Source organism: Phycodurus eques, chromosome 17 (assembly GCF_024500275.1).
Source record: "Phycodurus eques isolate BA_2022a chromosome 17, UOR_Pequ_1.1, whole genome shotgun sequence".
Lineage (NCBI taxonomy): Eukaryota > Metazoa > Chordata > Actinopteri > Syngnathiformes > Syngnathidae > Phycodurus > Phycodurus eques.
Genome location: NC_084541.1, coordinates 20811386 through 21062402, shown reverse-complemented (window position 1 = coordinate 21062402; position 251017 = coordinate 20811386). Strand labels below are relative to the sequence as shown.

Here is a 251017-nt window from a genome sequence, read left to right as displayed (position 1 = left end):
TTATGATTGCCCTTTTGTGTACGTCTGCACGCAAGCGGCCCCGAAACAAATCCGCTGGGTGGAATGACGTCATGCACGGCCATCATTTTCCAATTTGCTTTTTTTCCCCCTTGAATTCCTGGCCACGTATTAAAAAACATAAACAGCTCGACCGAAATGACACAGGAAATGAGGGGGGGGGGAGGTGCCGCGATGCAGTCACCGTTTCCATGGCGACCACAGCAAAAACATGATTTATTTTTTTTTTTTTCTTTTTTGGAAACATGATGGCGGCTTGCGCTTCGCCAGATGACAAAGGAGTCGCGCGTGCCAATATTTGACAACATCGAAAAGTCATACAACATAATTACGGCACAGAAACACATGTTCAGATCATAAAATAATGATAACAACAACAACAAAAAAACCCAAATCCCGATTCAGGCCAATGATTGATTTATGATCACGTGAACGATGCAGCAGCCGGACACACTCGTATTTGCTATTTAATGATTTGCATGATTTGAAAACCAAACAAAGAGTTTAGTGTTTCCATGTTAAATGCCTAAAATGCCGTTTTGGCCTGCCAGGCTTGAAACAAAACCCCATCCCAGGCTTGATACCCTCATTTGAAACCTTAAGCTTTATTTGTAACCCCAACCTTGGTTTGGAGCCCTAACTTGAAACCCAATCCTTTGTTTGAAACGCAAACTCAGACTTAAAATCCAAATTGCAAACCGTAACTCTTGAGTTTATGCGCGTGCATCGCAAATGATTGACACCTCGGTCACACCTTCTGTCGCTGATAGGTTGTTCTTCCTCCGCCTTCTTTTTTGTACACTTAACAAGACAAAAGATAATGACGTTCCAAAAAACAACAATGGCAAATCTTCGGTAAGTTTCAGCGTTTATGTTTTCTAAACGAATTGGCCGATTGATCGGTTATCTGAATTATATTGTGCCAAATATTGGAATCCATTAAAAAAAAAAAAAAAGTTAAAATGATTTAAAAAATATTTATATCTAGATTGCAGATGTACGAATGTACAAATTCCCCACGCTAAATGTGAGCATTTATTATTCATAATGATCTTTGAAAAAGGCATACATTTAGTGTACCTGATTAATTAATGAACCCATTAATTTGTCTACCTAATGAAGCGGCCGGTTAGAGGAGAGTACACTGTAAAAATGGCCGCCGTCAGCCGCTATTAGATTGTAGTCCTAAATGACACCGACACAAACGGCGAAGACTTCCGACACTTCGAACGCTTTGGACGTCGCTTCCACGCGCCTCTTCTCCCGAATATCGAAGCAACATTGTCGCCGTCAACGACGGGCCCACTTTTCACTTCATTTCCTAATCTTCCTCCCTGTGGCACCTTTTTTTTCCTGGCACGATGAACGCGTTTGCTTCGATGTGAAAGTGGAACAATTCAAGCCACTCGCGGCGGTGGACACGTTTACGTGGAACTGTTTGTGTACCCGCGTACGCGCTGAATGCCCCCTGAGGCTTCCCGGGCGGCATTCGGGTTCTGAGTCACAGTTAGGCTCTCAAATGAGGGTTTTGAGACATGGTTAAGGTTTCAAATGAGGCGTTCAACCTAAAGATGATTTCCATTTCGGGTTCGGCTTTCAAATTACCATTGAAGATGGGCTCGTTTCAAACAAAGGTAAAGGCTTACAATAAAAGAAATGTTGATGAAAAAGTCACCAATATTTTGATTATGTTTAAACGTCTTCGGTTTCCTCATGGCGGCACGGTGGACGACTGCTTAGCACGTACATCTGCCTCACAGTTCTGAGGACCCGGGTTCAAATCCGTGTGGCGTTTGCCTGTCCTCCCCGCGCCCGCGCGGTTTTTCTCCGGGCACTCCGGTTTCCTCCCGCATCCCCAAAACACGCACGTGAGTTAATCGAGGACTCTGAATTGTCCGTAGGTGTGTTTGTTTGTTTCTATGTGCCCCGCGATTGGCCGGCGAGCAGTTCAGGGCGTACCCCGCCTCTCGCCCGAAGATGGCCGGGATGGGCTGCGGCACGCCCGCGACGAGCGTGAGGAGAAGCGCTATGGAAAATGAATGAATGAATGAAGGAATACGTACTCATATCGACATCAGATGGATGCATGAAATAGAACAGTTCTTTTTTACATGTAACATTTTCGACTATAATCTGATAATTGTGTGACATTTTATCAAACAAAAACTACATTTTGTTCCTCTGTGTGGCCCTAATACTTCGTACAACTGTCATGCGTTTATGTCCCTTCCAGGACCTTTCACGCAACTTGGCGTCAATCGGCTGCGCTGAGATCGTCTCGTCGGGTCCGACGTCCAACTCGTCTTCGATCGCCGCTGATTCATTTGTTTTGGTTTCTGGGATGTCAGAAGCGGTTCAGTCCTCCTGGGAGTTGAGCTGCTGAAATCGACACGGAAGAAGACGGATGCTAGCGCTCCTTTGAAGCCGCTAGCCCCCCCCCCCCCCCCCCCGCTCCCTGAAAAAAGTCCCCCTCCCTAAAACCCGCCGTCACCCGAGGAAGAAAAACTAATCCTTTCTCCTCCTGCTCAGTTCAGACCGTTGACAGATTTGATTGTTTTTAAAAAATGGATGAAGTGACTTTGATTTGATCTAATTTGAACAATGCTAACAGCTAGCGTGCTAACAACCCACGTGGACTTGCCGTCGTTTGAATCAGAATCAGAATCCGCTTTATTGCCAAGTATGTCCAAAACACACAAGGACAATGTCTCCCGTCGTTGCAGCCGCTCTCGTATGACAAGAGGCACAATCATTTTGAGATCTAAAAACACACTACGGAGAGTCACAATTTAAAGGCCAGAGGGAAGAAGCTGTTGGAATGTCTGCTGGTTTTAGTTCGCATTGTTCGATAGCGCCTACCTGAGGGGAAGAGCTGGAAGAGGTGGTGACCAGGATGCGGAGGCTCCGAGAGGATTTTGCATGCTCTTGTCTTAGTCCTGGCAGCGTGCAAGTCCTCGAGGGCGGGCAGGGGGGGTACCAACAATTTTTCCGGCAGTCCCGTTTGTCCTTTTTTGAGGCAGCGCCAAACCAGACTGATGGAAGAACACAGGACCGACTCGATGACTGCTGCGTCGAGGCGCCTCTACAGCTCCTGTGGAAGGCTGGGATTCCTCAGAAGCCGCAGGAAGTACATCCTCTGCTGGGCCTTTTTGAGGACGGAGTTGATGGCGACTGTAATTCCCAGGAACTTGAAGGTCTCGACGGTTGACACGGGGCACTTGGACAGCCTGAGGGGCGGCTGTGGCGAAGGATGCCTCCTGAAGTCCACGATCATCAGCTCCAGGTTGCGTCGGCCACACCGCAGCTCCGGCCGCTTCCGCCGCTCCGCTTCCTGTCGATACGCAGACTCGTCACCGTCTTCGATGAGCCCGATGACTGTGGTGTGTTGAGGTCCACCCCGGCGCTGGCGGTGCGTGTAGATGAGGTGGCGTCCCTCAGCCTCACCTGCTGTGTCCTGCCTGTCAGGAAGCTGTACATCCACTGGCAGATGGCAGGCGAGACGCTCAGCTGGAGAAGCTTGGAGGACGAGAGTTCTAGGATGACGACGTTGAACGCAGACCTGAAGTCCAAGAACAGGATCCTCGCGGTGTTCTAGGACGAAGCGCAGTCCCATGTTGACTGGGTCAAACACAGACCTGTTTGCTCGGTAGGCAAACTGCAGGGGGTCCAGCAGGGGTCCTATATAAGACATTTGTGTATTATTATTCATTCAAAGACTTAAGACTTTATTCAGGAAGAGGATAGAAAAAGTAATTTGAAAAGCAAATTTGTTGGCATGTCCCAGTGGAGCGGAGACGAAGAGAAGGTGGGAGGAAAAGCAAAGGCAACCTGGCAGCGGGTTCCAGGAAGCCAGCGTGAAACCAAGTCATCCCGTTGGTGTTAATAAATCACATCTGAGTGTTTCCCGGAGGGAGTGAGTCAGGAATGCTAGCGGCCTGGGGAAGAACCCTCGTGGCGTTGATTAGGACGCGTGTCTCCCAAAAAAAAAAAAAAAAAATGTTACAAGCTGCTTTGGCGATTGTGAGGAATGAAGAAATCGTTGAAGAGAGTGACGAAGATGAATGGATGTCCGTGGTGCTCGTGCCACTTTCAGGCAGCCCGAACCCTAAACCCTCACAAATCTAATTGCAGCCTAACCCCAAATCCTAAACCCCCTGTAACGATCCCAACTCTTAACCCTAACCCTTCACCCAATTCTCACACTAACCCCGATTGCTTACACTAACCCTTAACCCGAACGTTAATGTATCACGTTATTAACGTATCACTTTTACAGTAAACTTCAACTTGAAGTGACAAACAGCCCGAAACTATAAACAAATGTTTTTATACGGTCTGTCGATATCACTCATTTCCGCGTGCGTGGGTCCGGAACATACTGCATGCGCCACGGTAAACGGGTTCACTGTAACGCTAACCTCTGGCCTGCACATAAGTGGAGCTACAGGACTACTGGAACACATTAGAGGTCTTCCTGTCTTTTAGAAGGTGGACCCCAATCTGCCTGAATGGGCCCCCTGGTAAAGTATACGGGTCGTGGTCCTGCATAGCTCGGATAACCCGAATTCCTGGCAGCGCGGGAGCAAGACGGATGAGGACAGCGTTTAATACCCTGGGACAAAAGTGAAATGTTAAGTTTCGTTTTCTACTTGCTGACACATACACAAAAGAAATCATGGTATCGGCCAGAAAATTCTATTCCGGCTTCCAGGACCTGGAAATCCACTGAGTGGATGTTCTGGACTAGGAATGGGTGGATTGGATACAAAGAATGTTGTCAATACAGGCCTCGAACCCTAACCTATGCATTTCAAACCAAAGTACAGTAAATGGCAGACCTGTGCAAAGTACAGCCCTAACCCTTAGCCCTAAATATAACCCAAAAACCCTTAGCCTAAACCTAACAATGTCCCCCAACTTGTAAACCCCTAACGTCAATCTAACCATTAATCATACGTTAAACACCAACTCGATGACGAAACTTTCAACCCTAAACCCCCAACTGTAAAACCCAACCCTCATCCAAACTGAAAACCAAACCGAACCTTACACTTATCCCATAACTTTACACGACTTGTCATTTTACGGAATCCATACACTAACTCACTTGATAACAGCGTAGCAGAAAAAAGCTATGTGAAGTTAACAGTTTAATAAGTTAGATGTATGTGCTGCCTTTCAGTACATTTACACACGAGACAGTTACTGGTCGCCTCACCGTGTCTTTCGTCACGTCGCTTCGGCTAATCTCCCTTCCAGGCGGAATTTCTCCGCCAAAAGCCGCAAGAACAACAAACCCAGCTCGCGACAATCCAATGGAGGATTTAGCAGCTGCAGATGAGAAACCCGATACTTCCCTTGGGAGGCTTAGTGGACAGGAGTGGAGCAAATATTAAATTCTCGCCGCTGAAGCGGTCGGTGACGCGACTCCGAATGGGTGCCGGTGTCGCCCGCTAGCGTGCTGAACGTTCACAATTCTACCTGTCAAGTTATGTATTGACTATGCACTGTTTGTTTAAAAAAAATCTAAATAAAAAAAGACATCAGTAGCTGCTGGTTTGCGTTTGCCAAATTAGCATAATGCTTTGGCGGGGTACAAAAACAACTTAATGGCGATGACTCAAACGTATTTGTAGTGCCGTTGATTTGTTTGTGCGTCACAAGATAGCTAACGAAGCTACAATTGTTCTTTTTGAGGGTTTGGATGAGACCCAAGGAACATTCTGTGGTCAGGTGTTGTGTGTTTTTGATTGTTCCGGAAAGTATCCGAATGCCTTAAATTGTCCACGGTCAGACTCAAAACCGAAACTCTAACCCCTAAAGCTAACTTAAACCTAATCATAAACCATGACCCTGATCCATAACAGATGCATTCCACCTTGCTAGCCAAATGCTGAATGCTAAAGCTTTTGTCTGCGGAGGTGCTCCGGTGCAGACCTGCGCTTGCAGGTTGCCGCGCAAGCTGGACGCGGTCCAGAAAAACAGCAAGTCAAAGACTTAAAGTGGAAACTATTTCAGACGGAAGAGCCATCTGCTTTCACTTGAGAGGCTGAGCCCCAAACTAAATAAAGAGCCCTCCCTGAACCGTTTTATTGTCGCTTTCTTTCTATCCATTCTTCTTCGCTCTTGACCCGCTCTTTTAGCCGTGTCGCCGCACTAGCGGCGCTCGGCTTCTTTTTATTGTCTCTCGCCACGCACTTGGGGGAGTTGACTCAAATGCACGAACTCCCCTCCAGAACAACTACAGGGGCATAAAGCTGTCCTGTACGATGAGTTGCGAAAATGATGCTACTGATGACCTGCTTCCACTAAGATCTCTTGGCTTCAGTGTCTACTGTCAAAAGGTTGTTTGGGGTACTCAAAGAACTGATCTGGGGTACTGAACTGATTTGGGGTACTCAAAGAACTGTATATGTACAGTGCCCCCGATACCTTGTTTGCACCACCGCTATATGGAAGACTTGTCATTATTTCAACCGTTTTTGGGGGGCAGTTTTACAGTATACGGTCAAGTCCTAATTTCGAGACGCGTTTTCAATGTAATGCTACGCAACATGCTGGGCAGACTGAGCTCAAGAGAAATAAGCAGAGGCATAGAATCTCTCCAAACGTAAAGTCCTTTTCACACTGCACTTTGTTTTTGTGGTGTTCATTGCGCGCCGGGACGACAGCGGCCCGGCGTGAGCCTCCCCATATTTGGCTCTGGTTGCTAAGCTACCGAACAGGTAGTAGCCCAGTCTTAACCCTAAAACCTATCTTTAAACCTAAAACCTGACCTCAAAATTTAACCCCAAGCCTAAAGCATAACATTCGTAGTCAAAGAAATCCTAACCCCATCTCTCAACCCCTCTTCCTAAAACCTAAACCCATGAATGGTAACCCCTAACACTAATCTCAACCCTTAACTCTAATTGCTACTGCTATACCCAAACCGGTAACTTTAAACCTTTAACTGAGCCGAATAAAGCCACCCCCCCCCCCCCCCCCCCCATCTACCACGACCCCAACAAATTTGCAGAACGTCGAAACGACCGGTACCAAATCCCCCAACCACACACGTCAACAGCAAAGAAAACCCGAGCTCCCATAAATGTCAAGGTTGCACTCAAACCCTGGCCACATGGCAAAGAAGACGTCCTCCATTGTCGTGCTTGGTGATGATTTCTCCCGTGTTCTCCCAGCAGCTACTAAACTAATATCCTTGAAGACAAATAACTTGTGTGTGTGCCCCCCCCCCCCCCGGCCAGATTCGTCCCTTTGTTTGGGATTGACAAGAACTGGATTGCTGCTTGTCCATTGTGAAACTCAATAAGTGATGATGCCAAAGGCACCGCTGACTTCGTGTTCTTTATTTTTTTTTCCGTCTGACTCACAAACATTCCTGTGAGGACAAACCCATCCCATTTTCTTACGGATGTCGCTGCCCGCCTGATTGATGGCATTTCGCGATTATCGTCGAGCGCTGCGGCGAAGGCGACGACGTTCAAAGTCGTCTTTATGTCCTCGCAGTTGAGCAATCCCGTTACTGCAGGCCCAACAATAACCGACGCTTACCACACAGAAACCGGGAGAGTCGACACCGCAATCCCCAGGTCCCATTAAATGCTCAGGCTCTGGAGTCCACCCAGGAGCCGCGCTGAATCCATGCGTCAGCGCATCGGCCGAAGGGAATTACATCCATCTGGTAATGTTGTTCCCGCATCTACCCGGTCACGGTACGCTCGCGATAGGAGCTCAAAAGTCACTGGGCTCAGTCTGTTTCTTGTCTGTTAAACATAACAGACGAGACACATTTTGCGAGTTAGCCAACGACTTCGCCACCACTTTACATGGGCCACGGCACCGAAGCAACAGCATAAAAGGAGGCAGTGTAATAGGACATAGCAGAGGCTAAGTACCAGTAACCGAACAAAAACCGACTTAAATACTCACCAAAGCCATGATTATTTTGTAGTCAGCTGTCACAGCACTTCTTGTTCTTACACCATGAAGGCAAATTCTAATTAAAAGAGACTTCAACTAGATGAAACTAACAAAAAAGATACTAAATTCCTGTGTTTCGCTTGTACTGCTAGTGGACAAAAGCAGTTTGCTGCCAACGACGGCTCAAAGGTCTGATTGGATATAAACCACGTATGTAGTAATATTACACAGAAATATCATTATGTTTTTTAACAACTGAGCAACGCTATTAAAGGATGCACCATTCGAAACAGACCATCATTTGATAAACTGTCGCCGCCATGTTTTAGTGTGCGCAAAGCATTCTGGGAAGGATGACATAGAATGGCTGGTGTAAAATTGTTACGTCGCTGCTCTCTGCGGAGCGGAGCGAAGCTAAGCTAAGCTAAGCTAAGCTAAGCTTTCATCGTCAGCGAAAAGGTCAGAAGAGTTGAGCTGCCGAAAGATCCGCGGCTGTGTTCTCCTAGCTGCAGGCCAGATTCTTTTTTGTTTTTAATTTATTCTTTCCTCGCAATGAGCCTAAACGGCCGCGTGTGACGAGCGAAAGCCGAGCGAAAAGACGCGAAAGACAGGAGGCGCTAGCACGCGTACCTTGATCGGCCCACTTGAGTACACCACTGAAGATGACCAACTGGAGTTTCTTCACGCCCGTCATCTTCATCCTCATTTCCCTGATCGCACTCTGGCTGAACAGCGTCCATCGCTGCCAGGGGCCGCTACCGCGGCTACTGCTAAAGACTCCGGGCGTCGGGCACGTCCGCGTTTGACGTCACTACCCAGAATGCGCTGCGATCAAAAAACAACGGCGGCCTATGTTGAAATTACGTTTCGTAAAAATATATTCATCTGGAAATGATTCTCGAAAGTTGTATCTTTCTCTATGTTACTCAAGTCGAAAGAGATCATATATACCAAACGTCAGTGCAATCGGAGTTCACTTTAATAATAAACAAAAATGGCTACTAAATTGCTGATTTTGCTAATCCACAGACTATCCAATCAAAGGAGAGGAAAGGGGCAGATTTTTCTTTTTACTCAGCAACAACGGGGCTGAAATCTGATTGGTTAAATGCAAACTGTGGCCCTCGTCCTTGTATACGTCCAACATATTTGAGCTCTAACAATAAAATACTATCCTATCCTCAAAGTGTATTAAAAGTAGCACAAATAACCACGTTGATCAGCGTTGAGTTCGCCAGTGGGGGGAGTCCTCCTGACTCATTTGTCTTGGAGCTCATCAACTGTTTTCTGATGTGATATCGGTGCTTTAATTCCACCTCGTGACCCCACTCTGACTTGTAGTGTACGTGTATGGTCAAGGCATTCATTCAGTCAAAGGTGGTGGTTTAGCATCTAGCGAGGTCACGCGATGTCCCGTGGGACCCTCAGTCGCCACCGAGGGGCCGTGAATAAGTCATGAGGTGCTGAGGTGACAGGTCTTATTGTTGCGCTAGTTTCTCCTCTCCAGCTCATCTTAATGGCGAACCTTCTCCAGTGTCTCAAAGCGACCTGCGCTACTTTTCCCCCCACCACTGTGAGGACAATGTGTGCCTCCTTTGATTTACTTGTTTGTTGGAGGAGGATGTGGAAGATCTCTAATTAGATTCTGATTAGGGTTTCAAGTTGGGTTTTAAAGACATTGGTCATTTACAGCAATAAAAATAGCTCATATTTTTTTCAGCGTGCGTTCAATCAAGGAAAACCGGGTCGAAGGTGGGAATCTTCCATCCATCCGGGTCGGGTCGTGTGGTCAGCATCTTAAGCAGGGAAGCCCAGACGTCACTGTCCCCACCCACTTCAACCAGCTCATCCGGGGGGATTCTGAGGTGTTCCCAGGCTAGCCAGGAGATGTAGTCTCTCCAGCGTGTCCTGGGTCGTCCCCGGGGTCTCCTCCCGGTGGGATGTGCCCGGAACAACTCACCAGGGAGGTGTCCAGGAGGCATCCTAACCAGATACCCGAGCCACCTCACCTGGCTCCTCTCGATGCGGAGGAGCAGCGGCTTGACTCGGAGCGCCTCCCAGAGGACGGCGTTTCACACCCGATCTCTAAGAGAGCCCGGACACCCTGCGGAGGAAACTCATTTCGGCCGCTTGGATCCGTGATCTTGTTCTTTCGTTCACGACCGACAGCTCTTGACCATAGGCGAGGGGAGGAACGTAGATCGACAGCTAAATGGCGAATCCGTCTTCACCGCGACGGACCGATAGAGTCTTCGTCGCTGCGGCGATCCGCCTTTCAATCTCCTGCTCCATTCTTCCCTCACTCGTGAACAAGTCTCCAAGATACTTGTACTCCTCCACTTAGGGGTAGGCTCTCGTTCCAGGCCAATCCACCCTTTTTTGACTGAGGACCACGGACTCCGATTTGGAGGTGCTGATGTTCATCTTAGCCGCTTCAAATTTGGCTGTGAACCACTCCAGTGAGAGTTAAAGATTGACAGAACCACATCATCTGCAAAAAGCAGAGATGCACCACTAAGGCCACCAAACCGGACCCCGGCTACTTGAACTGACATTTAAATGACGGCGGTTATGGCAGAAAGACCGTCGATAGTAGATGGTTTATCTAAAAACCAGTGGTGTTTATCCGTCCATCCATTTTCTGAGCCGCTTCTCCTCACAAGGGTCGCGGGAGCGCTGGACGGTGCCTATCCCGGCTATCTTCGGGCAGGAGGCGGGGTACGCCCTGAACTGGTTGCCAGCCAATTGCGTGGCACCCATAAACAAACAACCATTCACACTCATGGGCAATTTAGAGTCTTCAACGAACCTACCCCGCATGTCTTTGGGATGTGGGAGGAAAGCGGAGCGCCCGGAGAAAAGCCACGCAGGCACGGGGAGAACATGCAAACTCCACACAGGCGGGGCCGGGGATCGAACCCCGGTCCTCAGAACTGTGAGGCAGACGCTCTAACCGGTCGTCCGCCGTGCCGCCAGTGGTGTTTAAAAAAAAATACAAATAAATAAATAAATATATAATATATATATATATATATATAATTCTTTGAAGCATCCATATATTAATGTAAATGAATGGAATGAATATATTAATTAAAGTCCATAAATATATTTTGAAAAGATCTGTAGTTCATCATTTCATACAGACAATCTTATGAGGATATTCTTGGTCTGGGTCAAATTGACCCAGGACACACGATTTACAGTTTGTGCGCATGGAAAATCAACGGGAATGAAGAGGACAGAGAGAGTTAAAAGAGACCAAAATGGTTTACCAACGCCAGATCAGCGATGTGGAAAAGCGCTGACTCGGTGAGCTCCAAGGAACGTTCTGTTTTGTTCCAAGCGACAAACCTCACACACTTCGACGTTCTCTCAAAAACCCAAAGGGGGGAAATATTTATTGCGCGCTCCTAAGCGAAAACAGAGGCTAACGGTTAAGATCGGGAGGTCCTCGTCGATGGCTATCGGCTCCCAACGGAACTGCGAGGAGCATCAGCGCGTTTTTTGCCAAAACGTGAAGCAAATGCACGGTCGCGTGAGGCCGACCAGCTAGCGACCCAGGAAACGTAATAGGACAACAAATACTTTCGGCTGTTATTTTGGTCATTTTCAGCTGTCCTGTGTCCAAAAGATGGCTTCCTTATAGAGATTTTGTCCGATTTCGACCGAGTTCCGACAACAAATACGAGACCGCTTGTTGGCGTTCAATTGCAAAACATGTTTTCGTTTGTGCTGCAAAGTAGATGATTTGCCATAAAACAAACAGCTGAGAGGGCCTGTCAATTTCTGCTTGCAACGGTTCTTGTGCCCGAGAGGGAAAGAAACGAGAAGTGGTTCGCTTCAGCCATCTCATAGCTGGCCGCAGCCACGGTGTCAATGAAAAGTAAGCACTGTTGTCTTTGTAGCGCTTCAATTTTGGCTATCGCTCGAGTATTGGATGTCAAGTTGCCTCGCAGGTGTCCCGAATGTTGTGTGGAACAGAGTCTCCATTCTTGCCTCTCTGGCGAGTGTGACTTATTGATGACCTTCTGCCAGTTTCGTTGGCCGCCAAAAAATACAAATAAAAAATTGCGTGCTGTAAATCTCGTCTTCCTGTGATGACCCAACCGCCCCCACAGAGATCTCCGGCGGCGGGAACGCAGATCCAAACGAAACGAGAGACGACATCACGGCCGAAAGAGCAAAACATTCATCCTCTTAATTTGTCAGCTGTTTTTTTGACGGTCGTCAATCCTGACAAGCGTTAGAGGTTTTCCAAACTGTCGATCACACACAGTAAATCAGCTTCCCGCCACCTGATCCTTTTCCCCCGAAGACGACGAACACGCTCGCTGACTGGAGGTTCACCGAGAGGGCCTCAAGGCTCATAGCGACTTTGCACACCCTGGGATGAAGAAAGCGACTTTGCTCGCTAAGCTTACTCGGAAAGGGTCAGCAAGTGACAAAAGAACGGAGAGGTCGAAGATGAGCAGCTTTGGCTTTGCGTCGTCGTCGCTTTTAAGCTGCGCTCGCTCACATCGACGTTGAGGACGCTGCCTTCCGTAGCGGGGTGAGGATTTGCCAGAGTGCGCGGTGGATAACGCTGGATTTAAGGCGTATTATCTCCAAAAGGGGAACGCGAAAAACATCTGAGGTCTTTAGAGAAGTTCTCTGATCGTCAACGAAAATCACGGCAACTTTCGCCGAAGATCGTCATAACGTCAAGAAATGTTGTTCATCCTCTGCTATTGTGTTTAAATGGAAAACCTACGTTGAACAAGAAGAAGAAGAAGAAGAATGCACGTGAAATTTGTTCTCTGCATTTTACCCATCACAGTGTTGTTAGTGGAACACGCCGGTGTCTTGCTCAAGGACACCGCAGCCGTGAGTCTGGGAGATGTTGGCGGATGGTCCGGTCGGGGTCTTGGACCTAGGTCCCCCACGGTGGCAGGCGATGATCTTAACCACGGGTTAAGATCATCGCCTGCCTGAGTGTCTATCAATCACAGCAGTCGTTTTAGAGCCCGCAGCGTCCCTAAGGAAACATCTGCTCCTTCGACAAGAGCGCCCAACTTATGGATGCCAATCGTCATGAATAAACGTGTGGCAAAGTTCATAGCCTAGTTTCATGTTGAAGGAAGTTCTCTGCAGGGTGCACGCACTGGAAGTCATTCAGAAAAAGGTTTTGAGAATTCAGCCCCCGAAGCCAGTGTCACTTAGCAACATGAAAGTTATCATGAGCGGACCACAGACAAAGTCTCAAGAAAACACATCTGAAAAGAAACGGGAAGTCCACCATTTTGGCTTGGCGACACCGTTTTAGGCTTCTCTTTTAGCCATTTCTACAAGAAGCTATTTTACGTAGCAACTTGAAATTTGGTCTCAAAACCCAATGCTCGAAAAAGACACGGTTAGGTTACACATTTTAGGTTTATCTTGACCATTTTCACCTTGAAAATTCAGCCCCCAAAACCGTTTACACTTAGCAGCTCGAACCTTTGTCGGCATGTTAATCGGGACTAGGCCGTGAAAAAAGTCGCCGCGTCTGAAAAGAAACAGGAAGTTTGCGATGTTGGTTTGAAGACACTTTTTTAAGATAATCTTTTAGCCAGTTGGATGTTTTGAAAATTCCGCCCACAAAACCGTTTACCCTTAGCAGCCCGAAATTCGGCAGACATGTCTATCACCAGTAGAGCCACAAAAATGCCAGAAGAGACACGGGTCGTCTTGCCAGTTTGGTTTGAAACTACCATTTTAGGTTTATTTTGGGCCATTTCAACTTGGTAGGCATGTCTATCTATCATCAGTTGACCCCTAAAAAAAAAGTCTCGAAAGTAAATGCCCGAAAAGACATAAAGTCTCCCGTTTTGCTTTGAAGTGGTCAGAGCTTCCCCATTCACTCCAGTTGCTCAAGTGGACTCCTGAAGTCTTGGCAATGTTTTCGTCCTTAAAAATGTAACTCGCATTCCAAAAAAACCCCCCAAAAAACTCAACTCTTTTTTCGGTGTAATAAGATAAAATAAGATAACATTTCACTGTTGCGTGAACGGAATACTTGCGCTGTGATCCAAGTCGTAAAAAAGAAAAGACTCCGACTCCTGCACTTTCTCCGGGTTCGGGCTGACAGAAGAAGGCCGCCTAATAAATTTCCATGTCGGGAAGAGAGAGAGAGAGAGAGAGAGAGAGATTGAAGCATTTTATAAATGTCAGACTGTAAATCACGTTGCTGGAAAACAAAGAGAAAACATCAGAGAAAATGTTCTCGTCAAGGGAAACTCATTAGTCACCAAAAGTGCCTTTGCGAGGCTAATAACGTTCACTTTTAATTGGCAGGGACATTCACCACCCCCCCGTCGGAGATAATGGAAATATTATGTTCCCGGGTCAAATGGTGCCCCTCATAAATCCTTCATTAACTGTACCATGGAAGTTTCAATGTATAGAAATAAGTGAACCATTACATCATGTGGTGAAGTCAGCACTGAAGGTTTTGTGCAAGATTTGCTCGCGAGGCTAACATTAGCGCTAGTGCTAACGCAACACGAGCTGCCACGAAGATGAGAGAGGGCGAAAAGGAGCTTTCCGAGGGTTGCCATGGCAACTGTCGACGAGAGCGGTTTACTTTTGTGTTGTGATTACGTTGACCGAAGAAATTCAGAGACGAAGAAACGATATTTATTTGGATTGTTTCTGTGGGAGTTTGACGACGTCAATGCCGGGAAAAGAAAAGTTTCAAAATATGTTTGGTGTGATAGCGGAGCAGAACGTGAAAGAATCCTTCCAGTGGTGATACAAGCTTGACATTTGCTGCATGTACTCTTCAAATGTATCGTTGCATTTTATGCACCGTCAATTTGGAATGATGTCCAGTTTTTGTTAATAAAGGGGCGTAAATTAAAAATCAGATTCATCGATGAATTAAAACCTGCGTGACTCAATCATTAAAATAATTGTTAGTTGCAGCCCTACTTGCTATATTTGCTCTAGCCTGCTTTTTCGTCGTCTTCCTGCATGTGCGCCCAATTCCCGTTAGCTCAGTATCCCAGTTTACTCATCCGCATGCTGCAAGCGCAAGCGCGCACACTTGCGAAGCCCAGCCGATTAAAGCCAAAAACGAGAAGCACCTGGATCGGTCCAACGGGAACGTTCCCAGGCTGAGCGCGCAGCGACAGAAAGAAAAACAAAAAAACACACCCAACGAATCCTCCCGGCTCTGATTTTTCCGTACTTATTAAAGCGGATTCATGCGTTTAGTCATAAGCATCCCTCCGTTCCAGCGCGTGTCACTCACGCTGATCCGCCCTGAAGTTTGCTTCTTTTCCGTGTTCCTGCACTTAAAGGCTTGGAGCGTGCAGACAGACAAATGGATGCTGAGCTTGTCCTGACAATTTAGTCGGATTTGCTACAAAAGAAATATGATGTGCTGTTACAAATAGAAGGCTGACATATTTTTGAGGCGACTTGGAAAAGCTTAGAAAGTTTATATGGCTGAACCCTAACCTCCTCCTTGAGTGCTTTTATGGGTGGAAGAACGAATACTTGTGCTAAAGCTGCTCATCTAATGTATAGTAGACTAAATGGAACCGGTCTGCGCTACAAAATACAAACAAAATGTGTTTGGTGCGACCAACCCTTAACATTAGTGCTAATGATGTTGAGCACTAACGCAACATGAGAGACTATCCCTTCATTTGTATTTATTTGTTTAAAACCTGTCACAGAAATGCTAGATAGGCTAACATAATGGTTGGACAAAACTTGTTTATTTGATTTGATTTTTTGGAATAATCCGATTTTAACAGGCATGGCGTCATCGATACGCTTGCAATCCGGTGGTCTGTTTTGGTGTTTTGGTAAAACGACACATCTCCTGTGAAGCGCTTTCATAAAAGACCCTTTTAGTGTCCTGTTAAAAGACGAGTGGTGGTCCGGACCTCCCTCAAGGCTTTGCGACTCTTGTTTTTGTTTGTTTTCGAAGAGGTAATGAAAATGTTTTTCTATGCTTCCTGGATACACCTACACTGTCTGATATGTGTTAATTACCGTCACGTGTGTAGCATTTTAAGAGGCGCACATACACTCCCAATGAGCTCGCCCCCAAAACTCTCCGAAATCCCGGACCGGAGCTCGGCTCTCCATCGTTCCGAGAACACGCGATCACTGTTCGACTCTTCAAAGAGAGAAAAAAAAACAGACTCCAGTTTGTGTCAAAAGGGATCAGTGGGGGATTTATTTTGCTTTAAATACGAGTCCAGTACAGCTCTTTGTTTTTCGAGGCTTTAGAAAACACAATCGTATGTAAATGAGATGGATGCGGAGAAAAACTACTGCACTGGATGATGTTTGTGTACGTTTCGACTCAACCCCTAACCGTAATCCGTGTCCTAGCCCCAAACCCTACATCTAATTTGTAACGCTATCCCTTAAACCCTAACCCAACCCGAAGCCGCAAACGTTTTGGGTCGCGTTGGCTGATGTGCGGTGACGTTTGCATATTTCCCTTTGTGCTGAGATGAATGCCGTCGTCATCGACGCAGGAAGCACTTTCATTGTAAAGACACAAGAGGTGACCCCCTCGAGAACTGCTTTGATCGTAAAGTCCCCTCCTCCTTTGTTCGTATAAATAACGCTACCAAACGTGCATATCGGTGCCGACTAGAGGCGCTAACCGGCTAACAATCACAGAGGCACATAGCCTAGTTTTCATACATCCTAATATACATAATGCACAAACACAATCTCAAATCAATATTGGATGTAAAAAATATATAAAAATCAAAGAAACAGGCAACCATCTCCATGTCTGTCCCACATTGGCACGTCAAAACATTCCGTTGGGGTTCCTTTTTTCCAATGACGAACACTGTAACGCAAAACCACATGAGGTGCTCTCTGGCCAGCCAGCGAGGGAACGTGAAAACCAACCGCAACGCCGCAAGTCACTGACGAAACCACAGTGAGTTGTCCTGTAGACCAGTGATTCCCAAACTGGGGTCCGGGGACAATAAATTAGTGTGTCCTATAATTTAAAAAAGTGTAGACCTACAGTATGGGGGGCACTCCAGTAAAACAAACATAATAAACCGTTTACTCCTTTTGACCTTAGCTTTGGGCCAATTAAATGTTCTGATAAGACTGTGATGTATCATCACATAAATGTGACATTGGCAAAATATATTTAGGGTTGTCCTTGGAAATCTTTCTCCCCTGTAAGTGGTCCCTGGACCTAAAAGGTTTGAGAACCCCTGCTGTAGACACCACAAAGGGTGGTCCAGTCACCACGCTCAGTGCCAGTCCATGGAATTTCGTGTCAAGAACGCAGAAGTATGCGAAATGGTCCTCTTTCGAAGCCCTCATATTCTCATCTCATGATCCGGACTCCGGTCCAGCGAGGGCTCCCGGGTGCTAATCATGGACGCGGAGGGCCCCTGGTTGACACCGAACGGGGAGACGGCAGGTGAGCGCGCCGCCAACGGGGAAAGCGAGGGCGAAAAGCTGGGCGACATGGCCGCTGAGCAAATGGAACCCTCATGACTGATGGGGGACCGTCGGAGCGACGCCAGGTGAGGGAACGTCCGTCCGATCACAGGGACCTTGGGTGGCACCGACATGGCCCCAGGGTGGGCGACAGATGTGATGAGTGGCGGTGGGTCGATTCTGGGTTTGGGGTCCGTTTTAGGCTTGGGTTGGAAAGGCTGGCGCAGGTTGGGGTTCTGCTGGGCTGTCTCGTCTTTCAGTCTGGCAATTTCTGTGAAGACATTGGCCAGGGGTTGGAACTGGGGACACCAGTTGAGCAGGTAGTCCCAGTTGTAGCTGCCGCGGAGCTCTTCGTCACTGGCCACTATAGCTGTGAGAGAACCGCCCACGGATGGTTTACCATCCTCAGGGAAGGCGTAATCCTTAGGAAGGGAAATATTGAGGCCCCGGCCAACTCCAAGGAACCCCGCTCCCTCGTCCCTGAAGACCGGGAGCTGCCCAGAGAGCAAAGTCCCGCTAAGACTGCCGCCCAGTTTTTTGCCTTTGAACCAAGTGCTCCCTTCCAAAGCCGCTGGTTCACAGGAGACGTCGGAGAGCTGGTCGGCGTCCTGCTGAATCCCAGAGTCTGGCCCTCTGGCGGAGATGTGTTCCTGCATGGACGAGGTGATGGAGGCCACGCGAGGGTACTCGTTTATCATCCTGATTTCGTCATCCTCCGCTGCCTCAGCAGATCCTCTTCCACTAGAGTGAGACGGATCCAGAGACCCACCTCTTGCGTACGGACCCCCACCTCCACCCGTCTGGTCTCCAACATAGCCTGGCAAGGCCTGGTGGTAGATTATTTCCCCTCCTTGTCCCGAACTGCAGTTGTCCAGATTCTTCAGAGCGGTTCCTGAGGCCACGTTTCTGTTTGTAGCATTCTGGGCTTTCTTCCTCCTGCGCGACTTCACCAGAAACACCACCACCGCCGTGACAACGAGCAGAACGATCACCCCAAGCGACACGGCGATAATGATAATCAGCAGGATGTTAACGTCGGGGGACAGGCCAAAACCTGTGTTGGTTACGTCAATGGAGATGTGCGCCGTGGCATGGCGAGATGCATCTAGAGGACTGTGAGCGCTCACGTCCAGAGTAATCAGCCTGGTTTCCCTTTTGGCTCGACCCGATCCGCTGTTGCTGCTGTGACCGCTGTCCAGCTTGAGGAAAACCACACCGGTGGTTTTGTTGACCTCAAAGTACGGCGAGCTCGTGGGGAAGGAGTAGAGGACGATCCCGTCTACGCCCCCGTCCTCGTCATGGGCCTGGACTTGGCCGATGCTCTGGCCTTTCCTGGCGTCCTCTGGGACCTCAAAGGAGAACTCTGAGGATGTGAAAAGCGGATCGTACTCATCCTCGCCTGCGACAAAGACCTGCACCGTCACTGTGGCAGAGTGGTTTCCTGCATCAACCGCCAGTGCGACAAAGTTAAATGAATTGATCTTCTCAAAGTCAAAGGGGTTCCTGCTCCTGATCTCTCCAGTGGAAGAATCCACGAAGAAGTCCTTTCCCGCGGGCGACCGCTCTAACATGAAGTACCTTAGCTGGCCGAAGACTCCTGTGTCGTGGTCTATAGCGTGGAGAACGGTCACGGCGGAATTCGCTGGTTGATTCTCTCTGATGCTTACAGTCAGGACTTCCACAGGGAAGAAAGGATGATTGTCGTTCATGTCTTTTACCTCGACAAACACGGGAACCAAGGCGAAATGTCCTTGACCGTCTGTGGCCTGGACGACGACTGTGTGAGTAGACCGGTGCTCGCGGTCCAATGCCTGCTGAAGCCGCAAGGCTCCGGTCCACTGGTCCACGGTGAATAGGTTAACCTCATCCCCGGAGCTGATTGCATACTGGACCTCCGCGTTGGCCGTTGAGTCTGGATCTGGGGAAAACAGGAAACAATAGATTTCGATTAACTCAGAATATGTGAGATCAAGAGGTCCAACCAGGACGACTTTTAGATACCTGTTGCAGTTAATCGTATGATCTCGGTCCCGACAGCAGCACCCTCGCTCAATGCCACCGCATATTCCGCCCTACCGAAAGCCGGCGGGTTGTCATTTACGTCGCCGATCATAATCACGGCCGCCACGCTGGAGCTCCTCTGGGGGATGCCACGGTCCGACACCACCACGGTGAGGTTATACAGCGGCTTGGCTTCGAAATCAAGACCCTCGGCCAAGAGAAGCGTCCCCACGGTTTGGAAGCCCCGGTCCTCCAGGAAGCGCACGCTGCTTTCGATCTGGAAGGCATTGCCCTCGTTGCCATTGGCGATAGCAAAGTCGAAGCCGCAGTTTTCCCGGGAGAGGTCGCTGTCAAAGGCCTCGAATGTCAAGACTGTCACCCCTGGGATGGTGTCCTCTGAAACCGTCGCCCTTGAAGACCGAAAAGGGAACATATTATGGAAAAGTCACTTTTTAATTGCTTGGATACAAATGGTGTCTATGGGGGGCCTTCTCCACCCAGCAGGTGTGAAAGTAAAACAACCGAGTGAATCTTTAGTTATCTGTCAATTTCTGAAAATGTGTTTGTGAGCAAGCTGTTCTCGATTTTGCCGACCCACACACCAAGTTGCTCCACCCATGGGTTGACAGCTAGACTCTCCCAAGATCCAGAACCACCTTCAAGCAACTTAGCTCTCTGAAACAGTACCATGTCAAAAAAGAGCTCCATTCATTACGTTCACTCACTTTTTGGAACACCCTCTGCACTCCGCTTCTGTAAGTAAGTAGAAGTCTCGTGCCCAGTCACAACATCCTAGTTCCGGCCCTGGTTTCCAACGTAACGAAATCTGTGTATTCCACATATGAAGTGCTGCCTCCAACAGTGAAAATTCGTTTTTGCTGGATGCTTGCCTAGTTGCAACGTCCTATCTCCACCCCCTGGCCGTCATTGTAACAAAAGCCTGATTTGCCATTGGCCCAGAAGTGTATGGGGTGGGGATAAGAGCCATTCACTTGCATGAGACAGGAACGGGCCCTCTGTAATTTCAGCGAGGGTCAAAACAAAGGCTGGAATTCTTGAATCTTGTGGTCAGTCCACAAAACCATGTCACAGATTTATTATTAATACGCCTGGGATCAGTTTTAAATTGTGGGAAAAAATGCATACAATGTCTCCTTGAAATATTTGCAAAACAGATCAAGAATCTCTTTGACACAAACTGACCTGTATTCTGACTGGTGGAACACGGGCACATTATCGTTGACGTCGGTGATTTGAACCTGGACGGTGGCGAGAGCAGAATGCGGTGGCGAACCTCCATCGCGAGCTTCAATGACCACATTGACGGAAGGCCGTTCGGGGTCAAACTCCGCTCGGTGGCTGATGAACAAAGTTCCTGGAAGCCCATAAACAGGGTCAGAGAATCAGAGTCTGATGTTTTTACTTTCCAACAGTAGGAACTGCTTGTCTACCGTTGTTGGGATCAATGTAGAAGCCCTCCTGAGTGGACGACATCACACTGTAGGTGATCCTTCCGTTCTCTCCAGAGTCTCTGTCGGTTGCTGTTATCGTGACGACCACACTCCCAGCTGGCGTGTGCTCGGGTAGGGTCACCTGGGGAAGTGGGGGGGGGTAATATCAATAACAGCCGCTAAAGTATAATGGTACCTTGACTTGATTTCCCCCACTCCACAAGTTGTGGTAGATTCTTTATGTGAATCTTCTCACTTTGTATTTGTTTTTGACTGTTTGTCTCAGTCAATTGACATCTGAAAGTGCATTAGTGATTGTAGTTTTCCTTGCACACGTGCAAGAGCAACACACTACCTTATTTGGTCATCCTACCTGATAGAGGTCCTGGGTGAAGGCCGGTACATTGTCATTGACGTCCTCTACCAGGATGGTGATGTTGGCCTCGGTGCGGTGCTGGCTGTCGGTGGCTCTGACGGTCACCGTGTACCACGTCTTCTCCTCAAAATCCAGCGGGGCGGTGAGGGAAACGCCTCCGGTGTAGCGGTGGATCCCAAACTTGCCCACGGCGCTCGGGTCCAGGCGCAAGGTGTAGGCGAGGGCGGGACCGGAGTCTACGTCGTTGCCTGTCACCAGGGTGATCTCTGTGCCGATTAATGTGTCTAATGGGCACAAAGCCATGTCAGTTGCTTTCAATCTTGCACATACAGAACACCGTACGGTGGCACCTTGGTTTTGGGTTTTAACTTGTGCCATCCCATTTAAAAAAATTAAATAGAAAATGGTGTCACTTCAAAATGGTGGCGCATTAAGTCAAATTTTGGCTTGCAACACAAAGCAAAACATCTACCAATCGACAGCTTGTAACTAAAACAAAAACCTGCAAGTCAAGGTACCACAGTATATATGGTATAGTATTTCTGATAAGTACTCTCTGAGATGCGGATTTCTTGTGGCAAGGGTATAGTAGGACTGTTGTCATTCTGGTCCACGATGATTACGGTCAGAGTCGCTGAACCTGCTAGTCTTGGACTTCCCCTATCAGTTGCTGTGATTACCAGCCTGGAAAAAAATGATACATCGTATCCTACTGTGTTTAAATACCATCGTGTTATCTTTTTGCGCTTACTTGGTCTGGGTAAAGATCTCGCGGTCCATGATAGCCGTCGTGGTGATGCTTCCCGTCATCGGATCAATCTTGAACAAGCCGCTCATACCCGACGACTGAATGGAGTAGGTCACCTGACCATTCTGGCCCTGGTCCACGTCCTGGGCCACAACCTGGGCACATTTATGCTATGGTTAAAAACGCCAGAAGACCCCGGGACGGGCAGTTGCGTTGAGTGCTACCTGTATGATCGGTGTTTCATATCCCCGTGCCTCCTTCATGTACACCACATAGTTTTGTAGCTGGAAGCGAGGCAGGTTGTCGTTGACGTCCTGCAGCATCAAGTTGATACTGGTGAAGGAGGTCGAGGACACCGTCTCAGCCTTGACCACCAGACGCAACCTGGGTGTGTCCTCAAAGTCCAGACCCTTGGAGCTCTGCACCCAGATTTCACCTAGAGAACCCGTGGATGAATTAACATTTACTGGAAATTCATCTCCTCTCCCTCCTGTTTCCCTCCCACCCCCGAACTCCTGCCTCTCCCATTAAATTTGGAGATTGTGTGGAAACACACAATCTCAATCTCCTCACTTTGTTTTACTTGAACAAAACAAAACATCTGATTGTTTTTTTACTTTCTGTCTCAAAATGTATATGTTCTTAAAGATTTGACATTAAGATTGACTTTTTTCTTAAACATATTTTTTCATCTGACTTGAAAAAAAAATCAAGTCATTTGTTTTTTAACTTGTTTCCTCAATGTTTTTCTCCCAAAATGACTTTTTTTTTCTCCGTAAAAATGGGTGTCTTTATAGTTTTTTTCTTCTCAAAAAATGTTAATTCTCAAACATATCTTGACTTTTATTCTGGAAATAAATCTGACTTGTCAAAAAAGCTTTTGACTTCCTTGAAATCTTGGGGGGACGAAAGTAAATATATATTTGTTGAAAAGTAAGGCAAAACATACAATTCAGACTTTTTTCCTTGCAAAACACACGAGAGTGAAATGACTGTCTTGAGACTGTGAAATTGGGCGGCTGTGTCTCACTCAGTAGGTAGAGCGGGTCGTCCAGTGACCCAAGGGTCATTGGTTTGAATCACGGCCACGACTGTCCGCATGTCGAAGTGTCCTTGGGCAAGACACTGAACCCTAATTTGCTCCCAGTGGGCCTGGCAGCGCCTTGCGTGGCAGCAGTCACCCATTGGCGTATGACTGTGTGTGAGAGTGGGTGAATGTGAGGCTTTGCAAAGCGTTTTGGGCACTGGGATGGTATAGATAAAGCGCTATATAAGTGCAGTCCATTTACCATTGTCTTATTACTGGGGGGGGGGGGGGAAATACATTTTCTCAAAATGAAGATTTTGAAACATCTTTCAACAAACAAGATCTGATTTTTGAAAAAATAAAAATGAGCAATATGTCTTGTGATTGATGGGGTTCACCTGTGGACGAGCTGATCCTGAAGGCCTGCTGTCTGTTCCCACTGAAGATGCTGTAGCTGATCCCCTTGCGGTTTCCATCTGGAAACTGGGCCTGAGCCTGGGCCACAGCTGTGCCTAATTTCAAGAAATCCGAATTACAGAGGATTCCATGACAATAAATAAGATTATCATCCTTGTACTATGTCGGACCTTTAGCCGCGTTCTCCTGTATGCTGACGTCTCTGGCGTTCCTGGGGAATCGAATGCCATGGTACTCCACCTCCTTCACGTAGATCACCACCACCCCCTGTGCTGACTGGGCCGGGGTGCCCTGGTCCATGGCCTCCACGATGAGGGTCCTCTGGGCCTGGGACATGGTGTCCATAGGCTCCGTAGCCTGGATCTGCCCAGTCAGAGAGTTGATGCTGAAGCCCTTCACCGGGGCGGCAAAGCGATAAAACACAGAGCCGTTAGCCCCAAAGTCCTTGTCCTCTGCCTTCATGGTGGCCAGAACCCGTTGGGACCTCCTGCTGGACACCTCGATGACCAACGGGTCCTGGACAAAGACGGGCGTGTTGTCGTTGACATCCGTGATGGTGATGGTCACCTGGAAGAGAAGATTCCCATTGAAACATTATTTAATCCAGATGCAATGTATAATGGACAAATCTTGACCTGAGGGGCTATTTTCCTGAAAACCTCACTTCACCTGCGCGGAGGAGTTCCTGGGCGACGCCGGGGAAAGGTCTGCGGCAAACACCTGGAAGCTGTACGACGCTTGCTTTTCGCGGTCCAGAGGTGCCGACGTGGTGATGCGGCCAGTTTGCTCGTCCACCGCGAACGCTCCGTGAGCCTCGTGGCTGAGGAAGTACACGACTTTCCCGTTTACGTCATCGTCTGCATCTGTTGCTGACACCTGCAAACACATTGACGGCATCAAATTAAATACAAATGAAATTAAAATGACTGCCTGTGAGATGTCTTTTCTCAAAATTAAGTTCAAGATTTTTTTGTGAAATAAGTCAGATTCTTTTTCCCGACAAAAAAAAATTGAGAAACTATCAGAATCTTCGAGAAGACACTTATTTTTTTTTTCCAAGAAAAAGGTTTCTGCAGGAAAGAAAAGCCAAAATTCTACATTATTATTATTATTATTATTTAGACATTTTAGGAAAGTCACTTTTTAAATTTTTTTTTTTTTTTTTGAGAAACACGTGAGGAAAACGCATATCTTAGATTTTTTTTTTTTAGACAAAAAGGCCCGTTTGTTTTTGTAAAATTGGACATTTGAAGTTTTTTTTTTTTTAATTTGAATTTTTTTTTTTAACCGCCCAAAACATATTCAAAGCAAAGGTACGATGAGGACCAGGGCCAAGAACATAATGACTGTCTACCATCAGGACTTGTGATCCCTCAGCGGCATCCTCCGAGGCATCTGCATTGTAGCTGCTCCTGCCAAAAACGGGATTGTTGTCGTTGACGTCCAGCACTCGGATCTTCACCGTGACCACGGTGCTGAGAGCCGGGCCGCCTCTGTCCGTGGCCGTCACCTCCAGGGCGTACTCGGCTTTGGTCTCCCTGTCCAGGCCCCGTTGGGTGGACAAGGCTCCCGTGCTGGCGTCGAGGCGGAAATCCCCGTCCGGGTCTCCGGCTAGAGGGAGCGGTTGGAGGGGGAAGAAAAAAAAAAAAGGCAACATCCATTTGGAGCCAGAGAGGCAAAGTACTATTTTTAAAGTTAGACATCAAGAGCCAGACTTGTGTCAAACCCCTAGATCTGTTTTTATATGCAGACAGACCACGCCAAAAGCAAGAAACAAGTGTGTAGTGCCAGCAAACTAATGAAATAGTTGGCGAGAAGGACTGTCGAAATGTCTCTCACCGGTAATCCTGTACTCCAGCTCCCCGCCGCCACCAGAGTCCGGGTCCGTGGCCTTGAGGAAACACAGCTCCACGGGGGCATGGTTCTCGGGCACCTCCAGTCCGTACCACGGCTGGGCGAAGACCGGAGCGTTGTCGTTCACGTCCTCAACCTCCACCCGCACTGTCGCCTTGGCGAAGTTGGGGGGCAGACCTCTGTCCCGGGCGTACACTGGAGGGTGTGCGGGGGAGAGAGTTAATCGGGGGCGAGCTGGAATGATGCAAAACTGTCTTTGATCTTTACTGCTTCAACGATTAAAGACCCGTTGTGGTCTTTGATATTCACGACAACACGTACGTAAGAGTAATAGTCAGTAAAGAATAGATTGTCTCTGATGTTGATCAAAACACGTACATTAAATCCTTGAAAAATATCAGGAGACTGTAAATGGCCTTTGAAATTATATTAGTTAATCATATTTCCTTGATGTTTAAAAAAAAACGGTGTGGTACTTATACGCTATACCCGTCAGCCATAACCCTTTTTGCTCAGCTATTTGTTCTCATGTGTACGTTTTTGATTGCTTGATCGATGATTGATGATGCTGACCGAAGTCGTCACAAAACAAAAAGATCAATCACTCAAAACTCACCATGGTCTTAGATATTTACAAAAACATATATCAGGTTCGACGAAGACTCTAAATGGTCTTTGATGTGTACGAAATCATGTACGTTAGGCAAAGTACTCTAAACTGTCTTTGTGGGTTATGAAAACGTACTTTAAATCCTTGAAAAATAAATGGTCTCTGATGTGCTTGAAAACAATATGCTCGCCGAAGACTTGTCTAAATTAGATGTTTTTGTTGTTCACGATGATGCAAACGTTGCAGTCATTGAAGGCTAGATTTTTCTCGTTTACGAAAACACATACATCCAGTATGTTAGCCATTGAAAACTCCCAATGGTCATTGATGTTTACGAAAACATCAGGTTTTACTAAGACTCAAAAGTGATGATTATGAAAACGGATGCAAGAGTCATTGAACAATTTGCATTTGCCGTTTATAAAAACATGATTTTAATGTTTGCAAGAGTGTACTGTTAGGCTCGCGGAAGACGGAATCGTCTTTGATGTTTTTGGAAACTCGCCGGGTTCATCGTAGACTTGAAATTGTCGTGAAACCACATGTGGTTTGTTGAAGACTCCAGATTGTCTTTTATATTCATGAAAACACGGGTTTGTCAGATTGAAAATTGTCTTGGTGAAAACGTGGTTTTGATCTTTACAAAAACTCTTAGGTTCACTGAAGACTGGAAATCGTCTTTGATGTTTAAAACAGGTACGTCAGTAACTGAGACTACATTTTCATTGATATGTTCCAAAGGTTGTTCACTGCTTTTGATAGTCTTGAAAACACCAGGTTCAGGTTCGCTGAAGATTTCATATTGCCTTTGCGGTTTTCGAACACACGTTTCAGAATCAGTACCGGTGAGAATGTAGTGATCCCGAAGCTCCTTGTCCAGCTCTTTGGTTGTAGTGATGACGCCGGTTGATGGGTTGATGACAAACCCTTCCTCCGTCACCCCCCCGAACGTCACGTGCCCATTGGACCCTGCGTACAAACACGTGAAGGAACAACCATCCAACTACCCGCAGCGTCGCGTCCCAAGAACCAAACCTTGATCTCTATCGGTGGCCACCACTGTAAGCACTGTGGTGCCAGGCCCCTGGTTCTCCAGAACCTGGCTCTCAAACTCGGCCTTCTGGAACACCGGAACCTCATCGTTGATGTCCATCACCTGCACGCGGAGAAACTGGGAGGTGGAGAGCGAAGGCGTACCCCCATCCTCCGCCACCACCGTCAAGTTGAAGACCTCCTGCTCCTCTCGGTCCAGAGCTTTCAGGATGGTCAGAGAGCCTGCCACGGGACTTGGAAAATTATTTGTCGTCCTTCAGATTTCGATTGTGCAGATTAACTCATTCACTGTCGGGTGTTTTCAAAGCAGAATTTCCCACATTGCCAGCCGTTTCAAAGAATTTTGACTGATCTTTCGAGACCCACCGACTAGTGTGTTCTGTGACAATCCAAGCATCACACTGACCAAAAGAGAGAGTGAGATTCTCTTCTTTCACCAGTTAAAAAAAGTGAATTTCGGTCTTTCCATTCTTTTGGAATCAGCAGAAGAACATGGGTTGGTTTTACAACTTCATAACTGGCAAGAGGAATGATCGCATACATTTTGATTTCACCTGCCTATGTCTGTGTGTGGACTTTTGTTTTATTTTTGATTTTTTTTAAACTGAATTATTTTTGTAGCCATTGTGTTGATTTCTATTGTGCATGGTTACCGTTATGAGTAACTGGAGTACATCTTTACTTTACTTATCTACTGTTAAAGCTTAATACCGTATGAGAAAACAAACCGCAGGCTAATACAACTCGCACCCAGAAGACTGTTGGTCCATCTGGAAGTTCCATCAAGTGACTGCCTAACCTCAACCTCACACACCTCCAAGGTGAAATATTACTCCTAGAAAAATCGTCTAGTGCAGAGTGTCCTGCGCCGTGGAACACCGTGTTCAGCTGGTGGGCTTCTCCTGAACCCCCACTTGGTGGAAGCAGGTCTGCTTACCGCTGTTTGGGTTCAGACTGAAGTGACCAGCACTGTTTCCCGTCTGGATTCTGTACGACACTAGGCCATTTTCCCCTTCGTCCTCATCCTGAGCCATCACATACAAAATCACAAAGCTGTCCGGGAATAAAGCGAAAACCCAGTTAAATTCCAGGAACATTTTCAAGATTAGACACACAAGCTAACATACCCGACGGGCTGATCCTCCATCACGCTGACGGCCGCCGGCGAGTTGAAGACCGGTGCGTTGTCGTTTTGGTCGGTGACAAACAGTTGCACTGTGATCGAACCCCAGCGCCTCTGCAAGGGGTCCAGCGCTTGGTCGGTGGCCCGGACCACCAGGTGAAGAGACGGAGTGGTTTCGCGGTCCAACGTCTCCCCCAGGGTGAGGACACCACTGACTGGGTCCAATATAAGGAGGTCAGCCTGGTCCGGCCAGTGGTACCCCATGGAGTAGCGCAGCTCGCTGTTGGGACCGCTGCCGTCCTGTGCATAGACACAGCTGTTCACTTACATCCACTGAAAAATGCTCCAATGACTTTTGTGGATTAATTTTAGTTGTTGTGTTTATTTCTATTGTCCAAGGTGGAGGTTACCGTGAGTAACTGTCTGTTCAAAATGCCCTCGTGTGAGTGTAACGGGCCACCCCTCAGCTTGAACCCATGCGTTGGGGAGGTGAGCTGCGCTAATGTACTGGCGCAGAGCGCTAGCTGACAGCCATTACATGAGCACGTTAAAATGACTTTAGAAGAAGAATCTTTGTTGTGGTACCTTGTCCACAGCCTGAACGGTGTAAATGGAGGCTCCCGGTTGGAGGTTCTCAGGGACGACGATGGTCACGGGATCTTCTGTGAACTGTGGGGAATGGTCATTGCTGTCCTGCACCTGGATGCTCAGTTTTACGAGGTGGCTGCTAGGAAAGGCCCGGAAGAAGTCGGACACCTCCACGTGCAGCGTGTACTCTGAACCCTTCTCGTAGTCCAGCTCCTGCAGCAGGTACACGTCGCCCTTCAAGCGGTCCACCATGAAGGTCCCGTCTCTGTCCGTCCCGCCCACCACCAGGTACGTGACCTGGCCTTCCGGGCTGGCAGCTTCTGGCTGGTGTACTGAGCCCACCACGGAACCTGGAAGAGCTCCTTCTACAACGTTCAGCGTCATAGACAGCACGTTGGGCTTCGGGGACGACTTGGCGGAGCTCAGAACCTGCAGACCAGGAGAGGGAAAAGCTGGGTCAATGTTTCTCACGCAAGACCTGCCCACTCCAATCACTTGATTTGATTTGATTTGATTATGGAGGTAAAGAGTCTGCATCTGGTCCATTACTAAGTCTTGAGGGATTCTGAAGGCAATACAGCTAGAAGAAATCAAGCCAGAACCTCCCTAGAAGCAACCTTGAGCTAAAGTCTGTCTCTTTATGTAATGAAGATAATTACAGCCCCCTGCATGAAGACGTTGCGTGCAATTCCTTCACTAAATTAATTCCTGCTTGATTACATTAAAACATGTAAAACAATGAAAGTGGTTGCTTTATTTCAAGTGACTGTTATCACGAATGACTTGTCAGAGGAGAGATCACATATGAAGTGTGGCCAAGCATGACTGTGTTTTTACTCGACGCAATATTTCTAGTTGGATTCATTTCGATTGTGTAAGGTGGTTATGGCACCTTCCACTCGCTGCTATTGTACGCAGCTGGCTCTCGTCACGTCATCTGGGAGCGTTTGATTCCGAGGTGACCGTTTCCCCTGTCTAATCTCGGCGTGGTGAGGAGAAATCTAAGACGAGGCCCGCCACCCCCTCCTCAGATTAGCAACCTTTTCCTTTCTGAACTCACTAAAAGCTTTTCGCCATCCCCTAAAATACCAGTGCTGATCTGCAGGGATTGGCCCGAGTTCATGACAACAAGTCGATGTTCTGGTTACTCCACTAACCTTTAGGTCAGGAAGCACTCAAACAGATTGCAGGGATTCTTTTGTTTGCATAGGCATAGGACCCCGGTCTCATATTCACCCAATTTTCTTGACAGGCCGCACTGAGGAAATAACTATAAAAAGACTGTGGCGTGACACTTTTTTCCCCTTCTTTTTAGCTCCAGACACCAATTCTGGATATGCTGAGGGGGTGCGATTACTTGTATCCGCAGCTGGCAGGCAGAGCTGAGGCTCGGCGTTCCGTGGTCGGCAGCGGTCACGGTCAAGGCGTACTCTGCACGTTCTGCCCGCCTCAGCGGGGCGGCGGTTCGGAGCTCCCCGGTGGCGGCATTCAGGGAGAAGCGCTCCACTCTGGAGCCTTTGGAGGAAATCATAGTATGAGACAAGAAGTCATAAGTATGTCTCAAGTTCCAAGTGACTCAGGCAACGATCAAGCAAGTCAACTCAATAGTACTTGGGTTCAGCAAGTCACTAGTCAAGTCATACAATCTTGCTCAGTCACAACATTGACCACTTTGTACTCACTATCTATACTTGTGTTAGGGAGATGTACATTCGCAATGATAGTTTTTTAATAATAGCAAACTGTATTGTCTATTACTTTGTTTTCTCAATGAAACACTTAACCGGCAGAAACCAGCTATAAGTGAGCTAAAATAGTTGTAGCTAATAATAATCTTTGTACATTGTAGGGCATGTTGCTATTTTCTTTTTCTAACACAGAATCTTTGAATCAAAATGTCATAATCTATGTATCTCCTGTCATGTTTACTCGCTTCACAAGGTGGCCGCTGCACTTAGCACTGGTGAGTTGCCAGGTTTGCGCACACTACACAAAAAATAACGTCTTTCAGAAACAAACGGCACACTGTCTTGTAAAGGATTTTAAATGTAAACAGGCAAGACTTCAAGTGGTGTAGCTTAAGTCTGAGTCATTTCACAATTCAGTTTTAGCCAAGTTCCAAGTCCTAAAATCGGTGACTCAAGTTCCCCACCTCTGCAATAAATGTAGGCTGGAATCTGAAATGTTTCTGTACAGTAAATCTTGCCTGCTAAAGAGTAGTAGATGGTGCTGTTTTCACCCTCATCCGGGTCCTTGGCTGACACCGTACCTAGGACAGTACCAGACGGAAGCCCCTCATCCACCTACGACGGGCAAACATTATTAAACATTTGCGTTGTACTTCTTCAAGGAATCAGATTGAACATCTCCTCACTGATTTAGGACAATTGTAACCTGAAAGATCAGTTCTCGGTTGGGTCGGGCATGGCTGAAACTGGGAGCGTGGTCGTTTTCGTCCAGCACGCTGACGTGAGCGGTCCCGGTGGCGGTTCGGGGAGGCGTGCCACTGTCTTGCACCACCACCACCAACTGGAAGCTAGACTGCTGCTCCCTGTCCAGTGGCTGCCGAGTGCTGATTTCCCCTTGAAGGGAAGAATGAAAAACAAAAACAAAACAGATGAGTAACTAACAACGGCAAGACAAACCGCTTTGGTCTCCATCTTCACCTGTCTGCGCGTTAATCTGAAAGTGTCTATCAGCGTGCAGCAGCCTGTAGGTAAGTCGTGCATTCAGTCCTGCATCTCGGTCCATCGCCGATACCCTACCAAAGCCCGTCCCCGCCAGCAGGTTCTCCCGCACTGCCAGGAACACCCTGTCCTGGGTGAGCTTGGGGGAGTTGTCGTTTTCGTCCGTCACTGTTACCCTGACGGTGGCGCTGCCAGTCCTTCCTGTCCCGCTTTGGCCCGAGGTGGCCACAACGGTCAGCAGGTACATGTCCTTGACTTCCCGGTCCAGAGAACTTCGCACAAACAGCCAACCACTATCAGGCATGATGCCAAAGCCAGCTGCATCCCCGTCAGGCCGGAGCCGGTACGAAATGTCGGGAGATGAGGAGGCGCTTCCGCCGTTCCCAGAGGTGTCTTTGTTAAGAGCTCGAACCTGGAGGAAGCGTGTGTTGAGAGGCACATTCTCTCGAAGCTCCACGCGGTATGTCAGAGTGTCAAAGTGGGGGCCCTGAGCGTCCTGCACCTGTATGTGAACCACCAGGGTGAAGGTGGAGCTCAGCTGAGGTGCTCCGCCATCTTTGGCCACCACCTGAAGGTCATAGCGGGGGATGGTCTCATAGGACAGACCGCCTATCAGACGCATCTCCCCGCTGCCTCGATCCACGCCGAACGTCCTCTGGCCGCCGCTGCCCGCAACTCCGGCTGACACCAAGTCGAAGCTCAGCTGACCGTTATGACCAGAGTCCTTGTCTGATGCCTGAATGTGGTAGATGATCGTTCCCATCTTGGTGACCTCGGGCAGGAGCAGGGACTCAGATGAAGAGGGCAGGAAGGCGGGTGCGTTGTCGTTGATGTCCGAGACTGATATGCGCACACGACTGGTCCCAAAAGCGGGAGGGGAGCCGAAGCGTGCCTGGATCTCCAGGTCCAGTCTTGGGAAGGTTTCATGGTCCAGGGGAAGGGCGGTGCGGATGGTTCCGGTTGCACTGTCCACAGTGAAATAACCATCGGGATCTCCGGAAGAGATGGAGTAGAAGATGTCTTTGGAAAGAGCTGAACCAAAGACATAGTGGACATTAAAAAATGTATGTCTGAAAACCTAACTTAATGAGATACCATTCCCTGACCAGTCTTAGTCGCAGCGCGGACCACGCCCACCGCCGTGCCCCGGAGAACGTCCTCGGACACGGTGAAGAAGTACTGCGGCTGCTCGAACACAGGCGACGATATGGAACGCCCCCACCACGCTCACGTTCACCCTAGCGTCCACCGGGGCAGTCAGGCCACCGCCGTCCTCGGCCGATATCACCATGGAGATGATCGAGTTGGCTTTGCCGTGGAGCGAGCGCGAAAGGGATATCACACCTAAGGGGCCCAGAAAGGAGGATGTTTGAGAAATCATACCATGGAAAGTTTTCAATTTAGAATATTTTCAAAACTCCACAGCTTGAATTCCTATGGAAATTTACAAGAAATGTTCCACCCCTTTGCAAATCTAATTTTCAGACGAATTAAGTGAAATTGGGTGGTTGGGAATCACTGCATTATGGTAAAGTCTGACTTGTGCTTCTACCACTGGATTTCTCCAACCTACCTAAATTTGGGTCTCGGTTACCCCACCCATGCAACAGGTGCCGGAGCGAACTGGTTCACCATGCAAATTTCGGCACCTAACTGTTTGGCTTATGAACGTACCTGTATCTTTGTTGAGGGTGAAGAAGGCAGAACTTCCCCCAGGTGTCGCTCGGTACGTCACCCGGCCGTTCTGCCCGGCGTCCGGATCGCGGGCCGTCACCCTGACGACAGAGGTTCCGGGGGCACTGTGGGCACTCAGGCTGACCGTGTAGAGAACCGGGTAAAAGGCGGGCCTGTTGTCGTTGACGTCGGCCACCGACACTCTCACCCGGGCCGCCGAGCTCAGGCCACCCTTAGAGGGTAAAAGCGACAGTGGTTTTCAGATGAGCCGGCGGAATTGATATGGAAAACCTTATCTCACTGCAGGGAGGATTAACATCCTCTTTTTCATGGCCACAGACAGCAATCAACGTGTTTCCTCTTCGCTTCATAGTTGCAAATCAGAGGGAAAGACAAATGCCAGACTGTCTGACCCACACCGAAATGCTGTTCCTTACCCCGTCAGTCGCGGTGATCGTCAGCTCGAACGCGTCCAGCCCTTCGTCGCGGTCCACGACCGCGCCGGTGCACAGCTGCCCGCTCTCCCCGTCGACGACGAAGTAAGCGGCCGCCGCACCGCCAGAGGGAGCCAGCGCGTACGACACGCCGCCGAAGGAACCGCGGTCGCCGTCCGTGGCGGACACCTGAGCCAAAAGGAGAAAGCGACGCCAAGTGAGACCGGGAATAAAATTAAAAAAAAAAGCTTATCGTGAATGGCACACAATGCAAAACGGCATAGACGGGCTAACAAATAGCATCAATAGTTGCGCTGTTATAGCATAGCCCTTTAAGCGACAGATATTTGAACGCAAACGATGCTTCACCACATGTAGACAGACAGTGTAACAATATTGAATATCTAATTCATTGAATTGATTATATGGCCCATACATTCCATTGCAGGCACGTGATCGAATGTGCTGTGGACTTATTTGACTTTTTGTATTATTTCTAGTCTTTCCATCAATTTGTGTTATGCTATGGGGCGAGAAGACTGATCACAATAGTTAATAAAACATACATCACGCTCTCATGTACTCTTGACATTTTGGTTATTATTTCTTGTCATTCTGTTGATTCCTATTGTGCAAAGTGGTGGTAAGGAGGAGCGACTGCAATAGTTAAAAGACAAAAAAAAAAGACAAAAAAAAAAAAAGACAAAACTTTTTGTGGACTTTGTAGATCATTCCAAGTCGTTCTGTTGATTTCTATTGTGCAAAGTGGCGGTTATCACGATTGCAAAAGTTCTGAGATGCGTAAGGTACTTTGTGCTTGCATGTGCATGCACAGTGTTTTGGGGACTTTAAAAAAAAAAAAAAAAAATTATTTACTTGGCATCTTATTTTTCGTCATTCTGGTGATTCCTATTGTGGGAGATGGCTGTTATGAATAACTGGCGAGAGGAGCGGTTGCAATAGTTAGTAAGTATTGGCGTAGCGATTCAATCTTAATATCGATGTATCCATTTTTTAGTCCTACATCCAACTGGATCGATGCCTTCCAGACGAAAATATATAAATTTAAAACATTTTAAAAAATAATCAATTGATGATGTTGATACTAGGAAATAACTTTATATGGATGTGTGTGTCTTTAGCACTTTTAATGATCAATATGTTAAGCATTACATTAAGTCTGTGACGTCTCAAGGGATCATGGGAGTATTACACTATTTTTTTTTTCTGACGCTATTGAGTGGGCCGGTCTGAGTAGCAAACCACATCTCCCAGGATCCCCTGCGCAGTACCTGCGTCATGCGCATGCGCAGTGCAGGAAAGCAGCACAAGTCGAGGGCAAAAAAACCCCAAAAAACCGCGAACGTCCCGCGAAGCTTAAATCAGAAGAATCAATAAAACGATCGAGGAGGAAACATGACACGCAAGCAAACAACTTTTGCTGACCGCTGTCGTCTCCAAGTAATATGAGAACTGGAAATCACCGGGAACGAGGCAAATATCAATTCGTGAGACATTTCGAGCACTTTCCCCACCCATGAGAGCTAAAAGGTTGGTGAACACGAAGCGCTAACACCACAGCTAGTTAGCCGTACTGTTTGTTACAAGCTACTCACTCCTGCACACATCGAGACAGCAAGTGAGTGAGTAGTAATAAACACCATTAGTACATTTGAGCATGACGTACTTTGTGATCAATTACAGTAAGTGGGGTTATTCTTAACATTTGCATTGTTTCTGTGGTGAAAAACGTCAGAGGTAGCAGGTAAACCTAGTGTTAATCCAACCTGAAGAGAGGTTAGTTGCACTGTATTCAAATAAAGTGTGAATGCATTGCCATTAATGTATCCATAATAAATTTTACGTGATACCTTTTTATTAGGAAGTTTCACCTGCCCAGTCCAGTATCCAGGTATTTATATCGCATGATATGACATATCGATGTCAAGCCACCGAATCGTATCGTATCGTTCAAGATGAACCAATATTGTTGAATTGAATTGGCAACCTCCAATCGTGATGCAAACCGAATCATCGTTAAAACAAATTGTTAGTAATTTAGTAAGACGCGTACATCATGCAGGAGTGTACGGTGGGCTTTTTAGACTTTGTAGATTGTTTCTAGTTGTTCTGTTGATTTCTATTGTGCGAGGTGGTGGTTGTCATTAATAATTGTTAAGAGGAGAGATCGCAAAAGTTATGACACGTACATTACTTTGCGCTTACATGTGCCTGAGTGTTTTTTTTTTTTTTTTTTTTTTACTTTGGAGATAATTTTTAGCTGTTCTGGTCATAGCTATCGTACAAGGCAACGTTTATCATGAAGAATGGATGAGACGGGCGATAGCAATAGTTATAACTAGACGCGTTCAAGAATGTCAAGTGGATTTATTTTACTTTACGGATTACCTCTAGTCATTCTGTTGATTTCAATTGTGAGAGGTGGCTGTTATCATAAATAACTGACGAGAGCAGCAATGGCAGTACGCTACTTTGCGCTTTCATGCGTCTGAATATAGCGCAGACTTTTTTTTAACTTTGTGAATTATTTCTAGTCTTTCTGTTGATTTCTGTTGTGCAAGGTGGCGGGTTTCCCAGCATCCCCTAAAATGAGTCAGGAGCATATGAAGCTAATCGAAAGGATCTCTATGAGCCATATGTCATTTCTGTCCCAAAATGGTCACGATGGCCTCGCAGGATGTTTGCAGTGTGGTCCTGACAGTCCAACGGGTCTTTGCAGCTGCACGCTGACTTTAAGACGACTTTTTCGGCGGAAAAAATGGTCGACGTGAAGCGTGTCGACAAAACAGCTGCGTGCCACGTGAAGGCGCTAACATAAATTTAGCCGACATGCTCGAGGTTTAACCTTTTAAGTAAGCAGAGATTTATTTGCGCGCCACATTTTATGTTCACAAAATGCTCAACGCAATAAATACAAGACAAACACAACAACAGGTGGAATGTGAACGATAACAATAATAATAGTAGAAGGAACAGTAGTAGTGTATTGCACTCTCATTTGCCCAGCTTCCCATGGGCTTTTTGGATTTTGTAGGTATTTTGAGTGATTGTGTTTTTTTTTTTTGCTATTGGGCAAGGTGGAGGTGGTTATGAATACAAAGAGGAGGGATTGCATTAATTAGGACGTGACCAATTGTGCCTTGGACTTTTTTTGACTTTGAGGATTGTTTCTGTTATGCAAGTTGCCGGTTATCACAAATAATTTGAGGAGGAGTAATCACATTCATTTTGACACGTGAAACTGCACGACTAAGTGTGCCTTGACTTTTTTTCATTTTATTTTTTTTACTTTGTGGATTATTTCTAGTTGTTTATTTCTATTGTGCAAGGAGGCCGGTCGGTATATATATAACTGGTGAGAGGAGGAATTGCATTAGTCATGACACGTACATTGCGGAAGGTGAAAGTGACGGCTGTCATAAATAACTAGAGAACTGAATTCATTAACTATCACACATTACCGAACTTGCTGTAGACACATTTGATTTTGTGGATTTTTTTCTGGTTATTCTGTTGATTTCTTTTGTGAAAGATGGCGGTTATCATGAAGAACTTGAGCGAGCGCAGTCATTTTGAAATGTACACGTGTGATCTATCTTTTATTATTTCAAATCGTGCTGCGCGTGACAATGAGTTTTGACTTTGTGGATTACTTCAAGTTGTTTTGTTCATTTGTGTTGGCCGCAGTTATCACAAATAACCAAAGGAACAAACATGAATTATGACACATGTGACCAAGCTTCCTGTGGACTATTTGTTTGACTCTGTGGATTATCTCTAGTTCTTGTGTTTACTTTGTGCAGGATGGCGGCTATCATGAATAACTGGCATGACATCACGACACATACATTGTGTGTGCTTGCATGTCATGTTGGTTTTTGACTTTGAGGAAAAGTTTGAGTTGTTTCCTTTTTTTCCCGTTTCTATTCTGTAAGGTATCGGTTAACATGGATCACCAGAGTAGAAAACACACTGACTATTATGTGCACCATTTACGGAGTATTTTGTTTTGACTCTGCGGATTATTTCGAGTGGTCCTGTTCATTGCTAGTGTGCAATTTGGCCAGTGTATGTCAAACCTAAAAAGACAGACACCTGGACTAGTGAGGATTGACTGCAAAAACATCGTTCTGCTGTTTTGACTGCTTTTTTTTTCCTTCTTCCTCTCGACACATTCCTCACATTCAGCCCTCCCAAGCCTCCTAATCAATTTGTTCCTCCGGCGCTGACGAGTTGAGCACAATTAAGATCTACAGAGCGAGGCGAGGGGATTTCGTGGGGGGGGTGTTTTATTTTGACAATGAGACAAAAGGCAGGGCCGATGATAACATGAGACCTTGGGAGTGAAGCCCCCCCTCGCCTCCTCCCTCTTATTTTTCCTCCGGAGCATCTCCCCTCGCCGCTCCTTTCATCACCCTATTACAGCCGCGACTTTCATGTGGCGTTCACAGCTGGAAATTATTATTGGAATTTCGAGAGGGATGAGAGGTTAAATGGGTTGAGGGAAATGGGACGCAGCAAAGAGATTTACTTCTATATTTGGGGAAAGAAAAACAGTGTGCTCGCGTCGCTGATGAACATAATGAGGGAAAAGAGGAACGACGAGAACAAGACTTTCGCCACGCTCCAAATTTGCCAAAACGTATGAACTAATGTCAAACTGTGGCCACCCTAAAACCTTTCGTAATTGTCCAGTCGAAACTAGCAACATCCTTAACTCATTGACTGCCAGCTGTTTTCAAAGCAGAGTTCCCCAGGTTGCCAGCCGTATCAGAGCATTTCGACTGATGTTTCAAGAGCCACGGAAGGCAGTGTTCTGGGACAATATACCCATCAAAAGAAAAGAATAGACTCTCTTCTTTCACCAGGAAATTTTTGTTTTCTGTTTCCAGTCGTTGGTAATCAGCAGTAGAACTTCTCAAAAAACAGCGGTTTCTGACCCAAAAGCGGAGAGAACAAGCTAGCATTACTAGGTCAAGCATGTTCATGCTAGTGACCAATTATGCGTTAGTTTGCACACTACACGCTTTAACATATACTCAGTTAAAATTATGATTCATTTTCAAATTCAGCCAATAAGCCAATAAGGCCTAAATTGCCCACTTTGAACCAACATGGCTTTATGAGCCTTTTTTGTGCGTCCACTTGTGATAGACATGTCTACCAACTTTGAATTTAGTTTTTTTTAATTCAGTTTGGCACAACGCAGCCAATCGGGCCTAAAATGTCCGCTTCAAACCAAAATGTCAAACTTCTTGTGTCTTTTTGGACATGGCACTTTGAGACTTTTTTATTTGTCTACTCGTGATAGACGCGTCTACCAAATTTCATGTTGCTACGTGAAACTAGCTTCAGGGCACAAATTTGTGTTTAAAATTTAGTTGGAGGTAACTGAGCCAATCGGACCTAAAATGTTCGCTCCGAACCAAAATGGCAGACTCCCTGCACCCTAAATAGGCTTAGGGTGACTTCCTGCACCCTAAACAAGAACAATGCAAGTCGCTACTATCTGGAACATCTGTCCGGTGGCTTATAGCTATGGAAGCGTGCCTATTGTTTGTCTGAATGCGATCAGGCAACACTCGGGCAGGAGAAGGAAAGCCACAGAAAACGGGGTCACGGGCCGAGAGGAAGGAGCACAATAAGCGATGACATCACCGCCGCCGACTCTGCAGCACGATAAGCCGCCGCCTCCGATCCTATCGGTCGGTCAAAAGAGCTCCTCCTCCACATGCGAGCGTGGGTTTGAACCCTCATAGAAGTGGATGCTGCGGGCCGTGACGGACAGCTGGTCTTGAATATTTATAACTGCTCATTTAAACCCCGTCTGGTGCCAGAAAAAGATCAACACATACGCGTGTGTTTGATTGAGAGGAGCGAAGACTTTAACCTCGCTAACCGCAAAGAGGAATTTTTAATGAAGCGCTCTGGGTGTCGGTTATCAGAGAGGAAGAGGTGGAGGGAGGAAAATGGACAATGTCTTCACAGTTGCGGCTGCAAAATGTGTGCTAAGTATGTACAGACAAAAGTCTTGGGTCAAAGTCAGCCACTAAATTGTGTTTTGAGCCATTAGGTCATCATGAGAACTATAGACTTGAAAAAGTCTGGGTTAAATCTTTACACTGATTTTTCAGCGAAACACACATTTTTCCTGTATTACTTAATCATAGTGGCGGCACGACTGGTTAGCGCATCTGCCTCGCAGTTCTGAGGACCGGGGTTCAAATCCCGGCCCCGCCTGTCTGGAGTTTGCATGTTCTCCCCGTGCCTGCGTGGCTTTTCTCCGGGCACTCCGGTTTCCTCCCACATCCCAAAAGCATGCGTGGTAGGTTGATTGAAGACACTAAGTTGCCCGTAGGTGTGAATGTGAGTGCCGAACGGTTGTTTGTTTCTATGTGCCCTGTGATTGGCTGGCGACCAGTTCAGGGTGTACCCCGCCTCTCGCCCGAGGATAGCTGGGTTAGGCGCCAGCACACCCCTGACCCGTGTGACCATAAGCACTACAGAAAATGGATGGTTGGATCATCAAAGTCGAATATTTTGTCAAGCTATCTAGTGATCTTGAAAGCCCTTGTCGACGCCTTTAATTTGAGATATGACTCCATGTCGTTTGCGTCAAAGTGATTTTTGTTGTTATGACTAGTGAACTTTGACCTCAGGCGACCACCTCAGGACAAGAGCCAATCACCATAAAAAATAAAAACAGTCAAGCGGTTCCATACCTACTACCTGTCCACCAAGTTCAGATAAAAATTATGGAGAAATGATGCATTTTATTGTTTGACTCAGTTGACCTTGCTTTGACCTTAAAACTTCAAATTGTGAAAAATGGTGACCCCAACCAACTTACAAATGGCGACTATCAAGCTTTTTAGTGCTCATTTGTGAGCATTGGAGAGGGAAAAGCAAGTGTTGACGAGCATATCGTGCCTTCTTTTGCACTTTGGCAGCAGAATCAACAATTCATCTTTTCCGTCACGTTTTGTCTTCCTGTAGGCGTACAAATACTTTTGTCCAAATCACGTCTTCCATCCTGGATGCAGAATGCGTATAGTGTATATTCAGTTTTAGCATTGTGGCATCTTATCCAATAAAAACACGGCCAGGAAGCGGTGGCGAAAGCAAAGAATCTTTTTTTTTTTCTTCTTCCTATTCCTCTCCCCGACTTGAATGCCACAGGATTTTATTCCCTGGCGTATTGGAGCGTCAGCCACCCGTTTAAGGTCGGAATTGTAAAGGGTTAGCTAAATTGCCCGTAGGCATGACTGTGAGTGCGAATGGTTGTTTGTTTCTATGTGCCCTGCGATGGGCTGGCAACCAGTTGAGGGTGTGCCCCGCCTCCTGCCCGATGACAGCTGGGATGGGCTCCAGCGCTCCCGCGACCCTCGTGAGGAGAAGCGGCTCAGAAAAAGGATGGATGCATGGGATTTGGCTACATTTAAGATAGGTAACATCTTGCGTTCTAAGCTGTGGCTTCTTACTCTTTTTCGTAACAACTTCACGTGGAGATTATTTGTTTTAGTTTGTGCTAAAGAAGTAAGCATCCTTTTTAAGCCTTAGTTAAAAGTCAAAACTTTGGGAGTGGGAGTTTAGCCCTAAAAAGCTCTCGAGCGAGCATCGTGTGTTGGAATCGTAGCTTCATGTTCTTTCTCATCGCAATTTTTCTGAATGTTGTTTCTGACTACGGCAAAGCGTGTCACTTCACACACAAAAAAAGTATTACTTATAAGCAGCTTCGCTGCAATAAGCTATCTAGGATCCAATTCTTTTGTTACAACTTATTTTACTTTGAATTGTTTAATTTGGCTGGTGCCATAGCTCTTGCTTAAGAAGTTAGCATCGTTTTCATCCTTGCGATGAAAAGAAAACACGATATAAAAACGTGTTTTATTTAGAACTTTTTAAAGACGTTAGATGGCTGCGGTTTGCACAACATCAAAGCGGCTGGGTTGCGTTTGGCTCTTGTGGCTTCACATTTAGATTTTTCTTAAGTGAAAGGAAAAAATATACACTTTCCCCTCTGAGAACAAGCGACCTCAAACAAAAACACGGATGAAAACCGGTCGCCGTTGCTCGCGTCTTACATCACTGCCGCTGCGGTTCGCGTGCATTACGAGACGGTTTCAGTCAAAAAGGAAAAAGGACACAACTTGACTCAAACTAGACCACAAAGTATATAAATTCAATCTCATTGGACATGAAACTGGACTCTATAATCTTCCAGTGGAGCTCGTCTTATTTTTCCATATAAACATTTATATTTGTGTAAAGCGATATGTAGGTCATGTGTGAGGTTCGCTAACATAATAACACACAAGTTTATTTTATATAAAGAAGTGAGGTCAGCATTTTGGACCAAGTACACCACGATGTGTTTTTTTAGCGATGAGCATTTACATGAGCGCTATCGTACGTGGAAAAATACGTTTTTTTTTTTATGTACGCAGCGTCATAGTTCGAGGGATTGAAACGCAACATGAGTACAAAATGTGTGTCTTGGTCACAGAGGAGTGTGCTATTGCTTTTGTCAGTCTAAATATATTTGGAAATATCTAACTTTCTTCAAGAAAGTCACAGGTGAAAACATCAGGTCGTGTCAGAAAAACGTCCTATCGCACTTTATAGCAGCGCTATATAAAAAGAAGCTTAAACAGGCTGTATGCAGAGCTACAATCTTCGTTCTATTTAGGTTTGACGGAATTGCGTGTTTTAAATGTAAATCGTATGTGTTTTTAATTCAGTGATTCTTTGAGGTACCACAAGAGAGAGCCCATGTGCCACACTTTGAGAATCATTGTTCTCGAAAGTACATTTTTAACACAATTAGCTAATGAGCGGCTCTGTAATCACGATAGGTCCATTGAGGACTGTGTGTGTTTTTGTGCGACACATTTAGTACTGTTGGCTAATCAATAGAATTCCTTAGCTTGTTGGCGCTAGCCTCACACAAACACCACAATTCATCCAACAGGCCCCTCATTCAATTTTCTCTGCCTTTTCTTTTGGGCTAACTAGCGTGCGACGAACGGCCGGCCGCTTCTCCGCTGACCCGCGTTTGACTTACGGGCTGCAGGGTCAGGCCCGGGTCAGCGGTGGGGTCAAAGGGGCGCCATATAATCCAGTTAGGCTACTCGCCTGCTAACCGTGCGATCAACTTGAGCTCTTTTGTAAGCACCAGGGAGCAAATTACAGTAGCTGGCGTGTCAGCATCGCGTGGTGTACAAACGCAGTTCGAGGAACTAAGAATACAGAGAACTCAAATGTATTTAAACTTGGGTTGCAAATGCTGCTTTAGCGCACCCAAAAGCGTCTTCAATCCGGGAAAGAAAGACAATCCGACGAGGATTAATTTAACGCGGAATCGTCTCCACGTTGGCAGACGGAAGCTTCCGGAGAAAACTAATGAGACTCTAATTATAATCAATTATAATCTGCCATCTTTTTACAGGCCAGTCGTTTCCTTATCGCTTGTGCAGACAACGGGCACAACTGAGAGGAGAAGGTGCTCTGTGGAGGAAGTACCCATTGAACAGATGACCTCCTGCACGTTCTTCTAAGAGCCTGACCGATATACGATTTTTAGGCCCGATGCCGATAATTGTTTGTTCCTTTTTGTTTTGTTTTTTTTACACAAAAAGTTATTGGATAAACTACCAATAAGTAAAAATAGAAAACAAAAAGAAAAATGAAAAAAATGTAAATTGGAAAAAAAATCCACGCATACGTGAATCTGCAGGTGCCGAACCGTGAGTATGCGGACGTCCGCTGTATACTGCACTAATAGTAGTCGTTCTTTGCACAGGAGAAAAGATGCCTGTGAGCATTGTTATATTATCTGTCTACATGGGTTGCTCCACTGTTTGTGTTCAAACATAACACTGTGACACCGATGGTATGCGTTAGCCTGTCTTATTATTTGTTAGCATCAAGCTAACGGATCCTATGTGGTTTGTTTTGTTGTCGTTTGTTGTTTTGTGTACGTCACTCTTTGTTTTATGTTTAGTTTTTGACCGAGTAGACTTCAACTCGGAGTAGCAATGAAAAGCTTAAGACACTTTTTGGGAATAATTATTTACCATTTTACCTGCCAAACTTGTACCGGTTGTCAAGTGAGTCGAGTTCACTGCCACCATACAAACAAAAATCGGCTGAACGACGGCTCGCTTCTCGAAAAGTACAGATACCTGAAAAATCAGTCACAAAGTATTTGTATTTTGTTACTTCCCACCACTGCAGTTTTCCGAAGGTTTAAGGACCAAAAGCGGAGGTTGCCAGGTTCAGACTGGACTCGGCGGTGGGATTAGAGGTGGGGGGAGTCACGGGTCCGAGCGGACCTCCGGCGTCGTTTGGCGCCGACTCGGTTCGCACACAGCGGCCGACGAGACGTGGTTGAGGTCGCCCGTATCACATGTTGGGGGAGGCGGGTGGGGAACTCGGAGGTCGGGCAAGGCGGGTCAGAGCAAAGCTGCCTGGGAGTCGGAACGAAGATTATGAGCCTGATCAAAGCTGCCTTTGAGTGCACCGAGGTTGACGGAGCAGCATGAAGATTTGGCCGTGCCCAAAGTATTTGAAAGTCCCCGTAATTATAACTTGTAAATTTGACGCACCACAGAGAAGATTGTTGGGCCTTTCTATACCTCAACAACGCGGTGCTCTTGCCAATTTACTTTCAGTGCCTTCCTTTTGCCCTGTTTTCACTTTATGTCTGAAGCTTGCTCATAACTCAAATTTTGGCTCGTAAGTTTCTAGCGTGTGTGCGTGCGCGTGTGCGAGTAAAACGACAGCAGCGGCGGTTTGGACAGGTGTCCGTAAACACGTCAAGCGCACGGCTCTCCGAAGGCCTCGCCAAAACACGCCGTCCACAGAGCGCGCATTGCCGCCCGCCGCGCACCCACAATGGCCGCCTTGTGCCGCTCAACTTTTGGGGTATTTTCCCTTTGAACCCGCGTTCTTTTTATAGCTCCTTTTGACAGCCCTCATTTCCTCCTGCGGACGATTTCGCTGCGTTCAATCCTGTCGTGTCACATGGGGCCGCTTTGTTGGCGTGTTTTCCACCTCCTTTCTTGTCTCATTTTGGTTTTGGTGGTGGTGTGGGATTGAGAATGGGCTTCTTCCACTGTGCCTTCATGCTCATAAAAAAACAAAAAAACAAAGCAAAAGATTTGAGATTTATTTTCTGTCCTGCCACAAAAATTTCGGCAACCTCACTTTTGTTGTCGTGTTGGTAAATGCTAACAAAGTGTCAAACAGGAGCAAACGCAGCTGGTTTAGCCCTCCTGTTTTCCGGCCTGAAATCGGCTATCGGCCTCACACCGTAATTGCTTCGAGGCGAGAATTTTCCCAGCCTCGCAAGCTCAACTCCATCATTGACTGTTTGCTGGACTTCCAGTCTGACGGCTATGACATTGTGCTGTCAGACGTTATTAGAAGCCAAGACGGGAAGCGGCGGCCTAGCGTAGGAAGCCGTCAGCCCCGCCGCTATTGTGAAGACGGAGAAAGCGGACATTCTGCCGGAGACGATACACGGCGAGGGGAAGTGGCTGTCTGAGGCCCCAATCACGGCGGAAAGTCAAAACAAACAGTCTGAGCGCAGATAAAGAAGCTGCTGGCGTTAGCGACACATTTCCAGCCGCTTTCCGTAACAAGCTAACGCCAGCTTGTGTTTCACACGCTACGCACGCCGATTTTCATAGGCTCATAAACAAGACGGACTATGAAGTCAACACCGCCGAGTCGAATTCCATCACCGCATAAATCGGGAGCTCGTCTATTTCGGCACGGAGGATCGGTCCCGTTTGAAAAAGGGTCTTGACCAGACGTGACCAGATGTTCCCTCGTATCCCGTCAAAGAGACGCCTGCGAGTCGGCAACCTGTTGCAACGGCCCTGCTAACTTTCTCCTTTTATTTGTAATTTTCCACCCTTTTTATTTTTTATTTTTAAATAGTATTCGGGCGGCACGGTGGCCGACTGGTTAGAGCGTCAGCCTCACAGTTCTGAGGACCCGGGTACAATCCCCGGCCCCGACTGTGTGGAGTTTGCGTGTTCTCCCCGTGCCTGCGTGGGTTTTCTCCGGGCATTCCGGTTTCCTCCCACATCCCAAAAACATGCATAAATTGGAGACTCTAAATTGCCCGTATGTGTGACTGTGAGTGCGAATGGTTGTTTGTTTGTATGTGCCCTGCGATTGGCTGGCAACCAGTTCAGGGTGTACCCCGCCTCCTGCCCGATGACAGCTGGCATAGGCTCCAGCACGCCTGCGACCCTAGTGAGGAGAAGCGGCTCAGAAAATGGATGGATGGATAGTATTCGGCGTGCTAAACCATTTTGCACCCTTTCCAGTGTTTTAGCTGTGACATTTCTTGGCGGAGAATATCGGTACTAGTTGTTGTTGCATCGCCTGTGAATCGAAAGTCTGTTCGCGACAGTGCTGTTAACGTTCTCCTTTATTTATGCTTTCCAGCCCTTTATTCTTTTTACATGGTGCTAAACAGTTTTCACTATTTCAGCATTTTTGCCATGATAGTTTTTTTCACGGAGAATATCAGCACTATTGGACTCGCTGTTAGTTTATGCAAAGAGCTTCACGCCAACATGGACCTGAGCGGAATCCCCTCGGCGAGGAATTGCTTTTGGAGAAGATTTGCAGAAAGACGAGCTAAAATCGAGTTCACTCAAGTCAGGAGATTTGAACCGATCCTTCTGTTTGTATGTTACTCGCAAAGTCAACTCACTCGTCGATCTTGGTCTTCGCTGTCACGGACGAACAACTTCACGCAACATGTAGACCGCGCTGAAGACCGCACCGTGTTGCCGTGTGACAGCGCACATGTCCCGCCTTTGCTGGGTTCTGTGTGAGGCAAAAAACCTCCCGGGTCTTCCGGTGTGGCAATTTTGCAGGCCGTGTATGTGAAATCGCACAATGCCGCACTTCCTGTCCGTTACGTGCAGAAATGAGCCAGACCGTTTGCGCCTCTCTGTAATCCTTGGCCCCGCCCTCCTAATAAAGAAGCGTCCGGCCGCTCCCCGAACTCGGCACGACTAAACGCGTACGCCAGATGGAGATTTTCTCTGTCACGCTCTTTAGGTCAGCGCCGATTATTCGCTGCTGCCCGCTTCCTCTTGCGCCCGCCAACAGTAACACATGGCCTAATACGCCGCGCATTGATTACGCTGTGTTTAGCGGTTAGTTTCATTTGAAGTTGCCACGGAGACCGAGGGTGCACCTGCTGCGTGATCAGACTTGATGGGATTACTCGTCTTTAAACCAATCTGTGGCAATAACTTCTTATTTTATGTTAATGACGCTAAATGACTCTTTGACCTGTGAACCAGACCGCTCTGATGAGAGCGAGGCAGCGGCGTCACAAATAAGGAATAACCGCGCAGCCATCGAGTGGTTGCCATTATATCGTGGGGGAAACAAACATACATTCACATCCACTACAAAGGTACTAAGACACTGTTCTTAAGTACTGTACATGTACACGTGTCGTAAAAGAATCTGGTAAAAGTAAAAGTGCTCATTCAACTCCTGTACTCAAATAAAAGTAAAACAAATGCAGACTCTTGAAGCCTCCGAGAAGGAGTAGACTCTCCTCTTTCACGAGAAAAAATAAGTTTGTTTCTAGCTTTTTCCATTCTTGAGCAATTAGCAATATAGAACATGGCCTAACTTCTGGGGGGGGAAAAAAAACACATTTCTGGCTAAAAAAAACGGTAAAAAACTAGATTTTTGTGGGGCGAAAAAAAACATGTCGAGCATACTTTGTACGTGCTCCGAGCTCCAGATGAAGATTAGCAGTTCGCCATTCACTCCATGAACTTCTTTTCTCACCGTCACGACACATTCCGCTACCTACTGCGACACATACTCTGTTTCTACCGTAGATACATGTGCTCTGCTGGAGTGACAGCTGCCTAAACTTGCCCGCCTTCCAACGTGACGCCGTTTCTCTCCCTCACCTTCGACGGGACGAGCTGAGATTTGGTGTCCTCATCTTTCTCTTCTCCACAAAAGTGGTGGTGATCTCAAATGGAAAGCGATGCAACACTGCCATCTACAGGGATCTGTTCATCATTACAGTGGTTTACGAAACAGAAGTTCACAGACGAGCTGGGCGAGATCGTCTTCCACGCCTCCCCGTTGAAAATGTGCAAAAATGTTCTTAAATGAGGTCGAGGATGGGGAATATTTTGTTCTCTGGTTCACATTCCTCTGCAGATGTGTGTGTGTGTGTGTGTGTATATATATATATATATATATATATATATATATATATATATATATATATATATATATATATATATATATATATATATATATAAAGTAACAAGCCTCTTTAGACAAAGGAGTAGAAACTACATGTATCTGTTTTGCACACGCACACACACACCAGCTGCTATATCAAGAGCTGAAAGTGGGGGGGGGGGGTGTTAGGCACGAGTCACTTTCCACCCCCACTTAAACCTCCTTGGAAAATGTTCACACACACAAAGAATGAGGTAAAAGTCGGCGCAATCTTTTGTGTGTCAGAGCGTAAAAAGGTGGATGGATGGGCGACCGAGCGTCCCCCTCCCCCACGTCATCTGCGAACAATCACTGGTGGCGTGTGTGTGTGTGTGTGTGCGTGCGTGCGTGCGTGCGCGCGCGCGTGCGTGTCCTGTTCAAGCAGTGTTTAATTGGATAATTTAGGAAACAAGGCTCCATTTAAAGCCGCCGCCGTCATGCAGACAGAGTAGCAACAACTGTTAACATTTAAATCATTTAATGTTTTATAAAACAAATACATGATATGATAAATAAAAATGAAATATCATGCAATTACGGTGAATTAGTGAACCAAAATGTTGCTCAGGCGCGTGGAGACCACCACGTTCCGGATGCTGTTGTTCCATTCCAGTCCTGTAGGAGGCAGTAATTGGAAGAAGGCTCAAGTCTGCTCGCTTCCAAGTCAAATCAATTTAAATGTTGTTGTTTAGATTTTGTCATCTTCAATCAAGTAAAAGTAATAAAATAAGTGTTCACATAACATCTTTTAAATAAAGTCAAAAAATGTATATATGTGTGGCAAAGTATTAATGTTAGAGTGAACATTTCCAGTTATTTTAGCAGAAAATATCTTGCGTTGTCACAAATGACGGACGATGAATTTTGACGACAGTCTTGCGAATGTTTGTTTTGTTGCCCCCACCCTTTTTTTTTTAATTTTTATTTTTTAATTATATTATATAAACGACACTAATTGACCTTTTTAAGACTCGTACTCGGCAGTGAAAACACGGGTGTCGTGTTGCACAAAACCGGAAAAGAGTCAACCGTGTTTTCCGCAGCGGCTTTGACGTCACGGCACGTTAGCGGTCAGTTGGGTCTGCAGGTTGGAGAATGGAAAAAAACAGCAATCGAATGCAAAGCGCTTACAATGTGGCCTGCGACTCAAGCACCGCTAGTTCGATTCCCCCCCCACCCAAAACACTCCCACTGCTCCAATATGTTGCGCTGTCCATCCCAAAATACACATGGGGCCAATCCCCCCCCGAGGAACCTCCCACCCTTTCTTCCCTCCCTGTGGTCCTCTGAGACCTGTTGCCATGGTTACGGCTGAACGATGACTCCGACCTATTGAAAGACATTATGCCCCAACACGCGCACACATGCACGCGCGCACACACACACTCACGTGATGACATCATCGTGACAAATGTTCGAACCCCCTGCACACGCACGCACACGAGTGGGAGTGCGAGGTGGTGATGAAGTGTCCCCGCCCCTCCTCGCCCTTCTTCTCTCATCTGTCATCACCATGGCGACCGGCATCCCTTCGCGTTGCATTCGCTGACGCGTCGCTTTGTTTCTTGAGGGAATCGTAATTGAGAAAATTCGAGTGTGCGCTCGTGTGAGACGCCGTCAATAATTCACACTGACGCATTTTTCCTGGATAACGTTTTCAACAATTGTTACTGAAACATTACAAGCTATGAGCAGGGTTAAGGTTTCAAATAAAGCTTCATGTTTGAAATTAGGCTTCAAAGTAGGGTTTCAAACAAGGGTTAGGGCTCCAAAAGATGACTTCAAGCATGTCTGCGAAAGCCAGACTGTTCCTGAATGCATCACGTTACATTCGAGGAGTGTTTGCACACGAGAGGAACAAATGACCTAGAAAACTTTTCATATCTTTTTTCCCGCCCATTTCCACTTGTGCGCCGCGCTACCGATGCCATCAGGCTGCAGTCAACGACATCGGCGCGTGTGTAGTACAAATGATGTCTTACGTATATCACAAGTGCAGTTTTTTCTTTTTCTTTTTTGCTCCTTTGTCACAAAATTGCGGCTGACGACTCACCAGTGAGTCACAAAAATGACCGAAAGCACAATCGAAATCATCTCGTCACCGGAAATTATCCGCACAGTCAAAAAAGAAGTCAGACGATTGTTGTCGACCTCGTCCTTGAAATGCAACTTTTCCCCATTGCTATCCTTTTCCTCCCTAAAAATAACTTTCATCCTTGAAAAAGAATTTGACCGTTTTCCCTTGCAAGATTTTATTTTACACCCCCAAATAAAACTACTTTTCTATTTCTTAAACTTTGACTTTTTTCTTGAAAATATGACCTATGCTTGAAGAAAAGATTACCTTTTTTTCTTGGCAAACTTATATTTCCTTGAAAAAGGAAAATATAAGGGACAAAAATATAAGGGACATTTCCCTTTTGTAAGATTCCATTTTTTTTGTCCTGGAAAAATGTGACTTTTCTAGGAAAAACTAATATTTTATACTTGGAATATATAACATTCCTTTAAAAAAAAAAAAAATATTGAAAAATGTGACTTTTTCTCCCAAAACTGACCTTTTACCTTAAGATGCTGACTTTTTTCTTGACAAATATGCATTTTATTCCTCAGATGTTTTTTTTTTTTTTCCATTTGATCCTTTCATTTTAATGTGCAGCTCTTGAAACCTCCATAAAATCTATATTATTTTAAAAAAAAATGTTCTTAATAGCAAATATTTATAATATAAAAAAATACTAGACACACAGCCACAATAATAAATCTTGTTAAATGAATAGCTTTCGTCTTCCAGTGTCAACGTGATCATTATCTTTATTTGCGTTGGCTCTCACTGGAAGTTGTACCTAATGAGGTGTCCTGTACGTTTTCTCCTTTTGAAAATGGAGGTCATCTAGAATCCTCCCGTTCTGAATCTTTCAGAGTTTGGCCTTGATTTGGCTGGCGTCGCTGTAACTTTACGAGCCGAGTGGAGGTGAGCGAGCGAGAGTCCCTCGAAGTTTTCACACACAAAAAGAGTACTTTTCAAGTGGCTGCCATATTTGTGATCTCACATTCGGGACACTTTTTGTGTGCTTTGGCACCGTGGACGGGACAATAAACCCGCACGCCGTATTAGGGCGGCGGGAAGGAAGTGGTCACGTGACTCAATGGGCCAATCGTTTGGGCCCTCGCTGACCACCGCCACGCAAATAAACACGTACCCACATACACACAGCGCATGTATAGAAATGGATATACGTGTTCGCATGCATGTGTGCGCAACAATAAAGATGATTATTCTTAAAAAAAAAAAAAAAAAAGATTCTTCTTCTGTGTATCGATGGGATTGACCGAATCTAATAAATACCGCATATAAAGAGACAGCAGAAGAAAATAGTCTGAAACATGCAAGGATAAAGTCACGTTTTGTTTCTGCAATTAAATAAATAAATATAAATACTACAAAATAAAAAAAAGTCAGGACTTCGTGAGGGGGGCGGGAGAGTATTGTTTTCTTTTTTCTTTTTTTTTTTCAAAGAAACAAAATTATAATCATATTTGTCTTTGAAAAAGGTTGGCATTCATTATATGAGAAGAAAAGTCATCACATCTTTTCTAGGAAATGTTTTTAGAAAATGAATTCAACTAAGAAAAAAAGAATTGTCTTCATTGAAAGAAAAAGGTCTGAATTTGAAAAACGAATTTTTCAAATCTTACCAAAAAAGTCATCAGAATCTTACAAGAAAGAAAAAAAGTAAAAAATATCAATATATTTTTTCCAAGAGAAATTTAGGATTATATCATCTTTGTCTTGTATTGTTTTGAACTAAAATGAATGTGAAATATAAATATGTAAATATTTTCCTGTCAAAAGGGACAAAAGAACTGTATCGGATTACCTCAGCTCCTTTTCATTCAAATTGAGTGTTTTCATGTAGACATGTCTGCTTTTTTTTCTTGCATCGTCATGAAATCAAATTTAGTCTAAAAAAAAAAAAAGTGTTGTCTGTTAGTTATTCATAGTCCAGCCAGACAGATTTTAATTAGGAGAGCTTTAAAGTTGTCAGCAGCTGTAAAGTGAAATCCAATCTGGCATCCGAGTGCAGCTGTTGCGTCCTTCGCCTCCCAGCAGGCCACACTTCATTTGTGGAGGAACATGGCGGGGGAGTGGGACAAGTTGGGGGGTATTTAAAAAAAATAAATAAATAAATAAATAAATACAATTTCCATGAAAATGGTCACATGTTCTTCTAAGAATTTTATGAGGGAGTCAAATTGTCTTCGGTTTTTTTCCCCACACCTGTGTTCCTCTTACAAAAGTAGACACCCGCTCGCCCTGTCGCTACGGCCATGGTTGTCATGGTAACAAACACCATACCCGCCATTGGCTCAGCCGCCGGGTGAATGATCAGCCCCCTCCAAACAGGCTGATTGCAGCAAGACAAGAAAAAAGGTGGAAATGTGCTGTACTTCTCCATTCTTTAATTATTTTTGTCAGAAGCACATCACATGTTTGCTATCAACACACCTGGCAACTATCTTAAATTGGGAACAAAAAATGAAAGGAAAAAGTCATAGTTCTTTAGGAATATAATTTTTCAAGGAAGAAAAGGCCTAAACTTAAAGAGAAAAGGAAGCGATCATTTTATTCAAGAAAAAAATCCCAAAAACCGAAAAAAGTCAAACTAACAAGAAAAAGTCACATTTTTGGAGGCAAAAAGTTGCAATCTCCTACGGGAACTCTTTTAAATTGTGAAGATAATCAATAATAATCAAAGAACGAATTCCTTGAGAAAGTGGGAAGAAAAAGTTATTTTCCAAGAAACAAAACTTAATCAAAATGTCATGCCAAGAAAATATAATTTTGCAATTTTTTTAAGGAAAAGTTTTAATTCTTACGAGAACATGTTGGATGTTATTGATGAAAAACCCCCCAAAAAAGCATTTTCAAGACAATTTGTGTATTTTATAAGGGGGCAAATAAATCTTACTCTTTTGTGTATTTTGGTGGAAGCACGTCACAAATCTCTTCCAGCTGCCAACCACGCTGACACATGACACACGCATGTGCGTGCGTGTGCGCGTGCGTCAATTTTGCAAGCAGTCCCGCCGCCGCCGACGGCCGTGTAATCGGCGGCGTCTGGGCCCGGTCGCGTTCGGAGGCTCAGGAAGCAACAGCTGCGCGTGAATTCTTAAGCACGTGACGCAAGATCGGCTTTCACTGTTCTGTCGCTGTTAGCGTTAGCATTAGCTTCACTCATGGATTTTGTTGTTTTTCTTATTGTTGTTTATTGAGGCGTGCGAAGGGAGCGTCCCCATGACTCGCGCCTCTTATCGGCAGAACGCAAGACACCACGTGGCACTTTTTCTTTCTTTCTTTCGGGCTTCTGCTTTTTATTTCTGACACATCATCCTTTTTTTTGTTTGTCCTGACTTATTGTCCTCCCGTGTCACGGGCCGCCCGTCGCTGAGGTTTTCCTACGTTTCAGCTTCTCCGCTTTGTTTTTGTGCAGCTCTCTGGAAGGTGTTCTTCCCTCTGATGACAGACATTTAAGTTGAAGAAAACATAAACAAAGACGATACATACAGAGTATTAAGGTGTTTTGTTTTTTAAAAGAAAAATGTTAGAATCTTAGAATGCAAATGTTTCAAGAAAACATATTTTTAAGCAAAGAGTCAAACTGTAAGAAAAAAAACTAAAAAAGTAGTAGTTTTCAACAAAAATGTTGGTATTTAATTCTAATCTGAAAACATTTTGGGAGAGAAAAAGCAAGTTTTCAAATTACATTATTATTTTCTGCGTCAGATTTTTCAGAAGAAAATTGTTATTTATTTGGGATCATGCTTTTTAAAAAATGCAAATTTTATTTTAAAAAAAACGTCTGTTTGAGGGGAAACAAAAGTCAATCTCTCAACAGTCACTTTGGGGGTGGAATTTATTTTTTTAAAGGCAGACATTTTTTAAAAGCTCAGATTTATGAGGTTTATTTTCAGGATAAAGGTGGTAATCTTATGAGAAAAATTGCTTTTTTCAATAAGTCAAATTTGTTTTAAGAGGGAAATTCCAAATCTCACAATAAAATTTCCTTTTTTTCTAGGAAGACAAAGTCTTAGTTTTCAAGAAGAAATGTATTTGTTTTTTTTAACTGTTGTATTATTTCAAACAAAATGCAAAATTTTTTGTTTAGAAAAAAGCAGATTTTTTTTTCAAGAAAATTCACGCAAAAAAGTATACATATTTTTTTTTTTTTTTTAAAGTCAGATCTGTTGTATACCTGGCAAAGTTTTTTTTTTTTTTTTTTTTTCTGAATCTTGAAATGTTTTTCGAGGAAAAAAGTCTCAAAGAAAATCTTTTTTTCCCAAGGGAAATTCTCCTAAAAACGTCAGTTTTAACCCTTGTGAGATTTCAACATTTTTCTCAATAAGGCTTTTTGGGGTATTTTATACATTGTATAGTAACACTCGCTAATCGTTTTTTTTTTTTTACACATAGTAAACCTAGATAGTTCCTTTTAAAATTTCCACTAAAACTCCCCTTGTAGCGATTAGGGCGTCGGCAACGAGTGAACGATTGGGAACGCGGTTCACTCGTTGCCGACTCCCTGTAGCACGAGCGATCCCTTTTTGAAATACACGATGGGATACGAACGGCTGGATTTGCCCGAATCCCCGCTAAGTCTGAGCCGCGCTGCGGGCGGCAGACGCTCGGCTACGACTCGCACGGACACAGCTAACGGCGTTACTGCACACGCGACCTTATGAATGTGCTATTCCGACCTGGGGAAGAAAAAAAAAAGCTCTTCGAGCATGAAAATTGCTCCTTCATTCCCCATTCTCATGACCTCTAACCTTCTCAGGATATCACCCCAGATCAGATGCTGGCACACAATTATCAGCACACGCACACACACACACGTCCTGCCTGGGAACCACTTGAAGGAAGCAGAGGCGGAAGAAGAAAAGCCAAGAAAGAAAGGAAGGCCTTTCTTTATGGCCGTTATGTCCACGGTGCAAACACTGCAACACTTGTCAAAGTCTTTAAAGCTAAGAAGGCTCTTTTTACACACGATCTTAATGTGTGTGTGTGTGTGTGGAACAGGGGTGTCAAAGTCAAGAAAAAAGACAATTTTATTTGTATTTAAAAAGTTCTGATTTCACTGGGATGCTGCAACCGGAATCAAAGGTCCTACTTGGTCGGCGCTACAAACAATCCACAAATCCAAGACTTGAATCATCCAGAACGATCTTTCTACCAATCCGAACTACCGAACGAGCACTTCCCTTTTCAACTGGCCCAAAAATCACCAAATGCCGCATGACTGACTAAATCTTAAGGGACCTTCGGAACATCGTACATCCAAAAGGATTGGAACCGAATCTATGTAACCGGAACTAGGAACGCCAGAACCAGGAGCTTTGTATGTGTGGATTCAAGAGACCCAGATAGTGGAAGTCCTACCTGGAGGAAGCAGGTCCCGGCGGGGCTATTCTCCTCGATGGTGGCGTTGTAGAAGCTTCTGGAGAAGACGGGCACGTTGTCGTTGGCATCCTCCAGCACCACATCCACCCGAGCCGTGGACGACAGTGGCGGCCGCCCGCCGTCCGTCGCCACCACGGTCACGCTGGGCGAAGGCTCCGACTCGAAATCCAGGGCGGCGGCCGTGGTGACGATCCCCGTCACCGGGTCTACGGAGAACCAGTCCGAGTGGGAGTTCTCGCCCTTCAAGAGACTGTAGTGGATTTCCCCGTTGGGACCCTGGTCCTTGTCCCGGGCGGTGACTTGAAGAACAAAAGATCCTGGGTAGACCACTTCAGGGATGGTCTGTCTGTAGGCCCGCTGGTCAAACAGAGGCGGGTTGTCGTTCACGTCTGTCACCCGGATGGTGAAAGAAGACTCCGCCCTGAGGGGGGGCGTACCTGAGTCGGTGGCCATCACCCGGAGGTCGTAAGAGTCGCGCTCCTCTCGGTCCAGAACCTGGTCCACGTAGATCAGGTAGATGATGCTGTCCTTGGTGGTCAGCGCAAACTTTCCGTCGCCACCTTCCAGCGACACGTTGACGTTGGCGTACTCGCCGTAGTCCGGGTCGGTGACGGAGATGCGGGCCACGTACTGGCCCGGCTGGGCGCCCTCAGAGATCCTAGGGGAGCCGTCCTCGCTCAGGAAGATGATTGTCATGGTGGGCTGGTTGTCGTTGTAGTCACGCACGTGAATGGTCACAAAAGCGTTGGTCACCTGGGAAAGGAAGATCAATAACATTTGTCAGCATATGTTCAAGGTCTGCCTTACAGTCCAGCGTTGCGGGTTCAATTCTGGACCGTCGAGCAGTCCGTTGTTTGTCTATAGGTGGCTTGCGCTTAACATGGCGACCGGTCCGTAGACCGTAACCTTCGTTTTACCTCCGGATGGCTTGCGTTGTCCCTGGCCTGGACCACCAGCTCGTGCACTCTCTTGAGCTCGTAGTCCAGCGGTCTGTTCAACGTGATCACTCCAGACTTGAGGTCCATGACGAAGTAGCGCTCGGGGTCGCTTTGCCGTCGGTTGATTTCATAGAGGACCAGGCCGTTGTCACCCTCGTCCTGGTCTGTGGCGAAGACCTGCAAAAATACTCTTGTGTAAATTACCGAACCCCACACCTGATGAAAACCCCTGAGCCAGTGGTGACTTGACTCGAGTTTCAATTTCAGGACTAGGGACCCAAGTCAACTGACCTGTAGGATGCTGCTTCCTTGAGGGAGGCTCTCTGAAATGATGGCGTGGTATCGGCTCTGGTTGAAAACCGGCGCGTGGTCGTTGACGTCGGTCACGCCCACCTCCAGAGTCATGGAGCCCACCCTCCTGGGCGAGCCCCCGTCAAAGGCCTCCAAGACCAGGGTGTAACTCGAGCGTTTCTCCCGGTCCAGGAGTCCGTTGACGACCAGGTCCAGATACAGCGCCTTATTGGCCGCCCTCTTGGTCTCCAGACGGAACACCTGGCCCACGTTCCCCTCCCGGATGGCGTACCCTTGAGTGGTGAACTGGTCCTTGTCGGCATCGCTGGCCGGATCCAAGGAAAACCGGGTCCCTGCTGCCGTGTGCTCGGGGATCCTGAGAAGCGCTTTGCTTTTGGGGAACTCGGGTGCGTGGTCGTTGATGTCATTGACGGTGACGGCCACCTGGATGGTGATGCCCGTCATGGTGACGGCGATGAAGCTGTAGTGATCCCTGCGCTCGCGGTCCAGGCGGCGCGCCGTGGTGATGATCCCGGTGGTCTCGTCGATGTTTAGGTCTCCTCCGACGCCCGTGCCCTCGTGGTCCGAGATGAAGTAGAGGCTGGCGGACTCGCCGGGCGGCAACCCGGCGCCGATGTCGCCGACGATGGTGCCCGCCGGCTGCTCCTCGTCCAGCTGCAGCTCCAGTGCCCCGAGGACGGCGGCGGGGGGACGAAGCAGGACCAGGACCACGGGCAAGTAGGTGAGCGGTCGCCAAAGAAGAGAGCAGAAAGACGGGCCGCCGGGCCGCCGTCGCAGCCCCTCGCTTCTCAGAGACATGGCTCAGCTACACCTGGACACACAAAGACGAGTAAAAATGGTCCAAACCAATTTACGGGAGGTATTTAACACATTAATAAGCGAGTGTCCAGTCCAGTGTTTGTCCGAAGATGCCCTGTGATTGGCTGGAAGGCAGTCCATTCTGTCCACAGACGGACACTTCGAAACTTTGGCCACGGTGGTGCAGGAAGTACCCAAAACTGGACCAAATCTCAAATTAATTTCACTCTGTAGGATGTTGAAATTTCTGTTGGTGCTTTGAGGGATTTTTTGGCTGAACGATGTTTTTGTTTTGTAAAGCTCGGCGTCGGCATAATAAGCCATGACTTCACCCTACGCCTTTTCGATTGGCTCCATCCTTTGTTGGTTCTTTTATTATTTTATTCTGTCACTTACTGAAAGCTAATCGAAGAAACCAAACCAACTGACTGGCGAGCAGTCCAGTGTTGGTCTATCAGTGCCCCGCGATTGGCTGGCGAAACTCAAACTGGACTCGACTCGACAGAGCGTGGAACTGAAACACGGAATCAGAACTGTAACATTTAACCGATTGACGGAGTCGGAACATTTGCCCTCTGATCAAAGCGGTACGGCGGCGCCGATGGTCCGGAAGGATCCAGAACGGAGACGGCGGAGCGCGCGTAGCCGCCCGTCCTCACGCTACAGCGCTACATAAATAGAAAGTCTCCACGGACACGTCGTAATGCTACACGCCGTCACGGGTCGGCGCCGATCTGCGTGAAATCCTTCCAATGGAAACGTCCCGCCGTGACGGGAAGCGAGCGAGCGAGCGAGCGAGCCCGGCGGCTGACCGAGCGGCGCTCGTCTGGACCGCGGCTCCTGTGGCGCGGATAACAATTGGACGGCGAACGCCAGGAATGTCCTGCACATCTGCCGCGCAGCCAGCCCGGGCTAACGGGCTAACGGCTAGGTGTGCTGCTAGCATCCTGATTTTAAAAAAATCAATAAATAAATAATAATAATAATAATAATTTTTTTAAAAATCCATCCGCCTTGTGGTTAGAAATGCAACTTTAGAAAGACAATTCGATGTTGCTCGGGTGTTTTGAGCTTTTGTTTGCTTCCGTAAAAGAAGCAATCGCAGTACCTGCAATCAGGATTGATGTAACAAAACTACTTTGGCAAAAAACAAAACTGCATGAACGGGACAATCATTCTATTGTTGCTTTTTATTTCACATGCTCCTCGAAATATATTGTGAACAAATATTTCATATGCAATCAATCCCTTGGCCACCGCTGGACTTCGCTCCGACCGTGACCACGTGCGGCAGTTTTACAAGCCCCCGGGGAGGCTCCATTAATAACCCGTCTATGGCTCCCCCGAGAACGGGGGGCGCGCTGTTCCCCCCGTTACGCTCGCTGACCTCCACATCTGGAGGGACGCTAGTGCGCTTTTTGTTTTAGACTGGAAAATGGGGGTGAGGGGGGAGCAGATGGAAGGCGTTAAGACGTCGTGACTGGAGCGAGCCAGCCAGGATGCGTCGGACGGGACGTCCGCCACGTCTTCCTCCGTTCCTGCAGCTTAATGTCGGAAAAGCGGCGAGAGCGACGCGCTGTCTGTGTGCTGGTGAAGGTCGCGCTAACGGTCGAATCTTTCGAGTCTTCACGTTTGTCAGTGACCTCGTCGCTTCCGAGGAATCGCACGCGCCCTCTGGTGGCAACGCAAAGTCCACTGCAAAAGCTGGCGGAGCGTTGTGCAATAACGATTGGGATAAATGTGGGCGGTGAGCACGTTTGTCCAGAAGAAGGACGCATAATAAACGTGTACGACCCGGGCCTGAACTCTCCAAGTACCTTCTTGTTACTGTTTGCGGACACAATGCTGAGAAGCGGCCTCGCGTTTCCATCACTCGTTTGGCTCGGCCGCTTCTGCGCAATCCGTGCGGACGGAGGGATGGAGGACGGAGAGAAGCCCGTTCGGATTTGGAAGCGTGCTCGCAGAGAAGCTTCTCCCGTCGCCCGGAACGTAAACAGACCGGCGACGTAGAGGAAAACAATCACGGGGCGGCCGATCCGGAGACGGCGCGGCGGCGGTCGCGTGGGGCCCGACCCGGTCGCGCAAAGACCATGTCATCGCGCGCGCACGCACGCACGCTACCTTTACTCTCTACCACACCTTTTACTTATTATAATAAAAAAAAGCAATGAAGCAGTTGACGCGTACTAGTTAAAGGAGTTGAAGAAAAAGTCCTGAGTTAAAACGTACAAACTATGAAAACATGGAGGGTAGTTGAAGAGGACCAAATAAAGGAGCCAAAAAGTAGCACGTGAGTTTGGAAGTACTAGTTATGGCCATTATGACAAGGTCAAACTCCGCATTTCTTACTTGTACACGTTAACACACGAGAACGACGCGGACCCCATCAATGGAAAAGGTCCCCGAAATGCAGTGAGATCTCATTGGCCGACCTGTGAACCCGCAAGGTCGCACGCACGCATCCACACCAGCGGTGGGTGTGTTTGTGTGCGCAATGCATTCAAAATCAATCGGATTCTTGCCCCGGCCTAGCACAGTACGCACTCAAAGAGTGAAAATGAAGACGACCGCGCCCTCCTACCTCCTCGTTTTGGGTGTCTCTCAAAATCGATGGGATTCACGTCGGCATCGTTGAGCTTCTGCCTGTTAAGACGCGGGGAAATACACAAACGCTCGATCCGTACGGCCGGTCCGGCGCGTCGGGCATCGAGGGGGGCGGGCGGGCGGGCGGGCGCATGAAAAACGCATGAGCAGACACTCGAGCTGCCGCCGGGCGGCCAGCCGACAGGTTTGCTTCTTGTTACCGAGCTACAGCAACTGCTTCTTCGGGATGGTTTACAATTCTTACACCATTTGGGGAAAGTATCGTTTTACATAGCTTTTATATTTTGTCATTTTTTCAATAGTTCTAAGAAATATATATTTTCAGTACTTTTTAAAAGAAGATTCCTTACATTTTGGTCTTTTTTTTTGTCCTTTTCTTTGTTCCTCTTTTTTCTGGGATTCTCAATACAAAATATGTACCAATATGTTTACAAAACTGTTTCATTTAAATAAAAAAAAGAAAATCATGGGCTATTTGTTTTATTTAAAATATTTTTTTTTCACTGTCTGATTTTAAAAAATAAAACAAAATCATGGCAATATGTTTATAACACAAATAAAATTCCACGTTTAAAAAAACAAAATCCTTTTTTTTTTTTTATATATGACAAAAAGTATTATCAAACAAAATTATAACAACTTCCCTAAAAATAGATTTTGCTATTTTCTTCGCAGTGTCAAATAAATCAATCATGAAAAAAAAAAAAAGCTTTCATAGAAATGCAATGTATCCGTGTTGTGTAGCGTTGCCATTTTAGGCAAATCTAATCATTTGTATTTTTTAATGAATATCCTTGCAGCCAAAATGGAAAATGATATTGACGCTTTTCTCCAAGATAGTTTGACGACAATCTGACAAAGGAGACCCCGTACGGTCCGTTGGCGACCATGGCGACGAGCGCCCGCTGCCGTGGCAACGGCGCATCCGGAGGGGGTGCCGCCAACGAAAGGCGCCGCCGAGGGGAATTCTGATCGACGCGGAGCTGCTCGTGTTCGTCGATAGCTCGGCCGCTTCTCGCCGTCGAGCACGCGGACGCATCAAATGCGCAAGTGTGCGCCATTGTTTACACGGACGGACGGCGCGCGCGCGCGCGCTTGTGCGCTGAGTCACTTTTCCGACGTTTGTCCCTCTTCGACTTCCCAGGCCCAAGAAACAAAATCCAGGAAAAAACAAAAAGCAGGACAAAATGCGTGCGACTCGGTAACAATGCGAGTGTCAAATACGATGACGAGTGTTCTCGGTGACGGACTTCAAAACTTGGGCGCGACCCGTTTGGACATTGGAGACCGAGGCGAATTCCGATATTTGGCGGAGAAACATTACAATAAGCGATTCATTAAAACAATATATAACGGATACGATAACTATATGCTTCCAACGATAAAGATATGAATTACAGGCAGAACATCTGACCGCTTTAACTCTTACATTTAACTTAAAACAGAACAAAACCAGTTTTTGGGGGGAGTTTGTTTGAATGTCATTATCCTTGTTTTATGTTGTAATGTGTTTGTGTTAAAAAACAAATATGCCAAGTCACCACTTTTTGCCCTCAGCTGCATGCAGAAACAAACTAAATTAAACCCATCCAGCCATAAATAAAAGCAAAAGAGGTCTGATGTCTTCAGCCTGACACACACACACACACACACACACGAGCGCAACCTGCCCAGTGTTGACTTTGTTGATAAGCTCCACACAAACACTTGACCGTCGTCTGGCTTGGTCTCTTTAAATCAATCGCGGACATTATTAAACGGCGCCGATGTTGTGAATGAGCTTGTTGAGCGCTAAGTGGTGCCGGACAAATAAATGATAGGACAAAGCTTTGGCTGCACACCTCAACAGTGCGTGGAAACGTGCGCACGTTATAAGTGAGCTTCGGAAGCGCCGACGCTCGAGCGACGCTAATGAAGCGTCCGCGATGCCCCGGCCGGTGGGCGAGGAGAGCCACGCTCGCCGTTAATGAATGCAACGGTCGAGCGCAGGGGCTGCTGTAGGTCACAGCTCGCGGCCTGACACTCGCACGCAACGGACCGATCAGATTCCAGCTCCTGATGCCGCTCACTAGGCCACGCCCCAAATGTCACTGAGGTGCCCGTGCACTTGCCACTTCCTGTATGTGTCCCAATACTTTTGTCCATCCAGGCGTGGTTCAGATATGATTTTTTTTTTCGTCCCCCACTTCCTGTAGGGTTCTTCATACTTTTGTCCAAATACGTTTTTCTCTACTTTTTCTACTTCCTGTAGGTGTCCCGAAACATTTGTCCGTCGCGTCGTCATCTCAATACTTCTGGCCATGATGATCTCTTTCTGTGTCCCAATACTTTTGTCCTTGTAAAGCACTTCTCTTGCTCGGTTAGGCTGCAGTGAAGAAATAAATGTGCTGGAGGAATCGACGAAGGTCCAATATTAACCGCAGATATTGATCGATTCATTTATTTATCGGAGGTTTGGAGCTTTTCCGGGAAAAGCCGAGGGCGCCACAACGGAACATTTCACGCTAGCAGAAACAAAAATCCCAAATCCAAAATCATGTCAGCTCGCTGGAGCGTCGCACATTTGCGTTCATTTGGCGCATTGACGATTGGCACACGAAAGCTGTGCATCGTGCCAAACAAAAAGCACGTGTGAACGTGCGCGTGCATGCATTGTGTGCGTGTGGGAGGAGCCGACACTTACATTCATTGGAGGAACGTGCACGCGCTGGGTCTCCCCGATATGAAGCTGATTACTATGCAAAAAACGACTCGCACGATCCACAGAGGGAAAAAAATAGGCCAATTCCATAAGATTCGCCACTGCTTGCGCGCGCGTGTCCGCGTTTGCTTCTTTTTGGGTCAAATCCTGTGTGCTTTTCTTTCTTTCTTTTTTTTTTTTCAAAAAAAATCTGTCTTCTTGCTGCTCCAGCATCCACACAGAAGCCGATTGAGGCTCGCCACCGACTGACGGGCTGGCTGAGCCCACTCCAGCAGCAGCAGCAGCAGCAGCAGCAGCAGGTCCACGCCCACACCCCTCCCCCTCCCCCTCCTCAATTGTGCACGTGGGTAGCCGCCACAAAGTGGGGGAGGGAGGAAGGAAGGCTGGAGGGACTTTGGTGCCCCCCGTGGAAGTAAACGTGCGAGAGACAAAAGATCCTCCTCAGTAACTATTTTGTTTTATTGTAATTTTGTTCTAATTTATTCACAATACTTTTTGCCCTTTTTTTTTCTACTGTTACTATATTTTTCATCTGTTTTTGTATTTTTTCCTCATACTTTTGCATTTCTCATCTAATATTTATGTATTTCTAAATCTATTCTTTTATAGTAATAATTCCCAGTGATTTAAACATTTTATCGAGCATTCTTTTTCTTTTTTATCAAATTTATTTTGATGTAATATTTTTTTATTTGAATTTGATATTTTTCACCTTTTATGATGTATGATTCCTAATAGTTTTAGAATGTTCTTCTAGTCTGTTAATTTTTGTATTTATTATCAAGTATTTCCGTTTCTTTCCAAATATTTGTGATTTTCTTTTTTTTTTTTTTTTTCATACTTGGGTTTTTATCAAATTGTATATTTTTCCTCTAATATTTTTTTAGTTTTTTCTGTATACGTTTTTGTAATCGAATATTTTAGTTGTTTATAATGTAGTAGTTTTAATTTTTTTTTAAGAATTGAGTTTTTACATCCAGCACTATTCATTGATTCATTCGTCTTCCGTCGCGCTTCTCCTCGCTCGGGCGTTCCGGCGCATATGAAAAAAACCCCAACCATGCGCAGTTATTTTTTCTTCACAGAAACGGACGGCGGGACGTTTGAAATCCGGAAGAATTTGGGGACCTTCTCATTGGAGCGAGTTTGAGGACTCTCCACGTGGAATTTGGCAGTCACGTCGATCACGAGTAGACCCACCAAAGAGTCTCGAGAAGCCATTCCCGAAAATGTTCAAAGGATGTCCGCCGTTTTGGTTTGAAGCAACCGTTAGTTATAGGCAGTTTTTTCCCCCATTGGCCCTTCAAAACGTCGTACTGATTTTGTCCTACTGCCCCGAACTTTAAACCTTCGACTCGACACGCGGGTGACGTGAAATCGCAAAGCATTCGTTTTTTTCGTCATTGGGTTTGGGGAGCGCACGTCTGCGAAGTTCGATGACTCGCCATAAAACACAAACTTTAATGAGTCAAATCTGCGAGGAGACTTCCCTTCGCGTTCTTTAACGATACTTCGTTGGCTTTCCCGCGGGACTCCGCACACAGCAGACGGGAACGCGCCGCCGCACTTTTTGCTGAGTGCGAGCGTTGCACACAGCTGCAGCAGCTGGAAATGACACAAATGTGTTGCGTGGTGCACAGTGGCAGGAGAAAAGAAGAAGCTCTGGATAGTAAATGCTTCCCGTTTTCCACATTCAAGCTCGGGAAGAACACCAACTCCATTTCATGAGGTTCGCCCGCCATTTTTTAGCAGACGCTCGTCCCTCGCCGTATCGCCGCAGGTGGGTAGAGTAGCCCGATATTGTACGCAAGAAGGAGAACTGTTACTTTAGAACAATATGACTCAAGTCAAAGCAAAAAGTAGTCATCCCAAAATTCACTTGAGTAGGAAGGTACTCAATGAAAAAACTACTCAAGTAAAGAGTAACTTGTGAGTAACTTCAGATGATTATTATTATTATATATATATATATTTTTTTTTAAATCCGAGCATGAACATCAAATCAAATAATAATTAAAAAATAATATATGGGAGTCGACACACGTCTGCCACCGTTTCAATTTTAAAGTTGCATTTTTAAAGTCAACATTGCATTGGGCCCTACAGAAACATGATTTGCTTTATTCACTGAAATGACTTCATGAAGAAGCTGTTTGCTTAACAGACGTCACGGTTGTGTGCGCGGCACCTTGCGATAGGGCTCATTTTTGCCGTATCACTGCCGAAACAACAACAGAAACATCCGCAACGTTTTCTCAAGTTAGAAATGGGCTGAAATGGTTTGGACAGTCACAATTTAAGAGCTGCGTGACAAAGTAAACACACTCGCGCGGCTGTTTTTTGTTTTGTTTTGTTTTTTTGTCTCCCCCCCAAAAATGACTTATCTTGATTGGCTCGCAAAGGCAACGTGTGCGGTCATGTGACTGCCTTGTGTCGTCTGATTGGCGCAACGGGCACCCGATGCGGAAGTCGAAGATGGAGTCTAAAAATAGACGCGCACGCGCAGGAATGGATAAATAAAAGTAGCCAACGGGATGTCGATCATTGTAGCGGAGTAAAAGTAGCGATCCTTCTTCCCAAAAGTAAAAAGTATGGTGCATTTCAAGTACTCTGACAAGTACAGTTAGTGGAAAATGTTACTTGAGTAAACGTAACGGAGTAAACGTAGCGCGTTACTACCCACCTCTGCGTATCGCGGTTCACCGAATCGCAGACTTTTCAGTCGTACCCATCGAATTTGATATTGGTGATTTTTCGCTACATCGTGGGCTTTTGCGCGGATCATTTTTCCACGTGGACTGTTACTGCAGACCCGTGTAGCAATAAGCGCAAGTCTCGAGGAAAAGCTGTGAAAACGACGGACGTCCAAAGTTTGGGATCATAACGCTCATGGAGGAGATAAAGTAAAACGTGTTTACTACAAAGCAGAACTGGACGTGTATGGTAAAGGAAACATGATTGGCTAATTGAATATAGCTTACCAGCACTAGTTCGAACCAACTGTAGTCCCTCTCCACAGGTAGGTAGGTAGTCAAGGACAGACACAGCCGCCGGAGCACTTTCGATTGCTTTTTTGAACAAACGGTAACAGAAGAAACACGGAACGAGCGCATTCATACGCTAGCCGCACGGCCGCAACTGACAGCCAGGCGCCCGAGACGCAGACTGGCTAACAGTTAGCCAGTTAACAGTCACCCGCCAACCTGAGCCAACAACAACAACCAAGTCCGCCGTCTCATCGGGTGACTCCCGAGTCACTCACCAGGCCAGGCCCCGCCTTTTACAGCCACCTGCATTAAAAGTCACAGATACTACAGTGTAGAACATGAGGCTGGGGACCCCAAGTGGACCGACAAGATATCCTTGCTACAAGACAGATTTTCATCTATCGCGGCATGCTCTGGAATTTAACCCGCGTCCTAAATGAGGGACTGCTGTACAACCAACCACAGGAACGGTCGGAAAGGACTTCGTGTCAACCCAGACGAGTCCAGTGACAAATAGTTGAGCGGGCGTGCTGTTGACTTCAAAGTCCCGACATAAAGCGGTGGGCTTCAAAGTCCAAATACGGAGTCGTTAATGTCAAAAGTCCAGATAAGAGCTTTTGAAGATTGGGAAGGGATTTTGGGGCCACTTCAGCTAATGTTCTGTCAGTAGCAGGACAGGGAAACTTGTTGTCGTAAGAGGATTCCGGAGAGAACGACAAGGCTCTCCGCTCCGTTTGGATGGGTTGCTGCGGCGTGTGTGTTAAGGTAGCGGTTGTTCGGAGGGTTTAGATGACCACAACAGCTACGCTCATTTCCGTTAGCCCGTCAATAGCGTTTCACATTTTAGGTCGTCACGAAGCCAGCAGACGTAGCAAGCACGCGTTGCTTCTCGTTTCGAGAAGCGATGTTACGCTACTGCGTAACAGTAAAGCGACCGTCTGTGGAATACTTTCCAAAGTACATTTTAATAAGCCTCGGTGTGATTTCATGAGTTCAAATGCGTTAAACCGAGTTTTCAAATGGTTTTCTACACGGTCACTTTCCGTTTTCCACATTCGAGTTGAGAATAACACACGAGGTGCACCCACAATTTCTCAGCGCCGCTACGAGAATGGACGATAAACAAGTCAGTCAACAAATAAATCTTCCCCCCGTGCAGTGCGTGTCCTTGGAGTGTGCGCGCGCGCATATGCGTCGCATGTGTTTTGTGCGCACACTTGCCACGGCCTCGCAATTATCATACACGACGCTAAGCAGCAACAGATGGCGAAGGCCTCACACGTTTGTCGGCGGCGGCGGCGGGTCCCCCACGATGACACCGTCAAATATGCACCATCATAAAAAAATATAAATAAATAAATAAATAATGGCGACGCACACACACATACACGCGCGCCGACGTATCGTCTCCGGGGGTGCGCGGCCCTTTGGCGTCCCAGTCGATTCCCGGATACGTCTTTTCCCGACTGCGACTCCGTCCGTCAGAGGAAAACTGATTAGAGCAGGAATTTGCGGGCTGTGAAAGAGGGGCCGGCAGTTGGAATCTGTGTGAAGTTTCTTGGATGCGTCCTTGATTATCTGGTCACACGCACGACGCTGACTGCTGCATTTCTTCGAGACCGACAGACCGTAAGAAAAGAGGCACCCGAGAACGCGCCAGTCGGGGGAATCGAACCTTCCTAAGAAATAAGGACGGAAGGCGTAAACGGAGGCAGGATGTCGAGTCAAGCTCTGACCTTGAGGAGCGCGAAGAGTTTTTTGTTTTATGGCTGCCATGCTGAAATCGTTTTCAATTTGCTGTTGCACATCTGTCTACCATGCAAGGTCAGATTTGGTAGCATCCACAGAATGTGGGAGGAGCTTTGACACCTGGAGATGACCCTAAATGGTTGCTTCAAACCAAGATGATGGAACTTGTGTGGGTCTTCTCTTGATAGACCTGGCTACCAAATGTCATGTCGCTCTTTTCGAAATACGTGGAAAATGAGTTCAAAATATTCGATTCAAACCAAAATGGCAGACGTCCTGTGCGTTTTTGCAGATTTCTTTGGGTGGGTTTCGTCGTGATAGATACGCGCACCGATTTTCACGTTCTTAAGCGGAACTGCATTTTCCGAAAATGTTTTGAAGGACCCCTGGAAAAGGAGCCTCGAGTATTCGTTTGAACCCAAAATGGCTGACTTCCTCTGCCTCCCTGAGACTGTTTGGCGCGCCTACTTATGGGCGTGCGTTCCAAATTTCAAGTCGCTAAGTCAAACTGGCTTTGGGGATCGTTAACAGGCAGCCAATCTGTTAGCCGGTCCGCTTCATACAAACCAGAGTTAGCGACGACTCCCTTTTTTTAGGCCTCGTTGACGATGCCGTCGGGGTCGGAATGTCCCAACTTGCTCCGTACGGAGCAAGACGTGAGAACGCTACTCCGCTCCGCTTCTTGTCCACGACTGGGACTTCTCAAGTGGGCCTCTTCCTCTTCGCGGTTTTTCTCGCCTTCGCATTTCTGCCCACAAGCGGGAATTCTGCCAGTTCAAAGTTGCCTTGGAGCAGCCTTCAGTTACGACCTCCGGCCTGTTCGTCCGGTTGTCGGGCTCCGTGATTCCGCTACCAAGTCAACTAGGTGCGAGTTTCCCGTTTTAGCCGTCCTGCTCCCTGCGAGTCGTGGCCAAAGACGACGATGAAGTTTGCACATTCCCGACCCGCTTTCGGTGGATCACCGAGTCTCGCGTCACTTTGGCCGATCTTTAAAGCCTGACTCTGGCGACTGTGAAGCGTGAAGTTGAGCCTGCACCCTGGCCCCCAGTTGATCTACACTTGATGATGAAAGTCCTTTCCGACTTTTCTGCTGTTTCGCACTCGTTGGCGCTCAGGTCACACTCGCCCTGCGTCCAAAAGCAAACCCCGCACCGCTTCCTCCTCCTGGCCGTGTGCGGCGCGCAGATGACCTTTCCTGTCCTCCTGTGCGGCAGGACAGGAAAGGATGGTCGCACGGTCAAAGCTTCCTTTCCCAGGGAGTAAAGAGCAATATCGCGTGCGCCGGTTGTCTTGACGTGACCCGCCATCCGCTGACAACCGCACGCAGGTGCTGGCAATCTGCAATCCTCAAAGAGCCATTTGGACTGACAAAAAAAAAAAAACACACAAGGAGCCACAAAAAGCTTGTATAATAAACTATAGTGTTGCATTTATGAACTCAATGAACGACTACGGAGAGAACACGACATTTTATTTCTGCAACCAAAACATTTTGAACTCTGACACTTCGAGGAAGCTTACTTTCAAATCCAATCGTCAAAGCGTTCATGAAAGTCGCGTCACGCTTTCAACTATCCACCTGCAGCGAAGCAAACGTGAATCACGTAACACACGTGGAGCGTGCAGTCAGCTGTCAACTTCCATTAGAAAGGACCTTTTCATTTATACACACATATTTGCAAAACGAGAGCCGATTAAAATATCGATTTTGCCTGGTTAACGGGATTTGTCGGAGACAATACTATTTTCACACACGATTTGAAGCCGTCATCTGCGCGGCGTGAGCGCTTTGCGTCGAATGTTGTCCACGTCGCGCGTGGCATTCAGCGTTTTCTGCAGAAACGTCATTTCTTGCACGTATCCATAGTTTGCCTGCCGGGCGTCGAATACCTCGGGAAATCTTGGCGCAAGCTGTCGCCCGTCGGCGCATATTTTGAGTGACAGAAAACAAATACAAATAAATCATGATCATGATCATCAATCATGCGACATGATCTTCAAATTTGGAATTCCGTTTGAAAGTCCAAAGAACACGTTGACACAAAATACCGACTCTTTCTTTTCCCGAGCCGCAGCAGAAGGTTGAAAGTTGCAGACCCTGGTCTACAGGCACGCTCGCTTCTGGCAGCCTTTCATGACGAGTCTTTGGAAATCGGAACTTTGATTTTGTCCAACTTTAGGTGCGTGCGCCGTTGAGTCGCAAAGTGTGCACTTCTGCAAATGTCGCTTAAAAAAAGACGGAAAGAAGGGCGGGAGGAGCGAGGGAGCGCAGAAGATGAAGGAAGACTTTGGGTTGCGGCGGCGGCGGCCGTGGTAAAAAGTCAGACTTCGCCGGGGCGCTGGGCAGCGTTGCGCTTCCCGTGGGCGGTTTCCTGCAGACTGGCGGCACTTTTCGTGCTGCGGTGCATCGCGGGACGGCGCGCGGGCTTTGTGGAAAGTACGCGGGAGCAGGAAAACGCCGTATCGTCGCTCTCGATTTCCTCCTTTATCTTCGGTGACGTCGTCTCCTAAAGCCGATTTCGCCCGAGCTGTTTGAGCCGCGCGTCAAAACTCACCCGGTACGCAGCCATGCCTAGAAAAATCTAAACAAAGCCCGTTTAGAAAGGGATCATTTTTAAAACGCACGCCAAAAACCCATTTTAGCATATAAAAGCCGACCACACCGGACAATAGCAAGCCTCGCGACATTATGAAGTGTCCAGCGAGGCTCCTGTAAGAAAACAGGAAGACGTAAAGATTGTCCGTCCGAGCAGGAGGCAGAGGAATTCTTCTGACCGGCTTCCGGGTCAAAAATCCATTCGGGCCGGTCACGTAAACGCCGGAAAGATCATCGCCGCGCTTCCTTCGGCATCCGTCTTGTCGTCAGGTGTTTTGGGCCTGAAGGGTGAAGGGTCAGCGCAGGAGCGCTCTCCAGGATACGCGCCTTTGTTGGCAAAATCATGAGAACTTTTGGAATCCTACATAACTGACGCTTGAAGGGAGCCAGTACACACGCACACGCACACTAGCGGATGAACCACCAGCGATGCCGGTAACGCGTTACCGTTTTGTGACATAAATGTGCTCCAGTGATGTCATAAGAAAACCAACTCGTCGAGTAGTCAGATTACAGTTACGTTGATTTATCTGCCGATAGTTACTTTTTTTGTTCACGAGAACCAGAGTTTAATATGCTTTTGAATAATAATATGCTATTTATGCTCAGGCGACGGATATTTCTCATTGCCAAACACGCGGCAAGTCAATAAGCAAGACGCTCGATTCAGTCACGGCGGAGAAAGTACTGCTGAAAGTAACTCAAAAGTTACTTTTCTCCAACTTTGTTACTTTTGAAATCAAGTCATCAGTGCAGTAAGTTACTTTTAAGCTTAAGTCATCAGTAAAGTAACCAAGTTACTTTTTCAAGGTAACTGCGGCGGCAACTGAACGACTCGACTATAAAGTAAAGGAAGTCGAGTCGGAGTCGATTAATCGACGATGTCGTGGATATTTGGACGTGGATCGGTTTCACGTTCAAGACATATTTCCATATTTCGACAGATAAAAACCAGTGATTCGAATCGGGTTCAAACGGTGACGAGAGCGAGTCGGAGCAAACAGGAAGCGGGCCCAGCGGAGAACTTCCTGTATAGGCCCATCCGACGGCCATCTTGCGCGCTCTCTGCCACGGGAGCTTCCTCGCTACGTGTGTGTGTGTGTGTGTGTGTGTGTGTGTGTGTGTCCACCCTCCCACCTGCTTCCTGCCCCGCAGCAAGGCATCGTGGGAAACTGGCACCTCACTTCACGTCTGTGCATTTAGAAGCCAGATGTGACTTTGTGACATTAATGAGACGCACGCACGCACACACGCTCGCACGTTGCTGCCAGTCCACATTTAGAATCAATGACAGATTAATGACGCGCCTGTGTGTGTGTGTGTGTAAAAGCCTGTTACTTTACTTATATCGTGCCTAAATGACATCCAAACGCAGTACCCTGGACACACATACACAGTGTAGACGCACACACAGATGTGTCACATTTGCACACACTTGTACACGCAAGCACACACTCAGTAACTCACACACACACGCACACACTCGCAAGCACAGGCACAAACTCACACTCTCATAAAGATACACAAACGCACTTACACGGCCACACACGCGCACACGTACGTGCACACACACGGATGTGGGTGTCATGTTTTTTTCAACTTCCCGCTTCTTGGTTTGGAACGTTTTTCAACTTGGCGTTTCTCGGTTTCGACTTCCCGGATCAGATGTTTTACGCCGTTTACGTGCGTGTGTGTCGCGCACGTCACGGGCCTTCGGAGGCGAGGCCGAGTACAGGCCGAGGTCGGGAGCGAGATAAGCGGTCGGTCGGGTTGAACGTAGCAGCTGCTTCCTGTTTAGCGTGTCGCTCGAGCGTTCTCGCCTCAAAGATAGTTTTGTGCCGTGGACCGGAAAACGTGTTTATTGCGGGCTGGACGGCAAAATGCGCGACGCGGACATTTGAGTTTTGATCGCTGCCTCGTCCGTCTTTGCAAATCGATACAAATTTTCCGTCGACATCCGACGTGACAGTTACGTAGTGACAAGAGTAACCGAATGAGCTTCTTTAGTTTGTGAGGAATGCCCGTTCATTGTTTGCGGTCACGGCGTGCGACTTTGAAGAACGTCTTGAGTGACCCTAAATCACATCAAGGGATCCCTGATTGGAGTGAAAACAATTTTCTTCTCCAGCTGCTCAACGGAGCGCCGAGCGGTCCTCGTTAACGGCGTTAACGGCGTCCGCCGCCGCGGCCCAGGCAGAAGCTGCGGAACGTTTGAATCGCCGCCGGACGGATCGGGCGGGATTGTCCGCTTTTGTTTTTCTTGGAGGAGAATTCTGAAGACAACCACACGCGAACCGAAGCCCTCCGCATTCTCTCGTTAAATCGGATCACAAAAATGTTTTCAGAGGTTTTGCCTGCATGCGTATGGCTTGTCAAGTGCAAACCGGAACAACAGGTGGCGCTGTAACCCCCAACTGCTGTTAGCCGATCGGAAGCCCGAAGGCCGTTATACCTTTATTGAACTCCAGTCCTGTAGGGGTCGCTAACGTGTATAAGAACGTGAGATAAGAGTCTGATTATCTTTCCTTCTTTCCAATACGCATTTTATAGTTAATACAGCACTAAATGTCTGTTAAAAATTTTTAAAAAATTGCGAAATTTGGAGCAGTTTATCGCTGTAGTTGAACTGTGGTCTTGCAGGGGGCGCTAATGTGCATAACAAAGTGGTTCTGAACTGAGAGAATGACATTTTATATCTAATACAGAGCAAAAAAAAAAAAGAAAACAACCTTGGATAAGCCGAGGAAAATGGTTGTAGTTGAACTCCAGTTCTCTAGGGGGCAGTAATGTGCATTATAACTTGGTTCTCAATTGAGTGAGGATTTTATTTTATTTTTTTTAATATATAAGAAGAATTGGCCACTTTTATCCAGATCCGCACCAAAGTTTTACGGTTTCTTTGCTGTCCATTGCCACACAAGTCCGCTAAGTTTCTGGTTTTAAAAAAAAAAAAAAAAAGAAAAGTTCCCCCCCCACGTAATCCTGCGGCTAACTCACTTGCTGATGAGGATTTACTAACTGCAATCATAACAGTCTTTCCAATGTCTAGTTTATATTTAATACTGAGCATTGTTTCATTATTTTATTTGACATCTATTAAATATCCATCCGGCTACCTTCGGGCAGGAGGCGGGGTGCACCCTGAACCGGTCGCCAGCCCATCGCAGGGCACAGAGAAACAAACAAGCGTTCGCACTCACATTCGCACCCAATTTAGAGTCTTCAATCACCCGAGCACGCATGTTTTGCGGATGCGGGAGGAAAGCGGAGTGCCCGAGAAATGCCACGCTGGCACGGGGAGAACGTGCAAACTCCACACGGGCGGGGCCGGGGATTGAACCCCGCTCCTCAGAACTGCGAGGCAGACGCTCTAACCTGTCGATCACCGTGCCGTCTCCTATTAAATACGCTAAATGAACATTTTAGTTGTACTTTGCAGTTGTTGAACTCCAAGGCCCGTAAGTGGCGATAGTGTACTTTTTAAGGTAGTTCTCGACTTTTTTGTTTTTTTGTTTTTTTTTCTAAATCCTGCCAAATAACGACCGAACAAGCTAATTGGGATCATAAAATAAAATGCTTGAATAGTAAAACCAAACAAAAAAAAAAAAAAATGCTGCTTCACGTGTTCGAGCGTGACTTTGCCTGGCAGAGGTCACGAACTCTGGAGTACGGCGACGAGAGCCACGACCCGCGCGTGCCCCCCGAGCACGTGATGGCGAGCACGCGCGGCCTAGTAAACATGGAAATGACGTTCGGTCTGCGATAAGACGCGCCGGAGCCGCCAGGTATTTCTCAGCTTCGGATCTTTTGATGCACATCCCATAATAACATGTGGACAATGTGAATAGGTGGGGTGGATCTTTTCCCTCATTTTGCCGCATACGTTGCTGCTGGTTTGGAATTAGTTTCAAGACAGGATTTGGGTTTCAACCAAACGTTGGGGTTTTCAAATTGGGGTATCAAGCCTGGGGTGGGTTTCCAAACAAAGGTTGGGATTTCAAAATTGGGTTTCGGGGTAGGTTTTGGATTTCAAAGCAGGGTTAGGCTTTCCAATGATGGTTTGAAGTCTGGTTTACGTTTGAAAATAGGGTTTCAGTTAGGTTTAGGGTTTCAAGCCTGGGTTAGGGTTTTAAACCTAGGTTAAAATTTTAAATTGGGGTTTGAAAACAGGGTTCCGCTTTCAAATCATGGCTCGGATAATGGCTTCAAACAAGGGTTTGGGTTTCAAGCCTGGGTTCCAAACAAAGATTACGGTTTGAAATTCTGATCGTTTGTTTTCAAACCAGGGTTTCAAAGAAGGCTCAGACTTTCAAATAAAGGTTTCGAGCCTGGGTTAGGGTTTCAAATCCGTCGCTCTCGCGTTCCCCGTTCAAAGTAATTGACGATGACATCGATATTATCCGCAATGAAATCTACTCGGCGCATGAATAATATTCATTTGTGCGCCGTTTCTCTCGTGCGCGTCTCCGTTTGAACTCTGAACCCCACCCTGCGTTTGTGTCATATTTCTTCAATGACGCTTCAGTGGGCCACAAGGCGCCGCGTGAACATTTTCCCTCCGTCAAGTGTGCAAACGTCCACGACTGAGATTGGAAGCGGACGTGCGCGCGGGCGCCACTTGTTAGCTGAGCGGCCAGGAAGCGGCCAACGCCGCTTTCCTCCGCACATTCCGCGCTGCAGGTGTGCTGCTTTTTTTCCAAAGTTACGAACGGTCATCTGGACGTGCCCCGGTGTGGACTGGCGACCGGTCCGGTATTTGTCAAGGACTGAAGGCGTTTCATTGTCGCAGCGACACGATTACGCGCAAATTTCAGGTCCCGATAATTTGAAGGGATAAATCCATTTTTCCATACCGCTTCTCCTCACGCGGGTCGTGGGTGTGCGGGCGTCTATCCCAGCTATCGGTTCCCCGCGAATCACGATGGTGCCTTGAGATAGGAGTTTAACTTTGTTCCCCGCCCACGCTCGTAACTCAAAACGACTTCCCCGCTAAAACCGACGGAAATGCGACCAATCCCTTCCGAAAAGTGTTTGTAATGTGTTACTTCACAAGAAAACAGGCAGTCTATAATATCGTCCTCGTATCGGAACATACGGTAACGACATCACGATTGTTCACTGCGATCGTGCAATTCCTTCTGTTGTGCGCCCGTTGGCCACCCGGGGGCATTCTAACATTATAGTATCGACATGGCGACATTCACAGCTTCTCAGTATGGCACAGTAATTAATATTTGTCATTCTTTGCAGAGGATAAAGAAAATAGGCCTGTGTGTGTTGCTGCACCGTTTGGGTTCAAATATCTGTCGCTTAAACACCAACACGTAGATGCTATTTGTTAGCCTGTCTATGGCATTTTGCTCTCTGTTTTTTTTAGCCTTAAGATCAGCGGCAAAGATGTTTATTTGTTTGAAAAATAGATACTTATTTGGATTCACTTACATTTATTGTGTTGTCTGTGTGAAAATGTTTATCTCCCAATAGAATAAATAAATGTTTTTTGGGCGTGTTGTAATGATGTCACTCTTGTCATGTGTTTTATCTCGCTGACATGAAATGAAAGGCGAGAACAAATTGAAAGAACGCGCCGACGTTCCCTGGCGCACGATTGTTTTTGTTTGTTCCAAATGTTGACGCGCGATTGTGAGCTCATACGTGACGTCTGCGTAGCGTCGCTCTCATCGCGGAGAAACAATCACAGCTGCGCCGGCGTCTGCTTTCAGTCACGTTTTTACATTTTTTTCTTTTTGTTTGTTTTTTTACTAGGGAGCCTATCATATCAGAGGTGGCACAAGTACTTCCACACTTCAGTAGAAGTACAGACGCTTGTGGGGGGGGAAGACTCGAAAAAGTAAAGACTGAAATGTAAGGAAAAAAAGTAACAGAAAGTAAAAGAAAAGACATTTTAAGAAACGGCAAATGCTTGTGATGGTACTCGCTAGCTACTAACGGCTGCGTTACTTCTTAACCAGGGCCCGACCGAGTTAATTAGCCAATGTGAGTTAGCCCTTTCCAAATAGGATTTTTGCCTTCAGTGGGATTTTTATAGGCCCATAGTGGACCTCAATAGTACACAAAGCACACATTCCTGAAAACTGTACCCAAGTAGAGTCATCATAGATTTGTACTGCTTCACTTTCCAACACTGACCCTAATTGGGGGAACAAATCCTCACCACAAGTAGTATATTTGTCACATCCAGGTTTGAGCATTGTTTTTATGATTGAGGTGTTCCAGCAGAAGGTTTGTGCGTGCGCGTGTTGGAGCTGAACTCCAGGAAACATCCCGGCACCGGGACGACTTTTCCAGTTGCCTGGAAGTCGGCGGTGCCAAAGGAACTGGGCTTGTGCTATTCCATCTGGACGAGTCCGCGGACTCTTTGCAAACACGCTCGACGTGCACACAAGCCAAGAGTAAAACCCAAGTCTGACTCCGGGTCTGCGGCACAGATGGACTCGCTTCCTTCTCCTGGTTTCTCGACTTGGATTTTGTCAGGTTCAGATGTGGCTCCTAACTTGGTTCTTTTTGTTTCAGACTTGGTTTTTTGTCTTGGGTCTTAACTGGTTCTTGACAGTTTTCTGGGGCCGGTTCTCGTTCGGCTCTCGACTGCTTTTGGCTGATTCTCGATCGGTACTCGGCTGGGTCTCGTCTCGACTTGCTTCTTATTGTTCTTCACAAATGTTTCTCGAAGTCTTTATTTTCTCTCAGCGCGGTTCTTTTTTAAAAATATGTATACGTATCGTATAATAAAACGGCAAAATAAAGGCATTATTTTTACTAGCTTCTCGTCGTTTACTATCAGCTTTCCCCTCCCCCCCCCCCTCTTCCTTTTTTTTCTTCTTCTTTTGTCATTACGACAGCCGCCTTCTCCGTCTGCCGTTTTATGAACACGCACGCAAGTTTTTCAAGTCACCGGCAGGCAGCGGTTTTCTGCAGTGGAAAGCGTCTGCAGAAATGATCCCAATGCACCAATGACGTTCTTCTGTGAGGGGAGACATTGCATTGGGCAAGCACCCCACTTGGCGGCGTGCCGTCCCACTTAGTCTCACAAACGCACAGGCGGCGTATGAGAATAACTTTGGGCGGTGAGCCACATGCTGCTTCACCAAGTCTAAAGGCGAATGGCTTGGCGGCGACACTTCCTCCTTTCCCGAGTTGAAAGTTTGTGTTTTAAAAAAATAATTTGTGTCTCAAGGGAGGTACGCAAATTTGGGAATTGTAGAATTTCAAATGAGCGAGATTCCACAAGAAGAGGGTGTTCAAGTGAGGGTTCGGGTTTCCAAGTGGAGATTGTTGCCAGAATCGGGGCCTCGAAAGAAGCTGAGGCTTGCAAATGAGGATTCCAGCAGCAGCTGCAAGTGAACCCTTTTAGAGGACTAAAAGCTGTCGATGGTTCGTTTCATTTGCTTTGAAAGATTTCGCCAAGTGAAACCGCTGAGATCGTCCGACTGTTTGGAGCCCCTATCGTCGAACCTGCTTTTGTGCGTTTGTCCTCCGTCCTGATTGGAACGCTCTTGGAAAAGAGATGTTTCATATCAGTGGGGTTTTCCTGGATGAGTAAAGGTGAAATACAAAATAGATACAATCGAAATTCCAAGCCAGGATTAGGGATTCAAGTTCGAATTTGAAATGCGCTTGATTTCATTGTGGTTTGCAATGACGGTTACAATGTCTTGGCTGAGGTTTTGGACTTTGGGGACTCCAATGGCGTCCATTTTGATGCAGAGATTTTGAAGCGTTGACACTTTTGCATGACTGTCGTGTACTCCTGTGTCGACTCGAGAGAGCCCTCTAGTGGTGGCTTGGACAGGAAGACGACACACTTGATTTGTTTTTAAAAACAATTGTCAAACACACAACACACTGCACCGAACCTGACACATTATTCTTGTGACATACAATTACATTTTCATAGAAAATTATTTGTGTTTGTCAAGTCTCTCTAGTTTCCCTGAGGGAGCAAACTGCGGAGCATTTATTGCCTTTCACGTAGCGCGCCAAATGCTAATGCTACGCGATTACGGCGTTCCAATGTCAGAAGAGCCGGAGGACGACAACCCGCTTGACCTTTTTGTAAAACGGGCATCGGTGAGGTACTTCGGAAGAAGCGCAAGTGACAATTCCAGACGGGAAGTTCAAAGAAACGACAAAGAGCAGATTTGTTGGTTTGTTGGTTTTTTCAGCTTAGCAGCGGGTGGCGGTCCTCGGGCGCATCCTTGTCCGCTTGAGGACGCTCCTCCGACTCAGTCGTCCGCCGCCGCCTCGTCCTCGGCGGCCACCTCGGCTCCCATCGCGCACACCACGCTGGGGAGGCCAAACGTTTTCAGGATGAAGTCGCGTTTTCCGACCGGACGAATACATTGCGACACGCGCTGGGAACACAAAGTGTGCGCGTCCCAGTATTTGTGTCCATGAGTCCTGGGGTAGGGTTTCAAGTGAGGCTTTTGAGCTTTCAAGTTTGGATGAGGTTTCAAATGAGAGTTTCAATTTAGGCTGGAAAAGCGCAGGCGAGCGTTTCAAGTCTGGGTTTGGCTTTCAAATGAGAATTTCAAGTTGACGATAGGCTTGTGCTCCGAACTGACGGTTTCCAGCCTTAGGCTTTGAAATCAGGGGTTGGAGTCAGAGTTTTGGTTTCAAAGTTAGAGGTTCAAGTCTGGGGTAGGATTTTAAATGACGGTTTCAAGCAAGTCTGGTTTAGGGTGCAATCCTTGCGTTTTTGTCATAAATGATCCAGACGTCATGAAAACACACAAGTATGCATGACTTCGCTCAAGTCGTAGCCATACTACTACTCCAGTACAACTTGAGCGCTCCTCCTGTGTGCGCTCGGCGCAACAAAGCACACAGGAGGAGCGCACACTTTGCGCGTTTACAAGGAAGGCCGAGTGCAGCTACGAAAGTGCACATTTCCACAAAACATTTGCTCGCTCAGCATTTATTACGTAAGCAGTCATGTGGCAAGTCCACCTGCGAATTCTTCCGCAAACCCCTTTCAAGCTGCCTTTTCCTCATGTCGCCGTTCTGCGCGGAAGGTACCGCTGGAAAACGGTCGCTTCGATCCTGTCGCGCCGGCGGAGACCGCGGCGAATTTTGCTCGCGCTCTCACCGGGACGACGACGTCCGGGAGACGTCACCGTGACAACACGGCGACCGCTGCGCTCGGACGTCGCTCGTATAGGCCTACGTATTTACCGCCTATGTGTAAAACTGTAAAACACTTACCCCAGAAGCGCGGTCGGTATCACGCAAAGTCCGGCGGCGAGCAGGAAGACAAAAGCGGGGTACCGGGCCACCGTGGCGGCGTACACGGTATTGAAGACGGCCGCCGACACGTTGGCCGTCAGGACCTCCGCGAAGGAGAGCAAGGCGAACAACGCACCTGGCGAGAAAGAGGAAAAGCTCTTTAAGGTTTCAAGGTGACCGAGCGGCGGCGCCTCAACAAAAACTCACCCTGCTCGGACTTGCGGATGATTTTTGACATCATGGATCGCAGCACCGAGAAGGGCATGACGGACAGGAACATGGGAACCCGCGCTACGAGCACAGCAAAAACACAAGACGGCGTTACCGATCGTTCCTCCGGTGACACCTCGCTCGGTGACCTGCGTGCACTCACGGCCAACAACGAGGCGCTCTAAAGCGGCCACGCCAGCGCAATATCCGAAGCGAAGAGGAATTTTCGGGGTGTGGGTATACAGTAGCTAGCTAGCTAGCGAGCTAACCGCACGTCAAAATTGCGGCGGAAAAAAGCCGATGCGAACGAAGGCGCTCAAGTTCTCGGGGGAGGGGAGCGGGCGTGCGTCACGACGTGCCGTTTTCGACACGCCCAGAAATTCAAGAAAACTCAAAATGGTGAGAAACATCTGAATGCTCGATCTCCACTATTGAGTACTGCGTAGTTCTCAGTCGTTGCACGGGTTTCCGGCATTTATCTTGAAACATCTATCATGCGTTTAGAAACCAATCTCTGAATTCCCTTTCTAAGGAAATTAGAGTCTGAAAGGGAGGTACGAACGGCACCGCTAATGCGGAATCCTGACAAGGCAAAATGAGAGGCAACGGGAAGAACAGCTCTTTTCCGCTTGTGGAAACGTTTTGAAATGCCACAAACAAAAATGATCCCTGTGTATGATCTCCCTTTCTGCAATTTTGGAGCTTCTGAACGATCTCAGGTTTGACTTGGGGCCAGTCACAAGAAGGAGTCATGCCAAAAACTCTGCAGAGTCATCAATGAAGCTCACATGTTTTTGGCATGTGGGAGGAAGCCGAAGGATGCGCTAATATCTCACCTAGAAATATCAGCAAAGTGGTTTTGGAAAAGGCCACCACAGTCATGCCCACGGCCAAAGACAAGATGCCCATCAGCACCACAAGTAGCCGCGGGGCGCCGCAGTACGTGAAGGCGGCCACGCCGGCGAAGCTGAACAGGAAGACGGTGGCGGACAGTGCCGTGCCGTAGCCGATGAGAATCTCGGTCCAGCACAGCGGCTCGTTGAGCTCGTAGAGCACCAACAAGGAGAAGCCGCCCATGTGGGCGAAGGAGAAGCTGGCGAAGACGAAGATCAGCAGGACCAGCAGCCTTCGCCGCTTGGGGCCGACGCCGGCGAACATCCGGTAGATGGCGGAGAACATCTGCCGCACGGCAGACCGCCCGTCCGGGTCGGCGGCGCCGGCGTCCCGCGGCGTCACCGTCTCCTCCAGGATGAAGACGGCGTAGAGCAGGACCAGGACCTGGCACGCGGCCGAGGTCAGGAAGGGCCCGTCGAAGCCGGCCGCCCTCACGAAGTAGCCCGTGGATAGCGAGGCCGCGCCCGACAGCAGCCCGATCATCATGTCCAGCGCGGCGATGCGCAGCGTCATCCGCCGGCCGCCGCTTAGGTCGGCCACATACGCGAAGCAGCCGCCCAGGAAGGTGCCCAGGCCCCCGAAGAGCGCGGACAGGAGCGTGGCGCCGACGAGCAGGTAGACGTTCAGATTCAAGTAGGAGACCGCCAGCAGGGACAGCGTGTACAGCAGCGTGCCCGCAAGCGGCAGGACGATGGCCACCTTGCGCCCCGCGCGGTCGCTGTACGCCACCAGCAGGAGGGTGACGAGCAAGGAGGGCACGGCCGAAAGGACCTGAGAGTACAGCGAGAACAGGGACGCCCGCTCCTGCACCTCCTGGAGACGAAAGACCACACCGGAACGTCAAACAGACGGCAACTCGTGGCATTTGGCGCGTGCGCCACGTCACGTCAATTTGTCGTCGTGTTATTTAAGACTAGTTTGCTAGCTAATACTACACCGCGTCCCGAATTACTGTGCAAATGATCTACTTCTCTGATTTTCCTCAATAGTCGACGCAACTTATTCCAAAAAGATCACAGTGGTGGCGTCCAGTTGACACACGGGCCAACTCCGCAGATGGGACGAAGCTTGCCAGGCGTGCGCTTTTCTGTTGTTGCCTCAAACATCTGCTGGGCTACGTTTTGTTTGGCCTGTTATACATTTTGTAGCTTGTCGTGTCAATCTTTTGAAGTTTTGTGCTACCGTCAGATTCTGATGTATACTAATTACACTTTGACTTCCAAGTTGACGCTCTTCCTCTGTGTGTCAGTAAATATAAACAAAGCAGAAGTCACAACTAGCATAGTGGAAATAAACTTCTGCCCACCTGACGCAGCGACTAACTTTAGCGTTGTGGCGCACGCCTACAAAAACAGCAATTCAAGTGTATTTTGTCAAACGAACTCCTTTCTATTTATATATATATATTTATATAGTGGAGTCACTGCAAAATGTGCAGCATCAACAGCAAACACAAAAGATAAGAGGTTGACTTATAGCAATTTTTTGAACCGCTCAATCGACGGGCGTGATCAATTTAGGCCCTTTTACTCAGTTCAACTTAAGATATCGAGCAATCGAGCCGACACGGAATGGTTTTTACGTTTTTTCCAGACACAGGATACAATACTCACGCATCCTCTTTAACAAACTTAAATACTCGATGAAATACAGCGTGTAATACTTGAAAATTCAGTTTCGAGACACTTGTCGCTGATGTAGCAATAAAGTGGTGCCTTGAGATGTGACTCGTAAATCGTCTTTCCCCACTGAAATGAATGGAATTTGTCATGAATCTGCCGCGCCCCCACCCAAAAAAAAATCATAATTTCACGCAAGAATGCGTAATATGCATTTATTAAGCATAACCAATGTTACTGCAACTTACTGAGGACTGGCCATTTTCATGCATATCTGTATTATTCTGCCCTCTGGTGGCCGAGGCGCACACAACAAAAGGAGCAGCATAATGTCCATTGAATTGAAGAAAACAAATTGTTTCATTTAATGACAGCATTGCTGTGTGTTGTAGCGAGCGCGGTGAGGGAACGAATTCAAGTCGGCTCTGACGGCGCCACTGAGGTTTTATGCGCGAGCGGAGCACTTTGCACGCATGCGCTTTGTGCGGCTTATCCGACGGACTGGCCTGGAAGTAGGTGTGGTTGCGGCCGTCGCCGGCGCACGTGGACGTGTTGTCGGAGACCGGGTAGGTGCTATTGGTCAGCTGCTGCCACAGCCGCCGGTAGACGTACTGCAGCACCAGCGGGTACGTGAGGTACGCGGAGAAGGCGTACAGCGCCACCACGGGCTCCACCAGGTAAAGACCCTTCATCCTGCAGTAGTCCTACAAATAAAAATCATCATCATCATAATCATAGGATATGCATACAGTAAAGGCGAAGCAAAAACCGGCGACCGCATTCTCTTGAACTGGTGGTCAATTGTTGTCTGGCGATTTTTGCACAGGACGTTTCTAACATTATAGGATCTCTGACAGACAGAGAAAAACACCATTTTTAGCAAGCACGTTGGTATTTTTTTTTGTATTGTGACTGTTCAAAACGACTTAGGCAATGATGCAGTTAGGCAAACAAAAAATATTCATCAAAACAATTTGCGTTGGTTTCATTTTACTCCCTGCTGAGATTTGCTTTATTTCTCCTGATACCAAACATCCTTCCCCTCCAGAATTAATATGCATCAACCTACACAGAAATAGATTTCGTTTTTGTTTTTTTCCCCCTCTATGGATAATGTTAGAAGAATACGTGCTTCCTCTTGGAAAAGAATGTACCTTTTGTCAAATCGTATGCATATGTGATGACTTTGTTGAACATTGAAAACCAATTAACCAATTAGAAGATTATGGCAAATTTATTGCAATAGAGATGCTAAAACGTTTTACAGGTGAAACCAATTGACGTCGGAAAAATATTTTCGGTTTGCAACTAAAAATGAGCACCATATATTTGGCAATGTTCAGCACCACCTTGCACTGGGCTCTTCTTTCTTGGTTGTTAAAATGATTCTGTTAAAGTTGTTTGATTCTGGAGTATCGGTGCTTTAACATCAGAGTACTGCTAACGTTAATGACCACCCTTGTAATGACTACGCAATGTGTCCAGTGCTTGCAATTTGAATATTGACTATTCATTTACCAGTGAGCGTCGGTTCCACCAAGTCAGAAGCCGTGAAAACGTCTATGACGTTGTTAGGAAGGGGTTAACCCTAACCCTGGACACAGAAGACTGCTTGCATCAGCAAAGAGGTCCACGTCCCTCTCCAGACACACACAATTTAAAAAAAACACACACAATTTAAAAAAAAAAAAAAAACAAGAGACATTTTGCGCACTGCAAAGAAGAATCGCTTCTTACCCTTTTAACCAGTAGCGATGATCATCTTTTCGCTCTGACACGGCCAGCATAAGAAACCGGTCGTGTCTCTTATCGTTGTCAAAGGCGTCCGTGTTGTGAAACAGACAAGCGCCGCCCTCCTCCAAATCCGATTGGACGAGCTGCCTCATAAAATCCGCTGCCATTGGCGACTGTAGTCAATTATAAAAGAACGACTCGGACGACAAAACTTTCTTTTCTCGTTCCCGAGTTTATGATATTAAAATATGCATCAATGTGCCATGATTTAAGATATATCGATATATACGTTACATATGTGAGAGCGCGTATCAGATTTTCGAGCTGTGTTGTTAAACCAGCCAAATCCGATTGGACAGCCTGTTCCCATTGGCTAGTGACTGCTGTCGTTTGTAAAACAAGTTGGACGAGGACATTTTTTACAATCCCGTGTTTATTGTATTTAAAATAATCGTATATTTACTATGTATCAAGTTATATTGATATATTCGTTAACATTTGAGAGCGTGTCTCACATGTGTCGAGTTGTATTGTGAAATAAGCTAATTCCCGCCCAACTCCAAATGTGATTGGACGGGCTGCCTCCAAAGGTCCTCTGCCATTGGCTAAAGTAGACTGTCAATTACAAAAACGAGTTGGACGAGTACATTTTTACATTCCCGTGTATATTATTTTAGAATGTGCCTAGATTTGATGTATATTGCGCTGTATTGATATAAGAGCTACATATTGGAGTGCTTTTATTACAGTTGTTGCGTTTAGCGTAGCCTCTGTCACGCTCGGAGTTAGCGTCGCCTCGCGTTGGAATGTACCATTGTGCCAACGCAGCGGGAAGGATTTTGTGTTGTGACAGCGGCGTCGCAACCCGGTGGTGAGATTCGGTAAGGCCAACAAGAAGAAAATCCTCCTTCCGCTTTACCTGTTGTGGGGAATTTTTACATCGACACTAATGGAACTGACGCCGGTGGGACTACCTTAGGCGTTTACCCCCCCCCCCCCCCCCCACCCCCCCTAATGTCCACTACGCGACCAGACAGATTGTGTGTTTAGGTAATGCCGGATTGACGCAGCCATATACAATACCGCGTAAAGCTAGCGAATCAGTGATTAGGGCTAGCGAGCTAAAGCTAAGGCGGCTAAGATGATTCGCGATTCCGTCGGTTTAAAAATATGATATGCATATTTTTTTTACAAAACAAATAAAAAACATAATAAATAAACGGACTCAACGCGTTAGCGTTAGCCCTGCGTGTGTGGTCATTTATTTGTGTTTTAAATAAAAGTCGTGACTGTCCGTTTCAGCCCACCGGCCTCTTGTGTCCCCCAATGGCTTTCAATTTGTACACAGCCACGATTCACAATGTAACATAGCCCTTAAATGTGATTTACTGTCATATTTGACCGATTTAATACCTGTACTTCCTGTATATTGACATACAAGGCGACGGGTGTGCCGAATTGTGATTTCGAAATCATCCTCTATACGCAGTGAGCATATCACTCGGATGCTAGAACTGTAGCCTTAATGACAGCATGGTGCGCTAGTGGTCAACACGTCTGCCTCACAGTTTTGAGGTTCGAATCTTGGCCACGGCGTTTGCATGTTCTCTGGGTGCACCCACATTCCAAAAACAGGCATATCAGCTTCTTTGTAGACTCGAGTTTGTCCATTGGTGTGAAAGGATGTTTGTTTGTATGTGTTTTCCGATTGGCTGGCAACTAGCCCATGGTGTAGCTCGCCCTTCGTTATAGAAAATGGAGGAAGGCCATCGCCCAGATTCCAACCTGAGCCTCAGGACTGTGAGGCAGATTTGGTGCCCGCAGTATTATTTTGCTGTACAGTGTACCCCCGTATATTCTCCTATCTGTAGATTTTTGGGGGAACCTCTGCGCCGTTATTTGCTGAAAAACTCACCTATTCGCTCGTTTTGTGCCCAGGCCAATGGTGGCCTTATGGCGCTGAAGCAAATTGAGGTACTTCATTTAGACAAAAGTAGTCCTTTGCTGTCATCTGGTGGCATCCACACTACAGTATAAACTAGTACTGAAAAGGTAAAGTGCGCTGTGTCTGCTGCTTACACAACAGCACGTCATCTATTCCAATGTAAGCATCGTTACTGACGCCCACGTTATTCAGTGGGCCAGGCCCTGCCTTTTAAAGCACACAATAAAAGTCGCAGATACTACAGTGAGGATGGCGAGCCCGAGTGGACAAAAATAATGCTTGCAGCTTACAGGTGTATTTTGTTTTGCTATATTTGGTCACTCTATTTTTACTGTACAATGTTTGAATTTTTGTATATATCATTGTGAGTTTTGTCTTTTTTTTTTCAGTCCCAGTTGTAGGTCATTGCATCGGACATCAACAATGGCCTTCAGCAAAGGTTATCGCATCTACCACAAGCTGGACCCGCCTCCCTACAGCGTCATCGTGGAGACGCGCGCCAGGGAAGAGTGCCTCATGTTTGAGTCCGGGGCCGTTGCTGTCCTCTGTAAGGAATCCCTCTTATATTCACGTCGCCATTTTAGCGCACCACTCGTCTCACGTTTTGCTTCTCTTCGTCTTTAGCCGCGGCCGAGAAAGAAGCCATTAAAAACACATATTCCAAGATCGTGGATGCCTACGGGATCTTGGGCGTCCTCCGCCTTAACCTGGGTGAGCTACACTCACAAGATGGTGTCACTTGAACACATGGGCAGTGGTACTTTGACTTATGAGTGCTTCAACTTATGAGTTTTTCCAGTTACGAGCTGTGGCTTGGTTGATTCATTGAGTTATTTATTTATTTTTTTAAATTAGATTTTCCCTGCCTCCTTTCCTTCTTTTTCATTTCTTTTTCATAAACGCATAGCAAAAAAATAATAATTGGGGAACAGATTAATGGCATTTGAATTAATTTCAATGGGGGAAATTGATTTGACATTCGAGCTTGGTCCAAGATCGAATTAAGGACCGTAAGTTAAGGTTACCACAGTTGATAGGGTTGGGCACTGCTTTTATTGATTAATTCAAGATAATTTGTCAGGACAATTTGTTGGAACATATCCCCTTACTTTATTTCTATTTTTATTGATACAAGTTAATGCTGGGGCGGGGGGGTTCAAAGCTTCCTTGGTATAAAGAGAAATAAATAAATCCCTTCTAACTTGTTTTGAACAATTTCCGAGTCATTTTCTTTTTCTAAAAGAACGGGAAAAAGACGGAACTTTTGTTTTTAGGCAGGGCTGTCAAACAATTTTTTGGCGCAGGCCATGTAGTTGCGGTTCCCCTCAGAGGGCTGTTATGACTGTGAAACCATACAAATGTTTAATCGCATCATCATATTACAGATGTACAAGATAATGAATCGCGCAGTTCTCCAAATAAGAGGCGAGTCGTGCTTGCTTCAAGCTGTTTGTCAGTCCGAGTTGAAGTTTACTGTACAACTCACACATAAAACAAAATATAATTAAATTAAATCGCATTTATTTAAACATCAAAATGGTCAACCAAACTATTTATTGTTTCACCAAATTCTGCTAGCTTCATGCTAACATATAATACGAAACACCATAGACTGGTTAACGCAAATTAGGATAGATTTTACGGTAATTCTAAACCTTCAAACTACTACTACTGTAACACAAACGAAGCAGCAAGTCGTACGAACAAAGTATATATTCTCCTTGCGGGAACGATGAACCCTGATATCCGGGGGTTTGGTGTATCAAGAGGCACCGAGGTCCGAAGAACCTTCCAAAATCTTCCCCCTCTTTCCGTACGGCAGGCGACTCGATGCTCCACAGCCTGGTGGTGGTGACGGGCTGCAGCTCGGTGGGCAAGGTGCAGGAGTCGGAGGTCTTCCGGGTGACGCAGACGGACTTCGTGTCGCTGAAGAACGACCCCGGCGACGAGGAGCGCATCGCCGAGGTGCGCAAGGTGCTCAATTCGGGGCACTTCTACTTTGCCTGGTCCGCCACGGGCGTCAGCATGGACCTGAGCCTCAACGCTCGGCGCCGCATCCTGGAGGACACCACGGACAACCGCTTCTTCTGGTAAGAGCTCCAACAGTCCACCCTTGAGCAAGTCCAGACGCCGATAATAGACACGCCCTCCCGCCTTCTAATGAATTCATTCATGTCACGCCCAGTTGAAGTTTACTGTCAAACTAAACTTTTGTGGTGACTCCTCCCCTCACTTCAACATAGTTCATCGGCTTCTATTAGACAGACCAAAGCACTGTCTGATAGAAAAGTAGTCCTTTGACGCCATCTGTGGCATCTATAGGCAGTTGGAAACTAACCCACAGATTTTGGCTACTTGCGGCAGTGTTCGGTCCCCCTATCCTACCGTGTGAAGTTGCTTCAGATTTTTGGTCTCGCTCCAGAATACGTGCCTCACCCCTGTTCCCCTACTAGGAACCAGTCCCTGCACCTGCACCTGAAGCACTACGGCGTCAACTGCGACGACTGGCTGCTGAGGCTGATGTGCGGCGGCGTGGAGATCCGCACCATCTACGCCGGGCACAAGCAGGCCAAGGCGTGCGTGTTCTCGCGCCTCAGCTCGGAGCGGGCCGGCACGCGCTTCAACGTGCGCGGCACCAACGACGACGGCCAGGTGGCCAACTTTGTGGAGACCGAGCAGGTGGGCGGCAAAACCGGACGACGCTGGATTATTTGCAGGAGTCGTGTGGATTTCCATCGTGCAAAGTGGTAGTTTTTGTTTCGTGGATTCTTTCTAGTCATTTATTTCAACTTTTCAATCACGAATAGCTGGCGAGGGGAGCGATCACTTGGGAATACTCTCCAGAGCAGTTTGATGCAGTTGTCTCATCAGCTCGTGTGGATGCTCTTTCGTGTCCTGCCGAGCTTCCGTCAGTCTGCACACATGCTCTAAGTAAATAGTTTGTTTGCACGCTGGTTATCTATTCACTCTTCCGCAGCGAGGCTTGCTTTCTGTTTGATGTAAACGTACGGAACATCTGGCTTCATGTTGAGCCTTTCCTATTTGATTGTTGATTGTGTGGCAAATAGTCTCACTGTGGATCAATGGTGAGAAGTAACAAAAGTACAAATTCTTTGTTCATTACAGTACTTCAATTTTGTCCACGTATCTGTACTAAACAACTTTTGATTCCAACATTTGTAAACTTATATCTGCACTTTGTACTCGTGACTTACTTTTTGTTGTCTTTTTTTAATGTTTCATTTCACTGTGTCCTTGCGCGGAACAGGCCATCTTCCTGGATGAGAGCGCGTCCTCGTTCATCCAGATCCGTGGCTCCATCCCGCTGTTTTGGGAGCAGCCGGGGATCCAAGTAAGGCAAACGCAAATCCACTCGTACACACAATCGGCCGGGGCGTTCTAAACGGCTGAGCACGCGAAAGCATGTGAATGATACCCACGCCGGTCTGAGCTACGCAAACGTCCATTTCACTTTGGCGCGTCGGGAGCGTCGCGTTTGACGCGGCGACGGCAGCCGAGCGTCGCCGGCCGTTTAACACATGTCCGTGTCCGTACTGTGTTCAGAAAAAGACCCTCAAGGGGGTTTTGTTGCACCTGAACGACAATCGGCAAGCCGATCGACGCCATGACAACCCTCACTTGGTATAAGGCTCTTTTTTTGTTTGTTTGTTTGTTTTGTTTGTTCTGCTATTGTTGGTTTTGGGCTCGCTCTTTTAGGGGAATCTGTGCAGTGTCAATCCAATACAGTAGAGTGCAGCGGTACCTGTGCCAGTGCCTCAAAATGTCAGCTTGGAGTGAGCTTCAGATATGCTGCAGCTCGAGGTAAGTTGGGGAAAATCGAGCAATTAAGGCACTGTAATGCTTTCGAGTGTGGGAAAGGAGAAGACAGCCGCCGATGCACTTTCAACAGTTTATTGAAAGGGACGAACAGTCAAACACTGAGAAATACAAAATGATGACACTCTCAAGGAGCTGCTGTAGGCCGCAACTGGTGTCCAGACACTCAGACGCAGACCAACCCGATGCCAGTTCCTGACGTCATTCACGCGGCCACGCCTCTTAAAGTACGACAGTACATTCCACCAAATTGGGGCTATTGGCCTCCCCAGGAAATAAAATGTAACTCCAAATTAACTTAAATATCAAAGTGTCCTACACATTGATTTGTTTAGCATATTGAAGAAGTATAATTTAAAAGATTAATTTAAACTACCTTGAGTGCTGGGAAAAAAAACATTTGTCCTGTCCCGGCTTCCTCGAATTAGACTTCACTATGAGATATAATAATTTAAATCCTTTAGAAAGGCTGTTGTTTTTTCACATATTTGTCCCAACTGTATTTTAAAGTTTGTCTTTAAAGAAAAAAGAGAACAAAAAATGTAATTCACATGTTGGTTGTGTCTCTGGGTTTTCACTCAGTCTTGTTCCTGCTAACACATTACCCTCTCTGAAAAATTAGAAATTTGTTTGGCTCACTGTAATGTGCTTATTGTCAACATGGTATTAGTAGAAATGCCATGTGCTCAAATGAGGAGTTTAAATACAAAAACATAATTGTTCCAATACAAATTTGGAGTAGTTCAATACGTGAATGATCAGATTTAAGATGCAAATTGAAGTTCATTTTGAGAGTTACAGCAAGCAAATAGCACAATTACACTTTATAAAGCCAGTTTATTTTTTTACATCCTCTAATGTTGTCATACTAGACTGCTATTTTTCGCTAAACTGTCATTGGCCACAGTTTCTTTTACCATGGATTGGAGAAAATGCGTGTTTTTTTAATTGTATTTTCTTTCAATCAGCTTTGACCTAAGATGTTTTTGGCTGTTAATTTGACATTGCACAGTTGGTGTTTTTCCAGGGGGGCCTCAATATTGGTAGATGCAGCAGTCGCTAAAGGGCCTTTCTCTGCTTTCCTCAGCTCCCCGACATCTTTGGTCAGGTGAGAGCCTGGTCTGAAAACATCCCCCTCACCCCCCACCTCAAAGCGCTTCTCCTCATTTGTTAGTCTGCAGCTGGCCACATGCTGCTAACTCAAGAGCGAAACACAGGGGCGGAGAACCGGGGCTTGTTTTCAGACGCTTTTAGAGTTTTGTTAGTGCTTCCTTCTTCTGAGGTTCTGCGCCACCTGTTCCCTCCACCAATGTCTGCTCTCTGGTCTGGTAGTTAAGGAAGTTATGAGACTAAAAATTGACCAGCTGTCAAGTTGAACAATCATTCACTGAGAGCCTCTTCTCTTTTTAAAATGTCTTTTATCAGTTTTTCAATTAAAATCATCAAGATTCCACTGTTAGTATTGGCCTATCCTGTTTTTTTGTTTAGTTTTTTCCTCCCAAAACAAATCTGCGCATTGGTCAACTGAGACAACTTGACTGCTTTTCCAAAATGGAATAAACGTGTCACTGGAGTAGCACTGCAGGTGGAGGAAACGAGAGCGGCACAGGGATTAGGGTGTAAGTCAGCCATGCCTCTCGGATGGCGGGAAGTTATTAAATATGCATCGCTCCAAGCGACACCGACAGGAAGCAGTGACAAAACGAAGCGTGCTGCACCTCACAATGCAAGCAATTAGAAACTCAGTAGTGCTTGGAGAGCAACTTTAGGAAGAGAAGGAAGAAAGGAATGCTTGCCATGATGACAAGCAGAAACCTGCTAAATTCCTGTGCTTCCAGGTGGGGCTGGGGTCACTTGTGCGCGCCTGACTTCTGTGCTCCAGATGAGGGTTTGCAATGAGTCACCGAACACCAGGAAGTGTAGGAAATGCATTCAATGACCCGAAAAGTATGTTCCAGGCTTATTCCAAAATGGAATGAATTCATTCATTCATTCTGTGGATTTTGAAAGCTCCATCAAAAAATGCTCTTTAAATGGCTGGCAAAATGGAGAACTCTGCTTTGAAAATAACTGGCAGTGAAGGAATTAAGATTAGTGCAAAAAACTTCACGGTCTGTTCATGGATCTTGAAATTAGCTTTTCCAAATTGAAGACCTTCATTGACCTTGGAAATGCTCCTTAGGTCTGTGGTTCCAAGGTCTTAAATGTTGCATTGTCATCGAACTGGCAGAAAAATTTACTGAACTGAACATGAAATAAAAGGAAAAAAATAATTTTAAAAAATAACTAAGTACAGTGGAACCTCAATAGAACAAACTAATGGGGAAGGGGGTCGTCCGATAAAGCCGATTGTCCTTTACATCGAAGCACTTTTTTTTTTTTTTTGGGAGACCATATACACCCATATTACTGTACAGTACAAAATTATTGTTTTGTTGTAGTTGTTTTTTGTTGTTGGCTAAAACACCCAGTACAGTACAAAAGTTATTGTAAATATTTAAAAAAGCTTGAAATTTTTTGAAAGTGTCACATTTTACACAAACTTGTCACGCCAATGTGCTTGGTCATGGTGTCATTGTTGACGTGCAGTACTCATCCCAGGCGAGTCGCTGTCATGAGCCGCGAGGAATTAGTGCGCTTTTTAGTTCCAAATCCATTGCTGAAGGCGAAGGGCTTGACAAAAAAAATGCTCCTGTACCAAAAATAGCTTGTTCCAGACTCCAAAGACTCCATCGTCACATGGCCGCCACATCAATGCCCCGCATTCAACATGGCCGCCACGCAGGCACGGGAGGCACGTCTTTTGGAATTGGATCTAGTCATATTGTATATCTGGACCCGGAAATACATCGGTCCCGTGTTCTTCCTGCGTTGCGCCACAGCTCCAGTGGCCAATTCTGGAACTAACAGGCTTTGTCAACGGCATTTTAAGTGACAAATGGAAACAAATTTGGACACATTTTTCAGTCCCGATGGTCCGTTTTGTCCGATAGCCGTTATAGTGGGATCCATTTTATCAAGGTTCCACTGTATTAACCTTTTTTTTTTTTTTTTTTTTTTTTTATAAACTTGTGAGAATGACTGGCTCATTTGTCCATTTTAAAATTTTTGTGCCACCCCTAGCCTATAGTATATAAACGTATGGGCCAAAATCAATCCTTGACCTGTACCTGCTCTGCAACCAATGATTTGTCATTTTTGTGTAGTCCTGATACCGCTCCCCACCCCCCAAAATAAAAACAATCAACAAACATCTTTGGTGGAAGTGATGAAAGTGGAAGTACTGTAGATGACGCTTAGTTGTGTGCCCCTATGCCCGTGTGTCCTACGCCCTTTGCCACTTTCAAGTTCTTTGTGCAAACGCTGATCTTTGTTCGCAGATTTTTTTTGCCCACCCGCAACATGTGTTTATGCGTCTCTTTCTGTGTGTGCCCCGCAGGTCGGCTCTCACCGCGTCAAACTCTCACGAGGATTTGAAGCCAACGCACCGGCCTTTGAAAGGTACTTCCAAGTATACTCGATTTATTGTCACCGTCAGGAAGGACACGAGAGAGCTGCTAGATGAGCTGCCAGAGTTAGTGGCCTAAAAGTCATCATCATTGGCCTTGGCCTCTCACAGACGAACAGTTCATCAAAATGTTGTCATATCTCTGTTGAGTGCTGGCGAACATTTTGTGTGTAGGTGCGCAGTCACTCGCTTCTTAGATGGCCGTCCTTATCTCTGTGCCACACCTTGCGCACGTCCAACCTTATCATCTTTTCTGGCTGCTGTATCAGTGTCAGGCTGGTGACCACATTGCAGGACAACTACGACTAATCACACACGCCTTGTAGTCCTGGATTAAACCCCAAACTAAAACTTACAAAAACAAACTAACAAACAGATACCATTGCTGACAAAGCAGAAGCAGAAGATAATGACAAAGGAAACGCCAGGAATCCTACTTTGACGTTAGCGCCTAAAACTACAGTATTTTATTCATCCCTGAAGGACAGTTCTGTTTCACAGCCTTTGTGGGAAACTGAAATAGAAATACAAACTGACAACCGTAACTTCAGAAAGATTATTTAAAAAAAAAAAAAAAAAAGATAATAACCATAATATGATCGGACCCTCCGTCGCACCTCCACAGCCGCCGGGGAGATGGCAAAGGGAAGTTTGCAAAATGAGCCTAAAACGACCGCTTCTAACCACAATGACTGACTTCCTTCCTTATGTCGCTAAGTCAAACAGGCTTTGTGGGCTGAATTTTCGAAGATTTTAAGTAATCAGATTTCGCTGCCATGCTCCACCAACAAGCAATGATGAAAACAGAAATATTTGACAATTTAGCATCATCCATCTGTCTAGACGTTCAAATCTGGCGGCAATCGCCCACGATCTCTAGGAAAAGTCGGTTTTTGAAGGACCCCAAGAAATGACTGAGCCTAAAATGGCTGACTTACTTATTTTGTAGGTCAAGTCATGATAGACATGACTACCTAACTTGTTGCTAAGGGAAACTGGCTTTTTTTTTTCGAAGGGTTAGTTTGGTTATGTTTTTTCAGACACTTCACCGCCTTGAAGAGGTTGTATGGCAAGCAGGTGATTATCAATCTGCTTGGCAGTAAGGAAGGAGAACACATGCTCAGCAAAGCCTTTCAGGTGAGAACCAAAAAAAGCCAAAAATGTATTCTCAAGGGTTTTTAAATGTTTTATTTATTTATTTATTTTTTCGAGTTTGTAGCATCTAGAACTAGTGGTACGCAGGCTCCCTCTAGTGGTATGAAAAGAATCGCTGACTTAATTGTTTAAACTGTGCGTAATGTTGCAGTGGGTTCAAACTTTTTGTCATCCAGTACTATGCATTTTTAAGTTTTATTAAACGTTATGGTCATTATGGTACTTGCATAGTGATGTTTTTTTAGGCGGTACTTTGTGTAAAAGCCCTTGAGATTTACTGCACTAGAAAGCATATTTGGAGTGCGTCCGTTGATGTATTTTCTTTTGTTTCCAGAGTCACTTGAAGGCGTCGGAGCACGGAGCATCCGTCAAGATGGTCAACTTTGACTACCACCAGAACGTTCGCGGCGGCAAGGCGGACAAGCTGCACAGCGTGCTCAAGCCGCAGCTCGGCAAGTTCGTGGAAGAGTGCGGCTTCTTCTACTACTCGGAAGAGATGGGCATCACCAGGTGACGCAGACATTGTACATAGACAATGATGCCTGTCGATACGATACGACCCGACTTGCGGATTTTTGGGGATACGAGCCGTCGTTCATGTGATTTTTATTTTTTATTTTTGTATGTTTGAAAACATTTAGATACAAGTGCTAGACAGTGGAAGTGACCTCAACTCAACCCACTTGCAATATTACTGCAGTTTACTGAGGTGCTTACAATAGTTGTGAAAGTCTTCTTCGTGTCTTCATGACTGTGTTATACTGCCAAGTCGCACACACCAGAAGGCGTCACAATGAATTTATCATGATGCACAAAGTATTTAATTCTTTACATTTTTAAACACATTACCCCTCTAAAAAATGTTGAGTTTTTTTGTGGAGGCTGGAAGTGATTAAGGGCATTTCTATTTATTTCAGTGGGGGAAAATGATTTGAGATGTGTGTTTTGAGTTGCGAGTGTGGTCACGGAATGAATCAATCGTGTCATCAAGGCACTACTGTAGTATGTTTTCGGGAAAATGGGGAACAAGACTTGCTTAATAACCCAAGTAAGGGTTTGACGAAACTTGCTTGACCGGCTTGATTTTTGCCACAGTAACTTGGGCCTTGCTTGAAACTTGAAGATTAAGATTTACTTCAAACTTGTGACTTACTCCCACCTCTGGCATGTGCACGTGTGTGTGTGTGTGTTTTTATATGGTGTCTTTTTGAAATCCATCCTTAAAACATATTTGTCTTTTTTAGGAGCCAGGGTGGCACCATCAGGACAAACTGCCTGGACTGTTTAGACAGAACCAACAGCGTCCAAGCCTTCTTTGCCCTAGAGGTACTGTAGTGGTGTCCCAAAAACCTTTTTTTTCAACTGTGACGTTATGCATTTTATCCCCACAATTTATGAGGTCCCAGGTGTCTTCATGGAAGACACCTGGGACCTCTCTGACCTTCCTCTGTCAATATAAACAATTGTATTTTCCCACATGGAGGCAGCTCTTCATCAGCAATCCACCGAATTGCACTTTGTCATGTCCGTGCATGTGGCACATGAAATAACGCTAACTCTGCAGATGTGTTTACCTTTTGGCTTTAACTTTACAGTGCTTCTGTGTGCCACCGCTTGATGGATCTTCACCCAGCCTAGCTTCCAAGTCATGGGCCAAGATACTCTATATGAGACAGTGTTTTGTAAATTATCCCCACTGTTTCATCTCGATGAGTGGAAATTCCAAACGCCTCGCTCACAGACATTTTTTCAGACATAGACAACTGACAACCCATTGACTTAGTTGTTTAATTTCACACTTTGAGTGTGACCCAACTATTTGTATATAAGATGTTAAAAAGTCACATTTTCATGGTATTTCTCCTTTGAAATAATGTCTTCACCACCTCTCTCAGATGCTGGCCAAGCAGCTTGAGGAAATGGGCCTGACGGAGAAGCCTCAGCTGGTTGCCCGCTTCCAGGAGGTCTTCAGGACCATGTGGTCCGCCAACGGCGACTCGATCAGCAAGATCTACGCGGGCACCGGCGCCCTGGACGGCAAGGCTAAGGTGGTGCACCCACATTCCGCTTCTACGCGCACGCCGCTAGGCAGATGCCTTGCAAGAGCGCCGCCATGCTGTGCTGTGTGTTGTATACATTACTGTGTGGTCTCGTAACTCGCGCGTGTGTGTGTGTGTGTGTGTTATCTCTTTCTGCCGCCCTCCGGAATGCTCTGCATGTGCGGTAAGTTCCCGTTTGAGCTTCCCCATCCTTTTTCCGAATCCCTGGTTTCAGTTTTCCTGGCGGGGTGGGATGAACAGCTTTTCTTCTTGTGTGGTTTCTATTTGATTTGAGGAATCCTTTTTTTTTTTCTCATGATGAGGTTTTGTCGGAGTGGCTCTTTTATCACAGTGATTCCCAACCACTGTTAAATTAGCCAATGTCACTTCATCTCACTCAATCACTCGCTGATAATTATTTAATTTTTATAAATGTATCTTTGTTTAAATATTTATGCCAGTGATTTATATTGTCAGGCAGAACAATTAAATGCACTTCCACTCAGGTGGCACAAGGTACAATTCATCTGTGTATCCGCCTATTACCATTCATACAACACAATTATAGCCAAGTGTTTATTCAACTCAACAGGCCCAGATTTCAAATTAAGTCAATTTGTGAGTGAATTTAGATGAGATCATCATTCTATCAGTATACAGTCAACCCCCACCTACTCACGGGTCATCATTTGTAAATTTGCGTATTTGTTGAATTATTTTTTGTGGGGGGGAATCTTTTTCTTTTGTATTTTACTGAGAAACTCATCAATTGCTGTCAGGACCAAGTTGCTTGGCACCATCTTGTGGCATGTTGGTGCTAAGGAACTAAGTTGACGTGAGTTGAGCGCTTCAACCCATGTTTGACACATTTGATGGTATTAAAACTCAAATGTTTTGGCAACTCATGTCGACAGATAATATAACAATACTCACAGCCATATATTCTTTATCCACTGTGAAGAATGACTCCTATTACTGTGGCTTGTTGAGGAGTGACTTGTCTCTATTTATATCTGTGTATCCAGAAGGAGCAGCACAGTATTCATTGAAGCACACAATGTGGCAAAAACAGTTTCTTTTACATTCTATTCAATGATGTCATTACTGTATGTTTTTACCAAGTACATTTTTATTGAGTGCTATTTTTCTTGGGAAACATCAATATTGGGAGGGTGGAACAGATCAATGCCATTTCCTTTCATTTCAAGCGTTTTGACTCACCAGCGTCGTCACAGAACGAACTGAACTCTTATCTCAAGTAACCACTGCAAGATATTTGAGATCTTTTTGTTTGGTCTTGTGCTGTGAGGATTTATAGTATGTGTGTTCTTTAGTTGGGAACCACGGTTGTATTTGATGAACAAAGTGGAATCTAAACCAAAAAAGTGTCACTTCTTTACGAATGAAAGCAAATCAACAACATGAGCGCATCCTGATCTCTGCGGTGGCTGACGTGGGAAGCCCCGTCCGTTTACCCCCCCCGCCATATAACGAGCCGTGTCTTTGTCCCCGTCCAGGCGGGAAAGCTGAAAGACGGCGCTCGCTCGGTGACCAGGACCATCCAGAACAACTTCTTCGACAGCTCCAAGCAGGAGGCCATCGACATCCTCCGGCTGGGCTCCACGCTCAACAGCGACCTGGCGGACAAAGCGCGGGCCTTGCTCACCACGTCCAGCCTCTACGGTAAATGAACGTCTCATTTTCCAAATCTGTGATGAGCTCGCCTGTCCCGCCTGGCGTGCTGGCGCGATACGTGATCTAACGTGACTTTTTCTTGCTTCTCTTCACGCCGCGCTCTGTTAGTCACTGAGCCCGTCCTGCAGTCAGGTACAGTAACTGAGCAACCCTTAAGTGGACCATGTCACCTCATGTGTGCTGGATGTTTAAGGGAAACATATCATCAGCGCTCAGAGTGTCGGGAAATAAAACCTTTACATAATGTCCTCTTTAATGTCACTTACTATTTTTCTTACAAGCCCGTTTGTGTTAATATCATTGTTTTGTGTTTTTAAGTGGATGCATTCCCATCAGTTGTGTGTTTTCATGTGGTTTTCTTCAGTTGTATGTATTCATTTATACAATTGAAGATGCAATCCAAGAACCGTTTCACAAATATCGGTTTCCACGCGCTCCATCCCCCGACCGTCTTTTCCGCAGCCTCCCCCAGGGTGCTGCTGGGCATGTGTCAGAACCACCGCAGGTACACGCGGCCCAAGCAGATCCGGGTGTGCGTGGGCACGTGGAACGTCAACGGCGGCAAGCAGTTCCGCAGCATCGCCTTCCGCAACCAGACGCTCAACGACTGGCTGCTGGACGCCCCCAAGATCGCCGGCCACCCCGAGTTCCAAGGTGCGTTGACGAATCGCTAGTCACTATATCGCGATTTGTATTTCTTGGACTCTAAACTGTAGTTGACTAAAAAGTCTACCAAAAATCCTTTATAGTGATTAGGGAGCAGGGAATGGGTCAACTTTGCTGGGTTCGGAATCATTCACTCGTTCCCTACTCCCGAATTGTTGTATAGAGATTTTCTGATATCAGTTAAATGAAAAATAGTTTTGAAACACGACTCGGGGCCCTGTTAAGGCACATGGATGTACTTTATCTGACTGACAGTATTTTCTGTGCATTTTATGCTTGCTTCTTTTTTTTCAAATACATTTACACTGTATTTGAAGTGTTTTTTTTAATACATTTAAATGTCTTTAAAGGGTGTGGGAGGTGTAAACGATTAGATTTGTTGTTGTATATAATCTTTCCGTATGGCAGACTTTCACCTACTGCACGTGGGTCTGGATTGTATATCCTGCGATAATTGATCTTATTGAGATTATATATCTCCTCTTTCCAGACAGCAAGGCCAACCCTGTTGATATCTTTGCCATCGGCTTCGAGGAAATGGTTGAGCTGAACGCCGGAAACATCGTCAGCGCCAGGTATGTGCAGGCTGTAACATGTACATAGACGTGGCCAAATGTATTGAGACACCTTTTCATATACAGTGGACCCCCGCATATTTGCTGGAAAAACAAAATCAATTAAAAAAAAATATATATATCTATGCTGTCAAGTATGCGCCGATTTTTGCTGTTGGGCCCGGTCCCTAGCCCCCATGAATAGCGGCAGTCCACTGTACAATTAATTCATCAGGATGACCTCGTTAGTCATCCTGGCAAGACATTTTGAACCTGTTGGATGCTTCCAACTTGGTGAAACAGTTTGGGGAGCTTCCTTTTCCTTTTCAATTTAACAATATGCTACTCCAAATGAAACTTGGAGCACCACCAAATTTTGATTAAAAAATGGGGAAAATTCATTCAGTCTGTCTTTAAAGGCTGCTACATCAAATGGAGTTACTGTAGTTACTCGTTGTGTAGAGGCCATATGATTTCCACACACACAAAACACGTAATCTGGTTCTTTATACAGGACAAATTTAGTAACTAATCTACCAAACGCATAAGCAATAGATGAGGTATTATTACAAATGACAGTGTAGATAATAAGAAACAGTGCTGATAAAGTCAACACATTCGACGAGGAGAAGAAAGACATTTTGTGTCTGAGAAGGAATTATTATTATAATTTTTTTTAAACCGCATGCCTATGGATGAGCTGGCCTATTTGTTTATTTATCCTCACAAACTGACATGAACTTCCTCCACATGCGCGCACAGGCGCGCACACACACACATACTCCCTCCCTCCGACACCGTATACCTGTAGAAAGTCTTCCAGTGAGAGTGGAAGCTGTTAAACCTGCAAAGTAAGGAACAACACTACATTTTCTTCACTGTGTCCCAACACTTTGCCGCATTTGGATGCGGCGTAATGCGCTTGAGGTTTTACTCTCTTGTGTGTCACTGATGTCCCGGCAGCACCACCAACCAGAAGCTGTGGGCCGCCGAGCTGCAGAAGAACATCTCGCGGGACCACAAGTACGTTTTGCTGGCGTCGGAGCAGCTGGTGGGCGTGTGCTTGTTCGTCTTCATCCGCCCGCAGCACGCGCCCTTCATCAGGTACGCCTTTGAAACCGAGATCAGGCATCTGTCTATGATTAATTTTTTCCATTTTCAGTTGGCAATGGAAAAACACAAAAGTGACCTTGTCATTCAACAAGCGTTTATTAATGCTCCGTTAGCTTCTTAGCCGCCGACGCCACAATCAATCTGGATTACGACCATTGCCCCAAGTCCGCTAGTCAGAATCGGAATCATTTTTATTTCGCCAAGTATGTCAAAAACACACAAGGAATTTGTCTCCGGTAGTTGGAGCCGCCCTAGTACGACAACAGACACTCAATTGACAGAGAACACTTTTGAAACATAAAGACATTGAGAAAAACAGTCACTGAGCTATAAAAGGTTGCCAGTAATCTGGTAATGGCGGTACAATTTTTATTTTATTTTTTTGACAATTGTGCGAAAAGATGCAGAGTCCTCTAGCAATGAGAGCAGTTTGAATCACTAATAGAGCAATAGTCCGGTGCAATGACCATTGTGCAAAAGGCGCCGAGACTTCAAGAAATTTATGCAGTTTAAAGTGACTAGTAGTGCGATAGTCTGGGACAATGTCGATTGTGCAAATGGTACAGATGCTACTCAGGCACATGAGTGGCCGGTATTGGTCAACAACAGATATGCGCCGGTGCTGGTGGTGCGTTTAGATGAGGTGGCGTCCCCTAGCCTCACCTGCTGTGTCCTGCCCGTCAGGAAGCTGTAAATCCACTGGCAGGCGAGACAATGAGCTGGAGAAGCTTGGAGGAGAGGAGTTCGGGGATGATGGTGTTGAATGCCACATGTGGAGTACCGTGTGGACATGAAGGAATTTTGGATTAAAAATGGAAAGAACGAATGACACAGATTGACAGTCAGCAGCTTCAGCCCATTTTGAGTTGTTGTCATTTTCTCGTCATGCAGGGACGTGGCGGTGGACACGGTGAAAACGGGCATGGGCGGCGCCACGGGCAACAAAGGGGGCGTGGCCATCCGCCTGCTCTTCCACACCACCAGCATCTGCTTCGTGTGCTCGCACTTTGCGGCGGGACAGTCGCAGGTGAAGGAGAGGAACGACGACTACAACGAGATCACACGCAAACTCAGCTTCCCCATGGTAAGAACAACACACAAAAACATGTTTAACAAGGTCTCATGTGCATGGAAAACACGTAAGATTGTTCATATTCATAAATACAGTGTAGTGGGTGACAAACTGTCGGTCGGTCGAATATTATTATTTTTTAAATTATTTTTTATATTATTTTCTTTGTTTCATGAGCCAAAATTTGAGTTGCTCCTTTTAATGGAATTTATATTCATTTCAATGGGGAGAATTGATTTGATATAAGCTAGTTAGTTCATTGGTTGGTCACCAGCACAGTGACACCCTTATTCAGGTGAGCACTCCATTGTCATTTCTCAGTGAGAGCGGCTAGGAAAGTGTTTCTTGAGCTCTGTCTTGGATTCACGCCAATTCATCTCTGAGGTCTCTGGACTTCGGACCAGACTTTGGTGGGTTCAACCGGTTTTGTGTGATCCCAAGTGTTAGGAATTCCAAACGAGGCCCGGAGGTTTCCCAGCCGGCCTTGCAAGCAAAAAGTCCTTGATGGAATTCCTTCTTCCCGGTTCTTTTAATGTTTGGTGGTGATCTTCTTTCCAAATAAGAATCCTGATACACTAAAGTTGTCTTCTGAGTATTTAATGCAACAAAATCAAGTATCCAGATTTACAAAGCTTGGTCGAACGCGGTGAACTCTCTTCCTTCTCGCGTGGGATCCGTTCCTTCAGTGGCTCCTTATCAAACCAGTTCTCGCCTGCTCTCAGCCTGAATGTTATCAGTATGTCTGTGGCGCGCGCGTGCGTGCGTGCGTGCGTGTGCGTGTGTATTCATAACATAGTGTGGTCGGATTTAACAAACAAAAGCTAGTGTGTGTATCCTAGTGTCCTGTAAGCAGCAGCATAGAAATATATGCAACACAACTGTTTCGCTTCCCTCAGAGATAGGTTAGATGTAAATCATCTTCGTTACAGGTTACTCCTTCCTACTTTCGGACGAGGAACAGCTGGTGTGAGTGGCGTAAACCATCCTGCTGGCACTTCGTTGTCTTTAAGAGGGGATGATTCTCAGTTTTGTATGAATTGTAGCTGTTGGAATGCTTTGTTTTTTCGGCACAACCATATTACATAGCTGGCTCCGAGTGCTGTTTTCAAGGCAGGTGTCCATGATGTTACGCCTTGTTCCACTTGGCATTCCAAGAGCAGCAATGCATTTGGATATTGATGCGTTGTAGATGTTGCTGCTTCCAATTTCAACTGGGAAATAGTGGGTGTTCCATCCTCTAGTCGCACATTCAGCTGCAAGATCCTGGTCCCTACATTTCTTTCTGGCATGGCCGTTTGACAGGCTTTCCTCCATTAGAACTGTTTTGGTCTTAGATGATAGATGATAATATCAGGACACTTTGCTGTCTCTATAATCCTGGGAGGCAGGAACTATTTTGAGTTGAGGAGCTTCATGCAATTCCCATGTGGTGTTGTGATGTTTCATCTTCTTCCCGTGTCTTCTCTTCCAGGGTCGCCTGCTCTACTCTCACGACTATGTTTTCTGGTGCGGCGACTTCAACTACCGCATCAGCCTGCCCAACGAGGAGGTGAAGGAGCTGATCAGGCAGCAGAACTGGGACACGCTGACCGCCGGTGACCAGCTCTTTGACCAAAAGAACGCCGGAATGGTACGGAGTTGTCAAAGGTTTTCCCCAAATTTACGAGATATTTGACATTGACCTCATCCCTCCACATTTGTTGACCGACTCAAACCATTCCAACTTCGTCTCACAATCTTCATTTCAACTGTTAATTAATTCCACAGCCTTCACAAGGAATTCATGCAAAAGTTGCTTTCTCGAGTTTTTTGTTGTTGTTAATGTTTGACAGTCAGCACTCAGGAAAAAGGCCTCCTTCTCCTTCAGGTGTTCCGGGGATTCATCGAGGGCAAGCTGGACTTTGCGCCCACGTACAAGTACGACCTTTTCTCCGAGGACTACGACACAAGCGAGAAGTGCCGCACGCCTGCCTGGACCGATCGCATCCTCTGGAAGCGCAGGAAGTGGAACTTTGACAAAACAGGTGCCCCACAAACATCTAGCTCTCCATCCAGCCAATAAAATAGAATCACGAAGTGAATTTTTCGAGTAATTTTACAAAAATAAAGTTGAAAGTTTTAATTTTATAGTTAGATTATAAGAGCTTTTATTCTTACAAGTACAAAAAATAAATGTTTAGTTTTCAACAATACCATCATGTTACTAGAAAAAAAATTGTCATTTTACAGTACAGGTATGTGTTATTGCTTTTTGTCATTGAAAGCATTTTTGAAAGATTTCTAATTTATTTTTGTCTTTCAACTATACTCGTACTGTCACAAAAATTATAATCATACAAGAAAAAAACATTCTGGTACAATGAGAAAAATAAAATTGTAATTTTACAAGCATTAAGTAGTTGTTTTTTTTTATTACTTTGGTTTACTATGTACTATGACTTAATTCGTGTAAAATTAGATTCTTTATTCCTCACGATGTTTGGTCCTGTAAATGTTTGATTTATTTTATTCTTTTACGTAATAACAATAGTAATATATACTGGTAAATTCCAAAAGAAATGTAATTGTATTAAAAAATATATATTCCCATGCTTTATTACTTAACTGTTTTTGTTAACGCAGTTTTCTTGTACTTTCACTTTGTGATCGCATAATGACATTTTTATATTTAAAAAATTATTTGTTCTTGTAGATTATGACCTAATTTTATTATTTTACTTCATAATAGTAGTAATATATATACTTGTACATTGCAAAACCTAACATCGTATTTGTATGAAGGTAGTTAAATTAGGTTTTTTTTAAATTCCCTTGACTTTATTACATAATTCTTGCAAATGTACAAATATTTTTTTTAACTTGTACTTTGGCTTTATTCATGTGTAATGACATTTTTACATTATGACATTTGTTCTTGTAAGTTTGGACTTCCAAATTAAAATATATATACATATATATTTTTTCTTGCAATATGAGACAACTGTACAACTCTCTTGTAATTTGTTGCGACTATTAACATGGTTTTAACATTGTAACTTTTTGTGTTTAGCTGAGGAGATGAACGTGGTCGGCGCGGCGTCGACGTCAGCCGAGAACGAGGACGACCCGGAATACCCGTGGAGCCCCGGGACCCTCAAGTACTACGGCAGGGCCGAGCTTAAGACCTCAGACCACAGGTGGGTGCAATCCAATCAGTCACCCAGGATTTGGCGCATGCGTGCATCTTCACACCAAAAACAAGAAAATGAATTGTCGCCATAGTGTGATATGTGGGGGACTGCTATGATTAGTTGAATTTGCCTCAATTGTTGCAATCGGAATCATTGGAGGCACTGACCCAATACACACATTCTGCCCTTAAAAAGCTAATCTTGCTGATTTGGGACATTAGGGGTGCTAATGTGACAATACGTTTGTAGGCCGGTGGTGGCCGTGATGGACGTGGACATCCTGGAGGTGGACCCGGAGGCCCGGCATCAGGTCTACAAGGACGTCATCGCCCTGCAGGGACCGCCGGACGGCACGGTCCTGGTGTCCTTGTGCTCCTCCGGACCGGACGACTACTTTGACGACGCGCTCATCGACGAGCTGCTGGACAAGTTCGCCAACTTCGGCGAGGTCATCCTCATCAGGTGAGCCTGATGTCGCCAGAGTTGATAGAAAAACATTGGTAATTAAATGCATTTTTTAAAAAAAAAAAAATATTAAATGAATTATTTTCATTAAAAAATGAGTGATTTTAAAATGTACTTCTTATGTAGTTGTTCATATGGATACCTGTAATAAAATTATATTACAGTGGTGCCTTGCGATACGAGTGATCAGAGCAATTCTTCAGGCTGTTTATTAGCACTACAATTTGAAGTTTACTGTCAAACTAAAGATAAAACAAAGACAATTTGATGTGTATTTAAAACAACTAAACAACTGTGCCTATGCGAGCTTAATGCTAACACACAGTGCAAAACGTCATAGACGGGCTAACGAATAGCATCAGTGTTGCGATGCTATAACCTTCCAAACGGTGAAGGAACACATACAGACAGACAATATAACAATACACACGGTCATATATAATTTACCCTCTGTGAAAAACGGGTAATGTTACTGTGGCTTACCGAGGAGTTGTGACCATCTCCATGTATATCTCTACGTCTGTATTATATTGCCCCAGATTGTCAAGAAAGAGCAGCACAATGTCTGTTGAATTGAAGAAAAAAAAGGGTCCAAAACTTATTTTTTATTTCATTTTTTCTTTATTGTATGTTTTTTATAAATTACTACAGTAGTACAGTATTATGAAGCACTGTTTTTCAAAACAGTTTGAAAAACATTTTTGGGGGCGGCTGGAATGGATTAGTGGCATTTGGATTCATTTCAATGGGGAAAGATGATTTGAGATACAAGTGTTTTGATTTAAGAAAGAACCTCCTATCTCAAGGCACCGCTGTACATGCTGAAAATTCTATAGAAACAATGTAGCTTTATTTCAGTGCTATTCTCATTTCAAACATGATTATGACGTCGAGAACGGTGTAATTCGTAAGAATTACACTTAATTCAAGAAGATTTCTTTCATTTTGATGTTTTTAAGTGATTCAATCATTTTTATTGGGCTTTATTTAACTCAAAAAACCCTGCCTGTCCACATAACCTCAAGGTCAGTTACATGGGTTTGACACATTCTTCTTTCTTTTTTTCAGATTTGTTGAGGAGAAGATGTGGGTGACTTTCCTGGAGGGTTACTCTGCTATGGCCGCTTTGTCTCTCAGTGCGTCCACTGTAAGTCACTTATTGATAATAATTACTCCATATTTGCTATCTGGCATTGTTGGGTCACTTTGTAAACCGTTTTTCTTTCTTTTAATAAAAACCCTATAACTGTGGTATGGAAAAGTCATGCAGTTACATTGTTACTAGCTTAGGTAGACATAGCCATACTGCAAGAAAAAAGTAGGAAATGTGTTTGAGTAGATGTAGACACATACAATTAAATGATATCGTTATTCAGTATTACTTATATGACATACTTTCAAATCCAAATATTTGAAAAAATACCATTTGTACGCTAGTTCATGTTATGTAACAGGACAGAAATGTACAGTTCTTGAAAAGTGCTTTCCATTGACAAAGATTTACAAGCCAAATCTATGCATTTTTCCTATTCAATCCTAATAATACACATTTCTAATAATAGTCGTAATATAGTAATGTTAAAACCAAAGTATCATAGTATTTAGTGTTTTTAATTATTATTATTTTTTAAGATCAAGGTTCAAAATATGCTTTGAAAACGACAGACAGTTCCACGAATAAGAGCTACCGGTACTCGTGTGTGTGTGTTGTTGTGTTTAAGACAAAGTTCAAAATAACAAAAGAGAAAGAAAGGATGATTATGAAGCATTGCAGGGGGAGGGGTCCAATCCAAATGACATGAATTTATTCCTAATATTTCTCTGATACAATGAAAATACAAACAAGGAAGAAAAAAACGTTTTTAATCCAGTCATATTTTTGTTTAATTGTATTTTTTTTCTACCATGGTCAAAAATGCCCAAATAGCAATTATGGAGTGTAATGGAAACTACATGGCAGTTTGAAGGACTTTAATACAATTCAAAGCTTTCATCTCCTTGCAGGTTCTGGGCAAGGTGATGGACATCCGCCTGAAGAGTCCTGGCTGGATCAAGAGCCTGGAGGAGGAGATGAGCGTAGAGCGCATCTGCGGGAGCATCCCCGCCTCAGCCAGCTCCACCCTGCTGGCCGAGGACGCCGACATGGGTGACGACGACGACTACGACATGGAGGGGGACGTGGACGAAGAGGTGGAGGCCGTCCTTCCCCAGCACCTGCAGACTTCCTTGGGCTCCGGAACCGGATCCTCCCCGCTGCCCTCGCCACGGGGCAGCCCCTCCGCTTCCCCCACCCACGGGGAGGCGGCGCCACCCAGCAGGCCCGGACGTGGCGCTCAACCGGCTAGACCGTCGCAAGGTAGCTACAGTATGTGTTATACACAGTGACTCGACGTGCAGACTGGCTAACTTATAGCAAAATACACTCTCATTTGCTGACGCACACGTCACTCACCAGGCCAGGCCCCGTCTTTTAAAGTCACTCACACTCAGTCACAGATACTGCAGTGTAGAATATGAGGGTGGCAACCCCAAGTGGACAAAAAAAAAAACTGCACCTCACATGCATATTTTGTATTGGTATGGTTGTTTCATAATCCAAAATATTTTTGCTCCAATTACTTGATTAATAGATGGTAGCTGGTAACTGGTAGAATAATAGCTGAAGAGGTGAAGGTGCTTGCTTCAAGCTGTTTATCACTTCCAGTTAAAGTTTACTGTAAAAATGACACACAAAAGAGGATTAAACATTACCTAAACACCAAAATGTTCAACCAAGCCATATCATTTCGTCTCATGAAAGTCCGCTAGTTTAATGCTAACATATGATGCAAAAAAAACTGAAATTAGCATCGATGTCATGGTAATTCTAAGCCTTCAAACAACTGCTACTTTTTGTTCACAAACAGCACAGCAGCGCATAGAAAGAGGGATTTTATGCTTGCATTTTTTGTGTTCAAATACTTTTACGAATTTTTAAGAGAAAGTGTGTTTTATTAACTTTAAATTTGTTTAAAGCGGCTAGAAGGGAGTGGTAAAATGGCATCTTTTCACCTGTTACGGGTGGTTTGTGACCCTGTGATGAACGAGCGTTCACTTTATTTGGCTTGAAATAGGACAACATTTTTCCTGGTTTTCCCCAGGCCCTCCTGTAGACTTCCAGCCCGGCGCACCGACATCCCAAAGCCTGGAGCCCAAGCGCGCGCCGCCTCCTCGGCCCAACGCGCCCCCGGCAAAACCCGCGCCGCCGCAGCGCCCGCCGCCGCCCTCAGGTAGTGTACTACCGCGAAGCTAGTCCAGCTAATATAAAGCAGAGAGGCGCTAACGGCTCTTTAACGACTTTTATTCTGCTGTTTGACCTCGCTCCCCTGGTGAAGGAGGTCTGAGCCCCCTTCCTGTTCGAAGGGACTGTGGAGGTAACACGTCTGCTGCACCCCGTGTGCTTTACAACCTGCATTCCAGGACATGTAGAGAGAATTTTAGACAGTGGACTCTTAAGTTGAAGTTTGTAGTGCTTTCCCCATACGCAGCCCCCAGGTGGCAGTCACGTGCACACTAGCTGCTCCATTCCAACCGCTCCCGTCGGCTCACATTCAGGCTTAGCGCTTCGAGCGGTTCAAGTGTCTTATTGCGTGACAATTGTGTATTTTGGTTTGCGTTGTGCTGCAAAGGACCAAAAAGTCCGGCTCTTCCTCGGCCCGCCGTCGCCGCAGGTGAGTGCCGTAAAGCTCTCAATTCGGGTCCGAGAACCGTAGTAAAATAATTTGCGATCAATTATCATTTGAACATGCCTGCATAATAAACCAGCATCCCTGCATGAAGGTATTTTTTTCTTTTAGAACACAGGTGTCAAACTGGTGGCCCGGGGGCCAGATCCGGCCCGCCACGTCATTTTATGTGGCCCGCGAGAGTCTGCATCGACATTGTTTCTTGCTAAAATTCCAAATTGTCTCCACTTTTAAAAATATTGAGATATTGCAAGCATTTTTTATCAACCCCACTTTTAAAATACAACTTCATACTGTAGTTGAACTGTTTTTACTGGCTTTTGATTTTAAAAGTAATTATCCATTAATTTGTGTATATGTAATAATATGAGGCAATCATACATTCATATGGGTTTGCAGCCATAACGGCCCCTCCGAGTGGACGCATAACTGCGATGTGGCCCGTGACAAAAATGAGTTTGACACCCCTGTTTTAGAACATATTACACATAAAGTATATTGCTAAAACTACTGCTTTTTGTGAGACAAAAAGGCATATTTGAGAATATAGTCCTGTTTTTTTTTTAATTGTCTTTTTAATAAATGAAGAATAAAAAGTTTTCAATTCACTTCAGTAAAATGACATTTTCTCTCCTTAAACATTGACTTTAAAACAGCCTCTATAAATACCCACACCCTCCTGTATTGTCACCCATTTCCTATCTTGGTGGCCATCCTCTTCTTCCTTGACATTTTTGTGCTTCAATAAAAAGTAATATAGTATACATGTGTTGTATTTGGAGCCTTAAATCCCATTACAGGCTCGCAGTTTTACTTAATTGCTCTGCGTGTGGCGAAGCGATGCTGACTAGCTTTTTTTTTTTTTTTTTGCAATGGTCCATTTCAGTCACTTTTGGCTGTCACTCGGTGTGCAGCGGGTCTTTTTTTTCTAAAGATTATTTGTTATCGTGACTGACTTTTCTCAAAAATAGGCTGCCTTTTAATTCCTATGGCATTCACAAATACCCATTTACAACACAAAATAGAATACTATTTTGTGTTTTGTTTTAGATCCAAACTTGATTTGACAGCTTCCTACTTTTTCCATTCACTCGACATTTATTGACTTTGCTCTGACCCATTTCAGGTCGAGGCCAGGTAGCCGCAGGTCCTCCTGGACCGGGAGGTGCTTCGAGGCCGGTAGGTTTCCGGCTCAACTCCTCACAAAAATCACACTGATGATGATGATGATGATGATGATCATGATACTGGTGATATTGGTCATACTGACGATAATGGTGATACTGGTCATTTTAAAATTGTATTGAAGCTTTATTTAGCCAGGTAAGGCAATTGAGAACAGATTTTCATTTGCAATGTAGACCTGGTTGTAAGGATGATACTAGTGTTAATGCTATAATGACGTTGTCATATTGGTGATACTGATAATAACACTCATGATATAAATGATAATGATACTGATGAATGTGGCGAAAGCAATTGATGATTATGCAATGAGGAGGGCGATCCTGGTCATGACGATGATACTGAAAACAATGATTGTACTGGTTTGTACTTGATCGATACTTTGATGCAGGCCGTGATGGTGATATGGCACATAGTGATGAAACACGATAATTGTGACAATGGTGTAACTGATGGTAATGGTGACGCTGATGATACTGGTGAAACGTTTGATGTTGGTGACACTGGTTTTATTAATGATACTGGTGATATTGTTCATAAATCTGATACTGATGATGATAATAGCGATACCGACAGTAAAGACAATACTAGTGCTGTTGACACAATTTTGGATCGTGATTATACCAATGATAATCAGGATACTGGTCATAATGATGGTAATGCCGAGCCTGATGATACCGCGCAAAATGAGGATATTGGTCGCACTAATGATTCCGGTGAAACTGATGATATTGGTGATAATGATAACACTGGTCATCATATGATAATCAGGATACGAGTCATATTGTTGGTTAATGGTGATAGTGATGATATGTTCAAAATGACGACACTGGTCATAAGGATGATATTAGTGCTAATGACATTGGTCATACTGATGATAATGGTGATCATTATGATGCAGGCCATAAAGGTCATACTTTATGATAAATGTGATACTGATGATACTGGTGATTTGGCTTACTCGTCATCATGATGGTAATGCCACGACTGATTGTACTGTTCATAATGATGATATTGATCATAAGGATGATACTGGTGATGAAAATGATAACGGTGATAATGCCGATACTGGTGATATTGGTCATACCGATGCCACTGTTGCTAATGATGATACTGATGATGCCGTGTTTGTGGTTTGCTCTAGAATCCCCCCCCCCGAGCCGGCGTGATCAGCGTGCCTCCGCAGTCTCGTCCCTCTCCTCCGTCCCACCCCGGCGCTCCCCGGGCCATCCCTGACGTGCACCCCGGGGCCCCTCGACCCATCGCCGACACCCACCCCGGGGCCCCTCGACCCGGATCCGGCGTCCCGGCCAAACCATCTGATCTTCCTCTAGGTGAGGACGCGTGTTTATTAGCATATCAATATATTGAGGTGAAACTGACTTCTGTGGTGCCGCCCTCATTCAGGGCCCGCACCATCAGGAGCCGCCCCTACGGCTCCCCCTGTTGTGAGGCCGTCGGTACCGGCGCCCATACAATCCCAGCCCGCCGCTCCAGTCCAGTCCCAACTGCCTCCCCCGTTGCAGCCCACGCCCGCCGCCCCTCCCGCACAAACTCTGGCCTCCCCGAAGCCGCCGCCCCGTTCCCGCTCCCATCACGCTCTCCCGCCAGAGGCCGGCAAGGCTGCTTCGGCCCCGCAGGTTGGTGCCCGTGCCGTTTTTATTTCCTTCTTCCTCCGGCTTTGACAAAATGGAGCTTCTCTCTTCCCTCATTTCTCACAAGCTTAATGTCTTCTTCTCGCTTTCCGTTTGTCCTTTCTCTCACAAGCCGGAGAAGCCGTCGGGGTGACAGGTACTTCATGTCCTTCCTCCGTAGCGCAACTACCCACCTCAAAACACCCCCCTTTTTTGTTGCCATGTCCTCCTTACTTTCCTTTCTGCCACCCAGGGACAGAAATGTGGTTTCATATGTGCTCGAATCATCATTTTGTATGATTTCATTCATTTTGTGGTGGTGTTCCATGTGCTTCTGGCTTGAGGGCACCCCGTAGCGAGTAGCAGTCTTTAAAGTCCAGCTCCCGCCAGGCAGTACCGGTCATTTCAGGCTGTACCTCCTTTTTTGGCCACCCTTACTGAGCACAATGTGTCTTTTACAATGCGGTTTTCACCAGGTGTTTCCATTTGTCCCCCCTTTTTGGACACTCTTACCAAGCGCCACGGGCAGGTCTGCAAAATGGCACACAGTAAAGTCCAGTAGTACCAACAGTTTTCATTTTTTTAACCATCTTTTTGGGCACCTTTACGATGCGCAGTGGGTTTTTAAAGTCCGGTTTCCACGAGACAGCACTATGCCGTTTAGTTTGTACCCCCTCTTTGGTCACCCTTACCAAGCGCAGTGGCCAGGTACCTAAGATGGCGCACAGTGCTGATGGCCAGGAGCCAAAATGGTCTCCATTGTTCTTATTTTTGTGGCCTTGCTCTTGCTGACGCACCCTCCCAAAGTGTAGAACTGGACTGGACCATTCTGATGGAAACGTGGTCCCAGAAAGGGAGGGGCATAGATGGTAGTAATCAAGTATTGAGATGGTGATTGATGTTCTCTTTGTGTGTCAGACAAACGGACTGAACGGCGTCCAGTGGAAGCCCGACCCCTTGGACGCCTTTGACTTCCTGTCCTCGTCATCGTCCTCCCGACAGAGCACCCAATCACTGACCCGGGGCAGCTTCCTGAGGACCCCGCCCTCCATCCCCTCCGCCGCCTCGTCATCCTCGTCCTTACTGGCCACCGCCCTTCTTCCTCCCCCGCCGCCGGTCATGCCCCGCAGTCGCTCACAAGAGACCCTGCGCGCCTCCCCCAACCCCTTCGCCGCCGAGACGCCGCCCGCCCGTCCCAGCAGCACCAACCCGTTTACCGGCTGCCCAGAATGGGCGCCGCTCGTCCCCACCGGTGCCGCCGTCCCCGCTCCGCAGAACATCTGTCGGAGCGCGTCCCTGTTCGCACCGGCGTCATCCCTTCCGCCTGTCCTGCCGCCCCGTCGCCAGCCCCCCAAATGGGTCACCTTCAACAACGACTTCCCACTCCCGGCTAAAACCGCCACGCTGCCCCCCTGCTCAACCGCCCCCACCAAACCGCACTGGTTGACTAATGCAAAATTTCCGACACCCCCTGCCCCCGGGTCCTCCCCGCTCCTCGAGCCAGACTGGTTAACCCCTACCCCGGCATTCCCCACGCACCCGGCTAAAACGTTGCCCCCCAATACCACCCTGTTCCCAGAACCGGACTGGTTGGCCGCCACCCCGGCATTAACGGCCCTCCCCCCTCCTCCTCCTCTCCCTTCGCAGACCGCCGCCACTATCTCAAAACTCCCCGATGGATCTGGAGGGAGCTGCTTCTTCTACCCCAGAGAGCCAACTAAACAGTGATCTAGACATGTATAGCTCTATGATAGACGTATATATGTATACAGTATATATGCGTGTTTGTGTGAGAGTATTTAAGACAGATTCCACGTCAAGAGCCGGAACATGTGTGCAAGTACTCCCTCGATTAAAAAAAAAAACATATATATATATATATACATATATACATATATATATATATATATATATATATATATATATATATATATATATATATATATATATATATAAAATGATCTGTGGGCGCAGCTATAGATATCAGATCTATATCTATAATATAGGCGCCTGTGCAATATCAACATTGCTTTCTGCACTTCCCACAACATTTTTATTGAAAAATCTCAAAAATGTCCCAAAACGTTTATACAGTGGTGCCTTGAGATACAGTTGAAATTGGCATTAACGATACGGTAATTCTAAACATTTGAACAACTGCTACTTTAATACATGGAGCAGCAACGCATACAAACGGAGTATACAACAATACTTAAACGTTCTCTGCTGCTTCTTCTTATTCTTGATTACACGCATGTCTTGGAGTAGAGCTCAGTGCTGCCTGGCATGTTGTGGCACAACTTGGTACTACACGGAAGGTTGCACAGCTTCACTCACTCGAAATTCGGGCAGACCCGCACATATTTTGCGGTTTGGCACCCACGGAATCACCTGTTTGAAGATTTTTCTTCTCCCTCCTCAGGGAGAAAGCTCCTTCCCAGTTTATTCAAGAATTTCTTGGGTAAAAAATTAATAATTCAATGCAATTATAATGGCCCTCAATTATTTGCGGCTATTCGCGGTCAGGCTCGGTCCCTATTCCCATGAATAGCGAGGGTCCACTGTATACGGGAAAACAGGTAAAAAAATTAAATAAAATATCATAAAAATCAGCGATATAGGAGAGGTCCACTGTATTTTTAATTAAGCTGTGGACGCAGTTCTACGTCTCCCATATCCATGAGCGCCTGTGCAATATCAACCTAGGGTCAGGGGTCACGCTGCGCTCGCTTTGCTCATGAATGTACGCTGTGTCGCAATGAGTCCCGCCAATGTTGCTGTGTACATATACATAGTTGATTATGTAGAAACCTTATTTATGCGTGCATTTGTATATGTGCGTGTGTTTGCGCAATGATACTTATATGCACTGAGGTTGCACATCCGACACACATTCCGGATTTCTTTGTTCACACTCCCCAGCCACCCCGTCAAAAGCAACAACTAGGTAGGTGGGTGTGTGTGTGTGTTAATGATGATGTAGTGATCGTGGGACGTGACAAGCGCCGCACAAAAAGGGCACATTCTTCATTTTGGTCTTAAAAATCCAGCCGACATTTGAATACGTAGTGAAAACTGCAGCGTGATGTGCAAGTTGTGTTCAGGGTGCTTCTTTTTTTTTTTTTTTTTTGCGTCCGTGGCAATTCAGTGTTGTGCGAGTATTTGGACCCGCAAACAGGAACTGACTTTTCCTACCCTTCTCATTCACTTTCAGGCCTCAGTTAGAAATCATGTGGCTGGTTCGGTTCACTGCAAATATGACCAATATTTAGTTCAAAGATGAATGAATTAAATTGTTGTTTACTTCCAAATCTCCATTCACTGCTCTCAAAGGCATCAATTGTGTGAAGTAGATAAATACATATAAATATATCCTATATCCACAAGCCAGCAGCTTTTTCTTTGTCGCATTTGAGATTTTCCAGGCCACAAAGTGGCTCACTTTGTGAGGTCCGTGTGGCCCTCCTCTTTAATTAATGGCCGTAATCTGTCATAACAATCCGTATATATTTATCCGTAGTAAATGAGTCTGTGCCAGTAAACAATCTGTATATGTATTAGAGAGGAAAAAAAGCAACGTGGCGATTCATGTTTGTCTGTGAATATTCCATATTAAACGTGCACAATCGATTGCAAATTTATGTATAAAGGCAGTTTATGTTGTATGTATGCAAAAAAATAAAAATGGAACCGGATGGTGGTGTGTTTTCCATGTAGCGTCAAGTTAATCTGCAGTTCTTCCTTTGGCCTTTGGATGGCAGTAGTGCTGCTTCCCCCATCTTGATGACGATGAAGAAGAATCGGGCCAACGCGAGTTGCTAAGTCACCAGACGTAAACAAATGTGAACGTGTGGCTTTTCGGTCGTCCTTTGCACCGCAACAGGTAAGTGCTAGCTACTAAATTACCAAAATGTGCCACTCAAGACGATCTTAAAGCTGTTCTGATGCCGAAAGGAAGTTGGTAAAAACGTTGGATGTTACTTAATCATTATTTCTTCCATTATTTTTCTTCTCTCGCAGTCAAGTAAATATACAGCAAATGAACTTTTGATCATCATCCTGAATTTTTTTTCTAATCCTTTTTATTGTATCTGTTACAGCTCCGGTGTATGTTATTGTTATGATGATTGCGTAAATGTTCGAGCCTTTAGCTTTAGCCTTTAGCTCATTCTCGAATCTTCCTCGACGGCAATTGCCATGGTTAGGTTGTGTTGTCCCCTGACCCACTCTCACACACACATCGTGGTCGTGTGTCCGACGTTGTTTCTCTCCTTTTCCTTTTTCTTGAAGGAAGGACAGGCTTGATTTGGAAATGGTTATTCTGCACGTCAAGCGGGGGGATGAGAGCCACTTCCTGTTCAGCACCGGCGTGCACGAGCCCGTCGACGTGCTCGTGCGCGACATTACGAACATTTACAACGGCAGGCTGAAAGTCGACCGAATGTGTGCAGGTAAGACTTTTTTTGTTTTTGTTTTTAATTTTTTTTTTTTACCGGATTAATGAATCTAAAACCAGTGTATTACAATTTTGAAAATTCATTGGGTAGCCATATTATCTTATAAGGGAAATATTATGGACTTTTTGTTTGTATACAAAAGCGAATGTAGTGGTAACCCACTCATCAAGTGTGGGGGAAAAAAAAAAAAAATCGATGTTTTTTTTTTTTAATGTATTTTACAATATCTAACAATGTAAATGTTGTACACTATTGAAAACATACATATTGTTAAAAATGCAGCAAGTGTACTCCATTAAAAAAGAGATACTTTTGTTATAAATAAAACCTCTATGTTTACTATTGTTGTAATCCATGCTCACATAATGAAGTTTGAATGTTAGCACTGTGCTTAAATGTACAAAAAAAAATAACTACTTAAAACAATTTCAATAAACACTAGTAAAACAAGTTTTTTTTTTTGTTTGGTCTCTCCAGATTAAAATGTGGCTTCTCTTAAAATTTTTTAAAATAAAATAATAATAATCTTATTTTGTGATCTGTCTAGAGATGGCCGAGCTGGCCGAGCACGGCGTCACGCTGCCACCCAACATGCAAGGGCTGACGGATGAGCAGCTGGTGGACCTGAAGCTGAAGGACGAGTGGGAGGACAAGTGCGTGCCCAGCGGGGGCGCCGTCTTTAAGAAGGACGACGTGGGCCGGCGCAACGGACACGGTGGGGAGAAAGACGTCTTTGAGCTTTCAAAATCAATGGCCTGAACCAGTTCGTATCAAAAGTACCCCTCAAAATTAGCTATCTGGCTTTAAAATTAAACCTCAGATTTGTTTCCCCAAAAGTCATTATAATACATTTTTTTTGTCTTGTGTTGTCCGTGTGTTTGACCAAACCGGCAGCAAAACTTCGCCTTACGAAAGTCCATCCATCCGTTCTCTTCACCGTTTCTTCTCACACGGGTCGCGGGCGCGCTGGCGCATATCCCAGCTATCTTTGGGCGAGTAGGCGGGGTACACCCTGAACTGGTTGCCAGCCAATCGCAGGGCACATACAAACAAACAACCATTCACGCTCACAGTCACACCTACGGGCAATTTAGAGTCTCCAATTAATTAATGCATTTAATTCGTCTGGGAAATGAATAGTTTTGGCTCCATTGTATGAATGATGTATGTTGTCACATTTTCTTTGTCAGCTCCTAATGAGAAAATGAAAGCCGTGCTGCTTAAAACGGTGGACGAGGCAAAGGCCCTCATCTCCAAAGTGAGTCGGCACGTGAATTCTAACTGGATTTTAGCAGTAATCCACAACGTCAGCCCTTTGTTTCCCCTTTGAAGAAACAAGCGGAAGCCAACGTGTGCGTAACCATGGCGATGGTGAGAGAGGCCCTGGCCCAGCTGCGGGGGGCCGTCATGATCGTGTACCCCATGGGGCTGCCTCCTCACGACCCCATCCGCATGGAGTTGGAAGACCGCGAGGATCTGTCGGGGACGCAGGTGAGCCCAGCAGGGCTGTTAAATATTTTTAGACTCGATTATTCCACCGATTATGCCATCGATTAATCGGACAAACATTTATTTAGCATTATTAAATGAGAAAATGTGCACGGGAGGTGCATGTATTATTGTTGTCCACCTGGGGTCGCCATCCTCACGCTCCACACTGTAATATCTGTGACTTTGAGTGTGTGTGTGGCTTTAAAAGGCGGGGCTTGTCCTGGTGGGCGTCAGCAAATGAGAGTGTAGCGTTGACTGACGTGAGCTCGCGTTAGCGGCTGATCACTGCGGAGCTTCTATATTTTTCTGGTAATCGAATGCTTCGAGTGACTCGATAATTTTTTTCAGCTCCGAAATTATGAACCAGTAAAAGAAACAACAAACCAACGACTCCTTCTTACCTCATCTTTGGGCTAATTAAAAGCTCGGATACGATTGTGCCGTAGATCATTCAAATCTAACATCCTAAATGAATAACTTCCGTTTTTTTATAAAGAAAATAAAACATGTCTCGTCCACACCAGAAAGTTTTGTTGAGCAGCAAAAAGTTTTTCATGAGCATGAAAAACTTTTTGCTCATGTGTAAGTTTCCCGGCGTCCTCGTAAAATGTTCTTGTGCACACGAGGAACGTTTTGCTGATCACGAGAAATGTGCTTTATTTTAGGCGTCGCTGCTGGTGCTGGAGGAGTCCGAGTGCCAGCTGTGGTGGGCGGCCAAGGAGTTGCAGAAGGGCAAGAAGCTGCAGGACTATATCGGCAAGAACGACAAAACCAAGCTGATGGTCAAGATCCAGAAGGTGAGACCACACGGAGCCACTCGCATGTCACAGCTTTTTTTTTTTTGCACTTTGTGTTGCAAAGTGAAAGAAAAAAATTCAGCAATTCAGGTACTGTGATGCCCGCGCACGTGGGCACGGAGAGCCACAGTCGCCAACTTTATCAGTTTTTCAGTTGTTTATTCAACGGACCAGCGAACTCGAACTACTGATGTCACTCATTAGGCCTCACCCCTTAACAACACGGGGTTGTACTACAGTCTGTAAAGTAATAACACTATAAAATCAGTTTTTATTGATTTACATTCTCTTTTCTACAATTTTTATTGTTATTCAATATGTAGCAAAATCAAATAAATGTATTAATCTCTTACGTCAAGGTCCAACTGTATAATGTCATATAATTGCCGTTTATGAGCTTGGGCAAGGTTTGACGGTCCACAGAGCGCCATTGTAAGTCCACTGACAATTGAAATTAAAAGCGATAGTAGACCGTCTTTTAGTTGTGTACACACAACGCTGACATTGTCGCCGTTGTGTCGAGAGCTAAGAAAATAAATACCCATCAGACCCATCAGTAGGTGAGCAACGGCTCATTTGAGACCCCCAAAGTTTCAACAGGACTCTGATAAGAGGGCCGTCGTCGTTGATACTGTGGCTATTTTGAGTCGGACATTTTGTGACAATGTGGTGCTGTTGCCCCGCAGAAAGGGCAGGGGGCGCCGGCGAGGGAGCCTCTGGTCACCAATGAGCAGCACAAGCAGATGATGATGCATTACTACAGGAGGCAGGAGGAGCTCAAGGTGAGCCAAAATCCTCACAAAAGTCCATCAAGGTGACACTTTTGAATGCAGTGCAGTGCTGCCAAGTGACCATGACAATTTTCTCTCAAATGTATAACTTTTTCCGAAAAAGAAGAATCTTTTTTTCATTTTCACAAAGAGATGATCGTCTCGTTTCTTGACAAGTGTGCGAGAACAGGCGCAAAGGAAAACTTTCAAAAGTGTGTTTTAAAACGTATTTTCCCGAACCAACTTTTTCTAGTATCGCGGATGGAACGTTGTCTCTATGGTGCCTCAGCATACACATGAAATATGAATTCAAACGGTCCACGCATTCCTGAGCTCTAGACGTTTTTCTGCCGAGAGGCTTGAAATCGGCTCGTTGGAATTGGTAGAAAGTCGCTTTCTGGGGGTCCAAATCGCCAAAATACGGGAGCTTTAAAGTTTTTAAAACATGAGAGGAGTAAAGGCTTCTTTATACTCTCCCGCAGAGGCGAGCGCGCTGATGTGTGTGTGTGTGTGTATATATATATTAGTATAAAGAGGCCTTTTTAAAAAAAATATATAAAATTCAACATTTTATATCGCTGATTTTCAGCTATTCATTTATCACACTGAATACTTTTCAGACCCACCGCGATAAATGGGTTGACTGTTGTATTTTATTACTCATAAATGCATTGTACACAAACAAACCATTTTCTCTTAAATGTACAACCTTTCCTAGAAATGGGAGTTTTCGTTTCATCTCCGCAAAGTGATGTGATACGATCACCCCCCAGTGCGAGAACAAGAGCTGAGGAATACTTTAAAAAGTGGCATCTAACAAGTTTCAATGTTTATTTAGAAGGAAAAACACCCGACAAACATTGACGCACTGTACTTTTGTCCAAATGATTTTCCAGAAATTAGATGAGGCCGACGACGACAGCTACATGGACTCGGAATGGTCGGACCGGCAGGCCCTCAAAAGACAATTTCAAGGCCTGAGCAACATTAAATGGGGGCCCAGGTAACGGTTTTGACTTCCTCCGACAGGGTTGCCGTTTCCTCGCTTTCTTCCCTGACGCCTTCCTGCCAACCAACAACTGAACGCCATTCGCCCACACACCCGATGATGTCACACTTTGATCCCATTAAATAAACGGCTTGAAGGTCGTTCAAGTGTGGACCTTCATCCCGTGTTTATGTTGTTACACCTTTCCTTTCTTTGTCCCGCCGCAGGAAGAACGTTTTGGAAAAACCGAAGGCCGTCGCTTTTGTGAGATCGCTTTGCGAAAGTTTTTTTTTTTTTGCAGGTGTAAATAGAGTGGTATCTTGACTTCAGGGGTGCAACGATAATTGACAATCGATAATAATTTTGACATGACGATTAATCATTTAGAGACCTTGTTTAACTTAAACACCAACGGTGGAGCAACACATTGACTATCATAATACTTAAAGGCATATATTCTTTAGCCTCTGCAAAAATATGTATATTATCACATCTTACTAAATCCCTAAAAAAATCCTTTTTTTTTTTTCCTTTTAGTTTGTTGTTTTTTTTGGTGGTTTATCGCCACTTAAGAATGTTTTTTTCCTTCACTGCAGTTCGAATGGGTGTGAATTATCCACTGATTTTCACTGTCCACGCGGTGCCTATCCTGTTCTCATTTTGCCCCGTCCAATAAACGGCCAGCGGGGCTCTGCTTTCCCACGTGCCGGAGCGTCCTGGATTCTAGTCACACTTTTGCAGCTTGAGACAACAGTTCAAGCTTAATCTTCAGCAGGCAATACATGTCGGTAAGTAGAAAAAGCGCTGAAATAACAAAACGCGTAGGATTCTTTGCTCTCGAGCAAGATGGTCAGCGTGGATACTTTTTGTGACATTTTCCCGATGAGAGCCTTGGCTCAAAGTTTGGAAACGTAAGCTCAGGATCTTTCCCAAGCAACACTGCCGAGAGTTTTGTTCCCCCCCCGAGTCAGTATTCAACCTTCTATCATTCTGGTGAAAATATGTTCCCAAATGTTCTCTTAAAACAAGACATTGTTGACAATGAATGAATGTGTACAATTTGTCATCGACTCAAATTTTGAGGCCTTGGCGGAGGTCTGCGCTCTTCCGAGTGACGTGTAACAAAAGACAAAACGCTCGTTCCGTTTGAAGTTTATTTGTAAAATATCCTTTCGGTGTCAGAGTTCACTTGAAGTCCACGTGCGTCTCCAGCCGGGAGTCGAGCGCCGCCTAGAGAGACGAGAAAAGATTCAAGGACGGAAGCTTTTTCATTTGCACTCGAGCAACTCGTCGACTTGCCAGCTCTCTTTTGGCCTCTTCGATTTTGACTCGAGCCAGAGACGGACTCTGTGGTGGCGGGAAACATTTCACGTTCAACAAAACAAAGGCGTGGTCCATTCAAACCTTTCCACTGGTGCGTAACCCACCGCGCTGAGGTCCAGGAAAGGCTCCAGTTTCTTCTTCAGCGGAACCGTTTCTGTCTTCAGTGCGTTCACTTCCTGTTCGGAGGAACAAAACGGGAAGTTCGAGGTCTGCAGAATTTGATTTTGTAGCCTGAGCTCACCTCCGAGAGTCGGACCAAAGCTTGATGGCTGAGCGGCTCCTTCATGTTCCTGGAAGCCAGCTGCGCCTGAGCCGACGACACAAAAACGAACGGCGTCGTCGCACAAGTCGTTTGTAACGATCGCAATTCGGAAAACATAACGCGCTTGCTCAAAGTTTCCGTTTTTTTCCCACGCTTGTGTAAATGGTCAGTCGTCCGGGTTGTCACGGTAACTTGCTTTCTCCTTTCAAACCATCCCCGCCCAAAACAAAATTTAAAAGAAAGATTCTTTACAGATAACTACAATAATAATGTTTTGTTGTTATTAAAATGTGTGTAGCCGCCCATCTTTGATAAATTAACATTTTCAATATTCAACATCATAAAACGAGCTGTCGTCTTTTACGCCGGTTTCTCATGTTGAGTCGCACGGCAAAAATATCGACTGCTTTTAAAGCACAGGCCGCGTTTGGATTGCGTACCTCTTGGCCCTCCCGTCTGGTGCGGATCTCTTTCGCCTTGGCCTCGAGGAAGTCCATGTTGAGCATGCGCTCCTCCACTTTGGCGCTCTCCGCCGCTTGAGCCTGACGCGTTTTGCTCACGTCCCTGCCGGGGACCCAAGCACAGGTTGCCCGCTTTTTCGGGAGGCCAAAACCATTTCGGAGCAATCAAAAGTCAGGTTCTCTCGAAAAGAGCTTGGGGGGGGGGGAGCCCAGTTTTTCAAGAACAGTCTTTTTTTTTTTTTTATATATTTCAAAAAAATGTGTACTCTTACAAGAAAGTCGTTTAGAATTTTTAGATAAATTGGCATATTTTCAAGAAAGTCATATTTCTCCAGGAAAAAAATGGTCATCTTCAAGATGTAATTACAAACTTTCAGAAATTGTGCTGAAGTCATACATTTGAGGGGGGGGAAAAAAGAAATTCTCTCTTTTAAAGAGAGAATTCTTTTTGGGGAGTAAAAATGTGTGGTTTGCAGAGAAAAGATTGGAGTCAAATAAAATCACATTTTTAAAGAAAAAGACATTTTCAAGGAGACAAGGTTTAATCTTACTAGAACAAAGTCATAGATGTTTGAGAATAAAGTTGTTTACGGGAAAAAAATCTGAGAAGTTGTCATCTTACAGTAACCGCATATTCGAAATTTTTCTTCTAGAATACAATTTTAAGAAGTTTAAAAAGGGAAATTTTCTTTTTGAGGGGGGAAAAAAAACAAGTCGTATTTCCAGAATAAACTGCATGCTCTGTATGAAGAAAAGTACGGTCATGCTCAAAAGTGTCGGAACCTCAGGGCTGCCAATGTTTTCAGCCATGACGGTCTAAATTTTCCTGAGCGTCTGACATGAAATCAGACCAAACGCTTCCTGTTTTAGGTCAATTAGGATGACCAAAATTATTAGAAGAATAAGAGAATGATGTTTCGGTACAAATATACATATAATAGAAAACGCAGTCATGGCTAAAAATATTGGCAACCCACAGTTGCATTCATGTGTATTTTCCAAAGGGGAAGAAAAAAAAAGTCTTCAAGAAAGTCATTTATTTCTAGGGCGGAAAAATAGTCAGTTAATTTAGAGATAGATTGAAGAAAATAGGTTGTAATCTTACAAGAATAAATGTTCCTTATTTTGAAAGGTGTATATTTTCATGAAAAGATCACAGTTAACATAATTATATGTTTGCAGGGAAAAAAAACATTTAGGGACTAGAGCAGGAATCTTGCGAGACCAAAGTCATTTTTTGGAGAAAAAGTTGTATATTACGGAGGAGAGAGAGAGAGAGAGAAAAAAAAAAAAAAAAAGAGTCTTGTTTTCGATTACTAAAGTCGTTATTTTCAAGTGAAACGGTCGTAATCTTATGAGGGAAACGTATCATATTTTCTCAGGGGGAAAAAAAGACGCGCGTTTGCGAATATCGAGTGTGCGTACGCTTGCAGTTGTCCTCCGAGCGCCATCGTGTCGCTCAGCTTCTTCCCGAGGACCAGCAGCCCCCGGTCCAGCTTCCTCTCGGACTTCTCCGCCTCCAGGAGCTCGTCGGTCAGACGGTTCAGCGCCGGCATCAAACTGCGAAACGCGGCCTGCGGCGTTACTCGGCGGCGGCGCTTTCTGGCATGAGCGATATGTGCGGCCCCGCGTACCTGTAGAGCGACGTGTCTCTGGTGGCCAGAACCGCGGCGATGTCCACCAGCGAGGCCAAGTAGTCCGCGCAGGACTCGGACAGGCTGGCGTAGGACACGCCCAAACTTTGGACCAGAACATCGTGGAGGTGAGCGCCTGCGGGACCACAATGAACATGGCCGCCGTCAAATTTCAGACCGCGAGTGGGAGCCACGTGCTTAATATTTGACAAGATATATATTCGTCCAATCCAAACCGAACGTGGCGTTTGCCTCACCGTCAGCCCGGTACTCGGCCGCTTTGTGTTTGCGGTCTTGGGCGAGCAGGTCGGCGCGGCGGCAGCTCGCCTCGGCGGAACGGGCGAGCTGCTCCAAAATGTTCACCGTCCGCGCGTTCATCTCGAACGGAGGAACCTCCTCGTCGCCGAACGCCGCCGCCAGCCAGCGGTTCACCTGGACCGAGTCGCAGCATGAGCACAGCAACAAAGGCAAGCAGACGCGACTCGTTACCTTTTGGATCTTTTCACACATGGCCGAGGGATGAGAATTTGTTGACGACGCGCGGTCGAGTCAACGGCGACGTCTGCTTGCCATCTTCGCGCTGCGGACGTTGCCCGAAGCACTTCCGGATTGTTTTCCCCAACTTTCCGGGTTATTGCCCAATCGCAAGAAAGGATCCGTGTACTTCCGCCTTTTTCCTCTCGCGTAAATGTTAGATTCAAATTAGTTAGTTCAAAGCTTACGTCGATCCTGAATGAATACATACATAAATAATAACAATAATAATGACTTTAAATTCTGTTTTTCGCGTCACGTTACCGAAACACAAAGAATAATCACCCAAAATATGAACAACTTGTGGAAATCAGCTCCCCAGAAAATATGTCATTGAAAAATCAAACGAATGCGTAATGTTCCGTGGACGATATTGCATGCCTGTTTGAAAGAAGGGACGTTTAAGGGGTGTAAGTATTAAGTATCATGGGTGTTGTCTTTTCGGGTTATACCCAATTATTTATTGATACAAAACTAATGCTGTCCTTAAATTGTGATCAATAGCTTATACGTACACACTAATATTCTTTGTCGAGAAATAATCATTTAAAACGAAGAAATAAACCTTGGTTTCCGTCAGCACATCTGCGGGTTCAAATCCCTGCGATTGGCTGGCGACCGGTTCAGGGTGTATCCCGCCCCTCGCCCGGAGTCAGCGGGGCTTAGGCCCCGGCACGCCCGCGACCCGCGCGAGGAGAAGCGCTACGGAAAATGGACGGATGTGTGTTTTCCACCGCGAACGAAGATGAATCGCTCTTGCTAAAACGACGTGGCGTAATCGGCTCTCCTCCAGAAGAAATCGCGAGAAAAATGTCGTTGCGAGGTGGAACGACATTGTTGCGTAAAACGGTTTTAGAATGATTACATTTGAAGATGTAACGGACAGCCGGTCGTTTGGCGCTCGCAATAAAACGAGCAGGAACGCGCAGGGTGGTGAAGCATCTCGCTTCCTTCTCTCGCCAATTTCCGTCCTGGCGCCGCGAAGATTCAAAAACAAAATGGCGACGGGCGGCAAGTGTCCAACGCACAGCGTGCAAAGTGTCAACAGGACGTTCGAAACGTACAAAGCGGACTCGTCCGTCGTCGAGGAGAGGCTGTTGCAACTCAAGGTGGACGACGACGTCGACGGCCCGATGGTGTTCACTTGCGGAAAGTGCAAGTTGCCCGTCGGGGATTCGTTGTCGTGGGACGGCAGCGAAGACGCCCAAAATCAAATTCAGCTCAAGCGTAAGTTGTTTTTCATTCCAAGTGCACAAGCTAGCTTGGGGGAAACAAAAACGAGGCGACCCGTTTGGTGCGTTCGCGCTCCAATTTCCTTCGACGTCGCCTCCACAAACTTTGGATGCGGTGGCAAAGATGGCCGCCACGCTCATCGAGTGCGATCCCAATGTCGGGACATTGGGATTATTTGGGGAACCGCTTCAAGGATGCTTTGAGGCTTGTGCACAAGTTTCAATGTGTGACGTGTCGGTCGAAAGCGAGATGTTACGTGACCTAAATCGAACGCAACGCCGGCCGTCATCTCCATTTCAACAGGTACGTTGATTCGAGCGGACCTTTCCGTTGCTCGGATTAATGGCGCAGACGCCCGAATGGACGACAGCGCTTCGGAGCTGACGTTAGCTAGCCGGCTGGCGACGAGCGGTGCGCTGAGGCGACGTCTGACGTGTTTGTTTTGGTCTTCAGGGGTCTCGGACAACGTGCTGATGGCGAAGGACGCTCGTCTGCACGAAGCCTGCAAAGGTTCTCTGTGGTAAGAAACTTCCCACATGGCGTTCCTTGACATTGGTCGGTCGCACGTTTCAGTCATTTTGGGTGTTTTCGCGCAGCGCATAGTAGAGCTTTGCAGGTCTGCCTCACATTCCAAACAAACGGTAGTGGACTTCGATGCAGGAATAACGTCGGCACCTTTTGATGTGCCTGCCAATTTGCATGGGTAAATAGTTTTTGGAGATGTCTTCGGGCCTGGACTCTCATCAAATGTGTGATTTCTTTTGAAAAGATAGGACGTTAAGCGCTTTTGTTGGTGTTCACCGTGCCGCCATGTCAACGCCGTTCGTTCAAAAATAAAAAGCTTTTGAGAACTTTTGGAAGTTGATCGGATCAAACGTCGAGGAGGAGTTCGTTCAAACACGACCTCGATAAAAGACGGAAAATGAGGCAAAATTTGAAGGTCACTCATGAAATTCCAACTTCTTGTTTCGGGTATGCCCCACGATTCTTTTTGTACGGCTCGATCTGGAATCTTTCCATCGCTTTTTCGCCAGTCTGATCGTGGATTTGGTGTGTGGCGGATGCCGCTCGGTCCTCGGGATGATCTACAAGTCCACGCCCAAGAACTTGGACCACAAGAGATACAAGTTCTGCTTCGACGTGGCCCACATCGACAGGTAGCCTTCAAATTTTGCATTCAGGATTCCGAGAATTGTTTGGGGGGGGGGTTATTGTACGACAAGGCACATTTAGATTCTGTTGTGTGCGGTGATCGACTGCTTTTTTTTTTTCCTTTACTGTTTATTTTAGTACAAATTTTTTAGGTCATCACCAGAGTTGCACGTTGAAGAAAGAAATGTAGAGTCAGTAGGATGACGGATCAAATGTGTTTTCATTGACTTTGAGAAAGCGCTTGCATTTTGAAAGAGAGGCTTGAAATTGCAGCAACTGACGGAGAAAATATAACAAATATAACAATCCATGAACAGAAAAATGAAATAAGAAAATGTATATATATATTTTTTTTAAATGTCCACATTAAATCACTTAGTGAGCAGAATAATGGCAATAAATCTATACACAAAAAATAAACTGGACAACTCATAAGGGCAGCCTGAGTTGAGTAAAAAAAAAAAATAATCAAAAAATGTTTTGCTTTTATGTCCACAATAATTATCAGCCTCACTGAGAAGAAAATGTAATTGTAATAATAAACAGTGCAAAAAAAGTGTTCATTTCACAAAATAAATCAATGAAAAGAAAAGCCACAATTGCATCCTGAGTGAGCGGAAAATCTAAGTACAATAACGAATAAATATCTGCAACATATAGCACCCTGACAGAAATATAATAATAATTACAAATATCCCTTTTAAAGAAATCCACAACAAATAGAACCCTGACAGAGATGAAAATGGAACTCAAATAATGTAATAGTCATAAAAGCCTTTATTTCGCTTCCTCCACCCAGCAGAAATGTTTGTTTATTGTGTAACCACATTTTGAATAGTCACGTAATAATAATAAATACAACGTGCATGTGTTAAGGTTGTCTCACATTTACGAACTAAAACATGTTTGAGATGTGCACAACATCCTTGACATAATTGATTGAAAGTGGATGTTTTGGATTGGATTGAGTTTTCACTTTTGCAGTTACGTGCTGGGCTCGGCGAGCACGACGTTGTCCGCGGAGGCCGGCGAGGAGCGGCCGGTGACTCTGGAGTACCGAGGCCAAGTCGAGCGCCAGCTCGCTGAGGTAACGAAACAAACCTCATCAATGACATCACCGCGCGGCAGCTCATCTCGGCAAACGTTTGTTTCTTCGTTTAACCTCAAAATAAAAATAGCTTTTAAGAAATGGGGAAAAAAATAGATATGTATAACAATTTTTCCGTCAATTCTTGGAATTAGTTTTTTAAAATGATGTTTAGGAAGAGGAGGGCGTTTACCTTCCTGCTTAATGGCCTTTGTTTGGTGGAGGGAAACGGTTCTCAAATGGGCCTGTAGGAGGCGCTGTGGTCGAGCCTTCTTCCTCAAGCGGGGACAAAAAACTGAGAGCGTGTGCAGGAATCTTTGTTACAGGAGAAAAACATGTCGTCGTCGTCGTCGTTGTTGTACATGTGCTCAGCTGGCCGGAAATGTTGCGCAAGAAGAAAAGCGTCGACAGGAAATCAATTCGGATTGATTTTGATGAGGGGCTGTACCTAATCAAGTGGCCAGTCAATTTCCATCGTCCATTTGTGTGGACGCAACAACGTGAAGGCCAAGTGTGAAGATTGTTTACTGTCGACACGTGGGCTTACTCAAGGACGTGTGAGTGAAGATTGGAGTTGGCATGGCGCCACTTTACCTTGCGGCAATGAAGGGGCATAGCCCACATTGTCCAGGCTGGCAAATATGCAGTTTGCTTGCTGTTGACGCACAAAGCTTTTAGTTAACGGTACCGCGTTACCTGGTGTCAACAAAGGGACTTAGGCCATATTGCCCAATTTAGCAAATATGTAAAGTTTGCCTACTGTTGACACATGAGTTAAATTGGTGAGGAATGACCAAAGCTTTTAGTTGACATGACATGCAACAAATGTTCATGTGAAACATTGGTTACCGCAGCATACGTTTTTTTTTTTGGGGTCCCAGCAGAGCTTTTCGGCAGACATTTTGTGTGGCGCTATTTTTGAATTCCAGTTAAACAATATTTTAATGAATACCATGTTAGCGCTTTACCATGTGTCAACTAAGGGGCTTGTCAAGTTTGTTTGGTACTAAGACTTTGCATGTAAATTCTCTCGAAAGCCCTTCTGCCTTGCTTGCCAGGTGCTGCTGTTTTGCTTAGCATCAATGTTCAAATGGGGCTATATTTTCTGTAAACATTTTAAATCAAATTCTGACTTGATTTGAGGTGCGAGGGTCGGCCTCGCCCTTTTCTTTCCGGGAGGTCCGTTCCCAACTACTGTTCATTGAATTGGTTGTGTTGCGCGTTTAGCTAACATGTATTTTTCCTGGTGTGTGTTGAGCCGATGTAACGCGCCCGACAAGCTCGCACGTGCGATCTCGATATCCGTCCCGGCCGTCGGACTTGCAGACTTTTGTTTGGCTTTCACCCTAAAATAAACATTTTAATAGTAAAGGCCAATAACCGCAAACATTTATTGGAAATAAACAAAATGTAAAAAAAAAAAAAAAAAGGGGGGGGGGAAATAAAATAATGTACAGTGGAACCTCGATGGAACGGACTAATGGGGGCGGGGTTCATCCGATAAAGCCGATTGTCCATTTAATTGAAGCACTATGCACCCATATTACTGTACAGTACAAAATTGTTCTTTTGTATTTTTTGTGTGGCTTAAAAAGCCCAGTACAGTACAGAGTTATTGTAAATAAATATAAAAAAGGTTTAAAATATTTGACAGTTTCCCCTTTTATCCAAACTTACCACGCCGGTGTGCTTGGTCATGGTGACATTGTTGACGTGCAGTTCTCATCGTTGGCGAGTCGCTTTTCTGAACCTCGAGGAATTGGTGTGCTTCCTAGTTCCAAATCTGTTGTCAAAGGTGAACGGCTTTGACAAAAAAAAATTACTGTACCAAAAATAGCATGTTCTAGACTACAAAGACTTTTATGTTTTGTACACTTCAGAGCCATGCCGCTCTCTCTCGTTATACACAAAAGACGATAGATAAAACCATCGTCATCGCGTGGCCGCCGCGTCAATGCCCCGCATTCATCATGGTCGCCACGTAGGCATGGGTTGGCACAACCTTTGGAATTAGATCTAGTCATATTTTATATCTGTGACCCGGAAGGAAATGCGTCAGTCCCATTCTCTGCCTGCGTTACGCCAGTAAACAACAGTGGGCAATTTTGGAACTAACAGACTTGGAAACTCATTTTGGACACATTGTTCAGTCCCGACGGTCCATTTTGTCCGATATCGGTTGTATCGGGGTCCGTTATAACGAGGTAAAACTGTAAAACAAAGCGAAAGTTTCATTGAAAAATGAATATAATAAAAGGATGACAATGTCACAAAGTGAATATTGTTTGTCCCCCATTCTCTGCGCCTCCTCCCCTGTTTTCCAAATGATCTTCCTGCGGCTCCTTTGACTTGGCCCCGCCCCCAGATGAAGCTGCTGCTGGTGTCGATGGCGCGACATGTGGAGGAGCTGGAGAGCGCCGTTCGGGACAAGGCCTGACCGCGTCAGACAAAAGGCTCGCTCGCTCGCGCCTCCTCCTCCTCGAGGCGAAATTGGCGCCGTCGGCAGTTCGGGCATCGATCGGGACGCCTTTCGTCGTCGTCGTCGTCCTCCTCCGCCGTGCTTGTTTGTGCTCATGCTGTTCGTTGTTCAGTTGTGTTCGCAGTTAAGCAAATAAAATGTTTTCCACATCAGCGCTCCCCAACCTTCACCATTTGGACAGATTGGCGCACTTTGAAACAAATGAATGAAAGAAAGAATTCAAAATCCAAATCAGCGTCACGCTAAATGTTGTTGTGGTCTTTTGAGGCGGAAGCTTGGGCTCCATCGTCAAAACATTTTGGCGGCTTGGTTCCTTCTCTCGCGAGCCCGTCTTCCCAAGATTCGGTGGGTTTGGCGGCCGAACCCCAAGTCGGACTCCGCAGATTGGTCCTCTGCTTCTTGCAAGTTGTGGCCTCTTCTGTTTCCAAGCTTTCCAAACATGAGTTTTTGTGTTGGGATGTGAAAGTGCAAGTTGTGTGTACAACGCGCGCTAAGACTCGTCACTTGAAGTCATGCGAGAGCCTGGTGAGGTGCTGCTGTTTTGGTTAGCAACAACGGTCACATGTGCTCAGCTTTTGTTGTTGCGTCAGTTAAGCAAATGTTGTCGAGTGTTTTCAGTGATCCGGATAATCTGCGAGGGTTTTCTTCTTATCCGGTCGGAGCATCCACAGGCGGGCGGATTGACTTTTGCCTTTCGGTCGACGATGCGGCGCCTCGGCGTGCTCGCGGTTGACGCGCGGGCTGACCTGCAATGTGCCTAGCAACACTTCCTGGCGAGGCGTCCTCCCGTCGACCCTCCCCCGACCATCATCATTCATCATCCGCCGCGTCCAACCAGCACGCCGTATCCTTGGAGCGGTCGCCACGGCAACAGGCACCACGTGCTACATCGGCTCCCTGTTGCGGGAGGGGCTCGCGGCTAATCTGTGCGCGCGCCCGTGTGGTGTTTTTCTCCCGACTAACCACACCCTCCCTCCCAGGCCGCAAACAACAAAACACGCCGCAACGTTTTTGTGCTTGAGCATCTCGTGTTGTTTGCAGACGGATGTGCGCACACGCGGCTGACACGCGGCGTGGGGCCCGATTCAATCTATTAAAACACTAATGCAGCCCGTGTGTCAAATGGTCAGACGCCAGTTGTGCCTTTGAAGTGCATTTATGTTCCTGAAAGATTGTAAATATGTTTTGACTATATATGAGGTGACCCAAATGATGTAAACATATCTGAGGTGACCCTAAACATATAGGGTGGCCCTTAATGCGTTTTTCTATGTGAGCTAACCCTAACGATGCGATGTGATCCTAAACGTGTGACTATATATGCGGTTACTATACTACAGTATATGAGAGGTGACCCTAAAGACGTACTTTACTTGGCCCATGTGAGGTGAGCAACATATTTTCGGATACCGCGTGTTCGACGTCCCACGTGTGTGCGCGTATGGTGTGTTGTGTGTGTGAGGCTTTGCACACGTTGCACAGCTTGCCGCCTTTATTGCACCACTTGTCGTGTGGCCCAATCAGCTCGGCCATAAGGCAAGCACCCGCCCCCCCCCACCCCCCCACCCAATTGAATTATGCAAAGGCTTCGCCCCCCCCCCTCTCTCCCCCACCTCCCTTCCACCTATGAGGGAGCCATGTTGCCATGGAGGCAATGAAGCTTCCATCGGCCAATCACGTCGTCAGCCGCCTGCCGTCGCCGACCAATGTCGGCTCGAGCTGTCGCCACAGACACCGGCGCCTGATTGGCTCACAGCACCTATTTGATGACATTTTCAGGTTTTTTTGTTTTGTTTTTTTTTATGACAAGAGAAAGTGGGGAAAAAAACCATCACGGAATTCCACCTGTTTGGGATGTTGTAAAATAAAAATGTTTTTACTACATTAATAACTCAAAATGGATGTGTAAGACACTTGTAGTAGCACGTGGAGCCTTTTAATCGAGTCAACCATTGTTCAGCGTCTCTAAAATAGTAGCAAAGAGAGAGAGAAAAAAAACAGCCACACCCGAAACTAAAAATCGTAATAATAATAATACATACGCTGGTTGATACGCATAATTTTCAGGAAGCAATGAGGTGGGGGGAAAAACTACTGAAATTGTTACCCCAAAAAAAATCATTTAATGTAATGATAAGAACAGATGATTGAATAAAAACTAATACATTGGTTTATACAGATGCTTTTCATGAATAAAGGCTGTGTAACTAAAACAAATAAAATAAAAAAAAAAGGCAATGTCATGTATTTTATTCATTGAAAACAAATGTAATACTGTCAGTGCATATACAGACAATGGCGCATTCCTGTTCTCTACGACTTTGAGTGTCTTCAATGAAGCTAACGTGTGTTTATAATCAAGTCCGATAGCTGACAATAAATGCAGAGAAGTTCATCAAATGAGAAAATGATCATCAATATTGTAATCAGTCATGTTAGCAAAGACACAGCTTATTCTCATCTTTTTGTTTTGAAGAAGAAAGTGTTCATTCCCTGATAAACAAGTCTGCACTAATCGAATCGAATCGAATCGAATGTGTGCGTGCGTGACGTACAACACGCGCACGTGTTCATTGTAAATGACGTCAAATCGTCTCCGGCAAACATCTGCTTGTTTCGCCAAACAAACACACATTCATGTCGTCGTGCAAATGCGTGTGTGGTTATTGTCCTACCCCAGAGCAAAAACATTTGATTTTGAAGGACATTACAGCGAGTTTAACGTTTTAATATTAGTATTAGTGCGATTACAAGTTATGTCAAAAGTCACAATTTTCTATTCATCTTGACCAGGAATTATTGTTTTATAAGAGCAAGAACCCTTTTGATTTTCAATTAGTTATTATTTATTGTTATTGTGATGAACAGTTACACGTTTCAAGTCACATCTCAAAGGGTGATTAGAAATATTGTTGTTATCAGCGCAAGAACACGATTGATTTTGAAGGATACTGATCCACGATTTTGCATTTTGTTCAAGTTTAAAGTTCAAATTTGACTTCCTGTCAAGTCACGTCTCAAAAAGTTGCCATTTTCTTCTTTACCGAGGAATATCGTTCCTATCGGAGCAAGCGCACGATTGATTTTGACGGGCTGTGGCTTTTGAACTCGGCACATAAACAAAAGGATCTGGAACCAGACGCGTTTTTTTTGTTTTTGTTGTTTAAATCCACTTACGACCACGCCGACCGTGTCATCCTCGGCATGTGTTGACTGTCGGTCGGGTGCCCCCCGCCCGCCCTTTGTACCCCCGTTTGTCTGGTTAGGCCAGTGTTGAGCCAAAGAGGTTTAAGTGGAGCCACAGCTGAGTGGATTAAGGTCTACAGTTTGTGTTCAGGATGGGGCGGGCTCCTAAAATGCGTAAAACCCTCTGAAGGGTCTTTCAGCTGTTGTAAGGGTCCGTCGTTTTGTTTCGCAGCCGCAGGTGTCCCGTGGGAAACGGAGGCGCTACATTTAGATTTAGCCTTGAGCGCAGAACTCCTTTGGTAACTTCAGATTCAACTATTTGCCCTTCCATTTTTAGATGCGATCTAAGAAAGAGGGAAATTTCTAGCCGACTTCAGCCCGCAATTCGGTGTCGGTACCTTTCACACAATCAACAAACATTGACGGCAGGGCGAAAGGGGGCTCATTTAATTCCCCCGTTTTTCCCCAAAACATCTTAAGTTTAAATCAGGTGAAGAACCAAATTTGGTAACTTGAATAGAAGCTCAAAATGCCTTAGTGGGTCCTTTCACACAGATCTAAGGTATAACACTAGCCAACGTTTATTCACCCTTTGTCATTCATGCAGAACCCAACTAAAAACCGCTCCAACCTCCAAATCCAGGAAATCGCATGGTTGACTTCAACTCACCCCTCTGTGTCAGTATACCTTTCACACAGAACAGCAACCACAGCTGGCGTTGCCAGCCGGCGTGAAAGGGGCTAAAACAATTCACCTTATTTCGCTTTTCAAAGATTGCTTTGAAAGACCAATTCCCCCCCCCCCCCCCCCCAAAAAAAATTAGCTGTCTTCATTTATATCAGAATAATCTTTATTTGCCATGTATTAAGGTAGAACACCCCCCCCCCCCCCAAAAAAAATTGTTACCTCTTAGGTCGCACACAGATTGTTAGGGTTGGTGAGTTTTGTCTCTGACCATGTTATAGAAGGGCTCCCACAGGGTTCAATTTTAGGACCACTTCACTTTCTTTTTTGAAAGCATTTGACTCAATTTACAAAAAAATGGGGGTATTTTGTCTGTGGGAAATTCAAAGGTGGCCTTAAACCCACAATTCCGTGCCAGTATCGCTACACCTTTCACACACACACAGAACAACAAAATGAAAGACAAAGTGTTTAACTTGAATATAAATATTTTAAATAACTTTACACAGCATAGAAATCTCTCAACAAACCAACAAAAGCATTCATCGTTACAAAACCTTACAAAAGTCTTCCCCCGAGTCAGCATCAATCTCTGCATTGACACAATTGAAAAAAATAAGAAAGGTACAAAGACTGCTAACAGTGACAACATTGCATGCAACTTTTCCTTAGATTGGTTACCATTGCGAAGCCCCGTGCGGCTGAAGAAGCCAAAAACGAAAAATTCACAAATGGCTTCAAGAAGTTATTTACATTATTATTTTTTTTTCCCATCTTGGCAAAAACTCGTTATTAGTCATTGCAGTAAACATTTAAGACTATTGCACAAACTACAGCTTTAAGACAAACACGAGTGGTTTGTTTGTGTTTTTTTTTTGTTTTTTTTTTTAGAAACGTCAACTTTCAAAATAAGGCTCATTAGAATTTCTTTTGTTGTTTTTCTCACACAAAAACAGGCAAGACATGCGCAATGTCTGCAGGTATGATTTTTTTTTCTATTTGTACACACGCCAACAGCATTTTAGCTTGCTAAAAGCTTTGTTCGGAAATGCCACAAGCAAACCTAATTTTTGGTTTCAAATGTTATTTTCAATGGATTCCAGTATTAAGGCCCGAGCATCTGGCACCTCCTGGAAAGTATTTATAAAAAAAAAAAAAAAAAAAATTAAATTAAAAAAAAATAAAAGAAAAGAAAAGAAAAATCAGCACCCCGACGGCAGTTTGACGGGAAATCGGGTGGACGTGTTTATCACACTCGGACGCACGATTAAAAGTCTCAAGAACCAGTACCCCAAATGGAACAGGAAGTCGGCCATTTGGGGTGAACTCCTACTCGGGAATTCACCCAAATGAGTCCCCATTGGAACACTAATTGAAGTTAAACTTGCGACTTTATTCATGCTTCCGACTGGCTACGAATGCTCTTAAAGTTGCTTTGGAATATACTGAACTGTTTCTAACCCAGAGTGGAAAATAACGGACATAAGAGCTGGTATAAAAAGCCAGGACGGAAACTAGCGCCGTCGCCATAAAAACAAACAACACTTGGCACCTACGTAGTCGGTATTGAACAAAAAACTGAGGTAAGCGGCGTTAAACATTGCGGTTACGCTACACCATTTTGGCTTTCCTTTGAATAGCGCAGCGAGAGCTCGCTCGGAATTCCGAGCCGGAGGTCCGGCGAAGACGTCTCAGAAAACACGTAGCGAACACAAAGTGTAGTCGGGACGGGGGAAGAGGCGGGTCCTTTAGCTGGTGCGAATCAGTCGGCGGCTCAGTTAGCGACCACGTCGTTAGAACCGCAAAATTCCGTGTATAATACAGCGCGCGTGTTGACGCGGTGTCCTCAAAGCACAGTGATTCCCAACCACATTCGTCCGAAAACGTTGCCATTTGTTTTTGGAGATCCATCTATGCAATCGATGTAAAGTGACAGAGAAGAACAAGTACAGCGAAGTTCACCGCTCGCGGTACGGCGCATCGCAGAATTGGAAGCGTGACGGGTTTTGCCAGTTTACAGGCAAGTCTGAATTTGGAGTTGCACGACCTCAGTGTAATCGGAAAGAAGCTCTTCTACTCACTTCAGCATAGTTCCTTGGCACTAAGATGCCACAAGAAGGTAGCAAAGCATTTTTGATGTATTTATTTTCTTAAATCACTTTGGCCTGAGCACAGAAACAGCGAATTGTTTTTGGGTTTTTGGGCAAAGAACGCCAAACTGAAAAAATGGGGCACTTTTTATTTGGTGGTGTGCCGGGTGATTTTTTGGAATATAAAATCTGCGCCTTGGCGCAATGTAGGTTGGGAAACACGGATCCAGGACTGATTGCTCGGGGATCCAAATGTCGCTTTCAGATCCATTTTCAAGTGGGACAGTTCACAGTTTTCTGGTTTTCGGGCAGCGGTCTTGTCCGGGCCCCTCAGCAGAGGGTCTTGAGCGCCCCCGACGCGCACAGCAGAGTCTGCATGGGGTAGGGCGGCGGGGACACCACTTCCTCCACCACCTGCTCGGGCCGGAAGCTGAAGGGCTGCAGCTGGACCTTCTTCTTGAGCGCCAGGCCGACGCCCACGCAGGGGAACTTGGCGCGCTGCGTGGGGCTGTCGGAGTCGCTGCCGCTACCGCCGAGATTGGACGGCGGGCTGAAGGCGGACGCCGGGTTTAGCGGGCTGAAGGCCGACTTGGGCGGGCTGAAGCCCGAGCCGCCCGGCGGGCTCCCCGCCGCGCTGGGCGGGCTGCCGCCGGCGTCGGAGGAGAAGCCGCCGCCCCAGTCGGCGGAGACGCTCTTCTTGGGCTGCGGGTGGACGATGAGCACGGGCGGACTGGGGACGGTGGCCTTCTTCAGGTAGGACGAGTCAGGCTGGAAGGCGGAGACGTGGCGGGGCGGCGACAGCGTCCCGTTGGTCAGCTTGTACCAGGGCGAGGCGGGCGTGTCGTCCAGCCGCTCGGCCTTGGAGAGCGAGCCGAACGAGTGCATGCCGATGGGCGAGGGCGCGGGCGGGGCGGGCACGCCGTGCTCGGGGCTGCCGCTGTTGTTGACGGGCGGCATGGTGGCCAGCCGGCGGCGCTGTTGAGGCGTGTGGGACGAGAAGAGAGGCTGGATCTCCAGGTACTCCATGGACGACGATGCCACCGTGCCCGGGGGCGCCAGCGGGGAGTTACGATGGCCACCAGTCAGAGCACGTAGCAGACCTACGGGACAGGACGACGCAAGCGACTGTTAGCTGTTAGCATACCCCAACGCGCGCGGTACGCGGATGTCCGCTCTCGTCTTTTTAGATGAAAGCGAAGACTTTTCGAAGGGTGAAATCTTTGAATTTCCGAGGGGGACGGGAACCCATCAACTCGGACAAATCATTTTGATCAAAGTCAAGACTTTGCTTTTTTTTTTTTTTACGGGCCTCAAAAGTACCGTGATATATGTAGATCATATTTGGTTTCCTTCTCAGCAACTCTTAAGCTTGTAAGGAGCGGACATCCACGTGTTTGAATAGACGACGACAACGAGTGGCTTCTACTTGAGCCTCTGAGGGATTACACACGAGTCGTGTCGTCCGAGACGCTTCCTCTCAGGCGGGCGGACGGAAACAACGGACGGACAAGTAACGAGAACATGCGTGCTGGCTCAACCTACCCTGCGCGGACAAAGGCGACACGCGGATATGAGGCGCAAACAAAGACGGCGAGCAGAGACGGCGAGGCGGCCGTGAGGACGCTCACCGGTGCGGTGCTTCTTGTCCTTGCTGGGCCCTTTGCTCACGGCCAAGTAGACGGGCGTCTGCTTGGGCGGGATGGTCAGCTTGTCCACGTGCTTGCGCCACTGCGTCTGGAAGTACTCGTTCTTGGGCTTGTCGCCCTTCTTCTTCTCCTGGAACTGCAGCTCCTGAGGAACGCATTTGAAGGTCACTCAAATTCGAGAGCCTCTCGTTAAAGTCAACGAAGGACAGTTTGGGGATTAAATGAAAGGTTTTTGATGATCACTTTGGTCAGAGTTCAGTTTTTAACATCTGCTATCAAAGGCCACTTTCATGAAATTCAAGACTTTAATGTCAAATGGAAGACCACTACGACCAACTAATTCTATCAAATTTAAGACCGTTTTGGGACTCTTTCCTCAAATGTAAGACTTTTTACTGGCACGTTGATCAAATCTACAACTGAAATTGAAGACTCTTTAACAACGGATTCTCTCCAATTGAAGAGCCTTTTTAAGGCAAATATTTGAAATGTAAGATTTGAAGACAAATGGCAGAATCTTCAAATGGACTCCCAAGTTCGTGTTCCAGTTAAGAGGTGACGAAATGTCAGAGTTTTCCATCAGAATCCCAATGGTTTCATTCCAGTTCCTGGTAAGAGAAGGTACGTACCCTGTACTCTTTGGACAGCCTCTTCATTTTCTTGTTGAGCAGGAAGTAGACGGCCAGCGTGTGGCAGGCGCGGTTGGTGAGGACGGCGCTGAGGACCTCGCTGTGCTTGTAGGCCATCTTCTCCGTCATGTGCAGCAGGACCGTGTGGTCGATCTCCTCGATGTGGATCCTTCAGCGAGCGAGGGTTTAGAAAGGAGACGCTAACAGACGGAGGCGGGAGGCGCGGGGGGCGTGTACCTGTTGAGGTAGGGCGCCCCCGTGTTCCTGTTGGCCAGCTGCAGCCACGAGTCGGCCATCACCTGGTGGATGTTGGGCCGCTTGTTGGGGTCGGGCTCCAGGAGCTTCTTCAGCAGGCAGACGGCGGCTGAAACCCGAAAAAGAACAAAGATGACGCGCCGTACGATCGATCGAACGACGGCAAACCGAAGACGACCTCGGATCCGATCGATTGAAGACTCTTTAACGAGTACTTCAATCAGATTTAAGTTGGTCAAATTTGAGACCTTTTCAAGGCCGGCCGGTCTCATCGGATCCCTTGTTCTACAACATCGTTCATCGCGTGTGGCCTTGTAAAAATCTTTCAACGTGCGTGCGAGGAAGAAGGTCCGAAGGATAACTGAGGAAAATTGAAGAGGAGCCGTCGAAAAGCTGGATTGGAAAATGTTCTCGGTGCCAAGCGTCCGCGTTACGCAAGACGGCCCCGAGTCGTCGGCGTTTACGAACGGACGCTTACGTAAGCGGGTTAAGCCCGCCCTTGCATCGAGGTGACGCCGCGCTTACGAATTAAAGACACGATAGGCTCGGATAAGAATATGAATAATCCTCAGAGGCCGCGCGCGCGCACGGCGGCCATGTTGCGTCACGCTGAGGTACGACCCGCGCGAAGCGTTTCGTCAGCGTCGACGACTTCCTGCCGTTCATTTTGCTCTTCGGGGCCGTTCGTCCGAATTACAGCCACAAAAAACGTCATCAAATTGATGACAATTTTGATCAAATTGAAAAATCTGAAGACCACTTGCATTGAATTTAAGACTTTTAAAGACCGCTTCTTTCAAATGGAAGAAGACTTTTTAAGACCCTTTTCATCAAATTGAAGAATTTAAGACTTTTTGACACCAGTTGCTTTGAATTTAGGACTTTGAAGTGACTTCCATCAAGATTATTCGTATTTTATTTTATTTTTTTTACGGCTACTTCAGTCGCATTTAAGACCTGTCGTTGTCTACGCGTGAACATTATGAGCGGGTGACGTGGCCTCCATAAAAAGACAGCAAAAGTCGATTTGCCTTGAAAGTACGGCGACGCTACCTGTGGACAGCGAGGGCGGCAGCGGGTTCATCTCCTTGTCCACCATCTTCTGGTGCAGCGCCCGCAGGCTGAAGGGCTCCACGGTGAAGGGCAGCGTGCCCGTCAGCATGGCGTACATGTTGACGCCGCTGCGAGACACGCACATGTCACACGCCTCCTGAATTCTCACGCCGCGGCGACGCTTTACACTCGCAAGTCAAATTGAATTCATTCCAGAGTGATTTTTAATTCCCTTCCCCCAAAAAACGGAATTTCTTCTTTTTTAGGACTTGGTCTCATTTTCATTGGGGTTTTGGATTCTGGATGGAAATTCCCGTGAGATTTTAGCTCCCAATTTTGAGCGGATGGACTCCAATCCATTAAGAAGACTCAGAAGTCAAACGGAATCGGTTTCGGGAGGCTCGTCCGGCTTCCGTTCGTTCCAATTTTGCAGCACGTTTATCTATTATTACAGGAAATATCCTTCATTTGTTGCGCGTTTTCTTTCCGTTAAAAGTCCCACCTCCAAATTGTTTGACAGGTGAACTGTTGGAGTCCAAGGTTGAACTTCAAACAATTTGGAATTGGACCAGAATTTGGGCGGACTTTGCTTCTACAAAAATCACGAGTAAGAAGCATTTTAATGCCATTCGCACGAGTGCAGGAGAATTGTTCCAACTTTGATTTGTTCCAATTTCAAATCTATTTTGGCCAATAGCAAATATCCATTATTCCATTCCGTTTCTTGTTTTCATTGGTTCTCGATTGCGGTTTGGATTTTGGATGGAAAATCCCATCCCAGCGGTTTAATCCCTGAGCTTGTACCATTTGTAATTCGCTTGGAGAAAATCTCACACAAAGGTCCAGACTTTGTCGCGTACCCCTCCGAAGTCAAACTGACTCTGTTCCGTTTGTCATTTTCAAAGTTGTTCCGGATTCTTGTTTGAATCTTGGATGGAAATTTCCTTGACATTTTACCTCCGATTCAGAGTCGTTTTAACTGCGAAACCCGCAAAATGGATTTTCCGCGTACGCGTGGGAATTCGACCGACAATCTCGTCTCGCGTGGCTTGCGAGCCCTTCGGCAGCCGAACCGTTCAAGTTCCCGAATGCGAGCCGAGTTGGATAGAGAAGTCTACGGAGAACTCACATGGACCAGACGTCCACTTTGGGTCCGTACTTCTTCCTGGAGAGCAGTTCCGGGGCGGCGTAGGCCGGACTCCCGCACTGGGTGCTGAAGGGGTCCGAGTAGCCCAGGATGCCGGCGCAGTTGCTCAGGCCGAAATCTGCATTGGGGCAGGGTGTTATTTCTGGGGTTGTCGTCATACTTTGGAGAAAAAGGGATTTTCTTTTTACCGATGAGCTTGATGTTGTCTTGCTCGTCCAACAGAAGGTTTTCGATCTTGAGGTCTCTGCGGCAGAGAGAGAGAAAAGACGCCTTTCGCATCAAATAACGCGCAAAACATCATCCCTCGCCGTGCTGGAGCAGGAGAGGCGGGCGCCGCCCCACACAAACGCCCTCCCGTTACGGGCCGCGCCCGCCGATCTTCGATCACCGAGAAGATGAAATCACGTGGACTAAAGTTTCAGGACGCGCGTGGCCACCAATCAAGGGTGAGGCTCCCAAACTCAGAGTTTGGGTTCTGGACAAGGTCAGGCTTTCAAATGACAATTTCAAACAGGCTTAGGCTTTCAAATTGATTGATTGATTGATTGATTGATTGATCATTTGAATTGGTTGCTGCACAGTTTTTTTCAATTCAAACAATTCAACACAATACAATATAAGGGTTAAATTACGGCTTCATGTCAAGGTTTCAAGTTGGAGTCTCAACTCCTTGGTTTGGGTTTCAAGACAGGGTTAAGCTTTCCAGTTGGCGTTTTAAGCAAGGGTCAGGTTTTGAATGAGGGTTTCAGGCCAGGGCGAGTTGGGGTTTTGAGTTTCGAAACATGGAGACACTTTCAAGTTTGGACTTCAGCGCTGTGATCATTATCACAACAATAATAATCCCGAGCGGCGCGGCGGGCGTACCTGTGCACGACGCCGGCCCTGTGCAGGTGCTCGACGGCGAGCACCAACTGGCGGATGAACTTCTGCGTCTGGCGCTCGTCTAGCCGCTTCCTGTCGTAGATGCGGTTCATGAGGTTTCCGCCCGGGCACAGCTCCATCACCAGGTAGTAGCTGTTCTCCGTCTCCAAGATGTCCAGCAGCTGCGTGATGTTGGGGTGGCGGATCATCTGCTGGATGTGGCCCTCGCGACGCAGGTTCTTGGTCACGTACGAGTCCTTCTTGGCCTTGCGCTTGTCGATCACCTTCACCGCCACCTGCCGGAGGCGCCCACGCGTTAGTTGCCGCCCGATAGCGCCAAGCCCCGTTCGCGCGGGACGCGTGCGCTATTACTTGCCGTCGAGAGGGCGACCGTCGGGTCGGGCCCCGCGGGCCCCGCCTTTTAAAGATGTGCACGCTCAAAATCACAGATACTACAGTAGAGGACATGAGGATAGCGCCCACAACTGGACAACAATAAGACCTGCACCTCGGGTGCAAATTGTTGTTTAATAATGAAAAATCAATGTTTATATGATTACTTACAGAAACTTAATTGATAGGATATTCAGTAGAATAATCGATTCTAAAAATATGCAATAGCAGAACATGATTTCAAATCGACAGAGCAGAAATGCAGACACACAAAGTGATTACCATTCAGTTTCTGCCAAAAACGTTCATCGTTGTTTTCCAGTCAAAGCGATTCCAAGGATTTGCAAAAGAGTTGATTCAGTCGGCCAATAACGGATTCATTTTTGCAGCTCGAAAAGTATCACATGGTTCAAAAATTCAATCGTGTAGCGAACCATGGGTGGAATTTTTTTTTTTTTTAATAATATTAATAATCGAAATACCAAATGAATCTCAACTTTGGTGTAAGGTCGGAGACCTCGTGAGCATTTTTCAGTCGTGCATTTGTGGAAATATGGAATGCCCAGATGCATCCTGGGAGACGCGGCGTGGGTAACAGGTGACATAGCGACATGACGCCACACCCGGCTAGCAGCTGCCGCCAGCGCGGGGTTCGCAAAGCGAGCCGTCGAGGAGGCCAAATGGCCCGAGAGACATTTTCCTGAATTTGGTTTGCAGCTGGCACCCAAGGGAACGGGGGGCCGCTCGGGGAGGGGTTCGCCCCACAAATCAAATTCCCGTCCTTTGCCGTCCGGAACGTCCTCGATGACGTCGCCGCTCGCCGCCCGGGTCCTCATTACATTCCGCCGGCCGACCGATGGCAAATCATCTCAAGGAGACGGCGGCGTACGAATCGGGCGAACGGTCGTCCCGTCCTTCGGGTCGGCCGTCTGCCATTCGTCCTTTGGGCGCACGCTCACCTCCGAATTGCTTTTAGGAGCACGCGCTGCAACTTTTGTGACTTTGTGGATTATTTCTACTCGTCGTGTTGATTTCTATTGTGCGAGGTAGCCAGAGGAGATATCACATTAAAACCATGATAAGTCAATTTTCTAAGCATGTAGTGGACTTTTTTTTTTTTTTTTTTTTTTTTTACTTTATGGATTATTATTATTATTATTATCATAAAAACTTGATTTCAATATCATGAATAACCGGGTTTATTTCTAATGTGCGAGGTGCCGTTTATGACTATTCATAATGCATCGAGTTAAATTAATAGCATAAAAAAAAAAAAAAAAAAAAAAGAGCGCGAAATGCTCATTGTTATGACAGAGTGCGGCGGGGGTTCCCCAGCCGGGGGATTTCGGGGGTGGGGGTTCAGTTGTTTACCAGGCTCCCCTCAGACAGAAAAAGGGGGGAGGGGCACGACATGGTGGGAAAGTGGGTTACGGTACAAACGTCCAAAACATGTGACCCCACCTCGCCTCACTTTCACACACACACACACACACACACACACACAGAGACAGACTGTGTGAAATGGGCACTTTCCAGGGATGCTTCCAGCGTGCATAAACCCTTTGCCCCCTCCCCCCTCCCCCCTCCCCGGCTGTGTGGCGGCGCGATTGCTTCGGTTTGCATCATCTCGGACAAAGGGCGCAGGAAGCTCGACGGGGAGGCCGACGACGTTCGCGAAAGATGCACGTGGAAAAATGGGACGAGATTCTCAGAATATTGCCGGCTTTTGGTCACAAAATAGGACTTTCGTTTTGTAGTGTTACTAATTCTTTTGTGAATTTTATTCTTGCAATGTTACATTTGATCTCATAAAACAACTTTAATACGTAAATCTATGTTACTACCTTTTTGTTAAAAATTACGACCATCTTGAAAAAAAAAATGCAATTTCTACTCAGGCTTTTTTTCTCCCAAAATATTACTTTCAATTTCATTATATTATGGCTTTTATCTGGAATAAAATGTCTTTATTTCCATAATATTGCCACTTTTTTTTGTGATAAAATATGACCATTGCATAGTATTCCAACGTTTTCTCAAAAAAATAAATACATTTTAAGATAGAAAAAAGATTTAAATTACATTTATCTTGAAAAACAAAATTCTCAACATTCCAAATTTTTTCTCAAAAAATATGACTTCAAAATATTGTCTTTTTTCTAGAAAAAAATAGGAATATTCTCATAATATTGCCAGTGTTGCAAAATCTGACTAATTATGACTTTTTTAATGAAAAATACAATTTTTATTTTGACAAATGTCATTTTATCAAATATAATATTTTATGTTTGGAATATATTTTATATAAAAAAAACAAATCCTTAAATCAAATTTTTGTCAAAACATGACCTTTTTATCTTCTAGAATTGTTGTTTAAGAGGAAAAAAATACAAATTTATTCTTGTAATATTAAAAAAAAAGAAATTCAGCAAAAAAAAAATTATCTTCGAGACAAGGGCAACTCATGGTGTGGCCACTGGCAGAAGTCATGTCTCCGCACATCTGACTTAGACAAAAGACAACTCATGGAGTAGCCTTCAACAGTTGTATCTCCACAAAGACAACTCATAGAGTGGCCTTCAGCAAAGCCATGTTTCTATATGGCCGAGACAAAGGCAACTCACGGTGTGGCCTTCTGCAGAGTCACGTCTCCGCACGGTCGAGACAAAGAAAACTCACAGGGTGGCCTTCAGCAGAATCCCGATGAGGTCCATGAATCACGCGCACGGGCGTCGACGCGCACGCAAGCGTCGGCGGCGCTCCCCGATTGGCCACTCGCGTCGCCCCGCCCTCCAAGGCGGCGGCGCCGGTGAGCTCACCGCGCGCACACAAAGGAGCGAGAGAGGAAATGTCGTGAAAACAACAAAGGTCAGCTGCGTGCGTGAGGTCACCAGCGAGGACGACAGACAAAAGAGCCAAGTGACTTCCCCCACGCGGGATCGTGAAACGCCGCCGAAGGACAAAATGTCACCTTTGGATTGTTTGGGAACAGAATGCAGTCTGCTCGTCATAACAGCTGTTGTGGCAAACATTAGTTGCACGAAATGAGAGCAATCACAACACTTGCATCAAAATGTGTGTGTCGAGATTCCCCACCCACCAAAAAATAAAATAAAAAAAGCGTAATAGTACAATGTCATTTACCAGGTTTAAGCGAGTAAAAAAAGTTATGCGAATAGTTGTTTGTCAAGGATACATAAAACTATGTAATTTTACAAAAAAAATAAAAGGATACTTTTTAGATATATTTTATATGCATACATGTAATAGATTAGTCAGTTTATTTTCCCTTTAACTTTACCTAGTCATTTTTTTCCCAAACAAGTCTTATTTTTCAAGAAAAAAAAGTTGCTTTTCAGTATTAAGAGATGAAAGTTATTTTTAAGAAAAAAAACGATAAAATGTGATTTTTTTCAAGAACTTTCTTTTAATCTGACCTCAAAGTATTTTGGGGAAAAATTAAGTGCGATATAGCTAAAGTCGCATGTTTGAATACAAAAAGTTGGATTTTTGCGAAACAGGTGTCAATGCAGTGCGGCTGCTGGCTTGCCTTACCTTCTCCCCGGTGAGGGCGTGCAGCCCCTCCCTGACTTTGGCGAAGGATCCCTCGCCCAGCTTCCTCCCGATCAGGTAGTTGCCGACCCGCTTGGTGTGGTAGAACTTCTTGAGGAGGTCTGCGGCCGGGCTGCCGCACAGCGTGGCCGCCGCCGGCCCCGGGGCGCCCTCGTCGGCCTCGCCCTCCGGCAACGGCTCGCACTCGGCCACCGGCATGACTGTTGTCCGCTCCTCCACCGTCTTCCTGGGCTCGTAGTCCGGGAATTAGACTTGTCCCCAATGCGCCCGAGTGCCGTCTAATTACAAGTGAATGCCACCTGTTCCATCCAAAGGCATTCCTACGAGCACCTTACGACACCCGCACAGTAACAAACGTGTCGAGGTAAAAGCGCCAGGGAAATATTGGGAGCTAAAAAAAAAAGTGAATTGAACAATGTCGTCTTTGTTTTGGGAGCGTTTCGCTCGCGCTCGCGTTCGTGTTTGTCAGTTTGAAGAACAAGTGACTTTCCCGGTTCGAGAGGGGCAAGGAGGGGGCGGTCAACAACTTGCCCGGCCAATCAGGGCCCGTGGAGGCGGGTGTTGATGTGCCTAGCCAATCATCCTTGACGTGGGCGGGGCTTGTGGAGAAAAGCCAGGAAGAAAAACACACGCCCAAAAAACCAAACAAACAAACAAAAACGAACAAAGAACACGCTCGAAGATCAATATGTTGCATGCTGGTATGTGGTAAGAAAGAAATGTACAGTAGTCTAATTATGCAACAGTAACGTTTTTGATTTAGTCGTGTTTTCTTGGGGATACGTAGCTTACCACCACCAGGTGTGACTGTGGAGTCGGCGAATCGTGCGCAATTCGAAAGCGTCTTTGAGCGTCAAGAAGTGTAAAACATTCGAACATTTTTCTTTCATATTAAAGGGGAGAATAAAGACTTTAAAAAAAAAAAAGCAATCAAGTTGTATAGTTTTCATCAATTAGTCAGTTAATATATTTGTATTATATAAATGATGTTTTATTATTATTTTTATATTTATTATTTTATGTATTAATATATTATAATAAGGCTTTTTGTTACAATGCCTTATTTTTTCCAACAAAACGTTAAAATTATTTTTGGGGGAGGGAAAAAAAAAAGATTTTATGTAAATGTCTTTTTAAAGAGAACAAAATAATACTAGGAGAATAAAGTAAGATTTTTTTTGAAGCAAAATGGCATAAAGTGGTAATATTTCCAGATAAGTCACATTTTGTCAGGACGTTTTCTTTTAATCTAACCACGATAAATAATCTTTTTTTTACCTGTATAAAACGTCCTTTTTTAAAGAAGGTTGTATTGTTTGGAGGGGAAAAGTCATTACAAGATGCAATTCCTATTTTTATTATTTCAAAAATATAAGTATTCCACATTGTATTACCGCATTAAATATTGAATGTACAGAGTCTACGTTTGTCGGTGAAATAAACATTTACCAACCACACAGCATGTAAATTAATCTGCGCTAACTGCTTTTACAGTGAAATAGTCAAAATTCATATTTTGCATTGTTACTCGTCATTGGTTAGTCGAACTTAACATATGGGATGACAACAGTACAAAACATAATTCTTATGCATTTAATAACTTGCATGGATTTCTCGAAGGAATTGGGACCTGGACATGACTCACACATTCTCGTCATTGTTACACTTCGGAGGTTGAAAGAAAAACAAAACACGTCCGAGCCAAAAGGACGACTCCACTGCCATCTGTTGACCGTGTGGTGCACTGCAACTAGACTGACTGCCTCAATACAAAGTTGTTCGTTTTTTTAAAATAATAATAAACCCTAAAAACATCCCCAAAATAAACGACAACAACAACAAATGGCATCCAAAAAATTGTAATACATTTATTGAAGAAAAAACGTAACCAGACAAGAATAGTCTTTTTTTCCTGGATTTTTTTTTTTCATAGGGTAACATTTTTAAAATCAGTCACAATTTGTTTTTCTCCCCTTGGAAAAATCAATAGTAATATAATTATGAGTGTAAAGATGTATTTTTTTGACAAAAAAGTTGCAATACTACGAGATTGTAGCATTTTATAAATCTGAGTGCTGAAATTTTAGTAATCCAGAAAAGTGGTATGTGAGAATAAAACGTTAGATTTTTTTTTTTTTTTAAATGAGGATTGTCTCATTTTTCTACATAAAATTATATTTCACATTTTTTAGGAAACATTGTAAATTTAAATTTGAGATGTTAATTCATATCACCAGAATAAAGTAGCGATAGCTTGAGAATAAAGTTGTTTTATTAAAAGCGTTTAAAAAAAAATGTTTGAGGGGAAAAAAAGTACAAATAGGAAATCACTGTGACGTAGTCTTATTTTGGGGAAGAAACGCTGAGCCCAATCGGCCAACGGGTAGAACAGCCGCCTCCAAACAAAGTTTTTGCTATTTGGCTACCTTGCCGCCAAGTAACAAGAGTACTCTCATTTCATTGTTAGTTGCTTAATAAACATGCAAGGTGGTTGCTATGCTTGTTAAATTTATATCACGGGATACAAAAAAAATCATTCATCAAAACAAGATACATGAAAACAGTAGTGCTCTTTAATCAGAAAACCATGATGCTGCATCTACATTTCACAATGTGGTAACTATATACAGATTTAATATATACAAAACATAACCCCTGAAACGAACGCTCGGGCCAAGAAGTGCTTTACAGTTACAAAATAAATTAAACTGAACATATTCGATCTCCCCACCATAATGAACCAAAGTTAACAAAATGTGTGTTAATGTTTAATGTAGTCATTCAGGCTCTTATAACAAAACAACAACAAAAAATGCTCTGGATTGGCATGTAAAAATGATAAGCATCATGTAAAACAATTTACAGTATTCATGTATTGCACACTAACGTAGGCAATTCCAAGAGGAGAAGTTCCGCGTAAAGTCATATCAACATACAGGTGCATCTCAATGAATTAGAATATGCGAGAAAAGCCGCTCATCTCACGAGCTTCATTAAAACGAGTCATTCTGTAGATTAGACGAGCGGCAGCAAACAACTCACGTCGCAGTTTGGCAGAAGTCAACGATTCTTCGAAGAGGCTTCAAGCCGTTTATTGGCGCTCCCTGTTGACGTTTACTAAAGCATAAAACGGATTTAAACGCTGTGCATTTAAAACAACCACACAGCTTTGCCTTCCGCTAGCTTAATGCCACTACAAAATCGGACACGGCATCGACCTGTCGCTGCATTCTAAACTTTTAAGCAACGGACGTTTCAAAAAAACGGTGGCGCCACAAATGCAGACAGATATAATCAATTCTCACAGGCATACATTCTGTATCCTCTGTGAAAAATGACTACAAAACGTGCGGCGTACTGAGGAGCCGTGACATCTCCATGTCTGTCTTATACTGCCCCCAGGTGGCCGAGGCGCACACACCAGAAGGAGCAGTACAGTGTCCGTTGTTTTGAAGCAAAAATGCTTTCATTCTTTTCATTTGATTGAATTACGTCTGTATGTTTTTATAAAGTTCAATACTATAGAGTGCTATTTGATCATTAAAAACATTTCCAAAATGTTTCTTGCTTTTTTTTTTGTAGGGAAGGCTGGGAGGGCCTACTGGTATTTCCCTTCCTTTCAATGGAGAGAGAGAGAAAATTTGAGACGCACACATTTTGCGTTACAAGCGTAGTCACGCAACACATTCAGCATTGTGATTGATTGAGATGGACTCACCCGCACAGGAAATCCGTGGCGCTATAGAAGAAAAAGTTCCAGTTCTCGGAGCGCCTCGTTCTCCATGGCTCGCTGAGCCTCCGTCGTCTCAGACGTCGACAGAAACTCGTCCAGGAAGTTTTCCATTTGCGGCTGCGCGGCGGGGGTCCCGTCTCGTCGGCCGGCGAGCACGTCGAGGAAGCCCGAGCTGTCGGGCGAGGGGAGCGGCGGGTCGGACGGCAAGAGGCTGTCGCAGGTGGAGGATGAGGTGACGCTGACGGGCGAGACGGGCGCCGCGCCGGCCAACAGCTGGTTGAGCTTGGCCAGCTTCTTCTTCTTGGCCTTCAGCTTCTTCAGCAGCTTGCGGCGCAGCGCCTCCGTGGCGCTCGGGACGGCCGGCGGCGGGGCCCACGACCCCGCAGACTCTGCACAGATATCACCGCCGCGACTGCACTTGGGAGGCGGCGGCGGCGGAATTTGGACGGCGGCACCGAATGCGCCGAACCTCTCGGCGGACTTCAACGGGAGGCCGTCGTCCGTGCGCAGCAGCTGAGGTTTGAGGAAAAGCGGCGCGGGGACCGGCCGGCCTCCTGGCGGGAACGGCCGTGGAATGACTCGGGAGGGGTTTAAATTGATTGACGGGCGCAGGGGGCGGCTCGGTGCTGGTTGGCCTTTGACTGACAGGAAGCTGGCTGAGCATGTAGGACCAGCGGGACTTCTGGTCCAAAGGCGGCGGCCCGGCGGAGGACATGGGCAACGCCGTCTGGACACTTGGAGGCGGCGGATGAAAATCTTGAGCGTTTGCGCGGCCATCTTGAGTGTCCAATTCCTGCGGCGGCGCCGCTTTCGTCCCGGCCGTCTTTCTAGCTGATCGTCGTCTGACTGCGGAGATCCTTTTGCTTCTCTTCGGCGCTTGTTCCGAAGCGGGTTCAAAATCGGGATCTTTGTCGGCGTTGTCGACATCGGACTCGGCAGAGCCCGACGGCGCCTCGTCGGGGTCATCGGGGGTCAGGGAGGAGCTATCGGGCGCGGGAACGCAGTCCAGAAGCGCCTCGTGATCCGTCGGGGCGTCAGCTTGGACCTGTAATGGAAAATTTTATTTTGGAACGTCTCCCGGTTGCGTTCAATGGCCTTCAGTAGGGAATCATAACACTCTGCTTCAATAGATAGTTTGGTCAGGATGTGCTCAGACTAAAGAAATAAAAGTATGACTTGGGCGCCATCTGGTGGAATATTAGGGTGGTTCTCATTGTTGGGTTTAATTCATTGGTGATGTTGGAAGTACATTTTTGCTTCTCTCGCAATGCAGTTACTAATAGTCGCTGTAGTCTACTTTGCCAAAATTATTGCATATAGCGGTCTAAAGGTGAGTTTATTGACATTGTTTATGTAAAGTGAAGGTGATTTGTTTGTGTTGAAGAACAGAACTAACAAATTCAGTCATTTATGTAATGTGGGTCTGCGATGCTTTGTTGCATTTCTTCGTCGGTTGTTTGAGACCAGAGTAAATCAAATCTATCCAAACAGAAACCCAGTCTCTGTTTAAGTGCTTTGCTGCTATCTTGCGGCACCCAGCGGCAATTACAAACCCACTTGCACGGTGCCTATCTGTACCAATCATGCTGCCCAGTCACAGTATTGAGTGCCTGACCTCTTCGCAAAGATAAACGGCGTAAGCTACTCTGTCGCCAAAGACTTGTCAGGTATTTTCTATATCAGAACGAGAATTTTATTCCACAACATACCTCCATCAAGGTGAGCGTGATGATGTCGTCGTGGGACAGCCCATGGAAGGTGTCCAGTAGCGTGGTGGAGCCAACGGACACGTCCCCACGAGCGTCCGCAGTCGTGGCGTTCTCCTCTTCGTCGAGAGCGAGGAAGAGCGACGACTCTTCCGAAGCCTCGTCGCTCAGGTGCCGGTCCGAGGCTACGCGACGGGAGGACTGTGAATCCGGTCGCGTGCTAGACGGGGAACACGCTCCAGAGCCGGGAGAATCCTCTTCCGCTTCCCAGAAGAGGAGGTGCATTTCAGGAGAGGGAACGGCCAGCGTGGGGTGGAGCGCGCTCTCGGGGTGCTTCAAGTCGTCAAATTCCAGCCAGGAGCCTGAACCGCAAAAAGGAGGGATAATAGGAGAGAACATGCTCAAATGGGAGCCAGAAAGAAAGGCAAAGGAGAAAGCTAAAAAGAATCATCAATCAATCAAATGGTGCACTTACCATCGGGCGTGCGCGTCCACGCCACGAAGTGTTTGGCGCGCCGGTCGTATTGGACGAGCGCCGTGACCGTGTGTCTGCGGCCCGCCCAGGTGAAGCCCAGCGCCTCGACGTCGCCGTGCGGGAGACCCTCCACGAAGTGCAACGCCAACACCGGAGGCACCCTGGGACACCACGACGGCCGCACGGGTCAACGAACCGCGTGAAAGGACCCCCCCCCCCCCATTTGATGTGAATCCTAACCTCTCCAGTGTCATCCTCCTGTGCTGGTGCTGGGCGCCGCACGCGTTGCATAGCGCCAAGTGGGTGGCGCGCATTGGGTGCCAGTCAGGCAGCACGTTGGTGAAGGTGGGAAGCGTTTTGGTGACCCTGAAACAATTAAAACTGCTGTTAAACATTTAGGATATTCGGGCAAAGCAATATAGTCTTAAAACTACATCTTTGAAATGATTTTTTCCTTTAACTTATTGAATAAGAAAATGACATGGAATACATTACTCAAAAAAGTTTTGCTTTTGTTTTTTTCCTCCTTCTGGCATTTTCTGTATTTGTCTTGATGACAAATAAACATTGAAACGTATTTTCCCCAGTAGCAACTTTTGCTACTTTCACACAACTAAATTAAAAATTATCATAATTAAAGTGGTACTTTGACTTCTTAATTTATTTCCTCCAATGACCTGACTCATAAACCGTATTTCAAGTCGCGGCACGATGAAACAGTGGTTAGCAAATCTGCCTCAGTTATGAGGACCGGGGTTCAATCCCCGGCCCCGCCTGTGTGGCGTTTGGGTGCTCCGGTTTTCCTCCCACATCCCAAAAACATGCGTGGTCGGTTGATTGGAGACTAAATTGACCGTAGGTGTGAATGTTTGTTTGTTTCTATGTGCCCTGCGATGGGCTAGCAACCAGTGCAGCGTATACCCCGCCTCCCGCCCGAAGCTAGTTGGGATGGGCTCCAGCACGGCAGCGACCCGCGTGAGGAGAAGCTGAACGGAAGACGAATGAAGTCGCTAGAGGTCAGAAAAGTAGCTACATAAGGCGACCAAATCGCTAAGTTAACAACACTGATTGTGCTTGCAGCCATGTTGTTAGTCTAAGTAGTGCAGATCACCATGGAGCTGCTGGATGAAATCAATTCCTCTTAGGAAGCGTAGTGACCTTTCTCCGGCGACCTTCTCGCACTTGGAGCACTTAAACTCCCAGCGGAAGGTGGTCCGGAAGAGCGGCTCCGCCCACGAGTCGGCCGCCAGCAGGAGCGGCATGGCGAACACCGGACTCTCCTTTTGACCTGCGTGGGACGAAGAAGCGGTGAGAACACTCAGGAGGACGGAAACGACACGATCAGCTTCTGTGCGAGTTGCGGCTTCAAAAACAATAAAACAAAAAACAAACAAACTGAAGACTAATGATTACCCACCTTACTTGGACAGCTAACGCGACCTGGCTTTCGACACACAACTACCCGACTTAGGAGGCCTGACTACCAGATTTAAGGCACATAAATTTAGACACCCGAGTACATGGTGTCAAACTGGTGGCACAGGGGCCGGATCCGGCCCGCCACATCATTTTATGTGGCCCGCGAGAGCAATCATGTGCATTGACTTTGTGTTTCTTGCTAAAAGACCAAAATTGAAAATTCTTGACTTAGAAAAATACTGAGATATTGTAAGCATTTTTTGTTAACAAATCCCCTTTTAAAACAACTTGAATAAGTGTAGTTGAACCATTAATGGCTTCAGATTTCAAAACTAGTTATCCATCAATTTGTGTGCGTGTAATATGAGGCGATCATACATTCATATGGGTTCACAGCCATAACGACCCTCCAAGCTACGACGTGGCCCACGACAAAAATGAGCTTGACACCCCTGCCCTACGATCTGACTTCGACACGTTTGTAATAAACAGCGAAGATGATAAGATGCCGCCCGAGTTGATCACTTCCACTCCCCCCATTGTCGAGTTAAGGCAAAGTCCGAGCGGACTCTTCAAAAGGGGCCGCCGCTCACCAAGTTTGCAGCGCAGCCGCGGCTGAAGCAGCTCAAAGACGGCCGCCCTCAGCTCCTGCAGGCGCTCGTCGGCCTCCCGCGGAGCCCTCGCGTCGCCACCTGTGCGCGCAGATCATCAGAGCAGACCACGTTGAGGGTAAAAGTCAAATACCGCAGTCGCTTGTCTTAACTAGTTTAATTCTCAAATTACTCATAAATCATACCAATTTTCACTTTTGGAATTAATTGAAATTCCATGAATCCGTTCCAAAAACGTTGGCTCGCGAAAGATCAAGCGATGACTCGTGACAGGAAAACCTCTTAAGATACCGCTGTAAGATGAGCTGACACTCACCGCTTCCCGCTCGGAGGGCGTCACGGGCGCCATCGTAGCCGCTCAGCAGGCGCCAGACGGCGGCACGCCGAGGCTCGTGCTGGGGTTTGTGTTTCCTCAAGCTCCCGCAGTTGACCAGAAGCACCAGCAGGACGTCCAACCAGCACAGGTTGTGAGCATTCTTCCAGAAGAGCTGCGCTGGTGCACTGACGCCGGGCTTTACTGGCGCGTCGACAAAGTCGGAATCTTCAACGGGTTCGGCGATGAGCTCCTCGGGAGCCGTGACAGGATCGGCGACGGTTTTGTCAGGAGCGGCGACGGGAGTGTTGATGGGTTCGCTTGGAGCGGCGATGGGTTCCTGAGGAGCAGTGACAGGACCGACGACTGTTTCATTGGGAGCATCGACGGGTTTCTCGGGAGCGTCGACGGGTTCTTCAGATTCACCGGGTCGATAGGGACCGCTGACAAGTTCATCAGGAGCACTTCCGAGTTGGTCGGAATAGCCAATGTCTTCATCTATCTGAGGTGCAACAGAAAACGATGGACAGCGTGTAGGTCCAGTACAAGTTGCCGACTGATTGGAAACACCATCCTGGGGTGGACAAGACTTCCCATTGGATTGTTGGACACGAGTTATTGTGGCGTCGTAATGGCCGTTGAGATCGCCACTTCCTGCATCCGCATGGAGTTGGTCAGAGCGCAAACGCTTGACTTTGATTGGCTCGTAGTCATCTTCGTCCGGCTGCTGCAAAGTCTTTCTCTTCCTGCCGCCAGCCGCCGTCTCCGCAGGGACCAAACTGGCCAAAACATCCTCCAGGGGGCGACTGACCAGAGGGAAGAGGCACTGTTGATGACGGTTGGTGGGGGGGGGGGAATACAGTTAGCACGGGATTAGCATGTAGCATTGAAAATGCTGCCAAAACAGTGGTGTTAAAATGGCTGGGTGCTTGGGCCAATTAAATTTTAAGGCCACTGAATAAAAAAAATCCAATTTCCAATTTTAATTATTATTTTTTTTTTTAAATTCAACATCCCCTGAAGAAAAATCAAATGACAAAGAAAGTATTCAAGAGTGTGTTTGTTTCCCCCCCCCTCTTTACATCATATCCTACTTCTTTGTCCAATGCAAACTATTCAAATCCCATCTGTACCCCATTTCCTCTGGTGTCCCCAAGGGATCCATCTTTGGCACCCTCCTCTACATGACCTACATTCTGCCTCTTGGCAATATCTCCTGAAAATTCAATTTACACTTTCATTGCTATGCGGATGACACTCAGCTCTACCTTGCCACCAAACCCAGCACAACTCCTCCAACTTCCTCCCTTAGGCCTGGTGCACACATCAGGATTTTGCAAATCTTTCTTTTCAATCTGCTACAGATCCCACACATAAAGATTGAACAATTTGGGTTGTATTGTGTGTGGTGTGCTCCGAGTACCTTCAGTACCTTAACAAGGTCCGCGAGCTGGGAAAACCCCCGCTAAGATGGGCAGTGTGAAAGGAGCTAGTAATCCCTCTTGTGAGGTGTGTGGTCTTTATTTTTACTAACGAAGTGTGCAATGACGGGAGGCCGACCTGAGGCTCGGTGCACAGCGTGATGGATTCATGCAGGTTGAGGCGGTACAAGCGCAGGGACGAGCTCAGACCTTTGGACGCACACCATGGACAGCAGTCGAGAGACGCTGCCCTCTCTTGGACCTTGGAACAGGGGATTTAAGGATTTTTTGACATTTAAAATGGTAATTCAGGACTTTGTTGAGTAAAATCCTTCAATTAAAGGATTTTAACACCAGTTTTATCAAAAAATAAAATGTCTCATTCGTTAAACATGACCATCAAGCGTGCGATCATCACAAGATTTGAAGAAAATGTGATATTTTGGACACTATTGGCTGGCAATGTGTCATTTGTAAGACAACCTTTAAACTGCAGATTCAAGGATTAGTGTCATTTTTTTAAGCATCATTTAGGCTCTTTTTGGGAAATTCTTGAATAAAACAAGGCAAATTATATAGGCAAATTTGATACACAAGGTAACTCCATGTATTTTACAATTAAAAGCATTTAAAAACAAAGAGCAGATGAGATTTAAAAACAAAGTATAGAAAAGACAGTTTACTAAAATTACTAAAACTGCGGGAAAAAAAGGGAAAATGCTCTAAAATGCTCAATCGTACACATAAAAATAAAGACTAGTTTAATAATAAAGTCAATCTTAAGCGAACATAGCTTTATTTTATGAATTAACTCTCTTAATTTCTCTTTAAAAAAGGTTTGTAAATTTTTAGAGGGCGAAAAAAAGTCTTTCAGAATAAGTTATTTTTAAATAAAAAAATGAAACGTTGCAGCTTTCTGGGGAGGATGTCTTATTTTTTGGGAGAGAAATTTTGAAATAATAAAAAAAAAAAAAGTTAAAATTTCCCCGGCAGAAATTTCCCCGTTTATTTTCTTAGAAAACATAAGCTAATAATGTAACTTGAATTCCAAATCTCCTACATACGATTTATCTCCCAAATAAAGTATTCCCTTACTTAATTTTTTTTAAATGATACATTTTGTCAAAAAAAAAAAAAAAAACTATCATTAATTTGGCTCAACGCAGTATGGCAACAAAAAAATTTATAAACCTTGCCTTCTTATTCAAACCAACCCAAATTGAAGCAAGCAAACCTTTCGCCTTTTACCAAAGATTTCCATTGTGTCTTTTGAAATAATTTGAAGTGGCACTGTGTGTCACAGCGGTGTTCCAACCAAATTCAGCTTTGCGCAGGTGACAAAAGAGTTGAGAGGAGCGCGACCAACGGCTCACACTGACTTTTCCCAAATACCCCACCAGTGGGGAGGCCTGAGCCCCCGAACTGGCATCTTCACCAGGCATCGCTACTGCGCCGCTCCTCCTGACGTCCGCCGCCGCCTGCTGCCATCCCAGCAATATCACCATGACAACCTGGCTCGCCTCCAAGGTAGCTAAAAAAAATAGGGGGGGGGGGGGGGGATGATGACACACACACACACATATCCACCACATGAAGAATATACCACTCACAAAAATAGTTCGGGATGAAGGGCTTTCGGGTGACATTTGGCACAGAAAGGCATAGAGTTGGACCTCCTTGGAAATATTCATGGATCAACACCAATTGTGAAAGATGAACGAGTTCATGCAATTACTGACAAATATGGAATTATAATATGAAAATCGCAGCAATTTGGACAGAGGTTCGCCTCACAAAAACAATGTTATTTTTTGACTTATTGTGCATTTACTGTGGACATAAAAAGGAATTGACGTTTTATCCCTTTCGTGACATTAAAAAAGATTAGATTGATATTAACTCTGCGACCTAACGACATTAGCTTTAGCATTGGCTTTTCTTCACAGCTAACATAAGGCAAGTCTCACCACGACGTCTTCAAAGGACAAAAAACGTGTACGGAAACAAAACTCACTTGTTAGTCGATGATACGAACAAAAGTTTCACTGTACTAATTTTGTCAAAGAATAAAACGAAGGCGGTATGCTGCACCTGCCGGTTGCCATGCTAGCATGCTACCATCCTAGCACACACGCGGGAGTTCAGACGAACGACTTCAAAAAATACGTACCGTTTTCACACTTGAATTAAAAGTGGCTACATCCATCCCAAAAATAACAATAATACCAATAACCCGACACGTGAAAGAGCGCCGGTGTCAGCATTTGGGAGCGTGTCTGTCGTGTTGAAAACGTTGTAATTCCTTCTGCGTGTGTAACACCATTTGTCTCCCCACCCGCCCCCCGGCAATAAGCAACAATGGTTCCGAATAGAATTTTGATTTTTTTTTTTTTTATAAAAAAATAGCTGCCTTTTCTAAAGCATTGGGGTTGCACCAAAATATTTTTAAAATGTGAATTGATTTCAATACATTGACCAATCCATTGATTTATATGGAATTCCAGTGAAAAATTGTGTGTAATATTTAGGAGTAACAAATCATTATAAAACCAGAGGGAATTTTGTTTTACAGTATAACCTTCATCAAAAAAAAAAGTAAATCTATACTCAACTCCTGCTTATTTTTGGATCTATTTCGAGCACCAAGATTGAAGCGCTTTCTCAATTTACATATCCAGTTTTGTCTTTCTCCATTCCTGATCATTTAATTAAACCCATTAAAGAATGTTATGTTTCTTTTGAAAAAATAACGTCATTATCTGAGAAACCGGGATGTCATCAAATCTTTTTGAAGAAGGCGATTGAAATGTTTTCATTTGCATGAATCAGTGCCCAAGAAGTAGTTCTCAGTTTGAAAAAGGTTGACGACCCCCAGATAAGAGCCTGACTGGCTTTGGTTGAGCGAGCCAACATGGGACATCTTCACACCTTGGTTGAAATTCTAACCTGAAGCTGCTCATTTGAATGCCCTCTTGTGACCCTCCACTCAAGGAGGAGCCAATATGTCCAATTGTCTCTGAAAGCCTCTCCTGCAATTTCTGACACCCAAAAAGACCACGAGAATAGGTCAACCCCCCAAAAAACAAAACAAGAAAAAGCACTTTTCATCATGTTCTTGTAGAAAGCACAACAAAAACACGATTAAACCCATATAAATGTCTGCCACGTTTCAATAATATGACTATTATTAATCATATTCATTCACTGACATTGATGGGGATCAATATGCTTTTAGGTCTCGACACAATGCCATTTATTGAAAGATGTTGAAATACATCAAAAGACACTACCAGAACAATACGATCAGCTCCCACTGCAGGGAATGCGAAATAAAGTGGGAAAAAAACAAAACAAATATTGTGACATGAACAAACTGGATGATTAATCAAATAAATAAATAAATAAAAAAGACAGACAACCTGTTGTTTTGCGCAGAATTGAAATGCTGAATGAACCCTGCTGTGATACACTCACCAGTCACAACATCAGGTACACCCGCACAATCTCATACAAAAATTGTATCCGCATATCTGCCACTGCAATTTTTCAACTGATGGAGAACTGCACTTCCTCTTCCTGAGAACAGTTTGATTAGCATATTGAAAATAGGAGAAAGTGCTCTCGGTACGATGCAGCTTCGCACGACACTTATGTAAACTACAACAATCCCCAAAACTAAAATAGTTCCACCCTCACCAAACCAAATCAAACTGAACTGATCGGTGACACAAATCGAAACGTCAGGGGCCGAGAAAGCGTTCATAGAAATACAAAGCAAAAAAAAAAAAAAAAAGAGTACAAACATTGACGCTGCTTGCAAGAATGTTCACATTTGAATGTATGAGCACAACAGAATGTATAACTCGTTACATGAGCGCGCAGCAGTCCGAATGCCCCAAATCTAAGAAATCCCATTTAATTGGAGGAAGGTGCTCACTGACACGTGGGACAAACGGTTCACCATTGAAAATGTAAAACCACAACAGACGACGATGATGATGATAAGTTTGTAAGTGGCAAATAGCAGCTGACATGCAGTCACCTCGGCACGCGTTGCGCGGCTCAGCTGTTGAAGATCCTCCACGTGCGCTCACAGTCGCACTTGGACATCTTCGTGCCGAAGGACCTTGTAGGTGAGCCAGTAGAGGACGTTGAACACGAGGAACGTCATCGGGAACACAGCGCGAGAGACGGTGTCGATCTTCTTGGCTCGGTCCACGAAGCGGCGCCTGGCGTCGTAGTAGACCGAGCCGGCAGGCGAGTCGGCAAACGCCGGCGTCGCGTCCATTTCTGCGGCGCCGGCGAGTCCCGCGCGCAAGACTAAACCCCGGCGCGCCAGCTCCTCCTCCTGAAACACACAGCGCGCCGGCACCGTCAGCCGCCTCGAGTCGCCGTTTGAAAGCGAAGCGGGCGGCGACACGTGCGCAGGCGCGGGCGCAGGCGCAGGCGCCGCTGCCCGGCGCTCCCGTGAGCCGCCTCGCCGGCTGACGCGTCGCCTTTCGTCTCGCCCTCGCCGCTCGCCTGCTCGCGCCGCACAAAGACACGGAGAGTGAGAGCGGCACGTCCAGGTCACGGGGTCGTACGACGGTCGAGGACCACGCGCTTGGTGAATTGTCATATAAACTGCGCCTGCGCCTGCGCCATACGGCCCGTGGGCCAAAATCCGACCTACGGGACACATTTAAAAGTAAGAATAAAAACACAAGACATCGCGGTGGAGGGGACTAAGGCTCATTTTGAGAATGATGCTCATGCAGAAAATGGAATGGTAATAATTCCTCGGTCTTCATAAATTCATTTCATTCTAAAGTGCACGACTATATTTTTCCAATTACAAATACCCGTGACTTAAAAAAAGTTTTGTGCCTTAAAATACAATCACTGCGATCCGTTATTATGCACACATGATGACAAATTTTCTCAAGCTAGCTAAGATTTGTATTTTTATTTTTTGAAGTCATGAAATCTAAAGATTTTCCTTATGTACTCGTTTTGTTTTGCGTGAAAACAAAAAAGGAAAATGCATTGTTATCACTTATTGTATTAAGCATGCAATGATTTTAGCGGTCCGGCCCCTTTGACATCAAACGTGGCCCCTGAACTACGAGTTGGACACCCGTGGTCTAAAGCACTTTTTGTTTCCTCTTCGGAGTCAAAGTGGGCGAGGAAAAATATATGTAGAATAAAATAATATTATTGCAGCCGAGAGGGGAAAGGGCTTCAATTATTTGCGGGTCGGCGCGCAGCTCGGGCCAAGGCGGGCAGAGGGGAGAGGGCATCGCGGGTGACGGCTGCCCGAGCGGCTCGCACTCACGCTCCGTTGGCGCGCTCGCTCTCGGAGCCTCTTCCTCAGTCGGAAGAACTCCTTGTGCTGCCGGGAAACAAAATTCACCGCCGCGTACTCCAAGAGTGCGGCAAACACAAAAAGAAGACACACCGCCATCCAGATGTCGATGGCTTTCACGTAGGACACCTGCAAAATGGAAAACAACAACAACAACAACAACACCTCCAATGCGTGACTCCTTCCCGCCAATCAGAGAAGACAAGGAATAATGCATCCATGACGATGAAATGGAAAGAGGTGGAACAACAGTATTATATGGGTAAAAAACATCTTACCCGAATAGCCAACATATATATTGATTTGCAAAAGTAAACAAAACTCAAGAATTTGCATGGAATGGACTGGCCCAATCACGGCGAATTTAATTTGCATTTTTGAAACAAACAGATGAATCGAAAACAGCTTTTTGCTTCTTCTCATCTACGGTCACGTTTTTAACTCGTTCGCTGCCATCGACGGCGGTGGAGTTCAAATATTCACGTCAACATGGACGACCGAAAGTTACATTGAAGAGAATTAACAACATTCGTTTTAGAATTTTTCACTTGCCGAGCAGGATGTTCGCATTCATCAAGTTTGATCCCTTGGTGAAATGTTCCGTAAAAGCATTCATGCTAGGCGGGGCGCCGATTGCAATCCTCCCGGTCCATGTGTTTTTTGACATCACGTCATTTTACATCTGTATTCATAACACACGGCCATAAGTTGTTGTGTTGTTATTGATGAAGTATTTGACACGAACTCGATTCAATTGTTTCCAATGAATTCTAACTGCCCTTTCCTTAACCCTGAGTTTGAAGTAAATCGTTAGCGTTGCGAGACCTTGTGGGATCCGGGAGCTTAAGCGCAACTCAACCGTCCGCTGATCCCTCGCGGGCATTTCAATCAGGGAGGAGCTTTCCTAAGTAAACACGCGTGTTCCATCGTCTAGCCCACGGTGGGCAAACTACGGCCCGCGGGCCACGTCCGGCCCATTGATCGTTTCAATCCGGCCCGCCAAAGATCGGTACAGAATCGGCCGAATCATATCGAAATCATGACTGCATTCATTTGACCTTGTCCTGTAATGCCGAGCGCTGCCGCCCGGTTGTCCTGTAATGCCCCGTGGTTCCACCAGGTACGTTGATACATTGACTTGACTTTGGCTGTTGTGTTTTTACTCTGCGACTGCTCTGAACCATTCTTCAACCACGAGCGGGGCAAAGAAAAGAAAAGTCGACAGTGAGTGCCGAGTGTTTAATATAGAATGGACTACTAAATACTTTCCCAATGAAGTACGGTCAAAGGCTGTATGCCTGATTTGTTAAGAAACCAGTGCGGTTTTAGAGAAATATAACATCAGCTGTCACCTTTCTACCAAGCGTGCTGATTATGCTAACAGCCAATCAACGCAGGAAGTGATGGATGACTACGGCTCAGCGGTTAAAATCAAGCTTGCGGGCTCAGCAAAACACTTTTATCTGACAAACTCCCATCCAAGATTCAGTCACACAAGACCCTGAAACAGCACCACGGGAGCTGCAGATGGAACTGATAGATCTCCAATGTGATACCGTCTTAAAAGAGAAGTTCAACTCTCAAACTGGATGAGTTTTACGGCTTCATTAAGCGCAGACAAATTCCCCAAAATCCGGAAGATGGCACAGAGGATGCTGGTGGTGTTTGGCTCTACGTGTGTGTGTGTGTGTGTGTGTGTGAGCAGACTTTTAGTGTGATGAACACCAACAAAACATCCTACGGATCCCAGTGGAGAATTGCCACAACACAACTAACACCGGACTTTGATGCACTGGCAAAAAAAAAAAAAAAAGGTGATCAACAAAACAACACTGTTCCCATTCAAAGCAAATCTAAGTGTGAACACTACAATGGCTTTTTTTGATGTGTAAGAATCTGGTCCTCGCTTGGGCCGCCTGTCAAATTTGAAAAGTCAATATGGCCCCCGAGCCCAAAGGTTTGCCCACCCCCGGTCTAGCCCAAGGAAACCGCTGTGTATTGCGCGCTTTATAGCGACACACCTCTTAAATCCAAAGAGGCCATGTGACACTCAACCTCGTGGCTGGAGAAAAAGCAGCCACGAGGTTGATTTGCTACAGCGCCTTGAATTCAGCATTCACCCACCTTTTTTTATTTATAAATACCAATGTTTGAATCTGAATTGTATTTGCTAGAGAACTAGATATGAAATATCAATCGAAAACGGTCCCGTGCATGTGTACGTGCGCAGCCAAGCGTCCGACCTTGGGCAGGGATGCCCTGGAGCCGGAGCTCTGCGTGGTCATGGTGAGCACGGTGGTGATGCCCAGGCCCACCCTGGCCGGGGCCGCGTCCATGTTGATCCAGAAGGACACCCAGGACAGGATGACCGTCAGCAGGCTGGGGATGTACATCTGAATCAGGTAGTAGCCCATCTGGCGCTCCAGGTGGAATTTGACCTCAATGCAGGTGAATTTACCTGATCACAGGAGGAGAGACAGGTCCAAAGTAGCAGGCTCATTAGAAGGAGATTGACGGAGGCCCCGGAGGATGCGGGACAGAGGTCGTCCCGCGCGTCCTTCACCTGTGTTGTAATGCTTGGTGCAATAGCCGAGGCCTTGCTCCTCTTTCAGCACAAACTGAGGGAGCACCAGGTCGTCGGCCACCTGCACGGCGCCCACGTCCAGCCATTCGAAGATGAGGTCGTTCATGGTGTAGCCGACTACGAGAGCGAGAGAGAGAGAGAGAGAGAGCGAGAGAGTGGGGGGGGGGGGACGACAACGCAACAACGCTGTCAAGAAAACTCACAACTCACAGCTCTCCAGCTGCATGATGCACGTCTGGCTGTCCATGGGGAAGTTCTTGAGATCCATGGGGCACGAGAGGGTTAACGTCAGCCTGGGGGACATCCAAGATGGCACACTGCATTTCAATCACCTCCCTTTTTTTTTTTGAGGGGCTCTCAATCATGAGAGCGGGGCCACTGGCCCATGATGCCGTGTTTTGTCTTTTAGGAGAGAAGAGTCATTCGATGGCAAAATTAACGTGCCCCGATTCAACTGAAACTGCCGAGTGGGCCTCAATGGCATCAATGGCTAATTTTGCGTTGGCCGGCGGGCCGGTTATGATTGCGTCTTATTACAGTAACCGCCTGAGTGAGTGCCGGAAGTCCAAAAATAGTTGGAATGCTCGATGTTGATCCACATTGCCGGACATTGAAAACTTGTAGTTTTTAAAAAATCCCAATCAGAATCCTCTTTATTTGGATGTTCGCCAAGTGTACTTTTGCAGTATGTCGCCCATGTGGTGAGAGCCCAACGACGACACCATCTTGCTGCCATATCATAAATGTTAACAGTTAAGCGTAATCGAGGCTTCGTGTTCCCTAGCATCTCCTTCGACTGTATTTGCCGCCGATTACGCCCCACTGCTTTGGTGTCACTTTAGCGGCTTGAATTGATTTGGCATGCAGTTCTTGCTCAGCACGAACACGTTGAGAGTGTTCGCCGGACACCCATTTCAACTGCGCTGAACTCAAGCGAGAGAAATACGCAGCAGGATATCACAACCGGCACGGACATGGATTCATACGTACATATTCTTGAGAAATGTGATCGAATAAATTGTCATGCAAGCTTCGAAAAAAATAAAAATGACAGCTCATCGTCGTGTGCGTCACCTGATGCTGTAGAGGACATTTCCGTTCTGGAATATTCGGAGCAGCGTGTTGTCAGTGGTGACGTCGTGGAAGTTCGCTCCCTTTTCATTGGCGAAGAACAAGTCGGGCTTCCAAATGGAGTCCAGCATGGACGGGTCCAGGTCCAGCGAGTCGTCCGGGTACTCTTTGTAAGCCAGTCGAGGGTCGTTCCACTGCTGCCGCAGAAAGACGTTCATGTCGGTAGTCCTGCAATCACGAGCGTTACTCGCACCGATGACCATTTGAACGCGCTTGAAGACTTTCTGAAGACGGCCGCAATTATTATTGCATTACCGTGTTGAGATTCTTCACGCGTCGTATTCACTCCGAGCTAATGCCAAGGTACCGGATTAAAACGACCGTCGCGTGACAAACGCGAGCGCATTTCCCCAGCAAGCCCCGCTGTTAGAAATCCGAGCAAAAAGCTCACACATCTGCGAGGCTTCTCACCGCGTGTGACGACTCCCAACAGGCCGGACCGCCGCTGACTGCATAAGCAGTTGTCATTTCGAGACAACGAGTCAATCCGACGGCTAAGTACAAAATGGAAAAGGCTGCAAAAATACTGACCGACACCTACGGGCTCGTCATCTAACACGACGGCAAAGACCACTTTCAATTACGACAATCAATATTTCACGAGGCCCCCTTTTAAGGATTTTAGAAAATACATGAGTCTCACCACCTCTAAATGTGAATAGATAAAAGCCCTCAGAAAGTGTTCAGACCTCATAAATAAATCTTTTTGGGAGGCCTTTTAAATGTTGATGAGGAAATCCCGTTTGACATTTTTGCAATCGATAGCGTTGGCAGTCAAAGAATATTCGTGAATGAATGAATGAACGTTAAGTAGGTCGGCTCCACGGCAAAAATCCTGCCGTCACTATTCGACATGAGGATATAGATCTTCAGTTGAAATGGACATTATTTTTCGTACTATTTTATTAGTGCTGGATTAGCGTAAAACATAAAAAAAAAAATAACACAGTGAATTGAATTCTTTATTTCAAATGAGAAAATGTAAAAAAAAAGTAACAACAAAACAAAGATTTGAACAACGTATTATGTCGTTTCATTCATCTTCCGTTCCGCTTCTCCTCACGCGGGTCGCGGGCGCGCCGGAGCCCATCCCGGCAATCTTCGGGCCAGAGGCCGAGTACACCCTGAACTGGTCGCCAGCCAATCGCAGGGCATTATGTAGTTTATATTTCTAAATATAATTTTGGGGGGGAAATTGGAATGAACTATTCAGGTTCTTTTTTTAATCGCTTAATGGGAACAGTAAAATCCAGCAAACCTTGGTTATACGTGTTGGATAAGGACAGAGTTCTGAGGCAAATAGCAAAAATCGCAATGTAACGCTTTCTATTCTACTGTAATTGCCGACAGATGCCACAAGATGGAAGCAAAGGAGTAGTTTTGCCTAAATAAAGCTCCTCAACTCACTTCAACAGAAATCCACGGCTCCGCTGCGCGATCAGATGGCACCGAAGCAATACAATTAGCATTGACAATTAGACAACGCAAGTCCAAAACAGCAATTAGGTGAGTTTGGAAGGAAACAAGAGAAGATTGGTTGCCACAAAAACGGGCAAATTTGTAAATGCATGTGTTGGAAAGTAAAAACGCTGGTCAAAATAACGCAGGGCAGTTACACGCCACTGCAAACTACAGCGACAAGAAACATTTGGCAAAATGAACCCTGCCATATAGTTTCAACAAAACGGAGCATTTTTGCATGAAATGTTGACGTCGCTGGTGTTCTTATAACGCTTGGCAGGACGACGAGGAAAACTCACCATGGTGGTTTCGGTGATGGAGCCGAAGCTGTTGATGAAGATGTTGCAGGTGACGTTCACCGGAGGTCCTAGCAGTTACACAACTTGCAGGTCGCACAGGTCGCCTTCACTCTAGAATACAGTGGACCCCCGCACAGTCGCGCTTCGGCACCCGCGGATTCGCCGACTCGTGGATTTCGTGTCCCATTAATAAATGTTGTTTTCAAAAACACGTTTCCCCCAAAAATGTCTTCTCCAATGTTTACATTTTTTGTTTGTTTGTTATTTTTATTTTGGGGGACGACGACAACCCCAAAACGCTTCGTGGTGGTTTACCTACGTTTGGTTACAGAATTTTTGGGGGTTAAAAAAACAAAAAAAAATCAATCCAATTAAAAGGGTGTCAATTAACGGCGGATTTTCGCTATTCGCAGTCCAGCCCGGTCCCCAAGCCCGCCAACAGCGGGGGGGGGCACTGTATCCAGCAATGGAAATAAACACATCCGTCCAGGATTACCTGCACAACAATAGGACGCCGTCGTCATTTCGAGTACACGCCACTTGCGTCGTGCACACGTTGACCACTAAACATGAAATACTGAAACGTATTGAATATTTCCCTGGAGGCAATCATTTATTGATTCTACTTGAGTTACATGAGCGTATTTATAGATAATCAGATGGGATTTTCCCAGCATGCACTGTCGACGGAGTGGAGAGAGAGGTATCAAATATGATATGAAATATATATGAAATTCAAGCCCGGAGACTTGTGGGGCGTAAAGTATGTCAGAGAGAATCCTCTGGCTTCATTTGGAACTCGAGATCAGGATTGGACTTAAATGGGCCTTGTGGGCGAGCAACACGGGCGGGCACTGCTCCACATTTCAAACGGAGAGGAAGTGGAACAATATCCCAACCCGAGGCTGCGGGTCAACGGGAAACGCAGACAAAAAACACACACACACACACACACACACGAGGCTCGCGAGGGTGCGCGCCAAGCGTTTCTGCCGTCTGTTCGGGATTTGTGCCACCTCCACGCCCACATTGTCGGGCAAATTGAGCGGCAGAGCGGCCTCACCTTTGAAGTTGGGTCGGATGCGAGCGTCGTAGCCGGATGTGCGACCCATCAGCTTGTCCAGGAAGTCAGACGGCGAGGGCGGTCTGGACGCGCCGCCGGGTAACTTCACCTCCTTGCACAGCGCCCACCTGCCGCCCGGCCGGGCAACCGCAGCGTCAACTCACAATACACAACGGAGGGCCAACTTCCTTGCAGAAAACTTTTTTTTTTTTTTTGCGAGCACATATTTCATCACAATCATCCTATCCAAGTAAACTATTCGACAATTCGGGGGCGATTCTAGAATGTGCCGCCAAGCCAAATCGCACGTTTAAGAAAGAGAAGCGCAAGACTTTTGGGGGAACTGTTTTGTATTTGTTAAGCCACAGCAAAAGAGGACTATGGAGTGGAATCATAAACGGAAACCGAGTCCCAAATATGGATTTGAAATCATATGTCAACTCGTCTCCTTTGTTGCCGCTTCCGGTGTCAGCAGGCCATCGAGTAGAATTTGTGTGCAACGCGAGCCCACGTGGACACGTGACACAACAACCGGTGTCAGCGGAATGCAAATCCTGACCCGCGATGAAAGGCGGCAAAACATGACGACTGCGAAGGATAGTCGCTTGTTGGCATTGAGTGGATGAGGTTAGGCAAGTGCCACGTGTCCTGCTGGGGTTAAAGGTTAAGGGTTGAAACAGCAGATGACCGGAAGGCAGCGTATTGCTCTGCTCGGGGATTGGGTGGCGCGAACCATTTTTCAGCCAACAGGGGGATGGTTTAGTGTTGTTGTTGAAATGTTACGTTACAGTAAAGTTTTGCCTCTTTTCGAGGTTGTTTAAAGAAGTGACAAAGCTTTTTTTTTTTTTTTGGGGGGGGTAATCACTCAAACTTCAGCAACCCCCCAAAATGAGCAGGAAACAACTCCAATCCACATTTACATTCAAATGGATTTTGAATATGTATATTTTGACCAATTTATGCTCCAGTCTACAATACTTCACAACTTCAACAAGACACGAGATAAGTGTGAGCTAAAATGGCCTTCGTATCTCGACCTGGATAAGATTTCAGATTGTTACAAGGAACAACAACAGTTCACAGCATACTTGTTGACTTCCTCTTTGTTAGTCACACTGTGCCTGGACGAACTCTTGACTCATCTCAGGAACACGGCCTCGTTTGAATCTGCTTTCATCAAATTGGAACCGTCCTCGCCACCGCGATCATTTCTGTACATTCTTTGCGTCAGGATGATTGCAGAGGTTTTCCGTCAATACGCTTACTTTTAGATGTCAAGGGAAAAGTGTTACAGTACCTGCCTTGCAGAAAAAACACACAAGGAGCCCACAGCAAACACAAAGCGTGCACTTGCATCCTGGAAAGACAAACTCAAGTGAAAAGAGAAAAATGCAGATGCTGCCAACTTGTTGTCGGGCTGCCGTCTGAATCGGCGGCGGCGGCGGCGGCTCCTCCTCTTCTTCCTCCTCCTCCTCCTCGCCTCAGCAGGTGCAAAGCACTCGACGCCGCTGATGCTGAATAATTCACAATCTGCGTTTGTGCCAACGACTTCAAGCTTGAGCTCTTTTTTTACGGCCATATGCATACTCAAGGAACGACCGCGAGAATATTTCAAGACGCAGTAACCATTTCGTCGGAGAACATTAGCCACATTAGCAATTTCGAATCAGGTCCATTCATGACCAAAATGCTAAATAACTGAACAAATGGAACCCATTTCGGCACAGACCTTCCATGGAGTGTGCATCCACGCTTAAAAAGATTCAGCTGGACCTTTTTGTCATGTTTTGGGAGCACGTTTGCCACGTCATCCGAGATTACATTTAAAGCGATTTGAATGCGTCTCCGCGATGCTCCCTGCACATTTCACATTTCCATCGGTATCGGTGGACATCAGCGCCTTCCATCGCAAGCAGAGATGTCCCGTGTTTCCGGCCTACTGGGAGCATCTTCCGATGAGCGGAATAATAACAATAATTTAAAAAATAAATAAATAAACGCGGACACTCGTGTCCATCGCTCCATTCGGCGACTCATCCGCTTGATCGTGTAAAATGAATAAGAAACGAAGAGACGGCCCGTTATTGCTGCACGTCTGCCTCACTTGGCTCCGGAGCCTTCGGTGTCAAATAGAATAAGAAATGCGGCTGACGCGTAAACAGCCATGTTTGACTAATAACGGGAAACCCAAAGGAGAAGAAGAGGGAGAAAATAAAACGTTTCCGCTTGCTCGAGCATTTTAACGTCCAGACAACAGAAGTAGGCCAAGCTTTGGTCTTCTCTGGCAGCGCGGAGAATCACATGATTCTTAATTCAACAACATGCGGACTGAATCGAAGTTTGTGAAGCGGCACGAGAGCCGGCTGGCTGCCCACATCCACGTTTGCGCCATCTTGAACTTGAGCGCACTCAAGAAAACAAGAATAAGGGGAAACAGTAGCTCCCAATTTAAAAATAGATTTTATTTCAGCCTTTCTCCCAATGAGCTGCCGTGACGGCTCTTAGACTGTTCCCGGAATTTGGAGACACAAACGTTTGACCCGGGCTGGGCGGGAATCGGAATTTTGGTCAATCGATGGCAATTTCAACTCAAGTAGGAAAATAATTCAGTGAAATCATACGATCTACACAAATCTTGATCGGATATTGTAAAGCAGGAAGTCCTCAAAAATCCTAATCCTCGTGGATGTTAAAGAGCTTGGCGACTTCATTCAGGTCTGCATGTTCCTCGCCATCTTTGATGATCTACAGATGATAAAAGATGTAAAATTCCCTGATCTTGAAATGACTTTTTTTGGGTATTGAATAAAATCGTTCACCTTTCTTGCGATGGGCATTCGGTTGAAAACATTCCACAGGATGATGCCCACCACCACTTTGTCTCGCAGGTAGAAGATGACGCCTTTGCCGTAGTCGTCTTCGCGCGCCACGGCGGGCGCGGGCGCGGAGGGGGCCGCGGCGCTCGACGCCACGTCCTCGGTTTCGCTCTCCGAGCGGATGCCGGTTCCTGCGGCGCAGTTCCACAACACACACACACCGAAGCTGATCATTTGGTCCCATCTTCAGCAATATCGCCTAAAGTGAGCGTCTTAAAAGAACACACAGAAAAAGTTGGCACGTCTGCGCGCGAGCGTCTGGGCGCGAGCCGTGGCCGGCAGCAGCAGCTCCCGCGTGAGTGCGCTCGCTGTGTTTGTGTCTTACTGTTCTCTTGCTACTCAATAAGCGGCTGAAAAGTGCATCGGCGCTTGTGGCGTTATATTACACTTAGCGTAGCGTGAAACAATCGCTGGAAAAAAACCACAACAAAAAAACTAATCTGTGACGTAACAGGGACGCCAACAATGAGACGCAAACTAGCGGACACGCAATTCGATATTTGGTGAGTGCTCGTACCAGACTTCTCAGTGACGGCTTTTGGGGTGTCCTTGGCGGTGGCTTTGGCGAAGACCCCCACAGTGGGCAAACCGCTGTCCACAATCCCGATGGCCTCGTAACCAACGTCGGGACCGAGGTCGCTCCTGTTGCACAAAATTGCACAGATGAGGTGCATTCAAAAAGTCGCTTCAAAACTCTTTTAGAGACTCGAGCGTACGTTGTCAGAAGGCCAATTCCGACCGAATTTCGATATTGAAAAGGATTTTGATTTGAGACACTGAATTTAAGGTTTGCGTTTGCTCTAAGCTATAATCATCAAAATTCTAAAAATACATACAATCATGAAATATTAATCGCTGTGTGCAGTGAATTTTTAAAATGTTCCCTCGTCGTCTGCTGGACAGGAATCCAACACTCATTTTGACAAGATTACGGTGCGAGTCGTTTCTTTATTTCATTTAAGACCAACTTGTACGCTGCCAAAGCGCCCGTCGTACCAACCGGGACTAAACCAGAGGCAATTTCGTCAAATAGCGTGGGACCACCGCGAACTGCAGCGGAACCTCTCCAATCCAATTCCCGTTAAGCGTGCGATCCAAATTTCCTAACCTGCAGCTACACTTGCAACAAACCTTCACATCGGAATCGCTGCGAGTTGGAACGCAACGTGAGACCGACACCGGAAGTGAGGTAAAGCGAGCACATTCAATACGAATTGCGTTTGCTTCAACAGCTTACAGAGGTGAGCTTATTTTTACACTTGTATAACATTTAAGAATGTTAAAATGATTCAACAGAGGCTTTACAATTGTGACAGTTTGAAAGCAGAAACAATTGACTGACTTGATTCCATTCCATGTTGCAAATTGTTTCCAAATCTGGAGCGGATGGCCTTTGAGCTAACGCTGACTTGAGCCATTTCGAAAATGTTCTGCTTGTTCCGATCTATTATCATCTATGATTATTATCGATTATTTGAGGCGCTCACACGCACCAGAACATAGACTGATGCCAGTAAGGTTTGTCGGCTCCCGTCATGTTCTCCCCCGCCAGTCGGCCGCTGACGACGGCGTGGTCGTGGTGCTCCGCTCGTCGGCGGCCCAGCCTGATGTCGTAGAAACACGCGGCGTCTCCCGCCTGAAGCACGACAGCACGGGTGAGACTGCGAAACCGCTTTTGTAAAAAAATACAGAGCGCCGCATGTCCTTTCCTCTGTGTGCCGTGACTTGAGCTCATCTCAAGAGGGCGCTGCTGTCACAGACAACATCTCCACATTCAACTCTCCACACTCACGGCAAATCCTTCTTAAGCTTAATTATCGGACAGTCATTTCTAATGCAATATATCCTTTTTGTTGACTTACCATATGAAAGACTCATTTTGAATTTTCCTCTTAAAAAAACAAAAACCAAAAAGAAAAAGCCCTGACATCTGTCACTTGTCTATAATTATTTACGAGTAGTTTATTATTAACCCACCACCCAAATGTTGGAGCGAGCTTGCAGCTCCGCATTGACTCGATAGCCGCCAAAGTCCGAGTCCACCTCCAGACCCGCCGACTTGGCGAGGTCCACGTTCGGCTCCAGGCCGACAGCCGCGACGATGTGATCCGTTTTTACCTACGACGTGAGTCACAAATTCCATTTAAAAAAAGCTCTTCCTTTTATTTTCCGCATTGCACTGGACTTACCAATCGGCCGTCCTTTAGTTTGATCTCCAATTGATCATCTTTGCAGGTGACAGATTTGACCAAAGCTTCCGAGAGGACTTTTACACCCTCTAGGAAATCAGATCGACAACGTTATCTAAAAGGGGGGGGGAAACAAATGTTCGACTACGATTAGCTTTAGAAGAGCTACGGGACAAAAGCGAGGCAAACCCGTTTTGACTTTTTCCGTCGTCCAGTTGCTGAGATACTCGGGCAGAACTTTGCCCATGTTGCCCTTCTCGGGGAACATCTGGATCACCTCCAGACCGGAATCGTGAGCTGAAATGGGACAAGTTGTGGAAAGTCGACCCCCGAAAGCAAATGCAAGTCACGAGCTGCGTCAAGCGCATCTTCGTCTTACATCGCCGGCCGAGGGCGCAGGCCAGCTCGCTGCCCAAGAAGCCGCCTCCGACGACGGTGATGGACTTCATGTTTCTGGAGACTTTATCTAAGGATCTGAAGTCCTCAATCTGCAGTGGGTCAAATGCAGAACATTGCCTGCCTCTCAAATGATTGACATTTTTTTGCGGAATTGCAAAATACAAGACGAGCACAATTGCCGTCGAAATCTCCTACAGCGATTGACAAAGGCCCGGGTGAAGGTAGCGCCCCCTGGCGACTAAACACTGACCTTCCGGAACAAAGTGGTCCTGTTCTTCACCTCCTCGCCCGCTCGGTCTAGGACTTGCAAATTTCTCGGAACGCCGCCTAAAGATAACTTGAAATGAGCTTTGACGCAGGGCCGACGCTCGCTCGGAGGACGCAAGTACGCCGATGTGACGCACCTGTGGCAATCAAGCACTTGTCATAGGAAATCTCTGTGTCGTCGTCTAGTTTCACTTTATTTCCTCTCACATCCATGTGGACAACCTGAAATGAAACATTTGCTTTTCTGGAACGTCAAAAACCACACCAGAATTGACATCAACTCAAGTCGGTTACCAACTAGTGAAAAATCCGGCCGTACAGAGATATTTTTCAAATCGACATTTCTTCCCACTCTGGTCAAAAATTCAAATGCCGAAAAATGCACATTTGCACGCCAACGCAACATGCGGCGCCACAACCGCTAAGCGTAACAGCATTGTGGCAATTCGGGGGGGGTGGGGGGATATCAGAAAAGGAACAATAATAGTGAAGTGAATGGAGGAAGAGAGACTCAAACTAAGTGGACCTACCCTTGGACATCACTTGAATATAGAGTTAACAAAAATGTAAGCAATAATCACTTCATGTATTCATGTATGCATGTGGCAGCGCCAACATGCACGCAAAAACAATTCTCTTCATACAAACACAGACCCAAGTCTGACTTCAATGGCATTTTGCGTCGGCATCCAACACAATTGATTTCTTCTTTTTGTATTGAACATACAGTAGTTGTTAATGAAATGACTTTCAAGCAAATCAAAAACAAAACGCAATCACCAACCAACCTTTTTGCTCGTGAGAACGGCCACGCCTCCATTTTCCGCATCGCTCAGTTCTTCTGGACTAATGTAGAACGACGGTGGCTGGAAGTAAATACTGCAGGATTTTCAAAAAAAGCATACTTGATGTCATTGTTTCATTTCCAGCATTGTTGTGTGACGTGTGAGTCGATGACAAAATGCGGTCTGCTCTGATTGGGTTAGAATTTGACAACTCGCGACGTGCCTTCGTTCTTTCCCGTTCCACTGCTTGAAACGCAGCGTCTCCGTCACAGCGGGGTCGTCGGAGAACCACAGCTCTTTGGACAGAGGCGGTCTCATGTACGGGAGGTCCGGCTCGTCCGTCACGATCAAGACCTGCTCGTAGAGGTCACGGGTCGGGGTCACGGATAAAGTGCACCGAGCTGCTTCGGAGCAGAAGGCAAACTCACGCGGGCGCCGGGGTCTCTGGCTCGAATAGAGCGGGCAGCGGCGAAGGAGGCGGTCCCTCCGCCAATGAGGAGGTAGGGGGCGTGCCACGGGAGTGTGAGCGAGGGCTGCGCAGAGTCCTGTCTTGCGGCTAGCACCACACACGCGCACACACAGAGGGAGAGACCGTCAGTGCACAACGTTTGATGAGCCGTACCGCTAAACCTCGTTATTCCCAAACAGTTGTGCGAAAAGTAATGCGAGAAAAACAGAGAAATGAACATTATCCAAAAGCCTCTGGGTTTCTGCCCGCTTTCCGGTTCCACACGTCGCCGGAATCAAGTCTGAGCGCACTCCGCCGCAATGTCAGCCTGCGCGGAACCGCAGCGACACAAGCAGTTCCGACCCGATCAAGCGTCACGGAGGCGGCGGTTCTGCTAGCATAGCAGCGATGTTCGTTTTTATGAGCTCGTGACTGAGCTTACGGGTATTTCTGTCTCGCTCAACAGTCAACTACGTTGTTGGCACGCGCTCATTGATGGCATCAAAGGGAAAGCAAGCGAACCCCAAAATGTCCCCTTCCGTCGCCATCCCATTTTTCTACCGTTTTATGGGTCAAAAATAAAAAAGGCAGCTCCCACAAGCAAGTACACAAACGCAGATGTGATTTTTCAAATGTATTTTTTAGAATAAATACTTTGTGCATTTGAGTAAACAGCAACTGACACGTACAAAAAAAATGCTTTGACATCTTGGTTTTAGTTCCCCTTTAAAGGGACAGTTGTTTACTGGCCACAACCGACGCGTGCGTTCGTGTGGATGTGTTACCATCGGTGTATTACGAGCTCTGCTAATAATCTGACACATTCTCGTAAGCGAAGAATTTTTGATCTATTTATACATCAGAGTGGTGACCCAGTCGTGGAGCGCCATGACAGTCTGTCATCTTCAAACTGAAGTTGCCAGCTTTGTCTTTGTACGAGGAATTAAACACTGCCTAAATTAGCCTCGAGCTAACATTTTCCATTCGGTTTTGTTCAACAGTGTTGTTTTTTCGACGTGCGACGGCTACCGTTGTCGCAATGTGTTTGAACAACTGTGGGTCTAGAGTGCGCGATTTGTTTGGATGCAATACACAATTTCAACGCGACATGGGAGTAATTCCTACACAGTGTCCCAGTAAAGAGCCTTTCTTTACGTCTTACCCTCCTCAACTTGCGGCTCGGCAGGCGCTTCTTCCGCCGCTCCTCCGAACACAGGCCCGTCTGCTGTTGGGGCGATCCGCGGCACGAGCTTAGACTTAAAACTTGAGATGATTATTTCACGGGAAAGACGTCGAAGGCTCATGCATTTGTTCACCTAGGTAACGTGGATGCAGAGCACGCATCATCCAGTGAGTCATAGCTGGATGTTGCCCACTTCAACTAAACTTACTTCCTACATGGAACAACAGCACATTGTCACAGATGCAAGGTTTTGTTTTAAGTGCTCCTTTTGAATCCAAATGCAGCGGTACTAGCTCACTTGGAAGTCCAACTTCCAGCTATGCCCAAAGACAATATGTTGTTCTACACTGGAAACAATCAAGTACATAAAAGTGTGAAAGTACGACACATTGGGGGAAGAGTCGCATTTGCTATCGCGACGCCACAACCACACGGAGCCAGTCATCAACATGGCTCGCGTGTGTCAAGGTGCAAAGACAGCGACTGGCGCTGTGATAGGTTAAATTAACATACTAACCACATGTGCACTTAAAATGGGAAATCAGTGTAAGGGGAGGGATAAAAGCAAGCAATAAATACATCATGCAATAGGATGAGTACTGCACGCAGTCCATAAAGCATTGGGAGGGCTCATGGAGGGGGTGTGTCATGTGGGTCAAGTCAAAGGAAGGCGGGTCCCAATCACTTCAACAGAACCGGCTTGCGTGGCGCATTACGAAGCGTCCAATACGACAACGGAGACCCCGGACTGTTGAGCAGCTGAAGCTGCACGTCGAGCGAGAATGGGAAAGAATTCCACCTCCGAAGCTTCACCAATTAGCGTCCTCAGTTCCCAAACGGAAAAGGTCATCGATGCAACACAGCGGTAAACATGAGCCCGTGCCAGCTTTTTCGGAACGTGTTGCAGGCATCAAATTCTAAGTTAGTGATGATTTGCTAAAAACAATCAAGTTTAACAGGTTGAACATTAAATGTGTATTCAATGGAATATAGGTTGAACATGATTTGCAATTATTTGTCTTTACCACAACGTCCCAACTTCATTGGAATTGGGGTTGTATATACTGCGTTTGCATGGCTTGTCGGCGGCCTCCAAGCTGGCTGGCTGGCTGGCTGGCTCCGAACCGGGAAATGATTTGCCACATCGCCCTCCTCAAAACGGGCCCGAGCACGGCACAATTCTGGCTCCGAAACGCTGAGGAATTTCTCCCCAAATAAATCGCAGCCATTTATTCCTCCACTCGTCTTGAGTTTGGCAGGCGATGCAATTGTTTGCACGTGACGCAGCTGCGCTGTCACTCAGCCGGTTTTCCTGAGATGAGTGGGCGTGTACCAAGTCACCAACCACGAGGTGGGCAGGTGCTCGAATAAGTCGTCCCTTTTGACATCACAAATCTGATGCGGTCGCTTTGCAAGCCTTATGCCGTTTATTGCCTTTTGACCCCGGAGAGATGTCAAACTTTAACAGGTCACAGACTAATTTTGACTTATGTTATGCAGAAAACAGCTGGGGGAAAAAAAGCATTTTGGTGGAAGTGGACCAGACCAATTGGTGCTAAGTGCTATTTAATATCATTTTGTTTGAATGCCGAATTTATGGACTGACTTGATAAACTGCTTTACCCAACTTGACCAGTTGGTGTCACATGAGGGAAATAACAAGTTTATGACGTCATGCAAAATCAACTCATAACCATTCCTGACATGAATTTGAAATGAATCCCAACTTTTAGACATTCAGCAAATGAAATTCAGCAAATGACCTCGTGGAGGTTGAGTTGTCTCACTCGGGGCCGCCGACTCAGCGTCCGGCGCCGGACCGCTCGGCTCTCGCGACGGAGGTTTGACTTGAGCTTCCGCCTCGGCAACAGCTGAGCGACAAACAAGTGTGATGGACTTTGCGAGTCAATATCAACAACTTTGCCGTCCGTGATCTGCACACGCACCGCCCGGCCGCCACATTAAGCGTCTCGAGTAGTTGATGTTTACGGAGAAAATAATGCTCACTTTGGTGAGGTGTTCGTCTTACTTTGGTTTGTTTTTTCCTGTACAGTATGTTTGACTCATGTTACGAATTGATGGAACGAAAATCTTCGACAGCCCTCATGGTGCAGCACATTGCAAACAACATCTACACGAATACATTCACTTTTAATGTGTTCCTCAAAACCGAGCAACGTCAGCAAAGGCGGAATATTTGACATAGCTCTCGTACTGGGTAGCATCATATTGTGTCTGCGGGGGGGCAAAACGTTGTGGCTGACTGGTGATTATCGGTTAGAAACTGTGGCAATGTGTAAAATCATTTGCTTCCATGAAGAAATTTGAAACAATGTATGCGTTTCGGGGAAATACGGTGAGCGCTTCTGAGGTTTCGGGTTCAAATTGGAGCTGGCAATGTGTGGCGTTTCCAGGCTGCCTCCCGCATTCCCAAAACACGCATAGAAATTGTGCGATGGTGTGAATGGGACCGGTGCGGGGCATCGCCCGCCTCTCGCCCGAAGTTAGCTGGGATATGCGCCCGCCTCCACCACCCGAACGAGGATGAGGGCAAGCGGATGGATGCTATGCATTTCAATACACTTTCAACAGAGGAAACTGATACCAGCACTGCCGATTGAAATCTTAATATGAAAAATCCCAAAGTCAGAAACTTCTCTTTACGTGAAGCAAATTGCAGCAAATCTAGATTCAATTTGATCAATACGAAGCATCTTTTATTCGACTTATCGCTCACCTTGTGTCGCAACGGCCTCTGTGGCTACAAAAACAGACGGTATAAATCCTTGATCAGTCACAAACCAACAAATGTGCGTTGCAACAAAGCAACGCACATTTCAGGAGAAACCAATCGTTCTGACCAGGAGCTTCTGTGCGGATGCTCGTCGTTGCTTCTTTGGCGCGGCGATGCGGTCGAGATGAAATTTCTGCAATTCGTTCCTGATATCTTCGCTGGTCTCCTTTAAGAGTTCTGTATGCCTGGAAAACAACAATTTGTTGATTTATTTAGTGCTCAGGCACTGACTGTCAAGGACTACAGTCTGAACCTTAAACTAACGCCACACGCATGCAGTGGACACAAAACGTCTACACACACCTGTTCAAATGTCAGGTTTTTGTGATACAGGAAGTTCTCAAGAAATTGGAATATGGTAGAAAATTCCATTTATTTAAGTACTCATAAATGACATGCATTCATTGAGCACTTGGGTGAATACCTGCCTAATTTCTACATTAAAAACCATTTTCTTTGTTTCTTGATTGTTTGTTACGTAATATTGTAGTTTCTAAAGATGGCAAATTTGGGGTTTAACATTTGCTGTATGCAATGATAATCAAAATTATACATGTGAAATATCTTACACTGTGTCGTACATCTCTAAATACGTTTCACTTTTTGAATTGGAATACCTAACCAAATGAAGCTTTTGATACTATTCTAATTTATTGAGATTTCCCTGTATACAAAAAAAAAAAAAAAAAAAAAAAGAGGTTATAGGTCAAATTAATGATGGCTAAAGATGTTTTTTTGTAACTATGGCATAACCTGGCATTTGAACAGGGGTGTGTAAACTTTTTCTGTCCACTGTACGGATGAGCTCACTCACATATATTGCTCCCCCAAGGCAGGTTCCGCCAACCAGAAGGACATAGAAGTGGTTTTGCCCGCCGCCGCCGCCCGCAGGCCCCGTCGCCACGTGAGCCGCGGGTACGTGTGCGGGCGTTCTGCCATTGTTCAAACCTGAAAACAATTGTTGATCCGTTCTCACAAAATCTATCGAGACATTGTTAACCCCGACGTATTTGGAGACTTGTGTATTTGTGCTTCGACTCAAGACACCCTTCTGTAGACTAAAGGATTAAATTATACAGTGTTAAAAGTTTAAAAATGCATCTATCCATCCCTTTTCTGAACCGCTTATCCTCACTTTAAAAGTAATTGATGAGATGATGTGATTGATGAAATATTATGTGACTACATCACACCGTGCAGTTTGCCGTTTATGTATAACCCCAATTCCAATGAAGTTGTGACGTTGTGTTAAACAAATAAAAACAGAATAGAACGATTTGCAAATCATGTTCAACCTATATTTCATTGAATACACTACAAAGACAAGGTATTTAAGGTTCAAATTGATAAAACTTTATTGTTTTTAGAAGATAAGTGCGAAAGTTGAGGACTGCTCATCAAACGCCTGTTTGGAACATCCCACAGGTGAGCAGGCTCATTGGTAACAGGCGGGTGCCGTGATTGGCTCGAAAAGGAGCTTCCCTGAATTGACAAGCAAAGATGGGGCGACGTTCGCCTCTTTGTGAACAAGTGCGTGAGAAAATAGTCCAACAGTTTAACGACAATGTTCCTCAACGTACAATTGCAAGGAATTGAGGGATTTCATCATCTACGGTCCATAATATCATCAAAAGGTTCAGAGAATCTGGAGAAATCACTGCATGTATGCGGCGAGGCACAAAACCAACATTGAATGCCCGTGACCTTCGATCCCTCAGGCGGCACTGCGTCAAAAACTGACATCAATGTGGAAAGGATATCACCACATGGGGTCAGGATCACTTCCGAAAACCAATGTCAGTCAATACAGTTCGGCGCTACATCCGGAAGTGCAACTTGAAACTCTACTATGCAAAGCAGAAGCCATTTATCAACAACACTCAGAAACGCCGCCGGCTTCTCTGGGCCCGAGCTCATCGAAGATGGACCGATGCAAAGTGGAAAAGTGTTCTGTGGTCCGACGAGTCCACATTTCAAATTGTTTTGGGAAATTCTAGACCTCGTGTTCTCCGGGCCAAAGAGGAAAAGAACCATCCGGACTGTTATGGACGCAAAGTTCAAAAGCCTGCATCTGGGACGGTATGGGGCTGTGTTAGTGCCAAAGGCATGGGTAACTTACACGTCTGTGACGGCACCATTAATGCTGAAAGGTACATACAGGTTTTGAAAAAAACATATGCTGCCATCCAAGCAACGTCTTTTTCATGGACGCCCCTGCTTATTTCAGCAAGACCATGCCAAACCACATTCTGCACGTGTTGCAACAGCGTGGCTTCGACGTAAAAGAGTGCGGGTACTAGACTGGCCCGCCTGCAGTCCAGACCGGTCTCCCATTGAAAATGTGTGGCGCATTATGAAGCGTAAAATACCACAACGGAGACCCCGGACTGTTGAGCAGCTGAAGCGGCACATCGAGCAAGAATGGGAAAGAATTCCACCAACAAAGCTTCAACAATTGGTGTCCTCAGTTCCCAAACGTTTCTTGAATGTTGTTAAAAGAAAAGATGATGTAACACAGCGGCAAACATGAGCCTGTCCCAGCTTTTTTGGAACGTGTTGCAGCCATCAAATTCTCAGTTAATGATTATTTGCTAAAAACAACCAAGTTGATCAGTTTGAACATTAAATATCTTGTCTTTGTCGTGTATTCAATGAAATATAGGTTGAACATGATTTGCAAATGATTCTATTCTGTTTTTATTTATGTTTAACACAACGTCCCAATGTCATTGGAATTGGGGTTGTATTTGCTTTTATTTTTCCTTTGTTTGAATGTGTTGTCTGCTGCCAGGTCGGCGATGCAAATGAATCGTTTCTCAATTGCCGTACCTGGATAGACAATAAAGTCAATCAATAAATATGCTCATAAGACTTGTTCTATAAACTCAGTGGTTATGAAGGCGTATTTCAGGTAAGCTGTTAAATTAACCCTTAGAAAATGACGACTACTCAAGGAAAAAAAAAAAAACATTGTGTATCGTGGTTTATTGAAACAAAATCGTGCACGCAAATTCAGGAAAACTACTGGATTAAGTATGAAAGATATCCAGCGTTTCTGCACGGCACAGGTAGAGGCGGACGTGCCACCAGGCAAACACAAGCAATTGCCTGCGGCCCAGAGATTCGACTGGAAGAAATTATTGGCACACATCAAAATGCTTAAGCTATCACAATTGCTTCGAGTGATCCCCCATCCTTCTCATGCAAAGGACTATTCCCTTTTCTTATTACACATGTACAGACTTGATTCGGGAGGAGGCCAGCAAAACAAACTTGTTGGCACCTTGTGAGGAATAGGAAAGCCGCGTTATCCCAGCGGGGTGAAAAAGAGGAGAAGGCGAGAGAAAAACTGTTTTTTTTTTTCCTCAATCAAAACGTCCAAAGGTTTCAAGCTCTTTCACGGTGACACTAAATGACAGAGTCGACAACAGCGAGAGCCAGATGCTCTTTGCGGTTGCAGTAGCGCTGCTGTCGGTGCCAGCCAAGCATGATGAAGTGGAGGGACACTTTTCATCACAAAGATGTGACAGTTGAAGTGCTCAAAATGGTAAACCGTCTTAAATATGTCGAGTCATGTTCGGATCAATTCCAATAACAGGCTCAATGACTGGGTTTGCTTGGGCATCACAATGACAAAATATGCCCGGGACACACCAACTCTATGGCGACAGGGGCAGCGTTGCATAAAAGGTGCCCATGTGATGAGGCAGAAAACTTGCACGTCTCAATTTATGACACATTCCCTAATTCAGCGAAATTTTAGAAACGGCTCTCAATACGATAAGTCTGCACCAATGCACACCACAACCATTCAACATGATCCTACTGTTACGTTGGAGTATTCAACCCTCTGCTACAGTTGGCCCCACGTTAGCCCAAAACAAATGTTATGACATTTTCAGCCAGGCATAACGCAGGGCAGAAACTAGGAAATTGTCATTAACTTCAGGCAATATCATCGGTCGCGTGTTATTGGCTCTTTAAAATTGAAGGTCACACTTCGACCGAAAAGTCGCCACTTAAATTGATTTCCCGCAAATAAAACTCGTAATATACAGAACAATAATTACGCACATAAGAAAAAGGCAGCAAGCTGTTGTGTGAAGTTGTCGCATACCTGTACGTCTGACATTTTGCCGGCACAAGGTTGCCGAGGCTCCGGCAAAGGGAGCAAGCGTTCTCCACACGCTTCGACATTTGAGCATGATTGTGGCGACTCCGCTCGTCTCAATTCCACTCGACTCGCCGAGCTGCTGAAGCTAATCCCAAGCAAGGCCGGAGACAGGTCATGAGGTCATACGTTCCGAGGGATCATGGGTAATGGCAAAGAGCTTCTACATTCGAGAGGGACACTATGGACAAAACTGACGAGACTAAAGATGGCACCCTAGCTCGCTAGTTCGGAAATGCCCTGGCACTCTCATTTATTCACCTCTTTATTGCTTACTAAGGAAAATACAACAGTCAATACATGCGAAGATAATGTCAGTTTAACGCTAGGTGACCTTTGAGTCACATAAATGAAATTGTTTTCTTCTTCTTCGAGGATCTTTGGCTTACGTCATTAATATTCACAAGCGCTTTGATTGGTCAAAAGCAGACCAACATTCCCTCGGAACCAATGAAGGAGTAGTTCCCGTATTGAGCGCAGCTTTGTAGACTAGAACGGCAACGGCTCGGCTAAGCGACGTGCCTGCGTGGCGGCCATGTTGGCATGAGCAACGTTCCCATCAAAGGCAATGCATGGAAGTCTTAAGCTGTTCATTGCTCAACCACTTTTTATGAGGTTTACTTTTTTGTCAACAGAACATATTAACAAAAGCCCCTAAAATATGTTTTACTTGTGGTAGGTCATTCCCAGTTCCCTTGTGATTATACAAGCATTATGCCGGTGTAGGTTTCCTTGCCGCCGACACACGTGAAATGCGCTGACGACTTTGCCCCTACTAGCTTAGCAAGTAAGCACGCACCTCAAAAGGGGCGTGTCCTTTCAAAACACGTCACGGCAGCCATATTTGAGCGGTACAAGTCTGCGGTGGTAGTGTGGTAGTTTACTCACTGGGCTATTCTAGTGGTTGAAATATAAAAACTATGAGATGATGGTGGAGGGCTGAATTTTGTTACAATAAGCATATCAGATCAGCGAACAAACAGACCTAACCCTAAAAAAAAATACACATTAAAATATTTGCATACTAGCACTATAATTCATAATATACAGATACTGATTCTCATATGAACTCAACATTACTCAGTCATTTGAAGTGATTTTCTTATACTTTAGAAAGAGATGTTATAGTTTTTGGCGTACCACTTAAGAGCCCCCAGAGGCACTAATATAGTGACTGAATGGGCCCTCACGCAAACAGACAACATATGAAGGTTACAGATACTTGTGAATTTACATTCGAAAAGCTTTTTTTTTTTTTTTTTTGCCCATTTCTTGAACTTGGTGGAGTCCTATCATATAATTTACTTTTCTTTAACCAACATTAGTTGAGCTTTGAAAAGAGCCATTTTATGTCATACTTGCACAAAGAGAGTATTCTGAAATGTTATGCATAAGAAACACTAAACAATGCATTCAAGATGAAGTCTTTTGACAGCAAGATACAGAGTTTGTCTCTGATTAGTACAACTTGACCTTCATCCCTGCTCGAGAGTCATCGTTTTTTTCGGTTTTTACTTGAAAAGCTTCATCCCTTCTCGGCAACATAAACAGACGATATTCTCGCTCCCCTTCTCTGTGTCAGTGTAATCAATTTCTTGACTTCCTCCTTTTAGAGTGGCTGGGCTGAATACCAGAACACAGGATATGCTTTACACTGCTCTCAGTTTCACAGCAGCAGCGGCGGCGGCGGCGAGGGGACGACACGCTCTGCAGTCAAGATGAGTGCTGGGGATGTGGTCTGCACTGGCTGGCTCATTAAATCGCCACCGGAGAAGAAACTCAAGAGATTTGTGAGTAGAAGCACTTGTCTCGTACCACTGCAGCAGCCTGACAGTAGAAATGCCAGCCAGGGCTATTGAGTCTTGTGCTACACTGTTTGTGTGTGTGTATTAATAAGGATTCGAAACATATCCATGTAGTCGTTTGCTAAGCATAGCTGCCATTCAGCCTCCTTTCTATTGGTTTCCTCATTCTGACCATATGCACTTATGACGGGAGCAATAAATCACAAATCATGGAAAACGACTCGGGCAACAAACAAAACCGAAAACAGCACATCGCCTTGATCGGCGTGGCGTTGTTGGGGTCATGTGATGCGGGGCTGAGCCACTCACCGCATGTTTTTGCTGCAAGGATCGCGTGCATTGTGACACATGGGAAGTCACGTCAGCCTGGCCAGACATCAGTCATGGGCAGCAAGCAGAAATAGTCGCGCTTTATGGTGGCCTGCTTGCACTTCCTCTGTGAGGAGGAGGACGAGGAGGACGAGGAGGAGGAGGGAAAGTCGTCAAAACAAGTGAGGCTGGAAGTCTGTGTTAGTGGAAGGCGAGAAAAAGAAACTTATTGAAGGACACCGGCGCCGTTCAGCTGGTGCCAGATCAGAGATGCCGCCCATGTTGATGAGTGCTGCGTGACTTTATTATTCAAATACTCTCACCGGTATGAAAATATCTGTTATCTTGCAGGTCACACTTACGGCGGCGGCCCGTTCACTTTCTGTACAGTCGTCAATGGACCGTACTAAATTAATGAAAAGGTACGATGAAACGATCGAACAGAATAACCAAACAATTATTGTTTTGTTTTTTGAAATGGTTTCTCAATGGTTTGATCTGTTTTTCGAATGACATGGTGCGCCGGCCGTACATGCACGCCATGGGCGATTCCTGCCCCCTGACATAAAGGCTTCCCAAAGTCTTGTTGTGTTTTTATGGCCTTTGGGTGCAAAAATGGAAGTTAACCTTCCTTCACATCACCTCTAAGCCACTTCCTGTAATCATCATGGATTAGGCCTCATTTGGTTTGAACGTAGATTGTCCTGCACTTGGACGGCGGATTGTTTGTGACTGACCATCGGCGACAACCAGAAACACAGCCGTCATTTTTTTTGTAGGGATCGTAAAGTGGAATATTTGTGTTTGTTGGTCGATCTGTTGGTTAATAGGCCACTTCCCGCTTGATGGAGGAGCACGAACACATGGGGCCCATTGGTGCCATTAAGATTCTGGATTCTGTCTTCTACTGATACTACAGTGACGTAAAATGATGAAGATCGGTGTATGTATCTGAACTGTTATCCAGATCCTGACCAAGCAGCAATGGGTTGTTCTCTGGCCTATGCTCCACCTTCCGAAAATGTTGAGTGGAAATTGCTTTTTGGTGTGTGTGTCTAATTGTTTTGTCAAAATGGCTGCTGTGAAAAAGGTCACGAAAACAACCAAGCCAGCGGTGGTCCGAGCACAACCTTCGCCTTCTTTAAATTCCTTCATCAGATGAATTTGAATTCAACCCAATCTGAACTTTTAGTCTGCTCTTCCGTACAGCACCATTTAAAGGGTCTCCTGCAGATTCGTTTTTTCATAATCCTTCAGGACATTACAGTACACTGATAGAAATGTTAGCTTGCTTCTTCGAAGGCTGCCACACAGATAACGGGAACATCTGCTTTGATAAGTATTCGCATTTCCGACAGCTCAAATGATCACATATACAGTATTGTTATTGGTTTCCCATGAATTGGGCGGTGCTGGCAGTCATTGTGGTTTGCCTCACCACTTCCTGCTACGAACTGACGTGCAGGAGCAGATAATAATAAAAAAAGAACAAATAAACCGATGAAAATGAAGCCACAAAACCAAGTGTGAAAACACTTCATGCATTCAATGCAGTCAGTGTTCATGTTCCTGTAAAGTGGAACTGCACCATTTACAAAAATTGAAGGAGTGACTCCGAAATGCAGCAAGAGTGCAGAAGTCACAATTCTAATTCTGATAGAAATGTGTTAAAACTCTTCAGTATTGTTTTCCAATCAGAAAGCAGTCATCGGCTCGATGTAAGTGCCGCTTTCTTTTGTTACGGTGAACATTTTCTGCTAAATACAGTGAACTTCCTCTTTGCGGGGAATTTCAGCAAACGGTTCCCCTTAGTGACCGTATGAAAAGCAAATTGAATTGGAAGTTGCAGAGTAAGCTGTGATCCAGTTCGCATGACCGGTCAGGACTAAAAAAGCGCTGACGGGGTTGCATTACCGGAGTCTTAAAATTGTATTTGACAAACAGGCCGAAGGACCAATCGACCCTCTCTCCTGCAGGCATGGAGAAAACGTTGGTTTGTCCTGCGACGGGGTCGCATGAGCGGTAACCCCGACGTGCTGGAGTACTACCAAAGTAAGAGTTCCAAAAAGCCCATCCGCACCATCGACCTGAAAGAGTGCGAAGTGGAAATGCCGAACGGGCAGCCGGGGATCAAGCGCGAGTTCCAAGAGAAGCATCTCTTTGTGGTGAAGACCTCGGCTCGTATGTTCTACCTGGTGGCCAAGACTGAAGAGGAGATGAACAGCTGGATCAGCAGCATCAGCCGCATATGCCAGTTTGGCAACAAGGAGGAAGCAGGTAAAGTACATTTGCCACGCAAAAGCATTCTTTCCATTCTCAGATGTTGGTCAACCTCGGAGGAAGACGACCACAGGGCAGCGTGACGATGGAGTGACGAGCGTGGAATTATTATTGCGCAACCTGTTTTGTGTAAAAAAAAAAAAAAAAAAAAAAGTCACCAAACAGTTTACCTCCACTGAACTGTAATAATAGTAAATAATCACACGGCCATGAGTTTGGAGGCGTGGACTACAGCGACTCAGACTAATTGAAACAAAATCATGAAATAAACCTCGTGTCGGGGCGGTTTTTCTGATATGGGCGATATGGGCGACATTCCTTCTCCGAGATGGTGGCTTCCACACGAGGCGGCGGAGCCCAATCCTCGCGCTCCCAGCCAGTGCCAAGTACTTGTTGGATAGCTGTCAAGGCCCTCGACGCCGCGCCCGCACGAGGTTGTAGAGAGTTCTGGGTGCCCGGAAGACAAGATCTCGGTGCGGATGGACATCGCACGGTCGTTGGAGTGGCGACGGTCGAGGCGGCCATTTTTGATGAGAGAGAAACGTTGCACTCGGTCAAAGGCGATTTCCATCGATGCTGACATTGGTCCTTGATGAGGTTTGTCCAGGTTGTGGCGCTTGAGGACTTTGGTTTTGTATTCCAGAATTGTAGATGGCGGCGGCTATCCTCCGGAGGTCATCGACGCTTCGACAAAACGTAGCTTAGGAGCTGTGACGACGGAGGTTTTAGATTCTGTGTGGAAGCCAGCAAGGTTACAAAGCTCCCCATCCACGGTATCGCCTGTATATAATATTTATCTTTTTTCCAATGCACTTGATGTTTACGAATTCGGACATGGACCGCCGTGTTGTTGTTGTTGTTCCTAGCGTTACACCATTTTGCCTTTTGGTGTCACTCACTACAAATTCCGAAACAACATATTCTTAGTGCCACTTGTCTTTTGTCAACAGGGAGTTCGGAAGAAGGCTTTCCTCACACTCCGACAGCACTTCGGCCGCCAAGCGACAGCTCGGGCCGAGTGTCTCCGTCGAGTCGACGTCCTGCAGATTATCTTGTCCTTTCACAGTGCGGGACAGGGAGCGGAAGCACTTGTAGGCACGTAAAAGCCCTTTCCCAAAATAACCCCCCAAAAAAGAAAACATTTTCCTTGTCCCTGATTTTGCCTTCCTCGTATCTGCAGACATAGCAGCTTTTCCAACTCAGAGACGTCGTTGGAGCATAAGTCAACAGAAGATGTTTTCAAGGACATTGTGCCCTCGCCTCCCTGCGGCGCTTCCTCATCGTTTCACTGCATTTCTCAGTTTGGCCTCAGTCCCAAACCCGGGAGGCTGGCCAACCCTCCTCTCAGCGCTCCGTGCGCAGCCCTCGCGCCACCTTCCTCTTCATCGCCACTCCGTCTTTGCGCCGTGAGTGTCTTCCAGTTCGACCAGCCGTACCCCCGCGCGTCGTTCGAGGCCGCCAATGACAGGCGAACGCCTCCTCCGCTGCCGCCGAAGCCTAACCGTCTGTCCGACGAAGGCGTTCGCAGGCCGAGGGCCATGAGCGCGAGGCATTTCCCGAAACACGTTGCGCTGCTTTCCCGGAGGACTTCTTTGTCAAGCCTGGACCACTTTACGATCGGTACGCTTTGAGAGGAAAATCTAATTGATATTTGTATACCGGGGCAACGCACAAACTGAGGTGGATTTGTATTCAGCAATGTTGTTTTTTTTAGGAAATGCTGACAGCAGATCAACAGGCAACAGAAGGCAGACTCTTAATTTGGTAAGACAATCAGGCCACGGGCGGCACAAGCTCAGTTTGCAGGCCGCCGAACGAGCCACCGACCCCGCAAATTTCACGGCTGTGCCGCATCAGCGTCTCTTCAGAATTTCAATCACAGCACTGGCAGCCGTTAGCACTCGACCAACTAGTTTTAGTCTACGGAAAGAAACAAATATGCGAAAGAACAGTACCATGCAAAAGTCCACTTGCTTTTTTGATTTATTGACCTTTGGCACAGAGGTCATGATGACAAACAATATGTCGAAGGGCATAGAGTTCACAAAGGATCACAAACAAACGGTTTGAAGGTTTTGTACTTCATTATCCATCTACTTTCTATCCCGCTCGCCCTCACCTATCGTCGCTGACTTGGAGCGAGAGCGATTTGCAAACCGTTCCCACCTATGGATCATTTACAGTCCTAAAACGCTTTTGGAATGTTGGAGGAAGCCGTTCCGAGAAAATTCACACAAGCGTGGGGGGGAAGATGAAATCTTCACAAAAGACGAAGCCCGAACCTCAGAACCGCGAGGTTGTTTCTCGCTCGGTCAAAGTCGACTGAGTAGCGTTCTCGTTGGTTGGAGCAACAAATGTAATGGTGACCCAAGACTCATGCGGAGTGCTGTAAACGTAGTGTAGTTGAATTTGAGCAGTAACGGTAATACCCCTGCGCTGCCGAATTCCCTCTTCCTGTCGTCTGATGTGTAAATTGTGCAACGCTTCGCTCCATGTCGCAGTTTGCCCGTGACTTCGTTTGGCGTTTGAAGCACGAAGGTTGCTGCTGTCCAAAAACGAGTTACAGTACAGGCTTAGCTTCTTCTTTTTTTTCCTTTCATACATATTGTTCAACCTGAAAAAGTGGTCTCCATTCTAATCGAAATCAAGACGAGCACGAGCTGACTGAACGCCCCTGGCCGCCAAATGGGAAAGCGCACTGGAGTGACATTAGGATTCCCTCGTGACCTTTGCGTGTGTCTTTCAGCAGTCCCGTTTGAACACCGCACGGCTTCAAAGCCAGCCAGACGAGGCCGACGTCCCCACGGTTTCCGCATCTTCCTGTGTAAGCGTTATGGAAGGCGACGGTTACATCCCCATGAGCCCCGCCGTCGGCATCGTCGAGACGCGAGGCAAAGTCGAGGCCGCCGAGACGCTCGGCTCTCTCGCGCGCCAACCCGGGGGAGTGGCACCTCCTCCGATACACCGCCATCTCAAACCTTGCTTGAGGAGAGGTGAGCGTCACGGCGGACTGAATGTTCTGAGCCGTGAGCATTTTGCAGCACTCTGCTAAAAATAGGCCGCCGGAAACGCAAATGTCAGACCTTTGTCTTCATTTGGCGCCATATTAAAGACCTCGTTGTCCTCTGTGGGTTCACAGCTCGACCCCCACCTCTTGACTTGAGAGGCCTCTCCACAATCACTGAATGTCCCGCTCATCACCTTTTCAGCAGAACAAAGACGCAATCTTGGTGAGACCGATTGAAGCATCTGGAGTCTTATCGTGCCTGTTATGTCATATTTCATACTCGCCAGTGTAAACATCCAGTAGCTATTGCAGTCGGCTACTCAGTTGGCAAGGTGAAAACTTGCTTTTGAATGAGATCATTGTATTTGGTTTTGGAACTAATGGTTAACAGTTACCGAGCGATATTTCAACACTTAAGATGTTAAATAAACACGGTCGCAACATATTTAATAACATTCTTTTATTCTTTTTTTGCTGTAGTTTTAGGTTCTCCGGAAAGTGTTTAGCTCACGAAGGAAGTCTCGAGAATGGGGACAATCCAAGCAATGAAGACGCATACGCTGCCACAACGGTAAAATAGATATCAAATGAAACTAAGTACTCTAATCACATTTATACGTAGTTTTGTATTTAAAAAAACAATCATTATCCCCGCCCCTCGCCCAGCTAAACTCTGGGCGAGAGGCGCCAGCACCCCCGCGACCCGCGTGAGGAGAAGCGCTCCAGAAAATGGATGAATTATTGAATTATTAAAGAAAGCAACATTACGCCTTAAGGCCTCTTTCCACTCCCGCGGTCGCAATGCGGCCGACAACGGCCGCATTGCGTCAAATTGCCCCGCGCGGCCCCTCTGCGTCGCTTGACGCGCACACGGCAAAAATAGTAGATCTCTCGTGATTGGTCCGTTTAGTCACCTGCTCTGATGACGTACTCCGCTTTCCTGGTTCTTCAATGCCGCCATCTTTAAAATACCAAAAAAAAAAAAAAAAAATGGAGCAGATCGAGGAGAGTCTATATGATGCTAGCACTAAAAATGATAAGGACGGCGTGAAATTTCCGCGGTGTTGGCGTGCCAGCGGAGGTGGAAACTCACGAGGGACAAATACGTCCGCGTGAAGAGGAGAATAGCCGCGAGGAGTGGGGACGCCGGCTCGCTTTCTCCTAGTTTATGTCGTGGCTGTCTCCCCACGTACGGCATCAAACTTCGACGGGGTACGGGTAAGCAATTAAAGGAGCCTTCTTTAGGTTCCCAAGCATCGGCACGTTGTTAACGAGAATTCCGGCGCGGTGGTGTGCCGACACAGCACGGCAACGGCGTGAAAATAACAGCAGAAAAGCTTGCAGTTGAGTGTCGTTTTAACTCTGTAACAGCTCGCCAAGTGCAAGAGAAAGGCGTTTTGACATACCATAAACGTGGAACTTTAAACTTGATGACTCATCAGATGTTCCGCTGTTCCTCTGACTGCAGGAGCCGAGACCGCACTTCTCTCTCAGCGTGGACGGAGTCGTTCAACCTTGGGCAAGAAGATCTAACCTCGACTACTTGTCACTGGATTTCAACTCGGCCTCTCCTTCTCCTGTGCAGAAGGTGGAACAGATGACACAAACGCAGTCGAGTGAGTCCACGTGACCTTCGACGTTCACCTCACCTCACCTCGGCCTCCTCGTTTGTCTCCGCAGAAGCCGCTTCTTTCTGACGAACACCGGGTGGATTACGTGCAGGTGGATGAGAGGAAGACTCAGGCACTACAAAACACTAAGATGGAGTGGACAGATGTGCGACAGTCCAAAACATAAGTGGCGACGTCACAATGGAAATATTGAACACATTTGGTTGGTTTGATGTTAACAAAACCAAGATTGAAGTAAACGCTTCAGCATCTTGAACTTGGCACTGGAAAAATAGCAGTCAATCTGTTGTAACAGTTCTCATTGATCTGAAATGTAGCATAATGTCTTTGTGTATATTTGTGAAGCAATCATCATGAAGAAGAAAGCTATTTTAATAATAAAAAATGTATGTGCTGTAGTTTTCTCATAAAGTATGTATTATTGGCCGGAGGCATTCAGAATGACCTGAATCACACAGAGGTTTGCATTGCAGCATTCCCATATTCCAAATTTTCCAACCATCCATCCGTCCTTCCATCTTCTACAGCATTTGTCCAAATTCAAGTCGCAGGTGAGCCGAAGCCTCTGCCGGCCGACTTTGGGCGGGAGGCGGGTTACGCCCCCGGATCGGCTGCCGGTCCGTCGCGGGGCACGGTCTCACGTTTACATGTACTGTATGGATAACTTTAGAGCGTTCGAGAAACACGTCGCGGTACCCGAAGCCGGAGAGCCCAGAGAAAACCGTGCGAACATGAGGAGAACTTGAAGGCTCCACAGAGGAAGGCCTGAGCTGAGACCTCTCAACTGTGAGACAGATGTGCGTTCTGCTCCTAAACATTCCATTCATCCAGGCAATCATTTTCTATACCGCTTCGTCAACCTGACGGCAATGTTAAAAGAAAAACAAGAAACATTGAGATTGAGATTTTCATTGAGTGATGGAGATCTTGAAAAAAAATCATTTTTACTTTTAATTGTTCTACCTAATGACATTTCCCCGTCTGTACCTTTTAAAAAACTTCTGCTGGAGTAAAGGAGTTGAATAAGTACTTCTAGTTTTCCCCGAGTCTATCCGTAAGCCTACTTCTTCTAAGTACAAAGTAGTGTCATACTTTTGCCACCGCTGCATTTAAACAGCCTCGCCCAGGCTCTTCAGATGGTGCCAAGCGATGACAAATGTGACTTTATTTGCTTTTCTACATGCAGTTTTGCGTGAAATGAACTTTCAACATGTACGCATATTTATGATCAAAAATATGATATAGCGTACATGGGTTTTCAAACGCTATTTTTGAAAAAGACATTTTCTATAATATTCTTCACTTCCACAAAACAGAGCCAGTGACCTGACTAAAAAACAAACAAACCAAAAACACTGCCCTGCCTCTTTGTTTTTATTTTTGTTATGACACTAACCCTGCCTCGAGCATAACAGCTTTTACACGTGTTGCGTCACTAACATGCGCCGACAGGCTCTCTGTGTACTGTCGTCTCAAGTGAAGTCGGCACGCAGTCGCCTGATTAATCACAGCAACAACACCTCTGCTTATTTCCACAGTATATTATTATTATTCTGATTATTAGTCTGATTATTATTATTATATAGCGCGTATTGTCGTCACCGACGCGAGCTCGTGTGCGGCCACTAACTGTGGAATTTACACGCTGCTGGTGACGGACGTTAGCCTGTTAGCACCAGCTGCTAGCTAAAGGGAGCGTCAGCGCAAAACAAATCCAAGCGTTTGCGGCCGAAGCCTCGAAGACGCTCGGAGCGAAGAATTCAAATCACGTTAGCGATGCCACAGACTTTGCGTTGGGGTCACGGCTGCAGCTGGTAAGTTTGTTGACTGTGTATTTGGCCGTTTGCTCACGATTCATATTTAATGTACAGTAGTTTGTCATGACATAAACATCAATATCGAGTCGAGCGCATCGTTTGACTTAAGTCAGCACATCTTTGCGTATAACCTCTTCATAAATAGGTTTCTGCATATTTTAGCCGCGCCTCTGTCTAATGTGACTTCAGCTACGTCGTTAAGGCGGATTAAAAGCGGATGTTTTTGTTTTTGTTTTTCCGTTTCTAAATCGGGGTTTCTGAACTTATTTTATTCAGTGTGGTACTTTTTGGATAATAACATTTGTAATTGTTCTATGCAGCTTTGCAAGTATTTTGTATAATCTTTTTGTTCTTTTATCGGGTTTGCAAGATGATCTGGGTTGGAAATGCCCAAAATGTCCTTTTTCAAGCTACTCTAGTTGGTCATTTCCGACTAATTTATACACACCGAATGCGCATTCACATCGATATGCTCCTGCCACCTCGGTCCCCTTCAGCGGGTCGTTGGCGCGCGGCCGTCCAGCCACACAGCTGACGCAACAAGTCACTCCAGCTGGTGCCTGAGATATCTTTTTTTGCCCCCGCGACCCTCGCGGCCGGCGATGGTACGCTGCGAGCGGTCACGGCGGCCAGAGGGATACCTGTCCATCGTTACTGTCATTGCGAAGAACAATTCACAAAGTGTTGGATTGTTGGCTCACTAATAGGGAACGCGATCCGAGTGAGGACGTGGGTGAAAATGAAAAGCGTGGAATGTTTTGAGGTTCTGCTCCTCATCCGCTCCCATCCATTTGAACTGAATCCGCCGTGACGATCATCGCTGGCGACAACCAATGCAAGCTCACTATTGCGTTCACTGTTACGTTATAAATTGTGAAAATAGTTTAAGTGTTGTTGTAAAACACAACATATGTATACTTTATAGACTATTTGTATGGCTTGGCATCCGCATGAGACTCAATTGCTTCAAACCCGTAAATGCCGCGTTGCTGTTCAGCTGAGTTGAGTGGGTGGTTTTGCAAGACTGATGCCGTTTATTGCCTTTTGCGTTCAAATCGACAAACCGCATAGACAAACGACAAACAAACTATGTCCCAGACTCGTTTTAACCCATGTTATGCATAAAACGGTAGGAAAAAAAGGGCTTCCGATGGAAGGGGACCTTTTAACTGAATCGGCATCAAAGCATTGAAATCAATATTGAATCGATCCGAATCACAACCTCAAGAATCTCTATCGGATTGAATCGTAAACTGAATCCAATCCTGAGGTTCTTAACAATGCCCTACGTATTATATATCATGATCCAAAAAAGCCAACATTCAGTGGGAAGACAAAGCAGATGCTGTCCGTTAGCTTGTCTATTTTGTAGAGAATAGTACAAACTTGCTCATGGCGCATCATTAGCGAAATGTCACTTGAGAGTAATTGTCAAATTGTAACACCACAGCGTTAGTGTTTCCTAGTAGAAAACCTTGTTACCTTGACATTTTCAATTCCTTTCAATGCAGGGCTCCCGGTGGATGAATGAAGAAGCGACAACAGTGAACCGCACGGCTGGGTGTGGACATTCAGTGAAGCGACCTCAGATAAAGTCATGCTTTTATAAGCAGGATAGCAATGGCTTCTCGCGACGTTGACAAGCTCCCAAGTGAAACCGGGGACTTGGGGACCATTTCGGGATCCCGTTCTAGATGTGGCTCTCCTGACATTACAGAGGAGCATCGTCCAGATAAAACAACTTCTGTTGTGAAAACTCCGAAATCTGGAAAATTTAGGACTGCGCTTACATTCTTTGGAGTTCGCAAAAGCATGTGTCTCTTACCAAGCTTTTTTGGAGGGCGAAGTAAAAACCAGAGCAAGTGGTCTTCCAAGAAGGGAATCTACAAAAGCAAAACTCATGATGGGCTAAGCCAAATAAGTCATGATGACAGCCTGAGAGGTGGATCCACCTCCACTGGAGATTTTGAGTACACCAACCAGAGTGACTGCACTGAGAACCTTCATGATATTGAATGCAGTCTCCCCAATGAACAGAAATCCCAGTCGCTCACTAGACAGAAACGGGGTTTGAAAAGCTTTTTTAATGGTTTTAAACATCATAAAAACCATCGAAATGATGCTTCGGATAAAACAGAAATGATTGCAATGTCCTCTCCTCACTGCCATAAAGAGGTGCCTCCTGTCCAGGACAACCCTGACCAGTATGTCACAGAGTGCCTGGAATCTGAACCCGACGTGCCTGATTCTCCAAATCGTGTGTGTGATAGTTCACCGGCACCTGAATGCAATGACGCTGAAGTGGTAACTTTAGACAAGAGTTTGGAAAAGCAAAGTCCAAGGACTGAGGTTGATGATGAGTTACGTGTTGATCAAACAGATGGGATTCATTTGATGGCGGTGGTTTCCAGTGAACACAGGGAGAGTGGCAGAGGACATAGTGAGCCTTGTCTGTTACTTGAGATGATACCTGATCCAGCACTGAAGTCTGGGACACCTGCGGGCTCGTCTGATCAACTGAACCTGATTTACGCCGAGGTGGCCTCACTGAAGAGCTTCGATTCGCTCACTGGTTGTGGGGACATAATTGCAGATCAAGAGGATGACAGCATCTCAGAGACTACAGTTTCCGGAGAAAGGAGTAGAAATGGAGGAAAGCGGGCCTCCTGCTTTCTAACTTACCAGGGCGGTGGCGAAGAAATGGCCTCCCCCGAAGACTTAGACGAGCAGTATCTCCATGATTTCTGGGAAAATAATGCATCTGAAGAACTTCACTGTCCTTGCAACCAAGACCGCGTGAATCCGACTGCCAGCATGATGACTTCACACAATATGGACTTTGTGGACGGTAACAGCGCACCTCAAGCCAGCACCGTGAACACTTCAGCTGATGTGTTGACACCTCAAAGTGAGCATCAGGAATCAGTTCCTAATAGTGACGAGGGCTACTATGATTCAATTACCCCAGGTCCAGATGAAGGACAGGACAAAACAGACCGACTGAGACAGACAAACAGATTACCCAGGGACAGTTACAGCGGTGATGCCCTCTATGAGCTGTTTGCTACTGATGAGAGTCTTGTCAGTCCACATAATGAAAGCAAACTCAGACTGTCAAGTTCGAAACGGAGTGAGCAAATGGATGTGACTGATTCTGCCTTCTCGGAGGTGAATCGATTACAAAGTGCTGACCACTATAAAGTGCGGGACCTTATTGAGGCGCAAAGCACATGCAAGTCCTTCAAGTTGACACGAAATACAGTAGCTCTGCAAGAAATTGACTGGAACGACTGTAATTTGAATTCAAAACCACAGACGTCACTTAGCAAGAATTTCGAGGCAGATGAATTTGATGTAAAGGGAAATGCGCTTGCTTCCTCAATTACGATAAATGATGACTGTGATAAGAGGCACGGCAACTTGTCATCAGTGAGTACGTTATGTGATCCCGAAGAGCAAACTCCCGAGGAAAACAAGGCTGGTACGTTGCCGCTCCGAAATGTCAATTCCCAGTCTCCAGATTGTAACAGTTGTTTGGATGAAGGTCAAACCGTGTGTTTCTCCCAAGCGCTTGTAAACTACGAGAAAAGCTCTCAGATGATGAGCAACTTGCACAACGTAAGCGTGGATGTCTTGGAGACGAACGCTGCCTTCACTCCAAATATGGAGGCCCTACCCACCATCGTCACGTTTGATGTCGTGGACATGCATAATGAGGGGGAATATGATGAGCAGATTCACATGGAACTGGAGGAGGACATCTCGTCACCCTTTCAGGAATTTGAAGACAGCTACCTCCAAAAAGATGCGTTCGCTGAATGTGACTATCAAATGTTGGACCTGTATGAGCAGAGTCTGATCAGTAACACGTGGGCCATCGCTAGTCTCCCACGGCACCTTGGCCTTACAAGACTTAGCCAGTCCGTGTCCAATCCCTTGTCCCTAGACAGGAGGAGTAGGTCTCTGGACACGGAAAGCCTTCAGTCGAAGATGCCCGTTGCATACAGCGAGAGCAGAGCTGCTACCCCTTCCGGTCTTCGAGCTGAAGGAGACCCCGAGAGGGAACCCTTGGCATATTATAAAAAGAATGTACTCATGTCTGCATCAGAGGTTAGCGATGGCGGTAGCGCTATGGCCTTACCGTGGCAAAGTCGGTCAGAAATGGCTTTAAGCCTTCCTCTGAGCGACGAGGACCTAACTGATACGGTCCAGAAACATCAAACGCTTTCCGATTCGTTCAGTTGGCGGTTAGCAGACAGCGAAGCCCACCTTTGCTCTGACGCGCCAATGTCCGGTGATGTCACGTCACAGGATGCGCAGCGTTACAACAGGCCGTGCCACCTTCCCTTGCAATCCGATTCTTGTTTACCTCCTAGCGCATTCGCTTATTCAGGAATAGATGCATCGTACAATGCCGACGCGGACGCCTTTAGCAAAGCCGCTGCAGATTTGCAGTCATACATCCAGTTTAGTCAAAGCAGACAGACGGTGAGTAGGGAAAGAATATCTCATTCTGGAAGTCCTCTAAGGGCAGGCGTGCACACGGATGACCTGCAACCGGCAACAAACTCCCCAAAACGACCATGAAAATGAAAGGCTCGCAGTAATGCAGTGGGCAGGACAATAATGTGCCATAGATTGTTCGGAGTGTGTGTGTGTGTGTGTGTGTTTTTGTCATCATCATGGTTTACTTGAAGAAACAATTCATTGGAAATGAAGCTGAAATTGGAGTCTCAACAGTCTTGCTGAATAGAGATAGCGCCAAATGGTATTTGCACAGTTAATGCTTTCATTGCAGGAATGCATGCTCTCATCTTGTCAACACCAAGTATTTGTCTTACTCAATCTCATGTTTCCAGGTTTCATCGACGCTACTGTGCTTTATCTGCAGGCTCCTCTTCAGCCTGCTTTGCGTATGCCACCAGTTGCCTCTTAAATATCTTAACTTGATATTATCATCTTTTTTTTCTGTACCACAGCGCAGCTTTTTTGAAATGTGATTGTAGCCGTTGTCTTAGTTCACCTCATTTCAAGGTCAAGAGGTATTTCAAGACAACACTTTTGGGACTATTACACTCGTGGCAAGAATTTAGTCATTTGGTTTGGTTTGCAGTACACAAAGAAAAGTCTCGCTCTTGATTGTTTTGATGGTGGTATTGAACATGTTAAGATGGAGTCAAAAGTTCTTGCCCAGTCAGCTGCCATTACTGTCGATAGTTGTGTGGCAGAATTAAGCTGGCTTATTTGTATAGCTAGCACGCGAGTGCAACACTGCAAAAGCAGAAAACGGACACAATTTATGCATGCACATTATTGCGATAGAAGGAATGCGGTGTGACTAGAAATCCCTGCCTCATATTCATATGTGAATTACATTTGATTGATTGGATGACTTAGTTTTTGGAGTGTCATGAGCAAATGTTATGGAATGTTTTGTATTTATATTGTCAGCTGTTTGTACTTGTAGGACTGTACTGAAAAAGGCCGTCAGAACCTGTCAATATTTCTTCCGTTTTATCTCTCGTTTTGGAGAAGCTGTTTTGTCAACGTGAACACTGCCTTAAAGTAAACAAAAAAGACTCCGCCTCCCTGTATTTGCATTTTCATTTTTCAGTCCAGGTATATCCCAGTCTGTTGGACCACTTGATCTTTTTTTAGTCCACTCTTAACTGACTAAAGGAGAGCCATTTTACATAACTACCCCGAGAGAACGAAAGCCCGAACTCCACTGAAAGAAAGACAACCTCACAAAGTGCTCGGAAAGATTCAAATGTACGAGAATAAACACAAAATTTGAAAGCCCTTTGACAAGAAATTGATCAATAAACCGACATTTGGATTCTGAGCATTAGATTAATCAGCGAGAGATCATTGGGTGCGCCACGGGATTTCACTTAGATGGTCCGAAAATTATTTTTGACAAACTTATCCTTTGTTCATTTACTTTATCTTTGCTGGTGTCATATAGTGACAGTCAGAACAATAAAAAGCCTGTCCACTAGATGGCGGAAGGTAGGATGAACCCGTTTATTATACCACGGCTTCCTTTGAGCATATCGGCTTTGTGACGAGATCGTCATCATTTCGGTAATCCTGGTGAACCCCAACCCGTTTGACGTTTACATGTTCACATTGTCTCCTGTGAAACAAACGCATACCCAGCTCGTCGCTGAAAATGTTGAGCTCTTTTGGAAACACCCTCAAATGTCACGTGCTGGCCCAAATAGTACAGATATCGGTGTCCAAGAAGTATGTCGAAGTAATTCATTTCGTGTGGAGCGTGCAGTCAGCTGTCAACTTGGAGTAAAAAGGACCATTTGCACTTGATGTAAAGTATATTTGCAAAATTCCCTGCTTGGGATTTTTGTTTGTAGACGTTACCGTTTTCCCTCACGACGATTTGTTTTTAACATAGTTCATGGAGCGAGTGGCATTAAAGGGATTTGAATGTTACGAGAAATTTGAAATGACATTACTAAAACGGAAGAATTGAAATGCAATAGTCATTTATTTTCCACAGTTACAGAGAGCCACGTGTGGCGGTGGAGCCGCAGGTTGCAGACCCCTGGCCTAAACCGTTCACATGGGCAATTAGTAATTAACTTTCAATTTGGACGCATCGATGTTCGCAAATTCGCCGCGAATAGCAAAACTCCGGGATTAACGAATGGCCCTCTCAATGGTTTGTACTGTATTCGAATTGCCTCTTGATGGCAAAAGACTACTTTTGTCTCAAAGAAGCTCCTCAACTGACTTCAGCACTAAAATGGCGCCCCGGCATGAGTGTTCCTGTTTGCGAATGGCAAAGTGAATTTTGTTTGGCGGCGTGCCGTGAGATTTGCCACGGCTCCATCAAGCTTGGGAAACACTGCACGACAAGGATGTGACAGTGGCAGCAAAGCAAAGCAAAGCAAAGACTCCGCGTGCGTCCCAATCGCAGAGCAGTCAAGTGATTTGCGCCGGCGCCCAGTGCGCGTCGGGGATGTTTCGTGAGGAAGGCGTGCGCCGAGCTGTCTTCACTGAGCGAAAACTGCGACGCCGATGGCGGCCGAACATCCTCGCCCGCTCGCGTGGATGACCGCAACGCGGTGAGACGGCGACTGCGGCGCGTGCGCTCTTCCGCCGGGACCGGGACGAGCCCGAGCCCGAGCCCCAGCCCCGCTGTATCTCCGCAACTTCGCCCTTTTCACGGAACTTGAGCTCAAGTTACGCGGAAAGGCTTAGCACGCGCACGCCAGCTAAGAGCTAAAGAGGTTCGTGAGGCCGTGTCGAAGTTGCCATGTTTCGAGGTGTCCTTCACCAATCTGCCCGCTTTCCGCGCAAACGACGTTTTTCCTTCGTGGCCATTAAGGTCGCTCGCTCGGCTCACCGCGCTAGCTAGCCTGTGCTAACCGGGCCTAAACGGACTCGGATGCGCATCCCGGCATCCCGGCATCCCGTGTTCGCGACAGCGCTGGCACGATCGAACGAGCGACGACATGCATGTGCCGTCTTCTTACCAGCCGCCCGACATGACGACATGAGCCCAACGTTGCCATTGACGTGCATTTCATCGTAACGCGTTTGTAAATGAGCGCTATCAAAGTCGCCCAAGTTCCCATTTCAAGTCCAAACCGCGACTCTTTCCGCCATGAGCAACAACTTGGAATGTCGCGCTCCACAAAAAGCAACACAACGCAAATTCTTCATTATTCAGCGTAATTGTGAAGTTGAGGCGAGCCGACTGTGATCGCGTGATAACGTGGTAAGTTTGCCAGAGATAATTCGTTGAAGATTACGCTCATTACTGGGGTTGCAGTTTTCCGCGTCGTGTTTCCAAATATTCGACACGCACCTTTTAGTTTCACACTGTTGAATTGCGACCAAACGTCGAACGAGTCTTCCACTTTTCTCCCTGCATTTCATGATGTCCAACTAGCACAGCGATCAAGAACTCGCCCAAATTGACAACACACGGAATGATTCGCTCTCGTCACACGACATGCTGGAGGGATCGAGATCTTCTTTGTATTATTGGAGAACATTGTATTTGAGCACCACTCGGGCGCAGAGTCGCATCGCTACGACAGATATTAACATCAGCTGATGGAGCTTCCGTAAGAAATATTTGGAAACGATTTAAATTCTGACATCGTGTTGTTTTAAGATGAGCGTATTTGACCGAGAACTTTGTTAACGTTTGTCCCTGTGCTTTCCTAGTAACCGTCAGTCGTTGACTACTTTCCAAGATGCATCGCGGGACACTTTGAGGGCACTTCCGTCGATACTCACGGCTTATTCCGACAGCGCTCCCAAATAGCTCTCCCGTATCGTGGCCGGGGTCAGCCGGGGTCGGTCACGATGCCCAGCGTGGCCTCGAGGACCTCTTCGGTCGTCGCTACGAAACATAACTACGTTCGCGTTCGCGTTCGCGGACGCTCTCCTGGCTCGTCCAACAGAAACCTGCCGATCAGAAAGGGAAACCATTGGATTGTACGACGGAGGTTAGCGATATATACGTGAAGATATGTTCGTAAGTGGAGCAGCAACGCAATATATGCACTGGTCGCATTCCGGTTACTTATTTGGCTTTGTGATATTATTGTCACATGTTCATCTAGCAAATCCTCAATGAATGACCTTCGGGTCATTCAAATAAATGGGCCACTTCCCGGCTTTTGTGAGAATGCGCTACACTTCGTAGACGTGTATTTACAAATGGCATTTAAGTTGAGCAGAAACGCTGAAATGTGTTGTTTTGATGCCACCTCCGAGGAAAGGCAAAGTTATGCCCCAAATTTCCCTGCCGTGTTCCGGACGGGGTTTATGGCCGCTGTTCTGAAACATGTCATTCCATTTTCGATGGTGTTCTGTTGAAATGGTGGCTTGAGACAAAGGTCTGCGAAGTCCATTTGTATCAAGCAACGTGCTGCCTCAAGAGTGGCAGTGAGCGTCGCTGTGTCGTGCGTTTACTGGCTGCCTGAAGACGAGAGATGACGAGCTGCGCTTGCTTTAGTCGTGACTTGGAAAAAAGGAGTTAGCTGATGACATGGCTGTGTTGCTAGGCAACACACACATCACGGGCTGCGCCTGGAATCTGGCAGTATTGTGTCTGCTCGCCACCCAAACTGGCTGGTTACGAAGACGGTTGAGATTTTCGCGCGTGACAAAAGCTCTTTTATAGTGTAAGACTTGCACTTATGGACCAGAACAGATTAGTTGCCGAGCAATGTTCACGCTTTTGAGAGGGCTGGCGGCGCACTGATGCGCCGATCAGCCCACACTGTCTCAGGTTCTATGCACTCATGCGTGTCTGCCTTCGCTGTTGCTTTTGCGCTTCAAGGCGAGGGCTGTTCTGCAGTACATTAACAGACCGTGCCTGCTCTTTGGCTATTATTTAAAAAGCAATAGACTGCGGGAAGAGGAAAGTCAGATAGATGTTGTGTGCTCGGTATCACGTTTCTCTTTTTCCTACCGTCTCGACAGGCGGGCGGATCATGACGGTGCTCGGCTGATTTTGTTGTTGTACTGCATATGTCTAAATCCAAACTGCCTTATGTCATGTTCACGACACACAACTGAGATTGTAAAGTGAAAGCAATCGTCGACATGCCTTTCAAATAGATCGGATGCAGAACGGTGTTGTCGCGTTCTGAATATTCATATTTTCGTCATTTGCTCCACTGGTAATATTCTCGCTGCATACCAACGACAAGGGAAAACATGTTTATCGACACGCAACGCTGTCGTGAATGCATATGAAAGAAGCGTCGGCTAGGTTTTATTACAGGATTGATTATTAGGCTAAAGTTGCAAAGATTTGAACGACCCAACCTACTTTTCACAGTTCAGTAGAACCTTAAAGGCCCGAGACGATCCGTTCTGGGGTGATGTTTGACCTCCGATTTTTTTCAATCATTTTTCCACTATGAAATAACTGAATATACATATCCAGTAGACTTTACACCGATTTTATCGGGTTGATCCTTAGCGGCCGATATTTAGCATTTTATGCTGATCGGCCGATCGGCTTTAGTGTCATAATTCGCCGATTGGTCGGCTCCGCAAAAAGACATTTACGCCGCGTGCGCAGTATAGCCGAATCCAAAAGCTACTTTATTTTTTAGCCTTGTCGCAGTACTCTAAATATCTGAAGTTATTTAAAAAAAATAAATAAATAAAAAGACGTCGGCGGTGTGGGACAGACGACACGTAATGCAGACGTTTCATTTTATAAAGACATGCTGCTGAGCCTGGGAAGCTCCCTGCACCTTTTGTTAGAATTTTTAAACAAAAGAGGTCTATTGTCTACGATTTAAAAAAAAAAACCTCACGTTGCAAAGAGGCATTGAAATGAAGTGTTGGAGTTTGTATTATTCAAAATTCTGATGCCAGTATTTTTCCTTTCACAGAAAATGAATAAGAGCTCCAAATATCGTTTATCGTTCTCCTCGGCTACGAATAATCGGTATCGGCCCGGAAAAACCCCACATCGGTCTATCGCTAGTTTCTGCGCAATTTGTGGTAGGGCTTGATCACTGTATTGTCTTCTATTCTCACATTCTTTTAGCAGCCTTTGCTAAGGCTTGTCATTCTTTAAGGATATAAAACAAAAAAAAAGCAAGAGGCAGAGGTCTTGCGAGATCTGCTGAAGGCTCACACGATACGCCGACGTCACACATGGTGACAGTTCCACTCCGACCTGGAGAAGTTTGTCTCCAACTTTTGAGGCATATTTGCAAATGCACGGATTTTGCGTGTTAACATTCGGAGGTCCCCCTGCTTTACCAACATTCCATTTTGTTTTCTCGCTTTCAGGTTTAACTAGTCCACATAGGGAAGAGTGCAATCCTTCGGTGGGTTTTGAAAGTCCATCAATGAATAAGAGTCCCTGGTTGCAGGTGAGGTGAGGAAGAAGCATGGGGCGTAAATCCCACGCGTCGAGGCAAACGTGACAGTATGTTTTGCATCGGGGAGGCTCAAAATGGAAAAGCACCCGTGCAGGGAGAAGAACATTAACCCGTGCGGGGACCGGCATGCCGCCGATGAGCCCGAGGACGGCAGCGGCTCGGAAAGCGACGCCGAGGAGCGGCGGCGCCAGATCGCTCGGGTGAACGACGGCAGCTACAATAAGTGGGAGCCCCTGGCGGTGACCAAGCCCCACCGCCAACTGTGTCGTTCCCCGTGCCTCGACCAGCCCAGTTTTTCCCAGAGTAGCACGGTGCGAGATTCCCGCGAGGATGAGACGAGCGCGGGGCCGGCGATCAAAGCGGCCGGTGAGAGGGCGTACCAGACAAAAATGGACTTTGCCTTGAAGCTGGGCTACTCTGGAGAGCAGGTGGAGATGGTGCTCAATAAACTGGGGGCCGCTGCTCTCATTAATGACGTTCTTGCCGAGCTCGTGAGGCTGGGAAACAAAGTGGAGCCTGAAAGTCAACCTTGCAGCCCCGCAGCCACGTTGCTATCGCTTAGCCCCTGTGTTAAAGAGACCGTTAGTCCTGAGGTGTCTGTGGAGGAAGAATCCGTGGACCCTTTTGATAACCTCCGGCCTATTGTCATTGATGGATCAAATGTGGCAATGAGGTAAGGTGCCAACAAGTTAACATTCAGTAAGCGCTCTGTATACTGAAACTTTGGAATCTAATGACCGTTTCCTGAACTCATTCACTGCCAGCTGTTCAAAGCAGAATCGCTCCCATTTCCAGCCGCTTTCGAGCATTTTCCCTGTCTTTCGAGACCCGCAGAATCATATATTGATCTGTTAATCATTGAATTTCACATAGAAGCCGGGCGAGAAAACGTACTTGCAAGTATATCGCCTATACGTCGGTGGCAGTAAACGGTTGAATTCCAGTTGACTAATAATAAACTTCCACAGTGGTGAATGAGTTCACAGGTTAAAGTGTACAGTATTTTCCCCCAAACTATCCCGACTGAATGATAGTGTCGTTGGTTTTTACGCCACTTAGAACATAATCATTCAAGTACATCCTTTGTAAGAACAATTGACTTGGTTCTAAAGAATATTGAACATTGGCATTGAAACGTAAAACGATAAATAACGCCTCCAACAAGGACACTACAATATGTACAATATTATAGTATATTTTATGCTTGCATTTTTTTGTTGTGTTCTAATATGTTTTCAATGTGGTTTAAAGAGATCTATATGTATCATTTTATTGTATTGTTTTTTTTCAGCCACGGAAACAAAGAGGTTTTCTCTTGCCGTGGTATCCAACTTGCTGTCGAATGGTTCCGAGAAAAGGGCCACAAAGACGTTACTGTGTTTGTCCCAGCATGGAGAAAGGAGCAGTCAAGGCCTGATGCCCTCATTGCAGGTAGCGAAGCAATTTCCGGCGTTAATAAGCAGTGCGACGATATGAGGCAATAAACGTTCATATTAGTCGCTCAACGTTGCCCAATATCTAATGTGGGACAGTTGTCAGCAGTCTTAGCAACTGTGTAGAGAATATTCTGGTATTTCTAATTAGGGCCCGGCCGATTTATCGGCCGATGTTAACCCTTTGCAAATTGGCAAATATGAGCCTTTTTTAATTTAAAAAAATTTTTTTTTTTTGACACATCACAACATGAGATGACCTTCAAACAAAAAAACAACAACAAAATCAGCAAATTTTTGCAAAGCCGTAGAAAAACAGTATTGTATAATCGTCAAACCTTCTGCCTCTAACTCAGCTTTAAGTGATCAAAAAAGAAATGTTTAAATTCATCGACTGATTAATCGGTTATTATGCCAAATATCAGAATAAGCATGGGCCGCAAAAAAAAAAAAAATCCATATCGGTCAGACCCTCGTTTTTATGGGGGCCCAAACAATGTTTCAACGTATCCATAGCCAGCTCAAAACGTGTTTTCTTCACAGATCAAGAAATATTACGCAAGCTAGAAAAAGAGAAGATCCTGGTTTTCACCCCATCTCGGAGGGTCCAAGGCAGAAGGGTGGTGTGCTATGATGATCGCTTCATAGTGAAGCTGGCTTATGATTCTGATGGAATTATTGTGTCAAATGACAACTACAGAGACTTGCAAAACGAAAAACCAGAGTGGAAGAAGTTCATCGAGGAACGTCTCCTCATGTATTCATTCGCCAATGACAAGTAAGGACTCGGAACTATGGATACACTTTCTGTCAACACTAAATCTTCTAAATCCATCCGTCCATCCATCCATTTTCTGAGCCGCTTCTCCTCACGCGGGTCGCGGGCGCGCCGGAGCCTATCCCAGCTGTCATCGGGCTGGAGGCGGGGCACACCCCGGACTGGTTGCCAGCCCATCGCGGGGCACATACAAACAAACAACCGTCCGCACTCACATTCACACCTACGGGCAATTTAGAGTCTCCAATTCACGCGTGTTTTTGGGATGCGGGAGGAAACCGGAGTGCCCGGAGAAAATCGAAAACAGTCAATATGAACTCGTACAATGACACACCACCATCGATTACAGCTTCAAATGGTGCTATTCGAATACATTTTTTTTTTTCCAAAGCGTACAGCCTTCACTGTGTGTGTTAAAATTGGCAATTGAGTGTAAAATGACACGACTGAGATCGTGGCGGTCACGTTTATTATTGAAATGTTTTCACGTCTTTAGATTTATGCCACCTGATGATCCACTGGGAAGACATGGTCCAAGCTTGGAAAATTTCCTTCGCAAGCGTCCTGTTGTCCCAGAGCATAAAAAACAACCTTGCCCCTACGGTGAGTCAGGCACATTTGAGTTGTAATGAAGTTGACTTGACTTCTTTCTTTCTTTCTTCTTTCTTTCTTTCTTTCACAAGGCAAAAAGTGCACCTACGGACACAAGTGCAAATACTACCATCCGGAGCGCGTCAACCAACCGCTGCGGTCCGTGGCCGATGAACTGCGGGCCTTCGCCAAACTGTCCGCGGTGAAGACGATGAGCGAGGGGGCCTTAGCCAAATGCGGCACCGGTCCGGCTGTTGCCAACAGGGACGGCAACTCTGAAGTCAAACGCGTGGCGCCCAAACGCCAGTCCGACCCGAGTATCCGCTCGGTGGCCTGCGAGTCTCCAGAAAGTCTGTCCGTCGGGAGGAAGTCTGAGACGAATTCCGTGCCTTCCCTTGTGACTGCTCTCAGCGTGCCCACCATGCAGCCGGCCAAGAGCCACGCAGCCGGCGCCTTGAACACGCGATCCGCGAGCAGCCCGGTGCCCGGTTGCTTGCAGTTCTCGCATAGTTCGCTGGAGCACATGTGCAGTGTGCAGTACCCTCCCATTTTGGTCACCAATAGTCACGGCGCTTCTGTCACGTATAGCGAGCAGTTCCCAAAGTACGACTCGGTCAGCGACCACGGCTATTATTCGCTGCACAGTGATTTTTCAAACATGAGCATGAGCAGTATGCACAACGTGGACAGTTTCTGTAGCATGGAGCATGAGCACGTCGCGTGCCAGAGAAGTCGCAGCCGCTGCGCGGAGTCCTGCCTGAGCCACTCCAACAGCGACTCGTTCTCCTCCTACGGCGACCCGTACCCGAGCTCCGTGGACGGGAGCCTCGAGGAGAGCGTCAAGGGCCAGCAGCAGGCGTCTCCCGCGACAGGGAGAATGCAGACCTTCTCCCACGGCTTCCGGCACGAGGCGCTCACTCGGGTGCAGAGTTACGGGCCGGAGGAGCCCAAGCAGGGTCCGCGTAAGCAGCCCGCGCCTCATCTGGCCCCGCACGTCCAGCACGTCGCGGCGGGGGCCAGGTCCAGCTGCCCCGGAGACTACCCGGTCGCCCAGAGCGTCCTGCCGCCGTTGTCCTCGCAGCCGACGCGCTCCCTAGGCATGACCCGCATGGACAGCGTATCCGATTCCAGGCTGTACGACAGCAACCCGATGAGGCAGAGGCGACCGCCGCTGTGCCGCGAGCAGCACGCCAGCTGGGACCCTCTGCCGTGCGGCAACGAGTCTTACGGGTACCACTCGTACCCGCTGAGCGGCAGCCTGATGCCGTGCTGCGAGCGGGTCATGGTTCGCAGCATGCCCGACAAAATGGAGCAGATTTGGAACTCGCCGTGGGAGAGCCCGCCTGCGGCCGAACACCGAGAACGGTACGTCATCCCAGAACACCAATATCAAACGTATCGGAACCTTTGCAACATTTTTCCTGCATATGTGGTCCATTCGGTGATGGAGAAGCATCCTCATTTGACAGACCCCCAACAACTGGCAGCTGTCATAGTCACAAATTTGAGATCTTGTCACTGAGGGCTCCCCTTTTCTTTCTTTTTTTCCCCTCCGGTGATTAAGGTGCAAATTTATCTACTAGAGAGATTTGGATTGCAAAGACAGGCGCTTGATAAATGTTGCCAAATGTGCAACATTTGCCCTCAGGAGTTTTATTTTTATTTTTTTAAATGTCCCCGGTCACATCAACATGACGACATTAAGGCAACAGCATAGATGAAGTTTGCCTGCCCTTTCAAGTCCACTTGTAAGATGTTTCACATAAAAGGCTCCACATTTGTGGCGCCTTCCTAAAAGGAAACAACTTTACTGTATGTGTTTCCACAACGCATCTATCATACCTGACGAGGAGCCGAGTTTCCTTTCGTCATTTGAAATTGCATATGGAAATGTCAAATATAAGGAATGTTTCCAGCTGCTATTGCAACGCGTCAGGCCACTTGGTAAACGATCTGATTTCCACAAGTAATTTTGACCGACAACAGAAATGTGGCCCGGCAGCATCCCACTCGGATTCTTTTGACGGGCGATATGAATGGTTTTAACCAAATAGCTTTAGAAGACGTTCCTGTTTGGATCATGTTGATGTGCTGTGAAAGGCATGACAAACCTTTGTGGTGCCGTGCAACTATCAATAACTTTCTTGAGCTTTGCCTCAGCTGTAAATAACTGGTGACTTTTGTTCCGTTTGTGCATTTCTTTCTAAGATGAGTAAGAGGGAGGTATACACGGACCTCCAAGCATGGACTATGATATTTAATGGCCTTATATCTGAATGACCTCACGCTTTAGTCTTCTTCAATGAATGTCTTTGTCATTGAAGCCTCCTACTTTCAAACGTAAAGCACTATCTCAGTATTGAAAGAGAAGATCTACCTATTTTCTCAGTCTCACAAAGCTACTATTTTGGTAGAATTCGACAGTGCACAAATCAAGCCAAAAAGAGATTCGTCTTGTAGACAGGTGCACACGTCTATATCGATGTACATAGAAATCACACAAAAGCCATTATTTCAGTCATTTATAAGCTGCTAAATAATGCCAAAAAAAACGGTCATTATTCTGACGTCACATTACCTTTTGCTTCACATAAATTGGAATTATTTCTCATTTCCAACAGTTTCATCGTGTATATATTTGTCAGATTTGTTGTGAAAATAGTATGATATAATATATACAATATGTAGCGCTTCCTATGTATTTTAGGCTTTTAGACATAGCGCTCCAAGTTTTTTTTTAAATTAGCTATATTTCTTCTCGTATAAATTAAGGAGTACTCTCAAATTTGGGTGTTCGAAAACCTACCTGTGTGCCATCCCAAATACAATGTTATCACAATACCACTTGTACTATATATATATATGATTTATTTATTCCCAGACGACATACAGTATATCTTTAAAAAAAAAAAAAAAAAAAAAAACAGGCTCCCCTGAACTCTTTCAGGTTGTCAGTGGAGCTGTTTGTTGCTTATTTTGTATCAAAGACTACTTTTACATGCACTTAAATGGACTGACGTGACGCTGGGACACACGCAAGACGGTGGGCCACGGTGGGCCACGGTGGGCTGGCTTTGATTCCCGCTGGGCTTTGGCTTGAAGACAATTCTTGAGGGATTTCCAAGCCCACTGACAATTTTCTCTTTCGTCAGTCAGTGCAAATGCATTGTTAAAAAGCTGCAAAGCAGTTGCTAATGCATGTACAGTGAACATTGACCTAACGCTAAAACTGCAATTTGGATGATCGCAGTTCATTTACAGTAAATAGATGATTGGAAACAGACAATTGCCCGACTGTTTAAATGTAGAGGAGAGGGGAACAAAATGTTTCCCGTCAGAGTTTGCACACAGCTTTTTTGTTATATTCAGATGGCTCGATTAAAAAGCCAATCGATGAGTATTGGGCCTGCACGGTTGATAAAAAGAAGAGGTTGAATAATTGTAGAGGAAAACAAAAGAAATGAGGCGAATGCAAGAAAGCATGTTTCGTACGATGTTTGGCTTTTATTGTGAGAGTGGATGGCTCAAATAGAGTTTGGCTGTGCCTTGCAGCAAATTGCTCTCAGGATGCTTTCACGTTTTCACTTCACTGGCCAAAAGCAGCGGTTACTTGGCAAAAAGCTATTCTCTTCTAATAACGATATATTTTGTGAAAACTTGTTCATGTAAATCCAGTTGAAGTGTGAAAACTGCATTGTAAGACTTAGTATTTGAATGTATTTCCAAATTATGATGCACCTTGAGTTGTTGAACATTGGGTCTTTTGGGCGGCTTTACATGCGCTGATGTTAGCATCCAAAGCTAATCGCAATCGTCACGCCGCGAGTGTGGGCCTCGTCAGACCGATATCGCGCGTACAGCGGTTGTGTAGTATAGTTTGAACTTTGGGGCTTATTTTTTAAATGAGGATCCTCGTCAAATTGAATGAGAATTGGGGCTTTAAAACGTCAAGGTGCCACTCTCCTCATCTAAAGTCAGCCCGACTGCAAGGTGAGGCTCTGAATGCGTTGGAAGGGAAATACCGCTTGAATTGAATCTGTGTGATCGATCACCTGACGGCGCATCAAAAGCTGCAACTGACATCTCAAACTCAAGTACAAGATGCCCAAGTCTCACGCAGATTTTCAAGTGCTATTACTCCTTTTATAGGGAATTTATGTGACCTTGATTATTTTTCTCAATGGTAATTCTTTAAAGATATAGATTTATCTCCAATGTTAGCCAAAACGAGTGTGTATAAACCTCTAAAAAGGAAAAGAATTCATGTGTATAGCCCAAATTATTTTTGGGGGGCTTTGCTGACTTTTTGTTGTTGTTGTTGTTTTTTTTTTCATGAAAAAGGACGAGGCCACTTTGAGGCCAGCTGTCTGTTCATGAGAAGGTGAAAACAAACTGCCTAAATGTTTCTTCATATGAAACAATTAGATTGCAAGGCTGCTGTCACGGTTGTTCCTGGCATTTGGCTCAACGTTTGCGTGCCTACACCCACCACTCCTCCCCACCTCGAGCTATAATTATAATGTCACTGATTACAAGAAAATCTAAAAAACAAAAAAAACAAAAGAGAACTATCATCAGTGTTTCAGAGACTGTACAAACGCTGAGTTCGTTGCACTGATGACCTTCAGACGACATAACCGATCTCAAGTCGCAACACAGCTCAACTCAAATGGAAGCAGAATTATTGTGTTGTATTCAGCGAGGTCAGATCTGTGGCACCTGATGCGGTTTCAACTAAATTAGCATATTTCCTCATCTAGTAGCCCGGGACGCATTTTCCAGAGAGTACCAGGTGTCTGTGTTGAGGAGAGCCCTTTTATTTGCATTAATGCATCGTATGCGTTTGATCATTTTCAACAACTGACGTAATACATTTCTGGTACTATAAAATACGTGACTGACGACACTAGGGGCGAGTGACTAGATTTGTTGTAGTCGACGCTAATGTGATGAAAGTCGAATGGAAGTTGATTAATGGATGACGTCATTGATATTTTTGCAGCACAGTACATTTCGAAGGGGGAAAAAAAAAAAAGGTCAAAATACAGCTCACCGTAATGCTGAATGTAGTTCTTTTAATTAGTGGAATCCCTGTGCATGTTTTTTCTCTCCAATGATCCGGCTGGTGTCATCTTCGCGTAGGGAAGACAGGACATTGTGGCCAGGCTAAAAAAATGAAAAAAATCACTGTTACTATTTCACTTGTGCTTATATCGTATTTGACGGTAGACTTGCATATTTTGCAAGGGACCGTGCTATCAATCTCAAGTGTTAAAATCTTTCCGCACGCATGTTCGCGGCCATCTCTACTGGCTCGTTCCTCGCCGCCAGTCCCGTTGTCCCGCTGCCTCTGGTATGAAGCGTCTACGACTTGCGGCGATCAGAACAGCCGAACCTCGCGAGGCTAACCGCCCTTCGCAACAAAAACTGTGTGTGTGTGTGTGTTTTATTTATTTTTCCAAGAAAGAGACATCTATTTGAGGTTTGGCATGTATTTATTCAAATGCACGCCACAATTAATTGGGGTACACTTTCTTGTCCAGCGGAGGCCACTATTTGAGGAAATTTTCTCTCCACAAAATGGATATCAAACCAGTATATATTAACATGAGCTGATTCGTCATTTTATGAATTCTAACTGTGCCATCGCACCTTCAGAATAAACCAACAGTAAAATATCAGCACAAGTTCCCACTGAAAGATAACTTCCCTAATCAGTGGCAAACAATTTGTAACTGTCCACAAACTGCATGTCTTACACTCATGAGCGAAAAGGAAGTGAAATATTCCAACGTGCTGATTTTGTCACAGTGCAATCCAGTCGTTTTGAATGACTCGTTGAAAATGACATCCTCAACTTCGCCCTGATTCCCTTTTCCCACACGCCCTCCCTCTTAGTAAGTGCCGCAAACAACCAAGCCACAAATGTCTAGAATTGACTTTTGCTTGTTGATACAAATTGTATCTCTACCTTGAATGTAAAATAAATATCAAATGTATATTATGAAACTAGTTTTATTTAAAAAAAAACAAAAACAAAAAAAAAAAAGGGGAAAAAAATAATGCCTAATGTGTGTGACACTGTGTGTCACTGGGAGTAGCCCAATGGTATGTACTTTCTCTTATTGGGTACAGTCGTCGTTCCCGTGCGACTCGATGTGCACTTGACGTCGCGCATCAGCAAGACAAGCATCACGCCCTCACTGTACATACTTGCGTGTGTTTCTGTGGATAGGATTTCATGTGTCAATGTAAAACATTACTTCAGTTCACTTGACTGTTGTAACCTGTGCATATTTTCCCTCAAATTGTGAATATTTACCTTGTAATTATTATTATTATTTTTTTTTATATAAATATTTTGGTGTAAAACAAAAACAAAACAAAAAAAACAGTGGTTCAACAGATTGTTACACACCAAACTAATCAACTTTACAGGACACTTTTACGAAACACTACTAAATGATAACACCGTGCCAGTTTTTAATCATTTGTGTAATTGATGTTTAATGTATTTTCAGATCTATTTTTCTCTTCAAACTGGAATTTATTGGAATGTTTTGCAGGCGGTAGAATGACTAAACAATGTTGACAAAGCAGATGTGTGCTACTTGTTATTCCGCTGACCACTCAAATATAATATTGAAGTAGTGTCAATTAATCATTTTGCCATCGGTGGCCAGTTTGTGTGTAGTTTTTGGTTGGCGCCCTATGGAAATTGGACTATTTTGAAGTTTTGTGTTGAATAGCATGTCAATGGGTAAGATAAAGACCAAAGTTTTTTGTCTTTTTAAATTCACGTAATTTATTTGTGGTCAGTGGCTCAAAAACACATCCACACTAATTGTGTACCTTTGACACTTGATGCCAGCATAATCACAGACTTGGTACGCAGAATGTCAGGACTCGAGGTGTGCCCATTAATATGACTGTACATATTTACAGTGTAAGACTCAGGTTAAAGCCCGCTAACATTCAAAATCACTTGGTTGAAAAACAGCGCGTTGTACTGGTGACTTTTCTGAAAGTGCTGTGAGTGGACCGTGGTGTCTGCAGTGTAACAAGAGAAACATTAAAGCAAGCTTTTTGTGTCGTACTTATCTGCAGTATTGTAATTCACACTGACTGGAAAGCATTGCTTTTTTTGTAGACCAAACTAGACTATTTGAGTCTGTGGGCTCAAACAAAATGTAAGTCTTAATGACGTGTTTCTCACCATTAATAAAGTTGTTATGTTATGTTATGTTTATACTGTGCAGTCTCCTCTTTTAATTGTTAAAGCAATTTGGGGAATGTTCCCTTTTTAAAATTAACACACCCCTGTTCAAATGGCAGGTTTATGTGATTTATAAAAATAAGACTATTCACTTGTAACCTGGAAAACTCAATTGAAAAATATATCAGTGGCATGCGGTGCATTTTGGAACTGGGCCTTCGGTGGCCGTAAGTGCCCACCCACATCTTAATACCACCAGTATCGTGTCGCAAAATAATGTACAAATATGCAATAGAACTATTTACGGTATTACAGAGAAAGCAAGCCGCTGAAGCGTATTTGAAGATGTATAACTTTTACCACACACAAAAAAAAAAAAACCTTTATCTTACATCAGCTCCCAAAAAGTACAAATTTCTACACTAAAATATCGCAGTTTTAATAACATGACAAAAGCATAAAAAGTAAATAAAATACATCGCACTCACCAGATATGCATATTATTATTATGACTTTGCTCCTTCTATAGTTGTACTGGGTAGTCATAGCTAGCTAGCAGTCAAAACTAGCAAGTTGTGAAATACACTCATTTCCGGGTTGAAACAACCATCGGCCGCCCTTCATCACAATGTCCAGTTTTCCTTGAAAAGTCAACTTTGAAAATGATTTTTTAAAAACGTCCGATATTCGTCCTTACGTAAGGCACCTGAGCGAATCCCAATGAGTTCCAGGCAGGACGCGCCGTGAGAGGAGTTCGTTCTGATCAACCAATCAGAGGACGGGAAAATGCAGGCTCGCCCGCCTCTGCGCCACAGCGAAGGTGGAGAGTGACGTCAAATTGGTGAATCGGACGTGATTGGTTAAGAAAGTCAGCACCTTTTATGGTGTCCTCCAGCAGCTGATTACGTTGACATGGCAACAGATAGAAGCATCTGATTGGACGAAAAATAATAATAATACAGTGAAGCTGGGACACACGCTATGAAATGAAGACAAAAGACTGTTGGAAATAAATAAATACGTATAGTATTATTTTATACATATAATAAGTATTAATATCAACAATTTAATTAAGTTGTAAATGTGGGTGATAGATGATAGGATTTAGACCAGCAGAGAAGATGGGCGGACCCAGGGGGTGGTCAGGGGAGGCAGCAGCCACCCCACATAGTGCTTCTCCTCATTAGGGTTGCGGGCGTGCTGGGGCCTATCCCAGCCGACTCTGGGCGCGAGGCGGGGTCCCCCCTGAACTGGTCGCCAGCCAATCGCAGGGCATTTGCACTCTCATTCACACCAAATGTCTGCAAATTTCAATCTGCAATGTCACTCATTTGCTATCGTGTCATGCCTTCTGTCTCTGAGTGGTTGTTTTTCCTCAGGTGGGCTGGGTAAAAAAAAAAAAAAAAAAAAATCTAATTCGAGAAACAAGATGTTCCCAGCGGCTGCCGCACAGTTCCGAAGATAGCTGGGACGGGCTCTAGCACGCCCGCGACCCGCGTGAGGAGAACCGCTACGGAAAATGGATGGATGGATGGAGCCAGAGAGGGCAGACTATTATGATTTTTTATTTTTTTTTTAATGTGCTCATTTCTTTGACAAAAAGTCTTTAATGTTTGGGGGATACGTGCAAACTAGCCTTTAAAAGTCAAACCACAAGATATGGAGAATGTTGTGGCATACTTGCCTTCAGGCTCTGGTTGTGCAAATACTGTGTCTTTGCCCATAACAATCCCTAAGTTGTCACATATCTAAAGTGCTTGATGGCGTTTGTTCTACCATGAAACAAGTACAATCCTCCCTCACGAGACGCTCATCTTCCAGTGAAGTCGAGATTTGAACTCGAGCGCTCTTTGCTGCGAAACGTTGTGCATAGCGTTGTGCTCGATTAGCAGTAGACTTTGGTGCAAGCCTAGTGAACATGTTGAAGTCTGATTTCTTTAGGTCACTGTGGGATGCACAAGAATTTGCGATTGAGCTCTAGTAAGTTGCTCAATTGGTGAGAAGGCTCCACAGGAGGTCATCTTACCCTGGAAGTAAGTGCAGCTGATGAGACTGTAACTCAAAGTGAGTCAACACAAAGGTATGCGACTCGGCTACTTTTGAAAGGCCCCAGACGTAATACTGGCATCATTTCAGCTCGGGCACTGTGTTCCTCACCTTTTCTCCCTCGTCTACACGCACCGCATGGATTGTGGACGTCACGCGGACGCGGAGGCCGACCAGGCCGACGTCGGGCAAGAGCAGGGGACGCGCCCCGGACGGCTCGTACCGCACACGACACGGACCTCGGAAAATAAGACGACTTCCGGTTCCGTATCGGAAACTTTTCAAACGTACGTCGGCTTGTTCCTAGATGGAGTTTAAAAAAAAAAAAAAGTTCAAGCCACAGGTTACACAATGAAAACAAAAAGACCATCTTTGCATGGGTGGCCTTTATCACCCGCCAAGACGGCGGGCCACCACGAACCGTTAGGTCGGCCCCATACCCCAAAAACCACAGCATCCGTTCTGGAAAACTCCCCAAAACATTCATGATGAGCGCAACTGATAGACGACTCTAATTAGGTGACACGCGTTGCACATCCCTTTGCATTTGTTCACTTTGTGGGTTTTCTGGCAAAGCAGTGGGAAAATGCTCGCGCTCTCGCAAAATCCAGTTTTCGACGTGATGAGGAAGTGTTGGCTCAATGTGAGCTGCATGTTGAGAAATGCGTACAAAGACATCATTTAGCTTCTCCGGCTCTGAGGAAACGCTGCCATGAATCCTCCGTCTGTATCGCCCAAGAGAAAGTCAAGAAGCCAGCGGTTATTGTTTCCTATGATGAAGCATTTTGTGGAATTTGGTGAAACATCTTCTGCCTGTTTAGCCCTTCTTGGGAACTCTGGATTGGGCTCAGCGTTTCCGGGTGGTGCACACAATATGACGAGTCAAAAATAAAGCCATGAAAGCGCAACTTTGTGATTTGAGCTCCCTCACCACATTGTGGGCCCGCATGAACATTTCTGCCGTGGCGTCTGCTGGACGCTTTTCCGTCATTCCAGTACCGTTGGTAACTTGTGGGAAAGGCACATGACTCTCCTTTATTTCCACTGCCAGTAAAAAATAAACATTAGAATAAACTACTTACTACTTAAGGCAATTGTTTTTTTTCTGTTTTAGTTGCAGCTAACTCGGTTCACCTTCCCTTTTTGTCCAAACCAAAAATTCACAGTACTATAGTATTTAGTTGGACAACAACAACAACAATAAAAAAAAAAAATAAAAATTCAATTTCTGGAGAAGTTCCGTTCGAATGCAGAAATGCTACTTAGATGAGTAATAGCACACGTTGCGTGACGTTTTGGAACATGGTCAAGTTGAAACGGTGTGAACGGGATGTAAAATGGCGAAGGAGAGGACAGATGAAAAACACAGCGGTCTAATCATAATAATGAAAAGAATAAGAAAAATAAAGGTGTTCTGCATTCACACAAAAACGCCCCCTAAAACCGGCGAAGAACTCATCTCGTAGCCTCGACACAAGCTGCTAAAGTACTCACACTCTTTTAGTAGAAGTACCGATACTTATGTAAACATTTCAAAAGCACATACTTTGAAATGTACTTAAGTACAAAAGTAAAAAATAAATACAAATAAAAATATAATATATATATATATATATATATATATATATATATTTTTTACTGTCAATTCTATACAGTACCCGTTTTTATAACTTGTCACAACGGATAATAAACCTCTGCACACAAAATAGGTATTATGGTAATAAATGATTTCATACAGATCTGTTTGTGGCACACGCAATTCTTTACTTGCGTAAACCTAATAAAGCAGTAAGCTAAACAAACGCATTGTTGTTTACTTTCAGTGTGGGCAGTTAATTCATTTGTTATATGTCGTCCAGGTTTTAGGTTTTTGGGTGTTGAGGGGCCAGGAGGTTGAAAAAGGTAGTGAGCCCATTTGGACAAAATAAACAGTAGAAAATACTGAGGTGTTTTCAAATATAGGGAGTAAAAGTACACATTCTGCAGAGTCATAAATACTCAAGTAAAGTCGAAATATACTTGCTACTTGAGTGCCTAGGGTGGGCTTTTTGTTCGACATGAGTCGAAGTTGGACTTGACATGATTCTGAAATAAAAGTGAAACGAGAGCTCTCGAAGCCGAGCCGAGCCGAGCCGAGCCGAGCTGAGCCGAACGAACGAACGAATGTGTGCGGCCGTGATGATGCAGAGGCAGCAGGCGGAGTCTGCGGGCTGCAACTGAAACAACCCAAACCAAAGCCGACAAAGCGGACCGAGCCGAGCCGAGCCGAGCCGATCCGAGCTTCTCCCCTTCCTTCCTTCCTTCCTTCCTTCCTTCTTCCTTCCTTCCCTCCCTTCCTTCCTTTCTGTGTGTGTGTCTGCTGTCCTGTCATCGGCCTGGGTGTGGTTAGCGAGTCCGGGTACCGTTAGCAGGAAATCCAGCTTTCGAGGCCATTTCGCTTCGGAGGGCGCCACAAAGACTTGCTCTTCCCCTCGCAAGTTGACGAGAAACGAGGTTTTTGTGGCTTTTCGATCGCGCTAGCAAGAAAAAGGTTGGCCAGGAAGGCGTTTCACTGGCGCCGTTATTCGGATGGGAAAAAAGTTTTCTGCTGCTTTCGACAACTGCTCGTCTCTTCTCGTCGCCTTTTTGATTTTCTTCTAGCCCGGAGCGGACCAACAAAAGCCAAGATGCCGAAAACGGTAAGCGTGAAAAGCTAACGACTCTTCTCGTGTCGTTTATGGAGCGTGTGCGGCTTGAAACGTTTTGCTGTGCGAAGCCTTTCGAAATTCAAGCGACGACACAATACTTTCCGTTAGGCGCGTGAAACGAGCGCCGTCTTGCATCTCCTCTTCGTCGAGGCCTTCCGGCGCCGGCCCGAGCCGGCGGGGGGTGCCCCCTCCAGGGCCCCGGGGGGCCACGGAGCTCGGCCCGGCCCGGCTGGGGGTCCTGCCAGGCTCGCCTCCGCCAAAAAACAGATTTCGAAAATACTTCTTTGGCATCACATTAACTTTAGCGTTCCATTTCAACGTGGCATAGCTGGAAACAATGAAGAGGACCCCTCCTCTCATTGCTGGGGGCGTGCGTGCGTGTGGGGTGCGAGCGCGCGCACACACACACACACACACTCACACTCACACTCTTTGTTAAATTCAAACTGCATAAAGCTGTTTTCCCTCGGGCAGAGACGAGCCAAAATATTTTGGGACTCGGGACAATGCCAATGTCGTCATCATCATCATCATCATCATCATCATCTCGTCTGGAGCTGCTCAACTCTGACGTCATCTTGGACAATCAAAGGATTTGTATCTCGCGATGTCGATGTTATTGTACATTTTTAAATGCGTATCTTTCATTAAGTTCCCAACACAGCGGTTTGGAACTGGGCTCCGTCAAGCAATTAGCTATAAATGATCTTTTGGTCAGCTGTATGCCAATAAAAAGTCCAATAAACCAATGACTCCTCCCTCAGCTTTGGGCCAATTTGCGGCATTGCTGACGTGCGTGCACACGCGCAGCATTTCGAGCTAGTGGCAATGGAGAAATATTTCGATTCCATTTGGTTCGGTTCCTTTCTATTAAACAGGTCATGAATATTGGTTGAAAGATTCCAAAATGGCATTTAGGGGTGCGCACGGTCGCTGGTGGTGAAAACCTCTGTCCAAATTTGGTCAACATCATATTTTTCCCACAAATCCATACGATACGCGGCTCTGCTATTCTTACAAACTACTAACCGAGTGTTGAAAATAGCTCAAGAACCTAAAATGGTAGAATGTTTAATAACGCCCCCCCCCCCCAGAAAATGCTGTCTTTTTTTAATTTCCTGAAAAATAATAGTTTTGGAGAGGAGAGGATTCCGGACAACAATGACCACATGGTAGTTATGTTGAACTAAGATTATATGGGAGTCCCCTGGAGTGGACGAGGTTTGAGAGCACCTGCCCTCTTTGATATAAACTGCATTCATGAAGGCAAGAAGGAATATTTTGATGCATTCCCGTGTTGTTGTTGTTTTTTTGTTTTTTTTTTCTCCAAAAACATAAAATGGATCTGGTGCTTTGGCCTCCACACGGGATAGTTGATAGCTGCCCTCGATATATTTGATCTGAAACCTAGTTAAAAAAGTAATCTTTTGGTGGACCCTGCATTTTGAAGTTTATTTGATTCCATTGGTGATCGTTATTGTCATCACATCTACAAGTTAGGGTTGCCAATTAGCTAGTTGAAAGGTCGGGACTAAATAATCTGTTATTTTATGAAACACACAGCTACCAAGGAGTAGGGCCACGCCCGAAAGTAAAAAATAAAAAAATAAAATGTACTAGAAAAAGAGAGAATATCATTACAATATAAACAACCATTTGGTGAGAATTGGCCTTTTATGAGAATAAGAAAGTTGTAATACTGCAAGACGACACGCGAGGATGTTTCACCACATCAACGCCATCATCAGATTGAGCAGTTTAATATGATCGGATCTTGAGAAAGAAATACACAGACCAAAGTCAACTCTCAGCCATAATTTAGATATCGTTAGATAATCAACCAGTATATCATAATCTTAGCCGATTAATATACATGCGGCAAGTCAAGACAGAGACTGCTGTTGGTCGCAGACTCAGAGTTGACGTTTGTGTATGAATTTTGCACACACACAAAAACCCAACAAACCTTTTTGGATAACATATTTTGAGCGTATGGGAATTCATTTAAAGATTAAAGTATCAGGTAACAATCACCACTTGCTCAAAGGCTGAGGTTAGTTCAGGTTTCAAAAGTTTGTAAAACGAAGGCGCCACCCTGAAGCGGCTGACACTGCTCTTGGCCTTCGGCGCGAGTGTTTACTAATACTTGTTGAAATATGCTAAGCCTGTCATGTGTGCCAATGAATTGCCGCGAGGAAAGTGTCCGCCTGGACAACGGTGGCGTGGTCTCCTGTTTGCCGAGGTTTTCACAGGCAGGGAGAAGCTTAAAAGGGAGCGTTTGCCATGGGTTTCCAAGCAATAAGACACTAGTCGGTTCTATGTTGTCGGGATGGGTTGCTTCAGTGTTAGAAAAAAGGAAACTGAAAGGGGACAAACATCTGGTCCAGAGGAAGGTCACTGGCCATAAACGATGGTAGAAATAACTGAAGAACAATGCTCTCAGGCTAAAAAGTCGAGGACTTCCCAGTGTCGCCGATTGGTGTCGAAACTGTGAACTCGTTCTTCTGGAGGGTTGTTTGTAAGCTTCAGGGCAGGGAAATCATAGAAAAGAAGGAAGTGAGATAATCTGACTCGGTGAAAGTAGGAAGGCGAACAAAAAAACCAAAAAGCGGCGTTTGAGTCAGTTGTATCAATCTTGATGAGTCGCAGTTATTCCAAACGTCGCGCGTCTCTGCTGGCAAGTTCTCGACTTTCTCAAGGAAGTCACGGTGTGACTCAAATGTTCTGCTCTTACATCAGTTCCTTTCTGGTAATTTCCTCGCTCGCAGCCTTATATGGACTTTCACATCACGGTCTAGCTGCTCTCCTCCCTGCTCCTCACATGCCGTGGTGCACCACTCAAGATTGCGCCGGACTACTTACTAAGCCTCCTTTTAATCACACGTTGCTGTGATTCCTTTACTGTAAAACATCACGATACATTTGAGTTAGTTTATAAAAAAAATAAAAAAAAAAAGTCATTCATTCCGTGCGTCGCACAAACGTCTCCGACGGCAGACGGAACATACTCTAATGTAAAGTTTGGTCAGAACTTACCGTTTCAGCGGGGAGTCACCGACGTAGCCAGGGGGACAAACACGGAGTGTGCGTGTTGCTCAATGGAAAGACGTGGAGGTATGCTAGCAGGGGATTTAACGAGACCCTAGCGCGCATAGCAGAGCAGATTAGCCCTTTGGAGAGTTAGAGCTGGTGGGAAAAAGTGAATGTTTTTTACACAAATACTTATAGTTATATCTTCACTTCGGATCTGGCCTGACACTTACACTTCGGAAAGTAAGAGGTTTCTATATTATTACTGTGTGTCATTTTTGTGTGGCCGTTAGCTCTGTCTGTGGTCCGTTTGTCTGTTGTTTTCAGCTTGAAAAATCAAAGTTGTCTAAAGATAAGAGCAAGTTTGAGGTTTTGCCAAATGCTTGTACGGTAAGTTCTGCCCTGGACACTCCTCACACAAGTATTGGTGAATTATAGGAAGTTAGCTTAGCGTGAACGGCTTTTCACGAGTTGATCGAGCGAAGCACCCGTTTCAGCGGCGGGTAGAGAAGGATTACCAATCAATGTTAACTACCTCCGCAACAAAAGCGAAGATGTGTCTGAGCAGATGGATGCGCGCATGTATATTTAAGGAACAATGGTCATGGGAAAGACCCCCCCCCCCCCCCCCCCCCCATCACTTTGTAAAGAAAGCTCATCCTCCTTTTCATCCCTCCCGCTTCCCGTCTGCCCGTTTGCACTCTTCAACCGGAGGGTTTCGTTCGACGGAACGCTCGGCTGCACGCAGCCCTCGGCTGTGAACGCATCTGGACAGCAGACGCGCAACAGTACACACAGCCACAGGGTGTTTGAACACACGCGGGAAGCTTTAACAGCGTCTTAATCTGAACGGCAGTTCTTAGACACAGCTTTGTTGATGAGTTCGGTTGTATTTCTCACATTTGTATTTTTTTGGGAACTTGCCAAATCTTAGATCACCCGACAAGCTGAGCAAATATCATTACAGTACCTCCACCAAGTGTGAAATGTATTATTGGTTGGTTTGTTAGGTAGTTATTTAGTAGGATTATGCCAGAACTGCAAGGCCGGTTCTCACAGAACTTGGTAAAGGGGCGTCCCGTGCGCCGCCAAATAACTCGTACAGTTATACGGATGAGGATACGCGGTAATGTCAAGAGACCGTTTCAGATGTTTGCTGAGAAATGTTGTTGAATGACTGCTCAGATTGTGTACACTTATTATAGGCCCGGTATTAGGCGCACAGTCATTACACATTTTGCACTTTCTTCGTTCGTTTGCTCGATTTCAGCCATATTGCTTGTCAGGGTTACAAAGGTTGGTCAATGGTTTAAACAAATATTCCGTCGAACTTGAGTGACATAGTTTAGACCGTAGGTGTCAAACTGAAGGCCCGGGTGCCAGATGTGGCCCGCAAAAGCAAATCACGCTCGTCAACCTCGGTGGTTTTTGCTCAAATCTGTACCCAAATTCCAAATTGTCATAATCATAAAGAATAATATTGAGATATTGCATTTTTCTGTGACCAAACCCTTCTTCTACAGTTACTTGAACAATCTATTATCCTTGTCTTCTGATTTCAAAACTAGCTATCCCTCAATTTGTTGCGTAATGGCAATGATATGATTTGGTGATTAAACATTTATATGGTTTCACTGTTCTAATCTAATGGCCCTCTGAGGGAAATCATAACTCCAATGCGGCCCCGAGACAGAAATGAGTTTGATACCCTCGGTTTAGACTGTCAAGTGCCTGTATGTGATCAGTCACAGTCCTTTTTTAGAACAGGGGCTTCCCACCAAAAGTACTAAAAAACAAAAATCCTTAATGTGCAGCATGCATGCAATCATTATAATTCAGCCCCCAGTAGTTTGTCACCAACTGTTGACTGTTGAATAACTTAAAAGAAGATGAAATCTAGTGGGAGTGTAGACGAGCAGTCGGGTAACATCAAACATCTAACATAAATGTATACAAGCACTCAGTGAGAGTCAACTGATATAAAGGGAAGCTTGGGTTTAAACATAAAGTTATAGTTAGTTATTGTAATTCAGTAAATATTAAAGAAACAACAACAACAAAAAGGTTTTGCGTTTCTGCATTAGCAAAACAGTTTGAACTCAGACTTCGTACAGCAAAGTGGCGGCCATCTTTGTGGATTTTATAAAAAAAGAAAATTGCTTTGAAGCACTTCAAACACCTCTTAAATCTTCCAGAACAAATCAATTCACATAAACAATTGATTGCTGAAGTACTCCATGTACTAATTACATATTACTCTCATTTGAAGGTGTTTTCTGACCAAATTTCCTATTGGTGATATCACAGACAAAGCGTTCGCCCAAAAGGCCATTTTGTTTCCCCGACACAAAAAATTCTCCGCAACCCATTGTCCGATTTTCACAGTCCTTGCTCCCTTGTATTCGGGTTGAAGTGGCCGTTCCAACCGGACCCCGTATTTTGACAGACTGCCATTTTTGGCAAATCTCGTCACACTGCTACTTCATACAGTATAGACAACATTTAAAAGCATTTACAGTATATGGATCAATAACCTTTGGATGGTCACTGTGTAAGAGTCTAAATGAGTGTGGATGTACCCTGTTTCCTATGCAGAGGAGTGCTAACGCACTACATTTACTCAAGTAACATTTTGATCAATTGTACTTGACAGAGTAGTTTTAATGAAGCATACTTTTTACTTTTACTCAAGTATTTGTTAAAAAGAAATGGTACTTTTACTCTGTTCCACTAATCCACATATTGCTTGCGACTGTCATTCATCAGTAACTGCGTGTGCGATCTATTTTTGAACTTAAGTTTTCGACTTCCGCATCGGGCGCCTGTGGGCCCACAGTGATGTTTGACTCAAGTTCAGCAATGAAACGACACAAGAAAGTCACATGTCTGCACACAGTCTTCTATTGGGCTTTGCGGGCCAATCAAAGTGAGCCGTGACAGCCGTGCACGACTCATGTTTACATTACGGACTGTGAAAAACAACAGCTTTAACATGCATCGTAGTTTTGTCACTGTCCAAACGTGGACATTTCAGCCCACTTCTAACGTGAGAAAACACCTTGCGGTAAGTTGCAGATGTTTTTGCTGTTGTTTTGGCTGTGAATATGGCAACATTAGCCCTATTTTATGGTCACAAGCAACTGTAAGAGATGCATCTTCTGGGGTATGTTCTATCTTCTCTCTCTCTCACAAACACACACACTTTATCAATAAGTTGTTGTTATTTGACAAAGATTTTATTTATGTTTTAGATTAAGTGATATTGTTCAGAAATAGCTGAATTCGCACATTCATATTTGATCTGACCTTTATGCTGTGATTAAAAAAAAAAAACAAATCAGATGTTACTCAAGAGTTACTCAGTACATGACACATTTTTTTCACCGAGTACTTTTTTACTCTTACGCAAGTAATTATTTGGGGGACTACTTTATACCTTTACTTAAGTGATATTATTCTAAATGAACAGTACTCTTACTTGAGTACAATATTGGGCTACTCTACCCACCTCTGCTCCTATGTAACGTATGATTTTAGATGAATAATCGGAAGGTAGCTACATGACTTGTACTTTTGGATGTTGTGGTTGTCAACTTTCTGGTGACTTCCGGAGGGATTGATCAATGTAATTTGGTATCATACGGCAATAGGAAAAGGAGATTGGAGCTGTGTGACGGTGCAACAACTCATGTTAATAATAAAGGAAACACAGTTGTTTAACATGCCATTCTCACAACATTAAACGGTGAAAAGTGTTATTTAGCCGTCGTACATTGTGCCGTTGCCGTGGGGAAAATGGTGAGGACGACGACATGGAAACCTGGCACGTGGGCCGAGAGGGCGCGAGTGAGTGTGCGCTAAGAATAGTGTGGGTGACACGCCCTAACACAAGCAGAGAATGTAGCCGCGTGCTTCCGTTTTCATGCAACATTAGTGAGTCGGGCTCAGGAAACCAAGTCCAATGAAATCCAGCTGGGTCATCGCGAGCTGAAATGGTTTCGTATCGACATATTGGTTGCCACCTCCAAACATATTCCAAGTGGCACTTCTTAAACAGCTAACTTACAATTCCATTGCAACGTGTTGCCAATTTTTTTTGTCTTGAGTTTGTTGTCACATTTGTGTCGGGCCAATTATACATTACCCGTGCGCTCGCTGTAGCGGTCTGCACACAGACTGACGAGTATCTGCAACATTTGCACAATCGACATTGTCCCAGATGATCGCGCTACTCGTCACTTTGCACTGCATCCACTCCTTGAAGTCTCGGCGCCCTTTGCGCAATGGTCATCGCACCGGACTATTGCAATATTCGTCATTCGAACTGTGTGCTAGAGGACATCTTTTTTGCACAATTGTCCCAAAATAATTGTACCGGCATTACCAGATAACGAGCAACCCTTTATTGCTCAGTGACTTGTTTTTTTTGTCAATGTCTTTCTGTCTCCAAAGTGTTCTCTGTCAATCGACCGTCTGTTGTCGTACTCGAGCGGCTCCGACTACCCGAGACCAATTCCGTGTGTGTTTTTTTGGACATATTTTTGGCAAATAAAGAGGATTCTGACAATGACAAACACTGAAATAGTCTTCATCTGAAACAGTTAAGAGGTTTCATTCCCATTAAGTATATCTTTGAGTATTTTGAAAAGCACAATATCAATAAAATGTATTATTTTTAAGATTAATATTGTAAGCCACTGAAACATTATGTACAGTTTGAACTTTACTACTGCACTTAAATATAGGACAATAAAAAAGTGTACTTAATGATTAAGTTAAAAAGGATTTCACATAAATGTCAAGTAAAAATTGCACTGAAATGTTAAACAAAAGTTCTATAAAAGATTGAATGTTGCACTTAAATGTTCAACACAACTGAGCTATACCCAATAAATTGATTTGGGGGGGAGAAAAAAACCAAAAGGTTTAAGCCACTGCATCATTATACAGTTTGTACATGTAATTCAGCGTTTCTTTCGTGTACCGCTAGAGGAATCCTGCGTACCACTTGCGGTGCCGCATGCAGTGTGCGATTGTGTTGCCGCTCGGCGTCCACCCAGATCGCCTTGCTGGCGATGACGGGAAGTGACAGAGGGCCAAGTGTCCTGAGCTCTTACTGCGGTTCTGCTGACACGAATGGCAAAGAGTGCGGCTCTCGTCGGCCCCCCACAAGTGGGAAATAATGCGTCGCATTGTTGTCGGGGGCAGGCGTGGGCCTCGGCCTGCTCAGTTATTTCCCAGCAGGCATGTGTGCTGCCTTTTTCATCATCTCCAAGGGGGCTGAGAAATGAGAAACGGCAACATCAATCGGTTTGCTGATTCCACAGTCGATCTAATATTTGTATGACCTCGGCGACCAGACGCAGGCGTGAATAAATGTACGTGAGGGATTTTCCACTATTTACTATTACGCACAGGTTTTATGTCACATTACTGCAGCAAAAACAGAGCTTGTGATTTGTGGTGGTTTTTACAATCCGATCCACATTCCTCTCTCGATATCAGAAGTGAGTTGAGTCAGTGCATTCTTGACGTGAACAGGAAGATCCCGAGCGGTGACGAACGAGCTGCAAATAGGCGGACTAGTAAGTTGTCGGCGGGCCGCAGAGCAGCGGGCCGACCGGCTGACGGCTTGAAACATGGCAGGAAGCCGGCCGCTCTCCTGAGGGCGAAGCGGCAAAAGGCCTCGCGAGGCCTCGCCACCGGAGGATGTGGTTACTTCCTGTAGATAAGTTCCATACTGAGGCCGGCCGGGCCAGACGGGCTTTCGTGGGAGTCTACTTGCAGAAAGAAACTAAACAAACAACATTGTGGGCTTGTTGACGGCGCGTTGGCAAACGACTCTGTGATATGCAGATGTGCGCAGTAAATTGTTCAGTTAAGTCGAAATCCTTCTGACTGTAAGAAGGCTTATATGTGGCTTTTCTTGAATTAGCATCTTTTTTTTTTTTTTTTCAAAAAGCAAAAAAAAATCAGCCCGAAAACATGGATATAAACGCAGTTGCCGACATGACATTTCCCCGCCTTATAGATGCAATACGCATAGTTTCATTTGAAATGACCGAAATGTTCAATGAACAAATGAATGTCCTTGTTATTGGCAACTAATTGTTTTGTTGACCACGCCATTGTGTTTGTCTGTGGCTGGATTTTTCCACGCGCAGTATAGTCACACCGACAACATTGGTGAACTGTATTTGTTTTAATTGAAGCTCATGTTATTGTCATTTTGCATTGTTCCCTCATTCTATTTGTTCTTGACTTTAGATTAGTGTAAGAGTCACCACAATGGATGCGGAGCTGGAGTTTGCCATTCAGCCCACAACAACAGGAAAGCAACTCTTTGACCAGGTAGGACAAATAATAAAATCGGCACATTTTATCATTGCTTTCTAGTGCTACTAAATGATCCTGCTGATAATGAACATTTGCCAGATGCCTATACTGAACACCATTCATTCTATTTGAATGTTTATATTATTGTGGTTGTAGTTTCCGGCGGTGTCGAGACGAAAACCGCATCGTGCACTGTACACGCGTGCAAAACAATTTTGCCTTTTGTGGATTTTTAATAGATCTGTTCGAGAACGCGCTAACAATCCGGGGATTCGATATATTGTTGTCGTTGCTTTCTTCCATATACCATACGATGTATATTTTTGCAGGTCGTTAAGACCATCGGGTTGCGGGAGGTTTGGTACTTTGGACTCCAGTACCAGGATACCAAGGGTTTATCTACATGGCTCAAGCTCAATAAGAAGGTGAGCTCTTCATTGACCTTCCTTTCTTTGTCGCTATTGAAGCCTTGAGTGAAACATTTGACCGACAGTATATTCTACATTTGAATTTCAGGTGACGGCCCAAGATGTGAGGAAGGAAAGCCCTCTGCTGTTTAAGTTCCGTGCCAAGTTCTTTCCTGAGGATGTGTCCGAGGAGTTAATCCAGGATGCCACCCAGCGGCTGTTTTTCCTGCAGGTGAAGGAGGGAATCCTAAATGACGATATCTACTGCCCCCCAGAGACGGCCGTCCTCCTGGCTTCTTATGCGGTGCAGGCCAAGTATGCTGACTACAACAAAGAAGTCCACACGCCGGGCTATCTGTCCAATGAACATCTGCTCCCTCAGAGGTAAGACGAGCAGAGGTGGTCATCTGGGATGGTGTCGGCCGCTTTATTCTTCTGCGTGACCTCTGACCGATCATGTTGGCAGAGTTCTGGACCAGCACAAACTCAGTAAGGACCAGTGGGAGGAGAGGATTCAAGTGTGGCATGAAGAACACAAGGGAATGATGAGGTAATCCCTGTTCCTCCTCCTCCTCCTCCTCCTCCTCCTCACTTTCTCGAGATAAGAAATTGCCAGCTCGTTATCCGGCTTACTGGTACTACACTGGATGTACTTTTGTACTCCATGTGCCAAACTTTATCTGACTCTGCCTTCTCTCCTTTTGTATGCCTCGTCCAGTGGGCTGCCATGACTTTTCAAATATAACCCTGTCCAGGGCCCACAGGTCACGATACACTTCTCATGGTTTTCTTACAGTTGTCATAACCTAGCCTACGTCTTAAATCGCAAATGAAACGTAAGCTATTTCGTACAAATGGAATGTAGATGTATACCCTAGACACATCACCGGACAATTACAGGGCTCGCCCAACATTTCTTTGCCCGAGTTAGAATTTGCCAGCCAGTGTAAAAAGCCCGCTGAGACTGATTTGTTTTGATCTGTTGGGACGTGCTAACACGAGGGTGAGGCCGTCGTGCGTGAACACACTGGACACCGCGAGTCCGCTGCGTTTGCATATTCAAGATCGGTACATTTCCCTTCCTCTAGCGCACTTTTAAAAGGTGCCACGGCCTGGCATGTCCACCAATACCCACGCCCAATAGTGTGAAAAGTAGACGTGTCATACAATTACTGTACAGTAATCTATTTGTGGGTGAGAGGGACCAAGCGAAAATCCACGAGTAAGTGATGCCCTCCCACCCCTAAAATAGTTGAATTTCCTACAGACGCCACAAGATGGCAGCAAAGCCCCGTCTAATAGAAAACTATCTACAGTACAGGTGTCATAAAACAGAGCCTTGAGGAACACCGGAAGCGGCTGTGGCATGCTGAGACCTGAGAGTTTTAAGTTGGCAAAGTGACAAAAGATCATTTCCTGCCTTGAATGCTGTAAGGTACGATGTGATGTCAGGACATAAAAGACATCTCTTGTGTCTGCAGAGAGGAATCCATGATGGAGTATTTGAAGATCGCCCAAGACCTTGAGATGTATGGAGTCAACTACTTTAGCATCAAAAATAAGAAAGGAACAGAGTTGTGGCTGGGAGTGGACGCTTTGGGACTCAACATTTATGAACAGAATGATAAGTAAGTGAATACACTAATCTAATGCGTTTTATCTTGCTATCAACACTGAAGTGTGTGCGTCTGTTTCACAGAATGACGCCCAAAATTGGCTTTCCTTGGAGTGAAATCAGGAATATTTCCTTCAACGACAAGAAATTTGTCATTAAACCAATTGACAAGAAAGCTCCTGTATGTTGACCTGTCAAACTGAAGGCTTCTGACCCATTAATCTCGCTATTCCTGGCCGTTAGTTACACTTCCTATTTTTCCCCCCCCCCCCCCTAGGACTTTGTATTTTATGCGCCGAGGCTGCGCATCAACAAGCGCATTCTGTCTCTATGCATGGGGAACCACGAGCTGTACATGCGCCGCCGCAAACCCGACACGATCGAAGTACAGCAGATGAAGGCTCAGGCTCGGGAGGAGAAGAACCTCAAGAAGATGGAACGGTAACGGTCACATCGGAGAACTGAACAAAAAAAAACTTGCAATAAACACATTCAGGAGTCTCAGTTTGAACACACAGAAACCTGGCATGCAAAATGTTTGAACATTTGTGCATAAAACGATACATTCATCACCTGCTTTATCGCTCGATGAATCGTCTTGAATTCCAACGTTCACTGTTAAAATGATTGTCTTCACGTAAACGAAGATAGCCGCGGCATTCAAAGTACTGTGAATTCTTTTCTCAATTCGTTAGCGCTCTGCTGGATAACGAAAAGAGGAAAAGGGAAATTGCAGAAAAGGAAAAGGAGAAGATCGAAAAGGAAAAAGAGGAATTAATGGAGCGGTTAAAGCAGATCGAGGAGCAGACCAAAAAGGCTAAGCAAGGTTGGTGCCGGGCCAGCGTGTCGGAGAAGGTGATGGTTGTTCTGCAGTCGTGCTCAGGTGAAGTCGTTGCGCGCAGAGTTGGAGGAGCAAACGACGAAGGCCATTGAATTGCAGCTCGAGAGGGAGCGAGCCCAGGTGGAGGCCGAGCGCCTGGAGGCCGACCTTAAAGGCGCCGAGGACGCCAAGATGGCTCTCTTGCAGCAGTCCGAGAACCAGATGAAGAACCAAGAGCACCTGGTGGGTTTTACACCGTACTTGTCCAGGTTACATGGGTTTGACGTACAATAATGACGAGAGCGCTGTCGTTACAGGCCACCGAGTTGGCTGAGCTGACCTCAAAGATTTCTCTCCTGGAGGATTCCAAGAAGAAGAAGGAAGAGGAGGCTATACTGTGGCAAGAGAAGGTGCTGCTGCCGCTTCCGTTGTTCCTAATTGACAAGCTGAAGCTCAATATTCATATTTGGAAAATATACATTCATAAGACAAAGGAATACCTTGTAAAACTACTTCTTGTCAACAAGTATCCAAAAGGCTGGATGAGACCCGCAGAGCGCAAAAGTGCCCAATTCCGAGTTCGTGCCTCTATTCATTTGTTGCCCAACTTATAAAACCATTTCATCGCTGTTGACGTTTAGCGAACACCTGAAACAACCTCGTTGCTCACACGCTCCCAATGCACGTAGACTACGACACGCGACAACACACTTGAAGTCAACTAGGATCAATAGCCTCCCACGCGCGCATCGTACGTGGCGCCCGTCCTCGTTCGGGCCCACGGGCGCTTTGGGCGAGCGGCCGGCGGCGCAGCACGCTGGACGGCTCGCCGGCCCGTCACGGCGTACACGTTGACGAACGACCGTCTCCTCATCTTCTCATCTGTGGGCAATTTAGAGGCTTCGGTTGAATGTAAGAATGTTGTTGGAATGTGGGCGCGACTGGAACGTGCAAACTCGGAACTGGAGGGCCCGAGCGGAGATTTCAAGCCACGCCGCCAGTGTTGCGTCGCTAATAACTAAATAATACAAATATGAAACATTTATTTGGCCTGGACTGCCTCTTCCCCCTTATTGGCTTCAATATAGATCACTTATTTATTGGTCTGTGCACAAGAGCATATTAGATAGTTGGCGCATTTGCTATAGTATGATTGACGGTTTGACGGGTGCCCGTTATGTTGCTGTTTGGCTAGATGTGTGTGCGTAAACGTCACCAATCGCCCCATTTCAAAAGGGGGCACGTACGTCGACGGGGTGGATCCGATTTGTCTGCTGACGCCGGAAGTCACGCTTGGCTGATAGGCGTTTATTTATTTCTATTGATCCAGACTTGGAAGAGGCCTGATTCCGTTCTGATGACATCCCATTTCATGCTTTTTTTTTTTTTTTTTTTTCCCTTCCTCTTCTCATCACGAGGCTTCTCCCAATTGTACCACTCCTTGGGAGTTAAAAACAAATATGATGTCATTCAACCAACCGTATGCTGTAGCGTAAATCCATCCTTAGTGACCATTAATGGACAATCGTCTCCTTGCCTCAGGCCACCCTGGTGCAGGAGGACCTGGAGAAGACCAAAGAAGAGCTCAAAAGCAAAGTGATGGCGGCCCACGTTCAGGAGCCCCTCAACACCGAGAACGAGCACGACGAGAACGACGAAAGCAGCGCCGAGGCCAGCGCCGAGTTTACGTCGGCCGCCGCGTACAAGGACCGCAGCGAGGAGGAACGCATGACCGAGGCGGAGAAGAACGAACGCTTGCAGAAACATCTACTCGTAAGTCAGACCTCTTCTGCTTTTAGTGCAGTCTTTCCCAAATTGTACTGAACCAAGGCACATATTTTCCATTGCAAAGATCTCAAGGCACACCACCGAAGAGAAACGTCACAAAAGGTTGATAGAATATGCACTGAAAGAATGAGGCGCTCTTAAATCGACTTCAGGTGAAATGTGAGTCTGTTTCAATTCTGTCGCCTGAATGGCAACAGGTGGATACGCAGATTAATTGGACCTTCTGCCATCTACTGGACGAACATTTAATTGTTCTGCCTGTCACCTGTCACGCTGTTGTCATAGCGACTCATGTTCTGGGAGCCCGTTGGCATCGTGTAACACTCGGCGTGTCCCCATCCAATCTTTGAGATCGCAAATCGGTCCGACGTCAGCAAAACAACGAGGATCGGATCGGGCCGGATCTAAAATCTCGGATTTGAGCGCTGTTATGCAAGCGGCCGGTTCCACGCTCAGCTCCAGCACTTGTTTCCGACAGCGCCTGGACGGCGTGCGGAGCCCACGTGGTCGCAACAAAAGCTTGCTCAGGTGCTAACGTAGTAGAGGGAATGTTGATTGCTTAAAGTCGTTTGAGACGAGAGTTGAAATTCACTCTACAACGAAACTCTCATCACAAAAGAATTATTGAATGTTCAAATACATCACAGACTTTGTTTGAAAAACGCCATTGACGAGCTAACGAAAAGTAGCGTTAAACTCTGCACTTGGATCTCAAAATAAGGACTGTTGCAACACAAGCGCTGTATCAACATATAAACCGGCACTATAATTATATATATATATATATATATATATATACAGCTGAGCACCTCGAGCCTCACTACGGTTCCTAATTTCCTATCCAGCCACGACACTGTCAATAAAACGAAACCCCAGTTGGATCAGGAAGTTCAAGTGTACTGCCGCACACGTGGGGAAAGTACCGACAGTAAAAAAAAAAATAATAATAATAATAATAACGGAATTGAACTTTATTTTGCACTTTAAAAGTATTATATAGTATTTATTGATTGAACTTTTTTCAAATGTATTTTTAATTTAATTGATTGAAATGTAGAATGTGCTTATGTGTCGGTTAAGCAGTGGTTATCTTGCAATTTAAATCCATATTTTTGGGCATTGGTTGTACTGAAGATATTTTTCCGGATTTTCTCTTATTCGAATTGATTTTATTCAATTGTAGTTCATGCTTATTTTTAAAGTTACCGGTACTTCGCTTCGTGTAACCCATCGGGTAACGTCTGTTGCCGATGAATGTTCTCCGCTTGAGTAATATCACTTGATCCAACCTTTTCCAACATGACGTACCACAAATGAATTCCGATCGAAGCGATGCCGGCCAAAACGGAAGGCCGCAATATCGGGATCGGATCGGAAGTGAAAAAGTTGGCTCGGGACATCCCTATTTTACAGTGCGCAGTTTTGAATGTTGAGGCTATCTTGTCCAGGTAGATTCAAAATGGTCTTTTTCGAGTCTCAATAAGAAGCGATTTGCCTGCACTCGACTGGAAAGCCGCACACTTTAGTACGCCGCGTGCTGAGCCTCCGTCCGCCTTCGGCCGGCATCTTTTCAAGTGCGTAAACGAGGACGTCACCGCGCATTTACGTCAAGACGGAGCCCGGCTCCGTTCCGATCCACGGTTTACGCGACGAAAATCGGTTTGGCAAAAGGAATTTTCCACCCTCGTGAATCCAAATGAAATTCCGTTGGGATTCGGCCCGTTCATTCCGATTGAGGTTTTTATATGGAGCGTTTTCGTTCCCGATTCTAATCCGAATACAAGGCTCCATCCACGTAAATCAGTTTCTAGTTTCTTGGCACCGAGACGCCACAAGATGGTGCCAAAGACACACTTTTATGTTAGAGTTGAACACTTTTTTTGTCTGTGCTTTGGCCTGAGCACGCTTTTCGCCTCATAAGAGATTATAGGCAAAAAAACAACGTGAGTAGAGAATTGCTAACATATGTAGAAAAGTACAAATGTACAGGTAGGATATTTTGTCATTTTGGTTCAATTGAAATGGCCCAAAATGTGTTTGGCACCGAACTGTAAGACTTGAGAGCGCCGCAGCAGCAGCAGCGTTTTCTTTGAGAGCGTCAAGGTGCCGACTTCCTGTTCTAGAAGCAAGAGTCGAGTTGCTGCGGCCGCTATACTGAGCGTGCGCTAACTGCCGTTGCAGGCGTTAAGCTCCGAGCTGGCCAACGCCCGCGACGAGACCAAGAAGACGGTCAACGACATGATCCACGCAGAGAACATGCGGGCGGGACGAGACAAGTACAAGACCCTCCGACAGATCCGCTCGGGCAACACCAAGCAGCGCATCGACGAGTTTGAATGTATGTGATGCGCGAGCGGCCGAGCCCGCCCGAGCGGCGCGGCGCGGGCTTTTTCTCTCCTCCCAAACGCTTCGGCCGCAAATCCTGACGTGGCTGCGCAAACACAGCACAATGCACAAATATGGATGGGTCAAATTTCATGTGCTACCGTTGCGAACGGAACCATTAGGCAAGTCGCTGGTTGATAAGGGACATATACTGTATTTTATAGGCGCATTCCTCACGTAGGAGGTTTGTAGCATATCGTTAACGGACGCGTCAAATAAACTAATTGTAATTTCATCTCATCTTTCCGTCACTTCAAAATCAACGACCTGAAGGTCAGCTCACGGCCGTTCCTGATAGATGCAAATTTACACGTGCAAACTGAATTTTCTGTCCAGAAGAATGATCTCTTCATGTGCCACGCGACTTTTAAGAACCATGTAAACGGTCCTTGGACTTGACTTGATTGAAGTTTCGTGGTGCATCTGCAGCACACAATTTAGGACAACGAATTGCTTTTCTTTTTGAGATGTAGACTGACTAAACTTGTGCCATAAGAAACCCTTTTAGTTTGTAGTGTTAAATTTGAAGCTTCCTGATGAAAATGGAAGTGACCCGAAAGGGTTCATCTGCGATTGGATGATTTCGGTCTGATTGTAGCTCATGCATACGCGTGTACGTCAGACTTTTATTATTATTTTTTTTTAATTATTATTATTTTTAGCTTTGGGGTTTTGACTTGACTTGGCTTGTAGGTGTTAATGTATAAGCTTTTCATCAAATAGTTCTGTTATCAAAGGACAAGTCTTTAGTTTGTTCCATTCCACATCCTACGGTATGTCTTCTATAAAGTGGTATGTGGCAATTTAATCTTAAATCAATCAATAAAAAATAAAAAAAATCACATCTGACAGACCTTTTCACGTAAAATAATTTAACATGCACTGGAACATCGCAGTATTCAATATTAACCAAAACAATGACGAGTAGTATCTCAAATTCTTGCATTTTAATATACTGTATGTATTTAATTAATGACTTTTGTATTTTTGTGCTTTGGATTCTGATGTGATCAAATCATACGGTGTAAAAAAAAAAAAAAAAAAAAAAAAAAAAAGAAACCACCGCTGAGGATATTTTTGTATGATACAACTTCAGCGTCGGGAGCAAGCACGCGATGACTTGCAAACTCGCCACGTGGCTGGCGGCTGCGCGGCGAAGTTGAAGGAAGAACAAGCAACACCCTGCGCGCCCACCAAAATCCACATGCCAGCGACATTGTTTTTCTGAGATCTGCATCATATCAAAGCACAAGAAGGGTTTTGCTTGTTTCACACCTTTACATTACAGTAGTAATTTACATTATTTTGCAATGTCAAAATAAAAGTATTGTAGCAGTAGGTGTTTTTGTATTCTATTTTGATGTGTCTGAAGGAATTTGTACTTAGATGCAATTTACTATCCAGTTTTTGCCCATCGTTGCCTAGATTTCTTTCACAAAACATCTGCCATCCATGATAAGGCATTCGCTATTTTAGATGCCTTTGGACGCGTACTGCAAGTTTTACATGGAAAACAATTGTGAGTGTTCGGCTCAACTCATTCGTCAGAGGCGGACTCGCTCGTGTTTTCCGTCCATCGGTTCTTCAGAATATAAAGGACTGAATCATCATTATTTTTTGCATCTGACAGACAGTGCCTTGCCCAACCTTTGCTTCATCTTCCTTTCACCAGTGAATAAAAGCCAGAAAAAAAAAAAGCACGCCGTCTTTTCCTTCCTGTGTTTGCGACTTGCCTTTAGAGGAGCTCCTCCAACTTCCAATATGTCACAACACGCTCATTTGCAACTGCTAAACTACAATAGAAACATTTACATGAAAAAACACTTCGAGGGCATGACTACCTAGAAAAAGAATTCAGTATTTCAACTCAAAAGTTTCTTACTTGTAGTTTTGCGATGAGCCACATGGTGGCGTCGTCGGCCCACGTGCGAAGGCTCCAGAGGGAAGTGCTACGCTAACGATTTATTATTTCGAATCCATTTAACAGATATTTTGAGTTTATTTGCCAAGTCGTAGTAACTGTATTCCCAAGGCTCGTAGTGTATTTCTGTAAATCTCCCACAAAGCATCCATCTTTAGACGCCACATACAAATAATTGAGCAGGTGATTGACAGGTCAGCACAAAAGCAGCTCTCGCTTCAGTGTCAAGCCGCTCGAGTAAATAAATAAATGAATACACCAATAAATAAATAGCTAAGCAAGCGGCACCTTGCCGCAAGCTCCTGTCAGCGGCGTCGGCGGCGAGTGTTTGTTTGGGTCCTTCCATTTAGAAACGGGGCTGCCGCTCAGCGAGCTGCATGCGGCCTCTTTCTTCACTTCATTGTTGGGGAACAACTTGATGAAAGTTCACGCCACTCTTTCTCAAGAACTTCCTCTCCAGAAGTTGCTTGCGCGACTCGGGACGTTAAGCAGTCTCGCTGCGGCCTGTTCTCATGACCCATTTAGTGGAATTTGGCAGAAAAACATTGCGCTGCTTAACGCATATTTCTTTGGACCATCAGCACCGATTTGTCTCACGGGCCATCTGGCACCATCGACTTCTTAAATGTGGGCTCGTTCATTTTCGGTGAATCCTTGACGTTTACGACAGGAATGAGGAATTTAAAAAAAAAAAAAAAAAAAAAAAAAACTGACATCACCTTTTTATAGCCAATGTTGAGTCAGCCCATCAGGCTTCCCTGAGAATTCACAATTTAATGGAGCATAAAATTAAAGCACTAAAACTCATTTCTATCAAGTAATGCAAGCACGACAATTTGACATCTTAAGCAAGAAGCAATCATCGGCAGCCCTTTTCAGGAATGGAACATTTCCATTTCTTTGGGTGGCCCAAAGCCCTGGATCCCACGAGAATAGATCCGCCCCTGCATGAGAAGCAATTTGCAGTTCGCAGAATAGAAACAAAACATTTTCTCTTCTGATTTATCTTTACACAATGGGGCTTTATGAAGATACGTTTTGTTACTATTTCAGTTGTAAGCAGTTCCTTTGGATTTTGGGAGCTCTCGAAAAACGAAATAAAACCAATTTGCTCGTAAGTTGTACTAGAAGTTGTCAGGCAGGGCGTCGCACTCGCGGGGCTTGTGTCACGGCGAAGCACTGCCCCCCCCTCCCAAAACACGCTTTTGACACCCACGCTTACCATGCTGCTCCCGCTCTACCTTTGGGGGGGGGGGGAAACTGCCGGCAGTGTCAAAAGTTCATTTTAGTATATGCCGGAGGGCACTAAAAAAACAGACAGCGGTGTTCAAACGACCCTCGGGCAGAACTTTGGCACGACAGACAGCAACACTTGTGCTCAGTTTTGTCTGCGCGCGTGAAAAAGCGATGTGATGAAAGCAGGGACGGTATTTGCGGCCGCCGAAGCATGGAGGAAGTTGTTCTCGGGTTCAAGTCAAGGGGGCCGCCTTTTCGGGGGGTGAAAGTAAATGAGGCTCCATGAGCTTCTCAACGGACAAATAGACTCTCAATCGTCAGCTCCATAAGGGACTTCTGAACACAACACACACACACGCAAAGGAGAGGCGGGCACAATATGCGTATCTGCGAAAGCCATTTCACAAGCGTGACATGTTGACACTTTATTTCCACACATTTCCTGCAGCTCGCTTATCTTCCTCGTTTTGACTTCCCCTTTGCCGCAGTGCAGCCTAAACGCTCCGAGCGGTCGCGGTCGTCGTCGTCGTCGTCGTCAGGTCTTCGCGGGCAAAGACGGGAGCGGCCCTCGGCGGCGGCGTCCCCACGCGGCAGGTAACCGATTCGGCTCGAGGTGATCGACGAACTCGGCGAGAGAACTTCTTCAAAGGCGGGCGTTTGTCGAATGTCGGTTTCTCCCGAGCAGCCAGGTCGGTTTTGGAGAGATCCGGCCCCCCACTTAGTGTATTTGACAAGCTGAGTCGGACACTCTGATTCAGTGAGTGTCAGTTTGTCAAATACCCGAAGTGAGGCGTCACTGGACTACGAGACGCCGCCGACCTCCGCGGAATCGCTCGACGACTCGACGGGCCTGGCGGGAAACTCGTCTCGACGTTTGCGTCGAAGTGAGGAATCGTTAAGGAAATCAGCAACAGTTGTGTGAATGAATCATTTCGGGTAGTTCAACATGAATAGAAGACGGAATGTTTTGCATCGTTGCCGAGTGTCAAAATATGGGAAATGTGTACGCTGTAAAACAATTCAACACATTGCGCACATTGGTTAGGGCTGCCGCCGAACACGTTTGGCGTTACTGGAAACAAGTACGAAGAAATCATTTTGGTTCTTATTGCTGCCTTTCCACCGTTGTAAAACCCTATCTGAGCCACTTTGGGACCACACAAAACCCGAACCCAAAATACAAAGTACCCGACAGAAGTCAAAGGGGGTTTGCGCGCTCGGTCGATCGTCACACGCTTCACTCAAAGACACGAACGCTTATCAGCCGCTTGTACGCTTCCTGTTCCTGCACGGACGAGCCTCGTCGCTGACATTGCGCAAGTGTGGACGATCCTACTGAGCTGCAAGAAGTCTCGTTTCACAGCTCATCGCGTTTGCAAAATGCAACATTAGCTGGAAGTCAAAACAGACATCAAGTGACACCTTTTCGAGTGATCGTCAAGTCAAGCCTGCCACAGATAACGCCCGATATGCCAACGCGCGCTCCCCACCTTGATGAGGTACAATTCATTCGGCCGTTTTTGTAGCGCTTGTCCTCGTTAGGGTCACAGGTCAACGGTGCAAACACAACCACCACGCAGCTTACATCATTGAGGAGTGACATCATCACAATTTTACACTGCTGCATTCAGTTTTCAGGTGAACGTTGCGTTCAAAAAAACTCAAAAGTTATTCCTTATCAGTAGCTTTTGTTTCCACACGTGTAAATGCATTCGGAACACGTATTCGATTCAATGCATCAAATGTGTTATTCCTTTACTGAAGATGAAGGAAAAAAGAATAAAAGGCATTGTCAGCATTTTACTTATCAACCCATTTACTGTATAAATTGAAAAGAATGCTCAAGAAGTAATATTGAATTTTATTGTACAACTTCTGTTTCTGAGAGCTGCCTCACATGCCTGTTTTTGGAATGCGGGAGGAAGCCGGAGTACACGGAGAAAACCTACGAGGGTCGGAGTCGGGATTCAAACCCAGAACCTCTCGACCGTGAGGCAAATGCGCTAGCCGCTAGGTTCCCGTGCTGCCCATGATGGAAATAACCGGATGGTGTGCACACAGCTTGTCGTACATGTTTCTTTTTATATTTCTTTTTCCATTTTGAATCAAACTGTGGGGGGTGGGGGGGGGAACTAGTATTTTAACTGGGGTGTGTTGACTTTTTATTCCCCCCATATATGACTCAAGTCGGTCTTGGATGTCATCAGTGTCAGTGTGTGATCATCAATTTATGAGAATATGATCAAAAAGTAACATTAAAACAAAGGGTGTGTCAGAAAAGTTCCAGGAATGCGGTTTTCAATCAAACACAAGTCAAATGTGCCGTTTGCGCGGGCAAAAGTGCTACTGCGCTTCTGACGCCAAATCTCTACGCTGCAGCTGTTCACGACCGTGATTTATCCAATAACGTGACATGTACAAAGTGTATTTCAATAAAATACATGTACTCACCAGAGATGCGTATTATTTATAGACAAGCTCTAGCGTCTTTTGCTAGCTGCGTTGGGTCCTAGCTAGCGAGCTACGAGGTTGTCGAAGTGGCAAATAAAGGTTGAAACCAAGTTTACCAGCGACGAGCATTGTCCGATGGAATTTCACAATTCGCACTTTGTCTTTAAAAGTCCGCCTTGAAGATGAATTTCAAGCGTAATTGCTATGTTCGCCAGCTTCCTCATGTAAAAGCAATGTGGGCGAGTAGCTCTCAACCAATCAGAGGACGTCACCGGAAGCCCGCCGGGTGCAGGTGTTTATTGAATCTGAAATCTGATTGGTTCAGATTGGTCTATAAAAATAAAATAAAATAAATAAAAGCAGCAGCGGACGTCTTTATTGTATACTTGATGACCGTGATGACCACGCGCGCGCACACCTGCTACAATGTCCTGTGAGCATCTGACAGTTCCCGGCAGAGAAGCGCATGGCCGTGCAGAAGCCAGCTCCCGACCCGCCCGACGGGGCTCTGTGTGATTTTATTGTGGCTTTTTCCAAACTCGAGGGGGTCATCCGGGGACGACCTCAAGACAGCTGCGATGCAAAAAGCGCTTTCGTCGCGAGGGGAAAACTCGCAGTTTGCCGTTGAAATATCCATCTTCAATTGTAACAGCACTTTGCTGGCACGCCTCGTCAATTAGTCCCCACAAGTCCAAATTGCTTTGCTGCTATGTAACACTTTGTCCACTGGGTGGTGCTATCGGTGTATTTCATTTGCTATTATCCGTTGAACAACGTTTACACTTATAGTTGCCTCAAGCCTACAGAAAACATGCAGTAGCTTTCAAAGGAATATCGGCAAGCAGCTGTTTTATGGAATCTTCTTGGGAAAAATTGTGTGTTGGGTGTCGCAGGGGCTCAGAGGTGGGAGCGATGTGTTTGTGCCTTTGAGCATTTGTCTTGTGAAGCACTTGGTGTTGAGAGAAAGGTGCTATAGGAATAATGGTTTGATTGATCGATTGAAGAATGCATTGAAACTTTTTTTCAATTCGATTTTTATTTCTTCCTTTCCTTGATCTTGATTTGTGTTTCGTCAAATGTGACATTTTGCGACTCTGTATAACTCTGACACAGCGGAGCACGTCGGCGAGGCGTGGCAACTCATCGCACCGACGCGCTCGCACGCATCGCAACAACTTTTGAAGTCTGCTTATGACAAACGAGCCTCTGATTAAAATCGAAGTCATAGGCAAAGTAGTGAAGTGATCAACAACTGAAACTCATTGGTGATTTGCCTTTAATCCTTTGTGACAATGGCGTATCGTTTAAATCACAAGGATGACAACATCAGCAACATCATTGTTCGCTGGCATTTCTTGAAACGTTATGAATACAGAGCGAGGAGGAATACAAATTTCAATTCCGAAGCTCGGCACAGATAACTCGAGAGTCAGTGGATGTTGTTTAGCTCCGCTAACAACAAAGATTTCACTGTAGCGGGGCGCGGCATATGGAAGCTATTTGAAAAGCATTTAAATGTGCCACTAATGATTTGTTTCCCTTCTGGACAACATGAAACACGATCATAAATGTATTGTATTGCACCATAAAAGAAAAGGATGAAGCACTTCGGCCTGACAAAGAGATGGCGGATGAGAGAGAAGACGAGGGGACACGCGGTCACCGATTCTCACGCGTTGCGCATCGCTTGCGTCGACGTCTGTGAAGGCGGCACGGCACGGCACGGCACGGCACGGGTCTTTCCGTGGGCTCGCACTTTACGAGACTCAACCGAACCTTTCCTCGTTCGGTCTTCCCGACTTGGGGAAAAACAATGCAAGCGTCCATTGTTACGTTTCTGGAGTGCCCTCGTGTCAATTTCCTCAACTATTTTAATGCTTCGTCTTTTGGTCGTTTGTTGCGAACTGCTGATAGTCTGGAAGCTTAGCCAACAAGCGTAAATATTTATTACGTAATTCAAATATAATGTAATGTTAATGTTAATGTCCATCAAATGTTTTGTGATATTGTTATCCTGAGCACTAGCGATGAGCTAAATGGCTCTTAACAGCCAACAAATCGGTTTTCATCCCTTCGCAACGTCATCGACAGCGTGAACGCGATATTTGTTTTCCCTTCAAGTGCTTAAGACAAATGCAGTAAATGAATGAATGAATAAGCCACGCGTATGCGGACTCACACAGGTCTAACATATCCGAAAAGTTCGATTTCCAATTCCAGAGTCTTTGCTCAGTTCAGTGTGCGAGAAAAGGAGAGCGTTCCTGAGCATCTGACAGTTCCTTCCCGAGGAGAACACGGCCGCGCCGGAGCGACCTGCCTCCTGGCTCTGCGTGGTTGTTGTCCTCTTTCCAAAGCTCGCCCATCAGCCAATCACACTCGTATCTGCGGCCAATTGAGAACCTTCGCCGAAGTCAAAAAGGCCGTTTTCGGAACGTGTCGCTGAGGTTTGATTCCAGAACTCCCTTCTCGTGAGGCGGCGGGTTGCGGATTTGGGGGAATTCGGTTCAATAGTCCCGACGGTGCAGCCGCATGTGGCGACCGGATGACGCCAACGGCTTCAGTCAAAACAAACCGCAGTGCGCGTTATTGCCACGAAATCCGGAACCCGTCACTGTAACGCACGACTCCGTCCGCGTCGCCGATACGTTTTCTGGACGAGAGAGCCGAGGAATAAGAAATTCATCTGCGCTATGAGGACGACATCCGATAAGCTAACTGCTACTTTCCTGCCGCTCGTTGACAAGGTAAGCGCAGGGTACGCGACGAGGGGAAGCGACGCTTGGTCGAATATCACGACGCTATTGGAAATCTTTTCTCGCTTCAAAGGCTGAAGGACAAATGAAAGCTTGAGGCCGACAGGCGCTCCCGGCGCGGTTCTCTTCGGCTCTTTTTTCAGCCGAGGCTGTGCGAAATTCAAACCGTCCACCTTCCGAGCGTACGTGGCAGAGACGAGAACGGCCGAGCGGCGCTTTTCCCGCCCGACGGTGCGGCGTGACCCCGTTTATCGCGGACGTCGCCTTCTCGACGTCACGCCGACTCGTGCTCGCGGGAGCCGAGCGTGCTTTTCGGGAAGATATTGTTCATTGAGGCGCAAACGCGCCGGAAGGAGGCTGACGTGTTCCCGGCCCGCTCCTGAAAAGTCCTTCAAATAGAAACGTCGCGTCGTTATTATGTTCAGTCAGATCTGGTGCAATGCTATTTAATTGCCGAGGAGATTTTTGTTGGACGGGATGAGGAGGAGATTTGGGGGGGGTCCACGAGAACCCGCCGGCCTAAAACGACAGACGAGGGAGACGGCGCTTGCTACGGTCACCGCCGTCGTATGGACGCCGCACGCAAGATTTGTTGTGTTTTGTACTTATGACTTCTCTTTGGACAAAATCAACGTTTTTTTATTTAGAAACACAGCACTACAATGGAAATATGTATTTGTGTTCGTTGCAGAAAGAAAGAAAACATTTGATTACTTTCTTTTGTTTTGTTTGTGTCGTGTAGGAGCCGCCCTGGAAAAAAAAACCCAAAACTCAAAAAAGTCACATTAAGCTACAACTTTTACATTTTGCATCACACAGCAGGTGGCTGGTGTTTTTGTTTCCAAATAAATCCAATTTTAATACAACAGCAATTGCGTAAGCTATCATCGAGAGCTGAAAAGTGCACAGAGCCGACGCCAAATCATTTTCACACTCTCGAACAAACAAATTGCGCAAACACTGCATGATTCATTGTCGGAGAGGGAAACGTGGGACAAATAATGCAACGACGAGAGCGGGGAAATTCGGAGCCCGGGGGGGGGGGGGGGGGGTCAAGGGTCGATGAAACGACGGCGCGAGTTGTTCCACCGTCTCGCCGCGACCGAATGCAGAACTTCAAAGTCACATCTCATTTGCTGTAGTGAATGAAACCCGAGCGTCCGTCTTCTTCGGCGAATCCGCGAGTGTGCGGTGGTCCGCAGCAGACTCATGTTTAGGAATCTACTGCAAGTGTAGCGTGGCTTGCCGAACACACCGTCATTCATTCGTCGAGAGCCGGGTTAAGTTCCCTTCGCGCGATTGAGAAGTGGAGAGTATAGAAATAGGAAAGACCCGAAAAATAATGATTCCGATAAGAGCAGTTCAACAAAAGGGCTTCCCTGTCAATGCCCAGAAGAGTTTTTCTGTCTACAAAATACAATGTTTCAATTCCCACCGCTGCAGTTTTTATCCGGCGGCGACAAAAACATCGCAGTCCCCCAAACACGCATCCCAAAAAACAACAGCAGAGAGAGGCCCGCCTCTGTCGCGCGGGCCGCTCTCGGGGACGATGACAGCGTTTGCTTGAAAGGAAAAATGTTGGACGCGCATCTCGATGGAAAAAAAACATGAATCACTGGTTCGGAACACACGCTCGACACTTAGTCGCCGGAGACGTTCGATTCCTCGTACGACAAATCAAGAGCTCAAGAGATACGCTCTATATTTCTTTCCAATGGTAAATCGCTTTGAGATATCGCGCAGCCGTCTCGAATCTCGAACGAAAGCGCGACGCACCGCCGACATCGTGTGACGGCCTCTTTGGACGAAACCAAATGCGAGTGTTTGACGCGTGCAGTTACGTAGTGTAGCGCATCGGGAAACGGACGAATTCAGACATTGGCTACAGCGTTCCCGACTTCTTTTTAGGTCATTCCGTCAGTGTTTCTGCGTCGGTCCTCTTGAAGGACTCTGTTAGTTATTTTGCCGCGGGAGGGGGCACGTTGAAGGCCGTGAATGGCTGCCAGCAGAAAACGTCCCAGATAAAGAGCACGAGCTGCAACACTTACCACCTGCATTTTGCTCTTTTGGAGGGGCCTCGCCGCACTGCTTTCCCAATCGCAGTTTACGTCAGCCCGTTGCTTTAAATGCGGCAGCCCACAGCTGCGTTGAATTGATTTTCGAATTGTTATGAGAGTTTACGGCCGACGTCGAGCATTTACGGTCGGGTAATCGTCATCACCGTCGCGTCGAGCAACGCGTGGGCTCGACCTCAAAGCCAGTCAAGCGCTAATGACCGTTTTCCCTATCACGACGCTGACTTACTTTTTTTTGCCAGCAGGAACTATATGAACCCTGACATTACACTCGAGTGTGGAGCTGAAAGATGCGGGGAGATAACGGAGGGAATGTGTGGGAGAGCCCAGGCAAAAAAATAGAAACAAAAAACAAGAAAAAAAGAAAAGCAAGGCTTCGTTTGGAGCGGCAAAATGCCAAGGCTGAGACATCAGACCTTCCCCTGAAAAAGTGGGAAATCTGTGAACGTGAAGCTTCAAGGTTACGCAAACTCAAGCGGAACTTTGGAAAAGCGACTCCAACTGGAGGAAGTTCCTCGGCAGAAAGTTCAAGCGGCGACACGTTTGATCGGTTTTGGAGGGGAAACAAACAAACAAACAAACAAACAAGCAAACAATGGCTTCGAAATCACTTCACACAGTAGTAAAGTGCATAGATCGCACGATGCAATGTTGGGTCAAATATGAAATAGTTTGCATTTAATTATTGCCAACATTTGTGTCACGTTCACCAAAACTGCAGACTTGACATTTAACTTCAATCCAATAGTAACCTCGAACAAGACGTCAAAGCCGAAAACAAGAGCTTCATCTTAACACGGTTACTTTCTCTTTCTCCACAAAATACAACAATAACTCTTGATGTTTCAAGACACCCATTAAAATAACATTTAAATGGCTCCCCAAAAAAAAAAAAACCATCTCGCTGCATCATCTTCGCATGCTTTGCTGTCGCTTCCTTTTGGCCTAATAATAAGAAAGATTTTTGGAAGAATAAGAGACATAAATAAAACCATTTTGTTCGCCGACAGCACGGCGCCGTAGCGGTTAGCACGTGTGCCTGACGACTTGCGTTTTGGGATTCAAATCTGAGCGTGCGGAGTGGTTTCTCTGCGCGCGGCCCTTCCGGCTTTCCAGCGCATTCCAAAAACACGCGAGGACCCGAACTCGCCCGTTGGGGCTCGCGAGAGTGCCGGCCGGCGGTCGTCCGCCGCAGCCACGCGGAGCGCTTTCGTTCTTCTCGTGAGCTTCTCTGTGACTCGGGAACGGAAATCCTGAGCGTTTCGTATCACAAGAGCCGCAACGGACGATCGCTTTATCGACGGATTCGCCGATTACGTTTTGGATTGGATGGCTTCTGTTACAAAAAGAAAATGAGCCCTTTCGCTTACTGCTGGTGATTTGTATTCAACTGGTGCCGCGTCTTGTGTCCTAATGCGGTTTTATTCCCGATCGGGACCGAGGGTGTTTTAAATCTGGATTTCCGTGGAAGCTGTTCTGTCGGCGAAGACAACAGTTGACGTTTTCGTGATTGTAAACGAGATGTGCGTCGGCTTTCTGGGATACTTCCAAACGGCGCGAACAGTGTGCATTTGCATCTTTCTCCAAATGACTGACTTTGTTCCCTCTTGTGTTTTTGGTGAGAGTAGTTTGAAAATGTTTTCTGATGAGATTTTGTGATTACGGAGCTCAATTTTCCTGTTGTTGGAATTGTTAGCGACGACTGCATTTTGAGATTGGCAAGCCCCCCCCCCGCCGTGAAAATGTGTCTGCTGCCCAAAGCTGACACGCGGTCTAGACGGGCCGGAGTCCGCTCGACTCTTCTCGACTTGTGACCATTTGAATGTTTCCGCCTGCAACAAGAAGCTTTGACACGCAGATGGACGACACCAAACGCTTCGATAAGCTCGCGCAGAAATGTTGTGACATTTTCAGAATGAACCGGAAATGCGCTGCAGTCTTTCCAGGTGGACTTACGTTGACCTTCTCCAAACTGTTGAATGCACGTCCCACAATGGGCCAGCACTTTTGCACAACTCGCTTTCAAATTCCCAAAAGCCGTCTGATCCCCGAACGGAGGAAAACGAAAACGTTTTGGGGTTTCATTCGAATTCTTATTTATATTGAAAGCGCTGTCTTCATCGCCCGTTCGCTATTAGCATGCGCTCGCTTATGTAATTAGCATGAAGTTCCGTCTCGTGAGATCCGACTTAGCGGCCCTGGCGCCACGTGGTCCTTGTCCTGCTTTTTAAGCTCGAGGGGAACGTGGAGGGGGAAGAGTTTTGAAAACGCGGATGACATCGAGACGGCCGTGACGATTCCGGAAGAATCGTTGTCGTACGGAAATGAAGGCTAGGAAAGCGCGCTAGACTTCAAGAGCTTACTCCGAAGTGGAAAAGTTGTAGTTTGGACTTGAAACCCATTTTTTGGGGCACCCGCCCCGTGACCGTTCCGGCACACTTCGTATGCCAGCTCGAAAAGATCAAATATGGCGTCTGTTCGATATCAAATCGGACGGCGCGAGGACCACACCGAGCACATTTCCGGTCGATTTTTGCGTTTGTCGCGGCGAGCCAGAATTGTTCCCGAGTGACTCCGGGCGAGACGCGCGATACACCCCGGACGCTTCGCCAAACCCACGGCGAGCTTTTCGCTGCGTTTCTGAACGACGACGATGCGAAGGCAGACGATCGTGGCGCCCGAAGCCGAAAGCCCGTCGTCGCCAGATGATCCCGAGCGGGCCGAACATGTGAATCGGCTGTTGTGATGAAGACGCTTGCTATTTTCTTCTTAAATGAGGCGTTCAATTTATTGGAAGTCACGGCGCGTACTTTCCCTCTTTGCGAAGAAGCGCTCCAGCGACGTTTGTTTGTGGTCGTTTCAGTGGCGTGTTTAGCTTGTCGGCTTACTGGGACGTGAAAAAAAAAAAAAGGAAAAAAAAGAAAAAAGCGAGACGCAGCAAGTCCCGGAAAGACGCCAAGTATGATTTCTTTCGCCCAAAAAGGTGCGTTTCTTTTCCCCTCCCTCTGCGGCCTGCTCGCAAACGATGGACGGGGATTCGGCAGTTTCGTTGGGTCGCGACGACATTTCGAGCAACTCTGTTTTCCTCGCGCTTGCTTCGAATCCTGAATTGTTGAAGCTGCTGTAGCGCGATTCGCTCTCCACGTCGCTCCGAGAGTCCGACACGCGACGTCTTCCTGCGAGGTCGTGAGGGTCACGGAGGCCCGAGTGCGCGCGCAAAAGCGGGAAAGGAATTTGGTTCCGAATCAAATGTTTTGCGTTTTAACAAGTCAAAGAAAAAGTCGGTTTTGTTTTTGTTTTTTTTGCACGTTCCAATGAGTTTTTTTAAGAGCACCTAATTGCATTGCCATCTTTCAGCACAAGCACTTTTTGGAATATTGAGCTTTTTCTGAAAATAAAAAAAAAAAAACAAGAGCACCCCCCCAAAACGATGGCATAGCATCACCTCAAAGCAAAAGGTTTGTCAGCATGCAAACTTCGGTATCTAAGCGGTATCGAAGTTATATATATATATAATATATATATATATATATATATATAAGTATATATAAGCGGTAACGAACACGCACGTGGAGCTCAATCAGCATTTTGGTAGGAAACCACAGAAAATTGACGGCAAGAAGACGCAGTCAAGCAAAAGTTGCAAAAGCAGATTTGGGGTTTTCTTACATCCCAGAGATGTTTTACTTGCGGGCAAAAAGTCAGATCACTCGGAACACAAAAGCTTTTTCAAAAGGGTGTGGAGACAACAGGTCACGTGGCAATGGCTCCAAAATCCATAATGTCTTTTTTTGGGGGGGGGGGGGGGGGGGGGGGGGGGAATAGCAGCCATGACGCCCACGTAAAATGCTTAATAGAAGTGCCCTGCCCACTTTGTGCCACTTTTGAGTTACACAAGAGCGCTCGGAGGATCTCATTTGATCCAAAGGATTGCTTTGTGGCTTTTTCTTTTTTTTCCCTTCTTGCGTAGTTGACGCCCCGAAAATTCGCACTGATCAAGGACGCTTGTATCATCGGCAGGTTTTTGTCATTTTGTATTTTCCAGGCAGATGCGAGCGGCGGTGAAGCAGCGGCAAAGACTTTGGTGCTTTTTACCTTCTAGGGAAAAAGCGACTCGCTTTTTTTTGGGGGGGGGGGGAGGGGGGGGGTCGGGGTCGGGGGGTTCAAAGCTCATCTCCCTTGTTTGGACGCCTCCGCAGTCGAGCTGAGCGCTGAAAAAGAAAGTGACTTAAGTGGGCAAAATAATAACAACAAATACTACTACAAGTACTAATAAAGACAAGGCAACTTTTGGGAAATGAGCCAAAGTAGCAGACAGTCGTCGTCGTCGTCTTGTCGCGCATTTTGGCCGTCGGGCGACAAAGCGCCGGCCGGCGAAGATGTGCCGCCGACCGTCTTTGCGGCCCGAAACTCGGCAGGAGGCGAGACGAGCGGGCTGACGGCAGCCGGCACCGGGACCGGTTTCGGGGCGCACGGGGCCGGGAAGCGGAGCGGCGCGCAGGCGGCGGCGGCGACGGCGGCGGTCGCCCCTCGCAAGGATTCTTCCCACGCCATCTCGGAGACCGCCCGCGAGCTCTGCAAAGCCGTGTCCGTGTCCCTGGGGCTGTCGGCGGACCCGAGCGACGCCGGCGACTTGGCGCACGCGCTCCCCTACCGAGCGGGGGGAGCCGCCGCAAAGTACCGGGGCTCGTCGTCGGGGCGCGAGGAGCGCAACGCCATGTTTCCGAGTTCCGAGGCGACGGCGACGACGTCGACGTCGACGTCGGCTGAATGGCGCGTCATTCCGGCCGCTTTGGGGCGCGCGGAGTTCGCGCGGCGAGACTCGAGCGAGTTCACGTGCGAGCTGCTCGACTTGCCCGCGTGCGCCTTCGCGGCGCCGGCGGGGTCCCGAGCCTACAAGCCCCCGGAGGCGTCCGCCGGCGGCTGCCAACTGGAGCGCTTCGGCGTGGCCGTCAAGTCGGAGGTTCCGAAGGGCCCGTCCGTGCAGGCGCACTGGGCCACCGACTGGGACGCGTACGACGGCCCCCGGCTGTGGGGCTCCGGGCGGTGCGCGACGCCGCCGCCGCCGCCGCCGCCGCCGCCGCCCGCGACGGCCTTCATCTGCGAGCCGTACGAGAGGAGCGCCGGCGCCACCGGGCAGTGGTACCCGCCGAGCGGGATGTTGGGGCCGCCGTACGCCACCGGCAGCTCCATCAAGACGGAGGCGGGGGAGTGGACGGGGGTCGCCTACGACGACCACAGGTAACGCGGACGTCGGACGATCCAAAGATCGTCGAAATTGCGACTCGCCCTTGGCAGCATGTCCATTTCACCGCGCATCGGATTTTTTTGCTCGAAGATAGTTGGCGCGCGACGCAAAAGCCCTTCGGCCACAAACGGTGACCTTTCCTCGCACTCGACCGACAGCAGGACCGCGTCCGTCTCTCGACATTCATTCCTATTTATTGTTTTGCCACGTCAGTGGTGGCCCAAAACCTTTGCGCTGAATTGCGC

The 251017-nt window shown here is 46.0% G+C and overlaps 15 protein-coding genes across 53 annotated transcripts in view; 8 read left to right on the top strand and 7 right to left on the bottom strand.

Annotated features, from left to right (window-relative positions):
* Window positions 1–16113: 16113 nt before the first annotated feature.
* Window positions 16114–62799, bottom strand: LOC133415695 (protocadherin-16-like). Its single transcript, XM_061701966.1, is given in 30 exon segments — window positions 16114–19315; window positions 19399–19808; window positions 20602–20773; window positions 20850–20991; window positions 21223–21509; window positions 21779–21909; window positions 21977–22128; window positions 22198–22409; window positions 23399–23512; window positions 23588–23984; window positions 24087–24293; window positions 24772–25028; window positions 25257–25466; window positions 26725–26850; window positions 26917–27156; window positions 27872–27987; window positions 28062–28357; window positions 28643–29074; window positions 30003–30160; window positions 30852–30948; window positions 31040–31227; window positions 31312–32364; window positions 32439–32544; window positions 32546–32676; window positions 33007–33238; window positions 33444–33629; window positions 55192–55965; window positions 56130–56327; window positions 56442–57273; window positions 62548–62799. Coding segments are annotated over 29 exon segments (9885 nt in total). The 5' UTR covers window positions 57261–57273; window positions 62548–62799; the 3' UTR covers window positions 16114–17273.
* A 14918-nt stretch (window positions 62800–77717) lies between these two features.
* On the bottom strand, window positions 77718–83685 carry si:dkey-5g14.1 (lysosomal proton-coupled steroid conjugate and bile acid symporter SLC46A3). Of its 4 annotated transcripts, none has more exons than XM_061703207.1 (7): window positions 83601–83685; window positions 83382–83457; window positions 82370–82567; window positions 80187–81057; window positions 79348–79431; window positions 79120–79276; window positions 77718–78201 (listed from the first exon to the last, which is right to left on the bottom strand). In XM_061703207.1, exons 3-7 carry the CDS (start codon window positions 82553–82555, stop codon window positions 78141–78143), a joined length of 1359 nt encoding a protein of 452 aa, XP_061559191.1. In that variant the 5' UTR covers window positions 82556–82567; window positions 83382–83457; window positions 83601–83685; the 3' UTR covers window positions 77718–78140. The 4 variants fall into 4 exon arrangements, with proteins under 4 accessions (XP_061559191.1, XP_061559189.1, XP_061559190.1 ...); XM_061703205.1 differs by having other exon boundaries at window positions 83382–83501; window positions 83601–83675; XM_061703206.1 differs by having other exon boundaries at window positions 83382–83471; window positions 83601–83669.
* A 118-nt stretch (window positions 83686–83803) lies between these two features.
* synj1 (synaptojanin 1) lies at window positions 83804–115049 on the top strand. Of its 13 annotated transcripts, XM_061701921.1 has the most exons (32): window positions 83804–84647; window positions 85932–86089; window positions 86167–86253; window positions 87365–87632; window positions 87996–88221; window positions 88811–88894; window positions 89107–89184; window positions 92819–92880; window positions 93928–94024; window positions 94377–94552; window positions 95287–95368; window positions 95938–96090; window positions 97599–97764; window positions 97885–97908; window positions 98239–98430; window positions 98933–99017; window positions 99960–100100; window positions 101001–101193; window positions 102653–102811; window positions 103049–103205; window positions 104231–104357; window positions 104601–104813; window positions 105885–105963; window positions 106821–107172; window positions 107957–108085; window positions 108191–108229; window positions 108485–108526; window positions 109668–109720; window positions 110871–111060; window positions 111134–111366; window positions 111494–111517; window positions 112279–112368. In XM_061701921.1, the coding sequence occupies exons 2-31, from the start codon at window positions 85966–85968 to the stop codon at window positions 111512–111514; spliced, it is 4032 nt and encodes a 1343-aa protein (XP_061557905.1). In that variant the 5' UTR covers window positions 83804–84647; window positions 85932–85965; the 3' UTR covers window positions 111515–111517; window positions 112279–112368. The 13 variants fall into 13 exon arrangements, with proteins under 13 accessions (XP_061557905.1, XP_061557896.1, XP_061557895.1 ...); XM_061701912.1 differs by lacking the exon at window positions 111494–111517 and having other exon boundaries at window positions 83804–84478; window positions 112279–115049; XM_061701911.1 differs by lacking the exon at window positions 111494–111517 and having other exon boundaries at window positions 83804–84561; window positions 112279–115049.
* Window positions 115050–115154: 105 nt separating this feature from the next.
* On the top strand, window positions 115155–120062 carry cfap298 (cilia and flagella associated protein 298). The gene is made up of 8 exons (XM_061702614.1): window positions 115155–115243; window positions 115651–115811; window positions 116365–116532; window positions 117008–117075; window positions 117150–117308; window positions 117974–118105; window positions 118792–118887; window positions 119772–120062. Exons 2-8 carry the CDS (start codon window positions 115673–115675, stop codon window positions 119880–119882), a joined length of 873 nt encoding a protein of 290 aa, XP_061558598.1. The 5' UTR covers window positions 115155–115243; window positions 115651–115672; the 3' UTR covers window positions 119883–120062.
* A 923-nt stretch (window positions 120063–120985) lies between these two features.
* haus1 (HAUS augmin-like complex, subunit 1) lies at window positions 120986–125185 on the bottom strand. The gene is made up of 9 exons (XM_061703118.1): window positions 124033–125185; window positions 123801–123975; window positions 123544–123679; window positions 123335–123469; window positions 121889–122012; window positions 121428–121493; window positions 121291–121362; window positions 121163–121210; window positions 120986–121093 (listed from the first exon to the last, which is right to left on the bottom strand). Exons 1-9 carry the CDS (start codon window positions 124051–124053, stop codon window positions 121049–121051), a joined length of 822 nt encoding a protein of 273 aa, XP_061559102.1. The 5' UTR covers window positions 124054–125185; the 3' UTR covers window positions 120986–121048.
* On the top strand, window positions 124725–131800 carry mis18a (MIS18 kinetochore protein A). Its single transcript, XM_061703119.1, has 5 exons — window positions 124725–125304; window positions 125764–125830; window positions 126345–126467; window positions 127447–127549; window positions 129915–131800. The coding sequence occupies exons 1-5, from the start codon at window positions 124935–124937 to the stop codon at window positions 129984–129986; spliced, it is 735 nt and encodes a 244-aa protein (XP_061559103.1). The 5' UTR covers window positions 124725–124934; the 3' UTR covers window positions 129987–131800.
* A 3261-nt stretch (window positions 131801–135061) lies between these two features.
* On the bottom strand, window positions 135062–146003 carry hunk (hormonally up-regulated Neu-associated kinase). Its single transcript, XM_061702092.1, has 9 exons — window positions 145529–146003; window positions 141584–141876; window positions 140908–140963; window positions 140702–140837; window positions 139573–139700; window positions 138502–138628; window positions 138265–138433; window positions 137618–137780; window positions 135062–137089 (listed from the first exon to the last, which is right to left on the bottom strand). The coding sequence occupies exons 1-9, from the start codon at window positions 145742–145744 to the stop codon at window positions 136320–136322; spliced, it is 2058 nt and encodes a 685-aa protein (XP_061558076.1). The 5' UTR covers window positions 145745–146003; the 3' UTR covers window positions 135062–136319.
* A 1122-nt stretch (window positions 146004–147125) lies between these two features.
* uspl1 (ubiquitin specific peptidase like 1) lies at window positions 147126–157556 on the bottom strand. The gene is given in 11 exon segments (XM_061702119.1): window positions 147126–149812; window positions 149814–150324; window positions 150989–151347; window positions 151461–151621; window positions 151701–151826; window positions 152619–152748; window positions 153473–153571; window positions 153807–154629; window positions 155364–155486; window positions 156604–156755; window positions 157395–157556. Coding segments are annotated over 10 exon segments (2985 nt in total). The 5' UTR covers window positions 156730–156755; window positions 157395–157556; the 3' UTR covers window positions 147126–149285.
* A 797-nt stretch (window positions 157557–158353) lies between these two features.
* On the bottom strand, window positions 158354–169449 carry LOC133415758 (glycine receptor subunit alpha-2-like). The gene is given in 12 exon segments (XM_061702120.1): window positions 158354–159572; window positions 159643–159672; window positions 159674–159748; window positions 160539–160697; window positions 162812–163026; window positions 163132–163269; window positions 163363–163445; window positions 164227–164441; window positions 164443–164451; window positions 166044–166111; window positions 167107–167234; window positions 168404–169449. Coding segments are annotated over 12 exon segments (1437 nt in total). The 5' UTR covers window positions 168463–169449; the 3' UTR covers window positions 158354–159314.
* Window positions 169450–169547: 98 nt separating this feature from the next.
* On the bottom strand, window positions 169548–182361 carry aifm1 (apoptosis inducing factor mitochondrion associated 1). 13 transcript variants are annotated; one of them, XM_061702093.1, is made up of 19 exons: window positions 182165–182361; window positions 178862–178995; window positions 178115–178232; window positions 177991–178014; window positions 177017–177124; window positions 175233–175295; window positions 174051–174178; window positions 173846–173976; window positions 173626–173716; window positions 172975–173059; window positions 172821–172897; window positions 172551–172659; window positions 172361–172468; window positions 172172–172260; window positions 171960–172100; window positions 171476–171618; window positions 170500–170624; window positions 169926–170113; window positions 169548–169851 (listed from the first exon to the last, which is right to left on the bottom strand). In XM_061702093.1, exons 1-19 carry the CDS (start codon window positions 182250–182252, stop codon window positions 169780–169782), a joined length of 2022 nt encoding a protein of 673 aa, XP_061558077.1. In that variant the 5' UTR covers window positions 182253–182361; the 3' UTR covers window positions 169548–169779. The 13 variants fall into 13 exon arrangements, with proteins under 13 accessions (XP_061558077.1, XP_061558078.1, XP_061558080.1 ...); XM_061702094.1 differs by having other exon boundaries at window positions 175233–175292; XM_061702096.1 differs by having other exon boundaries at window positions 177991–178008.
* Window positions 182362–183846: 1485 nt separating this feature from the next.
* Window positions 183847–191695, top strand: gab3 (GRB2 associated binding protein 3). Of its 6 annotated transcripts, none has more exons than XM_061702112.1 (11): window positions 183920–184008; window positions 184684–184754; window positions 186309–186609; window positions 187563–187707; window positions 187793–188232; window positions 188327–188376; window positions 189359–189605; window positions 189752–189842; window positions 190100–190190; window positions 191088–191207; window positions 191300–191695. In XM_061702112.1, exons 3-11 carry the CDS (start codon window positions 186348–186350, stop codon window positions 191414–191416), a joined length of 1563 nt encoding a protein of 520 aa, XP_061558096.1. In that variant the 5' UTR covers window positions 183920–184008; window positions 184684–184754; window positions 186309–186347; the 3' UTR covers window positions 191417–191695. The 6 variants fall into 6 exon arrangements, with proteins under 6 accessions (XP_061558094.1, XP_061558093.1, XP_061558095.1 ...); XM_061702114.1 differs by lacking the exon at window positions 183920–184008 and adding an exon at window positions 184265–184514; XM_061702110.1 differs by lacking the exon at window positions 184684–184754 and having other exon boundaries at window positions 183847–184008; window positions 189362–189605.
* A 996-nt stretch (window positions 191696–192691) lies between these two features.
* Window positions 192692–198809, top strand: LOC133415747 (APC membrane recruitment protein 1-like). Its single transcript, XM_061702082.1, has 2 exons — window positions 192692–193064; window positions 194579–198809. Exon 2 carries the CDS (start codon window positions 194688–194690, stop codon window positions 197652–197654), a length of 2967 nt encoding a protein of 988 aa, XP_061558066.1. The 5' UTR covers window positions 192692–193064; window positions 194579–194687; the 3' UTR covers window positions 197655–198809.
* A 544-nt stretch (window positions 198810–199353) lies between these two features.
* Window positions 199354–215423, top strand: zc3h12b (zinc finger CCCH-type containing 12B). 5 transcript variants are annotated; one of them, XM_061702088.1, is made up of 6 exons: window positions 199354–204629; window positions 205248–205387; window positions 205933–206167; window positions 206664–206770; window positions 206851–208123; window positions 215354–215423. In XM_061702088.1, the coding sequence occupies exons 1-6, from the start codon at window positions 204031–204033 to the stop codon at window positions 215364–215366; spliced, it is 2367 nt and encodes a 788-aa protein (XP_061558072.1). In that variant the 5' UTR covers window positions 199354–204030; the 3' UTR covers window positions 215367–215423. The 5 variants fall into 5 exon arrangements, with proteins under 5 accessions (XP_061558072.1, XP_061558071.1, XP_061558070.1 ...); XM_061702087.1 differs by lacking the exon at window positions 215354–215423 and having other exon boundaries at window positions 199354–200155; window positions 203865–204629; window positions 206851–211080; XM_061702086.1 differs by lacking the exon at window positions 215354–215423 and having other exon boundaries at window positions 199354–200320; window positions 203865–204629; window positions 206851–211080.
* A 2813-nt stretch (window positions 215424–218236) lies between these two features.
* LOC133415754 (moesin-like) lies at window positions 218237–236802 on the top strand. 2 transcript variants are annotated; one of them, XM_061702107.1, is made up of 13 exons: window positions 218237–218698; window positions 228005–228088; window positions 228403–228498; window positions 228590–228864; window positions 228947–229030; window positions 229962–230108; window positions 230180–230276; window positions 230373–230536; window positions 230791–230921; window positions 230998–231158; window positions 231233–231325; window positions 232458–232688; window positions 234885–236799. In XM_061702107.1, the coding sequence occupies exons 1-13, from the start codon at window positions 218687–218689 to the stop codon at window positions 235047–235049; spliced, it is 1740 nt and encodes a 579-aa protein (XP_061558091.1). In that variant the 5' UTR covers window positions 218237–218686; the 3' UTR covers window positions 235050–236799. The 2 variants fall into 2 exon arrangements, with proteins under 2 accessions (XP_061558091.1, XP_061558092.1); XM_061702108.1 differs by lacking the exons at window positions 218237–218698; window positions 228403–228498; window positions 228590–228864 and having other exon boundaries at window positions 228030–228088; window positions 234885–236802.
* Window positions 236803–249401: 12599 nt separating this feature from the next.
* The window catches only part of LOC133415750 (androgen receptor-like), a 25504-nt gene continuing 23888 nt past the window's right edge, over window positions 249402–251017 (top strand). For both annotated transcript variants that reach the window (XM_061702091.1, XM_061702090.1), the window contains exon 1: window positions 249402–250765. In XM_061702091.1, coding sequence (XP_061558075.1) covers window positions 249822–250765 — 944 coding nt within the window. In that variant the 5' untranslated portion in view covers window positions 249402–249821. The remainder of the gene's footprint in view (window positions 250766–251017) is intronic.

What these genes read in the sequence shown, in the direction of transcription:
- synj1 (XM_061701912.1), top strand. Translation starts at nt 85,966, where the DNA reads ATGGCCTTCAGCAAAGGTTATCGCATCTACCACAAGCTGGACCCGCCT. An exon ending in GGGAGCAGCCGGGGATCCAA is followed by an intron (nt 88,895 to 89,106) that starts GTAAGGCAAACG and finishes TACTGTGTTCAG; the next exon opens with AAAAAGACCCTCAAGGGGGT. An exon ending in ACCATCTGATCTTCCTCTAG is followed by an intron (nt 111,061 to 111,133) that starts GTGAGGACGCGT and finishes GCCCTCATTCAG; the next exon opens with GGCCCGCACCATCAGGAGCC.
- aifm1 (XM_061702093.1), bottom strand. Translation starts at nt 182,252, where the DNA reads ATGCTCAAATGTCGAAGCGTGTGGAGAACGCTTGCTCCCTTTGCCGGA. An exon ending in GACAACTCAACCTCCACGAG is followed by an intron (nt 175,296 to 177,016) that starts GTCATTTGCTGA and finishes TCGCCCCAACAG; the next exon opens with CAGACGGGCCTGTGTTCGGA. An exon ending in TGGCATCAGTCTATGTTCTG is followed by an intron (nt 170,625 to 171,475) that starts GTGCGTGTGAGC and finishes TTTGTGCAACAG; the next exon opens with GAGCGACCTCGGTCCCGACG.
- haus1 (XM_061703118.1), bottom strand. Translation starts at nt 124,053, where the DNA reads ATGTGTGAAAAGATCCAAAAG. An exon ending in CCAGACGGGAGGGCCAAGAG is followed by an intron (nt 121,494 to 121,888) that starts GTACGCAATCCA and finishes TCGTCGGCTCAG; the next exon opens with GCGCAGCTGGCTTCCAGGAA. An exon ending in CTTTCCTGGACCTCAGCGCG is followed by an intron (nt 121,211 to 121,290) that starts GTGGGTTACGCA and finishes CCGCCACCACAG; the next exon opens with AGTCCGTCTCTGGCTCGAGT.
- LOC133415754 (XM_061702107.1), top strand. An exon ending in GGCTCAAGCTCAATAAGAAG is followed by an intron (nt 228,499 to 228,589) that starts GTGAGCTCTTCA and finishes TTTGAATTTCAG; the next exon opens with GTGACGGCCCAAGATGTGAG. An exon ending in CTATACTGTGGCAAGAGAAG is followed by an intron (nt 231,326 to 232,457) that starts GTGCTGCTGCCG and finishes TCCTTGCCTCAG; the next exon opens with GCCACCCTGGTGCAGGAGGA.
- LOC133415747 (XM_061702082.1), top strand. Translation starts at nt 194,688, where the DNA reads ATGGCTTCTCGCGACGTTGACAAGCTCCCAAGTGAAACCGGGGACTTG.
- cfap298 (XM_061702614.1), top strand. Translation starts at nt 115,673, where the DNA reads ATGGTTATTCTGCACGTCAAGCGGGGGGATGAGAGCCACTTCCTGTTC. An exon ending in TGATGGTCAAGATCCAGAAG is followed by an intron (nt 118,106 to 118,791) that starts GTGAGACCACAC and finishes GTTGCCCCGCAG; the next exon opens with AAAGGGCAGGGGGCGCCGGC. An exon ending in GGAGGCAGGAGGAGCTCAAG is followed by an intron (nt 118,888 to 119,771) that starts GTGAGCCAAAAT and finishes ATGATTTTCCAG; the next exon opens with AAATTAGATGAGGCCGACGA.
- gab3 (XM_061702109.1), top strand. Translation starts at nt 183,937, where the DNA reads ATGAGTGCTGGGGATGTGGTCTGCACTGGCTGGCTCATTAAATCGCCA. An exon ending in GGGAGCGGAAGCACTTGTAG is followed by an intron (nt 187,708 to 187,792) that starts GCACGTAAAAGC and finishes TCGTATCTGCAG; the next exon opens with ACATAGCAGCTTTTCCAACT. An exon ending in GAAGGCAGACTCTTAATTTG is followed by an intron (nt 188,377 to 189,358) that starts GTAAGACAATCA and finishes TGTGTCTTTCAG; the next exon opens with CAGTCCCGTTTGAACACCGC.
- si:dkey-5g14.1 (XM_061703207.1), bottom strand. Translation starts at nt 82,555, where the DNA reads ATGAAGGGTCTTTACCTGGTGGAGCCCGTGGTGGCGCTGTACGCCTTC. An exon ending in GCAACCACACCTACTTCCAG is followed by an intron (nt 81,058 to 82,369) that starts GCCAGTCCGTCG and finishes TTTCGTCTCCAG; the next exon opens with GAGGTGCAGGAGCGGGCGTC. An exon ending in CATCCGCAAGTCCGAGCAGG is followed by an intron (nt 79,277 to 79,347) that starts GTGAGTTTTTGT and finishes CTTTCTCGCCAG; the next exon opens with GTGCGTTGTTCGCCTTGCTC.
- zc3h12b (XM_061702087.1), top strand. Translation starts at nt 204,031, where the DNA reads ATGGAAAAGCACCCGTGCAGGGAGAAGAACATTAACCCGTGCGGGGAC. An exon ending in GGATCAAATGTGGCAATGAG is followed by an intron (nt 204,630 to 205,247) that starts GTAAGGTGCCAA and finishes GTTTTTTTTCAG; the next exon opens with CCACGGAAACAAAGAGGTTT. An exon ending in GCCTGATGCCCTCATTGCAG is followed by an intron (nt 205,388 to 205,932) that starts GTAGCGAAGCAA and finishes TTTTCTTCACAG; the next exon opens with ATCAAGAAATATTACGCAAG.
- mis18a (XM_061703119.1), top strand. Translation starts at nt 124,935, where the DNA reads ATGATTACATTTGAAGATGTAACGGACAGCCGGTCGTTTGGCGCTCGC. An exon ending in AAATCAAATTCAGCTCAAGC is followed by an intron (nt 125,305 to 125,763) that starts GTAAGTTGTTTT and finishes TTTGGTCTTCAG; the next exon opens with GGGTCTCGGACAACGTGCTG. An exon ending in GCCTGCAAAGGTTCTCTGTG is followed by an intron (nt 125,831 to 126,344) that starts GTAAGAAACTTC and finishes CTTTTTCGCCAG; the next exon opens with TCTGATCGTGGATTTGGTGT.
- hunk (XM_061702092.1), bottom strand. Translation starts at nt 145,744, where the DNA reads ATGCCGGTGGCCGAGTGCGAGCCGTTGCCGGAGGGCGAGGCCGACGAG. An exon ending in GCCGCCCTCGCTGTCCACAG is followed by an intron (nt 138,629 to 139,572) that starts GTAGCGTCGCCG and finishes TTCGGGTTTCAG; the next exon opens with CCGCCGTCTGCCTGCTGAAG. An exon ending in GGCTGTCCAAAGAGTACAGG is followed by an intron (nt 137,781 to 138,264) that starts GTACGTACCTTC and finishes TGCGTTCCTCAG; the next exon opens with GAGCTGCAGTTCCAGGAGAA.